We start from the raw sequence: 288358 nt of genomic DNA, 5'->3' as shown, positions 1-288358 counted from the left end.
CGTAAAAACCTTGCGAGTTTTTGAAGAAACTTGAGGAAACAGTTGAGCTCCTCTGTGCCTCTTACAAAGCCTTAGGCGGCATCCACAAATTACTTAACGCTTTAGGGGAGGGGGAGAGTAGGCTCAAGCGTTACGGCTCATACAAAATTTTTATTTTTTTTTTTTCATACAAAAATTTTCCAATTTTAGCGTTACGTAATAAATGGATGCTGCCTTACCAGTTGCATGTTTTTAAGCATAAGCATAAGCATAGATGACCGTACAATTCGTAGTTGCTACTCCGTGATTGACCAGAACAATCGAAGTTGCACAGGGAATTTATGAATGGGGCTTGGGATTAGCTTATCATTCTTCAATGTGCACAAATCGAGAGCTCAAATCTAAAAATATAACTAAAACTGTAAGTTTTGCTAGTAAATATTGTTGAATTACTTTGTTATAGTTTAACTTCTAAGACTTGATGATAAAACATTATTATCATTTTTTTATATGAAAAACTGGTCAAAATCTAAACTAAACTAAAGTGTCATACAGCGCCACCCACGTCAGTGATAGAGTGTAAGTTTCTTGGGAAGAAATGTAAATGTAGTTGTTCATTGAGGCATAACTTTGCACAAGAAAGTTTTTTGCTAGAACGCTCCTATCAAGAGATAAAACTGATCTAGATCAGTTTTCACTTATCTAAATCAAATCTGAATGAGTCACAATGTAGTACAAATTATTCCAAAATACTTTGTCGAAGACACCAAACCTCTAGGATGCATATCCAGAGTAGTAGGGGTTTTGGCCGTCGAAGACAGCGATCTGCCCCAGTGTGCCCCGCAGGAGCAAGCGTCAAGGTCGAAGGATCAAACACTACTCAAAGCCTTACCAGTTGCATGTTTTTAACGAATTTGTGTATTCTACATCTGAGTTAGTCTTTTTAAAGATGAAAGAAAACTACAAAAGATTATACAAAAACAACAGTCACAATCACTTAACTCAGCAGTGGAATCTAAAATGTAGTCAAATTTGTAATATAACCCTATGCTATGGATTATGTCGGCTCATGTTTCGAATACAATTCGTGATACATTGCTGAAGAGAGGTCAATTGCATTTTGAAATTGAACATGAGCGACACCATTGAATGTATTGGACGCAAAACGAATTGGATCATGCTGCCCACAATGGATGGTACGACCATCCAATCTCAAGAAATGTCGCCTACGCAATACAGTTTCAGGAGTAATCAAGTTTGCCTGGGTCAAAACCGACGGAAAATCAATATCGCCGTTGAGAATCTTCGCATTAAACATTGCCTGCAAGGTTTGTCGTCTGGTCTCTAGACATTCGATCCCTAGTAACTGGCAGCGATCGAAGTATGGAGTCATGAGAGTTCTACCTAGCGGCAAAACCGCGAACTAAACTATTTGCTTTCTAAATGTCCTTGAACCCCTGAACAACTTTGCTGAAGACTCGAACTTTCTATCTCTTATGGATCACGAGCTAGAACTAGTTTAAAATGCTCAATTTTACATGCTCACTAGCGCCTCCTAGCGGCAAAATCGCGAACCAAACTGTTTGCTTTCCAGATGTCCTTGAACCCCTGAACAACTTTGCTGAAGATCGCTTCTTTACAAGTCGTAAGGATCTCGAGATATAGCTATGTGAATTTACCTGTTTTGAGGTGATGCTAAACTTTTCAGGGTGATTCAATATTCAGCTGAGTGTTGCAATACTTATTTAAGTGAGTCCGTATTTATGACGGGTAGTGTACCTCCTTTTCCCGAGCAGCTTAGATAGCCGCGTAGTGTCGGTAGCGGACTGCCTGTTCCGGTGGTAAAAGTCTGCCTCACAGGTGTGATGCGTACCGTGCCTAGGAAAGAATGACCTCCCTAGGTTTAAATAAAACCTAATCGCTAACGAAACCTGTGGAGTACCAGGGCGCCCTCTACAGTATTGTGCTCTTCCTGTGCTACCCGGAGCAATGGCGCAGATGACCTTGTGTTTTTCCGAAATAATCGGCTGCCCTTCTTCAGTCTCAAGCCTGAGGCTAAATAAGGGTTGGATTATGAATATGTTGCTATTAAATTGAAATAATCACCTATATGATTTCACATTATGCGTTTTACACAGTGTATTCTGTGCTTTTTCGCCTTTGGCAACTTTCAATAGATAGCGATCTGTTTTTTTCGCAGCTGGTCTTTATCGTGCTGAGATTGCAAAAAGTTTAATTCTGCCTAGTTTGGGTAGTGGTTACGGTTAGGATAGCTCAGATCAATCTTCACCATAAAAGAACAGCAACGATCAATCTTTACAGACTCATGCAAAATGGTACAGCCCAAGTGGTGCTCATTCAAGAATCTTACTTTCGTATGGGGAACTTCTATCTAGGTAACCTTGTGGACCCAGTTTTTGCTTCTTTCAGCATACTTGAAATGACAAACTTACGCTTCATGCCTCGAGCATGCGTTCTAGTTAATAAAGCAATCGTTGCTACACTCATTTCTGGAGTTACCTGAGATGTATGTGCTGTCACAATCGATGTTTCTGTTGTTGACCTCAACAGGAAATACGTCTATTAATTGATATATGTACCACATGATGAACCATCCCCAATGGATGACTTTAAACGAGTCGTCGTACACTGCATAACAAAACACCTGATTGGGACTGATCGCAATTGAAGGCGTGAGTTCCATCTTTCCTCCTAAAACCCCAATCCGTCCCACTGTGCAATGCTCATCACATCATCTGGGGCAGCTCAGATATCAATTTGAGAGGCTCCAGTCTGATGGAATACTTAAGTAGTACAGATCTTGGATAACTTAACATAGGCAATTGCCCAACCTTCATGGTATCTACTAGAGAAGAAGTGTTAGACATAACGCTTTGCTCGAATAGAATCAGTCACGAGTCGACGAATTGGCATGTATCAGATGAGGAGTCATTATCTGATCATCGCTACATCTTCTTTGAACATTAAAATGTAACTGCGCAGACTTTGCGTTTTAAGAATCCCCGGTCAACAAACTGGGAACTCTATATTGAATTGGTTGCGATCAAATTTCATGGATATTCTCCGTCCATTGAAAATCCAAGTGATTTGGATGATGCCGTTCTGTTCATGTTCTGTTCAAAGCTTGTGCTCACGTGAGCCGTGTAGAAGTTCAAACAATTTGCGATGTTTGATCACAGTGCGTTGGCGTCATAATTTGTTTATCTATTATGTGCTGTACTGCAAACACAGAAAACCATTTTGATCATCGTTGGATTAGTCCTAGCAAGTAAACGTTCGTTGCTTGTAATTAATTTAAAAATATTTCAAGCTATCATTTTTGTTTCAGGATCATACTTTAAAAATTGATTAACCACGAAATTACTGGCTTAACAATGGCGGTGTTTGAGACAGTATTTCTTATTTTGAGAGTCTCGGGATGTCATACGCAGTTTTTCTTGGCTGGATGTATTCGGTTGCGTCAGCAAAATATGTCTAGGCACAAAATACATATAATTCATACCATTTTTCAATCTCATCCAGACAACTTTAATGATTTTATGAATAAAACGTATGCTATACAGATATGAAAATTACGTTTTAACCGCCCGTTAAGAATTCAACTCGTCATATATTGCAACACAAATGATGAACATTATCCGAATGTTCATTTTTCCTGTGAATGAAATAGACGTTCATCTCACTATTGAACTAAACCACGATTCATCCATACCGGTGCTGACACTATGACTGCCATCTAATTTTTAACAGCGTTTCGTCAAAAGGTACAAACTCAGTTTATATGCAAACAAAGTACTTGGGTCTTATTGTCACGTCATATGTGAGATTCCGGAGCATTTATTCCAGTTTTAAGTTGTCGCTGATCGTACTAGCCTCTCCTATTCACCGATCGTAACCCAAACATCAAATCCGTGCTGTACCAAAATATTGTTAGATGGCATGGTGGAGCTCTGAGGCCGAAAAACGTATTTGCGCGTTCGTCGAAAATTTCGGAGATCACAACTCCATGATCAATCTAGTTATCATGCGTGTGTTCAACTAATTGAACATGAACACGAGAGCAATCAAAGGATCATTTGAGAACGCTCACAGAACATGAGTGTTCAAAATGCGTCTCTGCCTACATTATGTAAGCTTTTAGAGAAGCATGCCAACTGTGATCTGTGAAGACTACAAGAAGGACCCCATGGTGGAATTCCGATCTGACTAGACTCAGTAATGTAGAAGGAGTTGGAACAGACACCGTTCAGCTGGATCAGAGTCGTTCAAAACAGCTCGGCTTTCAAGAAGGCTCTGTGTTCTGCTGAACTATCCGGCTGGAAAAATATCTGTACAAATGTTTCCAGTTTGAGTGAAGTCAGTCGGCTAAACAAAATACTTGCAAAATCTTAGAATTTCTAAGTGAACAAAATTCGCTTAACTAAAGGTGACTTTACTTCTTTTGATAAATAAGTTTCAGAATGTTTATTCAATACACACTTCCTCGGATGTGTGGACATATCATCTACGTGAACCAAATATCTTTTTATGTTACTGTAAAGTTTATCTCGAAAGGAAAACGTGCGTCGTATGAAGCAGAGTTTATGAATGGAGAGTTGCGCGAAGAGTGAAACCAAATCTACCTATCGAACTGTCAAACCGTCTACCTATCGAGCAGACCAGCAAAACAGATAGGGGCTATTTTCGAAGACGAAGAAGAACAACCATTCAAAGAAGTCTCTTCGCGCAACTCTCCATTCATAGACTCTGGTATGAAGAAGCGAAAAGTTCAATTAGTCTGACCACTTTTCTTCTGAAATGTCTGGAACGCATTATCGTTCATCACATCCGTGATGTTTATTTGGCAAACATGCCTCTTCATGTGAATGAATATGCTTACCAATCTGGAAGGTCCACTGTGACTCTTTAACACAAAGTTATATACGATATCAGGAAAGCAATCACTCAGAAGCAATCGTGCTTGGGTGTTTTCTTGGATATTGAGGATGCCTTTGATAACGTGTCTTTCGATGCCATATTGGAAACTGCATGAAAGTATGGGCTACCTACAATAATTACCAACTGGATTGACCAAATGCTCAAAAATTGACATCTATTCTAAACATTGGGTCAAGCAGCGATTCGAAAATTTAGTGCTTGCGTATGCCCCCAAAGGGGAGTCTTGTCGCCGCTTTTGTGAAATATCGTAGCAGATACGCTATTGAAGTAAATCAATAATTGCGGTTTTCCAACCTATGGATTTTCCGACGACTATCTAGCTTTGATAGTTGGTATTTGCATAACCTGGTATGTGCTATTCGACTTGATGCAAGGTGCTCTTCAGGTAGTCGAGAATTGGAAATCGCCAATATGGCCTTTCGGTTAACCCGAATAAAACATCCATTGTTCTTTTTACGGAAAGACGAAACCACGATGGAATTCGACCTTTACGACTTTTTGGCACTGAGATCAATGTGACTGATCAAGTAAAATATGTCGGAGTCATTCTAGATTCCAAACTTTCATGGACACCTCACATTGATTTCAGAGTAAAGACAGCTTGCATGGCCTTCGGTCAATGCCGGCAAATCTTTGGTAAAACCTAGTCTCCAAAGAATCTACAGGTGTTTATTCTCGTGAGTTAAGGCTGAATCAATTTAACTCACTTGGTAGAAACTGCACCGTTTTTCAGACGCTTCGGTCAACTCAAGGGGCTGTCCATTAATTATGTAAGGGTTTATGGGGGGAGGGGGGGTTTGAGATTTCTTACGCGCCATACAATTTATTTTTAATTTTCATACAAAAAATCTTACCATGGGGAGAGGGGGGGTTGAAAAACCTTGAAAATTGTCTTACGTAATTAATGGATCGCCCCCAAGTTCTAAAAAAAATGTATATTACTGAGCCATCTCCAAATGTGGCGAAGTATTTTAAAAAATCTGTCGAAGCAGAATTGCAGTCTCTTGGTCAGAGCGTTAAAGGCCACTACCGACTTAACTTTCACATAACAAATATTCAGCGTGCTGCCTCATACTCATGATAACAGATACCATTCTATGATGTCAGGTTTGTAATGGCAGCTGGCTCAGTCGGGTCAGAACTTTATGAGACCTTTGTTAGATTTTTGGATTCTGTTCTAAAAACTATTTTCTTTGTAAACTTGTCCATTTTGTTGTTCCAGTGATGTTTTTTCTTACATAACCGCAGATAGCTTGGCAATTCGTCAACTTGCAATTAGATTTATTTGCAGAAAAATATGTGAACTAACGCTATTCATCTACCTTATGTCCTGCGCGGTAAAGGTATTGAAACGGAGTTTGAAAATTTAAGAATTTGATCATTTCTTCTGACTGTGCTGGATTTTCAAAGTTATTGTGCGAAATTCTCTCACGTATTTCACGTTTGAAGTTTGCTAACTTTTGCAAACATGTATGAATCATCGTAAAATTTTTACCACTGGATAAACAATTTCTTTCGGATAAAAAAAAACTGTAATAAATTTCTCGCTGTGGTAACTTATTAAAAATAAGTGGCCAAATACCAAGTGGAACATACTTCATATTAATTTTCAAATTATGTTGTTGTGTTTTGTTGAAACACAACTTGGAAAATATATGTTCACTGCTGCATATTAACCCTTTCACTGGAGAGCAAGTTCGTCTGCTTGAAACTGGTTTGCGGGTATAGACCAATTTCTTTGCAAACTCACCCTGTTTTTGTTTGAATGTTTTGAGATTTTTTTGAGACAAAGTGTATATGACTTCCACGTTGAAAGATTGAATCGAAAGGCTTCCTAGCCATTCAACTTAATTGTTATCTCATTAGTCCTTCTTGGTGATTCAAACGTCCTCATCCTGAGAACATGAATTGAAAACTGGCATTATTTTTCGAGCAATGTTCACTCCTGTTTTGCAGAATACACCTACCTTCATCCTAGAATATCTCACCGCAAACATCTCATCTCACCCAATGTACATCATCTCACTAACGATTTTGCGTACAACATCTTTCTCTCATGCGAAAATATACTCCCAGAAACAAGCAACCGGTTGAGAAGAGCACTGAGAGTAATTCTTCTCACAAATCACGAATTGCACTTTTGACGGTAACGACACCAATGTCCTCGGTAACAACAATTTGTTTTAGTCACAAATTGAAAGCCCTGCAATAAACAGTACAAGCATACCCGGAGCTTTTCGACTAGCGGTCAGATTGAAATGGGTGCGACCATCAATCAGCTCGTATCATCTCGTAGGACTACTGCTCGGTAGCTCAGTGCACTTTTAGATAGCTCGTCTTAGTTACGTCATGGCTCAGCCTATTTTATGCGTCCAACATAGATAGGTATAGAAAGTCAGTCACCCATCCACAGATCAGCATCTGTTTCGACTCATTCTATCAGCATCCATCATTAGGGCGGTTCAAATTACAGAAAAAGAAGTTTGAAAATCCTATCTCCTTGCTTCATGCAATCCTATCAATACAAATGGCGTTCTGTGAAATTTCCAGAATTTTCAGTGGTGATTTGAAGGTGGCCCAAAGTGTGAGGTGAAATTTTTGAAAATGTTCTAAACTATAAGAAAAAGTTTATCATCTTAAGAGAAAACTCATTCTTCAAGCTATAATGAAGGATGTTGCTGAAGATTACAATTCAATCCAACGGATGGATGAAGAGATATCCATCAATTTGTCTGCTGTTATTTAGTTGCATATAGGTTTAAACTCTTGTAAAGTCCTGCAAAAAAAAAAAAAAAAACAAACAAAAATAGCCCATAATGGATTTGTTTCTCCAGCAAATTTCTTCATTAAAGACTCGCCCAGATCTAAGCGACTTTTTACGGCGACAGCGACAAAAAATCGTCGCGATTTCGCTGATGTTTCGTAGATTTGGGGGAGCCTTAAAGCTTAAATAACAAGGCATCATGATCATGACAGTTCAACCTATGTTGAAAGCATTCTTTTAGTTTCTTCTTATAAAGATATGGAAGTTGGAATTTTTAAACTATTTGAACCACTCTAATCCAGCATCAGCCAGGAGATCAAATCCTAGTGCAAATAATCGACTGTTTAAATTATAATTAATTCGATTTCAGTTGGACATGTGTTTCGAATGCCGGCAGCAGCAGCAGCTATCGACCGGAATCGAGTTCTCCTGTATGTAGGTGTAGTTTTTAGGACGAGTGATAGCCCCGCAAAAACAGTAGCAGCTATGTTATGTGGGGTTGGGTCGATGACACAAGTGGGTGCTCTTTCGAAAATATAAATGACAATCGGTCCCGATTGAAGGTAACGGGCTGTAGGTAAAGCGAAGCGAACTTTATACAAATTTGATGCATTTATTTGCACATCAGTCTCCGGTGGTGTCAGCTGCACGGATGGTTCGCTTTCCATCTCCCACACAGTTGCCCTTTCATGCCCTTTGCAGAGGTTTGTGCTTCAATGTTTGATGGAAGATTTTTTAATTTAGGATATTCAATTAGTACAGTAGTGCTTTGATGTATGCGCATGCCACCCACCACAATTTATCAACTGATTCTTTCAAATCAATCCACTCTTTTTTACTATCGCAGCTTTCCCTACTATTTCGTTTGGTTTGGGTGGCTAGTGAGTGGTAAATGGAGGAATTTCTGTAGGTATCGTCCGTTGTGTTATTGAGAATAGGGTTCTCGTCATCCATATCTCTTCTCAAATTAAATTGCACTCTGCTACTGGTGTGCTAGGTTGAGCGAATAACATAAGGCTGCGGACAATTCAGAATACCGCTTCGATTCATATCACGAACATTAAACGATTCAATGCATTCGAAACCATATACAAATATATATAATATTATCAATTGTTGACAATCAATAACACTTCACACTCTCGACTTTCATCGATGGCACACAGCTAAAAAAATGTTGTAAATTTAAGTTTATTTTCATGCACATATAACCTAAATTTCAACGACCAATCTATTATTTTTCAACTGAATTCACTTTAAATTTACACGATCACGTAATATTCAACCATTTTTAGTTGAAAATTGAATGTTTATTCATTTATATTTACATGATGCTGTAACAACACACGAGTTTGATTTATTTTTACAGTAGAGGACAGTTTACATCACATTGAAAATTAAATATTTTTTTCTATGCAGAATATATCGATTTTAAATAATTTACAATTAACAAAAATGTATGACTTTCGTTTGATCCTAATTATTGATGCACAATAAAATTTAACATGTCACCACAATCTGCAACTGACAACCTAAAATACAAGTTGCTGATTTGAATTGTTAAAAATTATGCTTAGCTACTTAGCTGAAACATCTTGGAATAATAAGATAGTCGTCACCAGTGTTGTTAGTAATCACGATAGTCGTCACGTTTTTGTTGACATTAGATAGCCTTTGCCTTCAGCATTCACAACACGAGCGATCAAACGAACGTAAGAAAGAAAATTGTCGATTGAATGCAGCTGACCACGATAGCGACACCAGAAAACGATACGGTTTTGTTCATTTCTATCATTTTTCGTGATAAAAACTGCATTCATTGTATGGTTGTAAAAATGGTAGTGCTCAAAAGTTTTGTCTCCTCGAAAAAATTCCCCATGCAAAATTTGAGCTCAACGATTTGATTTGAATTCAATTGCTGAGAAATTCAAGGCAATAGTATTGAAACATATCCTTTATCATTGTTGGCCACTGAAAGCATATTATATGTGATATTTCATTAGGGTGGTTCATTTACTTTCCTTTTTGTTAAAAAATAAAAAATAAATAAAAAATAGAATTTTAATTGAATATTGAAGACAATAGTATTGGAACATCTCTCACATTATCGTAGGCAATTCCTATGGAGTTCCTGCCGGAATTTTTTCAGACTTCCTCTGAAGAATCCTCATGAGTTCTGCCGGAAATTCCTCCAGAATTACTCCGAGCATACCCCCAAGAATTTCTTCAGAATTCCTTCAAGATTTACTTCGGAGTCACTCCAGGATTTACTTCGGAGTTTCTCCAGGAATAATTTTTGAGTTCTTCCAGGAATTACTTCGGTGTTTCTTTAAACGTTCCTCCAGGAATTCCTCAATAGTTCCTCTGGGAATATCTCCAAGAATATTTTCAGAGTTCCTGCAGCATTTCCTACGGAGTAGGAATGTATAAAAATCCAAACTAATCAGATGTAATTTAGGAAATAGATGCGATGTAATGTACTAAAAACAACCAACATGATATTTTTTCAATATCACAATTCCTTTCCTCTCCCTTCCATTGCTTACCTTATTGCTACTACAACCATTGCAAAATCTAACAGTGGAAAGGTCACTGAGGCAAAATGCTTGATCTCTGAGATGAGTGCATCTGAAATCACGAAGTAGCAAGCGGAATTTGTTTGAGACGAGGACTCCGAACTGGTTCAGTTTAGTGAAGTGTTGCATTCCGAATGAAAATCACGCAAAACTTTTCAAAATGACCTTTCTAACAATGAGAGGCTTTCTAGAAAACTCTTTTGTTGTTAACTAAGTTACCTTTACATTTTTCGTCGAACATTACGCAAATATTGTGTAGTAGTCCACACCATAATCTTTCGGTCTGTAGATATTAAGGTTGAAATTTTTACAATGACATCATAATTAAGGAAAGTGGACGAGACTTTTACGAGAAATCATGGTTTCAAATTATACTAAAAATGATGCACACTAATGGAAATTATGATCGCACAGTACTGAAATCTATGCAAAATTCATGAGTTATGAAAATGCTATCGTGTCATTCATTCCACAGTTTTTGTTCTCGATGTTTATTCTACCGCTTGTGATGTGTGTGAGACAGATAGCGGTAGTGGATGAGTGTAGAGAAATCATTTAACTGCTGATCATTAAAGCGGAACGAACATCGCGAAAAATGTCGAGCCCCTTAGTTTTCCATGTTCAAAAATGTCGTTGATAAAACATTACGCGTTGTTCAAGCAATAGTTCCACTGCACACATGAGCAAACATTTTCACCTGAAAAGATTCTTATATCTGCCAGATGGCATCAGTATAACATCCATTAGTTCTTATTTGAAGTAAATATCTATACGGGTAACACTGAATCAAACGTTTTGCGCCACAATCCTCGATTTATGGCCGCATCTTTTCAAACACGGTTCTACGTTACGCTACTACATATCATGTGCATTGTGTCTTTGACAGAGATTGAATCCTAAGAAAATTGAGAGAATCTCTCACGTATCGCTCTCTATAGCTATCATAATATGCTGCAAAATATGAGAGACTGTTTATCGTATACTGCTACAACTTTGATCAGATTGGGGGGATAGAAGTGCATGATAAAACCCCTCTAAACATGCTCCAAACCCGGGGAACACTATTGCTATGGGAAGATCGTAGATTGTTTATCGTGCCAGTAAAGAAAAACACCTACCCCTAACGGTAAACGAGCGAGAAAAATGGATTTTATCATCGCTCTCTTTTTGGGGCGTTCGCTGCTTCCATTTATCAGATTTGTTATAACTTGCGATACATTGACGATTGTGGACCGCAACAGATGGGATGTTTTTCTTTGCTTGCTTTGATCGTGCTTCATACTCAAATGAGAGCGAATTCTGCAATGCCTGGTGTTTGACGCATTCAGCACTAGTCTGACTTTTGCTGCTTCACGTTGCAGGTGGGTGAATAACAGGTCTGCCACTATTTCAAATGTTAAGCGGACTATGTCCACATCATTTGTAAAGCAAACAAATTGACTGGATCTGTTGAAAATCGTTCGGCGGCTATTAAACCTGGGCCCGTCATTACACCTGCTTGCACAATTTTCAACAAAAGTAACAAAGTTCATCGCTTTTTCCCACACACTGTACCGACGTAGATTTTTTCTACGTTGATTGACGGCTATTGCGCTCACAACACCATTTAGGTGTTCATCAAATTACTGCTTTCATCTTTCGATTACCGCACGTTCTACTGTTAAGATGGTCACATCACTTTGCCTGCACACCTCGGCTCACAGCCCGAAGCCTTTGCCGAATGTGTTGAGATCGGTAAGCTAGGGTAGATGTACCGGTATTCACCATAATACCAATATTCGTTAAACCGGAGTATATACAGTTATACATCAGAAATACACTTAAATCATTCAATGTTCATTAAAATACTTTGAAATAATGTGTTCAAAAAGTTCAATTTTTTTTTTTTTCAATACTGTTATTCTAAATTAGCCGCATCCCATAGGAAATCAACGTAGGAGGAATTGAAATAGAAAACATAATGCAAGTGATTCAGCCTTCACTACCCCTAGATCTTTTATTTCTCCCATTTACATGGATTGAAAGCATTCATTTAACATATTGAAGTATTCATATTTATAAAATATTTATAATTTTTTGTGTAAACGTCTGAATCAACATAAGTATAATGTAAAAACAAAAAACATATCTGGTACTGGATTGTCACAACACACTATAGAAGAAGGACATATTTTCGACATTGACAAAACAAAAATACTTGACAAAGTTACGAATAGCTACACTAGATTAATAACAGAATTCACATTAAGATACGAGGCGATGAAAATGTTAAGCATAAGCATAAGCATAAGCATAGATGACCGTACAATTCGTAGTTGCTACTCCGTGATTGACCAGAACAATCGAAGTTGCACAGGGAATTAATGAATGGGGCTTGGGATTAGCTTACCATTCTTCAATGTGCACAAATCGAGAGCTCAAATTTAAAAGTCAATAACGGCGCCGGCCACGTCCTTACGGCCATCGGGGAAGGGAAGGAATGTTAGTGTGACTACCGTTGTTACTAGAGACCGAGATCACCTCTGCATCTCCACGGTTGTCATGGAGAGGATATTGGGTTAGTGGGATAAGGTAAAGATCTGGGAGTCACCAATGTTTGGTGATGCGATCCATGATATAATCACACCTAACCGGATTCGCGAAATAATTCGATAATCGCATTAAACGCCGAACAAGTGTTCGTCACTCGCCCACGCAAGAGCAAGCGACGCGATTAATAGATCAAACACTACTAGCGATCCGCGGCGCTTTTTCATTTCTCTGAGCGAACGACGCGCGACAAGTTTGATCCTGCCCCCATCGCCCGCCTCCGCAGGAGCAAGCGTCAAGGTCGAAGGATCAAACACTACTAACGAACCGATCACTTTTTCACCGCTTCACTACCGACGCGCGACATGTTTGATCCTGCCCTCATCACCCGCCCCAGCAGGAGCAAGTGTCAAGGTCGAAGGATCAAACACTACTCAGATACGAGGCGATGAAAAATGTTGTAAACAAACAGAAAGGCTCTACCAATTTTAAGACGGCATACAACTCTATTATTACTAAGCTTAAATTTATTACCAGCATATGACCAGAAGATATATGTATGTATGTTGTATGTAGAAATGTATGTATTATGATGTTTGTAAAAGTTATGGCCGTCCAACTGCAAACAAACGGCTAGAAGATTGTAAGGTGTTAATTTTATGTTTTTTATATGTTCTAAATGTTTAAAAATATATTTTAGTGTCCGCAAATCGATGACTCACCGACAAAAAAATAATTCGTAAGGTTCTCCATATACGAGATAAGCGATCCAGACTTTTCCAGATAAATTTTCAAAATCTTCCAGATTTTTGAAAGTTGACTTGTCATCCCTGGGTACGAGTGAATCATGTGATGTATAAGAGTGAATCCAACTAGAATCCATGGAATAGAGTGTGGAACATGTGTTAGACTGGAGAGAATAAATGTAGGTGATTGAATGCGAAGTGTCGTGACTAACTTGACTCGATCTTAGGCAGCATCCATTTATTACGTAACGCTAATATTGGAAATTTATCACCCCTTCCCCCCCTGCGTAACGCTTTTTGTATGAGGAATTTCAATTTTTTGTATGAACCGTAACACTTGAGTCTACTACCCCTCCCCCTAGAGCGTTACGTAATTTGTGGATGCCGCCTTAGCTAGGATTATTAAATATCTCGGAAATTCGAATCAATTTTTAATTGAGGCATACGTTCGTTGGAATATTGGTTGCACGTGTCACAGAATCTAAACAATGCAGACACATGTATAATTGTATAGATGTTTATTTTTATAGCTGAATTTAATTGTATAATTTTATTGAAATTTCTACTATCTTAAGAAAACGAAACGAATACTAACAGTTCATATTAATCAATAGAAATATGAACATTGATAAGATTGAAGAATTGTACTAGGTTTACTCTAAATTTGAATAAGGTTATATCAAAAGAAGACGATAAACACGGCATACCAAGATGGGCTGGTCATATTCTGGAAGTGCTCAATTTGAAATGCCTGATAATTAATTCGTGTTCAAGATATGTCGAATTGGGTTTCAAGATATTGTAATTCATCAAAATGAATGTATCACTAATATTATCCTATGAACTCATTTAAAAAAAGTCACAAATGCAAAAATTAACGATCGATAAAACCGTTCGGTTGATTGCCGTCAGTATGAGAGCACATTGAAGCCTCCTGTATTTTGCCTGTGTTGGTAGCAAAGCTCAAAGCTTTGAGTCAACCCTTTTCCAGTAGAGAAGCTAGACAAAATACAGGACGCTTCGATGCTTACTGACTTTAAAATGGCTTGCTCAATTTTCACCACCTAATTAAAATTTCCATCTTGTCGCTCCCTTGCGATGCCAATCCACCTATTCACTTCCATCATTTGCTTCTATAGACTCCCTTTAGCTTTGAGACGCATGACCGCTAGAGCCATAACACAAAATAAAATAAAACAATCACGGTCGATACCTTCTCCTATGTACAAAAATTAACTTTTTTAAATGTTTTGCCGATGAAAGATTTTTTAATAAGTCGCACGCTTTTTTTGAATACACGTTAAGTGAAAAAAGGTTCCTGTAAGTTCGATAATAAGCACACAGTGCACTACTCCATCCTTGCATTTCACTTCATCCAGGCATTTTTTTCTCCCCAACAAATTGTGCTGTTGGCATTTCCATTTGTAATTTGCCGTGTCCTTTGCTAAACTATGCCCACCCGCGCAGCATTCTTCTCTTTTTCATAGGATCTACTACTACTGTTTTATCCAAAGATTCTTTGAAAAATTTTGCCAAAAATAAAGTCAATAATTTTTCAACATATTTCTCTTGAAAAAACATTCTGAATCGGGTATTTCTCCAGAAATTTGTAGATTTACAATTCATTTATAAAATCAGAATGATGGAAATAATTCAATCAGAATTATTGTTTTTAAGTTATCCAAAAATTCACCGAACACTTTCACTCCTAGGATTACTTCAGAAATTCCTTGAGAGTATGTTTCCAGGTAATTTGACAAGATTTTTTTTTTTTCATAAATCCCTTCTAAGTAATATCCACATACAGCCGGGAGAACCGTCAAGTTTTCCTTCCGTATTTAAAAGATAGTAATTGAAATTTTTAAAATTTAAATTATTTGAAGACTTTATATTTTTGAGACTGTAGGAAATTGAAACGGATTTTCTGGAATGGATTATTGATAAATAATCAAATAGTTTTATTATGTAAAGCCTTTCCTGAAATAGTATCTGAAGTAATCTAAAGTAATGAAAATTCCATTTCATTCATTCAGTAAACATCTAAACAGATAACACTGAATCAATAATTTCACGCCACTATACTCGGTTTGTGAAAGTATTCCAAAAACAACGAACGCAGGCTCGGCTGCCACTAATGATGCGCCTCGGTATTTCACGGCTAACGTTACTATCTGCCGACATCAAGGATCCAATGCAGACGACCCAAGTAACCAAATAGCACTTTATTTCGCCTTCCGTGCCTATAATGGGCTATTATAGGGCTGACATTCCATATATTAGCCGTATAACATCTCTATAAGCCCAAAAATGGCGATTTAGCGGGCTAGTGGTTACTTGGGGGTTACAATATACTCCAGCAGTCCTCAAGAGGAACTTCATCCAGCTCACCCTCTTCCGGTGATGCCACCTCGAGGTGCTGCGACATCCCGTTGCTTAAGTTGCTAGATCAAACCGGGGCGGGCGTCGGTACCGGGCCACGATAGGTCCTGACGCCGATATTGTCAGAGAAGTGCCATCCATCAATCAGAACGTGTTCGATTTGTGATTCTGTCTGCTGTGGTGATCTCCACCCAGACAACCAGAAGCCGCATAACAGTTTACGAACAAAGTCGTTTAGTCATAAAAATTGCATCACATCCGCACTAAATGGTGGTTGAAATCGATTCATCGATGAGTTTCCTCGCATAAAACGCTATTTTACGAGTTCATATGTACATTTCGTTTCGTTCCGTATACTCGTACAAAGTAATTCGGATTAATCCGTAGCAGCTGTCAAATAAATTTTGTTATCATAAATTAAGTCGCATATGAGTATAGATTAGTTCGCAATTAAATCTACACACTCGCATTGAATGCTATGTTTCATCATATAAAATATGCACGTATATCGCCTCCACTTTTGTACGTATAAGGCCTTTTCACGACATCTTATACGTGAAACATTGCACATATAAGCATCGCATAACGCAAAAGATGATTTCATTATACGTGCATTCTGGTTGTCTGGGCAGGCTTAACGGTATTAAAGTAGGTGCTGCGAATGGCCATACTCATGGAGGCGGCGAACTGAATTCCTAAAATTACATAAATAAAAATCTTAGGCTGTCGAAATCAGTGGCAAATACTTGGAAAGAGTTGGTATTCGAGTTCTTTCAAAAATTTCCTGGAAATATTTTATTGAAGAGTTCCGGGAGATATTTTCGTATAGATTATTCTGATAAAATGCATACATATTTTAAGGAAGAATCTCGTGACAACATAAACAGTCTCTTGGAAAATATTTTGGAGTATTCCAACGAAATTTCTAAACAACGCTTGATAACATTTTGCTAACCTTTGCATTCTTGTTGCAATTATCAATAACATTTGTGGTAGGAACTTGACTATAGGAATTCCCAATGGTTCTGTCTTTCAAATATTGTCGATTGATTATTTATATCCTTTGTTGATCCTGAATTTTAGTTTTTCGGAGTGGATTAAAAGAGCACTCTTGTTCAATTCAAATGCTTCTGACACAGGATCCGCCTTTGTACAAACTTTGACAAAAGTCTTATAATTTATCTAAAATATTTTATAGAATTCTTTGTTAAAGATTTCTGAAGGAATTTTGCGATCACTATCGTATTTTGTTATATGATTATGGAGGAAATACTAAGAAAAGAACAGATACACTGATACACCTTTTGTAGAGCTTTTTAAGAAGTTTCAGAATAATTCTATTATTTTTCAAAATTTTACATCTCAATTTGTCCAAATTGTTTTTGAGTCTATGACCTTCAGGTAACTAGGTAATTTAGATTTATTTATTTAGAGGCAATTTAGATAATATGCCACCAATTTTCTGGATGGTTTTACAATAGATTGTGGCAATTATGTTGCTGAAGATAATGTATCATGTACAAAGTACTATTTGTGACCACTCATAAGACACGACGTGAGACAGGACACAACACTTATTCCACCTGACTAAGCTGAAAATGCAGTAACCTTCAACACTTCTCGACGTATACTGACTACAGTACGAATACTAGTGTTAGTAAATTATGTAATCAGTCAGACATCGTCCCGTAGATGGGCAACATCGAGCCCGAAACCGGTCGACTAAAAAGGTAATTTTAACTCCATTTAATCGTTGTAAGAACAATAAGTGTAGTGTCCTGTCTCACGTCGCGTCTTATGAGTGGTGTCGAGGTTCTTACGTTAGCACAAACCCCAAGAAATTGAGTACTATTTGGGAAAAATAATATGAAACATTCATGCAATAATCTAAAGTTGCAAGTTTTTGGGACCCAGTAACTATTCATTTTTTTACCCGTAACGCGGGTAGATCACCTTTTCGTGGTGCGTTACGGGGTAAAATCTACCAATTTGAACCCTGGTCTCATCTTGTATGTCGGGCTAGGGTAATATGTTCTGGTAATTCAAGGATTCGCGGTACAAAGTCCTTGTTACTGGCAACAGTTTCTGAAAATTAATCTATTTTACCAAGCAGATGGTTAAAGACTCAGAGTTGGTCAGTCCCGAGATTACACTTGAAGCCAGGATAACAATCATGAGTATTAACTCAACAAGGACTGTAAGTACTGCTAATTCAAGGACTCACGTGAATTCTTCTTCTTCTTTCTGGCATTACGTCCCTATTGGGACAGAGCCTGCTTCTCAGCTTAGTGTTCTTATGAGCACTTCCACAGTTATTAACTGAGAGCTTACTATACCAATGACCATTTTTGCATGCGTATACCGTGTGGCAGGTACGAAGATACTCTATGCCCTAGGAAGTCGAGAAAATTTCCAACTCGAAAAGATCCTCGACCGGTGGGATTCGAACCCACGACCCTCAGCTTGGTCTTGCTGAATAGCTGCGCGTTTACCGCTACGGCTATCTGGGCACGTGAATTCTGATTACTAAACAAATTTTCTAGCTTGATTCGGTTTTGCTGCTAGCATAAAGCCCCTTTTATCTTGTATTTTTCTGGGACTAAACTAAAAGCGAAACAAGGAAGTGTCTAGAGTTCCGTGGCATGGTCAAATATCAGTAGCACCGATTTGGTTCCTCAGAAATTTAATCGATTATGTTTGCTAAGGGGCGCGCCTTCGCTGAGATGTAAATTTCTATGAAGGGTGTAAATAGTGGGACCTTTTCATCATAGTCGATTTGTATCAATATCTGAGGAATCAAAACAAGAACTGTACAGAAATCGATGCTTCATTACCTATCAACGGAAATGGAGTAATGCGACATTCACTATACACTAAGGAAACGGGTAAGGTACAATAGATCTACATACTGGTCGCAGTGGTGCATCCGAACAGAGAAAAAAAAACTATTCATTTGAAGCGATTGATATAATATACAGCAAATGTGAAATATTCTTGCTAATTTCTCGCCTTAAAACCAATCGATAGAACCTGTTTGAAGGATAAACGCAAACAGTACGAATTCAAACGAGATTAGAACACTGATCCCACTGAATAGGATACGGCCCTCTAGCCTTGTTGAGTGAGGTGGGATCTATTTGAAGCAATGGCATTGCAACTCGTCAAATGATTTAAATTTCACTCTCAAGAGACCACTATTTACGGGTTGCATGTTGATGACATAGTGAAATTGATTCTATCGAACGCAAAACCACATCGCAGGTACTTATGAATTCAATTGCTCGTTAAAAATTACACCAAAAACCGCTTATTTAATTTGATTGATTTGTAATCAGAAGCATGTTTTTTTTCCAAGGATTAGTATAAGTGAAATGCAGTACAATTACTATTTTGCACAGCTAGAAATAATGAGTGCTGAAAATTGAAACGGAAGCCATTAAATCAGTTAAATTACCGGAAAATCGTTAAATTGGATGAAACACATAGCGGCAGGTGTTACGCACTGGCACCCCAGATTTTTTTTGCTGCCGGGCATCCAATATAGTTGATTGTTATTAGCCTAAAAGCATTAGAATTTCCTCAAAATTTCCACTTCTAACATATGATAACATTTAAGTTCAGTCGATGCTTAATAACCCGATAATAAGTCGATGGGCCGCGATATGACTTGAAAGCATCCAGAATTCAGTTAGGTCGAGAATTGCTCCATTACAAATACAGCATTATTTGCAAAATATACACCATCTGCTTAGACGAGGCATTTTGCTTCTTTGTCCCCTACTGTCTTCATAAAACTGATTGGGGAAATAATCGAATGGGAACTTAAAAAAAGATCCACATACCGTGATAGAACCCACTTATCGAATTCGCACACATGTCTGTATCTACGGGGAACCCATTCAAGCGGTAACAATTAGCGGTCTAGATAAAGAGAGCTTGCCGAAGAAGCGATGCACTGCTTATGAAAAGAAAGTCCTTAAAAAGTTCATTGAAATCCGTCCACACAAATTGGTGTACAACCGGTCTCATGTATGGTCGCTGCGGCTGGATTCCGGCTGGTAAACCGACAAATGGCTATGCAAGCAAACCATCCCGCTAGAGCGAAATCAACACCCGGATTCGACCGAGGCGTGAGTGTGCTACCACACATTCTTCCTTGTGTGTTACTCGACTGGTAGCAGCTTTTGGGCGCAAAAGAACACACAACAAGCAGCTGAATAGGGAGCTGAAACAGAAAAAAACGTGCCCAAAAAACGGAAATGTGGTTGAGGGACCGTTCGTTTCCGGACACGCTGATGCCGATGTTTATTTCTCAATGAGACGTGGGTTGTGGAGAACCAGAGTAGCGATAGCTCTAGAAAAATCCGATGCCGAAATACATGCATGTTCGCCAGTACCAATGCCAACCACTCATGGGAGGCCAGCTTGGCTTCAACAATTGGTAGCTCTTTTTAGGGAGTGAGTGCTGTGAGTCAATTTCGACTTCAGAAAAAAAGGAAAAGATATGCATACCACTGCAGGCGTAGTACGTGCATGCATGGAAGAAAGCATGTTTCTTTTTTCAATTCATTTATTAGTATCAACCCAAATATTATTTTCATTTCTTATATCTAGGTGTTCTGTGTTATTAGACAACACTATCATCCTAATTTTGTAAAACAAATTTAAGATTTTATTATCATTTTGGTAACAACATATTACATTTCATTTGCCGTAGCAGTTCAGATTTTTTAAAGGTGAGTTGATTTCAACAGGTTATGAGAAAAATAAAACACGTTTTCAATTTACTTAAGGTGAAGATGAATCGAAGCCAAACCTCAAATTTTCAAGAGCACAAATCTGGATAACTGAACTCCCGTCGTTTGAGTTAAAAACATTATCGATTGGTCACCACCAGCGAGTGACCAATCGATAAAGTTTTCAGCTAAAACGGATGTTTGGTTCTCCAGACCCGTGCTCTTGAAAATTTGAGGTTTGGCTTCGATTTATCTTCACCTTATCAAATTAATAGATGTAACACCAAACTGAATAAATAATAATAATAACACACAGAATAATTAAAAATTTGAAAATAATCAAATGATCACGTATGGCGAAATAGGGAACCATTATGTCCTACCTACCCTAAACTAATTAATAATTTCAGTCAAAAATCGTTACAATCTTCTATGTATATCATTTGATTATTTTAAAATTTTTAATCATTCTGTGTGTTATTACTATTATTTATTTAGTTGGTGTTACATCTATTAATTTGAGAAAACCTCGTTAACGATGTTACGCCAATTTACGCAAATTTATGTGTGTGTTAGTAGTTGGATGTAAATTAATCTTGATGTTAAAATGTTCATGAATATTCAAAATGTGAAAGTTTCAGAAAAAACACATAAGGCCAAATAGGGAACCACTTTAGCCATTACTGGTACACTTTCCCTATTTGACATTTGTTCCAATGTTTCAACATTGGATATTCTATGTAACAGAATCATTTTCAAAATTTTATTTTGAATTCTCTGCAAAGCTTTCTTCCTGATATTGGTACAGCATGCAACATGGCTAGCCTGAAAATTTGTTTGAATATCAAAAGCTTGTTCTTAAGACGAAGTTTTGATAAAAAGGGGATAGAGCCATTTTACATACTTGTTACATTTGGCATGAATGCCCTCAATGTGATTTTTGAAAGTTAAATTCTTATCTAGCATAGATACTTAACTTCATCTGATCAATTTATTGGTACCCCTCTCATCGTGACATCATGTCTACTTGAAGGTTTCAAATAGAGAGCTTTTGGCTTATGTGGGAATATTATTAGTTGAGTTTGTGGAAGCATTAGGAGAAATCTTCCATTTTTTGCAAGTATGAAGAAAAAATATCTAATTTTTTTTTGCAATCTACTTTGGATGTGGATGTAACTAATATGAAAATTTAATGTATTGAAACAAACTGAAAAATGATCTAGAAACCTTCGTAAAGGCGACCATAACAACTCCAAAAACCCGCACTGCATTAACCACTTTTCATCCCGAAAGCAAATTGTCGCCTTTACAGCTCACATTCATCTTCGACAGCATAAATGACGACAGCGTATCAAAATAGCGTCCCCACAATGCAACAAAGGAAAGCGATTTCTTTTAAGGTCTACATTCAGCAAAGAGCACTCCCATTTCCACTTCGGGTGGAAAGCAGTTAAGGAAGCGCATCGACCGGATAACGCCATGCGTGAAACTCAAGGAAATCCCCAAATAAAGGTACAGCAGCTTTGAAGGGAAAGGTGGTATAAATATGTTTATGATACGCTTTATTTTTGTTCATACATCTTCTTGTATCCTGACATCTTTCGGAACAATGCTCGTGCCCTGTCCAACGTCTAAAGATGATTCTATCAAAAAAAAACAAGGAATTCAAACGGACATCCCTATGCGATGGAAGGTAAGACAGACGAACACGAGCTGTTTCTGTTTTGTGAACTTCTGCTAGTCATGTACAACGCATTCACCTTATCTGGCTGAAAGAAAATATATGATATCCATTTTCTGCACATTTTCGAATTTTCTTTTGTTGGTTTATCTCCGTTCGAAATACACACGGTGAGGGGAGGGGGTTTCTTCTCTTTCCGCTCATCGGTGTCCAAACGATGATGATCATTGCTGGCAATTGTGTCCAATTTATGTTTTATTTATTCAAATTTAGTCAATTTGCGAGTACGAGAACATTGCTTCAAACGCTGCAATGCTGAATATGTGTTCTTGAAGACGGTTGAGTGTAACGTGCATAAGGGTATATTTTTCTCTGTATCACCTTGTCTTGTCGTGATGTAACAAACGAAAGCTACAAGCGATATCTTTTCGTGGCTCAACTCAATGAAAGGGTCATTTATCAGCACTTGTTTTGGGAACAGCTTACGAAGATACACTATAAGCCCTGGATAGTCATGAAAATTTGCATTACGAAAAGATCCTTGATCAGCGAGATTCGAACTCACGATTTTTAGGCTCATAGGGCTATTATTCCGCTAATATGAAGCATTGCAGCTCTCTAATAGCATTATATTAGCACGCAAGGTGAATCATTGTGCTATTTAGTTACTTGAGAATTAATGGTACTCAAGAATCCTTGTTTCAATCATTTCGTTCAAATTTAATGGAATCGTTATGAAAATCTATCATCACATCACAGATAACAAGTGTAATTCAATGATAGATTTTCATGAACATTGCTTCGATTTTGAGAGAAAAAACTGGCTTTGAAAATTTGTAAAACGCTGATGGTTATTTTTCTCTTAAGTTTGACGCAAAGCGCAGAGTAGTTAATCGGAGTTCTGACAGACTGGACCAAGTGTTTTTTTTTAAAGGTTTCAGAAAAACGTACCCCAGGCATTCGCAACATCAAAATCTTTGCATTATTTGCTGTAATAATGGAACTTAGCTATTCGATAATACATCTGTACCAAAATAGCATGGAACAAATCAGAATTATCAGAGTCCTTAACGTATTATTAGTACGTAAAAATTTCATCTAGTCCGGTCTGTCTAAACCGACCAGTTATGACTGTTTTTCTTAGGTCCTGAATTCAATTTGGAGGTGTTCACACAGACTGAACCAAGTGTTTTTGATGTTTTGAGGAAAACGTACCTAGAAATTCGAAACATCAAAATTATTTGCTGTAATAATGAAACTTATCTATTTGATGATACATGTGTATCATAACAGAATTGAAAAATTTACAATAGAGTTCTTCACGATGGATTTTGATCACGAATTTTGATGGAGTTTTTCACGCATCTTTAGAGCTTCAAAATATCCTCTAGTCCGGTCTGTCTGAACACCGACCATTTATTAGTACAGTAGTTTTTCGATATATATACACTACCCGCCATAAGTATGGAATCGCATCATTTAGTATTGCAACACCTCAGTTGAATATTGCAGCACCCCGAAAAGTTTAGCATCACCCGTAAACTATTACACTAATGACGCAACGACGCATTAATGACTAATGACGGTTCTGAAGATTCAAGTTTCTGAAATCAGTTTCACTTCTAATGAAAACTTTTAGGAGCTCGCAATCTAAGCCAGCTGTCTCCTTTCTCTTAGATGTGCAGTTAGATTTGGTCATATTTTAGCGGGCTCTGATCCTGACCTCCTAGAATGTTCGTATCTTCAGCAAAGTTGTTCAGAAGCGAGAAAAAACGAAATTTTCAAATTGAATCATTTTTGAAGAACGATTATTTTGAAGAAGACATGTTTCTAATAACCTATAGGCAAAATTCAAAACATTGTGGAATATAATATAATAGTTTGTTTGCTATGTGTTCAAAAAATTCAAAATTTTACAAATTTTGTCAAAATAGGCTACATATAGTGCCTTGAGAAATCGTACACAGTTATAATTTAAAGTTATTTCCAACATGCAGTTCAAATTTCGGATCCATCATTTCGCTAGAGCAGAACCACCGTTGTCAAACTTGATTGTTTTGTATTAAAATTGACCTTTGTGTTCTTTATTCTTAATAGTGCTGAAATATAGCGGCACTAATGTGTTTTTGCAATTAAACAATTAAATGCTTTATATCGTCGTACTTCAAGTATTCAAGTCAATTTATGGACACGGTTCCCGATTTATCTAAATAAATATCGCGCGCTAACCATACTAATCGACACAAAACTACTTTCAAGACCGCATCAATAGCCGTGTTGTAAGCATGACAATTTCCAGATCCTCGGTTCGATTCTAGCGTGTTGCACGTTTTGTGTCGAACAGTATGGTTAGCGCGCGATATTCATTTAGATAAATCGATAACCGTGTTTATAAATTGGTTTGAATTCTACAGTATTGAGTACTCACAAGTTATTATATCCAGCAAAGCTAATCTAAAGTGATAAAAACTTTTATGTTTGTCATACCCCATTTCGGTGTTATTTCAAATGAGGTTTCAAAAGATTTACTTTCATTTATTTATTTCTTCAATGTATTTTTGACAGTTTATGCTCTGCTTTTGTGATCAGGTTTGTTTCTCCAGAAACGACATCTTATTTTGCGGAATGGTTAAATTTTTGCCTCTTCGTAGTATCCTCCATCAGCTTTGATGACAGCTCTACAGACCCTCGGCATTCGATTGATGAGTTTCTGGAGTTTTTCCTCTCCTATTTTATCACAACACTCCTTCAAACATTGCCCTAAATGATTGTGGTTAAGAGGTTGCAACTTCCTCACTTCGTGATCTAATTCGTCCCATAAAAGTTCGATCGGGTTCAAATCGGGCGATTGAGCTGGCCAAATCATATTGATGAGTTAGCTGCGGACTTACTTGGTGATTTTGCCCCACAATGCTTTTAAGCTTCTGAACAACTTTGCTGAAGACACGAACATTCTAGGTGGTCAGGTTCGTGAGCAAGAGCCTGCTAGAATATGTTCAAATTACATGCATACTAGCGCCACGTAGCGGAAAAAATGCTAACCAATCAGTGCTGCCTCAAATTGCTTTTAGGCTTCTGTACAACTTTGCTGAAGACACGAACATTCTAGGTGGTCAGAATCAAGAGATAGAGCCTGCTAGAATAAGTTCTTATAACATGCACACTAGCGCCACGTAGCGGCAAAATTGCTAACCAATCAGTGCTGCCTCACATTGCTTTTAAGCTTCTGAACAACTTTGCTGAAGACACGAACATTCTAGGTGGTCAGGTTCATGAGCTAGAGCCTGCTAGAATATGACCAAATTACATGCATAGTAGCGCCACGTAGCGGAAAAATTTCTAACCAATCAGTGCTGCCTTACATTGCCTTTAAGCTTCTGAACAACTTTGCTGAAGACACGAACATTATAGGTGGTCAGGTTCATGAGCTATAGCCTTCTAGAATATGACCAAATTACTTGCACACTAGCGCCACGTAGCGGCAAAATGGCGCATTAAAAATTTCAGCTGATGAACGCCGTAAAGCTTTTTAACAACTTTGCTGAAGACCGCAGCTTTCTAGAAAGTAAGGTTTCTAAGATATTGCGTCATTAGTTTAATCGTTTACGGGTGATGCTAAACTTTTTGGGGGGTGCTGCAATATTCAACTGAGGTGTTGCAATACTAGGTGATGCGATTCCATACTTATGGCGGGTAGTGTATATACATATATTTTTTTTGTTGTTGTTGTTAAAAACTTTGTTATTAATATTACAACAATCTTAAATCTATTTTTTAACATATGTTTATATACTTTCCGAAGTGTTTTTCAAACAAATTACGACTATTCCATCTCCTGTCGCGAATTATGCTTTGAAAATGGTAAATCGCTCCTGAGTCAAAATATAATAAATTATATGCTATGGCTTCGGTACATAGGTATAATCCTGCTTTTTGATAGGGTGCGGTTTGTTATTTTTTTCACAAACCAGTTCTTCTGGGTCTACTACATCTAGTTTCATCTTAAACAATTTTTGTTTTCCATGTCCAAATAGTTTTTGAAGATATACAATGTTTTATGCGATGCTTAGAAGAATCTGCTACTCCGCAGTGTTCACATAAACCTGAAACTGTACTACGTATGTTGTGTCTAAACAATTTATCTTTGTAAGGAACAAGATCGTTAAGCGTCATAAAAAGTGCATGTTTTCCATCGGATGATAGAAAACTGTGATGCATGTTTAGCCAGATGATTTCCCAATTTACTTCCGGCAACTCTTTTTCTATTTTCAGAACTATGTTTAACTCATTTATGAGGATTTTTTTATATCAAACTGCATGTGTTAGATCGATCAAACTGCCTCTTTTCCTCTGCCAAAATGATCTATTCGCGAGTGTTACGTGTGATTGATTTGTTAGTTCTTTGTGACAACATAAAATTATTTACCGGCTGTTCACCTGGTGAAAAGATCAAATTATTTATAAACAAAGCTTTCACTTTAGACTCTACGTCAATAAGAGACAGGCCCCCGTTTTCGATGGGAAGATATAACTGTTGCATTTGGTCTTTAAAGATGTGGGAATGAAATATGAATTGCTGACAGATAGTTCTTATCTGAGCTATGTGTTTGTTGTCGGCCGGAAAAATCTGAGCTACATACCAAATTTCGGAAAGTATGTAGCAGTTAAGAATCCTGCATTGGTTGCCTCATTCTGTGTAGTTTTTACACATGCGCTGCGTTGAGCAGGCTAAGCGTGTTGACACTTTTGATCATGTTTGACGTTCATTTTCTTGACAAAAATACCACAGGGGTTTTAATTTAACACTGGGGTTGTTCCTATCTGACATTTCGGAAGGGACACAGAATAAAAATCTACCTAAAGTTTGAGATTAAACCAAGGGATGTAACAAAATCTAGAAAACCGTATAACAAAGTTTTTTGGACTTAAACCAACAAAAATCATTTGAAAATTTGGTAAAACATGTGTTTCTGGCTTAAACTTAAGCTTTTGGTTCTAAAATTGAGACAGGGCTTTAGGCTTTAGGACCATACACGCTTAGCCTGCACAACGCAGCGCATGTGTAAAAACTACACAGAATGAGGCAACCAATGCAGGACTCTCTGGCTGAGTGCAAATTCTGTGTAAGTCGCACTCATGCTGTGTGTAGCCGATGTGTTGGCCTTCGGCTGTGCGGGGATCGATAGAAATGGAACTGTCAATCTCTCCCGCGCGGCAGCAAACAGTTGGCCGTTGGTAAGGTGGGGAGTTTTCTGTGATTTTTTTCAGGCGAAAAGTCGGAAGATGGTCGCAAATGTGGAAGTTTTTCCCCCATTTGCTTCCGCTTCGGCTATTCGAATGAAAAAATCTCTGAAAACTTGAAAATTTGAATGTTTTTTTTTTAATGTTTTCAGAAGCAAAACAAAAATGGAAGCGAATTCCGCATTCCAAGCGTTCCTCCTCTGTGCGCATTTTACTCATTCGGTTTGTTTACCACCGTTTGCTCAAAACTGTGTACAGTTCCTTTTGCACAGAATCTGTGCTGCATGAAGAGAGGCTGATTTTGTGTACTCGGCACTCATTTCTGAGCGTGACAAGTTTAGCGTGAATAATTCTCTGAAACTTTGTGACAAATGACACTAATGCAATTAACTTACTACCAAGCATAGGAAACACTCACTCAATTATTGCGTATCCCGCATTCATTTCCACACACGGTAAAGAGTGAGGTTGCCGTCTCTCTAACCAAGCTGAGTATTTCAGTTTCTTATGCGCTTTATACTTCTTGACCAATCGCCAAGTTGGGCAAAAATGGCAACAGAATGATTCACTACTAACTCCGTGTACCGAAGGCATCCGTTTGAGCGGCATTCGTATATGAATGCAGATGAGCACTCACTGAATGGCAATACATCCGGCGGAATGATTCAGTGAGGTGAAATCCGTTAAAACGGCTCAATGCATTCAGTGATTGAATACTGAATGCGTTGTCTCGTGTCTCGCAGATACGAGCGGATTGGTTCTCACTCCACTTTGTTTATCTTTTGATTTTCGGTTTGTATCAATCGTTTGCGATTTGCCGGGACTAGGGTTGGTAACCATCGGTTTCGTCACTGACCGATGACGAAAAATTGAGAAAAATATTCAGTGCGTAAAAGATCGTCATTTTCTTTGTCTTCAATAACTGGCAAGGAGACCACGACGAAACAAAGCCGCAAAAAGTTCACGAGTAATATTTTTCGTCGTCTTCCCGTCACCCCTCCGCACTGAACCAACATAAGCTTCTAATCGTCACCGAGCGCACAATTGCAGAAAAAGAGAGTCTGAGCCACAACCTACTAGTCAACAAGGTGTCTTGTGTTAGCAATTGGGCAAGCACATTTTCAAGAAGTTGTGTTAGTCCTGTCGGTAGGCGCGTGCTACAGATAATCAAAAGGTTTTTTTGTTCAACTCCGGAAACGCGCAGATTTTTTTTTTGCGAGTTTCTTTTTTGGTCGGCTTTTCAATTGGCACCGATTAGTTGTCTGCCTTTCCATTCAAGCTGAACATGTTCAACGAAAACACATACAGAGAGAAACGGCAAAGATTTTTCGTCGCGACGAGGTGCTTGTTTGCTGGTAGTTGGGCGTCTAAGTTTGCGCTGAGCTGAGGTAGTGACGAAAACTTTTTATTTTTCGTCACCGTCACTGATAGTCTGTCGAATCCGGCGACTAATAAAACCCTGTGCCGGGATTACGCTCACCAAATTTGCATTCGGCTGTCACTGAAAATTCGGTGGCAGCAGATACTCGAGTGAGCGAGTGAATTTTCCCATGCTTGCTTACCACAGACAAAAAAAAATCAAATAATTTGTAGATCGTCATTAAAATTTTAGTCAATTTGGACTATCGGAAGTTGAAATACAGAACTTCAAGCATGGGCGTTTTGTATGAAAACAGCATTTGGTTACCATAATCCGGGGTAACATTGATCATTTTTCGGATATTTCTCAAAAATTTCATTTGAAAATGCATTTGTCGTCATTTTTATAATTTACTGATACCCATTGCTCGTGACTTTATACAAAATTTTGTTTTCCGAAAGATTTAATTGCGCTTAAAAAATGATTTACTCTCTTTTTTTATTCAGCTGATATGAGGTCACATGTACACAACGTTCGATGTCGAATAAGAAATCCAAACTCTTGCAAATTATTAACTTTTATTCAAAAATTAAAAACATATTGATTATTGGAATACGCCTGAAGGTGGGATTTTTAAGGAAATTCTGCATCATTTGGGCAGAAGACGATACAAGTGTTGGGGAGAAACAAAATGTGAAAATATTACCTAGTGGAGAACCCATGAAACGGTTATTTGCTGCGTTTTATATGACAGCAGAACGTCAAGAAACAGGTTAGTTTTTTCTATTTCAAATTGAACTTGAAATTCAAATAAATGATTCATATTCTGTATAATATAGAGAGAAAAACCTCGCTTGTTTAACACACCATCAATGTGGAGGCACTACCGGGACTGATCGTGAATCGCAACATTATGAGACTTGGGAATTTACACCTTCTTAGAAAACAGGACGACTCTTTTTAGCACTGCTGTTCACTATAGGGTAATTTGCCCATTATTGCGGTATTCCCTATTATTGCGGTATTAGAATTAAACACTCATTATTAATCGAAAACTCTATTTTCTATGGATATTATTGATGATGATGAAAGCTTATAGTGTTTCCAAGCTGTGCCAGATATATGCTTTGAAAATTAAACGATTTTGATCGATGGAAGAACAGTTTTGAATGATGCATCAATAAAAGCTTTTATTTTTAACCAGTCCCTATATTTACGGACGGGTTTTCATAAGCGTGAATTTTTAAGTTAAGAACCATAACAATTATATGAAGTGGGTATATCAGTTCAGTATGGATGTAGTTACATGATAGATATTGAATTTTGAATAATAGTTCTATATTTTTGAGAAAAAGCATATACCGCAATAATAGGACAATGAAAATAGCTGTTTGCCTATTATTGCGGTATCTGTAAATCACATTCAAACATCCGATATTTCTATAGTCATTTTAAATGTAATTGCTGGAAAAATTAATTATATTATTTGGGTACTATTTTGTAACATAATTTTGTGTCATTCATACATTTATTTGGTCAAACAAAAGATATCTGTTTATCTTTACCCTGTAGTTGCTCTTTTTTTTACAAATATATTGCAAATAAACACAATGTTTTACCGAAAAATCACGTAAACTGATTGAAAATCGGAAAACATGGCAAAAATGCGTTGAAAAACTAAAATACAAGATGATTGCAAGGAAGCATTTTTTTGAAATTTATTTTGGATTGGTGAAAACTAGTGAAAAATATTTTTAAAAGCACCAAAATTGTGGTTATATTTGAGTCAAAAAATCATTTCTTATATTGCGACTAGTGGTCTTAGATGAAAGAACCTTATCTATTTGCGTTAACATTGTCCAGCTACGACGGAAGAGGAGAAGTCACCGGCAGAAAATCATTCGATTCTGTTGATTTGTTTTCAAATCGTGACATAAAGTAATTAATTAGTTTTCTTTATAGATACGTCCAAAGTCACACAAACTGACAGTACCGTGCAGCGTCATTAACATGGAGGGAGCATAATTTCAATGCTTAAACATTGTGTGACATTGAATGTATACTGAATGTAATAAAATCTATGATTTTTGGTATACCGCAATAATAGGACGGCACTACCGCAATAATAGGACGAAATACCGCAATAATAGGACAGAGGAAGAGCTTCAGATTTATGTTAAAAAAATGTATGTTTGATTCCAAAATTTGCTTTTTCACTTTACTTTTCTCCAGATAAAGGATAGTTTTAACAGTTCAAAATGCAAAATACTACAATATTTAGGTTTTAGACACTGAAATACGATTTAAATTTCAACACCGTGCTTAAGTCCTCCATAATAGGACGGGTACCCTACTTCCTGTTCACTTGCGTCTTCGTCCCACCGGAATCGTTCGGTGTAACATTAACGAGTGCATTAATATGATGGCAACCGAGCGTGAAAGTTGCAACGGAAAAGCATCATCAGTCCTGAGAATTGGTCGGAAAACGAGAAGAAAATCTCCTGCATAAACGCACAAGGAAAAACAGCTGGCGAAGAGAAAGCAAACAAATGCAATAAATTTCCCATCGCCGTTTCCTCTCGTGAAAAAGCTGCTGAGTTGCGGAGGAAATGCCATTAGAGCAGATTCTGATTCGTTCGCAAATTATTGACAGCTCATGCTGCGTAGTGCTGTTTATGGGCCGCAACACAGCAGCGCGAGGACATAAATCGTACACCACCAACAACAATCTTGAACGGCAGGATCGGGCTAGGGCGAAGTTTAGGTCAGCTCATGCCTTTCTTGAAGGCATAACCAGTAAATCTTTAATGTTAGATTCGAATATAATTTGTCGGGATGATTGCTAAACACAACAACCTATGTCGACTCATTTATTCTCTTAAAAAATAATTTCATGTTGAACATGACAAAGCAAAATTTTTAGGACAGCAAAAACAACTAGGACTTTCAGGGTATAAAATTTTGAAAATATCATGAAGAGCAGACGTCAAAAAATACCTGCCATTGGAATGGTTTTAAAAATTCCAAGAGAAATGTTAATCACAAATTTCACAAACAACAACAAAAAATTACTATTGCAAATTTTAGAAAATTTGCAATAGTAATTTTTTTTTTAGAAAATCAGATTTATTGCAAGATTTTCGCAAGTCAGTTTGAAGCATCTTGCTGCCCAATGCATTGAAAAGGCAAATAGGCAGCTGGGAAAGTGTATTTACCAAGTAGGATTTCAAAGTTTCAAAAACTTTGGTTTTAAATGGCGTAATAAGTTGATGACTAATAGTTTATTAATGATGATATCATTTTCATCACATGCGCCATCTTGCCGATCTTTTTGATGAACAAAAAATTTGGATCTCTTTTAAGTTTATGTTATTAGCTTTTATAAAATCAAACAGCTCGTTCAAAATATTCGAAAAATTGTTTGAAGAAACGTGGCAATTATGTTTGTATCTTTCACATCAACTTGACTGCTTGACCAGGGATATGGTTTTGAACATTGCATCAATCATTCAGTTGAAAAAAAATCAAAACGAGAGGGAGACATGTTACTGGAAGCAGATACAATTTCTGTTGGTATTTTCCGTTAAAGAAGCGGTGGAATTGAAATTACCTGCGCACTGTGTTTAATTTTCTCGATTTCATGCGCTTTTTGAATAGCGCACAAACCGTTGATTTTAGCGATGTAGTTTGTTCGGAGAAGTTTCTTGGTTTATTAAAGCGCAACTTTTGACGAAAAAAGTTTTGTGATCAATCCACCTAGCAGTGAGATAGAAAAACTATTTTTTCAAAACAATTAGATAGACATATGGTGTCTTCGGCAAAGTTGTAGAATTGGCAATTTGAAACAACTTTGTCGAAGACACGATTTTCCTATCTCTTATACATTTTGGGATATATGCCGTTGTATTTTTAAGATTTTTTTTTCAAGATTTTTAACATTTTTCATGTCTTCTACAAAGTTGTGAAACATCTTAAAACGCGTGTTTTTGCTGAACATCGCACCTCTCTATCTCTTAAGAAAAAAGAATTATCAGTCGAGTTCATTTTAATAAGGCTTATTTAACAACTACCGAAAAGCTAAACATTACATATAATTTGCAATTGGATTAGATGGACAAATTGATGTGAAGATTTGCGAAAAAGTTACACGTCTTCTCAGTGAGAATCGAACTCACGACTCCCCGATCTCTAGTTGGGGCGCGTTAACCACTACGCCATGAGAGGACTCATGAACGCAGAAGTTAACCTGAATTCGATTTCAGCTCAATAATCACGTGGTCCTTTTTCGCAAAGTGCACCTCTTTCGGAAGAATTAGATGCCCATCCAAACACAACGCTTTCTATATATATCCAATGCCTAGCCCGAGAGCGCATTATTTTTTAGGTAGTGAAATGCCACACAACACTCTCCACCGACGTGGTGGCTGAGATTTCTATTGTGTAGGCTTCCAATGGGTCGCGACGTTCTCAAACGACCGGTTACGGAACATGAGTCCGTTGCTCGATAAATACTTGTTTTTAATTATGAATCGTGGTTTACGGCTAACCAGCCGAGTGGAAGTTTAACAACTACCGAAAAGCTAAACATTACATATAATTTGCAATTGGATTTAACGCGCCCCAACTAGAGATCGGGGAGTCGTGAGTTCGATTCTCACTGAGAAGACGTGTAACTTTTTCGCAAATCTTCACATCAATTTGTCCATCTAATCCAATTGCAAATTATATGTAATGTTTAGCTTTTCGGTAGTTGTTAAACTTCCACTCGGCTGGTTAGCCGTAAACCACGATTCATAATTAAAAACAAGTAAGGCTTATTTGTTTGATAGTAAAAACCCACGCAAAGACGCTTATAGACAAAAGTTTTTATCAACTGCCGAAAGGAGAGATATGGTACTTTCATGATTTGTAAGAGTTGTCTGCGCCATTTTGCGCCGAAGCCAGATATAGAGGCCTGAACTACCCCTTGAAAAAAGAGTTATTCATAAATAACTTTGTTATTTCAAAAGATAGGGTGATGATATGTGCAGCAAAAACACGGGTTTTTTCATGACAAAGAACTTTGTAGAAAACACAAAAAATGTTAAAAATCTTGGAAAAAAGTTATGACAAAAAATATGATTTTTAGGGGCCATTCACATACAACGGCATATATCTCAAAAAATATAAAAGATAGGAAAATCGTGTCTTCGACAAAGTTCAAATTGCCAATTCTACAACTTTGCCGAAGACACCATATGTCTATCTAAATGTTTTGAAAAAATAGTTTTTCTATCTCACTGCTAGGTGGATTGATCACAAAACTTTTTTCGTCAAAAGTTGCGCTTTAATAAACCAAGAAACTTCTCGGAACAAACTATATCGCTAAAATCAACGGTTTGTGCGCTATTCAAAAAGCACATGAAATCGAGAAAATAAAACACAGTGCTGCGGTGACATAAGCAAAGGCATTTCCATTTGAATTTGAAAAAATCGAACGGTTACCCGTAGGGAAAAAAAAGTTGCTTGTGAACTAGTATTACAAGCATGCGTGTACTGAGTACACGCACCTTGAAAAAAGCTCGCTTTTCATACACAGCTCAAGCGAGGGGGCGCTGGCGGTGGTTGAATGCGCGACCGCTCTTGAGTTAAATAGTTATTGATGCAACAAGTTGCAGCACGAGTCGTACATTTATCCAACGAGGCTCGCCGAGTTGGATAAATACGACGAGTGCTGAAAAAATCGAGTTTTGCACTGGTTTCGGTGCTCAAAAGAAGCACTTTTCAGTTCTGGTTGAAAGGCGTCTGCCAAATATCCAAGTCTATTCTGCAATAGCATCTGATTCTATATCTGATGTGCGATCCACATGCAAGACTGGTGATTTTGTCGGCGCGATAAAAAGTTAGAATCAGTTACTCCGAATTTGGATTTTTCTCAGAATCTATGCGAGACATCTTCGAAAGTGGCGCATTCGATTCGCACTCGGATGCGTTCTAATGCGCCCTACTTCCGAAGCATGGTATCTTCCATGGATACTGAGAAAAATCAATTTTCGGCGAACTGCATTTTCTAACGATTGACCGATACTGGTTTAGGAACGGATCGTCCAGCATTCGTAGAGGTGACAGCAGAACCCGCTACTGGGGGCGTACAGTTACCTGTTCTACCCTCCAACAAGGGATATGGGTCAGTATGATGTCACATTGATGTGAACTAGAAAATTTGTGTCATTCGTAGATACTATGTCGCAGCCTACGCGATTGTAAAATACTGAAATGATACTACACATGGATGTATGCCCACGTGGTTTCTGTTGAAATGTTTGTTTGTACTTCTGGAAATGACTCAGCTTAAACGGCATTTTTCGTAATAGCAAAAAATGTTGTATGCAACTCGTTGCAAAACTCGATTTTTTTAGCTCTCGTTGTAATTATCCAACTCGGCGAGCCTCGTTGGATAAATGTACAACTCGTGCTGAAAAAATCATCATTTTGCAACTTGTTGCATAAATAACTATATTGGGTATGATTATTAATGAAGCGTTCGTTAACAGATATATTACATGTTTTTGAGATTCTGTCTACAGAATAACGGGTAAATAATCGTTCCATTTCTTTCGTTTGCGTGAAAGGTAACTCCAAAAATTGACCTAATGTGCAATGCATATACAAAGTTTTTGGTCTTTTTTTTGTTTCTCTCATAACAGATAAGAACCTCCGCAAATCATGCATTTAACATCCATGCAACAATATTTGAAACCATATCTCCACGGCACTGTAAATTACATCCATCGAATATAAGCCTCTTTTTTTCAATAGCTTATTTTTTACATAGTTACAATTGGTTATTATCCTATGACTGATATTGCATTCTACTTTAAATGTCTTATTCATCGTAGCAATATCAATTTTCAACCAGTCAATTGATTTCATCAAGTGTTCATATGAAAACACAATTCATCTTCTTTATTGGGACAATTTTCAACTTGCTGATCTGAACAGATCCTGATGTACCACACACATGTTCCTTTGTCTTGCATTCTTTCCACGAACACGTCGCTTTGGGATTGTTGGATTTGTTTTGCTTGAAGGAATATCATATTTCTAGTGCATGAAAGAATTTCGTCCCAAAGTGTCCCCGTTCCACCCCCACCAAGCTGATTGTGACTGTCCATTTTCTTTCCGATATCAACAAGACAGAACCAGAACCAGCTCCTCCGAGAGCACCCCCGATTCTGGAATGCACTTTTTGAAATTTTTATAACGATTTGAAATTCAATCAGCTCTCTTCACAATCCGCTCGCGCAACACTGGCAACCCTCGAGGGGTGTGTGGGTCTGTGCACAAAATAGTTCTGTCTGTGTATGTGTGAATATTTCATCACACAAGGGCGACATGGGACCTCCCCAACTCTTCAACTGAAGGCAAGCATGATAACAACACGATGCGCTCGATAACTCCAACCTGGACCCCGTTCTCCTGCACCAAGATTTTGCCCACTGGTTCGTTACCTACTACAACAGTGGATAGGGATGATATGACAGTTACACAACGTACATGTGCTGAAAAATGATGAAAACATGTGCTTGTTACTAGAACTATCAGCAAGCCTTTACAGGGCAAAAGGATTTTGCAAATATGTATAAGCAAAGTAAATCTGAAATTGCTCCATGATAAATTAAGTTATGAACTATTATAATTCATATCATGTTTTATGAATAAACAAAAACGTTCCGTGAATGAAGTGGAAAATTTTGCCAACAAATATTATCAAAATATATCATGAAAATAAGAGGATGGTTCGTAGAAAAGACAGAATGTATTCAACAATAGTATATGATAAAATTTTCCTTAACAAAACCCACTAATAGATTAATGAGAGCCTACACTGAAAACAGTGTTGCGGTTTAAAATACTATATCAGAGGGTAAAGTTTAATAGACATACCACTTGATTTGTGCAGACTAAATTCGCATTTATTTCGAATATTTTGTGCATTCAATTTTACCAAAAGCATTGTTGAACAGTAAAAATAACTATATCATGATTAAAAACTTGCAGCAGGTCAGAATCTGAAAAAGGATCTGGAGATAGTCAAGCGCGAACGCTTACCGCACGGTTATATAAAGTTCCCTCTTTAAATGAAGCAAAGCAAATGAAAAGTATTCATGATTGCTCAATCGTAGTTGAAATAGTAAATTTAAAAACTTGTTCATGGCTCTCATTACTTCAACGCTTGTTTCAGAGTAGATAAGGCCTACGTAGATCGGTAAATAAGACTTTCCAAGCAGCACACGAAACACTTTTTAAAGAAATGCATCCTAAAATGGTTTCAAAGAAGTATAAAAAAAAGCATCAGTAGCGTACCTAGTTCCATTGCATATTAATCAAAAGCTTATAAGCTTCAATTGTCGTTCCAATGAACTTGAATTTCATCTCGTGTTAGAAGTCTAATATTGTTGAAACGGCGAGATTTGTTGCAACTGTGTTCCGCAAGCATCAATGAAGTGAAGTTTATCAGGATGTGTTCTGCAACTTTTAAAACAAACTCATGCAACTTCTTCAAAAATGCCAATTTTAATGTTATGTTTCAATATACTTTCATCCGCAACACAACTTTATAGCATGCAAGCTGCGTTTCAATACCCACAACTCGAACACAACTTTTCCGAAGATTTGGTAGAGTAGTGAGTAGAGGGAAAAATTGGGAGAATGATTTTCATCATAATTTACATCATTTAAGCTTAGGGGAGCAAAAACGTCAAAATTTGCATCAGCTGAATGTATACCGATTTCCTAAATCTCAGATCTCCTCAGAAGGTTTCCGATTGTAGACTTATTTGAATAGCTTTAAGACATTTTAAGCACTGTACTGTATTTGTACTGTCTGGAATTTTTTCTGTAGGTGCATTTTCGTTTTATTCTGGTGAAGTTATGCCTAGGATATCTTTGATTAAATTAACCTTTAATTTAAAAATTATAATTTTTAATTTTGACATATTTGACAATCACCTCGCATGCCAATTTTGTTAGATTGGGAAGCTTCCCAACTCTATGTGACCATAAAAGCTCATGAATTTGGCATTGCTCAAACGCTAAATTAGTAACTCGTGCTCGTCCGGTAGGATTGGAATCCGCGACCCTTAGCTGTAGTGGAAATCATCATGCCGTTTAAGCAAAATGAGCCAAAGTTAAGTTATGAGTCATGCTCACACGCTCACGAACCATCAACGACCGATTTACTCACAGATTCTTGCATCGGAGAATCAGAACAAAATAAATGTGAAAAGAGCGTGATTGCTGGATGATCAAAGTTTGTTCGCAATCGCAAGCCATTCTTTTTTCGTTCATTGCCTTTTTTGTAAATTATAGGACGGATTATTATTATAATAGACGGATTTCAAACTAATGCAATTACCGATGTATGGGGTCAAATATTGGAAATATCACGTGGAATCTGATCGGACAAAATGAAATGTTGCGATACTCTCTACAGTAATCGAGTACGGGTGATTGTGAGCACAGAAAGCAAGAACACACTCGCACAAAACCAATCATCCTTGCGGTAGCACTTTTCTGTAACGCACGAACAGGCTTTGTTCACCGTTTTCCACCAATGATTGCGCGCAATTTGCGCGTAATTGCTACGAATATTAGCACTTTTTTAACAAATCTAACATTCACACCGCGAAAAAAACGATCTGCGTGCTGTTTATTACTGGTGCATTCCGGGAAATGGTTTTCAGTGAAATGTCATAGAATAAGCAGTTCGAACGGCAATGCCTGCTCCCAAATAGACAACGTTTTGGTTGATGGGTGATATTTCTCAGATGTTATAGAAGTCAGGACCTTCCGGAGCAGTGAAGCGTATAATACATTTTTTAAGCTATTGTCCCTTCGCTGTTATTGCTGTTCGCATTTGAAGAGCAGATCTTGACCAAATGTGCTCCAAATGCGGTAACACAAAACAATCATAGGACACCTAGCAACGATTATCTAAATCGCCGCCGACCTACACGGTAACATAAAAGTACCAATAAAATGGGTTTCTTGTACCCTTTTTTATCGTCAGTATGGAGTTGTCAAAAAAAGTATTTCCCAATAACAGAAAAAGGCTACTTTAGCCCCTGTTCGAGTGCTGTGTTACATTGACGGACCCCTCGGTCCAAGAATCCTTATCGAGGAAGAAATGCTACACCCGAGGACGAGAACATCGAGTGATCGCTCATTCAACCGATAGACGGAGCCAAGAAATAATCCAAAACCAATATATGTTTAATGTAGTGTAATAAATGTTGTAGTTGTTTGAATATAAGTGGTTGATGTAATGTGTACTGCACTAAAATAATTGTGTAATTGTGAAAGGATGTGTTAAGTTTTGTGGATGAAACCCGAGGAGACCGCCAAATAATTTCGCTGGACGTCCACCTCAGCCACTAGAAGGAATCGCTACCAAATACAGTCCACTCTAAGGAAGGAAAAGGACCAGCTCCCTAACAGCCGCATTATGAAGTATACTTTATATATCCTAACTGATAGCAATAATGTGTAAATATTACACATGCTTGTCCGTAATGCAAAAGTGCTATTTTTCTATTTCAATTTATTATCGTTCAAAGTGAAGTGAAAACTAATGAGATTTGTGAACTTCTCAACACGTAAGTAACGTTAGTAGACAAGTCACTGTGCACTAAATCTAATGATCTTAACAATCGCTTATCTCGATGCAGATTTTAGGATGACGACGATAATTTGCTGTTTTGAGTTCTTTGCCCGCTGCAGCGATTTCCGTGATGGATGGTCATCTAGAAGTAGAGATTTTATTTTTGGTTTGTTAGAAAATTTGGGACAAGACGTCGGCGGAACAAATTCATCGATCGAATAAATTGCATGATATATGAGAAATCAATGTTATACGTTGCAAAAAATGTCTTTCATTTCTGATTTTTGTATTTTGTGATGTATTTCTATCGTTAACCTCAATCGCTCTTTGAATAATGGAGTTTGTGATAGGAGCGGTTCACAGTGGGAATTTTCAGCACTTTCCTTTCCGGGTGCACGGCCACGCCAAAGCAGGTGAGTAGAATCTTCTTTTTAACTAATTTCCTTTCAGACTGGTCAACACTAGGTAAGTATGATGTTCTTCTAGCATGTACTTTCAACACTAAGCAGGTAAGTTCAATAATTCACTACAGGGGATAGGCAAAATGATTGAGATAGGCAAAATTTTGCCCAAATTCAAATGCTCATAACTTTATGAAAAATGGATGAAATTGGATGCATCTGGAAGCAGTCGACGGCAAATTTGGTCCAGTTTTAGGAACTTCCTTGGCCATGCATATTGGCCACTGGACACCGGAGATGTTCCGGATTTTCTGAGGTCATGTCCAAATGTCATTTTTTCTGTCGCTTGTATTTTTGTGCGGTGTAAAGTTAGATAGATGTTTGCAATTTTCCTAGAAACTAGAACTAATAGGAAGTTGAATGCCACCGGACGCATTAAGATTGGTTGGAAATCTTCAGAAATATGACCATTTCCGTAAAACTGGTTCCGGAAAGCATGGTCAGTCATGTTTGTATTTCCAATCATGTAAATATTATCCGGAGCTATATCCAAGTGGACATCAACCTTAAAAATGATGTTTCCTGCAGCGTATTCAGAACCATTAGATGCACAGACCACTCTATAGAATTGGCCACATCCCCCGGGACACCTGGAACCTACTATAAAATGGTTATGGCAGCCGGTGATGCTGGAAATGCTTCGGAAAGCATAACCTTTGAAAATAATGAAGTTCGATGCCCATATTGATATGGTTCCGGATATGTTCCTAATTGACCACTTCCCCCAGGGCACCTGGAACGTTCTATAGAGTGGTCTGTGCATCTAATGGTTCTGAATACGCTGCAGGAAACATCATTTTTAAGGTTGGTGTCCGCTTGGATATAGCTCCGGATAATATTTACATGATTGGAAATACAAACATGACTGACCATGCTTTCCGGAACCAGTTTTACGGAAATGGTCATGTCATATTTCTGAAGATTTCCAACCAATCTTAATGCGTCCGGTGGCATTCAACTTCCTATTAGTTCTAGTTTCTAGGAAAATTGCAAACATCTATCTAACTTTACACCGCACAAAAATACAAGCGACAGAAAAAATGACATTTGGACATGACCTCAGAAAATCCGGAACATCTCCGGTGTCCAGTGGCCAATATGCATGGCCAAGGAAGTTCCTAAAACTGGACCAAATTTGCCGTCGACTGCTTCCAGATGCATCCAATTTCATCCATTTTTCATAAAGTTATGAGCATTTGAATTTGGGCAAAATTTTGCCTATCTCAATCATTTTGCCTATCCCCTGTATATTTGGCGTTTTCACTTAATTCACTAATGTTTTATTAACTACTAGGTATTACGTTGAATTTCAATTTGAATAATTTCAAGTTCCTAATGCTAACACTGTTCGGCAACAACTTCAACTGCGGCACAATTGACGTCTCGATCAACACTGTCATGTCGAGCCTTTAATAGCCAATACCTCGGAAGTCTAAAGGCTCATTGCGTTCCTTCGGCCATCGAGGTTTGACGGACGAGGGTTCTCGTAAAATTTGAACACTATGACTGCTCACATACAGGTGGCGCACCAAGATCGATTTAATTCGTCATTACGAACAGGGGTTTACTTACCCATTTCATGTTAGGGACCAAGAGTGAAAAATACCCATTATCCGAAGTTTAAAGCGAATACTCTTTAATGAGTAAATTGACTTTAATCTTTTAATGAGTTAAACCACTTTAGTTGGAAATGGGTACGAAAGTACCTTTCAATGGGTATTAGCGTGTAGCAAGAAAAATCTATCTTTGACATCGCATTTTTTGAGGAAAATCTTACCGCATTTGGTGTTCCCGCATTTGATATTTGCGTTTCAAACGCACACGGCAATACATTCACATGCAGGAGGTTTCAAAACATTCATTTGTGAAATTCGGGTTGCTACAGATACATTCTTACTACAGCCATGAATGTATAACCTGAAATAGATAAGAAAAGCGTGCCATTCTTTTCAGCCTACCATGAACGTTACGCTGTCGTGGATGACGGGAGTGCAAAATGAATGTACAAACAATCACGACGCAGCTGTAATTGAAGTAAGCAGTGTTCTCTCGTTTGCTTCTGATCCATGTTGCCACTTTATCACAGGTCTAAACTGTCCACCGCCTTTAGGGATTGTTTAAATATTACGTAACGCAACATCGGGAGGAAAGAGGTCTTTCATAGTGCAACGGCCCATACATTTTTTTGTTAAGTTTTCCGTACAAAATCTATTACGTGAGGGACGTAGGGGGTTTGAAATTGGATAATTATGCGTGACGTAATATTTGAACTATCCCTTATGAAGTTATCTTGTAGTGTTCTCTACAGTATACGTTTTCACTACTGCGCTATTCGAAATATAGAGAGCGTTCATTGGAAGCAACAAAAAAGAGGCACAAATAGAGTACCACGGTTGTTCGAGCTTCTACTCTCTTTTTTCGTAGACCTCTGCTTCTCGCGCAAGGTTCTGCCCATAAACCACGTGGTCTTCAATGAGAGAGAGAGAGAGGGAGGGGTTTGTCTGGCCAAAGATCACGATTGACACATTTCTCGCATAACTTGTGATCTCACCCTAAAAGCCTTTGGTAACCGAGTGTGGATCTCCCTTTTTCTAAGCACATGGCTGGACCAGGATGAAAACTATCACTACTGGGAGATAGGGGAGGATCTCTCTTCATCGTAGAATTGTTGAATAACGTGTGAATCCATCCGTTTGCTCGGTAACAACAAGCTGCACACTCCGTTACCAATGGCTTTTAGGGCGAGATCACAAGTTATGCGAGATTTTTATTGTATAAACAAAAGATCACGGCGGGAAAAGGGGGAGGGTTCATAAATAAAAAAAAATAACTCGTGGGTTATGGACAGCCCTCAAGCTAGTGCGGCTGGTTGACACAAGGATAAACAGTAATAAAACCACACTGGTGTAATCACTGAAAAATATCAACAATCTCTAAATAGGGAAAGTGTACCAGTTATGGCCATAGTGGTTCCCTATTTGGCCATGTGTGAAATTATGATAATTTTCACATTTTAAATCTTTTTGAATGTTTTAACATCAAGATATATCTTGAATCTAACTTCTGCAACAAACAAAAATTTTCAAATTTTGAAAACATTAAAGTAATTACGTATGGCGAAATAGGGAACCACTATGTCCATAACTGGCACACTTACCCTATAATATACAAGGATAAACAGAAAAAATATATTCAAATCGGTGCACACTGTGAGTGAGTTTTATGTGTTCCTTTGACCGCAACGCTTGCTCCTGAGGGGGCGGGTGACGCGGTCAGGACTCGTAGGATAAATTTACGTCTCGTGCTGTAAAAATCATCATTCTGCAACTTGTTCGTAAACTACTATTATGTACTTATTACCATATCTTATATATAATGCTCTAAATTGTCGAATTGAGCTCATCCTCCTATACACCCTACCCTACTAACACAATCTCCCTATCCCGTGACGTCTATGACGATAGTTTGGGTTCCCTGTATCTTCTTAGGTAGACGTCGAATTAACATTCCTACCCTTCCCCCAGCGATTGTAAGGACGCGGCCAGGTGTACATTGTGATGCTTGTTTTGTTTATTTCTATTATGTAGAAAAATACGTTCATCCCAGACGTTTTTTTGCGACACTACATGTAGATTTCTCAAAACCAATAGAGCTGAGCATTATACAGCCACCCACGATTTGTATAATCGTTAATGCTATGCTATGTTACGCTAAATCGGTGCACACTGTGAGTGGCACATTATAAAAATACAGGTTAACCAAAGACAAATTAAAGACCCCCATGTTCCTTGCAGTTGCCCAACATTTTATGGCTCATAAGGTAATCTAGAATGCCGTTCAAAGTGTACTGCGATCTGTCAAACTTGGGTTCCTTTTGCACTACCGAGGGACCGAATGCAGTACTAGAAGTGGTACCCAATCTGAGCCCGAGTGGGACGGACCTGGGTTAACGTAACCTACAGTAATCCAATACAACCATGATACATTTATAGCTGCGCTAAAAGTGCCACAGCCAATGCGTGATGGTCACGCTCACTACAGTTTTTGACGGTACATTTTCGTTCACTGTACCGGAGTCGTAATATCGACTTGGATCATTATCTCGTTGTAGCGTTGTAGCTTTAATATCTAGTGCTTGTTAATGGATCGGGTAACTGCACAGTACCACCGGCAGCTAGACGAGCAGTTGGAATGAATCAACGTTTCTGGAGATGTCTATAGCCTATGACAACCTGTCCATTAGGCTGTGACCACAACAGCGCGAAATGTGATTGGCACTGGTCAGCGACGAAGGTGAAACAACTAGTTCGATGAAGGGTGCCAGAAAGTGACACACGTGAAGAATGTCGTCACAAGCCGAATGCTTGTGGCTGATACTCGACAGAACAGAAAGTGGTACTGGTCAGCGTGAGCTGAAGATAACCGAATCCCCCGCATATGCATAAAAGGTTATCAGCGAGCTGAAAGACTGTAAAGCTGATGGGAAGGACGATATCCCAGTGGAGCTTCTCAAGCACCGAAGTGAGCAACTGTATTAATCAATCTGGTTTGATGGCTGCTGGTTGAATGATCTTATACGTCCAACCTGCCAATTACTGAGGAATTGACCTTCTGCGTATAACATATTATCGAACATCCTGTTTAATAAACTGAGACCACTCGGAAAGTCCTTCGTCGACAAATCGTTTGACAACGGACTTTGCAAATAATATCAGATACATTCCAGGAGTATAACCTACAGAGCCACTATCTGTTTATTGGTTTCACGGCAGCGTACGATTCGGTGAAAAGAAATGAGTTGCGGTAGATAATGTCTGAACATAGTTTTCCAGCGGAACTAATTACGCAGATAGTGCAACGCTAGATGGTTCGAAATGAAGTGTTCGGATTTTTTTCTATCTTTATTAACGGGATCTTTGAACTTGGACTAGTTCACTTTACTTTCCTCCCTAAGGAATTCGTCACTTTTATTAGGTCGTAAGTGACTAACAGGGAATGGGATGGGACTCGATCCGAGGTCCTCGACTTCAGCCTGGTCATTTAGTGCGAATGTCGGAAGGTAGAAGTCGGTAACTTCGTTGAAGACCACGAATACGCTAGCTGTACGCAGTGGAAGAGGACCTGTCGATCCTGAACGTACAATTGGAGAAGTATCGCCAACGACCAAAGAAGAAGGAGCTCTACAATACGCCCGGCAATGGCGTGACGCTACACTATATAAAGGTATCCAGGTAATGTAGGTATGTATTATACTTGTATATTTATAGAGTTTCATTATAATTATTGACTGGTGCAGTTTTCCACTCTAAATAAAAAACCGTTATTCTATAGTTACAACTGAAGTTGTTTATGGAGTAATCTCGTTTATTTATAAAGCACGTCGCAAATTATAATGCTAAATAACTGCTTCTATTACGAATCAGATTTTTGTATTTTTGATGGAACTTTAAAATTTTGTTATTGATGCATTAAACTGGCTGCCCCCTTACACTACAGTGTCATGTTCGTTTGTCGATTTTTCTCGTTTGGGATGAATTTGTTGTTTTTCGAGAAAATATGAATATTGTAGCATGTGCCGGAATTGGGACCGGAGTGGTGCTGCCCGTGTTCAAACACAAATTGATTTGGTATATCAACAAGGAGAGGTGAAACTCTATCGTGCTGTCATGTACTTGGTAGTGTTTTTTTCGGAACCGATGCTGTATTTGGATGCTAAGATGTTCGTGCATTGTTTGACGTTCGGTAATACGCTCACGTAGCTGATTGATATTTTCGGGAGAAAGCAGCTGGAAATATTTAAAACTTGTTCATTTGGAAAATATAACCTGATTGGTATTTAAATAGGTTTGGAAAATCATGTAGACAAAGATGAACAGGAGCCAGCAATGCACTGCTGGGATCTTAAAAAAAAAAACATTTTACTTCACTTTTGCAGAATTCCAGTAATTGATTTTGCAAAGTTTCCATACAAGAAAAAAATGTATGCATATTGAGCCAATTTTTATATGAAATCAACTTGTGAATATCTTCTTCTTCTACTTCTTGGCATAACGTCATCACTAGGACAAAGCCTGCATCTCAGCTTAGTGTTCTTATGAGTACTTCCACTGTTATTACTGAAAGCCATGTGTCGTTCCCGAAAGGAACGTAAAATTTGATTGAAACCACTAAATTTTAATGCAAAACAATGACGTTTTTCCTTGTTCGAGAAAATAGTAGAGCATCATGAAGGAAATTGAATAAATAGGTCATCATTCTCATTACTCTGCCAAATAAGTAAAGAAATATATCTATTTGTTCAGTTGAAAAGGCAAATTGTTGCGTCTCTTTTCAACATTAGCCGTTTCATAAGCATAGGCTGAAAAAGCCAATCTGAAAGTATACCGAAAGTTCTATCAATGATTTTTGACTTTAACATGATTTGAGTTAGTTGGTAAGTTTATCTTTATTCGAGTGGCTTTAAGTGGACTTTGAGTGGACCCCTGGCAAGTTCTCCATTAGCATTATTACAAATATCAATGATCTTCGTCGAAGGCTTTTCGAATGTCTGCAGGGAATTCTTTTAATATTATGACAAAAATGTTTAACTATACAAAATTAAAAAAACACCAGTAAATCCGCAATAAGTCGAGGTTAGCTTTAATTATGTAAAGCTACTTCATTGTCCATAAATGGATAACTGTACTAAATAGATAACAGTAAACATTGACCGTACAGATAAGTAAAAAATATAAATATGGACACAATTCACGTTTCGCAATTGTTATTTTAGGTGTATGTTTGCTTTTATGGGCAGTTCATCAGAAAAAAAAAGTAATTTGTTGTATTGTATAATTGGATACGAGTAACTGACACAGAAGAAGACTTCAAGTGGTAATCGAAATACGCGTATCTGCCAAAGATAAGCATTTAGGGGCGGAATTAAAAAGTACAAGGTACTCCATCTACTTTTAAGTTTCTCTATTGAGATTCTGCTCAGAAGATTCGAATACATTAATAAGATTTAACCGAATTCTGCATTTAAATCCTGTCTGCAATTCATCGATCAATCGACCGTCCAAATAAAACATGTCTATACACGGGTTTGTGTAAACGATCCTGATGGCATGGATCGCATTCGCAAAACACGCAAATACGAAAGCCGAGAAAAAAATCATTCTTGCGACGCCCAAACCGAACTCGTTTCATTTATTGCCGAAATTGTCATTGTCATAAATCGTGTGGCAGGCACAATGATACTCTATGCCCAAGAAAGTCGAGGAAATTTGCCTAACAGAAAAATCCTGAACCGACCGGCAATCGTACCCAGCCAGGCTTTGCTTTGTAACAGTAGACGCTACCACTTTGCTAAGGAAAGCCCCAACAAAATCTGAAGCTACAATACCCCCTATTTTCAATTAGAATCCCAGCACTTATTGTGAGATTTTGATCGAAATTCAACAAGTCTAAAGTAGGTCCAGTAAATGAGCTCTTTGAAATTATTACCAACTTGTACCATTTTAACAACATATATATTTTGTTTGACTTAAAATATTTGAAAAATGCGATTGGAGAGTATTGATGGAATACGTGTAGAATTATTTAAATATATTCTTGTACAAAGCGCTAATATAAAATCCAACTTTGTTAAGAAACCGATTCTAACTTTTAACTGCACTGACAATACATGATGCAGTGTGCAAGAAATCTCACACTCTCCTCTTCATGATATCACACAATCACCTCCTTCACGTATCGTAGATGATTAAAACTGGTAGGAACAGTTACAATCTACTGACATTTATGTTTATGGTTCTACGAAAACAAAACCCAATCAAAAATGTCCCGTATTGCATTAATTTTAACACACGTCGTATCATTTACAGCTTTGCTCGTTTGATTGTTTTATGCATAGTTTTTGATATTATTATAGCGCATTTGAAGCCAATCTGAAATGGTGACAATTTAAATTGAATTGGATTTTTTTTAATATCACAGACAAAAACGTTCAACCAGTTGACTAGCAATTGCGTTATTTATGGGAAATCGTATTTTCAAAACACACACCCACCCAAAGCACCACCCAATAAACATTTTGGTTTAACAAGAGTTGAACAAATCACTCTCAAGCAGATTCCTACTGAATAAACTGTTGTTCAGCTACTAATGTTACTTGGGCATGCTTTGCACGCTTCTCCTTCAACCAGATTTGAATGAATTTCCAACCCCCAAAGTATCAATCCCATCGAATTATTTACTGCGTTTTATGTCGGTTCTGCTCTAATCCTAAATTGGTAAACCCTGTGTCCCTATTGGTACATCTATCGTTTGCAATCGAACTTTCAACCTGGTGCGTCGGGCAGGTATAACGTGCCAAACTATCTAGTTTACATTTTATGCTCATCGGATTCTCGTCGAAACCGTCGCAAATTGGTTCGCCGGATTATTGAACTGCCATCCTACCTACCTACTTGCTGCATGAATAAAAACCGAATCTCTCGATCAAAGGTAGTTTTGCCACTGACGTCGGATTTGTGACTTCTTGGAACCAACCTGAACCCGATACCAGACAAACAGACAATGACGCTGACGAAATTCACTTCGACCACGCTTTAAACGATTATTTTAAGTTTCATACTTCACAACCAGAGGCACACCTATCGTTTTCCTTCGTGTTTGACGTTTCACACTAGCGCCTTCTAAAGGCCGGGGGGAGGGACGGTTCGCATAAAGACGTTTCGCATAAGGACGTTTCGCATAATTTTTATGGGTGGACGTTTCGCATAATGGACATTTGGCATAAATAGAATTATATGCCTTCTTTAAAATGCTACCTGTTCTTATATGAAACTGCATTATGCGAAACGTCCATTATACCAAACGTCCGTATGCGAAACGTCCTTATGCGAAACGTCTTTATGCGAAATGGGTCACCCCCGTTGCACATTATCGTATTTCGTACAACATTACCACCAGATGATGGTTCTGTGAAATGGACGTCTGTTTGTCTGTGCCCATACGGAACGGGGCGTGGGAATTGGAAGTGAAATAAAATGTGATAACTTGTTCGCTTCTATATTGTAATTTTGGGATTTGAGTTTATTTGTATTTATGATTATGAAAATTGGTTTACATCTCTTACGACGACTACGCGTAGCCGGGGTCCGGTGTGCGAAAGTACGAAAGTTGCTCTGGTTGGCTTTCGTCTTACGTGCCCGGTATATTTTCTTGCAGCTTTTCGACAAATTTCACCGGGGGATTTGCGATCTTGTTTTGCGACTGAGGTAATTTATGGACCATCCAAAACGATGCCTTCGTTTGCCACACTCAGGTGGCGCAAAACAGACGACAGCAAACTTGGACGAACGTCATTACAGGGGTATTCCGATTTTGTTACATTTTCGCATTGCTAAAAATAATCATGTTGAATTAGTACCCGTAATAAGTTAATTTTATAGTACACTGTAATAATTTACGGGTTTCGTAAATTAAATCAGTAAGTAAAACAAGGATTCGCCTTTCGTTGTCAACTAGTGTATAATGAACTCTCCTTTTCTCGATATGTATCGGGCTAGAGAGCCATACTGCCCATAACTGCATATTTGTAGCACTCGACAAAAGTAGACATTGAGTAAATGGAAAACCAAATGTGCGGTTTTATGGCAGTATGGCATGAAACCAGTCTTCCCAAACGAACATCAAACACGTTGGGTACTGGTGTTTACGTACTCGCTTCAAACCCTGTCCTCGTATTCAAAAGAGTCATCAAATGATAAATACTTTCGATCAGCCCACTGAAATCTGTGAGTTTGTTCTAGAAAATTTGAAAAAAAAAAATACTAAGTTGTTTTGTCACATTGGTAATTGTAACCTCATAACAGTCACATTGAGATTATACATGAGTCCCGTAATTTAGAAGTGATGAAATTTCTATCAGAACTATTTTCTGACTATTCACCCAGTATGCGATATGAGTTGTACAAAATTTCAGCCTCAAATAAGCACTTTTAAATTCATGGTAATTTTTAGAAGTTTTATTTTCGTTCCATACTGCCATAAAATTCATACTTGGTATTCCAAATACTAAATGCCTACTTTTGTCGAATGTTACAAATATGCAGTCATGGGCAGTAAAGCTATAATCTGTGATCTGTGACGAGAAGTAGCATAAAGTTCAAGTTAAATTGTATCAGCGTGCATTCGAACTGCTTTCTTTTGATTTGTTTTGAACGATGTTTTTTTTTATATAGGCACTCCGTGCTCGTGGCCACTACTGTGCCGGACTCAGTTGATCTGTAGCTGCTTTATCAATACAGATCTATTTTCAACTTATCTATATTTACATCTAGGTTCACTCTCTCCTACTCTTATACTCTCACACCGAGCAGGTCAAAACGCGGCGCACGCAGAAGGGCGACATGATCTTCGTTCTGAAGAAAGACCCCTCTGTCAAGAGCACGGCGTACAAGGAGCTCATCGCCAAATCCTTGGGCGACGAGGCCAACGTAAGAGCGCTTTCGCAGGAGGCAGTGGTCGAGTGCAGAGATCTGGATGAGATCACGACGGAAGAAGACCTGAAGTGGGCACTGGCCGAGCAGTGTAACCTAGAAGGACAGATGTCTATGCGGATAAGGAAGTCGTATGGAGGCACACAGACGGCGGTAATCCGGTTGCCAGTGGATGCTGCCAACAAACTGGTGGCGTTAGGCACGATCAAAGTTGGTTGGTCGGTGTGCCCGCTGAGATTGGTACCTAGAGTCGCCAAGCAAATGGAGAGATGCTTCAAATGCAGGGGATTCGGCCATCAGTCGAGAAACTGTAAGGGCCCGGACAGGTCCGACCTATGCTGGAATTGCGGCGGAAATGGTCACGTTGCTCGGGACTGTACAAAGCGGACTAGGTGCCTGTTATGCATGCCGGAAGACGGAAACGATCATCCGACGGGAGGCTTCAAATGCCCGGCGTATAAAAAAGCGAAGGCGGGCCAATAAGGATGGAGATCACGCAAGTGAATCTCAATCATTGCGACACTGCACAGCAACTGATGTGGCAGTTCACGACAGAAACCAAGTGCGATGTAGCAATAATTGCGGAGCCATATCGGGTTCCCCTCGAAAACGGTAATTGGGTGGCTGATAGAGCAGGTATGGTGACAATACAGGTGATGGGCAGGTTCCCCATTCAAGAAGTAGTCGATAGCTCACACGACGGCTTTGTTATTGCCAAAGTCAACGGAGTCTTCGTATGCAGCTGTTATGCGCCTCCGAGATGGACAGACGAAGAGTACAATAGTATGTTGGATTTGCTCACAGATACGCTGGTGGGAAGAACGCCGGTAGTCATAGGAGGAGATTTCAACGCCTGGGCCGTAGAGTGGGGCAGCAGATTGACCAACGCCAGGGGGTACAGCTTACTCGAAGCTCAGGCGAAGCTAGATGTGAGGCTGTGCAACGAAGGGGCTGTCAGTACATTCCGTAAATACGGTCAGGAGTCCATCATCGATGTTACGTTCTGTAGCCCATTGTTGTTGGATGACATGAATTGGAGGGTGAGCGAGAAATATTCCAACAGTGATCACCAGGCGATTCTCTACAGCATCGGTCGGCGAATCTCCCCAGCGCCGATGAGAATGAGGACATACGAGCGGAAGTGGAAGACAAAGGACTTCGACAAGGAGGTGTTTATTGAGGCGCTTCGAACATACAGCAGGGCGAACCTTGACGCAGAAGAGTTGACATAAGTGGTAGCAACGGCTTGTGATGCATCGAAGCCGAGAAAGTTGGAGCCTAGGAACCGAAGGCGTCCAGCGTACTGGTGGAATGAGACGCTTAGTACCCTCCGTGCTGCATGCTTCCGAGCCAGAAGACGTGTCCAGAGAGCAAGAACCGAAGTAGAGAGAGAGGAACGGAGAATCGCTTTCCGTGAAGCTAGACCTGTTTTCAAACAAGAGATTAAGCGGAGCAAGTCCAGCTGTCACAAGGAGCTATGTCGAGAAGCCGAAGAAAACCCTTGGGGCAACGTCTACCGTATTGTGATGGCGAAGTTTAAGGGTCCGGCGACACCAGTCGAAACATGTCCAGACAAGTTGAGGATAAATAAATAAATAAATAAAATAAGGTCTGTTTCCACATCATGACCCAACAGTGTGGCCGCCTACGCCATACGTAGACGAGGAAGAAGAACCCGGAGGTGTGCGAATCTCTAATGAAGAGCTACTAGCAGTGGCGAAGGGTCTGAAGGTGAAGAAAGCTCCTGGTCCGGATGGGATCCCCAATGTAGCACTAAAAACCGCGATATTGGCGTTCCCGGATTTGTTCTGGACGACTCTGCAGAAACTCTTGAATGAAGGCTGTTTCCCAGACAGTTGGAAGGTTCAGAAGCTGGTGTTGGTGCCAAAACCAGGGAAGCCACCAGGGGACCCAGCATCGTATAGACCTATATGTTTGCTGGACACACTTGGTAAGCTCCTGGAAAGGATCATCCTTAACAGGCTGACACAATGCACAGAGAGCGAGAGTGGCTTATCGAAGAGACAATTCGGATTCCGGAAAGGGGTCTCGACGGTGGATGCAATCCGGACAGTTGTGCAGAATGCGGAGAAGACATCCAAACAGAAGAGGAAAGGCAATCGGTTCCGCGCCGTAGTGACGATTGACGTCAAAAATGCTTTCAACAGCGCCAGCTGGGAGGCTATAGCCTTAGCACTGCATAGAATGCGAGTTCCTGGCAACTTGTGCAGTATGCTAAAAAGCTATTTCCAAAACAGAGTCCTGGTATATGAAACGGAGTTGGGTCAAAAGTCAATCAGGATCACGGCAGGAGTGCCACAAAGCTCAATCCTTGGTCCAACGCTTTGGAACGCGATGTACGATGGAGTATTAATGCTGGAGCTACCTAACGGAGTGAAAATCGTTGGATTCGCAGATGATGTCGTTCTAACGGTGACTGGCGAGACGTTGGAAGAGGTCAAAATGCTGACGACGGAAGCGATTGACACGGTTGAAGCGTGGATGACTGGAGCAAAACTGCAGCTGGCTCATCATAAGACGGAGCTAGTGCTGGTTAGCAACCTCAAAGCTGTTCAGAGGGTTGAAATCAACATCGGTAGACAAGACATTTCATCAAAACGTGCTTTGAAGCATCTGGGGGTGATGGTAGATGACCGTCTAAGCTTCAACGCTCACGTGGACTACGCCTGCGAAAAGGCGTCGAAGGCGGTCAACACGATAGCGAGGATCATGCCGAACGTCGGAGGACCGAGAAGTAGCAAAAGGCGTATCCTAGCGAGTGTAGCGGTCTCTATTCTCAGGTATGGAGTTCCAGTCTGGGCCGCAGCGGTAAAAACCAAGCGTAATCGGAGGATGTTGAACAGCACATTCCGACTCATGGCCATTCGAGTAGCGAGCGCCTATTGGACGATTTCATCGGAGGCAGTATGCGTTATCGCTGGCATGATGCCCATCTGCATCACCCTGGCCGAGGACGTGGAGTGTTATGAGCGAAGAGGCACCAGAAATGTGAGAAGGATCGTCAGAACGGACTCGTTGGCTAAGTGGCAGCAAGATTGGAACAAGAGTGCGGCTTATTTTTCAAAAGTTCTCAAAACCAAAAATTCGTGTGCTCTACTGAATTTAAATCACATTAAAAGAGAAACCTGAGCCAAAAATATTAACATTTAGAGGTGGCGCAAGCGTCTTGAAGGTGAATTTTCAAGTTAATAAAAATGATTTTCAGTGTAGTAAACATAACTTTGCTGTTTTTCAACCAATTTTTAAACTGTCTGCATTATTCTCTTCAAAATTAAATTTATGAAAACTTCGTAGAACATCAAACTTGTCTCAAATCAAAACTAGTCTTATGTGCAATGTAGTTTTTGAAAACGGCAATGGATTTAGCAACTCCAAATTAAGTCAAAAGCAGTATTTTGATGCTTGAGACAAAAAAAACTGTTCTGCAGTGTTATGTAGCAAACATACTTTTGCTTTTTATTTGAAAGCTCCAGAAAATAACAGTACCCTGTTAAGCTAACTCTAATCGATTTGGTTCTTTATGACATGCATAAAGTATAAAATGGGATTTAGGGCAACAAAATCCTAGGTTAATAAAATTGGATCGCCATAGTTAGACGTTTTGGCTGCTCCATTTGTTTTTTTTTTCTTGTTTTTTTTTCCATAGAGTTTATCAGTAAGCCTACGAAAAACCATGAAACGGGATGATGCCTGTAAATATTTATTTATTCTATCCTACATATCACTTTCTGCTGTAGGAATGAGCGTTACTCTTCTCACAAATGGCTGCGATTTAGTTCAATTCAGAGCTCACAGATTGAGGTAAAGGATTTAAATGAAATCATTTTTAACTGGAACGTTATTCTATCAATAACTGTCACAGTTTCGATACAGAGGCAAATTTTGTGACTCAACATCCGCACGTCAATTTTGCTTAGTGTGAAGAAGGTGTCGGATACCATTCCTTCTTCATCCATATTCCTTCTTCATACTTTCAATTACATATACAGTGCTGATCGGAATTATAACAACGAACGTCAATTTTTATACAAAATGGTCAAAATAAAGATAGAGGTTAAGATGCGTCGAAGCCAAACCTCAATTTTTCAAGCGCACAAATCTAAAGAACTAAACAGCCGTTCCAGCTGAAAACTTGATCGATTTGTCACCACCATCTATAAAATATAAATATTTTCTGATCGACATTTATTCGTTTAACCCGTTTCCTCAAACCTGAAATCGTATTTTGCATTCTTGTTTGATCCGTGCAAAATAATCGGACACACCCCACGGAACCCGACTGAGGTTCCAAGTACAGGTGTTACGGAACCTGAATAGTGTTGAGGCGTTGTGCCAAAATCAGTTGATAATCATAAAAAATAGAGTCAAAAGATCACGAAAATTTTGTTGTAATAATAGGTCAGAGACGCAAATGTTAACTATGTGCGTAAACAACTCGCCTTATACACTTTGACGTAGAGTTATGTTAAAATAATATATGATGATGCAAAATGCCATCGCCCCCACTGATCAAAAATATTTTGGCGCACAGGTCTACTTTCAAAAACCCTTCAAGTATTCCTCCAGAAATTCTTCAAGGAATTCGGTCAAGAATTCCTTTGAACAGCAAACCGTTAACGTTTTCCTTTAAGAATTTTTTTCCAAAAAATCTTTAAGAGATTTTTACAGGAATGTGTCCAGTCCAGAAATTCTGTAGTTATTCTTTCCTTCGGAAAAAAATACTATAGCTATTCTTCTAAGAATTGCTCCAGGATTTTTTGCAAAACTTTAGCCAGAATTTATTTCAGTATTTCCTATAAATAAAAGCTGATGTAAAAATGCTCTAACACTTTCCATCGGGTATTCTTGGTCCAAATAAGATAAATTACACAGCGTAACAAAAATGACACTTTCGCGTGTCTCAAGGATCAAATTATGTGTTTCTAGTAGATTTTGGGTCGCTGAATCTGATGCCGTTCTCAGAAATGTTCCTGCACGTCACAATTTTTAGCTACAGGTCGCCAAAGTTGTATAAAACACTGGTTTTATTGATGTTTACATGAAATTTAAGGTATGATTTATCAAACTGTTTTGTGATATAATCTACCAAACATGCTTAATTGGACTTGAACTTTCAATTTAGATACAAATCAGTTGAAATTTTACGATAAAATTTAGGTTAAATCGATTTTTTTCAACATGTTTGCAGTCTTCATATAAAATTCTTCGTTTCTCTTATATGGCATAATACAATACGTTTCTGAAACACCAAAAAATAACATTTTACCATCGAAAATATTATGAACTTCGTTGATGATTATTGTCTTATACATAAAGTTTGAATTCTGTGACAAATTGAGCAAACAAATTGCCGTACAAGTTGGAAAACTTGCATGCAAGTTGGCTGAAACAGTCAAATTTAGCATTTTCAACAGTCAATATCTCAAAAACTAGACGTGCCATGATATTTCTGAAAACGGCAATGGACTCAGCAACCCTTAATTAAGTAAATAGCGGTATTTTGGTTCTTGAGACAAAACCGTGTTCCGCAGTGTTATTAAAAGAAAGAAAAAATTCAGAGAATATTGATTCGGTGAAACGTTTATCCCTAATGTTCTACGTTTCCTTTGGAACATGTACCGTTTTGAATCATATTACGGACAGCTTCAAATTCCGGACACTCTACTTTGTATGGGAAACATTTCACACGAAATGTTTCAATTTTTGCTCTTCAAAAGTTCTCATTTTCGAGGCTCGTTTTAGTAAGCTTTTTCCATAGAAAACTATATAAACTCATAATGTCCAACGGCCTTAGACGTTTCTTTAGTGGCTTGACGACTTCAACTGATGGTTTGACTTTTGTATTAATGATTTCCGTGAGCTGTCCGGAAATTGAATCAAAGTATCCGGAATATGAGGCAAAAGTGAGGAAGCGTCCGGAATAAGAATCATGAAAAGGCCACACATTTCGATTTATTTAAATTTATTGAGGTTACGGAAGCGTATTATTTACCCACAATTCAAAAGTTAAGGGCTCGATAACGCTGAGAAATCATACAGAATGATTTATTTTGTATGCTCTATGCTGAATTATACTTCACTAAGGCCTTAAGTGTCCGTAATATGAATCAAAACGGTATGAATCTTCGACTTAGTGTTCTAATGAGTTTTTTAAATATTGATATTTTATTTTCCTGTCATTGCCAAGAGTTGTACATTGCCTGGCAAGCATACCCATGAAGTTGAGAAAATCTCCCACATCCAGCAAACGTTCCGAATCATTATAATCCAATCATCCTTCTCCGAATCGAAATGTATGCTCTCCTATTGAATTTCTATACGACATGAGCCATGGCTACGTTTCCCATGCAATCGATTATACTTCCATAATTCTAAACTTATTGGCTATTCAGACCACCGCAAAACTACCATCCGGAGAGTTTCAAATTCAATTTCCATCGGTTTCTTGGCACAGCCGATAAAATAACATCATTTTCGTATGCTGGCTCTGCCGGAGACAGCAAACATCAAATGAGATCGAAGGAGGACGAAGACACCGAAAGAAGGCTCCGAGCACCCACCTGGGAGAATATGTGGAGTTGTGTAATGATCAAACGGTATTTTCTCATCCATTCCAGCTTGTTTAAGTTTCATAAGTTGTTTATCTAATGTTTTACGCTCCACATCTAGCTGAATAAACAGTTGAGTATGAAGAGGCTGCCATCAGACGACACCTCGGGCAAAATTGTTTCCTCCTGTCCTCGTTGCCTCCCTTGACTAGAGGGTTGTGTGATATATGCCAGAAAGCCTTTTGGCAGAAAGTCGTTTGCCAGAATCTATTTGTCAGAATAGATCATTTGCCAGAATGGACCATTCCCCAAAACTGATAAATCTTCATTAAATTAATTAATTCATTACACGTGGTAAAGATGGATAAATTATGGGTGAAATTATGAAAAAAAAAATCCACGTGCTCAGCTGAGATTCGAACTCAGAATTCTTGTTTGCTAGACGAACGCTTTACCAACTAAACTACTGAGTCACTGGGTGACCCAATAACTCAGAAGGTTGCAAGTTTCAAATTCAAATTACCACGCGTAATTAGTTAATTAATTTAATAACCATGTGGATTGGACTACCAAACATCTCAATATTCATTATTGAACATTGCATAGCAAGCAATACTAAGGCGTGTAAATCCTACAAATTGTTGTACTTCTCTGTAAGCATTGTTTAAATTTTTAAGAGAAAAATGTTTTATGAAATTTAAGCTTATTATAGTTTTATTAAATTTATAGTTCCTGAAAAAATATTAAATGTTGCAAATGTTATGATCATCTTCCAAACTTTCTTATATGAGAGTCAACCTTATTTTAAACATTTTATCAAACATTTACTCTTCTTTAAATATTTTGCTTTTCAGGTTAATTACCATCAGAACTCCAGGTCTGAAAGTTTGAAACACTTCCTGTAAGAGCTGGTGTTCCTCAAGGCAGCATTTTGGGACCAATATTATACAATATTTTCACATCTGACTTACTTTTTTACTCCGGGGATGTCAAAAATCTTTGTTTGCGGATGACACAGTCATCTCTGCCAAAGGACCTTATAATATTCTCACATAAATCTCTTCATTTGAAACCTTCAAGTAGACATGTTATCACGATGAGATGGCTTCCAATAAATTGGTCAGATAAAATTAAGTACCTAAAGCTTGTGATCGATAAAAATATGAAGGCATTCAAGCCAAACGTAACAAATATATATCATCCACTTATTAACAGAAAATTGTTACTTTGTCCTAAAAACTAACTAAACTAGCTAAATTGTAAATAATACCAATATGGACTAGATGTTGTAATACCAGGAATAAAACTCTGCAGAGTTTTCTTCAAGGGAATTCTTTCTGGCAAACGGCTTTCTGACAGATGTCATGAATTCCTCTAGAGCCATCAATGCAGAAGAGGTACAACTTTCTTTGGGAGCTGAAAAGAATCCAGGCTTGCTCGGGCGAAAAGATTCCTGACTGGGCTTCGTTGCAGCTTTTTTTTGCCACATCTTTGTTTATTTTAATCTCCCTGGAGAGCAGTCTTCCAATTGCGATGCACGCTGTTTTGAGTTGAGTTCATATTCTGTTGTGAAAACTGCCAGGTAAACATATTTCCCCACCCACTTTCCTATCGTTCATCGTTAGAGGAGACGGCACATTGGCGTGTTTCGGGGTCGTGCATTGATGGCGTTGACATTTGCAAGACCTGCCATGACCATCTTTCAACTACGTAGTACTTGTCTTAGTGCATGGTAAATATCTACTATTCGTATGTTACTTAAGGAAATCCAACTAGAGAATTTTGGAGGTGACATTTTTCATTTGTATTATGTATTATGTGTATAATGTTCTGAATAGGGTCCTAAAGCCCTATTCCAATTTAAGTACCAAACACTTAAGTTTAAGCCATAAACACCTGTTTACTAGGCAGCGTCCGTTTATTATGTATGGCTTAAATTGAAAATTGTTGGAGAAATTTTGATAAATGTATCAAAACCGGTTAGTACTGTAATGTAAGTACAATATGAAGCTAAATAATTGCAAACAAACTTATGAATATCTCTTCACCTATCCATCAAATTGAAAAGCTCTCTTCAGCAAATTTCTTTATAGTGGTTTGGAGAACGATTTTTTACTATGGGATGTACTTACATACCAATACTAACGTGTTTACAACATTTTTTTTGATTTCTCCATAGTAATCTCCACATAAACTTAAACCGTCTTTGGGCTACCTTTAAATTACCACCTTAAAACTGTAGAACACATTTTTTATGGTAAGGAAGATATGGGAGATAGAATTTTCATACTTCGTAAAATTTTGAACCACTCCAATGTTCACTCAAAAAGACTTCAGTCTTTTTCGATGGTTTATATCCAAAAAACTTTTTTTCATGTTTTTTGAGATTTTTTCACATTTATGGAAGTATTTTGTTTTCCGTGCCCCTTCCGAGATGTCAGATAGGAACAACCTGAGACGAGACTCGCGAAGACGGTCTTCTTTTTCTGTGATTGCTGAGTTTTTTTTTTATTCCACTTTGTGTTTATGCGCAAGCCGTTCAAACCTTCACATGAATCTCTCAGCATAAAATGGTTAAAAGCCTTTTGAGTGAATTTTCATGCTAGCAAACGTAGCAGACATATGGAATAAATAATCTTGTGTTTAGATTTATCAGCAACAATAATCCGGCAAAAAACTGCTCCGCTGACTGAGGTTTATAGTAACAGTTTATTGTGATTACAATACTTTTCACTTCTGTAGCCATGAAAACGGCGGGCTGCATTTGACCTTCCGTGACAGCGGAATCTGGGCTGCATATGACGTTGATATTTTTCCTCTTCGCGAGTCTCTTTCAGGGAACAACCCCACTGCACGTTGGGCCAGACCGCAAAATTAGAAGAAAAAAAAAACACAAATAAAAATTAATATAATGAGCACTATATTTTTACAATAAGTGGTCCATATAAATAAAGAAATATTTTTGTCAACTTTTATGCTTTTCAAGTTAGCGGTTTAAAGTGTTCTTGGAAGTTGTTCTTTGTTCAATTTCGAACAACTTTGCCAAAGACGCCAATCTTGTACGTCTCCTGTAGGCTTTGCTATGGAGTTTTCAAAGATGCAGCGTAGAGTAGTCCTTGAAAAACTGATATTTTGCCCATAACTTCTTATTTCAAATTCTATCAAAATAACATCTCCTGCAAAGATTAAGAACTAGTTGAAACACGCATTTTGATGAAAGAACTAAATAATCAATTCATGAGAAATAACCATTTTATTTGAAAAAAAAATCATATTTTTCAAACGTCAATATATCAAGAAGTGGGAGTATCCTCCAATAAATACAAACCTATCGCAAAAAAACATGGATCACAACTTTGTGTTTACTACAGTTGTTATAATGCATCCGTAAAAATAGATATGAAATGTACTAAATGGAATAAGCGAGCTTATCAGAGAACCTGTCTATGGTATAACGACACACTATGAAGCATTTAAAGCATTTAAACATAATGTCCAATAAAGATAAACGTTAATTATCAGTGATGTAAACTGATCCAAGCTCAAGCTCATGCCTGTTAATAGCGATAAAAATGTAATACAAAACCAAAAAGCATTTCAAATAACATAGTCTAAATTTAATTTACAATATGAAATTAAATCACTTTCAACCAAACAAACCCAGCAATAGTTCATGGAAATGTACAATGAATCAAAACATTCTATCATAAATGACTAGAAAAATACAACAAACAGACTCATATCCTGAACATGCGGACGCGCCTATTTACGTGTTGGTTGAAATATTTCACTGATATATGTCATAAAATTTACAGGAAGTGGCAGTTAATTGCAACTAAACCTTAATAAGATTCCACCTGTTTTATACTCTGGGAGTTGTATTGATATTTTTCGCTCGACGGTAGTTAAATCAGCTTAGATTTATACATTTGCGAAATTACTTATTTAAATGGGATTTATTCGTGCTGTTTGGAATTTGAATCACAGTGGTCGGAATATGTGACAGAATAAACACAATGTTCGACATTCAAAACAAGATAGAGTTCCATACTTTTGTGAAAAAAGCGCCCAAACCATTGATTTTAGCGATATAGTTTGTTCGGAGAAGTATCTTGGTATATTAAAGCGCAACCCAAGTAACCAGTAAGCACGATAATGCGGCACGGTAACAGCATTATATGCGCATATAGGGTAATCATTTGATGCATGTCAGTTTTATATACGCATATAATGCTATTATAATGCCAGAACAGGCAAAATAGCGTGCCATTATAGTGCCAAGATATAACCGTGCTTCTCTGCACCACTAATGCTGATATAAGACCACGTGAGAAACGTCAGTTGTTTTCGCCAGGTTTTTAGGGCGAATATTTTGTGCTTTCGCGTACGCAGCCAGAGAGCTTTCGCGTATGCGGCCAAGCAACTGCTACACGAGGTAAATAAATGAATGAATGACAACGGAAACCTCTAATAGTATGCAAAAAATGTAATCAAATGATACAGATAGTACTTCTCCGTATTTCATCCTTTTGAGGACTTGCAATTGCCACATTTTGATCATCGTTTTATGATGATGAAATTCCTCATTTTGCGTCTCGAACCTGCGACACTCGTATTGTTGAGTTGTTGTACTGCTCCTTTGCTCCTACGGCCACATAAGATGAATAGTATTGGAAAGAATTGGAAAGAAAAGTGACAAATTTAAACCATCACTTTTCCCCGTCATAAAACCTGCAATTGTAGTAGTGAGAAGATTTATGTTTGACTCCCTCTTACCACTATATGCAAACACAAAGCACGTGGTATATCTGTCAAAACACTGGATGGCATTTAAACATGCCCTGTATTCGAATATAAAGCCAATATAGTGCTTATTCAATGCCTGTATGTATCAGGCTTAGAAGCATTAATGATGCTGCAATAGGGTTTCTATGCAGCGGAAGTGCTGTTATAAGGTGTGTAAGCATTTGTGGTTCTATTATAATGCATGTACGCATCTATGATGCTGATTTAGGGCTTATTAATGAAAGACACTACACGTTAATGCTTCCAGTGGGCTATTTGCCCTTTGAAGGAAGCACCACACTAGACAACGGACTAGCATGCAACGCCCAGTGGCACAGTCGGAAAACATTCCTCTCGAAAAGTTTTTCGGCCTGAGGCGGGAATCGAACCCACACTCCTTAGCACGATGCGGCTAAATGCCTCGGTGACACTAACCGCACGGCTACGAAGCCCACAATTGTTAGTGCTTATGGATACTTGGGAACTTTTGACGAAAAAAGTTTTGTGATCAATCCACCTCGCAGTGAGATAGAAAAACTATTTTTTCAAAACATTTAGAACTGACTATTTGAAACAACTTTGTCGAAGACACGATTTTTCTATCTCTTATACTTTTTGAGATATATGCCGTTGTATGTGAATGGCCCCTAAAAATCATATTTTTATCATAACTTTTTTCCAAGATTTTTAACATTTTTTGTGTTTTCTACAAAGTTGTTTGTCATGAAAAAACTTGTGTTTTTATCATTACCCTATCTTTTGAAGCAACAAAGTTATTCATAAATAACTTTTTTTACCCTAGGATTTTTCTATATCATATTTTTCGGTCTTGACGTATATGACGCTTTACCTGTTTTTTTTTTTGTAAACATTAAACATATATGCTAATTGCTCAAAAACAAAAAGAGAAAAATTCTGTGGCCTAAGTTATCTTTGCGAGTCGTCCCTCAAGAAAATTCAGCATATCTGGAACTAAACGGTTACTTATGAAAATAGACATTAATTCTGAAACTAGAAGAGATTTTGGAAAGCTTCTAAAAACTGGTGCAAAAAAATCGAAAAGTAAAACAAATGTGACGCGATTTCCTTTGTTGTGGTAGAAAACGATGCAGTCAGTAGTCAGGGTTGATAATATGGTAGACCCTCATTAATACGCCACTGATTAGTGCCATCATTATCTGAAGGTGGACGAGAAAATCTTAGTGAGGAATAGCAGCAGCAGCAGCAGTAGCTTCTTCTTTTTCTTTCTGGCGTTACGTCCCAACTGGGACAAAGCCTGCTTCTCAGATTAGTGTTCTTATGAGCACTTCCACAGTTATCAACTGAGAGCTTTCATTGCCGATTGACCATTTTTGCATGTGTACATCGTGTGGCAGGTACGAAGATACTCTATGCCCTGGGAATCGAGAAAATTTCCTTAACGAAAAGATCCTCGACCAGCGGGATTCAAACCCACGACCCTCAGCATGGTCATGCTGAATAGCTGCGCGTCTACCGCTACGACTATCTGGGCCCCTATAGCCCCTGGGAAGCTATAGCATCCATTGATTACTCACGGTCGACAAAAGCAGGAAGGAGATGAAGCAACCTGCTTCGAATGCACCCTATACCTCTATCTAATAACTGCTCTCTGCTTCTGGCTTCTTAGTTCTGCCGGAGGCGGGAATACTTTGTGCATCCATCCGTCATTTTTCCACTCGATACCATATCGTCTACCGCCTACCCACAAGGTATCTGAGGCTGAAATTCCCAGCAATAATAGGCCATGCTACTACAGAGATGGACGATGGGATCATGTAAACAGAGGCACAACATGAATATTGTGGTTGTCGTTTCAAGCTGTAAAGCAGTGGTCCTCAGCCTAACGGACTATGCGGGCCAACTCAATGCTTTCAAATCAAAGCGCGGGCCGCAAGATAAGTTAGGTCGATAAAAATATTATTATTTTAACTCCTTCACTAGCAGCTCATTTTTTTACCGCAAAATAGATATTCATATCGCGACAACTTTTTTGTTTCTCGATATTTTTGTACCATAAAAAGACAAGTTCTCAAAAAACTCTTCTAGTCTGAGAATGTGTGTCGATTTTGATGATTGGTTATCTGGATCCGGAGTTTTAACAAAACTTCTTGGAGGACCGTCGTGTGTGTGTGTGTGTGTGTGTGTGTGTGTATACAATCCATCTCCCACTGACCGGCAGTGCTTTTATGGAAGAAAATTGTATGCATGTATATTTGATACCCTTCGATATCTTTATATCTGCAGACAATTTTAACCCGGGAGATGAAAGGTGATAGCTCTACTGAAATTCCAACGACCCATTTCAAGAATGGCAGTAAATACACACACATTCTGAGGTCATTTTCATATACAGTAAGCCCCGCATAAAAACACCCAGATATCAAATGAATATATGAAATGTTTTTACACTTCCCGAATCGAAAATTAAATTTTCGGCCCTGGCACGTATTTAGTTTCAAATGGTAATAGGTGAGTAAATAATAATAATGAACGATTTTACCTGGATGTAATGCTCTTTTTTTCCGTCGCCACACTGAGCTTACCGCCAAATACTATACACTTTTTCACTGCACTGCGCGCATAACATGTTTGCTTCACCCGCCCCCGCAGGAGCAAGCGTCACGGTCAAAGGATCACACACTACTCAACTCCTTGGAGGACCGTCGTGTAGCAATAATCAACGCAAATTTTGCGAGCTAAAGAATTTGTATCGTAGTAATCAAATATTCTTTATTCGGAACAATTCATCAATGAGAGTATGTTGTGAAAAAATGAGTAATGAGCATTTAGGTTTCTGGTACCACGCTGGCCAAATAAAGTTCTTGAAAACTTCAAAAAATGTCATTCCGTAATTTTCAGGTATCTCCAAAAATACTTAACCGATTTGTATGATTAATTCAGAGTAGGAATCACATTTTGAATATTTATTTTTCGGTAAAAAATGAAGCTGCTGGTAGAGGGGTAAATGTCCGAAACCACTTGGAAGTTCAATAAAATATGGATCTGTTTTTTTTATTCCCTTCAAAATTGTCGATTTTTCAAAAGGAAAGGGGGTGGTTGACATCAAAGAAAGTTAGTATTTGTATCAGCCTAAATTAATCATTAGGCTGATAATGACTCACCATTAAATTGAAAAAATCTATCCTTAGCAAAGCTCTCTCCAGGATAATATCATGGTCCAAATAGTGCAGAAAACTATTTTTACGCGGTTCATATAAAAAACAGAACACAGAACTATAGAAACCTTTTCACGCGTTGGAACAGTCTTGAATTTACAATACAATTGAGATTTTTAGAGGATGTTCTGTTCTTTCCATAGTTGATTGAAACAATCTATTTTTCAGTAATTTTTGATAGTTATTCAAATGTTCAACATCGAAAATATTCAAACAAATCCGCTATGATTTTAACAACCAACTTTCTATTAAAATCATGCGGGCCACATTATAATAGAATTCAAAATTCGTTTGCGGGCCGCACAAAACCTTCTCAAGGGCCGCACTTTGGTGACCACTGCTGTAAAGCAAGTGCAACGATGCCAACGACGACGACGATGACGACAGACGATGATGTTCTAGCAGAAAGGGAGTAAGTCAATATATCAAATGACAAAGGATGATAAGTCAGCAGCAAACGACAAAGTGAATCTAGCCAAGGCAGTTGAAATTAATAACTCACCATTAAAAGTGGACAGCATGTTCGGGGACGATGAAGTTTAACTTAACAGTAATGCCTAATAGTTACGGCACATTTTTTTTATTTCCTGCATCTACATTTTTTTAAATTTCTTTATTAGTATCATTCCAAACATAACATTCATTTCTTATATCCAGATGTTCTGTGTTTACAAATTTAAGATTTTATTAACATTTTGTTAACAACGTATAACATTTCAATTGCCGTAGCAGTTCAGATTTTCCACAGGTATGAGTTGATTTAACTTGCTTATAAGAGAAAAAAAACACGTTTTCAATTAACTTAACCTAACTTAACCTAAATATATAACGCATTAATCGTGGCAATAGAAGATTGTAACGATTTTTGCCTCAAATAATTAATTAATTTATTTGACATTTCTCGAAAACTTATTCATATAGACTCAAGTCAAAAAAGTATAGAAACTTACTTTATCGATCCTACGTGTTTCGCAGACAAAATTCTATACGTTTCGCTCTCAACCAACTCGATTTTTCACTTTTAGAACGTTTAATTTTCGGATTAAAAAAACGACGAAAGTAAGATTTTCAACTTTCGCAACTTAACCACTACTTTCGCCGCCCCGCTGTATGGAGAGACAAAGTGACTTAACCACGAATCAAAACAAAACACTACAACGGCTTAGGCAGCGTCCATTTATAACGTAATGCTATATTTGGAAATTTTCGACCCCCTCCCCCCGTCCGTAACGCTTTTTGTATGAAAATTTTAAAATTTTATATGAGCCGTAACGCTTGAGCCTACTCCCCCTCCCCCTAGAGCGTTACGTTATTTGTGGACGTCCCCTTATCATTTCTCGAAAACTTATTCAAACCGACTCAAGTCAAAAAAGTACAAACTTACTTTATCGATTCTACGTGTTTCGCAGACGAAATTCTACACATTTCGTTCTAAACTATCTCGATTTTTCACTTTTAGAGCGGTTACTTTCCGGATTTACAAAACGACGTAAGTAAGATTTTCAACTTTCGCTACCTAACCACTATTTTAGCCGCCCCGCTGTATGGAGAAACAAAGTGACTTATCCACGAATCAAAACAAAACACTACTTGAGCCGATTTTACACTGATACAAAAACGTCGAAAGTAACTGAATAATTCTGCTTATCATTTTGTAATAAAATTGTTGGGGAAATAACAGGAACCCCTAGTTTTTTATCGCGAGCTTATTATATGCATAATTTAAGCAATGTACACGGCGAAAAAATGTTAAAGAGGTGATTCATTTTAAAACAGTTTTGGGAGACAGGTTGTGATACTTCTGAATTAATTTTCTCAAAACCGTATGGAAGTTACTTACGTCGATTTGAAAAAGTAATCGAGATTTTATCATTGAATTCCTGTGTGAAATAATAGGAACTCCATAGTTTTTGAACGCGAGCTCATTGTATGCAAAATTTAAGCAATGTACACATCGAAAAATTGTTGAAAAGGTGATTCATTTTAAAAGAGTTTTAGTAGACAGGTTGTGATTCTTCTTAATTAATTTTCTCAAAACCATATGGAAGTTACTTACGTCGATTTGAAAAAGTAATCGAGATTTGTTTTGATGTTTCAATATTGGAAATTCTATGTAACTCATTGGTACTATACTAGGGAGGAAGCTTCAGAATCATTTTCAAAATTTTATTTTGAATTCTTTGCAGAGCTTTCTTCCTGGTATTACAACAGCTCGTCCATATTGGTACAGAATACAACATGGCTGGCCTGAATTATTGTTGTTCTTAAGACGAAGTTTTGATTTTCTACTAATAAGGGGCTAAAGACATTTTACATATTTGTTACATTTGGCTTGAAAGCTCCCAATGTGATTTTTGAAAATTAAATTCTTATCTAGCATGAACCCTAGATACTTAACTTCATATGACCAATTTATTGGAACCCCTCTCATCGTGACAACATGTTTCTTGAATTGAAACCTTCAAGCTTTTGGTTTATGTGGGAATATTATTAGTTGAGTTTTGGAAGCATGAGGAGAAATCTTCCATTTTTGCAAATATCCAAACTTTTTACAATCGACTACAGATGCCACGCAGATTTCGTCCTTTGGCGGAGAGGCCTGTGTCATCCGCAAACAAAGATTTTTTACATCCCTGAGGTAACTCAGGTAAGTCAGATGTGAAAATATTGTATAATATTGGTCCCAAAATGCTGCCTTGGTGAACACCAGCTCTTACAGGAAGTCTTTCAGATCTGGAGTTCTGATAATTAACCTGAAGTGTACGATTTGACAGATAACTTTGAATTATTCTAACAATGTATGTTGGAAAATTAAAGTTTTTTAATTTTACAATCAAACCTTCATGACAAACACTGTCGCATGCTTTTTCTATGTCTAGAAGAGCAAGACCAGTAGAATAGCCTTCAGATTTGTTGGAACGGATCAAATTTGTTACACGTAAAAGTTGATGAGTGGTCGAATGTCCATGGCGGAATCCGAACTGTTCATTGGCAAAAATTAAATTTTCGTTGATGTGGGCCATCATTCTGTTCAAAATAACCTTTTCAAAAAGTTTACTGATGGAGGAAAGCAAACTGATTGGACGATAGCTAGAAGCTTCTGTAGGATTTTTGTCTTGTTTCAAATTGGTACAACCTTAGCATTTTTCCATTTGTCAGGAAAATATTCTAATTGAAAACATTTGTTAAATGTATCAACTAAGAATAATAAGCTACTTCCTGTAAGTTTCTTGATGAGGATGTAGAAAATTTCATCATCGCCAGGAGCTTTCATATTTTTGAATTTTTTTTCGAAAACGTTCTCTTGATTGAGAATATTTTCGAAGTCCTGAGAAACTTGATTTTCAATTGGACTAGTAAGTCCTAAATTGAAATTGTGCTTGCTCTCAATTGGATTGAGAATCGCTTCATGCGATATTTGAAATGTAACAGGGACATGATCAAAATCAAAATCGGCCTGAGTAATCAATTGGCTACAAAGATGACTAGATTCGGTTAAGGACAAATCAATCGTATACGTATAACTATAGTTGGATTTCTAGTAGAGGAAAAACACGTTCGGCTATCAGGGTATTGAATAGAGAAATATCCTGAAGAGCACTCACCAAATTAATTTCTACCGTTGGAATTACTTTGAGAATTATTCCATGACCCATGTTTGGCATTAAAGTCACCAATGACAAAAAAATATGACTTATTATGAGTCAATTTTCGCAAGTCAGTTTGGATCAAATTAACTTGCTGTCCAAAGCATTGAAAAGGCAAATAGGCAGCTATGAAAGTATATTTACCAAGCTGTGTTTCAACAGAAACACCTAAAATTTCAAAAACTAATGTTTCGAATGACGAAAACAGTTGATGTTTTATACGCCTATGAATGATGATTGCAACACCCTCACATGCCCCATCAAGTCGATCATTACGATAAACGAAGAAAGTTAGAATCTTTTTTAAGTTTGGATCCAGGTTATAAATACGTTTTGGTAATAACTGCTATATGCACGTTATTAACCGTAAGAAAATTAAACAGCTCGTCCTCTTTACCATCCAAGGAACGAGCATTCCAATTTATAATATTTAAATTATTATTTATTGGATCCATTAGAAAAACGTAATCCAATAACAATTTGATAAGTAAATATTATACCGACTTGGACTGCTTCAGTCATAGTGGTGGCTTTGAAAATTGCATCAATCATTAGACTCAATTGTTCAGTTAGAAAATTAAAATTAATGGCAGACATATCACTTGAAGTGGGTACATTATCTGATGATTTTCTGTTGAAATTTCGGTAGAAGTTTTCTGTGGCGGCAGGGTTTTTTTTTTCATTTAATTTGAAACAATTAGAACGGGTACTCATACTATGAATAGAGGAGGAGTTCAAATTACCTGGTACGATATCGGCAAGGATTTTCTTCGGGTAGATACATTCGAAATTAAAAGATTCAAACGGCTAAACGACGTATTAAAATTAGTTGGCGAATGAGCATGATTATGATCTACCTGATGGGTATGATTCCTAATCAAGCGATCGTTAACTGAAAAATGAGCATTGTTCGATACTCTACCAGGGAAATTCCGGAAACGACCGTTATCGTAACGGATATTATCATTCATCTGCCTGGCACGAGCCTCGACGACTCGCCTACGCGAAGGGCGAACCCAAACATTTGACTTATGATTGCCACCGCAATTCGAGCATACAAACTTGGTGGTATATTCCTTTACTGGACAGACGTCCTTTGCGTGAGAAGAACCTCCGCAAACCATGCATTTAGCATCCATGCGGCAATTTTTTGTGCCATGATCCCATCCCTGGCACCGACGGCACTGAGTGGGGTTCTGGTAATTTCCTCCAGGTTTCTGGAAATGTTCCCATGTCACACGGACATCGAACAAAAGTTTATCTTTTTCTAAAGCTTTTATATTATTTGATTCTTTTTTGTTAAAGTGAACTAAATAATATTCTAGAGAAAGTCCTTTCCGAACAATGCCAGATTGGGTTCTCTATTTCATAATGATTACTTGGACTGGGGAAAATCCAAATAAATCATTTATTCCATTTTTAATCTCTTCTGGTGACTTATAGTCACTTGAGAGACCTTTCAAGACAACTTTGAACAAACGTTCAGTTTTGTCGTCATAAGTAAAAAAAAGTACTTCTTCTCTTTAAGATGTTTGAGAAGAAGTTCGCAATCTTTAAAAGTTTCCGGCATATCGCGACAGTCTCCTTTCTTTACGGTTTGGAAGAGGACCTTGATTCCCCTAATGGAGTTCAATATCTCCTGCCTAAATCCCCCAAACTTTCTTGGAGGTACGACTGTTATGTTGATGTTTGAGGTTATGGCTTTCAGTCTTAAATAAAACTCAAAAACGGATTTTTGCTTACATCCGACGTTTCGGACACATGTATTGTGCCTTTTTCAAGGACATGTGTCCAAAACGTCGGATGTAAGCAAAAATCCGTTTTTGAGTTTTATTTAAGACTGAAAGCCATAACCTCAAACATAAATCCCCCAAATTCGGAACAACTGACCATGAAAGGCGACACTCTTTGCTTCCTCACTTGAATCAAAGATCCTGGGCTAGAGGCTGCTTCGATTTGGTGTTCGGAAAATTTGTCTAGAGCATCGAACTGATTGCTCATTTCGATGGAATTATCAACATCATCCATTTCACCCTTGGAAGAAAGTTCGCATTCCGGAGAAACCTTTTTTCTTCCATTCTTGTCACCTTTAGTGACAGTTTTAAATCTCCGTTTTTTGGAAGGAAGTCGTGAATTCAGAGATTGTTTGTAGTTGCAACCATGTTTAGTGAATAAACGAGAGAAGACGAGACCTCCTAAGAGGTTTTTTCCCAAAACGGTGTCCAAGAAGGATTACCACCGCTAGCTTTCGCCAACGGGTCAAACAAAAAATTGAAGGCACGGGTCCAAACAAGGATCATAAAGGGATCAATAGTAGAAAAAATAGTACTGAAAAGTACTGTTTTAGTAGCACTGAAAAGTACCGTTTTTTATTTTAGCATTGAAAAGTACTGTTTTATTGCTTTGGGTAGATTTAAAGATATACTTCCAAGAGCAGAGGGAATTCGTGTACGCACAGCACGAAGGTACGATGCACAAACGAATCATTGGCATTGCAATGTCAAAATGTGGAAATCATCTAAATTTTATTTTTAAACCGGACAAAATCCTGCAGAAGCTTCCAGCTATCGTCCAATCAGATTGTTTTCCTCCATCAGGAATTAAATTGAAGCTTTCGAATGACACTATTCTATAGATAGGACGTTATTAACTGGTTGTTTTCTTTACGAGTCGTTGGTCAGGGTATTAGGCTTTCATAATACAGCTGATTCGAATTTTCAAACAAAGAATACTAGAAACCCATCACTAGATCTTTGAACTCCTAACACCGACAGCATCAAACAAGGACAGCAATCCAACCACGTTGGCATTCGATTCAATATCAATGAAGACATCCTTTCAGTAACGGCTTTTCCCAGAAGAACCAAATCGACAGAACAACGCCAAGTTGCTACTCCCGGACGATGTCGGCTACCTTTCGCTCCCTTTCCATTGTGGCGATCTCTATTTTCAAAAAAAGACCATCCCCCGGGGAGAGCTTTCAATAATGACTATTTGAAAAATTTATTCACGGAAACCCTTTTTCTAAATCATTCGTTTTATCTGTTTACACGAACCCGAATTGAAAACGGAAATAAACGGTCCAATAGAGGTGTTCCAGGTAGGAACGACAAGACGGAATCGTTTGGGGTGTTTTCGTGATCCCCATTATGGAACGAAATAAAGGTAATCTGGTTGGCCACGAGAACGAGACACCAACTCATCAGCTACCCACATAGGGATGCGTGATTTAGAATGCATCTGTGAGATAAGATTAAATCTATTTTTAAAAATAAATATCGATAAAAGCTGAAACACAAATCAACGAAAAAGCAAAAATAAATAAAAGACAAGGGATCAAAAATAATTCACTTCTTGGGAAAAGTAATATCTATCCAGTAATACAAAAACACGATTCAAATTACAAAAAAGTGTGATTTTATGGCTTTCTCAGTCTAGGGAAATCAAAACGGAAAGTTTTGTTTTGCCCTAAACAAAACGGAGAGTTTCGTTTTGCCCTACACAATACAAAACTTTCCGTTTTGATTTCCCTAGACTGAGAAAGCCATAAAATAACAGTTAAAATCCTTCCAGTCGAGTATCCTAGATTACAAAAAAAGTTTGAAAACTCAAACTCTACTCTACAATTGTTATGATAAAAATAGTGTTCTGTGAAATTTTCTGCAGTTTTGGTGGTGATTTAGATGTGGCGGTTTGATAAATCCTTTTGAGTAGCAAATTGAACAGGTTTCCCCTACCATCCCAAATGAAAAGACAAGACCAAAAGTCAGCAACCCCTGAAGATAAATCTTTCATTTCCTTCCGTTCGTTCATCTGGATCGGTGTTTCCGCGGGATCCTTTCCATTCGAATCCAAAATTGGCACCGAATGCAGGAATGCGAAATCAATTTCAGTCCTAATTCAATATTTACATTTTAAAAGTCATATTTCTTGGGTTTAAGCATCTTTTTTTGGGTCAATCGAGGTAACGTATAGAATCAGATGTCAGTGAGTTCTGGTGGTCCGTTGATGACCAGAAACGAGAGGGAAAAGGAAAAGGATGCAACAAATGTGAAAAATGGTAAATCGGATCGTCCCTTGTTTTTATTTTCGCCCAGCACATTGTGGCTCTTGGTCTCGGCCAAATACCGGAGGTAAATGGAATTGTGGTTTTCCTCCGAGTTGGCATGCCGAACCGCACCTGGCCAGCACCGGTCGGTTTATGTTTGCGAAGGTCAATGGGAACGGGGACAACTGTTGAAATAATTTACGAGTGTCGTGGTGATTTTGGGGTGAATTGTAGTCACGGTGTGTACTGTATCTTTGGGTTCTTTTCGAACAGATGAAGATTTTTGTTTTCCAAATGATTATGTATACGTATGCAGTCAATATACTTAAATGTTACATTTTTTAAACTTTAGTAATGTCCTAATAAATCAAGCTCTGTTCTATGAACTGCAATTGATGAAGAATGTTTCGATGTCGGAAGTAACGCAACGTAGCAAAAATAGTATTTTAGTGTGGCTCAAGAATTTAATTGTGTGAGTTTAGTAAGACTTGAAACGGCATCAGTTCTAGCAAGTCACATTTTTTTTAGCAACAATGCAAAATAGGCCGCGAAAACTGGTGCTACGGAGTGAATATGTTGTAATTTCACAATCCGAGGGCTTATGTTTTTTCAATGAGGTGATATCGTACCTCTTAAGGGGTCTCTCTGGTTTACATGGGACTGAAAAATCACAGAACCTGGGATATTTATTTTACCATCAATTTTCTTACTATTTTGAACGATTGTTTGATTGCCACATTCTTCTTAATCGATACGCAAATATAGCGAGTTGGAACTTAACTCTGGCTTTTGAACCAGATTTACACATTCTTCAGCAGCCCAGAGTCTCTACACTGTTTTATTTTGTATGGGATTTTGACTTTGCCTGGCCTTATTGTTTACAAATTTCATGAAAGAGTGAAAGGGAGGGGTACATTTTTGTGCAGAACTCCATTGGCCTCTGCACGGTTTTGATTTTGTTTGGGACTTTGACATTTACTGGCCACATTTCAAGGCAGAGTGAAAGAGACAGATAGATTTTTGTGCAGAGCCCTATTCCACACATTTACTGCTTATGATGACTCTATTGATTTAGAAACTTCATACACCCAACATAGGCTACTTGATGAGATTCGAGTTTTTAAACTTCTGTAGTTAGGAGAGCCACGTGAGTGTCGCGATATTAAATCCTACTACTATTACCACTCCCAACTATGGTCATGGTTCCATACAAGCTATAAACCAAAAATTGGTCTATGAAAACCAAAATATATTCATATAGGCTACTAGGCTCTTTTACGAAGCCTTATGAAAATCAAAATTGAGTATTGTACCTTTTAATTAGGAATTAGGGCAAAATTGAAAGATACAGTAATAAAATCTACTTTTCGAGGTTACTAGGGTTTAGTCAAGGAGAGTTGGACACTCAAACTTCAATCCTAAAAACTTTACGTTAAGAATGTTCTACAACTTTGCCAGTTCGCGTTGCATGCCAGATCACTGTGCTAGTGTGAAGGGTAATGGACGTACTTCACTGAAGCTCGGTCGTTTTAAGGTGAAGATGAATCGAAGCCAAACCTCAAATTTTCAAGAGCACGGATCCGGTGAACCAAACATCTGTTTAAGAGGAAAATAACCATCATCGTTTAACAAATTTTCAAAACCAGTTTTTTTCCTCAAACTTTAAGCGATGTTCAAGAAAATCTATCTTTGCTTTCCACTTGCTATATGAATGGCGATGATAGATTTTTATAAGGATTTCTTTAAATTTGAACGAAAAAACTGGTTTTTAATTTTTGATGATTGCTGATGATTGAATGATGGATTCTTGAGCCTTAAGCTGGGTGGCCGTACTTCACTGAAACTCGGTCGTTTAAATGCGATTTTGTGCAATAAAATCGCTATTCCCGTTGTTTTAGTGCGACAGTGATTAAGATACTTCATGGTATCTAGAATAAGTGTAGTGCTTGAAAACGGGCAATATTTAGCTGAGAAATTGTGTAATGAAATGCTTCCTAATTCTATATTACCATTTTAATATGGTTTTCAAGTACACCACCACATTGCAAAATGCATGTGGTTGTGTCGTAAGTATTGTATATACAATTTAATCTACGAATTTATTTTCCGTGTGACCTGATCTGTATTGTGTGCTCATGAACTTGCTGAGTTACTATCAGTCAACTGTGACTACTTTTGTATCACACGTTCACCCTGATACAGTGATGCTTTTAGAGCTTACCTGTACAGCTTTCAGCAGTGATACTGTAGTATTTTTTACTTATAACGATGTAGTCGTTCTTTCTCTTAAGAGTTTACGAGATGTGTTAAATTGTGATCTGGCCATCAGAAAATCTCTCACATATCTTTTCTTGCTTATATGGTTCAAGTTGGGTTACACTAACTGGTTTGTGCAATTTTCTTTTGCTATTAGATACTCGACTTGGTTGCGTTTCAGAGTGATTTGTTGATCGTTCTCAAATGAACGGCCATAAAAATAGTTTTTTTTTTCATGTTAAACAAAATATGTTATTGCATATCCAGGCATTTTCACAAATGCATTTAAATTTCATGATAAATTTTAGCCGGTACGTCATTTAAGACCGATCACAAATCATTTAAGAAGAGCGTAGCGCTCATTCCCACATAGCCTTAGTTTTATCTCCTGAGTTATTTTGCATTCATACATTTGCTTCTCATGCACACAGTGCAACTAACGCATATTCTTTAAATATCGAAGTGTTAACACTGAGCAATAGGCTTTTCGGAGTTGAGAAGCTGCCTGCACACTCTTTTTGGTTTTAGACAGCATCGAGATCAGATCACCATCATCCATCTCTTATCATTTTTTTTACAATGGCCGCAAATAACTATCCAGCAACTGAAGGTATGCAGTAAGGATAAACCTTCCGTGTTTGGGGACAAGCAAGTCCCTTTTACAGCCGTGAGTGATTTGTGTTCTGATTTAATATCAGAGCCTAACAAAACTGCAAAATTCAATCAAAAGGCGAAAACTTCAGAAAAGCAAGATTTGCCTTCAAAAGTCTTTTCAAGCAGGTCCTTCTGCAAATGAAAGTGCGTCAAACAGTGATATGCTCTGTATTCAAGTTCGTCTTGAAAATGGACAATTCACCAATGCGTTAAATAACGCTTTGATCCGAGACTTAAACACCAGTCTCTATTCATCAGCAGCTAACTCCTGTGTCTCAAGTTTCAGTGGAGTCGGTCTCAGATTTGGAGTTGTTTGCTTTGCGTCGGACAATGAAGAAAGTTGTGATTGACTTAAACTGATACTTGGGTCAATAAATGAGAATGCTGGTAATTTCCAGTTCAAAATTGAACCGTATTCATTGCATCAAACAAAAATTAGCATGATCATTTCCTGGGATGCTTGGGAACTTTTGAAGGATGCTGATATTTAACGACGTTTTAAATATCAGAATTCTGCTATGTATTCCAATTGAACGTTGGCGGATTGTCAGAACAAAGTTGACTTCTGCTGGAGATCAATTGGTCATCTGTTGTATTGACAACGATTCTTTACAAATTTTGGAGAAAATCCAATTTTGTCTAAACTACACGTTTGCCATGGTGTTTGCAAAAATTTATCAGTCCAGAAATTGGCAGAAATCGTCTGCCAAAACCCATCATTAATTTAATGCCCAGACGTTTGGTAAGTCTTTCGTCAATTATAGCTAAAATGAATGGGTTATTTCCATAAATTCAGCTTTCTGCGATTGTAAAATAACCATTTGCTTTTACCTTTGAGGTTTCCATACACCTAATAGTATGTCATCGCAGACTTTGTCTGCTTTAGCTTTCTTTTGGAAAAGCATTGGTCTCATTGAAGGCTTTATGAGCTTTATGCTCTCTTGCGGTCAACCGTTTTTTATTTTTTTCTTTCGTAGGACTTTTCTTCCACCCGCTTCCTTTTCCTTTCCTTCCTTTTTCTCCTTTCCATATTCTGGGTAGATGATGTCATAGGCTATAATTAGGCGAGGCACAAATCTTCCATCTTAAGGGGAACGTGCCACCCGAGTCGACGATCTGATACCTAATACCTCTTTTACGAAGCCTCATAAAAATCACAATTGAGTATTGTACCTTTTAATTAGGAATTAGGGCAAAACTGAAAGATACAATACTAAAATCTACTTTACGAGGTTACAAGGGTTTAGTCAAGGAGAATTCGACACTGAAACTTCAATCCTTAAAAAATTTAATATCATAGGGGCGCTCTTCTCATTTTATGATGGAGCCCCGATTTCATAAGAAGAGTGTAACCCTTTGAGAAGTGAGTGAAATACATCGTCAGAATTCCTGGCCTCTAAAGCTAAGTATGCTGTTTCGCTCAAGAAAAGTAAAGAAATTCCTTGACTGAATGGGTCAAGAAATTTCCTACAGAGAGCCTCCTTTGAAGTGACATTTCTTCTCAACTGCGTACTGCGATCAGAAAAATGTGATTTTCTTGACCATTTCTTGGAAGAAATTTTCCACGCATCGAGATAGGCGATTTCTTTTCTTGTCAGTAGCAAACCAGCCTTAAGGGCGCAATTTTCCTCGCATGATTTCATAAAATAAGGAGGTGGGCGGAAAATATAATCATTCCTAGATTTTGAGGAAAAAAAAGAAAATTTGAAAAAAAAAATCCTGAACTGGTCTCTTATGAGGCGTAATTTTTAATTCATGAGAGGACTAAAAAAGGTTATAATTCATATTGCAAAAGCACGTAATTTTTTTATAAGATCATATTGCTTAATGTATGGAGATGAGAAAAATAAGTCACAATTTTTTGAAAGATTGGAACGCATTTTTTACATGAAATTTTCAATGGACTATATTTTACAATGAGAAGGTGGAAGGAAAAATTGTGATAATTCCGGAATAATAAAGGCGCCATTTTCATAAGATTATGGTGATCGATTGAGCAGAGGATGGGATCATAGGGGGGCAATTTTCATTGGATGAATCAGACCTTTTGAATGGCTAATGAAAAAATTGCCATAATAACTGAAGCAAAGTGGTGCAATTCTCATTACTTGAAATAATTAAATGGGAGAGGTGGGCGACAAAATAGATTCATTTTTCTTGGGTCATTGAGGCGTTTGTCATTATAAATGTACATCATGCCCTTAGGAAACCATTCAGAACGTTTTAAATGGTTTGCGACATATTTTGATCTGATCGATTTTCAAGTAAAATTCTTCCAATTTTTTTTTTTTTGCTTAAAAATGATTCTATCTTCTATTTTAATTACTTTATCAATATATCAGCCTAAAATTTATCAATATAATTTTAGGAACATTGTGTGTAATTCAAACAGAACTATTGCAGTACATTTGCATAACATAACATCCACAAATGGCCACTACAAATAATACCACGCTAGTATTCTGTACAACAAGTGTGCTTTTCAGATGGTGCTGTGCTGCTCTTAGGTTAAAAATTAACTAAAAAGGATCCCAACATCATTCATAGCAGTCACCATGTAATTTCTAGAACTTATAATGATTACAATGGTATAAACATGTGGGGCTTTCCTTAGCCGAGTGGTTAGAGTCCGCGGCTACAAAGCAAAGCCATGCTGAAGGTGTCTGTTTTCAATTCCCAAATTTCCTTGACTTGCCTGGGCATAACAAATATTCGTACCTGCCACACGATACACGAATATGAAAATGGCAAATTTGGCAAAGAAAGTTCTCAGTTAATAACTGTGGAAGTGCTCATTAGAACACTAAGCTGACTAGCCGGCTCTGTCCCAGTGGGACGTAATGTCATCAAGAAGAGAAGGGTATAAACAGGTCACGCCATGTTGCCAAAATCGGTAAGACACTGTACGATACGTGCACTAACACAAGCAAACTTGTTAACTGCAACAATCAATAGATTTCAAAACTATTTTCTTTCGATCAATTATATATTGAATCATCTTTTTCAACACGTGGTGAACATTTCAGTTCTAATTGAATGAATCACAATGAAAAATGTGATTTTCATAAATAAATATAGATTTATTGCAATATTTAATGGGAGGGAATAAATGGATCAAGTATTATCATCATATATTGGCAGAATGCTTACACAAATTTGAATAAGTTTCAATATACTCATATGTTGTAATTCTTTTGTTTGTTTCCTAGGTTAAATGTATCTATGAAGTTTTTTACAGTCTTTCTGGTCCAAAAAAATGTATAAAAAATAAATATTGGATGATTTTTCTCCAACATATACTAGTTACATTGTGTTTCTTTTTTGCGAAGTATATATGGTCGGCGTTAAGTCAGAGTGAACCAAGTGACATTTTTGATATTTGATAAAAATGGGTTTAAAGTCTATCGCTCTGTAATTTTTGAACTCGTTTAAATACTGGCTCAATATTTCTACAAATCTTTGTGTCACTTTCAAACAATATAATGTAAAGCGATAATCATGGAAAACCATAATCCAACCTCTAATAGAACGGTTTTTTATGGACCATGTGCACTAGGTCCACTCTGACTGAACTAAAGAAAACCGTTCAGTTAGTTGGTTCACTCTGACTGAACAATTTCTTGGAAAATAACAATCATTTAATGCTTGCATGGCCAAATTGGGTGCATATCTCTACGATAAACAGATTATCAAGACCATTCGACACCAGTATCGTAAATTCTTCAATAATCCATATAGTAATTACCGAAATCAGTAACATTACGATAGCTTGAAAATTAAGGTTTTGCAGAGTCAGGGCATTGAAGAAATATTCAAATAAGCGTTCAGTCAGAGTAGACCAAATAAAAATCTTTAGTAACGATCAAAATATATTGGTCCAATAAGCGGGTCCTAGAACATGTCATACAAACACCATAAAACTACCATAATCTTCTATCGGGCTCTGAAATTGACACAAAAAATGCAGTAATCAATCAGTTTATTGCTTTTCAACATTTGGTCCGCTCTGTCTGCACAGAAATTGTTGCAATTTCTGACCACCCATCCGCATATGGTAATGGTCAATAATCAAAATCAAATGCTTCGAATTAAGTAATATATATATATATATATATATATATATATATATATATATATAAATTTCTATTGATGGATAAGTAGAAGAATCATTCGATGTCGAAAAATCTGACAAATGTCTTGAAATGTTTTTCATTTCCTCGCATTCCTCAGCGCGATGATCATTTTCGCTGTTATAGTAAGCACTTGGTCCACTCTGACTGCACACTTTTATAGATTTCTATTGATCATCCAAAGTAAATTTATTACATTTATCTTGCAGTTTGCCGCATTCAGCAAATCTGATCAAAAAGTAACGGAGGTAAGATAATTTCCTATCTAATGAGAGAATAATCCAGTTTTCCCAAGTTTTGTACTTGGTCCTCTCTGACTTAACACCGACCATATTATTCATAATATTTTGATTTTTAAACTACAAAACATGTAACATACATACTTAGAATAAATCGCCAGAATCGCGTGTAATAAATTTACAAATTTGAACTGTAAACAACAAAAATATAAATTTTCCCATGGTATCCAATCTGCCAGATTCTTCATTCTGCCATTTTGAAACAACAAGTGACAGCTGGCGACTTGAAGAGATTGCACGATACATAAAAACACCACCTCATAAGCATTCACTATCTATGACATGATTCATTTGTCAGACAAAAAGATGACTTTTTTATTACATTTCACTAATTCGTCTAATATTTCACATATTTTCAGAAGCAGAACATTGTAAAGTTTAATTTTTATACCCATATTTTCAAATTGAAGTTTAAGCCGTGACAATAATGCTCATGGACGCGCGAGAAAATGTTCACTAAACTGCTGTTACCAGCAGTTAATTGCCGTGAATCGCAAGTCAGTCCCATCTGTAAAAAGTAGGCATTGGGAAAATGGACTGTAAAGTTTTCAAACTAGTTACCTATACAAATATTTCAAAAATTCCAGAGAATTGGAACATGTTCCAAACAGAATGAAACTTTCACAACTTGCTTTTCACTACAACATCTTTCCGAGAAAAATATAAAGATGATCAAAACATTTTGTGTTCCACGGTGCGAAAGTCGATAGTGGGACTGATATGCGGTAACATTTCATTATGGGACAATTTGAACAATTCTCGAAAACTTATTCAAATATTATCAAATCAGTATAGTGAAAAAATTACTTGTTTCGCAGACGAAATTATACACGTTTCGCTTTAAACCAACTCAATTTTTCACTTATAGATCATTTAATTTCAGGATTTACAAAGCGGCGTAAGTTAAATTTTCAACTTTGTTTACCTAACCGCTACTTTCACCGCTCCGTTGTATGAAGAGACAAAATGACTTAACCACGAATCAAAACAAAACATTACTTGATTCGATTTTACATTGGTACAATTGGTACTATTTTTTGTGAGAAATAATAGAAACTATCTAGTTTTTAAACGCGAGCTGATTGTATGCAAAATTTTAGCGATGTATACGGCGAAAAAATGTTAAAAAATTGATTCATTTTAATACAGTTTTAGAAGACAGATTGTGATTTTTCTCAATTCATTTTCTCCAAACCGTGTGGAAGTTACTTATGACGATTTGAAAAAGTAATCGAGAATTGCAGCTGAAAGAGCATTGGAAGAGATGTTGAAAACTGAACTCAACTCAATTTTGACGAAAATGCAGATGGGACTGACTTGCGATTCACGGCAGTAAACAACCCTTAACAATTGCCACTTCCCCTGTAGCTGACCTCACTGCGCACTCACTGACTGCTTATATTGCTGAACCTCCCTTCAATAAATATAGGATTTTCCAGTAAAATCTACCATTTCACCGACAAAATCGGTGAAATCTCCTATTTGACCGAAAAAAAAATCTGTGAAACAATCAAATTGACTAATACTAACGAATAGAGTTTTCAAATTTCCCGGGATTTTATTTCCCGGGAAACGGGAAATAAATTTGCCATTTCCCGGGAAATCCCGGGATCCCGGGAAATTTTCAAAAACGTGTAAATAAAGCAAATTTGATGATTTTTTTAATTATTCTTATTTTTGTTTTTAGAGACGAACCAGCCAAGGGCTGAAAGTCTCTCAAATAAAGAAAATTCATTCATTATTTTTGTTTTATATGTAAACTTGTATGGTACCTACATTCTCTTTTTTGTAAGTAATTTCTTTATGTTTTTCAACAAAAATCTATTGATTTCGTTGTGTACGCTAGGCTTCAGAACAACACAAATGATATTGAGTCCATGTGGAGATTATTCTTGACAAATCGTATGAAGTTCAAATAACATGTACAGGACGGACTCAATTATCCGGGATTCGATTATCCGGACTTTTAGACTCGATTATCCGGAGTTTGTTCTTTGATATTCTTGTTTTTGAGATTTTTTTTGCATAAATTTGAGATAATTTGTTATTGCAATATACAATATGAATGGTTTTGCAGCTTTGGATGTAGGTAAAAAAGGGGTTCGAAAAAGAGGTTTTTTGTATGCCGGTCAAAATAATTTCTTCCCAAGACCCCTAATGTTCCTAGAAATTACTTCTGGCTACGCCACTGCATTATATAAATAAAACAACAACAAAAATATTATATAAATTCTTTTAATGTAGATTTTAATTTTTATTTTAGTGATTCGATTATTAGGAAGATTCGATTATCCGGAGTGAAAAAAAAATCGATACAACGGTTAATCGAGTCCGACCTGTACCAACATTAAATCAAACCTTTCAAGAACTAGAATAAAAACCAACTAGAGTCTAACGATGAAAAATGTGACGGTTAAATCCATGGAAACTTTATGAGCGTAAACAACAAGTCAATATCGAAGTATAACTAGTGATCTAGTAAGGTCATTGGTTGGAATGATATGAAAAGTAAATTATACGATAGTTTTGGTTTGAAAATGGATGGTCAATCTTTTTTTAATAGAACTACCCGGGAATCCCGGGAAACAGGACATCATTTCCCGGGAAACGGGAATCCCGGGAAATCTCATTTCCCGGGAAATAATCCCGGGATTGAAAACTCTAGATCGAAATGGTTCAAATGCATCCTTTTTGTCTCCCTGAGTACGACAGGAGTAGAGTTTTCAATCCCGGGATTATTTCCCGGGAAATGAGATTTCCCGGGATTCCCGTTTCCCGGGAAATAATGTCCTGTTTCCCGGGATTCCCGGGTAGTTCTATTAAAAAAAGATTGACCATCCATTGTCAAACCAAAACTATCGTATAATTTACTTTTCATATCATTCCAACCAATGACCTTACTAGATCACTAGTTATACTTCGATATTGACTTGTTGTTTACGCTCATAAAATTTCCATGGATTTAACCGTCACATTTTTCATCGTTAGACTCTAGTTGGTTTTTATTCTAGTTCTTGAAAGGTTTGATTTAATGTTGGTACAGGTCGGACTCGATTAACCGTTGTATCGATTTTTTTTTCACTCCGGATAATCGAATCTTCCTAATAATCGAATCACTAAAATAAAAATTAAAATCTACATTAAAAGAATTTATATAATATTTTTGTTGTTGTTTTATTTATATAATGCAGTGGCGTAGCCAGAAGTAATTTCTAGGAACATTAGGGGTCTTGGGAAGAAATTATTTTGACCGGCATACAAAAAACCTCTTTTTCGAACCCCTTTTTTACCTACATCTCCAAAGCTGCAAAACCATTCATATTGTATATTGCAATAACAAATTATCTCAAATTTATGCAAAAAAAATCTCAAAAACAAGAATATCAAAGAACAAACTCCGGATAATCGAGTCTAAAAGTCCGGATAATCGAATCCCGGATAATTGAGTCCGTCCTGTACATGTTATTTGAACTTCATACGATTTGTCAAGAATAATCTCCACATGGACTCAATATCATTTGTGTTGTTCTGAAGCCTAGCGTACACAACGAAATCAATAGATTTTTGTTGAAAAACATAAAGAAATTACTTACAAAAAAGAGAATGTAGGTACCATACAAGTTTACATATAAAACAAAAATAATGAATGAATTTTCTTTATTTGAGAGACTTTCAGCCCTTGGCTGGTTCGTCTCTAAAAACAAAAATAAGAATAATTAAAAAAATCATCAAATTTGCTTTATTTTCACGTTTTTGAAAATTTCCCGGGATCCCGGGATTTCCCGGGAAATGGCAAATTTATTTCCCGTTTCCCGGGAAATGAAATCCCGGGAAATTTGAAAACTCTATTTCGATCCATCAACATACATCACATTGTGTACGGGAAAAAAATCTAGGGTTACTAGTTATGGTCTTAGTGGAACCCTATTTCGCCATATGTGATGGTTGTATTGTTTTAAAACTTTGAATTGTTTAGCTAGGTATCAAATACATCACTGCTAGCGCATGACGGCTCACCATAGAAGCATGTCCGAAAGAACTTGAAACTATTGAGAATCAGAGCTACAGGTCCAAAGCCCTGATAAAGGTGGATGGTTGTGATGGCTATGACCGTGGCCATCATGTAAAGAACAAACGGACATTGCTGTATCGTGTCAGCACCGAGGAGGCAGCCCCTCTAGCACAATGTAGGTAGCACAACCCTGGTTAGGTGGTCTATCGAAGACTCTTCATCAACCAAGAAAGGCAAAAGTAGAGCAAACGGATTGATTTTTCGGCAACAGACCCGGCAACGAATAAAGGACAACGATTGGAAAGGCGGATCTTGGAACGTGAGAACTTTGCATGAACCCGCGCGTGTTGGGCTCCTGGCTCGTGAACTGCGGAATGTCGGCGTGAACGTGGCAGCTATCCAGAAAATACGCTGGCCGAGAACCGGAGAACGTGCATTCCGAGCGGTGGACCCCATCGCCAACACTTCATTCAAGTACCACATCTACTACAGTGGTGGCGACAAAGCAGAACGTGGAATTGGCTTCTTAGTGATTGGGAAGCAGATGAAGCGATTTATTTGGTGGAAACCGGTAAGCGACCGAATCTGTGTGTTGAGAATGAAGGGCAAGTTTTTCAACTATAGCCTGCTTAGCATATATGCGCCTATCGTTCGTTGTCCCGATGACATGAAGAATAAATTCTATGGGAGCCTGATTAAGGCCTACGGAGAGTGCCCAAAACAAGATGTCAAGATAGTCATCGGCGACGCAAATGTGCCGATCAGGAAAGAAGATTGCTTCCAACCCGTCATTGGAACGGAAAGCCTCCATTCCGTTACTGAATTGGAGCCGCAGGCCATTATCATTGGTAATACCAATGATACTGGCCTGCGGCTAGTAACCTACGCTGCTGCTAGAGGGATGGCAATCAGCAGTACCTACTTCGCACGAAAGAATATCCGCAAACACACCTGGCGACACCCGAGTGGCGATGCCTACTCCCGAATAGACCACTGGCTGGTTGATGGGCGACATTTCTTAGATGTCATGGTTGCCAGGTCCTTCCGAGGCCCTAATATCGACTCAGATCATTATCTCGTTGAAGCTCCAGAACAAACAGAACGCTGCGCTTCAATATACAACGCTTGTAGATTGATGGCACAGACTGATGGCGTTGCTGCGACTGGTTCGATGAAGAGTGTCCGAGAGTGACAGACATGTAGAATGTCGCCAGAAGCCGTATGCTTGTGGCCGGTACCCGACAGAGCGATACAGAGCAGCGAGAGCCGAAGAAAAGTGAATCCACCGCAGAAAGAAAAGGCAGCACGAAGAAAGTGTGATAGCTGAAGCAAAAGAAAGCATGAACCGGAATGATATGCGGAGATTCTATGCAACGGTCAATGGTGCGCGGCACAAAACTGTACCAGTGCCCGAGAAGGGAATTTGCTGACCGATAAAACGGCGATGGCTGCCAGGTGGACCAGGAGTACTTTCAGCAATTGTTAAACGGTGAAAATGGAAATAAAGCGAGGTACAGGATGGACATTGATGATGACGATCAAGCTGTGGACCCACCGACCATAGGTGAGGTTAAAAACGCTTTCAGTGAACAGAAGAACTGTAAAGCTTCTGGGAAGAACGAGATCCCGGTCGAGCTTCTTAAGTGCAGAAATGAGCAGCTTTATCAGTCGATCCACCGAGTGCTTCTGAAGGTATGGGAAGATGAAGAATTGCCCACCGGCTGGTTGAATGGCCTCATACGCCCAATCTACAAAAAAAAGCACATAATGGAGTGTGCCATATACAGAGGAGTTCGGCGTACAAAATTCTGTCGCGCATCCTGTTTAACAGACTAAGACTGCTCGAGAAAACCTTCGTCGGCTAATACCAAGCTGGTTTTCGTGAGGGCCGTTCGACAATGGACCAGATGTTTACCTGAGCATGAGCATGAGCATAGATGACCGTACAATTCGTAGTTGCTACTCCGTGATTGACCGGAACAATCGAAGTTGCACAGGGAATTAATGAATGGGGCTTGGGATTAGCTTACCATTCTTCAATGTGCACAAATCGAGAGCTCAAAATTTGAAAGTCAATAACGCCGGCCACGTCCTTACGGTCATCGGGGAAGGGAAGGAATGTTAGTTAGACAACCGTTGCTACTAGAGACCGAGTATACCTCTGCATCTCCACAGTTGTCATGGATATTGGATTAGTGGGATAAGTTTAAAATCTGGGAGTCACCAGTGGTTGGTGATGCGATCCATAATATAATCACGCCTAATCGGATTCGCGATACAATTCGATAATCGTATTGTACCCCGAACAAGTGTTCATCACTCGCCCACGCAAGAGCAAGCAACGCGATCAATAGATCAAACACTACTAACGATCCGCGGCGCTTCTTCATTTCATTATGCGACCAACGCGCGACATGTTTGATCCTGCCCTCATCCCTCGCCCCCACAAGAGCAAGCGTCAAGGTCGGAAGATCAAACACAATTAACCGATCACGTCACTTTTTCACTTACCTCGACCGACGCGCGACATGTTTGATCCTACCGTTCGTTTCCTGATGTTCGGATCGCAGACGAGGTGTCAACCTCGTTCGTGACGTTAGACGGATTGAAGCAGGGAGACGCACTTTCGAATTTACTGTTCAACATTGCAATCAAGGGTGCTATTAGGAGATCTGACGTGTAGAGAAATGGCACTATTATCACAAGGTCGCACATGCTCCTTGGCTTTGCGGACGATATAGACCTAATTGGAATCGATCGCAGGTCAGTAGAAAAAGCATTCGTGCCTCTGAAGAGGAAGGCAGCGTGGATAGGCCTGACCAATAATTCTACCAAAAGGAAGTACATGGTTGCAGGTAGAGATAGAGTCCCATTCCCCAGATCGCCATTTTCCAGAAAGGAACATTCCCCAGAAAAATTGTTTTTTTTTTGGTTTTCGGGCTATTAAAATCCTGGTAAATGGTAAATAGTGAACACCGTTAACTGGAAAATTTGAAAAATAAAACCAAATTTTAGTTTTCATAGGAAAAACATTTTTTACGGCTTCTTGTTTGTAGCAGTCTTCAATTTATTAAATGGAACATCTTTAAATCAATAAATTAAAAAAATCTTCAAAAACAGCGCCACCTATGGTCGGAAATGTGATTAGAACCGTTTGGACAATGTTTATACATTTGTATGGCTTTCTCCTAACAAAATTCAATCTTGTTCAACCCTTCCTTAGAGTTAGTCCTTGGATACTGCTCAAATTTGAACAGCAGTAGTTTGCTGTAAAAGGAAATTATCAAGGACAAGGGAAATTTTCTAGTGTACAGGGTGTCCGCAAATTTTCCAAGCAGCAAAATATTGGAAAGATGATTTCGCATTGAAAACAATGAAAAATCAATGTCAAATCCAGTGAGTTCTATGGACATTTTTCTTCGGTCATAAAGCTCGGAAAACAGCTCCCTTTAAGACACCTCAATACATATGGGTTGGTTTTGCCATTATTTGAAATCGGATATGTGTCAAACTTACTTCTTAAGAATATAATAAGCCAATGTTTAAAACCATGCAAGAATATTGAATTTGTTATGCTTGATTGTATAGAGCCATGTCTTCAAAGTGTGTACGGATAATTTGTGGACACCCTGTATTTACGTTTAATTATTCTTCATTATTACGAAGGAATAGGAAGAACAGCCAATGTTCAAAAGAAGGGAAAATATGCTATGGGAGCAGAAAAAAAACAAATTCCATCAATTTATTTTGTGAATAAAATAATACCACACTAATACAAATCACCTTTCGAAAATATAACTAGGAAGAACAGCCAATTTTAAAAAAAGGAAGAATAACTACGAAAACAAAACATATATTTTTTTCGAATAGCTTTCGTTAATTTTGATCATTAAACATAGTATGACATATGTAAGAGTAGCTTACCTTAAACAGTTTTGCTACTTTTCCCCGAATGTTGGTTCTCCGAATGTCGTTTTCCCGAATACCGCGTTTTCCCGAATATCCCAGTTCTCCAAAAAGTTTTTACCTCTCATAATTGCCATAACTTTTTGTGTTTCAAGGTGGTGAACGAACCGGTCATCTGATATGCACCTTTTTTACTGGATTGGCGATTCTTCAAAGCATCCCCGCCCTCGACATTTTTGGCAAGATGTGTTTGGTGTAGAATGACCTGATAATCTATAAAATCTCTTTCTTTTGTTTGCTCATCATTCTTACTAGTTCAGAACCCAGTCCCCAAAGTCTATTCGTGTATCTGTTTAAACTGCATCGCTTTTCGGGGAAACGGGTTATTCGGGGAAATGACTTTCGGTAACATGGGTCATTTGGAGAGCTGGCATTCGGGGAAAAGTAACACAATCAAGTTTAACAGCTTTTTCCCCTTAAGATTTTGGCTGGTCATTTATTTTGGATTTTCAAGACCACCTCATTCCCCCTGCGTGATCTTCTGTCCATGCAAACATTTTGAAATGTATATGGGTCGTAGTCTTAGGCCAAAACCTTCCCACCCTCATTTATGACGAAGTGGTTTATAGGCGGCTTCTTAGTTGGTTTGCCTGAGACAAGGGAAACAAACACTCACCTTTTAAAAAATTTGTTTTTGAACTCAACTCGTATTCGCTTGAGATCCATAATTATAATTTTGACGAAATAATATTTTGGGTGAATTGACGTCGGTGTCCGGGATTCACAGCGCCTGGGAATTCAAATCAATTCGGTAAGTATATTTTTTAACGACAAAAGTCTAAATAGAACCAAATTTATTTCTTCCCGCTTTTTAAAAATGTATAAAAACGACTCTATGGATTGCTCTATTCTGGGGAAGGGGATTCTGGGGAACGTCATTCTGGGGAATGGTGTTCTGGGGAATGTAATTCAGGGAAATGTCCTACAACCGATAGGGTCAGGCTTGGTGGTGTAGGTGCTGAGATAGTGTTTGATGGGGATGTGTTTGAAGTTGTTGAAGAATTTGTTTACCTTGGAACACTTGTGCCATGTGACAACGACGTTTCCCGCAAAGAGAAAAGACGTGTTGCGGCTGTGAATACGGCCTTTTACGGACTACATAACCAGCTTAGGTCTCGTAGCTTGCAAACGGAAACAAAATTCGCCCTGTATAATACATTGATTCTTCCGGTGGCTCTCTACGGGTACGAAGCGTGGAGGCAGACCGGAAAGCTTTCGGTATTTTCGAGCGTAAAGTGCTGCGGACAATACTCGGTGAGAAACTCGAAAATGGTGTGGCGCAGACGCATGAATCACGAGTTGTATCAAGTGTACAAAGATGCGAATATTGTCAAGCGTTTAAAATACGGCAGACTTCAGTGGGCTGGTCACTTAGTGCAAATGTCGGAAGAAAGAATTGCAAAAATAATATTCAGCAGGGAATCAGGTAGAGATCAGCGACTTCGGGGTAGACCACGAATACGCTGGCTGTACGCAGTGGAAGAGGACCTGGCGACCCTAAACGTTCGGGGCAACTGGAGAAGTTTCGCCCAAGACCGACGAAGATGGACTCTACAATACGCCCGGCAATGGCGTGACGCTACGCTGCAGCCATCAAGGTATCAAGGTAGGTAGTATCACAACCATTATGGCATTATGGAAGGAAATTCGGGTTCCCTTGGATATTCTAAGTGTAATTGAACATTTTCCAAAACCTCTTGAGAACTCCTGAGGGCCTTGCGGAACTTCTTGAGAACACAACAGTGAAAATAGCGCAATGCCGAATCCAATCCCACGCAATCCAATTTTGGTTCGTTTTATCACTAAAATTCACAGTTGAAAACGTACAAAACCTATTGAAAATACCTAGAGAATCATTTAATATCCGTTGAATTCCTAGAGAATTCCTGAGAATCATATGGGAGTAAACCATAGTCTCCCAAATCCCCAGAGATGTTGTCTGGCTAAAGTCTGTTCCTGGTCCAGTGTGCATTGTGAACAGAAATAAACATATTCCCCGAAGTATTTTTATCTAGCCAAGGGAGGCGACCCGCACCAAGCAATAAGAAAGTCATAAAATTCTTTGCCTCAAGATTAGCGCAAAATGAGAGGGCGCAATAATCATAAAAAAAATATATCGAAAACCTATCACTTTACCGCGGAGCCGCTCATAAATTGGTGGTGGTTGCGCAGATATTGCCGCAGAGAGCCCAGCATAGGCAAACCCATAAAAGGTGTAGCAGGTTCCGGAGAATTTAAAACCATTTCATTGACGATTGCTTCAGGTTCAGGTAAGTACCCGGCTACAATGACGGGCTGCAATTTGAATCGCATTAGCAACGGTGCTGTGGAAACCTGATTGATTGAGTTTGGCAAAGTAATCACATTTCCTACCGCACAGCTACTAGCGCCTAGATGATGGTTTTATTGAAAGATGATTGATTGGACTGGGGGAAAACTCTGGGAGCTATTTATAGCCATGAACATTTATTAATAGCTGCACTTTTGGGATACACTTGTTTCTGGGAATGTTGGCCGTGGATCAATGTAGGATTGAACATCATGTTATGGCATAAGAATGACCATCTATTATTTGTTCTTTTTTTTTTGAAAACAAAGTTTTTGTTCAAGATGTTTTCATTGGAGCATAATTTTGTCAGTTAAATAATTAAACAAGTCATATCTATTAAAGAAAGATGGGGTTTCCAGTCAGCTAGATTTCATTAAGGTGAAGATAAAAAAAGTCGATATTTTGATCATCTTAACCATATGAGCCATCCTAGTTTCACAATATAAAGAGTGCCTCTCGTAGACACACCCACTGACTCAAAACAGCTGCAGGATCAATGTGCAGCGAAAACATTTAATTTGAGTCCATTCTCCACTCTTCAAAATCTAACATTCGTGCTTTCGAATGCTTAGTTGATTATCATACTTCCAGGTTTTTCATGATAAATCCAATTATAATCTGTGTAACGCTAGTCAAATTTTCTCCTAATCCCTGAACGGTGCTCGCCTATCATTCATCAACACAATTACATTGTCATCATCAATCGAATGTGCTTATTTATTCTGATAGGCTCACAGGCATGATAACTATTGAACTGTTTGAGGATAGGGTACCTGTACCAATTGCTGAATTGTTCTTGTTGTTACGGTGAAATAACTTCATTCGTAATAACTTATAATTTGAACTTCTAGTTACCCTGAGAACAATAGAAAATCATGCTTCTGGTTACCCTTTTGACTGTTTTGTTTCGATTCAGAGTTCCATGAACCATTTTTCATCTGAAAGATGTGCAGATTAGCGGGGTGCAAAATTAAAAGTGTTCAGAATAAATGTGGTTAAACCAACGGGAATACCCGATACATATCTTATTCATGACAACATTTGATTCTCTTCGTCATGGGGCTTTCTCAAAACTTTATGAACAATAAAAACATAATTGTACCATAACAAAGTTTGAAACTATCTTCACAATGTTCTAATCTATTTACAATCCCAATATCGTTCACACAATCATTATTATCAGATTAGTTGAAGAAATTGAGGAGCCTTTTTTAGTATTGTATTTAATTCAATCAGTAAAAATGGCTTTTACTTATACTTTTTTTAGTTTATTGTTCACGAGATGAAAGTAAACACTTAAAGTAAATAAGTGCCTCCGAAATACCAACAAAATTTATTTAGTATTAAAAGAAAAATTTTGTTTCAGGGATTCTTGATTAGATGAATATTCAAAATATTCAATAACCATTAAACTTTAATAATTAAAGTTCTTACAATTAATATATCGTGCAAAAATGTGCAAAATGATGATTTTCACTGCACGAGTAATGCATTTATTCGATGAGGCTGGTCAATTTGGATAATTATTTACGAAGAGCAAAGCAATGAAAGGCCACTTGATGTTATTGGAAATCATGTTTAGTTCTGGGAATAACATTCCCGCAATTTCCAAAAATCATTTTTAATGATTCGTTACACAGCTCATATTTTGTATCATTAAAAATTGATATCAAGCATTGTATCTGAATTTCATTACCATTGAATTCCTCGATTTCAAGGTAATGGGACCGCATACCCTACTAGTTTTTCGAAGTGGGAGTTCCCCAAGGGCGAACCATGGCGGTGGGGAACGGTCGATAATAATTTATATATTTCGAAATCCATCCCTAATGAGTCCTCCGATGGTGAGATTAAGCCCTCGGCAATGGCTCCCGTGTGGTCTGCCGATGATCGCCGCTGATAATGGCATCGATTGTTGATGCAGTTTGAAAATTTGTTTTATTTGCATAACCGATAATGAACGATTATGCTGCCGCACGTGGTAGCAAAGTCACAACGAAATCGTAATTGAATAGCCTTTCCCTAGGATTCATTCCAAGGTGGTTGGCGGTGAATGGAAATGGAATATGGTGGGTTCTAGGGTAATGGGTGTGTTTGATGCAATTAGTGAAAATTAATTATTTTGGGAGGGTTTTCGATGCATGCTCTAGCTAGCCTAGAGGGGGCGGGAAAGAAGTAGTTCAAAGTAGTAATCAAATGGAAATTTAAATTATAAAATTGATATTTAATTTCAAAAGTTTTTGCTTACTTGGTTTCATGATTGGAGTAATATTAAACTACAGGGTGGACTTAATTATCAGGTGTACATTTTTTCTGACAAGTTATCAATATCGAATGCTTTTGAATTAACAACTGTTTTCCATGGACATAATAGAAACCTACGTGAGATTAAAAATATATTTGAACATTTAAAGGATATTTATTTACGTGACTCTCAGAAGCTATTTTGGTAACAAAGAATTCAGAGAGCCTGAATACACCAAATAATCCGTTCTCCAGAATAAATCATTTCCCCGAATAATTTGCGGCACTCATAATTGTCATAACCTTATACATTTCAATATGGCATATGACACATTATTTTTGTCAGTAGTTTGAAAGCAGCATTTTCAGTAAAATAGGACTCCAACTCCGTAGCAACTTTTAAGATCAAAACCACGTAAATGAAACAGTTTCCTATTCTTCATTAGACTTACATTGATTTCTTGTTCCTTTACGAATTGCCGATGACAGCAACGATGGATGCTTAATTAATTAATTTACCGAAAGCTCTAGCCCAGCTTCGGCATAATTTCAGCAGTCCCTTTTAATCAGAACTAAATAAACTATGCGCTTAAACAAAAACATTCTCAGTCATATTTTCTCGCTAATGCCACAGCATCCCTTTCTCAAGTCATTTTAACGCAAGCGAAAAGCTTTTGAAGTCACTAATTATGAAAAGAATTTGATAGCTATTTACCTGGCATCGGCTAAAGGCTAACTTTCCAAAAACACTGCAAAAGTTTCCCATTGGTGATGTTATTGGGGCAGGTTTGGAAACAGCTACCCAACAGTAGCGGGTGGGGTAGTGTCTGAAAGTCACCGACCAAACACTCACACCACCGTCTCGTTTGTTTGAAGATTTTCCAACGTTTACGATGGGCTGTAGGGGAAGCTAGTGTATAACAGAACTTTCCTATTTAATTACACATTATAGCAGGCAACATATTATATTTTCGAACAAAGTTGCTATTATTAGGACAAAAAAGAACGAGTACGCGGCTACAAAGCAAAGCCATGCTGGAGGTGTCTAGATTCGAATCCCGGTCGGTCCAGGATCTTTTTGTAATGGAAATTTCCTTGACTTTCCTGGGCATAGAGTATCATCGTATCTGACACTCGATATACGAATGCGGAAATGGCAACTAAGGCAAAGAAAGCACTCAGTTATAACTGTGGAAGTGCTCATTGAACACTAAGCTGAGAAGCAGGCTCTGTCCCAGTGGGGACGTAAATGCCAAGAATAAGAAGAAAGAATCACATGTAGTGTTGTGCTTTAAGTAAGTAGTGGGCTTCGTGACCGTGTGGTTAGTGTTCCCAAGCATTTATCCGCATCGATCCAAGGAGTGTGGGTTCGAATCCCGCTATAGTTCGGAAAACTTTTCGCCAGAAACGTAATTCGACTGTGCCACTGGACGTTGCATGATAGTCCGTTGTCTAGTGTGGTGCTTCCTTCAGAGGACAAATCGTCCACTGTAGGCATATCGTGTTCGTGTCTTCAATAGAAAAAAATGGAAAATACATAGCGTGTCTCGTTTTAAAGTATTATTGAATTATTCGATGGTAAGTTTCGGAAAAACTCTTCTTTTTTAGAATCTGCCTTTATTCGGATTTGCGGTCATCTGTTTCCGTAGATATTTTGATGTTTGGCCATAAACCACGAAAATATATTAAGCATCAGATTTTTTCTCATGTTATTATTTGTTATTTAAAGATTGGAACGCGCAAAAATTGGTCGACAAAAATCATTTCTTTCAGTCAAAATTCATAATACAAAAGCTTCTTTATTATCTTTGGGTAGCTTAATTCATATATTCAAAGGAAAGAATGATCGTTCATTATTTTGGTTTGCCAAACCCAAACTGTCGTGCCTTCTGGTTAACCTCTTCCATAAAATTTTGCACAGTAGTCTCATCGACCTTATTCGCCGCCGAACGCCAGTTTGAATTAAACTGCTGCTTGTTTTCCATGGATTTTTTTTATTCTTTTTGACCAAGACCCAATTCAGTTCGATAGGTCGAAGTTTTTGTTTGTTGGAAGGGTTGTGGTCCTTGGTCCCATAGTGAAAGCTCGCAAAATCTGACTAAAACAGCACAGGTCTATTATGTTGCTTCAGGAAAGGTAGCAGCCGCTTTACGAGGCACTCATAGACGTAGATCTCTTGATTGATGGTTCTCAGAGTAATGAAAATGTCACTTTTTGAACCACAAAGACGAGGTACCATTTCAAGATTTTAGATACCGATTAGAATTTAGATTTTGACACCTCTTATCCTGATATAGAACTCCTGTCCCAGAAGCTGCTTGAAATACGCCTTCACATAAGTTTCGTGCAAGAACTTCGGATTCTCTTGCTACGCGAGCAAAATTTCAACATGCTGCTTCTCTTATTTGAAAACTAATCAGAGCAAACATTGTTTATACATTCAACTTTTAAATGCAGCATTTCATGTTTTCAAATGCATTTTCAATAAAAAATACATCAATTTGAAGTTGACCAATTTTTGCGCGTTCCTGTCTTTACTTTAAAAAGCAAATAATAGTGTTTAGGGGCCCAGATACCCGTAGCGGTAAACGCGCAGCTATTCAACATGACCATGCTGAGGGTCGTGGGTTCGAATCCCACCGGTCGAGGATCTTTTCGGGTTGGAAATTTTCTCGACTTCCCAGGGCATAGAGTATCTTCGTACCTGCCACACGATATACACATGCAGAAATGGTCATTCGGCAAAGAAAGCTCTCAGTTAATAACTGTGGAAGTGCTCATAATACCACTAAGCTGAGAAGCAGGCTCTGTCCTAGTTGGGACGTAATGCCAAAAAGAAGAAGAAGTGTGTTTTTAAAAAATAAAGCAAGTTTTTAGTGTGCATCGTACCCTCGTGCTGTGTATACACAAATTCTTTCGGGTCCCGGAAATTTTAAAAACTAAGGCAATAAAACAGCACATCTCAGTGCTACACAATCAATATTTTTCGTATTTATCCCTTTCGATTTCTGTTAGGACCAATGTCTTCAATTTTTTGGTTGGACCTGTTAGCTAAAGCTAGCAGTAGTAATGCTTCACGGACACCGTCTTAGAAGGTCACGTCTTCATTCATGTATTCACTAAATATGGTTGCATCTACAAACAAAAGGAAGGGTGAATCTCTGAATTCACAACTTCCTTCCAAAAAGTGGGGTTTAAAACTGTCACTAAACGTGGCAAGAATGGAAGAAAGGACGTTTCTCCGGAATGCGCGTTTTCCTCCAAGGGTGAAATGGATAATGTTGATAATTGCATCGAAAAGAGCAATCAGTTCGATGCTTCAGACAAATATTTCGAACATCAAATCAAAACAATTATCCCAGGTTCATTGATTCAAGTGAAGAAACAAAGGGTGCCGTCTATCGTGGTCAGTTGTTCTGAATTTGGAGGCTTTAGGCAGGAGATCTTTTACTCCATTAGGGGAATCAAGTTTTCCTTCTAATTCGTTAAGATAGGAGACTGCCGCCTTTTGCCGTAAACTGTTAGAGATCGCGAACTTCTACTCAAACATCTTGAAGAGAAAAACCACAAGTTCTTTACCTATGACGACAAAACTGAACGTTTGTTCAAGGTCGCATTTGTTCAACGGTCTCTCAAGGAACTATAAGTCACCCGAAGTTTGATTCCGGCTAATGAGAAAGCGGATTCGCTTGCCAAAGTGGGCGCTATGGGAAGCGATATTTATGATCGACAAATCGCCAACAATGATTTTTTTTTTCAATGGCTCGTCAACATGCATTATTCAGCTGCCAACAAAAGTGGGATGCCGGAGAATTAGGAAGGTAGCTACATTCTATTTTCTCGCAGGTATCGAAGAACCCGTGGTTCATGGGTTTGGACTTAAGTCGAGTTTTATTAAGATAATGTTTCGTCTTATCTTAATCGTCTTATCGTCCATCACTACTCTTTAGGTTCTCGTTTCTATCGAACAGGGCTCACAGATAGCAATCACTGTAGCTGCAGTGCAGTGTAGGTTACCGTGATATAAACCACGTAGTTTGCGAATTCCTCGTATACGGTAGTACCAGATCTGATTTGTTTGCATCCCTCAGGGCGCAAGATCCTAACTTTTGTGTCGACTTGATGGGGCATGTGGGGGAGTTGCTATTATCATTCATAGGCGTATAAAGCATAAATTTTTGTACGCTGTCTATTGCATTTTCAATACACTGAGCAGCAAATTATTAATTTGCTTCAAATTAACTTGTGGAAATTGCAATAAGTTTTCTTTTTTGTCATTGATGACTTTAATTCAAAACATCGCTCATGGAATAATTCGCAAAGCAATTCCAATGGCAGAATTTTATTTCATGAGTGCTCTTCAGGATATTACTCAATTCAATACCCTGATAGCCCTACTTGTTTTTACTCTTCTAGAAACCATCCTACGATTGAGTTGGTCTTAACCAACTATAGTCACCTTTGTAGCCAATTGGTTACTCACTCATGCTGAATTTGATTATGATCGTGATCCTGTTGCATTTCAAATATCCCATGAAGCGATTCTCAATCATATCAGCTCCACTTTCAATTAATTTCGAGTCGACTGGGATATATTTAAAACATATATTGACTCTAATCTTGATGTTAACATTTCTTTAAAAACAAAACTGGATATTGACAATGCTCTTGAAACTTTACCAAATTCCATTATTGAAGCCAGGAGCATTGCAATTCCAAAATGTGAAGTAAAATTAAAATCACGTGATTATAGACGATGATCTTAAACTCTTGATCCCCCTTAAAACGTGGAGAGAAGGCAATTTCAACGCACTCGCGATCCTGCTATGAAAATTATATGGCAGGATTTGCAGAAAGAAATCAAGAAACGTTTTGCACAATCAAGAAACAAAAACTTTGAAAATAAGATTTCTCAATTGGACCCTGGAAATTATCTAAAATTTTAAAGAAAAAAACCTCAGAAGCCAATGCCGGCATTGAAAGAGGAAAACAAATTATTACCAACTAATTGCGAAAAAGCTCAAAAACTTTCTATGCAGTTTGAAAGCGCGTACAATTTTAGTTAAGGGCTTACTAGTCCAATTGAAAACCAAGTTACTCACGACTTCGAAAATATTCTCAATCAAGAGAACGTTTTAGAAAATTCCTGTGAGACTGATTTGGAAGAAGTGAGAACTATTATTAAAAAAAATCAAAAATATGAAAGCTCCTGGCGATGATGGAATCCTTATCAAGAAACTTCCAGAAAGAAGCTTACCATTCTTAGTTGATATATTTAACAAATGTTTTCAATTAGCATATTTTCCTGACAAATGAAAAAATGCTAAGGCTGTTCCAATTTTTAAAACCAATAAGTTTGCTTTCCTCCATCAGTAAACTTTTTGAAATGGTCATTTTGAACAGAATGATGGTCCGCATCAACGAAAATTCAATTTTTGCCAATGAACAGTTTGGATTCCGCCATGGACATTCGACCACTCATCAACTTTTACGTGTAACAAATTTTATCCGTTCCAACAAATCTGAAGGCTATTCTACTGGTCTTGCTCTTCTAGACATAGAAAGAGCATTCGACAGTGTATTCAAAATAATTCAAAGTTATCTGTAAAATCGTACACTTCAGGTTGATTATCAGAACTCCAGATCTGAAAGACTTCCTGTAAGAGCTGGTGTTCCCCAAGGCAGCATTTGGGGACCAATATTTTCACATCTGACTTACCTGAGTGCCTAAGTCTGCGTGTCATCTGTAGTCGATTGCAAAAAAGTGTGGATATTTCTTCGTCATACTTGCAAAAATGGAAGATTTCTCCTAATGCTTCCAAAACTAAACTAATAATATTCCCACATAAACCAAAAGCTCTTTATTTGAAACCTTCAAGTAGACATGTTGTCACGATGAGAAAGGTTCCAATAAATTGGGCGATGAGAAAGGTTTCAATCTAGGGCTCATGCTAGATAAGAATTTAACTTTCAAAAATCACATTGAGGGCATTCAAGCCAAATGTAATAAATATGTAAGATGTCTCTATCCCCTTATTTATAGAAAATCAAAACTTTGTCTTAAGAATAAGCTTTTGATATTCAAACAATTATTCAGGCCAGCCATGTTGTATGCTGTACCAATATGGACTATAGCTGTTGTAATGTCAGGAAGAAAGCTCAGCAGAGAATTCAAAATAAAATTTTGAAAATTATTCTGAGGCTTCCTCCCTGGCATAGTACCAATGAGTTACATAGAATATCAAATGTTGAAACATTGGAACAAAAGTCAAATAAAATAATTTCAGACAAAAATCGTTGTAATCTTCTATTGGCACGATTAATGCGTTATGTTTATGTTAAGTTAGGTTAAGTAAATTGAAAACTTTTCTGTATTCTCTTAAAAGCAGGTGAAATCAACTCATCTGTAAAAATTCTGAACTGTTGCGACAAATGACTTGTAATATGTTGTTAAGCTTAATTTACGTTTACCAATTAAGGATGATAGTGTTGCCTAGAACACAGAACACCTAAATATAATGAATGAATGTTTGAATGTTTGAAATGATAAGTGCATTCATTCTGTCCGATACTGTTCTTATTATGTCACCCTACCCTGTATTCTATACTTAAACGAAAATTTGGCTTGGATGCTCTTGCTCAAAGAGGATGTTAAATCAAAGTATTTATATTTCAGAAGAATTTGCATCCCCAAAAATTATTTGATTGCGCAAAGAACGGAATTATGTGAAGCGGATAAAAGTTGAACACCCCAGGGCAAGTTCTTTCCATTGGATACCCTAAGCATATTGTTTTTCCCTAGTTCATTTATTGAAAAATCAAACGGCTAGATAGTATTTGCTTTAACAGAGAACAAAATCAATTTCATGAATTTTCTTTTCAGAAGCCTTCCAGCTTTTCCAGCATTTATTCATATTGAGATTGCTCCAATTGCATCACATGGCTGCCAGGCGAACCACGCCATGTCATCAGCAACAGCATCAGAGAGAGAGCACTCCGGTTTTAGCACCCAGTAAACAGATTTTCAGCAACACGACGGACAACCCCGAATGCATGTTCCGTTGCAGTAGGAGAAAAAAGTGTAAAGGCCCGTTCAAAATTTATGTCTATCGTTTACGGGGGCAAGTCCCAGAAAGCGACCGGTCCGATAAAAGCTTGACAGAAGCTGTACGGTAGAAGCGCAGTTTGTTCGTCTTTTTCAAACCTTCCCCAGAGACAAGGTACAAAAGCATCCGTCCATTTCCGGAATTGTGCTTGTAATCTACCCATCTTTGCGTCAACTGCAATTGTTACACTCTTCCAGCAAGAGATGAATTTATTTCTTCCTGCTGGCCCGACCAGTTGAACTGGGTTGGTTTGTACAATTGTATTCCACCAGTACTACTGGAAGGCGCCAAAGTTGGAAGGAAGGCTGTTGTTGCCCGATCGAGGTACGGAAAACATAACCTTCTGTTGACCTGGGTCCAGTGTGGATGACAGTATACGGAAGAAGAGACCTAGGTCGAGAAGCTAGGCTTCAGCACAAGTATCATCCGCAAAAGGGCACTCTAATCCAATGTAGCGCCTAAATGTGGGAAATCTCTTAGAGCCCGAATGTAGGCAGCACGACTATACAGCGTTGCTGTTTTTCCAGTGAAAGGCAGTTAAGAACAGTTTAGAAAGTGAGTTACCGGAAGCGGAATGGCGGAGGGTGTGAAGGGCGCCACTGTTGACCGGGTCCATTTCTCAGACGAAAAGAAGCTTCGTATGGTTAGCAAAAGCTGCAGCAACTTTGGAGACGGAAGCATGTTGAAAAAGTTGCTCACTTTCCATACTTCAAAGAAGATTATGTGGTACTACTACAGACTTTCGCTCTGCTGCCTTTAGTTCTGGCCCTCCCGAGGATTTCTGTCGCATCGTACTATGCATGCAAATGTGATTGTCGTATAGCTACGCTTTAGATTATTCGACTTTGTTATGTTCGTTCGGTGAATGACTCTTCTTGGACAGTACTGCCAATCGTTCTATTTTGTTGGCGGGGGTGGAATGTGTTGCACTCCATGAGTGGTAGAGCAGGGACTACATTGGCCATTTTGCGTCTAGAGTGTGAGGTAAGTTGTTTCTCATTTCTTTTTCGAGAGGTCTCGATCGGGCAAAATTTGCAACATTGTCGATTTGGGTTTTATGGGTTCTAGCACAAGAAGGGACGAGAGCTCGATGGCTTTTGCGCACCGACTGTGTTAACACTTCTTCGGAGTTCAATTTACGATTGTGATTCCCGTGTTGTGAAGCCATTAAACTAATTCATGCGAAAAGCACAGTAGTGACATTTGAAAGGCAGGTTTATTTATCCCAGAGGATACCGTAATTGAAAATCGAATTGAATGTTTGGTCTTGTTGATTCTGATGCATTTTGCTGTCGTTTTGGAATGTTAGATTTACTTCAGGAGCAGCCATTAATTACATTGGAGTTTATGTGGAAAGGGACCTTTATGGTTTTGAATACGATGTCTTGCAAGCGGTTAAAAAGATGTAGAATGCAAAAACGGTCCACTGACGAAGAAAGGCCTCAGTTAATACTTGATTGTGAAAGTCCTTATAGAATACTGTGCTAAGAAGCAGGCTCTTACCCAGTGAGACCGTTACTCCAGAAACCGACGAACAAAATTTAAAAAAAAAAACTCTGAAAATATGGACGTATATATCAATGCACGAGTTCACTATTATTTGACGTTTTAGCGGTGCTGTGTTATTTATTTGGCCATGGAAACCAGTGAATTCGGCACCACTCAAGCGTCAAATTAGTGAATTCGTGCATTGGTCCGTGCACGAGTTAACTAATTTTACGTTTGTGTGATGCCATATTCACTTGTTACCATGGCTACATAAATAACATGTAACCGCTCAAACGTTAAATAATGAACTCCTGCGTTGGTTCATAGTATTTTGGTCCTTCACAACATGTCAAGGTGAATAAATTTAGTATTTTTTAATAAATTTACAACAGAAATGGTAAAATTTTACCCATGACTCGAAATTTTAGTCATAGTTCTAGAATTGTACGTCCATTTTGTAGCTTCGGCGTTTAATCATTGTAGATACATTTATGTATATTATTATAATAATATATTGGGCGTCGACCTAATTCCTGTGACAGAACCCACATTACAATTTACGTAATGACTCGTTTATCTAAACAAATTTCTTCACATCTATGCTACACAGTCGATGAAATCGTCCGATTGATTTCCTCGCATAAAATGCTACACAGCTAACGACCATTCCATTATTTTTCAATCGAATTCACTTCAAATTTACACGATCATGTAATATTCAAGCATTTTTAGTTGAAAATTGAATGTATACTCATTTAAATTTACATGATGCTGTAACAACACACGAATTTGATTTATTTTTACAGTAGACTTCAGATTACACTACATTGAAATTTAAATATTTTTTTCTGTGTACTTTTAGAGTTCGTTTGTACACTTCGGTTTCGTCCCATATACTCGTACAAAGCAAGTCAAATTAATCCGCAGCAGCTGTCAAATCAACATTTGTAATCATAAATTAAGTCGCATAAGATTACAGTCTAGCTCGCAAGAAAATTTATTCTCTCGCATTGAATGCCATTTCCATCATATAAAATATGGGCGTATATCGCTTCTACTTTTGTACGTATAAGGCCTTTTCATGACATCTTATACGTGAAAATTTGTACACGTAAGCATCGTATAATGCAAAAGGTGATTCCGTTATGCATACATTTTGGTTGTCTGGGAAAACTTTATTTCTTTTTTTTTTGTTCAAGATTGCAAGGGCGTCGCAGAGAACGTAGGGGGGATGATTTTGAGATACGGATCTTAAAAAGAATCCTCCAGACTCTTTTTCATTGCCATGGATCTTGTCAGCAGGTATTTCTTCTGAGATTATTCTAAGAATTCCAACGCGATTTTCTCTTAGTGTCTCTTCTGAGACATTGTTTTGAAACATGGTACGTGGGTTTCTCGAAAATGAGGTTCTGCTTGTTTTTCATAAACTCTCAAAACTAAAAATTTATGAGCTCTTCTGAATTTATATCAAATATGAAGGGAAACCTCAAAGTTGGAGATAAAATAATAGGTTTAGAGGTGAAGCAAGCGACTTAAAGGAGTATTTTCAAGCTAATTCAATAAAGTTTACATAACTTTTCTATTTTTCAACGAATTTAGAATCTTCCAACAGCATTCTCTTTTAAATTTGTTTCATGCAAAGTTTGTAGAGCACCACATGAACCAAATGGACGGCCTCGTATCTATAAAAAAAACATGATCTCCCATAACTTGAGAACGTATGAATTGGTTCGTACCGGGTCTGTTTGATATGGTTATTTTTCACACAAGGATGGTTTGTGAAGTAGAAAACATGATGAGTTTTGCGGAATTTTATCAAATATAAAACATCACTGCAAATTATGTTTGTACTGTTGAATATAAATTAATAAAACATCTAATTAAAACAACAAGCTGGGAAGCCTATAAATTATATACATAATAAGTTCGTAAATGCAAAACATTTTAGTTCTGAAATTACCTAAAAAATATTGCGAAAAACGTTATTAACCACTCTACCGGCAGCTCCATATTTTACCACAATAAAAATATTCACTGGGGCCCAGATAGCCGTAGCGGTAAACGCGCAGCTATTCAGCATGACCATGCTGAGGGTCGTGGGTTCGAATCCCGCTGGTCGTGGATCTTTTCGTAAAGGAAATTTTCTCGATTCCCAGGGCATAGAGTATCTTCGTACCTGCCACACGATACACACATGCAAAAATGGTCAATCGGCAAAGAAAGCTCTCAGTTAATAATAACTGTGGAAGTGCTCATGAGAACATTTATCTGAGAAACAGGCATTGTCCCAGTTGGAACGTAACGCCAGAAAGAAGAAGAAGAAGAAGAAAAATATTCAAACCTCGATAACTTTTTTGGATCTCGATATTTTTGCACCATTATTTAACAAGTTCTCAAAAATCTCTTCTAGTTTTAGAATCTATGTCAATATTGTTCATTGGTCAACTGGATCCTGAGATATTCCGGAATTCCTTGGGGGACCGACGCATAGCTATAACCCACGTGAATATCTCAGGCTTCAGAGTTTTTATCGTATTCTCCCAAGTAACCACAAACATTAAGGTGCTTTATTGTAGCAATGAAAGCAATGCTACAATAATGCAATGTGCATAAGGTCACCGCTCAATGCTTCATTGCATCATCTTTCTCAATGCTTCATAGCAACAAAAACAGTAAGATTTCAATGAATAAAGCAATGCTGTATTTATCGTCAATCCTTCCCTCACTCAGGCAAATAATATATAAATACCTAAATATCCCTTATGAAAACTCGGCACAAGAAATCTGGTTGAAATTCGTAGGTTTGATCAAAATTTGAAAACATAAAAATGCAACAACCTGGAATTGAACTAAAACCTTACGATTGATAGGCCCGTGCGTACACCACACGCCTATCGATGACTCAATGTGGCGAGATGCTAAAGCATGCAAATGAGCAGCTGTTTTAACCCCACACAATGAAACAAAACAAAATCTCAACAGCAAAAAAATCGACAGCCGCGGTAAACTTGTAAGTGCAACAGTCGTGTCCACCAACTTATTGCGCACTTCACCCCAAATTGGACTATTGCAAAATTTGAAGAGTGCAGAAAAAGTGTGATAAAGTACACGCTTGCAACGGATCATCTCAACGTATTTGATGCACTTGTTCCTTGAACCACAAGGAATAAGTGCACTTAAAACATCATCATGATTCGATGCAATCCTGAGCTGTTACCACACTTTGAAGGAGCTTGCACATTTGTGACGGTCCAACTTGGAGGGAAATCGACAATATTTACCACTGGCAACGAAATGGCGCTGCTTGAAGTTGAAGATTTTTCCGGCTTATACAAGCATAATTCATGGTTCGGAGGATAGGCGCGACGAGTCATCAAAAATATCTCTCAATTATTTTAGTTTCGAATTCCGGCAAAGGAATTAAGCAAAATACACATATTAATCATACTCAAAACAAAGACAGACAAAAGCAACGCAGACACCCAACGATCAGATATTTTTATGTTTCTATTTTTGATTTCAAAATAATGGTTTCCTTCATGCATTAAATACACTTTAGCTAAAGCTTTTATACGGTACAGACAGTAACTATACTTTAGCAATTGCCATCATAGAGCTAGGAAATGTTGCCGTATTTAAACTGTAATAGTGTAATTTTCCACTTTAAAACTGCTTTAATGAGACATATAATGCGGTATCACTTTATATGCCATATTCTATAGTAGCATATAAAGTGATATTAATGCAACTATATACAGCTATACGGTTACTTGGGCTGATATTCACTCTACGGAATAAAATACATTATTGAGAGTATATTGTGAAAAAATTAAGCAATTTGGTGCAACCGTCATTAAGTAATGAGAATTCATGTGTCTGGTATCACACTGGTCAAATAAAGATCTTAAAAACTTCAAAAAACATCATATCGCAATTTTCAGATATATCCTAGAACTTAACCGATTTGTATGATTTTTTCAGAGTAGCTCCTTATCACCTATCATTGTGTAGCCAACATTTTATTTTATGTATTGAGGATTTTGCCCTCTAATAGACTCACACCTAAATAATTTTGTCACACCAAAATATTCTCCCACCATGTTTGCCATATATTGGATGGCGCCGTAGCTAACAAAACCAACAAGTAACGCAAATGTAACGCATTGTGTTGGATTGTACATTGAATGCAAGGTGCGTGCTACTATGAAAGTGCCATATAAACTGACGTGTGAGTATTTATTTTTCCACGTTGAAAATGTACACGAGAATCTATTCCTCTACTATCCATACAATAAATTGACGTGAAACAAAATGGCCGCCTAAGACATTTTATATGGAAAATGTCGGTCCCCCAAGGAACATCGGAATGACCATCACCAATGACAGATATCGACAAAGATTCTTAAACTAGAAGAGTTTTTCGAGAACTTGTGAAAAAAATGGTGCAAAAATATCAAGAAACAAAAAAGTTATCAAGGTTTGAATATTTTTATTGCGGTTAAAAATGAAGCTGTCGGTAGAGGGGTTGAACAAAGTAAAATTATCAGTTCGATCCTATAGTTTAAATAGTTTAAAAAAATGTGACACTTTTCGTCTAGTTCAATGTGCTTCGGGTTATTGACGATGTCAATATGACTTTATGAAATTATATTCTAAACCATGTATCACCGACAGTATTCGTGTATCGTGTGGCAGGTACGAAGATGCTCTATGCCCTTGAAAATTGAGAAAATTTCCTTTACCAGAAGATCCTTGACTGGCGGAATTCGAACCCACGACCCTCAGCTTGGTCTTGTTGATAGCTGCACATTTAGCACTATGGCTATCTGGGCCCTTTATTAATTACTCTCTGTATTTGTCCATGATTAAAACTTAGGTAATCTCCAGTCACTAATCGCAAGGATTCCTTGAAAAATACTTCTTGTAATTCTTTTTGCAAGGATTCCTCCGAAAATTTAACCTATCCGTTAAAAGTTGATCCAAATCGCTCTCAAATGTGAATCATTGAGTTCTCCTGTGAAAGCGCAATATGTACTTCGCAAAACTCATGCTTGAGATTTCCATGCAAAAGATTCCTAAAAAATTGTTATAGATTATTTCAAATTTTAAAAATCGTATTAGGTAGTTACTGATCTGTCGTCATTTTTTCTTCAAGTAGGGTACAAAAAAGCTTCAAAAGTCTGGATTGTTGTGTGTTGGCACGGTGTGGAACTCACGTTAGACGTGTTTAACCACTAAAAAACTTTCCCTGATTCTCCTGTTCCCCTCCCCCAGTATTACATCCTGTGCGATCTCCCCCGTTACTACATCGCGCAACTTCATCGGGAGTAGGCTGTGCTCATGCACTTCGTCAGTCTCAGCCTCTAGCTCAGTGGTCCTCAGCCCAACTGATAATGCGGGCCCCCTCAATGTTTTAAAAACATGGCGCCGGCCTCAAAATATGTAAGGATTTTTTGGCTCCAAATCAAATTGAAAGGTTCTCTTTTCTCATATACGCAAATCTGAGATCACCTTAGAATTTATAAATCTGAGATCACCTAAGATTTTGTACAACAAGATTTTGTACAATCTCGCTTATTGTTCACAACAGCGCAGCGCGGTGGCTCTGACGGTAGCAAACCGCGCGACGACTGGAAGGTTAAAAACAGTTGTTCTGAGCACGACTGTATATTATTTTTCAAGACTGCTCTACCTTGAAGAAACTTTTAATATTATCAACAAAGTCAAAATTTCAAAAGTTTGATGCATTTGGCCTAAACACGGATAAATCCAGACAAATTAGTTGTTATTCCAATAATCGACTTAAAAAAAACATCGTTGCAAGAATAAACTTATCCTGTCATAAAGAAGGTACAACATGCGGGCCAAAACACATTGAAATTCATAATTCATTCACGGGCCGCACTAAACCGTCTCGAGGGTCGCAGTTTGGTGACCACTGCTCTAGCTGTTCTGCTAGTTCGTTGTTGGAGCTTAAGGCTAAGTAGCCCGTCATTAATTTTAGCAGCAATGATGACTTTACTGCATGCAATTTCAAATTGATAAAACTCAGTCTTGTTAGTTTATATTGGCTTGAAAAAGTATTACCGTTCGCGCTAACATGCATAAAGTATGCTGATACTTTTTCAGTTGTGTCAGTGCAAAATTAACTGATTTTCTTTGATTCGAAATCCTGAGATGAATAAACAACAATCATCAACGACGCGTATAAATTTCAATGACGGCCTACTTCGCCTTAAGGCTAAGTAGCCCGTCATTCATTTTGGCAACAATGATGACTTTTCAGCTTGCATTTCAAAGTGATAAAACTCAGTCTTGATAGTTTATATTGACTTGAAAAAGTATCACTGTACGCGCTAACATGCATAAAGTATGTTGATACTTTTTCAGCAGTGTCAGTGCAAAACCAGCTGATTTTCTATGTTTCGAAATCGTGAGATGAATTAGCAACAATCATCAACGACGCGTACAAATTTCAATGACGGCCTACTTCACCTTAACGTCGTCAAAAACGCTGCTCACTACGATATTTCTACGGTGTCTCTGATACTGGGCCTTGTCCCCAGGGTTGGGAAAAATCTTGAAATTCACTTTACAGTAGCCAATCAAAGCAAATCACAGTCAGTGAAGCCAGTGGAACTTACGCCCATCGCTGCTGTAGGCAAAAAGCCGCGAGAATAGTAAAATACCCGTTGCTAAGGGCAACCCAAAATTACCGTAGAAAAATGTGCTATTTCCCGCTGCATTTCCCGCATTTAGAGCCTTCAATGACACTAATGATTTAGAAAATTCATGCACTTAAAATAGGCTACTTGATGAGATGGGGCCCAGAGAGCCGAAGCGGTAAACGCGCAGCTATTCAGCATGACCATGCTGAGGGTCGTGGGTTCGAATCCCGCCGGTCGAGCATCTTTTCGGGTTGGAAATTTTCTCGACTTCCCAGGGCATAGAGTATCTTCGTACCTGCCACACGATATTCACATGCAAAGATGGTCAGCCGGTGGAGTGCTGAACTCGGTCCAGCGATTCAAGTTGGAGGATGGCTTCCGATTCACTGGCGCTCCGACGCACAGTGGCGGGTCTTCATACAAAGGTCAGACAAAACCTCAAATACGTTCCAAACCACTTGGTGATGGTAATCTATTAACTATCGTAGATACCTGATATCATATATTTTGAAATAACGGACAAATTAGAAATTCGATTTTCTAGAGAAATTTTCCCAAATTAAGATTTCGCATACAAAAAAAAATTGGTTTTAATGCAGGAACTTCTGCATAAATCTGAACTGCCCATAACTGCATAACAGTCACATTCGATATTTTTGACAAATTGGAGTTAATACCATGGAGAGTCATCAAATGATAGAGTAAGGTGGGGCAAAAGTTCGACCTTAGTGGTATAATCAAAGTTTCCAGGAAAACAATAGCAGTTAAAACAAAACAAATACCATACAGTGAACTTTCAACATATAGGCTAGAATTTTGCTGAACAAACTTGTGTCAAAATGTTTGCCCATTTTTAGTTATAACAGTTTTTAATATTGAATGTCTTATTCGAACTTTTGCCCCACCCGTGGGGCAAGAGTTCGAATCTAGTGTGGGGCAAAAGTTCGCTGGCTAAAACACAAAATATCGATCCTTTTATGACAGGCATACTTTACACCAGCCGTAAACTTATGTTTGACGAAAAATACACACTAAATTTTCATCAAAAAATTGCCCAAAACCGGGTTAATTGTAATATACTCAAAAATACCAGTTTTTCGCAAAACTAAGTGGAAATGTAACATTTTGGTGACATTTTTAACACGATCAGACAAATTTAACTAAATTTGAATATAATATGTGGATTTTAGGCAATTTGAAATTTTTTCCGTGATTTTATACATGGGTCGTACTTTTGCCCCGCTGATTCGAATTTTTGCCCCACTATGGGCCAAAAATTGTTTTCAAGCATTTATGCAAAAACTAATACGCCCTTACATAAAATATTGAAAAAGATTTTATCTTCAATTGATTCCATGCAACGAAAGTTTGATCAAAAATTACAATATTCACGTCAAAAAACAAAAAATAGCCATAACTTTTCCAAATCTCAATCGATTTTTATGATTTTTCGAACCACCATAGCATTTATAAGATTTGTTTTGAATTGAGTTAGAAATCTTAAAAAGAAACTCTTACCCCACTCGAACTTTTGCCCCACTTTACTCTAAATACTTTCGATCAACTTACTGAAATCTGTGAGTTTGTTCTAGAAAATTCGAAAAAAAATACCAAGTTGTTTTGTCACAATGGTGATTATAACCGCATAACAGTCACATTGAGATTATACATGGGCCTCGTAATGTTATTGCAATGAAATTTCTATCGAAATTATTTTCTGGCTATTCACCATAAGCACTTTTGAGTTCCTAGTAATTTTTAGAAATTTTAGTTTCCTCCCATACTGCCATAAAATGCACACTTGGTATTCCATTTACTCAATGCCTACTTTTGTCGAATGTTACAAATATGCAGTTATGGGCAGTGAACTAGAGATACAAATTGAACTTCGTTTTAGTAATTCCATGAAAATTTTAAACAAGTGATGACACATGATACAGATTTGAATGATGAAATGAAACAGATAAATTATAATGAAAAATGAAAGGGAAGGGGTAAGAAAAGCTATTGTAAGGCTGAAAATATGGATGATTTGCTGCTGCTTCATAGTAAATGAATTTGGGAAAAATTTCGTAAAAAACATTTGTTTACTACATGCCAAAAATTTTGTAATTATAGCCTACACTTTCAAATGAAGCCTATTGAGCTTGAGCTTGAGCTGTGTAAAGTTTGTTAGGTGAACCATAGTTGATGAACTTTAGAGTTCTGTTTGATCCTTCGACCTTGACGCTTGCTCCTGGGCAGTGCGTCAAGAAAGCCCGAACAGTTTTTTTTTTTTATTATTCTTTTTGGGTCGCGCGCTTATTTTTTTTTTTTTTTCCTGAGTGCTTTTTTATAGCCGAGCAAACGAGTGAAGCCGAAAGTGGATTGTGGCTGCTCAGTCAAGGATAACGGATCAATTGGTGAGCTCGTTTCATGCTACTATTTCTAATCTATAAAATATGTATGACTGCACATTCAATCGTTACAATGGTGGGATGCAAATATGATTTTTCAACAAACTATGGATGGTTCGTCACTGTGAGTGTCGACACAAACTCTGATTCATGATTTATTTATGTTTAACATTTTTTTTTCAGAACACCTCTTATATACCTTTATTTTTGTAATTAAAAAAACTTTGAATGGTTCAACACTACAAGTGTAGACTTGCGAAAGGTTCACTTTATTCAACAAACTTTGGATGGTTCGCCACTGTAAGTGTCGGCATAAGAATAAGAGTGTTCTATGATGTCCCAACCAATCGAGTTTTTTGTTTCTTTTCAAATGAGTAAAATATAATAACACATACTTTCGTCCTGACAGCTGTAGCAATGTTACATTTAGGTATTTGTTCAACAAACTTTGAATGGTTCGTCACCTCAAGTGTCGGCATAATTTTCCTCTACATAGAAATTGTTCATATCAAATGAAAATATTATATTTACGTATAAGCATGTATATATCTCACAAATCATTGTTTATCATGGTCTAATCGCTTATCAAAGTGAATCCTATGACCCAACGATCCTCCCCATTAACAAACATCCCTCCCAGTAACCTTTGTGGAGATGCAGAGGCAAACACGGTCTCCAAAAAGCAAAGGTTACACACTAACATTCCTTCCCCCAATCCCACCTGACTGCAAGGACGTGGCCGGCGCCGTTATTGACCCTGTATAAATAGAGGCACTGAATTATGCACACTGAAGAAGATTATGGCCAATCCCAGCCGAACTTCTAGTTGATTCTTTGTGCATTTTCACTGACTTCGGTCAATCACGGAATAGCAACCATTGATATGTGTAGTCAGTCTAAGCTAAGCTAAGCTAAGCTAAGCTGAACCATAGTTGATGAACTTTAAGCAATCCAATTTTGCTGACTTCCCCACACTTCTGATGCTGCCAAAAATTGGAAACAAACCAGATCAATCACAAATTTTAAGAAATCGTCACGCAATGGCATAAAAGTCTATTAAAAAATTAACAAGTGATTTTGCGACACTCAACAAGACTGATACACATTTTGAAGTTATTGCTCCCTTATGCTTAAAAGGTGTTAATTATGATGAAAACCATTCTTCGATAATTTGAAATGATTTGGAAGAAATTTGGTTATTTTTGATAACAAAGTCGTAATTATGCTGAGATGAGTATTCAATTACTTCCATAGCAACACTGCTTTTCTGCTGCATAACATAGGCACCACTGTTGCCTGCCGAGCAGTTAGTTAGGCATGCAAAATGCAAACTCACTTTATTATTATCAATAGGCAAATATAATGCGCCACCATCATAGAGAAATGTCACTGAACATATTTGTTTACGTCCAAAATTCAAGTTTTGAACCCAAAATTAGGTCATAATCAATTAGTTATTGAACTATTTTCCATTGGTATAATCATATCTGCCCTTTATTATTACGATACGCGTGATTTCACAACGTGTGATTGTTTTGATTTGAAATAAAAAACGTTTCCGCCTGACCCAGATTTGAACCTTCAATCTTCGGAGTGCAAGTCTTGTACCTTACCTCGACACCAACTCGCATCTGTTGAAAGGGGTTGAATTGATCTCAATCACTTTCTACAACGAGCTGTCAATGCACACTGGTCCAGCAAGCTGATTTAGGCGGACATGAGGTTTTCGTCTAGATTTATTGATTTTAGAGCCATAGTTTCTTCTGAGAATATGTTCAGAATTTTCAGTACTACAAAATGTACGGATCAAAAAATGTTTTACGATGATCGCAAGAGTGACGTATACGCCAACTTTTTTATTTTAACGAATCGTAAGTTGTTATGTTCAGCAAAGTTGTAGCAAATGATCATAGAAACAACTTTGCCGAACAAACTTTTTCTCGGTTTTGCTTAGGAGCCGAGATAATAAAGTATTTTAAATAAAAAATCGTTTTTTGCTCTTAAGTGTTTTATTTCTTAGTTTTATTGGCCTACTATGTTCTACAAAGTTTTTATACTTACCATTTGCTACAACTTTGCTGAACATACCAAAGTTGTATTTCTTATGGTTTTCATATTATTTGAGATTTTCATCATCAAATTAGCTATTTTGTATGCATTGTATCTCTACTATGAGCACCTCAAAAAAATATATTTTTCCACCAAATGATTTTGCAGCCTTTCAAGTACCTGTGAGCAAAATTTGGAGAAGATGATATTTTTCTAATTCGTTTAAAATCAATTTTACTAATAGACGATATGAGATAAATCCATATTTATTGAATATTCATACATGTTCAACTCACAAAAGTCATGGCTACCTAAGCACATCAAACCAAAGGTAACACGTGTATTTATGTAGAAAGATAAAGTACATCGTTTTTTAGTTGTTTTCGACTAACTTGGAAGCTTCTGAAAGAAATTCATCGTCTTCTCCTCTTCCAGTATTTAATCTATTCCTAAAGAAGATCACCGGGTTGGAAGTCAACATAAGCCATATAAAATACATGTACAAAATTTACAGTGCGATTGAATTTTGTGGCATGATATTCCCAGAATCTTTTGATGGATTCCACGTTTCATACTTTCCTTTGGTAATGCGGCATGCCGGACCACTTCCGTGCAATAGTTGTAGGCGTATCAGTAAGTGTAACAGCATTCTAAAGGATCGCCACGAAAAGTCCTCAAAGGAAGGTTGGGGCTAATGCTGTACGAACCTCTTTCAGCTGGTAAAAACTCAAATGGTCGTAACACCGCACACCGATTTTTACGGGAAGTAGATATTGTGTATTTCTTTCACAACTGGACTGCGGGCCTCATAAGTGCGAAAGTGTGAGTAAAAGTGCTAGATTGCATTGAATCCTGTTGGTGTCTTCAGAGCACTTATTCTTCAATTTACGAAGAATAAGTCCCCCGAAGACACCTACCCGATTTATTCAATTGCGCACTTTTGTTAGCGTTTCCGCACCTGTAAAAACTTCTTTTTCGGATCTCAATCATTTTCAAAGTAGTCAACTTTAATCGGTAGATTAACGAGGAGGCATTTTAACAGTTTTTGTCAGAAAAGTACTGTTAGTATCGCCAGTTCTACGATTGTTATGTACTCTCTCCAACGGTACAAAAACTACTTTCGCATGGAGTGATGTTGTCCGGCATGCCGCCGAAGAAGCATAAGATATGCGGAATAAATCCATCAGAAGATTCTGGGAATATCATGCCACAAAATTCAATCGCACTGTAAATTTTGTACATGTAAAGATTAAATACTGGAAGAGGAGAAGACGATGAATTTCTTTCAGAAGCTTCCAAGTTAGTCGAAAACAACTGAAACGATGTACTTTATCTTTCTACATAAATACGCGTGTTACCTTTGGTTTGATGTGCTTAGGTAGCCATGACTTTTGTGAGTTGAACATGTATGAATATTCAATAAATATAGATTTATCTCATATCGTCTATTAGTAAAATTGATTTTAAACGAATTAGAAAAATATCATCTTCTCCAAATTTTGCTCACAGGTACTTGAAAGGCTGCAAAATCATTTGGTGGAAAAATATATTTTTTTGAGGTGCTCATAGTTAAGATACAATGCATACAAAATAGCTAATTTTATGATGAAAATCTCAAATAATATGAAAACCATAAGAAATACAACTTTGGTATGTTCAGCAAAGTTGTAGCAAATGGTAAGTATAAAAACTTTGTAGAACATAGTAGGCCAATAAAACTAAGAAATAAAACACTTAAGAGCAAAAAAAGATTTTTTTTTAAAAATACTTTATTATCTCGGCTCCTAAGCAAAACCGAGAAAAAGTTTGTTCGGCAAAGTTGTTTCTATGATCATTTGCTACAACTTTGCTGAACATACCAACTTACGATTCGTTAAAATAAAAAAGTTGGCGTATACGTCACTCTTGCGATCATCGTAAAAATTTTTTTGATCCGTACATTTTGTAGTACTGAAAATTCTGAACATATTCTCAGAAGAAACTATGGCTCTAAAATCAATAAATCTAGACGAAAACCTCATGTCCGCCTAAATTAGCTTCCTGGACCAGTGTGCAATGATTGCTTCCATACAAAAGACATGACATTCAAAAGCAACGAGTAAGTCTAGTGCTAAAGACAGTAGAGCAAATCCAAAGTTAGAACTCTTCAAATCACACCAATCACCAGTTTTGAATTGAGTCAAGTGATCAATCCATTCAATCAAACGTGTTGATTTTTTTACCGTGTGGCGTGTGCACACTCGGTTACCAATGGCTTTTAGGGCGAGATCACAGTTTATGCGAAATATGGTGTCTTCGGTAAAGTTTCTCCATATTTTTCAGTGCTTGGAACAAAGTTTTTGCGAGAATTTATCGTATAGAAAGTTGTCAAGAAAAAAAATATTTTTTCAGTACCACCCTAACTTTTTTTAACTTTTTTGTTTGAAAAAAAAATCATAACTCGCGAACCATAAGAGATAGAAATTTGGGTTGTTCGACAAAGTTGCTCCAAATCGGTTGTTCTAAAACATTGTAGACAATTGTGTAGGCCTAAAGGCGTCAGCAAAAAAGTTTATATGCTGATCTCGTAAACCATGTGGGCCACCCTAATTTTACATCACTGAAAAATATGTCTGAAAAATATGAAGAAACTATGCCTAAGACATCATAAATCTAAAATTGACGGTTTGGGCGCAATGTCTTCTTAGATATGGCTTTAGGACCAGTGTGCGTGCACTGCCTCCGACGATATAGTGCTGTAGGCACTCGCCGCCCGTATATTCATGAGCCGAAACGTACCTGCCAGCTACTCTCGATTGCGTTTAATTCCCAACGCTACAGCCCAAGCAGGCAACCCATATCTCAATATGGAAGATGATACGGTCGCCAAAAGACGCATCGTATTGTTTCTTGGTCCTCCAATGTTGGGCATGATCCTACAGTGTTAGCTACTTTCTCTGCCTTTTCGCAGGCATATTCTTCGTTGCTGTTAATGTTTAGCCTGTCGTCGACCATTACTCCAATGTGCTTTAGAGAGCGCATCGATGAAATTGCTTGTCTTCCGACGTTGATCTCGAACTGCTGAACCGCCTTGTAGTTGCTGACCAACACCACTTCCGTTTTGTGATGAGCCAACTGCAGCTTGACTCCAGTCATCCACGATTCAATGATGTCTAGCGATTCCGCCGTCAGCATCTCCACCTCCTCCACAGTCTCGCCAGTTATCGCAAGAACGACGTCATCTGCGAACACGACGATCTCGACACCATTCGGCGGTGTCAAGATTAGCACTTCATCGTACATACATCATATTCCTCAGTGTTGGACCAAGTATGGATTCCTGTGGAACTCCTGGTTATTCGGGGACCCGCATTCTGGGTAGGGCTACGGCTATAGCCTGGCACTGTTGAGCGCGAACATCTATCGTAACCACTTCTGCTCGCACCCGATGACCGTCCGAATAGCATCCACAGTCGAAGTATTTTTACGGAAACTTTTCGACAACCCATGTAGATCGTCAGCCTGGCGACGATCTAGATGACCGTAACATGGGCTAAGTAGCCCGTGTAATAAAGTGTAATATAATCTATAATATATGATTTCTAATGACAACGAATGGTAACAGGGCCGAGCAAAACCTTAAAAGAACACGGGATCCACACTCAGAAACATGGACTATCAAAAAAAAAAACTAAATTTCAGTATTTTATGACTATTTTTTATATTTCATAATTTCATTGCGCTTCAATATCTTAATTTTGACATTATAAATGATCAATTAATTTTTCAATCGGTGGACTCAATGACATTTCAACTTACATGATAACAGCTTGTCCCGTAGTAAAATTTGCCGAGGGATTATTCAAATATAATTTACATATTAGCTTTGAACGTGTTTAAAAAAATAGTTCCAGCGGACGGAAAATTATTAAGGTACCGCGGGGCAAGTGGGAACGAAAAAAACGATAGTTCAAACAAATTGTTCAATAAAATTTTCAAATGTCAATGTCAATATTTTTCAAATCCAACAACACAATCACATTTTGGCAACATATTTGCTGGTGTGTGCATCAAACTAATCGAATAATTTCGAAATTGTGAAAACCTTGGAAGAAAGTTTTAGAATGAGCCAATGGACGCAGTTACCTCGCTAAGCGGGGCAAGTGGGACACATCCAGTTTCATGTGTCAATCCACATCAGTAAGTCAATCATTACAATAGTAGGATTAATAAGTCATAGATTTTTAATTTTAAGTACATATTTGATGTACATAAGGGATCAACAATAAAATACGTTACGTTTTAGGAAGAAACCCTTCATTTAATAGAATGTCACCTCATATTTAATATTAACTGAAAATTCCTCAATAAAAGCGTGAAGAGGAATTAAACATGTTCAAAATATAACATTTTTAAGTTGTCAATTAAAATGTTGCACATAAACAATCAATAATTGACGAAATTATAAATATGTTTTATTATTATTTATATGCATGGCAGAAAACCACCTTATGGGATGGAATTGTTTTCCATCACTACTAAATTTGGTAAAAATAACAAATAAAGGTCAAATAACATAGAAAAGTAATCGTTCTCATGATGCATTTCATATTTCAGCTGTGTGTTTGTTCAATTTTGAAGTCGTATTTCAAAAATAAAAAAAATAATTAAAATATAAAGAATAATAACACTTTTCTTCTCCCTCTTATGCAATTTCGTAATTTGATGTTGATATTTTTGATAAAAATCATTTGTTTGAATGTTTTAGTGCTACTCTGTAGCAAAATGTATGAAACGTGTACGAAAAGTTTTGATTCTGGTTTTTTTTTTTTTTTTTTGATAGGTCCCACTTACCCCAGGTACAAATATATTTTGGGGTAAGATAGACCATCGAAAATTTCATATAAAATGAAAACAGAATACTGGTTTATCGTTAGCAGCTTGTAATAATACTAAAAGTCATAGCTTACTGATGGAAATTCGATTTAAAACACATTTATTTTTTGCGAGTCAATGCAAGACGTGAAACGTGTCACAATTTGTCATGCAAGTTGAAAATGGCGCTGAACTGACAACTGTTGCATGAACCACATGGTAATAAAAATAACAATTTGTTTAGTACTAAATACATTCCTTGTCATTGTATCTTCAACTTTCTAGAAGAATACCCCCATGAAAAACTTTTCCTAGTTGAGCTATAACGAAACGCCCCACTTACCCCGGATTCTCACTTGCCCCGGGGTACCTTAACTTTGGGTTCTGGGTAAATTTTTAACGAAGAATCAGAATATCTAAAAAACTGTAAACCCCTAAACGAGCCAATTCACCTGGATTCGAGCATCGCTAAGCTTGAATACAGAAAAAACATGAAAACTCTCTCTTTCCCTCCTTCGGAAAATCTGAAAACAACGGTACCAGTACCTGTCAAAGGTGACAGGTACTGGCACCATTGTTTTCAAGTTTTGTTGAGGAGCGAAAGAGAGAGAATTTCGCCGTGAAATGCCTAATTAGTGTAAAAATTCACAGCAGTATAAAAGTGAGGCAGATAGAAAACTGAGAGAGAGGAGAAAGCTCACTGACAGTTGGCATGTTTTCTACAACAAGATCACTACAAAAAAGAGTATGAAACTAAAAAAATCAAAAGCAGTTTGCCAACACACAACTGTATTTAGATATTCATTGGGTTTTCATTGACAGTTGGTGACAGGTTCCCTTGACTTTTGGGAGCTCGCAACCTAAGCCAGTTGTCTCCTCTCTCTCAGTTAGAAAATAGTGCATAAACTTCAGTAATTTAGTGGCTATTTTTATTTCTGAGTGCATGTTTTTCATAAAAATGTGGGTAACTAAACGTACGTTTTGGAAACGAAAAATCATACCAATCAATTATGTATTACATAATTTATTGAAATGATTGAAAAATATAGAAAACATCGCAACAGCCGCCCCCTGCTTCGATTTTTTACGTCGAAAAGTTATTCATGAATGGATAAGCTTAAATGTTGTTTTATTCACGCTATTCAATGCATGGAGAGATGAAACTCAATCAACAATAATTCCCAAGAGGCGCCTGATACTGCAACTAATTGCATTCACAGCATCCCGTCGAACGCCACATGGTCTATTAATGTTTAGTTCCCAAACACGGACTACGACTCTCCCCGGCTCCCCGACAGAATGAGGAGTGCAAATTTAGTCGGCATAGTATGTAGTAGGGTGGGACATTATAATCAGATTCCTGTACCTATCGCGATTGAAGTTTGCATAGAATTGAGTGTAATCACGGTAATTATTCGACTAGCTGAATCTATCATTATCATAATTGGTGTAATATTTCGAGACGTTCATTTCTGGTAACGACGATCGTTATAAATCAGATGCAGGATGACGTTCAAATAACACTACAGTATATCAAAATTGTAACATATTTTATAACAAATACCACTCTGGGTCAAAATCAATTAGGGTAAAATCCATAAATAGTTTTACTCGGTTTTAAGTAAATGTTTTTAAGTGTTTAGTACAGTGTTTTTTCGAATTGTTCCAATCACATAAAAAGGGAAACCTCCATATTGATTTTCATGTAATAAAATAGCCTTTAGTGAAGTTAACATAAATTTGATATTTTTCAACCATTGAATGTAGTTTTTGCCAGTGCTCACCGCATCAAAACAAAGGCGCCACTGTATATGGGATTTAACTTTGTGACAGCATTGCTGTTCTGTCAAACACACAAGGCTACGGTGGCCCTATCTATGATTTCCATAGCGGCCGTTTTGGTTATTTAATGATCCATTCTGAATATATTAGCATCCTCCTCTTCAAGATTCAAATGTTTAAAAAGTTAAAATCTGTCTAAAATTGGAAAAAAGTAGTTTTCTACAGTTTTTTTCTAATATCACTAAGATATTGAAAATTTCTGGTCTCTCTGCGGCTCCTCTAAATCTCAGTAATCTTGGCCCATGTTTTGAGTTTAAATTGATCCCGCATCGGCACAAGACGTTATGACGTTATAGTCAGTAGCAAATTTACTCGTTCTTGGCATATGTTCTTCATACAATAATGAAAATAATTATGTTAACAACCTATGCTATAATTTTGTTACAAGATGATTACTACATATTTCCTGTGGGTAAAATAAATGATTATATAAAAAAGATGCTTGGATGACTTTTATTTTACAGTATATATATAATTTTGAACAACTACGACATTTGCTTGGACTATGCAAATATAACGTATTTTTTTTTAATTTTAAGTTCCAGCTACATTGATTCGTTCAAAAGCATTACAGTTGCCACGCATTTTATCTTCTGAAGTGCGGGGTTCAGTAAGGTGGGAACTGCGCAAATCTATACTGACAGTAAACAGTAATCACTCTGTACAATGATAAACGAAGTTAAAGTTGTATTCCAATTCTAACAAAATTGCAACAAGATTTCTTATAATATTTTGTGACATGATTTGGTATACAATTACTTGTAACATATTTTGATATAATCTTGTCACAACATACTGAAAATATTTTTTTATATCTAAATTTTAACAAAACTAATTATATTTTATCTTAAAATATTATGGCCGCCATCAACTAGTCATTTTACCCACATAGTGCGAGAAAAATTAACTATTTTGTTGACAAAAAAAACATGTGAAAATTTAGCTGTTGTGAAATGTTTGTCTGAATATGTGTCATTGCTCTAGAAAACATCATTATTTTTTGTGTGTGTTTCGAGAAAACCATACAAACTCACCGTTTTTCCATTGGAAACGAGATGAAATCCTTAAGGTATTCATTCTACCACCACTTCCTCTAATTCAATTTACAAACATTTTTAAATAAGCAGACATTTTAGTTTCATTGTATTTCGTACGACCCACTCTATCTCACATATTCAACCATATATTAAATTATTACAGTCGAGTGCAATAATCGTTCATGCTATGCTAAGCAAATAATTTAAATGAATAATTAATGCCAAACATGTGCGTGTTATTTTCGTGAACAAAAGCCAATCAACACAGCTTGTACTAAAATTCCAAATCGAACTACTAGCCCAATCCGATATGGTTGACTTCTTTTGAGATGCTCTACTGAAAGTTATTAAGACGACTGGGATGTTTATTTACTCATCTGTCCATATTACGGCCCATAACTATTGGTTCATATCATGTGCAAGTAATATTTTCAGCACAAAGTGCACTCATCCGAATGGCAGATGGCAGCAAATATCTGCTTCTTTCAGAGCTCTAACCGAAACGACAGCGAAGTGCATCTTGATAAATAATTATTTGCCTATCAACTTCAATGAGTAGTTGCTCATATCAGTTTTTGCACTGATGCAGCTCGACATGAGTGTTTATTGCTCGGTGCTCATTCAGGCCAGACCCATATCGTACAACGTTAGAGGTTGGACGTGTGTTCTAATATCCATCTGATAGGGTTTTTCCGAGCACATGTAGACGCCTTCATCGTTGCTATATCATCACAACCATAGGCGCTTTTACCTACCGAGTGAGGCGAGTTTGTCTAGGCTAGACTGATGATGATCTCTTTAGTTTAATATCTGCCATATTGGTTGCGACAAGCTGATAGTATACCTTTTAGGAGAAGTAAAGCTATCAATATACGAAGTCAAATTTGATAAATAATAGACTGAAAGTCAGAGGCATTGAATCATTTCGATAGTTAGGGACACAGAACTACTTGGGCACTTTCATGGTTTACTTTGGCCAAGAGGGGATTTCTTCTGCCGAATTGCCTGAAACTTTGTAATAGGAAGTAGGGTCGGTGTTTCCTTAATAGACAGTCCCCTATAGTCGCACTAATGGCCGTTTTGCTATAAAACATTTTGACATGAAGGTCAGGAGCTACCTATTTAAGTATCATTAATTCACAGCCCGATTCTTTTCAAAAGATGATATAGTTTTGCTTGACATTTAAGCTCCATTGCATGTATATTAGATCTTAGATTAGACCTATTGTTCCTAACTTCATTTTCTTTTATTTTAGGTGGACCTTTTTCATAGCCTATGGTTGTTTCTAACATGTAAAGGTTTCTTCAATGTTTGTAAAATGATTGTAGTTAAAACTATTGGTCACTCATTAATGAACTTTTTACCAATCATATCTGAAATCCAGTATTGTTTCAAAATTATAAAATAATTTTAAATGAATAGAACAAATCCTAACCAGTTTTTTGTGCTTGGAAACCTTTCTTGAAAACGCAGTAGTTGTAACACAGTACAAACTAAATCCCAACCTTGGTCTCAACCATCGAAATAAATCATCAGAATAAAAGCAACAGATTGTCTTCCTTAGGTTGTCAGTCACTCGTGGGAGACTGCTTTGCGGCAACCCCCACTGCTCTTGATGTTGGTTAAATGAACGGGAGCAAAACATGGCAGGATAAAAGCATGGTCGTTAAACAAAAGTCAAAGCCAGTCAACCGCGCACTACACCCACTCTTCTAGGTCCATCCAAAAGTAACCGAATCGACAACAATAACGAGGACGTTCACGACATTGGTCCATTGTCCATTGAGATGAGACACTGTATCACACTACACCAGTAGTAGGTAGGTATCTGTCGTATCTGTGGACTCCATGAACTCACAAGATATAAACCATTACGTCCAAAGGAAAATGGGGATTAAATTTAAATTTAATTACAGTTCCCGGTGCTCCATTCTGTTACTTTTCCGCATTCATGATGCAATGCATTTTCGGCCTTTTCCATCATGGAAATGGAAATGATGAACGGGAACGACACGGAGATGGTGGTGTTTTCACCAAGGTCCGTATCCGTTGTTACATTGATGTAACCCAGTGGACTGGTCCAGTTTTCAAAGATCATTTATACTTAACCCCTTAACGCCTAAGGTACCCCACAATTGTATTTAATTCCCGAAACTGTTATCAATACTCATGTATCCATAAAATAATCACAGTTTCAGTAAAAAAAAAAAAAAAGTCTATGGAGAGGATCCATGAAATTTTAAAAGCTCCATAGAATTAATTTTGCATTTTATTAAAACAAAATTCATACTATGCGCCATCCAACAATTACGTAACGCTATAGGGAGAGGGGAGTAAGTTCAAGCGTCACGGCTTAGCTTAGCTTAAAGGTGAAACAGTTTGGAATCAACTTATAAAATTGCACTGAAACTTCAAAGGCACAAATCTCGCGAAAAAAGCTTCCAACAATAGTGAACTTTTTATTTTGGCTTTGTGCACTAGCAGAAAGCTTAAAATATAAAGATCAGAAACGTTTGCCAACTATTTATCCAGTTTAGTGCCATTGAAAACGTGAGTAGAGGCACAAGTTGGCCATTGTGACGGCCATCTTTGGATTTCGAGATGTTTCACCATAGCTTAGACCAGTGATTCCCAAAGTGGGCGAATTCGCCCCCCATTTTGATGTTTCGGTTGCACTAATTCTTATCTTTTTTTATGGTACAAATAATTTTAGAGACAAATTTGGAAAAAAATAGCAGACAAAAATCGGGTTCCAACGATAAAACCTTTTGATGCCGAAGACGAATAACACTCTATTTAAACATAAATTTGAAGAAACATCAGAGATGCGTCGGATGTGCACCTTCAGTATGTCAAAAAAAAATCTGAGTTTTTCTTGGTGTTACAAAAAATACCATCATTGCATAATTGAAAAATGAGTTAAATAAAAACATTACATAAAAAAGCGTACCCAGAAATATCAAACATTGTTGCAGTAATTTTAGAAATAGCGGATAAATCAGTATGAAATCACAATTAACATCATCCCCCAATTACGCCAGAAATTGGCGCATTTGCATATATTACATTAAAATTGTTTAAACTGGGCCGAACTTATATCGAAAACTGATTCAGTAGCCTGTAATGCACGAAAAATATTGTGAAAATTGCTATTATAAATTGCAGTCCAGTAAATTAATTGTTTAATTGTTTATATTCTATAATTCGTAACAATTGGGGGTTATCAATATTTATGAATATATTCTAAAATGTACATTGTAGATTAAATTGAATTTAATTAAATTATTGAATTCACATATCAGGGGGGCGATTTCAGATAACTGTTGGTCTCAAGGGGGCGAAAGTTGAAAAAGTTTGGGAAACACTGGCTTAGACTGATTACACCAGGGTGGGTGTACGGCTGTCAACTACAAACGAAGCTCACCTAACAATCATCTCTCGGGCGGGCCGGCCCAAACAGCACAGGTCGAAATGCGGGTCTTGCCAGGCAGCAAATGCTGATGCATTTGTGAGCCAAACGAATACACCCACAAAACATGGATGGTAGGCGCACCTCGTTGCGTATACTGCCCATAAACGCATAATTGTCCCATATGAATAGGAAATCCAGCAAACATGGGACTGACATGCGTTTATGGGCAGTATACCCCCCTGGATTACACACTCAAAATAATCCAAACGTCATTGTTACGTGAAAACATACGTGGTTTTTTTCCATCGCACTTTTCACGTAACTCTTACGTTAATCATAGGTAGCCCAGAATGAACGCATGAACTTTTGAACTTCGTCCATTCCACCGGCGCTACAAGTAAGAGCTACGTGGATTTTCCAGTAGCCTCTACGAAGCGTTTCAATAGGACCTAGATGGTTTTGCATTAAATTTAATTTTAATAAAGACCAATCTTATTTCTAATAGGCATTGGAAGAAAACTAATTCCCAATTGGAAAATGTAAACAAATCTAAAGATTGTGATATTTTTATATTCAATCTGAGCATTGTAAATCTTGTTTCCCAAATGTTGTGAGTATGTTCTGTTTTGTTGCAGCCTTTGCGTGCTATAATTGATAGAGGTTATAAATCAGGTGTAAAATATGAAGTTATGCAGGGATTCTTCGGTATTTAATGCATATTTACCTTAAAATCAATCTAACACAGGGTTTAAAGTTCAGCAGCTTCAGAAGTTTTGCAAAAATCAAGCGGGCGCCATCTTAGGATTTGCGCTCAACACCGAATGTACGTACAATATGTAGATGTCAAAATGAACTTAGGCACCTACGTGAATTTCACGTAAGTGCGATAGGTAACCTCAGTAACAATTACCGATTCACTATTTGATGGTTATGAATGGCTTAGTGATCTTTATTTTAGTCAGATGAAGTGAAGGCAAAATTAATTTGGAATGATCTACGTGATTTTTCACGTAGCAATGACGTTTGGATTTTTTTGAGTGCACATATCAGATGTTGCTATTCCGTAATGGGGCTCTGCACTGTTTTGATTTAGTATGAGGTTTTGAAGTTTACTGGCCTTGTTGTTTACTAATTTGATGAAGGAGTGCAAGAGTTAGACTGATTTCTGTGCAGAGCCCCATTGACCGAAGTCAGTGAAGATGCACAAACAATCAACTAGTAGGGTAAGTGTTTCCTTAGTTGTGGGTGTTCCTATAGTTGCGGTAGTACCGTTTTCACTGATTTTATTGCATTAGCCACAGAACCGACACTGCCAATCGACGTATTGGTTTGTTGATACACGGAATAGTTGAAAAGATCGTCCAAATTGCTTTAAAACTGATGCAATATCACTAAAATTGCTAAAACTGTTTTTGCTTGTACCAATAGTTGCGGTAAAGAAAACAACTGTTACCGCAAGTATAGGAACACAAATTAAAAAAAAATACCGCAACTAAAGAAACACTGTACCAATAGTGGAGGTATTATTTTTCACTGACATGCCGTGGATTACTACAATGAAATAATTTTTCCCATTAAGTCAATGGTCGTTACTTCCCGTTAGGGGTGATCGGTGCAATATGGGCCGCCTAAGGAAAACATCATGAAATGCATAGAAAAACAGCAAAAAAATATGGTGTAAATGCAAGTGACTTGTACTATAAAATGTTATCTTCCATGTTACGTCGATAATCAATGTTAACATCAACTTGCAAATTATTTCAAGAACTTTTTGGAAAACCATGTTTTTCTACGTGATCACCAACCATATGGGGCATTATGAGCCACCCTACGGGGCAGTATGAGCCACCTCATTCAATCGAATGATTTTTATTTCAAACAGTATAGAGAAGAGTTAGTGGTGAAGAATACATTATTGGAAAAGAAATTGTATTAGCTTTGCTTGAAATTATTGATTCTAGCGGCTTATTTTTTAACGATACATAATACATAGTAAACAGACCATGTTATACTAGTACTAAATTGCGATACTTGGTTCAACGTATTTTCTAGCAAAGTGTTCCACTTGCAATGGTGCATAAAAATGACTATACAGTAAAAAAATAATCTGGTATATTTAGGCAATGCATTTTTATATCCCAAACTTCGTTTGTTTTGCTTAAATCTAGGTGGCTCATTTTGCCCCGCCCCTTCATCTTGAAAATAATATACTGTTTTTCAATAATTTTGTTTACGAACAAATCTAATTTTGCTCACGAACTGTTCATTATGATCAGAAGTTTCAATGGATTGGTAAAATTTACCAGAATTATAAAATATAATTGTCTTATAGGCTTAATTAAAAACTGCCAAAATTATAAGCTTTTCATGACGAAGGACAAATTTGTACATTTTAGTTAATATCTTGAGTGTTCAAACGAATATTCTTACGGTTTTTATTGCGGTGGCTATTTGAGGCATCCTTTAGCAGATCATAATGACACTAGACATTAAAACACTGTTTTTGAGGTCAAAACCGGGGTGGCTCATATTGCCTCGTATGTTCATGCCCCCTTTGCCCTACAGCATCAACATGTGCATTAATTGCGCTTCTTGAATTTAGTCGGTTAAATGAAGTTCAATCGTGCTTAGTACCTCCACTATTGGTACATCTACCCTAGTTCGGCTGGGATTAGCCATAATCTTCTTCAGTGTGCATAATTCAGCGCTTCTATTTATACAGGGTCAATAACGACGCCGGCCTCCTTGCAGTTAAGTGGGATTAGAGGTGTAACCTTTGCTATTTGGAGACCGTGTTTACCTCTGCATCTTCACAAAGGTTACTGAGAGGGATGTTGGTTAATGGGGAGGATGGTTGGGTCACAGGATTCACTTTGATAAGCGATTGGACCATGACAAACAATTATTATGAGGGCCTTCCTTATCCGAGTGGTTAGAGTCCGCAGATACAAAGCAAAGCCATGCTGAAGGTGTCTGGTTTCGATTCCCGGTCAGTCCAGAATCTTTTCGTAATGGACATCTCCTTGACTTCCCTGGGCATAGAGTATGATCACAGACAAACAGACGTAACACTAACGAAATTTCAATAGCCCACTCATTTAACAATAATTTTGAATTCGTTATGTTACAATTCTCACAATCAGAGGCGCACGCATCGTTTTTCTTCGTGTATGACGTTTTATACTGCCACCATCTGCAGCTCTTCTTGCACGAAACAGTGTTGCGTGCAACATGCTCACCAGATGATGATGGTGTAACCTGGGCGACGGATTTTAAGGAAATTTGTTATAAGTGTTACGTCTGTTTGTATGTGGTATGATCTTGCTTGCCACACGATATACAAATGCGAAAATCGCAACTTTGGCAAAGAATGCTCTCAGTTAATAACTGTTGAAGTACTCATAAGAACACTAAGCTGAGAAGCAGACTCTGTCCCAGTGTGGACGTATTGCCAAGAAAAAGAACACATAACAACGCAACATAAATATGGAAACGCAGCATCAAGTTTTGCAACACCTTAGTTGAATCAGGGTGGGTGTACGGCTGTCAACTACAAACAAAGCTCGCCTAACAATCATCTCTCGGGCGGGCCGTCCCAAACAGCATCATCTCTCACACGGGGCGACCCAAACAGCACAGGTCGAACGCGGGCCATGCCAGACAGCAAATGCTGATGCATTTCAACACTCATACAGCGGGATGCCTAGCAGCGTTGTGAGCCAAACGAATACACCCACAAAACATGGACGGTAGGCGAACCTCGTTGCGTATACCCCCCCTGAGTTGAATAATGCAGTTCCCATAAACATTTTAGCATAGGGGTAGGCGGGGCAGTATGGTCATACGGGGCTTCATGGGCCACCCTTCATATGAGCTTAAAAAAAACGATTTGGATTTGGATCCACCACCGTGAAAACCGTCCAACAATCTTATTTTATACTTCATATATTAATGAAAATCTGAAATGTTTATGCTACTACGAAAATCTTATAAGATTTTTTATGTAAAAATAAGCTTTGCATATGGATTGGATTTTCAATTTGGATTGGACTTTGACTGGGTTTTGATTGGATTTGAATTGACTTTGGATTGGATTTGTTTGGGATTAGAATTGGATTAGACTTTGATTAAGTTCGAATTGAATTTGGATTGTATTTGGTTAGGATTCCAGCCTGGATTGGATTGGGCTGGTTTTTATTTTACAGTCAACTTTCGTTCGTTGCACTAAACCTGTAGCCCCCTTAGTGAAAGGCTTTCACTAATCGGGCTGAGTTTCGAGCTGTCAAATAACACAGAACAAAAGAAAAACAGAGCTACCAACATTGATAAATTGCGTCTTATGTCAGAAGACGACGTTTGCCTTCGTTTTAGGTGGGCTATAGCCAACTAACGGGAGCCCAATTAAAACGTAGCCCACTTAAAGATAGTGCAATGAACGAAATTCGACTGTATTTGGATTAGATTGGACGAGAACTAGTGTTTTCAACATCCTATCATTGTATGGTTAAGCGTAACATTAAACTGCTAAATATTTTATTGACAAAATTTGAACTGGTAAAACAAAGCTATTAGCCGTATGTATGGTTGGAGTGAATAAGTTATTATTCAGAATATGAACAGGTTAAATGTATTTTCAGAGTGAAGAACTAGCCATATGTGTTAAAATTCACGTTAATAAAGAAAAAAAAAATGTATTTTCAGTAACAATTTTGTTTTGAATCGCTCATACAACAATGTTCATAAACTCTTAATAGAAAAAGCGAAGATAACTTCAATTAGAGAGCAGAGGTGAGAGGGATTGTGGTGAAGATATTGCGCATTTCTTTCACCACTGGACTATCGCAGAAGTTTTTACAAGTGCGGAAATGCTAATAAAAGTGCGCGATTGCATCAAATCGAGTCGGTGTCTTCAGCGGGGTTATTCCTCGAAGTCCGAACAACAACCCCGCTGAAGACACAGAAATGATTCGATGCAATCTCGCACTTTTATTCGCATTTTCGCACTTATGAAGCCGCACTTCGCAGTCCAGTAGTGAAAAAAATACACAATAATAAATTACCTTTGTTACATAAGTTTTTGCATTGACATGACTTAATAAATGATAATTATTCCGTGTAGACATTTCTCACAGATAAACTGTCATCATCCCCTCAGAGAACTCGGAAAATCCGACTTCATAGCGGTCGTTGAAATAAAGCTGGATCAATCAATCGGTTATTGTAGAGAGAGAGCAACGGACGTGTTGCTACACACTGAAAACGCAGCATCGGAGTTAATAAGAATTTGCTCCGAATGGTTATTCCGGTTGGCGCGGTAAATGGCTGGGCATGGCGTACCATTGGTACCTCGCGTACCTGCAGGAATAAAATAGACCCCTTTGTGCGGTCCTTAGCCTCTTGCCCAGCAACTCCTATCCCTACCTCCTCGTGGTACTGGCCGGGGTACGAGTAACCTTGGGGAAGATCGGGTAACCAACCCCCGGTGGGAACTTTGGTCGTATGCTGACAGGGAAGGGGGGGTTTGCTTTTGCAAACCTGGAGCGTCTGTACTCCACGTTAGGAGCGGCTCACAACAGCGTCTGTTCCCCATGTCAGGGGCGGCTGATCATCGTCCGAGTGCCAGAGAAGGACTCTAAGCTAAACTGCGCACTATGGCCCTCCGAACATTTAGGGGGAATGGTCCTCCGGAAATCTAGGGGGTTGGTGTCAGGCCCTGCGAGCCAGCCGTAAAAACACATCAGCACAGGAACGTCAACGAGAGAATACGGACCGGAACAATCGGCAAAGACCACAGCGACGAAAATGGACTAGCGATTGGAAACTCGGTACGTGGAACTGCAAATCTCTCAACTTCATTGGAAGTACTCGCATACTCTCCGATGTACTGAAGACCCGCGGTTTCGACATCGTAGCGCTGCAGGAGGTGTGCTGGACAGGAGCATTGGTGCGAACGTTTAGAGGTAATCATACCATCTACCAGAGCTGCGGCAACACACGCGAGCTGGGAACAGCTTTTATAGTGATGGGTGATATGCAAAGGCGCGTGATCGGGTGGTGGCCGATCAATGAACGAATGTGCAAGTTAAGAATCAAAGGCCGATTCTTTAACTTCAGCATAATCAACGTGCATAGCCCACACTCCGGAAGCACTGATGATGACAAGGACGCATTTTACGCGCAGCTCGAACGCGAGTACGACCGCTGCCCAAGCCACGACGTCAAGATCATCATAGGAGATTTGAATGCTCAGGTTGGCCAGGAGGAGGAGTTCAGACCGACGATTGGAAAGTTCAGCGCCCACCGGCTGACGAACGAGAACGGCCTACGACTGATAGATTTTGCCGCCTCCAAGAACATGGCCATTCGTAGCACCTATTTCCAGCACAGCCTCCCGTATCGGTACACCTGGAGATCACCTCTGCAGACAGAATCGCAAATCGACCACGTTTTGATCGATGGACGGCACTTCTCCGACATAACCGACGTCAGAACCTATCGTGGCGCCAACATTGACTCCGACCACTACCTGGTGATGGTGAAACTGCGCCCAAAACTATCCGTCATCAACAATGTACGGTACCGACGCCCGCCCCGGTACAATCTCGAGCGGCTGAAACAACCGGATGTCGCCAATGCGTACGCGCAGCATCTTGAGGCAGCGTTGCCGGATGAGGGCGAGCTCGATAGGGCCCCTCTTGAGGACTGCTGGAGGACAGTCAAAGCAGCCATTAACGACGCTGCCGAAAGCGTTGTCGGATATGTGGAACGGAGCTCAAGAAACGATTGGTTCGACGAGGAGTGCCAAGAGGTTTTAGAGGAGAAGAATGCAGCGCGGGCTGCAATGCTGCAGCATGGTACGCGGCAAAACGTGGAACGATACAGACTGAAGCGGAAACAGCAAACCCGCCTATTCCGGGACAAAAAGCGCCGCCTGGAAGAGGTGGAATGCCAAGAGATGGAGTTGCTGTACCGTTCTCAAGAAACGCGGAAGTTCTATCAGAAGCTCAACACATCCCGCAAAGGCTTCGTGCCGCGAGCTGAGATGTGCCGGGATAAGGATGGGAGCATCTTGACGGACGGACGCGAGGTGATCGAAAGGTGGAAGCAGCACTACGATGAACACCTGAATGGCGCAGAGAACACAGGCACAGAAGGTCAGGACAGCGAAGGCGATGGCTACGTCAGCACAGCGGATAGCGGAAATCAACCAGCTCCCACGATGGGGGAAGTTAAGGATGCCATTCAACAGCTCAAGAACAACAAAGCCGCTGGCAAGGATGGTATCGGAGCCGAACTCATCAAGATGGGCCCGGACAGGTTGGCCGCTTGTCTGCATCGGTTGATAGTCAGAATCTGGGAAACAGAACAGCTACCGGAGGAGTGGAAGCAAGGCGTTATATGCCCTATCTACAAAAAGGGCGACAAACTGGAGTGTGAAAATTATCGTGCAATCACCATCCTAAACGCCGCCTATAAAGTGCTATCCCAGATTCTCTTCCGTCGTCTATCACCTATAGCAAACGAGTTCGTGGGAAGTTATCAAGCAGGTTTCATCGACGGCCGCTCGACAACGGACCAGATCTTTTCCGTGCGGCAAATCCTCCAGAAATGCCGTGAGTACCAGGTCCCTACGCACCATTTGTTCATCGATTTCAAGGCGGCATACGATAGTATCGACCGCATAGAGCTATGGAAAATCATGGACGAGAACAGCTTTCCCGGGAAGCTCACAAGATTGATCAGAGCAACGATGGACGGTGTGCAAAACTGCGTGAAGATCTCGGGCGAACACTCCAGTTCGTTCGAGTCTCGGCGGGGACTACGACAGGGCGATGGACTTTCGTGCCTGTTGTTCAATATTGCACTTGAAGGTGTCATGCGGAGAGCCGGACTTAACAGTCGAGGCACGATTTTCACGAGATCCGGACAATTTGTTTGCTTCGCGGACGACATGGATATTATTGGGAGAAAATTTGAAACGGTGGCAGATTTGTTCACCCGCCTGAAACGCGAAGCAACAAGAGTCGGGCTAATGGTGAATGCGTCGAAAACAAAGTACATGCTGGTTGGCGGAACTGAGCGCGACAGGACCCGCCTAGGAAGCAGTGTTACGATAGACGGGGATACCTTCGAGGTGGTGGACGAGTTCGTCTACCTCGGATCCTTGTTGACGGCTGACAACAATGTTAGTCGGGAAATACGAAGGCGCATCATCAGCGGAAGTCGTGCCTACTATGGGCTCCAGAAGAAACTGCGGTCAAGAAAGATTCACCCCCGCACCAAATGCACGATGTACAAAACGCTCATAAGACCGGTAGTCCTCTATGGGCATGAGGCGTGGACTATGCTCGAGGAGGACTTGCAAGCTCTTGGGGTTTTCGAACGCCGAGTGCTAAGGACGATCTTCGGCGGCGTGCAGGAGAACGGCGTGTGGCGGCGAAGGATGAACCACGAGCTCGCTCAACTCTACGGCGAACCCAGTATCGTGAAGGTAGCTAAAGCTGGAAGGATACGCTGGGCAGGGCATGTTGCAAGAATGCCGGACAACAACCCTGTAAAGATGGTGTTCGCTACGAATCCGGTCGGAACAAGAAGGCGTGGGGCGCAGCGAGCAAGGTGGATTGACCAGGTGCACCAGGACCTGGAGAGCGTAGGTCACAGTCGAGGATGGAGAGAAGCGGCCATGAACCGAGGGAATTGGCGAAATATTGTTGGCGAGGCTTTATCAAGATAATTGATGTAAAGCCAAATAAGTAAGTAAGGTTATTCCGGTTACGACACGGGGTTGGTTACCCAATCTTTGTGCTTATTCCACGACTGGAGTGAGAGGCAGTGTTGCCACAAGTACAGATTTATCTGGAAAGGTACAGATTTTTTGATAATTTTTGGTACAGATTCTGTACGGTACAGATTACAGATTTTCAGGAAAAAGTACAGATTGGTACAGATTTTTGAAATGGGTAATTTTGTGACGCAAAATCCCAACAAATATCGAGAAATATGGAACTAATTTTCACAAAAATCAATTGAAAGATACAATTTTCATAGAATTGAATAATAATTATATTACTAGTGAAAATATTTCAATAAAAACTATGTTACACTTCCAAGTTCATTTGGATTTTACGAGTTTTTTCATTGATTTCCATTGGACGTGGTACAGATTTTGGGTACAGATTTTTGGAATGTATGGTACAGATAAAAAAGATTTTCGAGCCTTCGGTAGAAATGTGGCAACACTGGTGAGAGGAGTCGAGAATGGTCACTTCGCTCTCGAATGAACTCTTTTTTGCGATTCCGAGAGTCGACTCGAATGAGGTGAGAAGTTCATTTCCATTCGAGTGACGAAGTGAACCTCACGTTTAGATGTGTTCATCAGAAGAAACGTCAATCATAATAAGCTGCATTACTTGCGATTAGGGCGGAACCCAATTTGTAAACATTGAGGGTTTAAGTCTAGTCCCTTGTAAACCATTCATCTTTTGCAGAGATTGATCGATGTGTAATTTAATACCTATCGAATCAAATCTAATTGCAACATGTTTTCGAAAACAGTTTCAAATAACCACGAATTAATATTTTGTTGTGAGTGAAGATTATACCTAATTCGCCCTAATCGCATGTTATGCTGTTTATGTTTCTGTTTATAATCGAGAATCGATCTGAGAGTTGTTATTCAACTAAATTTTCTCACGGATTTGATTTGCGGACTTGTGGTAAGCGCTTATGTTTGCTATTTTTGCTCACATTATTACATAACTAGTACTTTATAGGAACAAAAACAAAATTGTATAGGCGCACGCATTATGGAACCGACGACGCCAAAAGGCCGTGACCAAATCACCTCAAATCAAGTAGTGCTTCCTCCAGCAAGTCTTCCAAAAATTCTTCGGTGGTACTTCAAGAGATGTGTTGTGGAATTTCTTCAGAATTTGTTCCAGGAAATGCATGAGGCATTTCCATATGGTTTGCTTTAAGCATTTACCCCAGAAATTGCTCTATAAAATCCTCCAGTGATTATCTAGGGCATCAATCTGGGCGTGCGGGACCAAATCATCATGATCCAGCTGGGTACGACCCGGGACGAGACGTTCATCTTCGACGTGGCGTCCTATCCGGACATGGTGCGGCACGGTGGCATCAAAGAGGTGCTCGAGTCGGAGAAGGTGATACACGACTGCCGGAACGATTCGGTGAATCTGTTCATTCAGTTCCAGATACTGCTGAAGAATGCGTTCGGTACGCAGTCGGCCCACGCAGTGCTCCAGTTTCAGGACCAGTACAAGCAGGTCTACAAGGTGAAAAACGTCTCGCTGAAACATGGCCACATCGATCAAGGCGGAATTCCGCGAGCTGCTCGCGGAGCTGTGCACTGAGCATATTTGAATGCTAATCCGCCCAGTGGACGTCAAGATGCGCAAGAAGCAACGCAAGGTCCGCTCGGAGATCCAGGACCTTAAGGTGAAGCTAAAGGGTGCCAGCAAAAACGTGGTGCTGAGTAATCGCGAGATTCGATTGCTGAGGTATCTGGACCTGACGAAAGACGAGAAAGAAATACTTCGCGTCTCGTACAAAGTGGCGAAGAAGCTAGACAAGCTGGAGAACTTCGACCGGGTCTGTGGCGATGCGAGCGACTCCGACGATGATTGTGACGTCATCGAGCAGGACTACCAGAGCCTGGACAGCATGCCGTCAGATAACTCGCTACCGGGCACGTTTTCACCCAAGAACTCCGAAACGCCGAGCTTGACCGAGTCGATGCAGCTGATGGACGAAATCCTGTCCAACACCACCATGGACCGGATGGCCAAGATCGGCAAGCTGGAAGCGATCCTGTCGGCTGCGACCCTTCTAACGAACGATCAGCCGGCGAAGAAGTAGGAACCACAGATAACAGATGTTTATGATCGTATGCGGCATGTGTGTAATAACTTTTAACCGTCATTTCAAATACGACCGGTCAACTGGCAATCGTTTGCAGATGGCGCTCCCATCATTCTCAGTTTGTCCAAGTGTAACTGTCAAACATGTTGTTTTGTTATTGTTGGCGTTGATTTTAATCAGAAGCTAAGTTCTCTTCGCAGCAAACGAGCTAAAATGGGAAGAAAGTGCGAATTTTATACGTGCGGAAGCTTGCAGGGAAATGGAAATAAAACATTTTTTAGTTTTCCTAAAAGCGAAGTGCAGTAAGTATAGCAATATTATATTTTTGAGCCTTATAATGTAACCCAAACAATCTTAGATGTGCGATGTGGGTGGACGCCTGTAACTCACCAGAGGCAGCGTACATCTTCAAATCGGATGGGGTTCAGGCATTTCGAAAGAAAAAGATCTGTTCTGATCATTTTGCACCCAAAGCATTCAAGGATGCCAGCAGGAAACACAAAGGGTAAGCTAACAACCATACGATAAAATGTGTATGACTAATGTGGTTTCCATAAAGACTGTTGCCAGGTGCTCTTCCAATGACCTGCAGAGGTTTTGCGAATATGCTCAAAAACGAGCATTATAATAGTTCCGAAAAACCATGTGTCGAGTATTTGAATGACGATCCCGACTTCAATGTGTGGCGTGCCAAAGTAATGGAGGAACAGGAAATCGACGATGGAAAACAGCACCGAAAATCCCCTGAAGAACGGCTACTGCAAATATATTCCTTCGAGCGTTGTTGTGTGGAATCTACGACATCCAGTACCAACGAGGAGCGAGGAGATGAATGTATGAATAAGCGGGAGCTGCTTGGACAATCGGAAGATGAACAGGAGCTTATCACCAAACAGGAACTGGGCGCGCAGGAGAATGTAAATCCAGAACTGATGTGCGAGAAAACGAACGAAGAACTACTGTTCTCCTTAGATCGTTTGGTCATCAATCAGAAATTACCAGGTCGAAATGAAGAATTTGCGGAGGAATCAGAACAGGAGCAACTTGTTGGATTATCGGAACACAATTTTGGTCCGGTGTGTAGCTCGTACTCCTTTTTCCAGCTCGCCCCAGAAGAGGACCAGGTTTACAAAGGCAACAACCAAATTCACGAAATAGGAGCTGAGGAAGGCCAATGTCTAACATCATTCTCATCTAGACGTAGTCATCAAGAGGCAGTTGAACAATTGTTGAACGTTGAAAAGGAAGCCAACCAAAATCTGAAACAACAACTGAAGATCGTTCGTCGCCAACTTTTCGTTTCGAAGCAAACTAGTGATAGACGTTTAGAGGCGGCAAAGCGTAGCAAGCGTGTCGTTGCAAAGCTCAGGACCGAACTCAAGACAATGAAAAAGCGTAAGTCTGCTGCAGAAAAGCTCGGTGAACAAGCTGCAGGTAATCCTATAATAAGAGATTCGTTAAAAAATGCTTCTCGACACCCTAAAGCTCGTCGCTATCACCCAGCAACAATGAAATTCGCTGCAGGAATTTATTTGAACGGTCCAAGAACTTATCGATATATGCGAAATTCCAAACACATAGTACTGCCACATAAAACTACCGTGTACAACTATAACCGGAATATAAGACTGGAACCAGGATTGAACAAAATCATTCTCAATCGGATTGGAAAGAAGACTAAGCTTATTAGAACCAAAAAGGAGAAAATAGTGATGGTTTGTTTAGATGGCATGTCACTAAAATCGGACCTAACTTACTGTTCAAAATCTGACACGTTTTATGGATTTCCAAATCATGGCATTGCTAAAAAGATCGAGAAGAACGATCCATCAAAGTTGGCAACTGAAGCTATTGTCGTGATGGTATCTGGCATGTATCGCAGCTTCAAACAGGTACAGTTGATTGCTTCTATGGGGTGATATACAAATAATGTCACGCTTAATTTGGGCATTTTCTACAACTTACCCCCCCCCCCTTACTTTGTACATAGGCCTTCTAAAAATGTTCTAGGGCTTGATAAGCGTGCCATTATTTGTGCGAGAAACTTTTACAAAAAGATATTCAAATTAATTCAACTTATCTGTGATTTAACGATCCTTTACTTTTAGCCTATTGGATATCTTCTAGCTCACAACAGCCTTGGAAGTAGAGTTCAAATGAACCTAGTGAAAAAGAGTATTAGAGCTGTTCGTAGTTCTGGCCTGATTCCGCTAGCTCTTGTGATGGACCAGAGTACGACTAATCAAAAAATGGTTCGTGAAGCCGGAGTCAGTGCTGAACAACCGATAATGCAAGTTGATAACAAAGATATTGCCGTTATGTTTGATTCACCACATTTATTAAAAAATGCACGAAATGCAATCTACAAACACAACGCAGTGTTCAACAAAAAAATTGCATCCTTCGACCATTTGAAGCTTCTTTACGATGCAGACACAGAATCCACGTTACGTTTGGCTCCCAAGTTGCATTACAAATCCATTAATCTTCCACCGTTCTCTAGAATGAATGTGGCAATGGCAACACGAACGTTAAGCGAATCTTGTGCAATTGCTATCCAGCATTACGTAGAAGCAGGAACACTACCGAAAGAGTCGCTGCAAACATCAGCATTCGTTGCTCTCCATGACAAGCTGTTTGACACATTCAACTCAAAGGAACGTTATTCAGATTCGATTGGCAAGGTAAATGTTTCCACATAATTTGTACATCATGAGGCATGCATTAATAATTCCCATTCAGCCTTACAGAGCTCCAATTACGGATCAATCAGTTCACCTAAACTTTCTGGAAGAGACGCTACAGATCTTTAAGACCATGTACTATACATCGAAAGCGTGTTTCGACGTTCGAAAGGCAAGAATATCGTTCCGTATAAGATGCCGTCCACAAATTACGTAATGCATGAAGAGAAGGAGGCAGTAGGCTCAAGCATTACGAGTCATAGAAAAAATAAAATATAAAAAAGCATTATGGAGGGGAGTGGGAAGATGGTCAAAATTTTTCAATTTTAGCGTTACGTATTAGTTGGATTGAGTCTGTATAATCAAGGGGCCCATTATGAAAATGAATTCCTCTTTGACATATTTTTTTTTATTGTATTTTAGGCACGAAAGGAGTCCAAACAACTAACAGCAGCCCAAAGGAATCCAGCTTATCTGAAGGGATTTATAGGAAATATTCATGCTTTGCTTTGGATTTGGAACATAGTTAAAACTAAATATCGATGCACATATTTGTGCACCAATCCACTATGTCAAGATTGCTTGGAAATTTTTTTTCTCCGAAATCCGCCGTCGCTGTGGATTTAATGATGCTCCGAACGTGTTTCAATTTAGCAGTGCATTCAAATATGCTATGATCACAGCTTCCAATGACTCCAATGAAGGCAGGAATTGCCAAGATGACAAAGTAGCATCCCTTTTAAACGAAAAGGACTTAGAACAAATTTCTATGCAAGATCTGAAAACTAACTCCTACGAGTTTGAGCCGTTGGACGTAGATACACTATTCGAGTTCCACAAAAAAGATCTAAACGCATTAGTGTATATTCTTGGAGCAGCAGTTAATAAACTTCATCATAAAAAGTGTCGTGAACAGTTAAAGGCCACACAGGATGACGACTATTTACAAAATGAGGATTACTCTTTTTCTAAGTTAAAAGCTCAGGCATCTACCCGGATGATCAATATTCCCAACACCAAACTGTATGATATAGGAATAGTGGCATTCGCTGTGTTCAACCGGAAATTTAAGAAATTTTTGTATGAAAATCGGAAGGGTGTAAAAGAGCGAATGAAGCAGTACATTACCTATGAGCAATTCGGAACATCAATTTGTAAAGGCTGTTTCAAAAAACTAATGGATTTCATTTTCAATACTTTCATTCAAGGATTTTTGAGGGAAATTCGATTTAAAAACAAGTTGGCTCAGAACAACAAACGTCGAACAAAACGCAACCGCAAAGCTTTCCGTATGAATTTACCTGTACCTTCTTAATCTTTTTACCATTGTTTTGTCTTGTACCTATGAAACAAGCCACCAAAAGCTGGATAAATGAATTTACCAGTGGGACTTAATAGCGAGATCCTAATAAACGTGCACGAGTTACTTCTCAGTACCTACCATTTTGTTAATATGTAAACTGTTGTTACATTATAGGTTAAGGAACAAAGTTGTTAAAATCAGGATATATAAAATAAAAGAAAAATGTATTAAATAATTAACACTTATTAGAAAATAAAAAACTCTATCGCTTCTCTAGCATAGTTGAATACCTGAACGTATTGATTCCTTGATGCTGTAACGTTATTTGGACCGGTCGGACCCACAAGAACTACCGTAAGGATGCCATTCACCGCTTCATGCTCCATTCATCGATCATTAAATTATAAAAAAATAGCATATTTTCGCAATGAAAATTATCAAAATGCATTATCATATCAAAATGGATTATTAGAGAGAAATTCATATGATTTTATACAATATATTTTTTTTTTTTTTAAATTTCAGGCTATTTAAAATTGTAGATATGAAATTATCAATGATTTTATTATGGTAGATAGAAAAATGCTTCTTAGCTTCCATGGTTTAATATGTTCCTCTTCTTCTAATACATCATCTTGATTAGACCATGATTTCTCTTTTCTCACTCCGTCCGGTATTGGGAGCTGTCCAGTACAACTATATATAGATTCGTGTACTGAAATTATTTTAATTGGGTTTATTCTACGAGTGGCGTGAGGTGACAATTCTCGACTCGAGTGAAGTGACTCGCCGTGCAAATCAAATGGAGAGTCACTTCACTCGAGTCGAGAATTGTCACCTCGCTATACGAGACCGACAATTGTCACCTCACGCCACTCGTAGAATAAACCCAAATGTCTGTATACCCTACTGAATCTATAAGAAAATTAAGAATTTAACCAACGATTTTAACCGACCACAAATATCTGTTAACTACTACAAATGAAATTAAATTTGGTTTATTTGACCAGAGGTGTAGTGTTCATAACTACGAATATTATTGTCGCACCGCCACCAAACCGGATCACGCCAGTGAGACTTGCGACGCGCCTCAACTCGCCGCATTTTGAAATAAGTTTTTTAGTGTGGCGCTGCATTCTTACGATTTTTATTAACACAGCGCACTATTCAAATATTAGCTGCGATGCACGGTGCCCGGGAAAAAATAATTATGAATAAATGTTGGTCTTGATTTCTACCGGATACATAATATTGGTCTGACAAATTTGGAATCTTACTTTCGAGCAAGGTGTTACAGATTGAAAAACAATGCTATTTAGTAGAGGTTACTATGAACTTGGTCACGTTTACTGCACTGCTCAGTGGTTTTCACCAAAGTTTAGTATATTGGTAAATTTAACGGATTTTTATACTCGGTTGAAAATCATTGATGCACTTCCTAATTTCACCACAGATTCAGTTGATTATACAACAAAATTATTTTGAGTGTGTCTTGAAACACTGTACATACATGTTGTTTAGTCTTCATTTCGGCACACCTACCTTAGCTTGTGCATTTTATCTCTAAGCCCCCTAGCTAAGTAAACATCAAATCACACACAATTAGGGGCAATAGAGGCAATATGCGCCACTCCGGATTTAAACTCAAAAACAATGTTTTTATGTTAAGTATCATTATGATCTACTAGAAGATGCTTAAAACAGCCATCACAATAAAAATCTTTAAAATAATCTTTGCTATAAAATACGTTTAACCAAGTGTTGCAATTTAATACAAGAATTACATGGTCTATTTAATATATGTTTTATGTATCTATCAAAATGAGCCGCTAGATTTCAAGCAATGCTAATAAAATTTTCTTTCCAATATATACTGTTTATCATTAGCTCTTCTCTACATTGTTTCAAATAAAAATCATATGATTGAATGAGGTGGCTCATTCTGCTCCATTGGGTGGCTCATAGTGCTCGTATGGTTAATGAATACGATTTTCTTAAACGTTCCTAAGAAAAGTTTCATGTTGATGTTAATATTATTTTCGGCATAACATTAAAGAAAACATTTTATAGTACAAGTCACTTGCATTTAAACGTTAGTCTTCGCTATTTTTCTATGCACTACATGACGTTTTCCTTAGGTGGACCATATTGTTCCGATCACCCCTAAAGTTCGCTTCATCATGGTAGTCGAAACAGCAAATTTTTAACAATCAATCCTACGTTTTTCTTTTCGTTAACTGCAATATCGCTTCAGGTTATAGTCGTCGAATAGTACATGAGGACGGGCCTTCAATTTCTGGCCATTTTCTTCAGTACTGAGTAACTAATAAACGAAGGGACCTTCTATTACACATCATGTTTTGTGAAGTACTCCAAAATTAGCAACGCATAGTATGCGAGTTATCTCTAGCCAGAGTCTTTGACGTCAGGTTAATTTGGGTCTCAACGTAGTGCCTGATCCGGATCCATCCTGGCGTAGTGATTACCCATGTATAGTAGGCATCTTAATCAAGCAGTAGGGGCACAACTAGTTTAGAAACTAAACGCAGCGCACTGCTCTGCTCTGTTCATTTGATGTATGGACATGATAATCAATCCTAAAAAGCAAAGAATGATCAAACATCATCCATTAAAATGAAAAAAATAATACAATTTACCTACCGTACAAGCTCTTGCAGTTATCCACTGTTGACCTCTTTGAAATTGACTGCTTTCCGAGAACTTCGAATGAAAAATCAAATCGTTCTTGCTTCCATTCGAACCGGACATTCATCACATATAACCATTTGTGTAATTACATTTTTATCAATGCTGTAAAACTGAACTCAATGAACTCGGCGGTTGCTATGATCGTTTATAGATATTAGAACACCGATGTTGATAAACTACTGAAGTTCCGGTCGTCTTCAAAGGTACACGAAAGCGAAGCGTAATATACCGCGTTATTATACCGTGTAATATAACAAAAAGCGTAGGTATTTTATATTATATTATTAGATACGATCGATAAGATTATGAAAAAGACCACCAGATCATAACACTTTGTTTTTGTTTTGATTCATCGGTTGACAGATTGCTTTAAGCACATCATGTCAGATGATAGAGATACTGCCGCAATTCGTTGTACAGATGGCACTAGTGCGCCAGTGATTTCCAACGTATTTTGGTTTGAAATTTTACACAGGTTTTTGGAAAAAAATTGTTCCAGCATAAACATCTGTTATCTGTGTAGGAACCTAAGGGTTTGTTCACAAATTTCATAACGCCAAAAGTGGCCATTTTCGACACCCACCCACCCCCTCGTAACGCGTTTTGTATGAATATTATCCAAATTTTGTATGAGCCGTAACATAACGAGGACACCCGCCCACCCCCTTCAGCGTTATGAAATTTGTGAATGGGCCCTAAGGGACGAACGCCAAAGTCCTCCGTAATGGTAGGACCCTCAATGGGTAACTCCATCAAACCTTCCCGCCATCAGTCACAACACGGTGCAACTTCACCCCCGCCACAGCAGCCCAAGGCCGAAATGAAGGAAGCCGGCTGCCAAACTCTCAGCACCGGATATGTACAAGCATATAGGCCGGATATGCACAAGCATATAGGCGACACAGACTTAGACAGCAAAAACACATTCGAAAGTAGAGAAGTATCTAAGAAGGAGAACTAACTAAGCAAGGCGAGCATTATTAACCTGTGGAGTAAACTGTGTTTGAACGTTGAAGCGATAGACCATACAAGAATAACATCTTAATTCCTAACGATACTTTACATAGCGAAGGAGAAGAAGGTTGGAAACACGGAAACGAACTTCCAGGAATGTTACAATAAATTCGACCTGGGATTTCTCATGACGTCCACCTTGAATATTAATTAGTAATTTCTCCAACATTTCATACTAAGATCACTCCTGCAGTTTTTTCAAACGATTTCTCGGGTTTTTCTTAAGGTGAAAATGAATCGAAGCCAAACTTCAAATTTTCAAGGGCACAAATCTGGAGAACCAAACACCTGTTTGAGCTGAAAACTCAATCGATTGGTCACCACCAGCTAATGACCAATCGATTATGTTTTCAGCTTAAACGAATGTTCGGTTCTCCAGATTTGTGCTTTTGAAAATTTGAGGTTTTGCTTTGATTCATCTTCAACTTAAGTAACACGTTATGGCTTCTTTGAAAGTTAATTTAATGTTTAATATAAGCCAATACTACAGTAATTTCTCTGATCATTCCGACGCATGATATTATCCCGAGATTTATTTGCTATTTTTTAAATGTTCTAAGCCATTTTTTTTCACGAAATCCTCTATAACTTCTTCAACAATCTTGTGGCATGACCAGATGTTGCTTAAGAATATTCTACTGAAGCAATTCTCATTTTTTTTTTCTTTTCGTTATTTCCAAAGGAAGCTTTTAATATACCATCAGTGCAACAGATTCCGCTCATTTAAGGGAAGTTTTGTGTTCAAATGTTTATTGTAAAATAACTATTGTGTTTAATTGTTTGCATGAGCAGTTATTGCTAGAATATATGGTAGGTTTTGACACGAAAAATCAATTTCTACACTAGTGAGCGAAAATAGGGGCATGAGCGGATACAGGTGCACTGATGGTATTTCTTCTAAGGGGCGATCCATTAATTACGTAAGACAATTTTCGGGGTTTTTCAACGCCCCCTCCCCCCATTGTAAGATTTTTTGTATGAAAATTAAAAATAAATTGTATAGCGCGTAAGAAATCTCAAACCCTACCTCCCCCCATGAACCCTTACATAATTAATGTACCGCCCCTAACGTTTATTTATCTTGTGATACTTCGTAACAATGGATTCGCTACTCATAACATGGTTACGCGTAGCGCTATTATCTATGCACGAAAAATTACTAAAACGTACCCCGAAAATGTTTGTATGGCGGAATGCAAAAAAAAATTCAAAAAATAACAACAATTTAAAAAAAATATATAAGATTTGAGGGGTCCAAACAGGCCCGACATATTCGCATAACAGTCACATGTTCTATGATATTTCCTATATATTGTTCGTTTTGTTGAGGAATAGATTCTCGTGCACATTTTGAACATGGAAAAATAAATACTCACACGTCAGTTTATATGGAACTTTAATAGAAGCACGCACCTTGCATTCAATGTACAATCCTACAGAATGCGTTACATGTGCGTTACTTGTTGGTTTTGTTAGCTACGACGCCATCCAATATATGGCAAACATGGTGGGAGATTATTTTGGTGTGACAAAATTATTTAGGTGTGAGTCTATTAGAGGGCAAGATCCTCAATACATGGGACTATTATGCGAATATGACCAGATAACCCATTCCCACTAAAATTCAACCAGTAATTTATCTAAGGATACCTCAAGAATGTTTTTATGCAGAAATTGTCCAAACAATTGTTTGATGAATTTCTCCATGGACCAATGCACGAGTTCACTATTTGAAGTTTGAGCGGTGCCGTGTTATTTATGTAGCTATGGTAACGAGTGAATTTGGCACCGCTCAAACGTCACATTAGTGAACACGTGCATCGGTCCATAGTATTTATAAAATAATTTCTCTAAAAATTCATCCAGTGATTTAACGACAGATTATTTGAGGAATTTTTCTAAGTGGGAATTAATTTAAGAAGAAACTCAACTATGAATTCTTCCAGAGATTTCACAAAACAAATCAATTCTTTTTCCGAATTTCTTTAATTCTCTTCTAAATTTTGATAAATTATTTAACATAACAAAAAATAACTTCATGTCAATCCCATGGTAAAATTATCCAGAAATTTCTCGAAAACACGTAGGGAAGGACGGGGCAAGATGAGCACTCCTCAATTTGGAAACTGATTAAATTACTTTTATTATAATATTGTTATACACTGTTGAATTGAGGTTCATCCATACTACAGTCAGCTCTTCCTAACTCGATATTGAAGGAACCATCGAGTTAGGGAGGTATCGAGTTACAGAACACAAAACCAGTGCAAGTGCGATCCAAGGGACCATCAAGGTAGCCATGATAACCAACTTTTACTATGGTTCTCTAACTCTATATCGAGTAAGGGAGAGTTAACTGTACTACCCTTCAAAACAGTTATTAGAAATAACATGAATTTGAAAATATGAGTAAATTACCATTGAGTTTTTTATAACAAATGACCAGTACAAAATAAGACATTTGTCTTCTAATAATATTTTGCCCAAATTTCTGATTCTCAGTCAACATTTCATAAATTTTGAAGAATCTTTTAGTATATAAAGAAAAAATCATAAAAAAAAACTTTACATTACCCCTTATGGAAATGAGATTTTTTTCGAAATAATTTAAATACTATTACATCTGTTGGTTAGCATGTATTCATACAATTAAGCCGTTATACAATAGTTCCTCATCGTTTCCTTCCATTTCTAGTAAAATAAAATATGCAATTCATTTATATTTCCAAATTGTGAAATTATTCAGGAATTTTCTGCACAAACAAAAATAAAAATGTATAGCTTGATGCAGAATATACAATGCATGTTAATCAGAAACCATTGATAGTCTTCTTCTTGGCATTACGTCCTCACTGGGGCAGAGCCTGCTTCTCAGCTTAGTGTTCTTATTAGTACTTCCACAGTTATTAACTGAGAGCTTTCTTTGCCAAAGTTGCCATTTTCGCATTCGTATATTCGTATATTGATTATACTCTATGCCCAGGGAAATCAAGGAAATTCTCATTACGAAAAGATCCTGGACCGACCGGGAATCGCTTTGTAGCCGCGGACTCTAACCATTCGGCGAAGGAAGGCCCCATTGATAGTCAAAAAATGATCATTAACCTTCCTTATAAGCGGTTTCTTCAAAATCTTTGTTTAAACCTAATTTAAACATATGGGTAAACGTGGTTTACAGCTTAAGCGAAGGTGAAGAAATCGGCCCTTAGGGATGGTACACAAATTATGTCACGCTAAATTTCAACTTTTTTGACTCCCTCCCCCCCCCCCCCTTTGTCACGTTTTTTTGTATGAGTCGTTTTTTTGTAAGGCTTGTCACGCTTGGCTTGACCCCCTCCCCCCTCAGAGCGTGACGTAATTTGTGCATGACCCCTTAGAGCCTAAATTTCAACATTTTTGACCCCTCCCCCACCTATGTCACGTTTTTTGTATGAGTCCTCCGAAATTTTTCCAATACTAATGACGGACGTCATTTTTGAATGGTACCCAATAAGATTCAAGTCAATGGGATGAGAAAAGTGTGGGGGGCAAATAGCCGTAGCGTTTAACGCGCATCTATTTATCAAGACCAAGCAGAGTGTCATGAGTTCGAATCGAATCCCACCGGTCAAGTATCTGTTCGCGAAGGAAATTTTCTCAAATTTGCAGGGCATTTGTGATTTCCACATGAAATACACATGCAAAAATGGTCAATTGGCTTTCAGTGAACAATTGTCGAAGTGCTCATTAGAACACCTAGCTAAGAAGCAGGCTCTGTCCCAGTTGGGACGTAGCGCCAGAAAGAAGAAAAGTGCAGCGCGTCGTCCCCTCAGGGGGAGGCCACGTGAAATTTTGGCCGAATACTCCAATAGATTTACCTACTTGATAAATACTTGCCTGAATTCAAAACTTTTGGATGAAACTTGCTTCTTCACATCCATTTCTTAGTCAGTCGATAGACCAGGACGTTACGACTCTCGTCGGGATGGAAAAGTCACGAGACAACGACCACAGTCGATAAACACCGACTCTACTTGATAAATACTTGCCTGAATTCAAAACTTTTGGATGAAACTTGCTTCTTCACATCCATTTCTTAGTCAGTCGATAGACCAGGACGTTACGACTCTCGTCGGGATGGAAAAGTCACGAGACAACGACCACAGTCGATAAACACCGACTCTCGGAATACAGCGAGAGTTCACTTGAGTTCATTCATAGTGACCATTCTCACTGCATTCGAGTGTCGGAATCGCTCACTCAAAGTGAGACGACTATTCTCCCCTCACGCCACTCGCGGAATAAAAACAAATCTTCCCTGAGATTACTCGTACCCCGGCCAGTACCACGAGGAGGTAGGGATAAGAGTTGCTAGGCAAAAGGCTAATGGCTCATGATTCTGTCCATCAAGAAAGTTCGTGTTTTCAGAAAAGTTGTTCAGAACTTGAATGCAATTTAAGTAGCACTCTCTGGTTAGCCATTTTGCTGCTACGTGACGTTAGTTTGTATGTAAATTTGGGGATATTTTGACAATAGAAATATAAGTAGTAGAACGCTAGTGGCGCTGTTGTCACAAAACAGATGGGTTAAATCTACGAGTGGCGTGAGGTGACAATTGTCGGTGTCGTATAGCGAGGTGACAATTCTCGACAAATGAAGTGACTAGCCGTGCAAATCAAATGGACACCGACAATTGTCACCTCACACCACTCGTAGAATTAACCCAAGAATGATGTCAATAATAAAGTCAACTTTCGTTCGCTGCACTAAACCTGTAGCCCACTTAGTAAAAGCCTTTCACTAATCGTGCTGAGTTTCAAGCTGTCAAATAACATAGAACAAAAGAAAATCAGAGCTACCTACATTGATTAATTGGGTCTTATGTCAGAACATGACGTTTGCCTTCGTTTTAGGTGGGCTATAGCCCAACTAACGGGAGCCCAATTAAAACGTAGCCCACCTAAAGATAGTGCAACGAACAAAATTTGACTGTATTGGCTTGTTGATACATGAAATAGTTGAAAACCTTGTTCAAATTGCTTCAAAATTGATGAAAAACCACCAAAACTGCCAAATCAATAGTTGCGGTAAAATGTTCCTATAACGGAGGATCCCATAAGAAAACAACGGATACCACAACTATAGGAACCCATATGGTTACGTTTGCTGGTTTGTGCTATAACATTAACAATATTCAGGATTCTATTCTCACCCCCTGATCACAAAATGAATAAGTTCCATGATTTGTTCTTTTCAAACAAGCAAACTCGAATCATACTTATAAAATAGTTTTTTTTTCTTCTAGATCAGAAAGAGCGTAATGATTACAGTAAGTTTTCAAACGAGGACCAATAAGGGATTCCTCAAATTTCCTCTCACAAATACCGACCGATCTTACTTAAAGACAATCGTGTCCAGCATCGCTCCCAAACACTGTACGATGTTGTTCGACATGAGTGTATCGACCTTCTCCTCCAGATGTCTCTTGGGGTCCTGCTTGCCGACGTTCTTGATTGCCAGCTGCTCGGGGGTCATTTTTTCTTCATCCTCAAGGGCCTGGAAAACAGCATCGAAATAATATGAAATGTTTTATCAACAGAGCAAGATAGAAAATAATTTACCTTATTGTAGTTCTTGGCTAACTCCAACATTTCGCTGATAGTACTCTCGTTGATGCTGCAGTGTTCTTGGTAGTTGGCTAAAGTCAAACCATCCATCCACGATTTCTTGTGCAGATTCAGGAGCATTTTCTGTTCCAATTCGTTCTTCCTATAGTTAATGCTGATTGAATAGTAGTGGCGGTTCAGTCCATGAATCAGAGCCTGTACCGAAGGCTTCTGCAAGTGACCCAAATTGGAAGTGGTCTGTCGTGGTTCCTGGCCCAGAACCAACATGTTCGGGTTGATCAATCGGAATGCATCGATGACCACTTTTCCTTTGACCGATTGAATTGGATCGACTACTACGGCCACTGCACGTTCGGAAAGGGCTTCGAACGACTGCTGAGTGTTGATATCCACACCTGAGAGCCAGCAACCAAAGCCCGGATGCGAGTGATACCATCCGACCACCATTTCCGGCCGTCCGGTTTGTTTTAACATGTCCAACATCTTTGCCTGGAACACCGGATCGACAGCTTCTACAGAAACACCCGTTCCGGTCTGGGGCATAGCAAAAACGTCAATGACCTGAACCGTGTAGTCATCCACGAATTCACCTGCAAAAATAAAGAGAGTTTCTATTGTAGAGCTTGCATTGACTAAGGGTCTTAAAAAAAAGAGCTAGGGTGATGTGCTAGTATCCATCGTATTAAGATTTGATCAGTGAGAACCTGCAATTTTCCCTATTGCAGTAAATGATGCTGATACAAACCGATGCCAAACAATTCTTTACCAAAACGGCTTTTGCATTGTACACACTTAAACAGACTTTATGAGTTCGGTAAATGAAATTACCGAAACTGATCTGTAATTCTTAAAATTACTGACGTTTCGGTAATTGACCAGCTTTTGACAGTGCGTCGCAAGCAAAATTACTGAACTTCGGTAAGCTGTGGAATAAATTCACCGAACATTTTGTAAATCTACGATATCACCGAAGTCTGTAAAATATTCCACTGACAAATCAGTAATCTATGAGTAAAACTACCGACAGTTCAGTAATCTGGCCCATTCGAAACGTCAAAAAATCACTTCTGAAATTTAACAGTGGAGTGTGATTTCATCTCAGAACAAGAGTTTAAAGATTAAGTGTTATTGCTGATATTACGTTAAGGTAAGTAAAGCAAAATGCTAGGATCGTATTGAATAAAATATGTTTTAATCATTTACAGCACGTGTACCCGCCCGTCTGCTGCCTTTCCGCTGCTTTTTTGCAGCACCACACCAAAGGCTCATCATAACATCTTCATCTTCTGCGTTCAGTCGAAACCGACATATGCAGCAGCGGCATGTCATTCCTACTCCCTTCCAACGACCAGCCAGGTAATAATATCGTAACGCAAAGCATGTATTGCATTTCTAGAGAAATAAAGTTAAGTTGAATATTCCAATGTGTTTGTTCTGATTCTATCTGAAAACAACTTTTCACGGAAACATCGCTAGTCTGAAATTACAGTTATTCGGTAAAAAAAAGTACCGATTGGTCAGTAATTTTGACAAATGCCATCCCAAACGCAAATTACGGATCGTTCGGTAATTTTTTCATTTACCGAATATTTCGATAAATAAATTACCGACTTCGGTAATCTGTTCTAAGTGTGCACTAAAAGATTTTGACAAATCTTGATAGTTTTTTGGAAATAATGCTATGAAATTTTGATAAATCTTGATAGTATTTTTAGAAATATTGCAATTAAATTGCATCTTACTGTATTCTCAATTCGTCGTATCGGTTTTATTTCTGTCGCAATCAGTTTTCAGATTCGTCTCACAACTAACGGCTCACGGTAATATAGTGAGTGGTCAAAATACAACATATCAGAGCAATAATAAAATATTTTACTAGAAAATATAGATCTACGGGCATCTCCCTCCATTCCTTCAGCAAGATACACTATACTAACTTCCTTCAAAATACATTATTCGCCATCAAAATTTAGCCCAAACATATAGTATTTCCTGTTGAAATTACTAAAGTAGCATTGGAGTGCTAGAGAATTGATTGCAGAAAATTCAGCAGATTTTGTCTAAGCATCGTTTGAGAAATCTCTGGACAAATTCTTGAGAATTGGTGAAGATATCTCCAGAAGTACCTACACAGAAAACATTCTACAAGCTCGATCAATGTGTTTTACACGTGAATTTTCACTAAATTGTAAACACATTAATCGATGGTGCAAAACCAGTTGTTATCGACAATCGAAATTCAAATGTGAAACACGTTAATTCACAAATTATCGAAAGCCGTGGTGTACTGTTTGTTAGCGATTCCTTGATTTTCTGATACCAGGCACCCATGACGAGCGCCCGGAAAATCCAAAAATAACATGTTGTTTAACATGTCACGCGTGAATGGCAAATGTGAGTCCTAGTGACTCCTAGTGATGCATATCGTCACTGTAAAACACGTTCAAATCATAAGAAAAAGTCTTTGATATCGAACCAAAGACAATCCTTAACAGATTCATAGATTTTACACGTTATTTCACGTTGCCAATCGACACGACAGATTCACGTTAAAAAGAATTTGTATCGAACGTGTGGATTATTTTCAGTGATTGCTGGAGAACTCGCCCAGGGAAAATAGAGAAAAAAAACTGGGAAAGAATTCTTTGAGCATTTCTTCGAGTAATTGCGTGAGAGTCTCTGAATGTATCTCTGGAGTAACTTTAGAGACCATTTTGGTGAAAAAAGTTTGTAGAGACCTTCCACCAAAAATATAAACGTTTTAGAGGCTTGCATTGATTTAGAGACCTGCTACCAGCCCTATATTCTAGAAGAAATGTCTGTAAAACATTCGCGAATTCCTGAAGTAGTTCCTTGAGAATTTTGAGAAGCATTTACTGAAGACTAGACAGAAGGGGCATCTATTAAACATATAGACTTTATAAAGATTAGCATTTTTCCCTTCACCCATCGAGACATCGTTGCCACTAAATAAATTACAATTACAGTTATAAATAATGACCAAGAGTTAGCCTAAACAGAAATCTGCTACCAGCCCTGCTATTTTGTCCAACCTCAGAACCAATGACCGTACTCACCCAACATCAGTCCCATAACCTCCATGGGAACTCCAGCGCGACCGTGTTTAAGCATCTTCAGCAGTGCCAGCGAGGAAATGTAGACCTGCTCGGCGGTATCGACAACCGGGGCATCCGTCGGAGGCGGAGCCTGCGTCAATCCGGGCATAGCGCCACCAAGTCGAAGAAGACGATCCATAATTATTTCAGGAAAATGCAATAGGGCAGCCTTCCACTAGATTATGGTTGTTCAAACAACTGCAAATTTAAACGTTATCATGAGTGACAATAGACAAACATTAATTAAACAGAATCAAACAGAAAACTTACCAAAAATTCAGACAAATCCTCACGCAAAACCAAAACCAGCGAACGATGATGATGACTTTGGCGTTTTCTTGTTGCCGTTCCGGATAGTTTGACAGCTCGTTGTGAATGTGCAAGTAAGCGAGTGAAGTTGGCTGCGATGGTGATCTGTCACACAACGAGGGATTGGACCTTTGCATAGCTTAGACATAAACCCATCTCACATACACTAGAAAATTTCTAGTCAGAAGCTGAACTGGGTTTGTCATCAAACTGATATAGTTTGTTCTCGGCTTTTTACTTTTGCATCAAAATTTCCTTCTATAAAATAAGGTTACGAAGATGCACAGTAATACAAAATGAGAATAAGAAGAAACAGACAACGTCAGATAGTGAACTCGTGCATCGGTCCATACAACATTATTTAGTTTATGAATAGCAATGTTTAGCAGTGCATCGTTTCAACTCCCACAATGGACCGATGCACGAGTTCACTAATTTGACGTTTGGGCGGTGCCAAATTCACTGGTTACCATGGCCACTTAAATAACACGGCACCGCTCAAACGTCAACAGGTGAACTCGTGCACTGGTCCATAGAAGATTTCTACACAAAGCCGGAGTTGAATTATTACCACAGACAAACAGACCTAACACTCAAGATTTATTTCATCGTACAGCAAAATGGCACTTTATTCTAATATGAATTCGTTCAAAAATGTTACAGATCATACAATATTCGTAGAATTTTCATACGAAGGAGTGGGTGGGTATCAAAATTGATAATTTTCGGCGCTGTGAAATTTTCTACACTGTTTTGTCAGAGTCAATACTATTTGGACTGGATTAAAAAAAATCTAGAAACATCTAAATGAAAACCCTGGAACAATTCTGATGAGAATCCAGGAAGTATCCTGATTTTGCTGATGGAATGGAAAAGTATTGAATTTATGTCTAAAATTCATCAAATTCCATATTCGTACACCTATCAAATATTAACCGTACAACATTCAAAACTAAATTTTAATGCTCTCTTTGATTGCAGAAGTGCTTAATTATGATGTTCAGATGTAGTAAAGTACATTTGAACAATTTATTGGCGAACATATATGAAACTTAGGTAAAATTATGAGAAATTCAAGTTTTCCAATGATTTTTGCTATAAAATCTAATAATTCGAACAATAAAGTTCATTTCAGTTATTGGATCCAATCTGTTAATTATATTCGTGAGCTCTGAAAGAATTTTGGTTGAAATGAATTCAGTTTACAGAAATTATAAACAGATTTTACCCTTTTGACTTCAGAAAATTGTTGTGTCGTAACTTCAAAACTATTTTAATATTATATTTTAAATCGATTTTAACCAAATTTTCATTCTAAACAATAGGTCAAGGTTAATTTTTAACTTGTCTGTAAAAAGAATTTGAACTACGAACTTCGTTTTACAACAATGTACCCTACACAACCCTGTACATACCTCCAAATAATTGATGTTATCTCAATATTCGGTTATCTTTGAATTCATGTTCAAATTATACTCAAAATAGGAACCTATTTTGCAGTTTATTGATTTATGAGAAAAATATAAAATAACTGAAATGAGCAGAGAGCATTGATATACATTTTATTAGAATATATCCTGTTGTTTTCATCATTTCAAACACGGCAAAAATATTTATTCTATTGATCTCTTCAATCTTGTTTGGTAGTAAAATGTAAGATAATAATAATAATTACGCAATGTTTTGATAGGAACATTAACTATGGACTATGTTTACTCATTCAGGAGCCAAACTGAGAGAAATTGACTTATATTTTTGGTTGTGGATTTATTATAAATGTTATGTTACCTAAGATCCTGAAATATACGTTGTCGATATCCACTCGTAGCTACTCTAAATCTGATTCTAAGTTTTTGAAACTTGTGCAGTAATCATTCTAAAGTTGTAATTTTTTTTAAATTTACTTAAGTTTCATATATGCCCGCTTATAATTTTTTGAAATATACTCTACTATATCTGAATAACACTAAAAAGTACTTAAGCAATCATCTAGTCCACTAAAAATTAGTTTTGAAAGATGTAAGTTTGTTTTTTGTTAGGTGTACGAATATGGAATTGGGCCAATTTTAGACACAAATTCAATACTTTTCCATTATTCCAAAGATTTAAGCAAATGAATACAGTTTATGAATGCCGAACAATAGATGACACCTATGACCTTCGTTATTGATAAAGTATATCGAAGTCCATAGATCATTTAATAGTTTAACACCAACTTGATATGAAAACAGTGCCCCGTACGAAAATGAAATTGAGTCACTGTATGAGAGGATTCTTATAAGATACACTAAGGCAAAAAAAACTTAATAGTTTCTTAAGGAATAATTATGATTTGGCGCCACAACGATTATTGTTGAAATTTGTAAGTTTTACTTATGATTTTGGTGAAGAATTTCAGTTATGAATTTCATAAGTCAATCAATGAAATTCGGTAATAAACGCAATGATGATAACTCAAATCGAACTATCAATCGATAATGCTGTTCGCCATTTATTTCAGGCGTGCACAAAAATTGACATGTTTTCATAACATGTGATCTGTTTTCGATTAACTTGTAGCCAACATCGAAAGCGGAGTAGTTCTTCTAGCGATTGCTATGATAAATATTTCAAGTACCGTAATCCGGGGGCAAATTGATCACTATTTTACAACTTTTTGTTGTGTTATCCTTCGGAATTCAAATATTGTCAAATAAATTTTGACAAAATCAGTACTCCATTGATTTTTATCAGTTTATGTAATCGACTTTTCATGAAATAATATTTCACATATCACAAAAATAGTTTTAATATCAAATAATTAAAATGACACTCTGGGGCGAAATTGATCACCATATAACAAAGTAGGTTTAAGAATGCAGAATTTCCCTATCTACTAAATTTAAATCTTCTGAATCTGAAAATGATGTCAAAATTCTTAAAATTCGAGTATTTGATCATTTTATTGCAAAATTAAACTTTGAAAATCTGCCTAATACGCCTAAATGTAGGCAATTTCCTTTGATATAAGCACTTTTATTGAGAATAAACGGTTTTATGAGCAAACAGCTATACTTGTTATGTTGTATGTTGTATGTTGTATGTTGTATCAAAAACGAGTTCAGTAGTTCATGCTTAAGCTTACACAACATTTTAAATACTCAAAGTTGACATGTAGGCATAGCACCAGTGTGTTGTTTAGCGCCGACATTTCCAACGGTATTGCTTACACCTTTAAAAAGTGTGAATATTTCTATGGAAAACTGACCTTAATAAAAATGAAATAGTTCAACATCATCATTAGACATCTATAAACTAGAAAAAAAGGAATGTCTGTGGTGCCAAAGAAGCTTTCAGCATCTTTCGGAGGAAATGTTGTTTGGTACCGACCTGATCAATTTCGCCCCAGTGATCAATTTGCCCCCGGATTACGGTAATTGTTGTTAAAGAATTCAAAGCTCTCACTTATGAAACTTATGAACCCATTTTCGAAATTTTTATGCGTGCAATGAAACCATAACACTGTTAGACAAAAAAAGTCGATATGAATGCACAGAGACCGGACACCCCGGGCTTGAATGTATAAAAATAAACAAAAATAATGCCGTTTTCAGAATGTTCGTGTCTGCCCCAGGTCATTTTTAAAATATACTTGAACTTTTTGCATTTCTTATTTAAAAATCTAATCTAATCAATAAACCGACACAGTGTTTTATATTCAGGACAGGGAAATTCATGTGCCATATAATGTTTTCAACTTTAAATACAATATGAAGAGTTGTAATAAGATTTGTAGGGAGCCCTTCCCCCTTTTTTGTACCCTCCCCATTTTTAAAGTATCGCAAATGATGGAATATTTGATATACAGGGGGTTGTCAAAATAAGTGGGACAGGCAAAAATTGGGCCAACTTTGGAATGCTGTAACTTTGACAAAAATTGACCGATTTCAATTCTTTAAGAAGTAATGGACGGGTCAACTAATCTAGTTTTGAGGTGCATCCACGGAGATGAACTATGACCACCGGATACCGGTGATAATCCGGATTTCCGGAAGCATGTCTTATGCAGTAAAATTATGACGTGTTTTTAGCAAAGGTCTCGGCTAAAAAATCAAAATTTTACTACACATGAAGATAGAAGATCTAATTCTGAAGCGATTGGTGCGCCAAGTATTAATATTGGTCCAGAAACAACCAATATATGGCCATTTCCCCGGAATCGGTGCCGGTAGTGGATCCGAATTGGGATCAAACAATTTATTCACTCAAAATATGTCGCGCAATATTGTTTTCTCCCTAGCTTATCATAAAATGCCCTATTATAAGTTGAAAATGAGTCTTGTACAGATTTGGCCACTCATGGCGCCGCCCAGTGCCCCGGGGGAACCTTGCATAGGGGACATTTCGATTTTGACACCAAAGCATATCATGCGACGGCTCATTCTTCATGTCTTGTCGTAAATAGGGCAACTGTAGACTCAAAATGGATAGTTGACTACAGTGACTACTTCCGGGACCACCGGATGTCCCCGAGGGAACCTATAATTAGGGATAATTGAAATTGAACTCCAATACATATCGTGCGACAGTTCATTTTTCATGTCTCGTGCTAAATAGGGCTATTGCAGACCTAAAATGGATAATTGACTACAGTGGCCAATTTTGGGGAGGGTACAAAAAAGGGGGGAGGGCTCCCTGCAAATCTTATAACAACTCTTCATATTGTATTTAAAGTTGAAAACATTATATGGCACATGAATTTCCCTGTCCTGAATATAAAACACTGTGTCGGTTTATTGATTAGATTAGATTTTTAAATAAGAAATGCAAAAAGTTCAAGTATATTTCAAAAATGACCTGGGGCAGACACGAACATTCTGAAAACGCAATTATTTTTGTTTATTTTATACTTTCAAGCCCGGGGTGTCCGGTCTCTGTGCATTCATATCGACTTTTTTTTGTCGAACTGTGTAATTTGGCTGATTCATAAGTCTTGATTTATGGAAAACCTAAGTATTTTTGCCTCAGTGTATAAGACGATTCTGAGGCGACTAATTAACATGTCTGCTTACTAGAGTGGTTCAAAAAATCGATTTTGCTTCACACCGCTCATTCGATTTTATATCAAATTCTGAGTGTTCTCTCAAAATTTGAGCTCAGTCGGATGAAAATTGAGACTGCACAAGCCCTTTAAAGTTTATATGGGAATTACAATGGGAAAAGCAAGCAAATCATTCAATCGGTCATAGTATTTGCCATGTAATCTTGGGGATTGAATCTATGTTGATAATGTAAGATACATTCATCAGCTACAACTTTGCCAAAGACCGTTTTCAAATCGGATGGCTCAGTAATTAGTTATTGATTTTTATATAAGCTGTAAAACTTTGGCTATAGATTTTGGGCTAATCTGCAAGCATCACTGGATATATGCAGTAAAACATAGTAGCCATGATTTATGTGTGCTATCTTTCGCGCCAGATGCAGCAATGCTGCCTGTTCAAAAGATAAATGAGCACTGTAGAAGAATTTGCGGTTGGATATAAATCAATTTTTTTTTTAATTTCTTTATTAGTATCATTCCAAACATTACATTCATTTCTTATATCTAGGCGTTCTGTGTTATTAGACAACAATATCATCCTAATTTGGTAAAACAAATTTAAGATTTTATTAACATTTTGTTAACAACATAATACATTTCATTTGCCGTAGCAGTTCAGTTTTTTTTACAGGTGAGTTTATTTCACCTGCTTATAAGAAAAAAAAAAACGTTTTTAATATACTTAACCTAACTTAACCTAAACATATAACGCATTAATCGTGGCAATAGAAGATTGTAACGATTTTTGCCTGAAACTATTTATTATTTTATTTGACATTTGTTCCAATGTTTCAACATTGGATATTCTATGTAACTCATTGGTACTATACCAGGGAGGAAGTCTCAGAATCATTTTCAAAATTTTATTTTGAATTCTCTGCAGAGCTTTCTTCCTGGTATTACAACAGCTAGTCCATATTGGTACAGCATACAACATGGCTGGCCTGAAAATTTGTTTCAATATCAAAAGCTTGTTCTTAAGACAAAGTTTTAATTTTCTATTATTAAGTGGATAGAGACATTTTACATATTTGTTACATTTGGCTTGAATGCCTTCAATGTGATTTTTGAAAGTTAAGTTCTTTTCTAGCATGAACCCTAGATACTTAACTTCATCTGACCAATTTATTGGAACCCCTCTCATCGTGACAACATGTCTACTTGAAGGTTTCAAATAAAGAGCTTTTGGTTTATGTGGGAATATTATTAGTTGAGTTTTGGAAGCATTAGGAGAAATCTTTCATTTTTGCAAGTATGAAGAAAAAATATCCAAACTTTTTTGCAATCGACAACAGATGACACGCAGGCTTCGTCCTTTGGCGGAGAGGCCTGTGTCATCCGCAAACAAAGATTTTTGACATCCCTGAGGTAACTCAGGTAAGTCAGATGTGAAAATATTGTATAATATTGGTCCCAAAATGCTGCCTTGAGGAACACCAGCTCTTACAGGAAGTCTTTCAGATCTGGAGTTCTGATAATTTACCTGAAGTGTACGATTTGACAGATAACTTTGAATTATTCTAACAATGTATGTTGGAAAATTAAAGTTTTTCAATTTTACAATCAAACCTTCATGCCAAACACTGTCGAATGCTTTTTCTATGTCTAGAAGAGCAAGACCAGTAGAATAGCCTTCAGATTTGTTGGAACGGATCAAATTTATTACACGTAAAAGTTGATGAGTGGTCGAATGTCCATGGCGGAATCCGAACTGTTCATTGGCAAAAATTGAATTTTCGTTGATGTGAGCCATCATTCTGTTCAAAATGACCTTTTCAAAAAGTTTACTGATGGAGGAAAGCAAACTAATTGGACGATAGCTAGAAGCTTCTGCAGGATTTTTGTCTGGTTTTAAAATTGGAACAACCTTAGCATTTTTCCATTTGTCAGGAAAATATGCTAATTGAAAACATTTGTTAAATATATCAACTAAAAATGATAAGCTACTTTCTGGAAGTTTCTTGATAAGGATGTAGAAAATTCCATCATCGCCAGGAGCTTTCATGTTTTCGAATTTTTTAATAATAGTTCTCACTTCTTCCAAATCAGTCTCCCAGGCATTTTCGAAAACGTTCTCTTGATTGAGAATATTTTCGAACTCCTGAGTAACTTCATTTTCAATTAGACTAGTAAGTCCTAAATTAAAATTGTGCGCACTTTCAAACTGCATAGCAAGTTTTTGAGCTTTTTCGCAATTAGTTAGTAATAATTTGTTTTCCTCTTTCAATGGATATAAATCAATAAATAACTAATTACTGAGTCGTCTGATTTGAAAACGGTCTTCGGCAAAGTTGTAGCTGATGAATGTATCTTACATTAGCAGTGTAGATCTAATCCCCAACACTATGACCGATTGAATGATTTGCTTCCTTTTCCCATATTAATTCCCATATAAACTTTGAAGGACTTGTGCAGTCTCAATTTTCATCCGAATGAGCTCAAATTTTGGGAGGACACTCAGAATTTGATCTGAAATCGAATGAGCGATGTGGATCAAAATCGATTTTTTGAAATACTCTACTGCTTACTTATTGCTTTATAACAGCTGTGCCCAGAGGCGCGTCCACGTTCGCAACCATGGGTAGGACAAGTGTTGGCAAATATTTTTGTACAGTGAAGCAAAGACAAATTTTAACCCTAGACTGTAAAATGAAAGATACTTTATTTGAGGAGCTCAAACGCAAAGGGTATAAGTGATATTTTGGGCGGTTTTGAGTTGAGTGGAGGAAATTTTTCTGCTTTCAAGCGTTCTTACGATATTTTCAGGTGTTTTTTTTTTCGCTCAATAGATAAAAAACAGTACAATTCTTAGAAGACTGGCTACTTTTTTTCGAAACAAAACCCAATAGGTGCCAGGAGATATGAGTTTGATTCTTCATAGTATCAGATCAAACATATGTCTAAGATTAAATACTTTACGACAAGATTACTGTATGTGTTTATTCAAGTATTTGCCCATACGTTCAGATATTGCTCCGGAAATTTCTGAAGGAATTTATTTAGTGATTGTTTTCCAATGGATTTCTCCACTTACTTTCCTGGAGAGTTTCTCCAAGAATTTTATTTTGGAACGTTCAAGATTTCAATATGAATTTCTCAAGGGGTACCGCAGAAATGGAAATTTTTCATAGATTATTTCAGAAATCATCTGAATACCTCCAAGTTTTCTTTGAGAATTTATTCAAGAAAGTCTTAATCCCTTCAAGACTTTGTCATCTATATATCCCTGGGACATCCTCCAATATTCCCGGTTAGAACATCTTTCAAAATTCAATCAATAAATTCACCATAAATTTCTAGGGATTTCCTTTAAAATTGTTTTTCAGGATTTATACAAGATTTCACCTAGAGATTTCTCTAAAGATACCTTCAGCAATTGCTCCAGAGACTCCATCTAAGATTTCTAAAGAAATTTCTCTCGTAATTATTTGGGATTTTCTCAAGTAAAGGCTGGTTTGCTGATGACAAGAAACGTAATCGCATATCTCAATTTGCTTTTGCTTCCAACTATGTTCAAAAGAATCACATTTCTTTGATCGCTGTACGTAGTTCAGAAGAAATTTCATTTCAAAAAGGCCTCGCTGTAAAAAATTTCTTAAAGAATTTCTTTACTTCTCTTGAGCACAGCATACTAAGCACAAGTCTTGAAAGTTCTTTTTTCAGAAATTCTTCAAGGAATGTCTCCAGGGAAATGCCTAGGAATTTCTTCTGGAAAATAAATCCTTGTGGTATTTTGAAAGTAGGGTAACCTCTGGTAAAACAGGAGTAAGTTTAAAAGTCACTCCTAATGAGCAAGATTATCTGAAATGACTTCTGGGCTCTTGAGGAGGTTGAGGAAGGTTTCCTTGATAATTTGCCAAGATAATCAAAAAACATTGGACAGAATCTCTATAGAAATTTATGAAGGAATAATCGGAGGAAACATTGGAAAAAAATTCTGTTTACAAATTGGTGGGAAAACTGTAACAAAATATTGAAGATAGCATTTATTTTAGATTTCTGAGAGAAAACGTGGATGAATTCCTCATATTTTTAGATATTTCTAGAGAAAGTTCTAGACTAGTTTAGGAAAAAAAAATCGAAGTAAAACCTGAGGAAATTACTAATTACTTAGGAGTTCTAATGGATTTTCTTGAGCAAATTCTAGAAAAATTCTTCTCATAATCCTTTGAAAAATCGCTGGAAGAATTTCTGGGAGAATCTGTAAAGAAATTTCTAGAGGGATTCCTGTAGGAAACCCTGAAAGTATACTAAATAAAATCGCTATGAAAATTCCTGAAGCTTTTCTTCGGGGAATCTAAGAAGCAATTCTTAAAAAGCCTGTTGAACCAGTTATAGTCTCCGATGGTTGATTGGAGCCTGTACAATTTTGGATCAGGATTCAATGCAAGACGAATAAAGAAAGAGACTTTTGAGATAATTTTAGATAAAATAGATACTTTAGAGACCTTTCAATACAAAATTTATACTTTTTAGAGACTTCCATTAAAACAGAGACCAAGTCTCTTAAAAGAAACCTAACATTAGTCCTGCCTTTGGCATTATTCATTCGATCAACTTTTGTTATCATTCATTAAACAAATATGAATATACTTTTTATTTAAACCCTTTTTAAATCAGCTTTAAAAGCTTTAAAAAAAATAATAACATGAAAAATAGGCCAACCTGCTTGCCTTTACAACCAGTGACGTTCCTAATTTCCAGATAACAAGTGGATAATCAGCAAAAATGTGTAAATTTTTGTAGTTCTTTTTTTTCACCAAAAGTGACCCGGCTAAAATTTTCAGGAGAAACTGAAGATGCTTCAAAAAAGTTTTATCGCGCAGAAACTCTATAAAATACCTTAAAGAATCTTAAGACGTTGATGGAGTTTTATGTACATTTACCAGATTAGAAATAGTTTAAGTTAGTTTTCAATTTTTCTGCTGAACTTATTTTATTGTTGAATCGTGGGTAGGACAATCCTTTGACTGTCCTACTCAGGTTTTTTCTTGCGTAGTACATGTCCTACCTGTCCTACCCACTTCCCGCGCCACTGGCTGTGCCTGTTGAACAAAAGTATATGCTGTAAAAAGTGATGATCAAATGTTGCATATACTCTAAGCAGCAATTTAGTTCCTTGCTTTCATGTTATTTTAAAAACTAGTTGAACCGAAGTTGAAATAACGTTGGTTTATAACTTAGTTTGGTTATTTAACAGCCTCCTTATAATAATATAAGATGAGCTGTTACTATCCATTCATCTGTCGTTCCATATGCTACTTAAAGGTGAATAACAGCTTTTTTTAATATTTAACAACACTTGTTTTGTCACATCTTCAACAACACTTATATGACTTAAAACTGCAGTGAAGATAAACATATGTTTGCTTCAAACCATATGTATCAACCACCTTCCTAAGAATCTTTTTTGTTTTAAGAACTGTTTCTCAGAGTAGTTTTATTTAGCTATTAGTTGTTTAATGACTGTCTTAGTTAAAAGGAAACTAATTTTCATTGCTGGAAGTAATTCATGAGAAGTTTTTAAAACATCCATAGAAAATGATCAGATAATTCTCGACGAATCTTTGGAAGATGCTATAGATTGATCTAAAACCAATCGTATCGTGTTATACAAAGCACGAGTGTAGTGGTGCTGGCAATTTCTGAACGTGCGATTACTCTTGACATAATCTATCAAAACATTGCAACAACCTCTTGACGTTTTTCAGTCAACAAGTTCTTGGCTCATTCCGAATTGCCATAGAAATTTTTCGAAATAGTTTTTAGAAAGTTCTTGAAAAATGTTTTTTTCGGGTCTTTATTTTAATGCATGTCTCTTAAAATTCTCTACTTTAATGGAAGTTTTCTAAAGCCTCTGTTTTAACCAAAATGGTCTCTAAAGTTTTTTTTTATATTTTATTAATCCTGATGCAAAATTGTACAGGCTCCAGAGAAAGCTTCAGAGACTATATCTCAAATTTTCAGATATCAATAGTGATTTTATTTTTCAGGGTCTCCTAGAGGGATCTCCCCTAAAATGATTTTAGAGATTTCTCTGCTTATTCTAAAACTAGAAGGATATCTTCCAGTGATTTTTCAAAGCATGCTTAGAAGAATTTCTCTAGAACTTGCTCCAGGAAATCCAGGAACTCCAAAGCTATTACCTCCAGTGATTTCCTCAGGTATCATTTTTTTATTCCAAAACTATCCTAGAGTTTCCTCTAGACATTTTTTGCTAATCCTTCAACCGTGTTCTCCACATGTTTTTTTTGTTTCCTTTAATAGAGAGACTTTCAGCCACTTGTTACTGTAGAAGATATTTTTAAGATTTGCACAGAGTTTCTCCCGAGGAAATACACAAAGGTTCCAGAGTTTTTGAAAAAATAGCTTTAGGATTTTTTTCAATAATCACTGCATGAATTTCTCCGCTTGTTCATGAGGATTTCTTTAAGAATTCATCTACGTTTCCTCACAGAGATCCAGCAATTCTTTAAGAGGTTCCCAAACTTTTGGAATGCGCGACCCACCTTGTCGCTAAGCGTCTTTCTCGCGAAATTAGAAATGTATTTTTTAGGTCATTAGTTACTTTGTCACACATATACCTAAGTAATCAAATATCCTTTTCATCTACTCTGCGTTCTAAAATAGCGCTATTAAAGGGCTGATAGTGTTTACATTAAAATATATAATAGCCCAATAAGGCGGCATCCACAAATTACGTAACGGCAGGGGGAGTAGGCTCAAGCGTTACGACTCATACATAAATTTTCCATACAAAAAGCATTACGGAGGGGGGAGGGGTGCAATTTTAGTGTTACGTAATAAATGGACGCTGCCTAAGGCCAAGAAAGAAATTAGCGGGCAAGTGGTTAGCGGACTTTGGGGCAAGTGTGCCATAGGGGCAAGTGTGCCACCCCTGCTTTTTATAAAAACTATAATATTTATTTTCTCTTTGAGCTTAACAATATGTTCCCTTATAGTTCACAATACAATGATCAAAATATGATGAAGATTGCTCTATTTTCCACGTATTAACATCGACTTGTGCAAATACAACCAAATTTGAGTGATTTTTTATAATATTTCGTTGTTTCCAAATAGCATGGTAAAAGGTAAATTATTAACAGATTTTTCTAACGTACTGTACATCGTGAAACTATTTAAATGTGTAAGTTATTGTGGCATTTGAACGTTAAAAGTATTTAGTTTTACATACGAAATCCAGTTTGGTAGAAATGTATACTTATTGGGGCAAGTGTGCCACCTATTTGGTAAACAAAAATTGCTGGAGTGAAGTTTACAAAAATGTAAACGTCATCAACATAATCATAATAATAAACCAAAATGAGGCACCAGTAGTAGTTTCTGAAGTATAGTAGGGGAATAACTGACATTGTTGCCTCCCAAAGTGATTTTTTCTCAAAATATTCAACAATAACATGATTTTCGGCTTATTAAGTACCGTTTTACGTATCTTCATCAATATTTCACCGTTATTTAGTGCTGATCTGGTTCAATATTAAACATATTCGCCGTAATAAAAGGGTTATACATATATTGTATTGAATGGAGACAAAACTAACCATTTTAGATATTCGAATTGAGTAATAGGGAGTTACGCATATTTTGAACATTGTTATAAAGCATCCCCTTTATACGGTAATCTTAAAATTATTTTTTAAACTATTGATTAGCGTCTGCTTTGTAAGTAATATTAATAGGAAAAAAAGAAAATTTCATTACAAGTAGAATTACATGCGATGTTCATTCGGTGGCCGTCTTGCCCCATATGGGTGGCACACTTGCCCCATAGTGTCGGAAAATAGGTTATTTTGGATGATATTTGAGAAGCACCAAAACTAATACTTTTTGTAATATTTTTTTTTCTAAATGGCACAGTGGTTATTAAAAGATGTGAAACTAACATCATGAGGCTGAATTGGTGGATTTTATAAGCTTTAGACAAAGTTAGAGAACAATTTGCTTAAGGTGGCACACTTGCCCCAAATTCCGCTACTTTGGTAGATTATTTCCAAGATTTCCAGTTAAATTACTCCGAAATCTCAGTAGTAGAACGTTTGTTAAGAAATCACCGAAAGATCTGTAAAATTATCGAACATAACCAATAAAAAAATAAAAAATTGCCATGGGATGTTACCCCTAACCTAGCTTCCAATGCATGAAGGTGATGTAAAACAAGATAGAAAAGGGGAGCTAAATGTATACCAGAGCGCCTCAAACGGGTTAACTGGAATTTAGTAAAAATATTGCTGTCATAGAGCTGTTTGCCAATATTTCAACTATAAATTATATGTTTGTTTAAAAAACAACATACAAACAGATCTACAGTTGGTCGGCGTTAAGTCAGAGTGGACCAAGTGACATTTTTCATATTTTGAGAAAAATAGGTTTAAAGTCTAACGCTCTGTAATTTTTGAACTCGTTTTAATTTTGGTTCAAATTTTCTACACATTTTTGTGTTACTTTCAAACAATATAATGTGAAGTGATAATCATGAAAAATCATAATCTAAACCTCTGATAGAACGGTTTTTTGATGGGCTATGTGTACTTGGTCCACTCTGACTGAACTAAAAACCACCGTTCAGTGAGTTGGTTCACTCTGACTGAACAATTTCTAGGAAAATAACAATCATTTAATGCTTGCATGATCAAACTGGGTGCATATCTCTAAGATAAACAGATTATCAAGACCCTTCGACAACCGTATCGTAAATTCTTCAATTATCCATATCGTCAATCCCGAAATCAGTGGCATTTTGATGGATTGAAAATTAAGGTTTTGCAGGGTCAGGGCATTGAAGACCAGAAATATTCAAATACGCGTTCAGTCAGAGTGGACCAAGTAAAAATCTTGAGTCTTCTTCTTCTTTCTGGCGTTACGTCCCTACTAGGACAGAGCCTGCTTCTCAGCTTAGTGTTCTTATGAGCACTTCCACAGTTATTAACTGAGAGCTTACTATGCCAATGACCATTTTTTGCATGTGTATATCGTGTGGCAGGTACGAAGATACTCTATGCCCTGGGAAGTCGAGAAAATTTCCAACCCGAAAAGATCCTCGACCGGTGGGATTCGAACCCACAACCCTCAGCTTGGTCTTGCTGAATAGCTGCGCGTTTACCGCTACGGCTATCTGGGCCCCAATCTTGAGTACCAACCAAAATATACTGGTTCAATAAGCGGGTCCTAGGACATTCCATACATACACCATAGAACTACCATAAACTTCTATCGGACTCTGAAATTTACTCAAAACATGCAATAATCAATCAGTTTATTGTTTTTCAACACTTGGTCCGCTCTGTCTGCACAGAAATTGTTACAATTTCCGACCACCCATGCAAATATAGTAAATGGTCAAAAATCAAAATCAAATGCATCGAATTAAGTAATATTTATAAATTTCTATTGATGGATAAGTAGAAGAATCATTCGATGTCGAAAAATCTGTCAAATCTCTTGAAATGCTTTTTATTTCCTCGCATTCCTCAGCGCGCTGATCATTTTCGCTATTAAGGTAAAAAGCACTTGGTCCACTCTGACTGCACACTTTTACCGATTTTTATTGATCATCCAAAGTAAATTTATTGCATATCTCTCGCAGTTTACAGCATTCATCAAATCTGATCAAAGTGTAACGGAGGTATTGTAATTTCGCATCTGATGAGCGTATAATCCAATTTTCCCAAGTTTTGTACTTGGTCCCCTCTGACTTAACGCCGACCAGTTAATCTATGAAATACTGGACTTTCTTACTAAAGTATTTTTTTAGTAACTAATGCCACTAGACAAATAATAATTTATCATCAACAAATTTTACATATTCTTTACCTTTAATAGAAGCTGCTAGTAATAAGAAACTTCAAAACTTTTTTTATAATTGAAGGCAATATTTTGCTACATTTCGACGGGCTTAGAAATTCAGTAAAAAAAAAATGAGTGAACTTCCAGCCTTTTAAGTGAAGTTCATCCAGTCAAGCTCTGAAATATTCGTCTCAATAAAAATCAGCTAAATAATATAGCAGGTGATTCCGATGATGCAAATCCACATTACTTAAATTTCCTGAAAATCACCTTTCATACCATGTTTCAGCTTTAGATCCCCATAATCAGAATAGTCTTGGCTGTTAGTTGTAACTAAACCAATGCCTGATCAATTATTAGAACAATTTGTTAGATTTAATGTACACTCAGGTGCAAAAGTTTGGGTTCACTCCCTAAAAAACATACAAAAGTGTTCTGTCCATATCTCTGTGATAACACGTCCAATTGAAACTCTTTAAGCCGCATTCAAAATGCAGTGAGTTATTCTTACTTCGTATGTATTTTTCGAAAAACATTCTTCAAATTTTGAATACTAAATTTTTCCTTAAAGTTGTTAAATTTTTCAAAAAACACACTGAAAAATCATATCTAATTTCCTCAGCATTGGACCGACAAAAATTTTAAATCAAGGTGTCATTAGAATCGTAATCTTGCCACGAAATATTTGCGGAAAAATCTGGAAAGTATTCAAAATCAATGAGACAGTCAGTCAAGTCATCCTGCAAAAGAGTTTGGGTTCACCCCTCAGTATAATGCAAATCGTGCAAAAGTTTGGGTTCACCTGAGCCGCACGAACATCATTTTTGTCAATATCTCTGCCATTTTTCAACCGATTTCAATAGTTTAAAGCTTTTTTGAGCGCAAATGATGTGGCGTGCATGATTGGTATGAAATTTCACAGATTTAACCTTAGTAAGGACCTTGGGTCTTTTTCGACCCATTTCAAAATTCAAATCAATGTAACTTTTGATTGAAATAACCTAGCAATTAAAAACATTCTGACAATTATTTTTTTGTGGGAAATTTTGTTTCTGCGGAAACAAAAGTTTTGAATGACCCCTAGGGGAGCTTACATAAAAAAAAAGTTACAAATTGTGACTTAGGGTCGAAAATTCAAACAGCTCGCAAAAATCAGTGTGTTGACCAAATTTAGTTCTGTTGGGCTTAAATGAAGAGCACACATGTCTAGTTTCAGAAACCCTCCCGGAGATCCGGATTTGGTCACTGTGGCCACCGGGAACCTGCTACATGTGAAAAAAGTCCCTTTGGAGGCCCTTACTTTGACGACCTGTAGTTTCGTAAGTAAACAATTAATCTGAACCGTCCTCATATTGGTGAACAGGTATCCACGTGGTCTGAGAATTCTTCTTCTTTCTGGCGTTACGTCCCAACTGGGACAAAGCCTGCTTCTCAGATTAGTGTTCTTATGAGCACTTCCACAGTTATTAACTGAGAGCTATCTTTGCCGATTGACCATTTTTGCATATGTATATCGTGTGGTAGATACGAAGATACTATATGCCCTGGGAATCGAGAAAATTTCCTTTACGAAAAGATCCTCGACCAGCGGGATTTGAACCCACGACCCTCAGCATGGTCATGTTGAATAGCTGCGCGTTTACCGCTACGGCTATCTGGGCCCCTGGGTCTGAGAATAGAGATTCTCAAATCACTTAGTTATTCATACCCGGTTCCGGAAACCCGGAACATCCGAAAAGTAGGCTTCTATCGCAGTTCTGTATATGTATTTCACATTGGTTGGCATAATTTATTTCTCTAATAAGAAACCAATTGCCAGCGCACATTCCCTGAAAAAATCGGTCCAGTACGGTCCATGCGGAACCGGTTCCTGGAGGTGGCCAATCTGGACAATTCGATGAATTTACTCAGATTTGAGCCCCAAAACCAAATGAATTGTGTCCAACTTTTTACGATATTTTATGTTTGGATGTATTTTGACAAAATAATGAATGAATGATTATTCGTCCTTTTGGAGCACCGGAATGGCCACCGGAAAACCCGTAATAGGGGACCACAAAGTTTTAGCACCAAAAGTAGGCATGCGATGGCTCAATCTTCATGATTTTGCATCCCTGTGACTCTCCTAGTACAATAATTGATGAATGACCACTTTGGTTCTTCTGGCCCACCGAAATAATCCAGCAATGAATACCTGTGACTCTTCTTATTCAATTATAGCCGAATGAACATTCGCTCTTCGGGCCCACCGAAATAATTAGGAATGGCCAATGGAGATACCCGTATTGTGGTACATTTCAGTTTTAGCTTAGCTTAGCTTAGCTTAGACTGACTACACATATCAATGGTTGCTATTCCGTGATTGACCGAAGTCAGTGAAAATGCACAAAGAATCAACTAGAAGTTCGGCTGGGATTGTCCATAATCTTCTTCAGTGTGCATAATTCAGTGCCTCTATTTATACAGGGTCAATAACGGCGCCGGCCACGTCCTTGCAGTCAGGTGGGATTGGGGAAGGAATGTTAGTGTGTAACCTTTGCTTTTTGGAGACCGTGTTTGCCTCTGCATCTCCACAAAGGTTACTGGGAGGGATGTTTGTTAATGGGGAGGATCGTTGGGTCATAGGATTCACTTTGATAAGCGATTAGACCATGATAAACAATGATTTGTGAGATATATACATGCTTATACGTAAATATAATATTTTCATTTGATATGAACAATTTCTATGTAGAGGAAAATTATGCCGACACTTGAGGTGACGAACCATTCAAAGTTTGTTGAACAAATACCTAAATGTAACATTCCTACAGCTGTCAGGACGAAAGCATGTGTTATTATATTTTACTCATTTGAAAAGAAACAAAAAACTCGATTGGTTGGGACATCATAGAACACTCTTATTCTTATGCCGACACTTACAGTGGCGAACCATCCAAAGTTTGTTGAATAAAGTGAACCTTTCGCAAGTCTACACTTGTAGTGTCGAACCATTCAAAGTTTTTTTTAATCACAAAAATAAAGGTATATAAGAGGTGTTCTGAAAAAAAAAAATGTTAAACATAAATAAATCATGAATCAGAGTTTGTGTCGACACTCACAGTGACGAACCATCCATAGTTTGTTGAAAAATCATATTTACATCCCACCATTGTAACGATTGAATGTGCAGTCATACATAATTTATAGATTAGAAATAGTAGCATGAAACGAGCTCACCAATTGATCCGTTATCCTTGAATGAGCAGCCACAATCCACTTTCGGCTTCACTCGTTTGCTCGGCTATAAAAAAGCACTCAGGAAAAAAAATAAGCGCGCGACCCAAAAAGAATAAAAAAAAAACTGTTCGGGCTTTCTTGACGCACTGCCCAGGAGCAAGCGTCAAGGTCGAAGGATCAAACAGAACTCCGTATTGTGGTACATTTCAGTTTTGTACCAAAACTAGGTAAACGATGGCTCAATCTTTATGACTTTGAGTACCTTTGACTTTTTTAGTTAAATTATAGATAAATTACCACTTTGGTTCTTCTGTACTACCAAAATAACCCAAGAATTACACCTTAGATACCCGTACTGTGCGATAATTAAATTGTTGTACCGAAACTAGGCAAGCGATGGCTCAATCTTCATGATTTATAATAACTATGGCTCTTCTCGTTCAATTATAAGTGAATAACCACTCTGGATAATTGTTACCCCAGGAATGACCACAACTTAAATATCACACAGTACGGGTATCAGTGGGTTATTCCGGTGGCCCAGAAGAACCAATGGGCCATTTTTCTATAATTGGACTAGACTGCCCATGACTGCATATTTGTAACATTCGACAAAAGTAGGCATTGAGTAAATGGGATACCAAGTTTGTATTTTACTGCAGTATGGGAGGAAACTAAAATTTCAAAAAAATATTAAAAATTCAAAAGAGCTTATTTGAGGCTGAAATTTTGTACAACTCATACCGCATATTGTATGAATAGTCAGAAAATAATTCTGATAGAAATTTCGTTGCTACTACATTATGAGGCACATGTATAATCTCAATGTGACTGTTATGCGATTACATTTGCCAGTGTGACAAAACAACTTGGTATTTTTTCGAATTTTCTAGAACAAACTCACAGATTTTAGTAAGTTGATCGAAAGTATTTATCATTTGATGACTTTCCCCGGTATTAACTCCAATTTGTCAAAAATGTCGAATGTGACTGTTATGCAGTTATGGGCAGTAGAAGAGTCACAGGTATTCAAAATCATGAGAATTGAGCAGTCACATGCCTAGTTTGGTACAAAAACTGGAATATTTCACAATACGGGGATTTCTGGTGGCCATTCCTGGGTTATTTTGGTGGGCCAGACGAACCAAAGTGGTCATTAAACAAGCAAAGTCACAGGTATTCAAAATCATGAAGATTGAGCCGTCGCATGCCTAGTTTTGTACAAAAACTGAAATGTCCCACAATACGGGTATCTCCAGTGGCCATTCCTGGGTTATTTCGGTGGGCCAGAAGAACCAACGTGGTTATTCATCAATAACTAAACTAGAAAAGTCACAGGTATTCAAAACGATGAAAATTGAGCCGTGGCATGTCGCGCACTGGTACAAAAATTGAAATGTCCCACAATACGAGTATATCCGGTGGCCATTCCTGGGTTATTTGGGAAGGCCAGAAGAACCAACGTGGTCATTCATCAGTAATTGAACTAGTTAGAGTCACAGGCAGTGCTGTTAAATGTCAAAATTTTAGAAACATTAAAATGCTTATTGCACCTTTCCATGCGAAATGTTGCATTAGCAAATATTACCAACCGTTATTGAATCGAAAAAGGTTACCGGGAAAAACATTTTCCGATGACTTTTTCCACGGGCAACGATGATGTTAGCAATATTCAATTGGGTCTTAAAATTTTTAATGATATCTTGTTTTTATTTAATAACACGAAAAAGCATGTTACTGTAACTACTTTAGCAATTTTTCCCGCTCAAATAATGGCTATATCATGTTTAAACTTTAATTTAAAAATTTGGTTCATAAATGAACCTTGACACTTTTGATCATGTTTGACGTTCGCTTAGTCGACAAAAACACCACAGGGGTTTTAGTTCGACCACTGAGGTTGTTCCTATCTGACATTTCGTAAGGGACACGTAAAACAAAATACACCCAAAATTTGAGTTTAAGCCAAAGGATGTGACAAAATCTAAAAAAATGTTTTTTGGGCTTAAACCAACGGAAAACATTAGCAAATTGAGTAAACATGTGTTTTTGGCCTAAACTTAAGCGTTTGGCACTAAAATTGGGACAGGGCTTTAGGACCCTATTGTCAAAGTCACGTGATATTCATGACTTTTAACAGCTCTGGTCACAGGTATTAAAAACCATGAAGATTGAGCCGTCGCATGCCTAGTTTTGGTACAAAAACTGAAATGTCCCACAATACGGGTATCTCCGGTGGTCATTCCTGGGTTATTTCGGTGATCCACAAAAACCAACGTGGTCATTCATCAATAATTGAACTAGGAGAGTCACAGGGATGCAAAATCATGAATATTGAGCCGTCGCATGCCTACTTTTGGTGCTAAAATTGTGTGGTCCCATATTACGGGTTTTCCGGTGGTCTTTCCGGTGCTCCAAAAGGACCAGAATAACCATTCATTCATTATTTTGTCAAAATACATCCAAACATAAAAATCGTAAAGAATTGGACACAATTCATTTGGTTTTGGGGTTCAAATCTGAGTAATTTCATCGAATTGTCCAGATTGGCCACCTCTCGCGACTCCAGGAACCGGTTCCGCATGGACCGTACTGGACCGAATTTTTCAGGGAATGTGCGCTGGCAATTGGTTTCTTATTACAGAAAAAAATTATGCCAAAATATCCATCAATGAATAATTAAGTGATTTGAGAATCTCTATTCTCAGACCACGTGAGTACCTGTTCACCAATATGATGACGGTTCAGATTACTTGTTTAGTTACGAATCTACAGGTCGTCAAAGTAAGGGCCTCCAAAGGGACTTTTTTCATATTTAGCAGGTTCCCGGTGGCCACAGTGACCAAATCCGGATCTCCAGGAGGGTTTCTGAAACTAGACATGTGTGCCCTTCATTTAAGCCCAACAGAACTAAATTCGGTCGACACACTGATTTTTGCGAGCTGTTTGAATTTTCGGGTCGAAAACGACCCTAAGTCACAATTTGTAACTTTTTGTTTGGGACTAAGGAAGGCTAAGTAAGTTCAGGTGTACCCGAACTTTTGCACGATACACCATACTGATGGGTGAACCCAAACTTTTTCACGTTGACTTGTTCCATTGATTTTGAATACTTTCCAGATTTTACCGACAAAATATCGTGGGGTCTCTTCGAACAATATAAGATAACGATTTTATGACACTTTGATTTAAAATTTTGGTCGATCCAATGCTGAGGAAATGAGATATGATTTTTCAGTGTGTTTTTTGAAAAATGTCACCACTTAAAGTAAAAATTTTGTATACAAAGTTCAAAGAATGTTTTTGAAAAAATACATACGAAGTAAGAATAACTCCTTGCCTTTCGAATGTGGCTTAGAGAGTTTCAATTGGACGTGTAATCACAGAGATATGAACTGAACACTTTTGCATGTTATTAAGGGGGTGAACCCAAACTTATGCACGGGAGTGTATGAGAGGGTAATAAAAAACTTTTGAAAAATCGGTTGTCAAAACTCGAGATGACAATGATAAAGCTGGAAAATGTATGAAATTTATTATATTTTTCGCGACCCACCTGAAACCACCTCACGACCCCCTTGGGGGTCGCGACCTACACACATTGGTCTAGTTTTGAAAAAACATGGCAGGAATTGCGCATTCTCAATATTTCACTATTTTTAGCCATTACAAGTGTTTTGGAGCATGCTTTAGGGCGGAAGACTTTATTTTGGTCAAAATCACAATTTGTTGGTTGTCATAGGTCAAAATTTTAACAAAAATGCTGTTTTTCATACGTTTCAAATACTTTTTCAAAAAACTATCGTTTAGGAAAACTTAGGCAAAAAGATTCTTTTTTAATCGATTCCTTGGTTTTTAACGCGCGTTTGTTCAAGATATCTCCGCGGGGAGTGCCGGGGAGCAATTTGTACGGAATAAAGCGGCTCTTCTTTAAATACTTGAAGTACCTGCGAAAATAAGTATTAATTTAATAAGGTTAACGACACTTGAATACAAATTTGCATCCGGAGATGTTGAATCTATATAAGAATGAGTTATCGACCAGAAAAAAATATTCTGAAACCAAAATTTGCACGGGTTTTGGTGAAAATTGATTAGTTGAGTTTTGAAGGATAAATTCAGGTTTTTGGACATGTGCAGCTATTTATCGTCTGAACAAGTAGAAAAACATGTTTATTTTAAACTTCCCGTACGAATTCTCAACTATCTGATTTAGAAGATGAATGTTTGACTTTGTTTTTCAACTAAAAACTAAGTTTGGAAATGGAGTTTTTGCCAGCTATTTGAAAATCTGGACCAATGTGCCACAGTTTATGAAACTATGCTTTAAGGGGTTCTTGGAACAAATCTATTTTTTCTAAGAACTTATCTAGCATTTCATCCAAGTATTCTACAGCATATTCAATTGATTGATTGAAGAAATTTTGGAGGAATTTTTATGATTTTTGAAATAATCTTTCCATTAATTCCATTTCTAAGGTTCTTCTTGGGAAAATGAAGGCTGATTTTTTTTAGGTATTCTAAGCACATTTTTTGGAGAAATTTCCTAGGAATATTCGTGGAGAAATTCCTTGGAAGATAATAACTAAAGGTACACCTTAGAAAATTTCGAAATAAAATATATGAACATACTTTCAAAAATTTCTAATGAAAAAATAACACATACAGTAATACCAGCAGTAATTTCACGAGGAATTCTCAAAAAAGCATTAGATCTTAGAGAAATATCTGCTCTCATGGTATAAAGAATCAAACTCTTGCATTCTTTTTTGGTCTCTTTTTGGCCTCTTTTTGACTCCTTTTAAGACTCTTTTTTCAGGCAACAGGTCGTTAACATCTTATTTTTAAGGTACTCAGTCGCTACAAGCCCTGTAGAGACGGAAAGCTTTCTTATTCTTGTGGCACTCTTTGCGTTTTAGCACCTTAAATATACTATAGTATAGTAACTTTCAATATCCAGTTAAGGATCCATAGGGTTAAATAATATTTGCCAACGTTTGTCCTACCCATGGTTTCGCTACCAGCTTTTTACGCTGGGCAGCTATAAAATTACGAATCACCCCCACATAACGTTTCTTGCGTACACTATAATTTTATTATTGCTAGATCTCAGCAATCCTGAGCAAAAATGAAAATCTTTAATGTTTACAAAAAAAAAAATTAAACGTTTTTAAATGCATCATACATATGGTTTCATGTTTCTATAATTTTTGAACTGATAAAATTATTTTAAACAGATTTTATTTTTCAGATTTACCAGGTGAAACATTTATGCTTGAGCATGGCAATGACAATGAGCAATGACTTCGATTAATGAATTGTTTATGCGTAAACTTCAAAGAGGACATTCGACGCGGTTGTAGACCAATAAATGGGCTATCTCAAAAGCTATTCACTTAACTGGCCTTACATTGGACCTTTGCAGATCATCGATTCAATGTATTTCTCCACTCTTCATACATTTAGAGATTGTAATTCATTATCTTGGTCTTATCTACTTCCCTGTAACGTGCACGATCGCTATATGTCTATTGCAATATCGTTTTGCACTGCCACTTCCATTCGCTGCAGTTTCTGGGCTGAATGGAGAACTGGTTTTGTTTTCAATTCAAGATACTAGAAATTTGTTATTTCCAAATATTCAGTTAAACTAGTAGAAACATCAGCTGAGGAATCACTGGACACTGATGAACAAGGTGGAGAGTTAGTGGCAACGTGATGTAAAAGAACTGGACTGTATTCAGCAAAATTGGACGGCTCAAAACTGTAATGGATGTCTATAAAATGTCTTTAATGGGGCCTACTTAAACTCACTTATCGAGATTTTTACAAAAATCCAGAAGCTTCATCAAGCATAGTTATATAATACGGGTATTTTATTACTTGAACTAGGTTTGTTTGATTTATATGCTAATCCTAGTAAAGTTGAGCATTTTTCATACTGGTTTGTAAAATGTATATATTCATCGTGAGAAGCAGCAACAGTAGGGAAGATTTGATGGATCTACCGCTAGCTCTGTGCTTCATCTTTATCACCAGCAATCCATGTTGAAATAATTGTATAAATGGCAAAATTATGAGACCCAATCTCTGATGCATACATAAGCGATATTCCGAATGATTCCGACGCTTCCTATCAACTGGGGACCTAAAAGTATATAAAAGAAATCAATTAAAGCAGTTCAACGATACATTAGTAAGGTTAAAAACGTGAAGTTGTACTACGTAATACAGGAAAAATCTTGACATTTCAATAAACAAACTAGAATTTTAGCCTACTGAGAGCTTAGCTATAAAATGTGTAGAAAAGAAATATCATTTTGAATCAGGGTTGGGAAAAAATCTGAAATTCACTCTACAGTAGCCAAACAAAGCCAATCACAGTCAGCGAAGCCAGTGAAACTCACGCCCATCGCTGCTGTAGGCAAAATGCCTTGAAAATTGCAAAACACCCGTTGCTAAGGGCAACCCAAAGTTACTGTAGAAAAATGTTCTATTTCCCGCTGCATTTCCCGCATTTGCAGCCTTCAATGACACTCATGATTTAGAAAATTCGTGCACCCAACAGAGGCTACTTGATGAGATTCACGTTTTTGAACTACTGTACTGGGAGAGCCACGTGATTTTCGCGAAAATTCAAGCCTACTACTATTACCATTCCCAGCACTGTTTTGAATTACCCCTCGTTGTTTTATAGGCAGCGTAAAAACCTGTATAGTACCGTTTAGCAAGGTTTATTCAACATTTAAAAAACCAGTTATCCATCGAACATCCAGAAATGCTTATTTAACGTTTGTCTAGCAGTGTTGTATAACGAATAATTACTAAATTCGGGAAGAGAAGTTGTAGAAGTCATTATTGCCTATGATCATCGTAATCGAATATAGAGCCTATGTGCAATAATATATTATTGTTATTATATTATAGTTATATATTATAATTAATATATTATAGTTCAACCACATATTTTCATCATTCGTTGAAAATGCCAACAAATCTTACAATGTTATTTATTAAATTTCACAAGATTTGTAGCAGTAGCTCTGAAGTCTTCCTTCGAATTTACCTGAGAAATATAATTATACTAAAATTCTTCAAGGAATATCGAATTTTGATACCAATCCGTTGGAATTGATTCAAATTTGTTTTGGGATTTCTTGAGAATTTAAAACAAAATAAGTTTTCTTGGAAAAATGTACTAAAGATTTTAGCCAATTAGTATATTCACAAGAAATTAATTAAAAAATGAAGCAATATTGTCATCTCTTCTATCAAACAAAATCAACTCATTTTTAAGAAGGCATCCGTTGTCCTGGCATCACGTTTTTCTCACGAGAGAGTTCAATTTGTGCGAATTTTGTTTTGATTCTTGGCCTACGCCAGACTGCATGTCGCCTGGTTGACCGTTACCGGAAGGGGGGACCGGCAGGACCACATGTTGTTGCTCTCAGCTCATCTTCGGAGCACGACACGCCACGTGTTCGATCGGCATACCGCCGCATAGCATGTCTGTTCGGGCCCTCCAATCGTGGGTTCGGTTTTGGCGGGAATGGGCCACTAACAATGGGTTTGTTTTTGCACCTTTTCGCCCATTCATTTTCGTATTTCGACGCATGGCCATTTCGGTGAAGGTGGCCTGAGAGTAGCGATATCCTGACGGTGGCTCTGTAAAATCCTTCAGTCCATAGATGACTCTCGAGGTGTGCAGAAGTGATTCAGTCTGCAGGTGTGTGCTGGGAGTGTGATTTTTTTGTGAATGAGAAGTTGATGATTTTTGTGGATGAACTGTGAATTGTCTGCCATTAATTGGGTAAGTGGTGTTTTCCAGGTGTTGGGTTTGACCTTTTCTCTCCTGTACATGATAGAAAGCTTGCGTATTGCAAGATTTTAGTTCTTGAAAGTCAAACAAATCTCTAAAAGGGTTAAAATTAAATCGAAAAGCGAACACTCAGTTCTAAATTGCAAAACAAGGGATGGGAAACAAAGATGAAGGCCATTCCTGTTCTCAGCATCTGAAGAAATTGTTTTCCCGAAAAAGGTTAACAAATTGATTACATAAACTATCACCGCTGACAGGACCGTGTCCCGGAGTGTCTCTGCAGATCCCAAGATCGCATCCCCTTTTATAACGTAGAGTTCCCAGAAGAAGGATAGTCGATGTTGGCTTAGAGCAAGAATAAAATGATAAATTGAGATATTTATACGTAAGAACAAAATCCCGTGTACCCGTGTCAAAAGGATATGGATGGGAACAAACAACGTGGAAACGCGCATGTTCCGAAAAGATTTCCATCCTTGCCCGTCAGAGAGGTGTGTGGAATGTGCGATATGGTTTTATTTTATTATGTTCGGTATATTTTTGGAGGCAGAACTTTGTTTGAAGAGTGATTAAATGTAAGCAAAACCGGATTCAACGGTAGTAAACACGGCTTAGCGGTGAAATATGAGGTATCATGAAGTCTTATGCTTTCAACATAGCCATGAACTGCGCAATTTGGTGCCTAAAAACAAGTAAACTTTCTGTTTTATTACTTGTTAGGAAGAGAAATGCTTCATTATTGCCACATTGTTTAATGGAAATTTGGAGATGCACATGTGCGAATAGTATGGAATATGTCTGTTATTTTTATAGGTATTGATTGATTTTTCTTTGTATTTCGATAGATAGGACAATATATGGTGAATTCGCCTTAAATTCCCAATAAACATCTTTGAATGATGGAATTTTGAAAAAAGGTTTTGAATACCTAGGGTTCAATAGATCCTTGAACATATATTTAAGTAGGAAATATGCTTAAACATTCAATATCTTCTCCCGACACGAATGCCGTTCAAAACTGCAAAACCCTTCATAATGTAATTGCAATACCAAATTATCTCAGATTAATGTATAAAAATTGAAAAACAAGAACATCAAAAAACAAATTTCGGATAATAGAGTCTAAAATTTCGGATAATCGAATCCCGGATAATAGAGTCCCCGGATAATCGAGTCTCCGGATAATCGAGTCCGACCTGTATTTGAATATAAAAATACGTTATTTTTGTAAAATTACGGCCAAAGTGATATGATAGAAAATTTATGTGTTCCGATCGATATTCAGTTTAATCTGACGAAAAATTACTTCATTTGTAACATAAATTCACATTATATTACTTGCTTTAATATGTCGGGCACATACGACGTACATTACAATAATTTTTCTAAGTGGGTTAAATAACAAATGCTTTCCTATAGAATCCGCTGTTTTTGTGCCAATCATTCGATGCACGCAATTTCTGCTACGTTTTATGGACATTTTATGGCAAAAAAACTGTTTCATCATGTCACGTTTCAGTATAGCAATATAATGGACAAATTACTGTACTATTCTTAAAAACTGGTGTTCATCAACATAAATTGTGCTATCCATTTCATCAGAAGCGTAGCTAAGGTGGTAATACTAAATTTTTATATCAGTAGAGATCAGTGAATCCAATTGTCATCAGAAGAGACAAAAAACGAACAACAAAGCAAGCTCGTTCACAACCGTTTGTCCCTACTTTTGCGGATAGGGATACAATCAAAAGCAAAATTGTCTTGACAATCATAGGGTGCAACATTGTTGCGACCTTTTCAATTTGCAATTAATCAGTTATTTGAAACACGAAACCTAATTTGTTTGATGGCTGCCATTCGATAATGTGTCAATGTTTACCAACACGAAGAAAGTTCTCTAACATTGTAATGCGAAGCCCAGAAAATCGCTGTGCACGTGGTGATCGATCATTGTCATATTCTGTTCAAGTGGTGACAAACTGATGTTGCGGAATAAAATTGTTGCAACAAGAATAGGAGATGACAATGTCTTTGTTGCTACGTGTTGGGTGACAATTGAGCTCCTAAAAAAATATAAAAGATAAGCTGCTACTACTATTTCAAAATTGTAAAATGTAGAATAGAATTCCTATTTCTGTTTTCTTAAATAGATTTTTTTTTGTTATCTGATTGAATTTGTCTAACATGAGAGAGCCGCAGGGTTATGGGCCTGGGCAAGTTTAGAATCAATTAAAAAAAATATATTGTTTTAAGCCATATTCTGGAAAATGACAATATAAATTACCTTATTTGAGTTTTTAGAAGTTTTTTACAAAACTATCTACTAGTTTGTCATTTTTTCTGGCATGTCTGGTTAAACTAATTTCGATTGAACAGTACAGAGTTTTGTTCAAAAAATCATTTCATTTGCTTGTAACTGAGCGTATCATGAATCCAGCGTAGTAATATTGTCTACATACAAAAAATCTGATTAGAATAACCGATTACTTAAAAGACATTTCAGCGTGGAATGCAATCATTCTTGGACCCGAAGTTCAACGATTGTCTAATACAAATATTAACTGATTGATTTGAACACACCCCTTTATATGGGTTTATCAATGACCGATAAATAGTCGACTGCAGTTTAAAAAAATCTCTATTTAACAGTTTATGGCCATAATCTACACAAAATATAATAACGATTGGGATATGAAACAATTTGAAATACATAGAAAAATTAGTTCAGATTATGGATGAACATTTTGAGAAATTCTGTGATAAATTTGTTTACATAAACATTGCAGAAAGATCCACAGTGCTAAAGGGCAGTTTTTCCTAGTTAACCTTTTCACATGATATTAATTGTCGATTTTCATCACTTATCAATAATAATATGCTTCGAAATGTTCCGGTGAAAGCTACTTTCTTTACCTTTTTTGTTGGAGTTAAAAAACTATGTCTGCAAAAGTTATATCAAAAATAGATAAATTCTAACAAGATTTGGTTACGAAATTCTCACAATATTCGTATTGGTTCAGAATATACGAATAACTGCTTACTAGAACTATTTTAGGGCCGTAGCGATGAGTTCGTAGCTAAGGGGCTGTCCATTAACCCGTATAGGCCTGAGTGAAAGAAAAAAACTGAAACTCTCGCCGCTCAGCGAATTCTTAACGGATTGAAATGATTTTTTGTCAGTTCACTGGCCCACATATCTAGTATCTGGAAGTGGCCAGAGGAACTCGGAAATATTCCTGTGGCCAGAGTTATTCCGGTGGGTCACTGGGTCAAGTCGGGTAAAAAAGGGCTATTTTTTGGGACATGCCAAGTTACCTTTATTTATTTGCAATGACAATCATTTTAATTTGCATAAATCATTAAGATCTGACATTATAAGTTAAGAGTTTTGCACCATTTAAAATATACCTGATGTGGCCAATCGGACGTAATGCCCAGAAGAACTGGCAGTAGATTTGTAGGATACTAAACCGTTTCAACTCTCGAAAAGTAGAAATTAAACATAATTATGCACTAGAATGCGTTCCCATAAGCTTGGCTCAGATGTTCAGATTCAAATTGGCCACTTTATCATAAGTTTGAGGCGTCCATGGACTCGAAAATGGTCATTTGTAGGATTAATAAAATGCAGATTTCATAGTTATCCAATTCAATCGTTTCTCAAAAAGTTTACACTGATGCAATTTTTCAAAAATTCCGTCATGTAGTGGCCACATTACAACCGATTCCAGAAATTATCTGTGTCTTGAAATTTGCCTACCTTCAGGGGCACAAACGCACAGTACCCTTCTCACCCGACCTGACCCAGCGATCCACCGGAATAAGTCCGGCCACAAGAATATTTCCGCGTTCCTCTGTCCACTTCTAGAAACTAGATATGTGTGTCAGTATACTGACAAAAAATCATTTAAATCCATTAAGAATTCGCTCAGCGGTGAGGGTTTTAGAATTTTTGCTTTCACTCAGGGTTAATTACGTAAAAGGTTGGGGGAGGAAAGTTCATGATTGTTACGCGCTTTACAAGTTATTTTTAATTTTCAAACAAAAAACATACCACAGGAGAGGGAGCTTGAAAAACATAATAAATTGTTATACGTAATTAAAAGACAGTCCCTAATAAATAGGGCTATTTAGAGAAATTTTCTAAGGGTATCTTCGTGTTTGCGTAGGGAAAGGTTTTTTTTTGTCCGTCTCTGGTTCTAGTAAATGCTATGAACCGTGATAAAACAGCTGGAAACTAGCTTTTACACACTGATTGAATCCGTGATCCCAAGACACTCGGTGACCATAGCACGTATTTCATCCTCGGTAACATCGTTCTTGACGCGAGAGAAAAAGAGTCAAAACTTGTCGTTGCAGTTCGTACTCCAGTGATTACCGTAAGGACGCCATTCACCGCTCATGCTCCATTCACCGCTCATTGAATTATTTTTAGAAATCTGAACAAATTTTCGCAATAAAAGTCATGGCAGATCGAAAAATGCTTCTAAGCTGTTACGCTTTAATATGCTGTTGTACTATACTATACTGGTTGTTACAGCTAATGAAAGTAAATTAGTTCCAACTAGTTGTGGATATAGAGCCTCATACTTGGGATGAGCGGTGAATGGCGCCCTACACATGTATCATTGGCATACATTTTATACGGTATCATTATACGTTGTTCACATTTCAACTTCTTTCCTACAAAAACAAATGTTTTACCTTGCGTCTAGCGCAAAAAGTTGCGAAATTATCGAAAAACCGATTTTTGACAGAATTTAATGTGTTGAAATGCTGTTAAATGAGCGATGAATGGCGTCCTTACGATACTACCTATTTGCCGTGGAATTCCATTGGTGCGGTTACCTACATAGCATTGTTGCGATGAGTTGGACGACTGTGTTGGCGATGAATGCGCTAGTGGAAGTTCATCGGTGGTCGTGTTCAATACACTTGGACGAGAAGCAGTAAGATCAGCCAATGTTTTTTTGAATCGAGGCAATTTCAGATTTTATTTCGGCTATGACATTGCTGGATTCGCGAATGGACGACAGTTTTACAGCATCACATTCTTCAGTCGCACTTCTAGCAGCGGATGAATTGAGCTTAAATTTGGCTTGCATATTATCGGAATAACGTATTTCACGCAACATTGTACTGCAACTTGTGCATATCCAGAAGATACAAGGATTCTTGAGGCAGCAAACTTTTTCATCCTTCGTCAATCCAACACATTGAGCGTGATAGGATCCTGCGCAAAAACCTTCACATGCAATCACTAGTTCTCCATATACTATTTCCATACTGCAACTCAGGCAAACCATCTTGGTGTGTGCGTTGACAGGCAGCTGCTTATTATGGCGGGTTTTGAAGCGAATATCGATGATCTTCAATCTTCACTATTCCTTGCAATCAACTGGAAACTGTGTGAAACTGTGAGCAGCATAAAGACGATACAGAACACTTGTTGATGCGTGTTCGGAGCGCGGCGGAACAAATTTAATATGAGGATTTCAACAAAAAATCGACTTATATAAACCACGGAGTATCTGAACAAATTGCAGCAGACACGAAACACATACACATACACCGTTGAATTCAATAATCAAATAAAGAATAAAATAGCTTTGACATGAAGTATCATACTAATACTCTTTACTTTTGCATTCGTTTTGCTTAACTGGTTAACAGAAACTTCATTATTTCGTTTAATATGTTGTGGGTCTCGCACTATCAAAGTTACCCGCATTATCAAAGTTACCCCGTTTTACGATATTCAAAGATCTCTATTATCTATGCAAATTCCATTTTCCAATTTATATTTCTGAGGTTTTTCGTAATAAGGATCATTACTTTCCATCGATTTTGCCATCTCCAAGAATATGGCCATTTATAGCACCAACTTCGAGCACAGCCTTCCGTACCGATACACCTGGAGATCACCACAGCAGACAGAATCACATATCAATCACATTTCGATTGATGAACGTTACTTCCTTGACATTATCGACGTCAGGACCTATCGTGGCGCTAACATCGACTCTGACCACTATCTGGTGATGGTTAAACTGCGCCCAAAACACTCCGTCATTAACAACGTACGGTACCGAATGCCGCCCCGATATGACATAATGCGGCTGAAGCAACCGGATATCGCAACTGCATACGCGCAGCACCTGAAGGCTCCATTATCGGAAGGAGGGTGAGCTGGATGAAGAACTGCTGGAGTACAGTGGAAGCCACCATCAACAATGTAGCTGATAGCAATGTCGGGTACGTGGGACGGAGTCGACGGAACGATTGGCCGGACGTGGAGTGTTGGCAGATTCTGGAGGAGAAGAATGCAGCACGGTTGGCCATGCTGCAGCAAGAGGTCCGGCAGAACGTGGAACGTTATAGACGGAAACGGCAATAGCAGACCCGCCTCTTTCGGGAGGAAAATCACCGCCTGAAGAAGAAGGTGTGCGAGGAGATGGACCAGCTGTGCCGATCTCAAGAAACATGTAAGTTCTATCAGAAGCTAATCACATCCCGCAACGGTATCATGTCGCGAGCCGAGATGTGCATAGAGGAGCATCTTGACGGACGAACGTTAGTTGATCGAAAGGTGAAAGCAGAACTTTGAGGAACACCTGAATGGCGCTAAGAGCACAGGGAATGAAGGAAGAGACAACGGAGGAAATTCATTCGTCAGTAGTGCAGTCGCTGGAAACTAACCAGTCCCCACTTTGATGGAGGTTAATATTGCCATTCGCCAGCTTAAGAATAATGAAACTGGTGGTAAGGATGATATAAGATGGGCCCGACGAGGCTGACCACCTGACCATTTGTCTGCACCGGCTGATAGGCACAATCTGGGAAACAGAACAGCTACCGGAGGAGTAGAAGGAGGGCGTAATATGCCCTACAAGAAAAGCGACAAGTTAGGTTGTGAGAACATTCAAGCGATCATCACCCTAAATGTGGCCTACAAAGTGTAATCCCAGATCATCTTCCGTCGTCTGTCACCTGTACTAAACAAGTTCGTGGGAGGTTATCAAGCCGGTTTCGCTAACAGCCGATCAATAACGGCAAATCCCTCAAAAAATTTGTGTTCACCAGGTTCCAACGCATCACCTCTTTATCGATTTCAAGGCGGCGTACGGACACAGTTTATTTGAATTCCGCCTGGGACTACGACAAGGTTCCTGTTGTTAAATATTGCGCTAGAAGGTGATATGCAGAGAGCCGTACTTTACAGCCGGAACACGATTTTTCGAGATCCAGTCAGACCAGCTTCGCTGATGATAAATGTCCATATCGACCGAACTTTTGAAAAGGTGGCAGACCTGTAGGTACACGCGAGGCAGCAAAAGCTGGAATGGTGGAGAATGCATCCAAGATAAAGTACATGCTACTAGGTGAAGTCGAGTGCGACAGGGCTCGCCTAGGAAGCAATGTTACGATAGACGGAGAAACTTTCGAGGTGGGCGACGAGTTCGTCTACCTAGGATCCTTGCTTACGGCGCATCATCAGTAGAAGTTGAACCTCCACAACCATGTACCATGTACCGGTCATAAGACCGGTTGTCCTCTATGGGCATGAAACGTAGACGATGGTCGAGGAGCACCTGCAAGCACTTGGAGTCTTCGAACGTCGGGTGCTTAGGACGATCTATGGCGGTGTTCAGGAAAACGGTGTGTGGTGACGAAGGATGAACATCAGCTCGCCTAACTCTGCGGCAAACCCAGTATCCATAAGGTGGCCAAAGCTGGAAGGATACGATGGGCAGGGCATGTTTCAAGAATGCCGGACAGCAACCCTGCAAAGATGGTGTTCGCTCCGGTTGGCACAAGAAGACGTGGGACGTAGCGAACTAGGTGGCCGAACACTTGCACAACAATTTGGCGAGCGTGGGCAGAACCGAGAATGTAGATATGCGGCCACGTACCGTGTATTTAGTTGGATGCTTTCGACTGTTATGAGTTACACCGGGGATTTTCTTAGCAGCTTTCAGTCTCAACGGCAATCAGAACTAAAATATTTCTTCTACGCCCAACGTTTCGATTGTATTTTTAATCTTTTTCAAGGGTTCTAAAGGAACCGTTTCTTTTTGGATCGAGCGGAGATATTAGATTGCCATAGGCGATACTCCGCTCTCTCCGTTTTGGAAGTTTGCCATATCATCAACACGGAAAAAACGGTAAACAAACGAAGCGACTGTGATAGTTTAAGTACGACATATGCAGGAATTTTGCACACACTCAAAGCAAAAATCAAAACAAACCATGTAGATAGACAGACAATAAGTAATCAGACAAACACTAACGAGAATGATAATGACACCCAATAGACTATTTCAACCCACTTAACTTGCATACAATATTAGACACCCTTCTTAACTTTTATTAAACAATCAATACAAAATGACGGTTGAAATAACATAAAACAGTGAGAAGCAAACTGAGTAGTGAATCGTTGTCCAAGTTTTCCGTCTGTAAACCAGTTAAATAGTTAGTTAATGTCTTTTGTGTTGTAAAATTTAAATTGCAAAATGTGTCTGTTTGTTGAAAAAATTTTAAGAAATTGATGAAGACCAAATACTTGACCCAAATCCATGAACACAACCACCAGCCAAAGAACAAAATTTTCTGTAAGTAACAGTGTCTTTTCGTTAAAATTATGTATGTAACGTTGTCCAATTTGTTCCTTTAGAACCCTTGAAAAAGATTGAAAATACAATCGAAACGTTGGGCGTAGAAGAAATATTTTAGTTCTGATTGCCGTTGAGACTGAAAGCCGCTAAGAAAATCCCCGGTGTACCGTGTATTGAGCGTAAAAGTTGTTGATTCAGAGCTATCTGTGTTGATGTTGAATAATTAAATAAATTAATACTTTCTATTCTGAAAGTAACATAACATTAGCGATATTAAAGAATAATTACAATAAATGCCGCATAACAATACATTATTACAATTAAGCAATAATTGATAAGCGTAAAGGCAATGTTAAACCAACTGAAGCTATCTTGACGGATGTTTATAAAATTGAATCATGTTCAACACGTGGCAGAAAGCGACAGAAACAATTAACATTTCTAAGCTTCAATAAATTCAATATATCTCATCTCGACACTAAAGGTATCAAGGGGCTTCCATGGGAATATTCCTCGTCAATTCTATTCTCAGAATACATTTATATCGGTCCTGTAGAGTTAGAGGTGGGAAAGTTGGGCAGGAGGACATAAGAAAAAAAAATCATCCTATGAGTAGTATCCTTTGCCAGTCACGGTTTCGATTCGTCCCTGGCGGGTAGACAAATATACAAAACTCGGAAAACCTACATAAGTACATACAGACAGAGCCTCTACCGGTCTGGGGAAGACAAGCTTGGCTATGATGTATGATACGTAAACACATCCTGAACAGTGATGCATGGTGGGATGTGCGATGAGATGAATGTTTTTGTATCCGCTTGCTGTTACGGGCTTCTATCCTTTCGACCGGCCTGCCCGGAGGCATGAGCACATATATACATTATTGTGTCGCTAGAGATGGCTGATTGATACAGTTATCGTTCCAAAAGTTCATTTGATGGTCGCTGTAGTCAATATTTCTTTGTATAAGTCTAGAAAGTGGAAATGAACGACGCGTCAGCACAGAGGTGATCGAGCAAACCATTTTTACGTAATTTAGAAAAAAGTAGGAAGACTTACGGCTTCGGCACCTTGCGACTATTATCGGCAACCAAATTTCAAACGCCAAATACACAGTATTTTAACATCAAAACACACAAATGAAAACATTCAGATGATTCTTCGTTCTGTCAGCTACTCGCTTACGAGATTTTCGAGACGAAACAAACAATTTCGCCAAAGATGTCAGCAATTCAAATGAACACGCCTCAAAATGCGACTGATTCGGAGCTGCCGAAGTGATTCGTTTGCAGCTCTTATGGGAAAGCTGCCGAACAGAATGAGGCTGCCGACAATGAGCCTCTGTACGTGCCATAAATTCTTTTGTTCTTTTGACTTTTACTGTGCGCCGTGTGTTGGTGCTGTCTCGCTCACTCTCACGGGCAACTTGAAAACAGGGCGCACAGTAAAAGTTAAACGTTTTATAGCATGCATAGGCTCATAGTCACACTGACAAGAGATGTTCGCAGCGTTGTAAAAACGTTTCCAAAAAGCTTTTAATAAGTCTGTCGGGGTGAATCGATAAAGGATTGATCAGCGCATAAATGTAAACAAACAAACACGTAGTTTGTCTGCTGATGTCCGAAAAAACCACAAGAGAAGGGGGGCATCGGCTTAGATTGCCGAGAATACGTAAGTTCCCCTATATAGAGCCGGATCCTACTCTTGGCACTTTTGATTCATTTCGGCAGTGGTTTTTTTTTAAAGCTACTTAGCTCATATTTAGCCACAATATGCGTCGTGTTGAATTGCTTCTTATTGCAAAATTTCATATTAATAGGTTGTTGTAAAATGCGTATATTTAATATGAAGCTAATTGTTTGTTGTTTACTTGCAAATTAATTGAAGGTGCAGTTTATTACATTCGATTGAAAAGCATTGGATGGCAACCAGAAAATCACTCCGCGGAAAATCACTGTACGGCGAGAAACCGATGGGATCGAGCGAAGACAAAAAAAAACAATGAAATGATTTTTCCTGCCATTCACACCAGAGCTCTTGTGCCCCAGTTTTCCACATGTAGAGATTGAGCCACTTCAGGACAAGTGCCGTAGTGCTGATGCAGCTAACAACCCCGCCAATGTGAGAATGGCAATATCGCTGCTTCATAGGAGCAGAGCAGCTTTTCTCGGAAAGCAAAGTGTCCGGAAATAAAGTAGAATGCAAACAATTTATCAGCCAGGAATGAAAACAATCCTGCTCGCTTGCAGCTCGATGGTTTATATGGGAATGGGAATGGGGCAGGGCGTTTTAGCCACGGGGTGCCGAACTGATGCAAGCTGCACAGCGCGTCAGTTCTACTCGAGATGACGGAAGTGGTGTAATTTCCGAACTTTATCCCAGAATTTAGAGCGTTTACGATAAGCGAAGCGGAAGCACGAGGAGGAGTAATGATAGTTTTGTTAACGGAGCGTAATGATACGTGGTCGGAAAGATTATTAACTGAGATATTAATGTTGTGGGATAGTAAAGCAATATTCTGTAGTAATGATTAATGATATTGAAATGCAGAATCTTCCATAACATGGCCAAATTTCTCGGCTTTTTTCAAAACCATATATTCTTCCGTACAAAAGTTTGGGGTCACCTCCGCAAAATATGCGAAAGTGTTTTGTCCATAACTCTGTGATTACACGTCTAATATGGCGCATTCAAAAGACAATGAATTTATCTTGCTTTGTAGGCTGAGCTTGGCGTACCATTGGTACCTCACGTACCTGCAGGAATAATATAGACCCCTTTGTATAGTCCTTAGCCTCTTGCTCAGCAACTCCTATCCCTACCTCCTCGTGGTACTGGCCGGGATACGAACAACCTTAGGGAATATCGGGTAATCAACCCCGGTGGGAACTTTGGTCGTATGCTGACAGGAAAGGGGGTTTGCTTTAGCTTTTGCTTCTGCAAACATGGAGCGTCTGTACTCCATGTTAGGAGCCGCTCACAACAGCGCCTGTTTCCCATGTCAGGGGCAGCTGATCATCGTCCGAGTGTCAGAGAAGGACTCTAAGCTAAACTGCGCACTATGGTCCTCCGAACATTTAGGGGAAATGGTATTTAATCACCTCCAAACACTAGCGATTTTGCGGTGGGATGTTGACGTTTGATCACGAATCGCGCTACGCTGGATTCTCAAATTTCTCAAACTTTCAACACAAGCGCATGGAAGAATGGTAGTCGGAGAACTGTAAAAACGTATGGAAAATAATGCAAAACGTAAATTACTTGCAATTAGGAAACTGGATCAAAAAAATAGTGATTAGAAATCAAGTGTAAAGTGAATACATAACTTTTTGTGTTTAGTTCATCTTCCGTGGTGCTTTTTTTTGCTTCAGGATTTCGTTTTTACTACCACTGAAAAAGAGCCATCTATTACCTATTTTGAATATCGCCCTATTGCAACGTCTCTGCATCGTCGGATAGCAGATCCTTCTGCGTTTAGGGGAACTGGGGGTAGTTTGCCCACGTTAAAAAGAACAGCGATTTTTGATGTGAAAAACTTTATTTTATGCTCTTTTTTAATTATGATCGGATAAACAAACATGTTTTCTACCAAATAGTAGAGACAGCTATCCATTTTAGCTTTTCTAGGGTTTATAAATTAGTTTTTAAAAAATGCTTGCTCAACTGCATATGTATTGTTTTGCGGGGTAAAACGCCCCGCTTGAGCTCGGCGTTAGCCATGCTGTTAACGAACGCACACAATCATGCTTGTTTATAGGTTGCATACATCCAGGCGTTTGTTCAGATGTTATTGTTCAATAATAGTATACATGCTGATGTGAAAAATGTACATTTGTAAGTTTCTATTTTTTGCGTAACTTCAGCGTGGCATTACGTCTGGTAGAATTTGAATTCAAACGGCTGTTTTGGTATCATGAAATAGGGGTGGGCGTTTTGCCCCATGAGTTGATTAAAGTTTAGATCCTTCAATAAGCTTTTTAAGGACAAATGTAACATATGTTTTGCATGTAATACAAACTATGACAGTGCACAAGTTGGCTCTTGGCAATAGTTTCAGAAATTTGGTTAATTATCGACCTAAAAAATGACATTGAAAATCGCACAAAATTGCAACGAAAACAGTGAAAAACGTTTTTATACGTTTTTATCGATTTGGTTGAGAAAAACACATAAAAATATAGGAGAAGCAGTTTTATCCATTTTCTATGATCTAGGATGAAAAAAAGCATTCTAAAACACATCATTCGTCCAAATTGATGGTGGCGTTTTGCCCCCTATGGGCATATTACCCCCAGTTCCCCTACTACCAAAACGTAAGGGGCTTACGAACTAAAACAACCGAATTGAATTTGCGATTATCAAGCTGTGAGTACGACATTGTTGTTCTTACCGAAACGTGGCTCCGATCAGATAGATCAGATATAAGTAACTCGGAACTGTCCTCCGATTACACAATGTTTCGCTGTGATCGCAATGCGACTACTAGTAACCTGTCGAGAGGAGGCGGCGTGCTCGTCGCAGTTAAGAGTAATTTGCAGTGTACGGAAGTGTCTGTACCCAATTGTACTGAGCTCGAGCAGGTGGCAGTATGTGTAAAGTTTCCTAACCGTGCGCTGACTATTTTCGGCATTTACCTCCGTCCGAATTCCGATCCAAGGCTGTATTCCACCCACTCTGCGGCCGTTCAGAGTGTGGTCGACTCTTCTGCAAGTAACGATGTTGTGCTGCTTTTTGGTGACTACAATCTTCCTCATCTGCAGTGGAAGATGTGATGAAGATGTGAACGGTTACATGCCTTCAAATGCATCCAGCGAGCAAGAGATTAACTTCACCGAATCAATCTTGTCCTGCGGGCTTGTACAGATAAATCAGGTCCGTCACACTCGGGCTCAGATTGGGTACCACTTCTAGTACTGCATTTCGTCCCTCGGTAGTACAAAAGGTACCCAAGCTTGACAGATCGCAGTACACTTTTCACGGCATTCTAGATTACCTTATGAGCCATAAAATTTTGGGCAACTGCAAGGGACATGGAGGTCTTTGATTTGTCTTTGGATAAATTCTATTGAAAACCGGAACAATCGAATTCTTGATTTGGTATTTACAAACTTCTCAGACATACCGTAAATTCGGGTGTAATTGATCAGTAGGGTGAAATTGATCACCGTGTCACGCGATTTTATTTCTTACTAATGGACCTATGCACGGGTTCATTATGTGACGTTTTAGCGGTGCCGTGTTATTTATGTAACCATGAAAACTAGTGAATTCGGCACCGCTCAAACGTCAACTTAGTGAACTCGTGCATCGGTTCATAGTGCACCAAATTCATTGCAACCTATGGACCGATGCACGAGTTCACTATCTGACGTTTGAGCGGTGCCGTGTTATTTACGTGACCTTGGCAACTAATGAATTCGGCACCGCTCAAACGTCAAATTAGTGAACTCGTGCATTGATCCATAGTAAATGAACGATGTTTGTCATAAATTATGTATATTTGTGTATAGTGAAGTTTTTCGTGCCACAGAATGTTCATTTTTATGAAAATAATGTAAAATTCCAGAATCAAGTTTGGTGTGAATTTGATAGCCATCCATAAACTTCTAGTTCTGAGACTTGGCTTAATGGGAATACGTCATCAAATCAGCTGTTTGATGACCGCTACTCTGTTTTCCGTCAGGATCGATCGCCTTCTAACAGCGATAAGAGTTCTGGCGGCGGTGTACAGCTTGCTCCGTTCGAAATTTAAATCACGTAGGCTTGTTCATCCCAATATCGCGTCTGTCGAGCAACTTTGGGTCGCAGTTACCACTACTGATGCAACACTCTATTTGTGCGTTATATACTTCCCACCAGACCGAGTAAACGATAACCTGTTAATCGAGAATCATATTAAGGGTATTCACTTAACAGCGTAAAACGCTGCGTAAGTCACGGTTATTTGATTATATCAAATCTTTCACAAAATTGTGTAAACTGCACATGAAACATTTCCAGCTGTAAAAAACCAACATAAAATCGATCAAAGAATGCGTTCGTCGTCGTAACAACTATTATCAGGAGATAAATAAACATTCAAATAAAAGATTACTCAAAACTCCGCGAATACTTCCGCAAACAGAATAATATCTTAACTTTGATCAAAATGGGATTACAGATCTGGGAAATGGGCCAACAAAACAATTGGTGGAAGCGTTTGGATAACAGCTGTTCTAACCATCTAACCAAGGAATGGTTCTCAAAACTAGGTACCTAGTTTCCACTTATGTTCCATTACGATGCTCATGATGGAAGTAAGTTCACTTGAGCAACTATTTAAATGGTTGCCCGTTTGCTCAAATAAGGCAATTTATCAACTCATTTTTGTTGCACGGACCATGAGTGGATCTGATAATGGATCGATATTGGTGTACTGAAGCTACCTGAAAATATTTTCAACGGATTGTCACATAATGCCGTACTATCATTGATCATTTCAAGTTATTGGCATCACATGATATATGTTTCAGGTTTCGCATGTTCACGAACCGTTGATCGGTGAAAGCTATCGAAAGATCTGTTATTGGGTAAGGTTTTGTGTAGCTCAGATTATTACGGATCAGATGAAATGACCTTTCCATGTTTTATATGAGCTATACTTATTGATTTATTAGAGCTAAAATTGACTATATGTACATGTTTTATAATGCAATTAGAAGCACTCCACTAAAAAGAGTGGAATCAACAGCAAAATGATCGTTGGCTCCGAATTCTTCACTGGTAGTAGATATCCGATTGGCAGAACGAGAAAAGTTTCCGGTAGCGCTTGTGATGCTATCTCTGCACCAGTAGAAAGCGGATCTTCGAGTCGTGGAACTGCTGAACACAACGGGTCTTGGTGGTTTTCTACTACCTACTCGACCTCGATGATTTGGATGGAGTGGGCACGGTGTCGCGAAGCCGTGTCGTGAGTTATAGTACGTTATGCGTACTGCAGCAGGAATCCTAGCGCGTTCACAATCTAAGTTCATGAGGCGCAGTGGAGTCTTCTCCAGGATGCGCTTGACCAAAACAATTTCATTTTGGTCTTCACTGACGCAGCTGCCGCATGAAGCACCACTTGGGCACGTTCTGGGCCGGTGCGAAGATTATGATCTTGAACAGCGAAGGGTTCCGATCCTTCTCGGACAGCTTACGCACACTGACCTGATATTCCACCAACACTTCTTAAGCTCTAATTTTGAGTGCGCGTCCTGAAGGAATTGTAATAGTTTATTGGTACCGCGAATAAAAATGCACACAATCTTATAAAATATGAACCAAGCTCAAACAATAACAAATTTTTGAAACGTTTTAGGTTGGGTAACTAGATTATAAAATCGTCAACAATCAGTCAAAAAGGAAGTATTTCATTTGAAATATTGCGTTTCTTTTGAAAATTTTCCGTCCTGCGGTAGCCGCCAAGTTCTACCGCAGCTGTCAAAGTTCTACCGCAGACTTGAGAATCATTGTATCATTGAACGAAACCTTTTTTCCCGACAACCTCTCGGTCGTCCATTGGCTCGGCCTCTCGGGCCCTGCTTGATCCATACAGCACTGCTGGACTTAAGCAGAAAGTCGAAGTCGTAAACGAAAATAACCGCATGCTTGACCTGTGCTTTGTTAGCGAGGAACTTCAAAATGACTGCAAAATCATGCAAGCTCCATCACCACTCATCAAAACCTGCAAACACCATCCAGCGTTACTAATGGAAATTGCAGTCAATCCACAATTTTGTTTCCGCAACACTCTGGAAGACGTTCGATACGATTTCGGCAAAGATGACTTCAATGGCATGAACAACTTTCTCACAAGCTTGGACTGGGATGACATTCTCCATAATAGCGATGCCAATCTCGCTGTTTCGACGTTGTCCTGTATCTTGTTGTATGCCATCGGCCAATTTGTCCCCATCAAGCCTAGTTTCAAGCCTCCGAAACCGATATGGTCAAATCCTGAACTTAAGCAACTAAAAAGGGCCAAACAGGCAGCTCTCCGGCGTCACAGCAAATATCGTACGGACTCTACAAGAGAAATGTACGTTCAAGCTAACACCGAATATAAACGGCTCAACGATCATCTGTATAATGCCCATCAGGACAATCTGCAAAGACGGCTCAAGCATAATCCCAAAAGTTTCTGGAATTATGTCAATGATCAACGGAAGGAATCCGGTTTGCCATCAACGATGTCCAACGGAACATTTGAAACAGATTCTACCGCGGGTATTCCCGATTTGTTCCGAACTCAATTTAGTAGCGTTTTTACAGACGAACTAGTTGACCCATGTGTAGTAGACGAAGCAACCAGGATTGTACCTCAACTTCCGACTTCCGTTCAGCGGTTTTACGTCACCGATGGAATGGTAAAATCAGCAGGAGAGAAATTGAAATCATCCACCGGAAGTGGGCCGGATGGAATCCTATCACTTGTTTTAAAACGCTGCGTGGATTCACTAGCCTCGCCTTTAGCATCGATATTTAACTTATCGTTATCTACTGGTATTTTTTCCGAACTGCTGGAAAGAATCGTACGTCTTTCCAGTTTTTAAGAAAGGGTGCAAACGATTGGTTTCAAATTATCGTGGCATAGCTGCACTCAGCGCCACCTCGAAACTTTTTGAGTTAATCGTATTGCGCGAGCTGCTTCACAGTTACGCGCATTATATTTCGGCTCAACAGCATGGATTCATGGCCAAACGATCGACTACAACTAATTTGGCGTCATTCACCTCGTTCGTAATTCGGCAGATAGAAGATGGCCAACAGGTTGACGCTATATATACTGACCTTTCCGCTGAGTTTGACAAAATGAACCATCAAATCGCACTGGCAAAATTTGACAAGCTTGGAATGGATACTCAAATCCTTAGTTGGCTCCATTCTTATCTGGTCGATCGAAGCATGTCCGTCAAAATTGGAGACCATGTATCGCTACCATTTTCTGTTTTTTCCGGCGTTCCTCAAGGCAGCCATATCGGCCCATTTTTATTCTTGCTGTACATGAACGATGTTAATTTCGTGCTAAATTGCTTAAAACTCTCGTATGCCGATGACCTGAAGCTTTACTATACGATCAAGAAGGCCGAAGATGCCCTTTTCCTACAACAAGAACTGGAAGTTTTTGCTGAATGGTGCCGCATTAATCGTATGGTACTCAATGTAACTAAATGCTCAGTAATCTCGTTCGGCCGCAAACATGCACTCCATCATTTTGGCTATAATTTGAATGGTGTGCAGCTACAGCGCGAAACAACAATCAAGGATTTGGGTATCCTGATTGATTCCAAATTAACATTTAAGGATCATGTGGCATATGTCGTTAGTAAAGCTTCGTCGCAACTGGGATTCTTGTTTCGATTTGCAAAAAAAATTTAAAGACATATACTGCATCAAAGCTCTTTACTGCTCCATTGTGCGACCCATTCTGGAGTATTCCTCTGCTGTCTGGTCGCCTTACTATCAGAACGAAATTCAACGGATCGAGGCTATCCAGCGCAAATTCATCCGCTTTGCGCTGCGTCATCTCAGATGGAACAATCCGTTCAACTTACCCAGCTACAGGAGCCGTTGCAAGCTGATAAATTTGGATTTACTGGAAGATAGACGCAAAGTTGCAAAGTGATGCTTTATTGGAGACCTCCTGCAAGGCAACATTGATTGTCCAACGCTGCTTAGTCTGGTGAATATCAACATACCCAGCCCAGTAGGTTGCCGCTCGCACTCGTTTTTGACCATTTCTCCAGCCAGGACGAACTACGGATTGCATGAACCTATGCATAGCATGTGCCATGTTTTCAATCAATGTTATCGTGTCTTTGACTTCAATATGTCCCGCGTAGCAAATAAGTGTAACTTCCGTAGAATTTTGTGTTAATTTTTTTTCTCCTGTTCGTAATTTTATTATTTTACTTTTAATGTCGTGCTAAACTAGTCACTGGGGTAAATATTTTACCTGTTGGCATAAATAAATAAATAAATAAATAAATAAATAAATAAATAAACAAGGAGTTGGACATGGTGTAAACCTGAAAGTTTATGAGGATGCTAAAAATATATCTCCAAAACAGATTTTACTTTCAAAACTCTTACCAATTTGCTCTTTTTGTTGAAAAATTTGATTTTATGCTACAAAGTAGAGAAATCCTTTGGAAATTGCCTACTTTTAGGCGTTTTTTGCAGTATTCTTGAAATTTAATTATTGATTATTTCCATAAATATTGTCTCGTTAAGAATTTGGGAAGCATACTTGAATCCTGGAGGCCCAAATTAAGTATGTAATGTTAATTTCATAACTAACAATAATCACATTGACAGGATTCCACGATTTTTAACTTTAGAGCTGATTTTTGGCACTAATATCACATTTGTTAGAAAATTACGGTACATGAGCCAATGAGGTTCACCGTCGTACTTGTTTTCCTGCATTCAGTTGTATGGTATTGATAAAATTTTAGAAAGTATACCAAGAAAACAATGAAAAATGATCAATTTCACCCGAATTCACGATATCTGAAATGTCACAGCCGGCCTTACCGCTCCTGCCAGTTGATGACCATCACCCACCGCTCGTTCTACAAATCGATGTTTGCTGCTCTGTCAGCTGCCATGATGAATCAGAACCGGATATTTACGATCTCGACTTCCGACGTTGCGATCTCTCCTTGCTCAATTCCATACTGTCCTCGGTCGATTGGAATCACCAGCTACTAGGGCTAACTGTCGACGAAAGTTTCGGCTTCAATTTCGACAAAATCTACGAAATACATCGATCAACCATTCCACGTCACCGGCGCGCTAATCATGGTGTAGATAGAAAGCCTTGGTGGAACCCCCAGCTACAAAACTTGCGCAACAGGCTGAGAAAGATACGAAAGCGGTATTTATCTAATAAAACCGTGGAAAGTAGGAATGCACTTTGTCAAGTGGAATCCTCCTATAATGATCTTCTTGACACGAGCTATCGATTATATCTTGAAAATCTGCAGCTATTTGCCAAAACAAACCCCTTCGAAGTTCTGGAATCCCGAACACCATAATCTACGGAGACACTAAAGCCGCCACATCCGTAGAAGCAGCGAACCTCTTTGCGAGCTAATTCCAAAGTATGTACAGTACAGCATCTCCTCAAGTTTACCCTGGTTGCTTCCACAACGTTCAAACGTACAACATACATATCCCGCCTTTCAAGTTTTCCAATCGAAAAGTGTTGAATGCTTTACTGAATTTGGACGCCACGAAAGGTGCTGGAGTGGATGGGTTGCCTCCTCATCTGTTGAAAAGCTGTGCTACTTTTTTAGTAACACCGTTGACCATACTTTACAATCGGTCTCTTAGCGAGAAAACGTTTCCGGAATTATGGAAAACTGCTACAATGATTCCCATTCACAAATCAGGCAGCATTCGTCTTGTGGATAATCATCGAGGAATCTCAATTCTCTGTTGCCTCGGAAAACTCTTGGAGTCCATGGTACACAAAATAATGCTGTCTGCTGCTAACTCGGTCATTTCTGAGCAGTGTTGCCACATTTTTTCCAACTCTCATCTGTGTTTTTGGCTGAAAAAATCTTTTTTATCTTAAGTCAAGCTCCAAAAATCTTGGTAAAAATCTGTGTTGTATAAAATTCAAATTTTTAATGTTTTTAGATCAAAAAGAACCTTTTAATTTTAATTTTAATTTGAACTTATTCTTTTAGATGTAAAATTAATATGCATAATTGTTTCTAAAAAAAATAAAATACTTAAGTTTTAAGGAAAACTAAACATAGTAATAGCATTTCTGATTTGAATCTTCCAAAACCGTGTCCTTAACTCGTGAAATATCCTCAAATCTTGAAAATCTTTTTTAAGCATAAGCATAAGCATAAGCATAGATGACCGTACAATTCGTAGTTGCTACTCCGTGATTGACCAGAACAATCGAAGTTGCACAGGGAATTAATGAATGGGGCTTGGGATTAGCTTACCATTCTTCAATGTGCACAAATCGAGAGCTCAAATTTAAAAGTCAATAACGGCGCCGGCCACGTCCTTACGGTCATCGGGGAAGGGAAGGAATGTTAGTGTGACTACCGTTGTTACTAGAGACCGAGATCACCTCTGCATCTCCACGGTTGTCATGGAGAGGATATTGGGTTAGTGGGATAAGGTAAAGATCTGGGAGTCACCAATATTTGGTGATGCGAGCCATGATATAATCACGCCTAACCGGATTCGCGAAATAATTCGATAATCGCATTAAACGCCGAACAAGTGTTCGTCACTCGCCCACGCAAGAGCAAGCGACGCGATCAATAGATCAAACACTACTAGCGATCCGCGGCGCTTTTTCATTTCTCTGAGCGAACGACGCGCGACAAGTTTGATCCTGCCCCCATCGCCCGCCCCCGCAGGAGCAAGCGTCAAGATCGAAGGATCAAACACTACTAACGAACCGATCACTTTTTCACCGCTTCACTACCGACGCGCGACATGTTTGATCCTGCCCTCATCACCCGCTCCCGCAGGAGTAAGCGTCAAGGTGGAAGGATCAAACACTACTAACGAACCGATCACTTTTTCACCGCTTCGCTACCGACGCGCGACATGTTTGATCCTGCCCTCATCACCCGCCCCAGTAGGAGCAAGTGTCAAGGCCGAAGGATCAAACACTACTATATTCAAAAGATGTTTTTATTAATGACGAAAACTGAAAATTACATGTATATATTTTAAATTATATGAAACAGGAATAATGCCGACACTTGTAGGGACGAACTATACATAGTTTGTTTGAAAATTACATTTGAGTATTACTGTGCATTTTGTCTCGATATGGTAAAAGTTTTAAAAAATACGTCAACATTCACAATGTCGAACAATTCAAAAGATAATTTTTAATAATGTATAAAAGAGGCAAATATATTTATGTATATTGAAATTGTATAAGAAAAAAACATAATGCCGACACTTATAGTGACGAACCATACAAAGTTTGTTTTAAAATTACTTAAAAGTTACGCTTTCAAGAAAATATGTGTTATCACAAGAATAAAACGAACTCACCAGTTGGTAATCCATCCTCGACTGAACACAAAACTGATACTGACAGCAAAACTTCTTGGCGTCCCGAAAACAAACCGTCTTGCTTGTGCCTTCCAAATGCCTACCCAGCAAGACGCTCCAAAACAGAAAAAAAATCTTAGGAGCCGAAAACACGCGCGAAACCGTGAGCCAAATCTATCGGACGACGCAAAACCGAACTGTCCTGCTTGGGCTTCACGAAGCACTCCCTCAAATCTTGAAAATCTTTTTTGTCTCAAAAATCTGTGATCGTTGATCACAGATATCTGTAGGCAAGAACAGGAAAAAATCTGTGTAATTACAGATGTGTATGTGGCATCACTGTTTCTGAGTACCAACATGGTTTTCTACCTCATCGTTCAACAACTTCCAACCTGCTATGCTACACAAACATGCTCTTTCGTGAGGTTGAGCAGCGAAAACAAATTGACTTAATCTACGTTGATTTCTCAAAAGCATTAGACACTGTACCCCATCGTTATGCCGTTGAAAAGTTGCGTCACATGGGGTTTCCAGATTGGTTAACAGACTGGATTCTGTTCTACCTCACTGACAGAAAAGCTTACTTCAGGATCAAAACTTCTCAATCCACTGCCTTCAGCATTCCTTCAGGGGTACCACAAGGCAGTGTGCTGGGACCGCTAATTTTTGTGCTGTTCATCAATGACTTGTGCCGACGATTTTCGTCTGAAAAAATATTGTTTGCTGATGATCTTAAAAATTTTCCATACTCGACTGTGCCGCTCTGCAAGATGACATTCATTCGCTTCTACAATGGTGTAATGAAAATGGTATGACACTCAACATCAACAACCTATAACCGGAACTACTCTCGAGCGTGTTGAATCTATTCGAGATTTAGGAGTAATTATTGACTCCAAATTGCGTTTCAATGAGCATATTTCCGCTGTTACAGCTAATGCGTTTTCCGTGCTTGGATTCATCCCTAGAAATGCATCGCAGTTCACTGACGTATATGCACTGAAAGCCTTGTTCTGCGTCCTAGTGCGCAGTATTTTAGAATACGCTGTACCTGTGTGGGCATCATATCACACGTCGCTTCGCTCTTCGGCGCCTCCCTTGGAACGACCTGGTTAACTTACCGGATTATTCTTCCCGCTGTGAGCTTGTGAAGCTTGTGAAATGTTTGATTTTAATTTGTCGAAGAACTGTTTTAAAACTAGGATTAATAATATAGGTTAGCCATTTAGTCTGTACGATATTACTATCGAAGATGAATATACAATAAACAATAAACAATAAAGATGGAAAAGTGGAAGCAGCACTATGATGATCACCTGAATGGCACAGAGAACACAGGCACAGAAGGCCAGGACAGCGACGGCAATGGCTACGTCAGCACAGCGGACAGTGGAAACCAACTAGCTCCGAAGTTAAGGATGCCATTCAACCGCTCAAGAACTACAAGGCCGCTGGTAAGGATGGTATCGAATCCATCATACGAAGGCGCATCATCAGTGGAAGTCGTGCTATGGGCTCCAGAAGAAACTGCGGTCAAGGAAGATTCACCCCCGCACAAAATGCACTATGTACAAAACGCTCATAAGACCGGTAGTCCTCTACGGGCATGAGATGTGGATTATGCTCAAGGAGGACTTGCCAGCTCTTGGAGTATTCGAACGCCGAGTGCCTAGAACGATCTTCGGCGGCGTGCAGGAGAACGGTGTGTGGCGGCAAAGAATGAACCACGAGCTCGCCAAACTCTACGGCGGACCCAGCATCCTGAAGGTGGCTAAAGCTGGAAGGATACGCTGAGCAGGGCATGTTGCAAGAATGCCGGACAACAGCCCTGTAAAGATGGTGTTCGCCACGAATCCGGTCGGAACAAGAAGGCGTGGGGCGCAGTGAGCTAGGTTGATTGACCAGGTGCACCAGGACCTGGAGAGCATATGTTGAAATCGAGTTTATCAAGTTAATTGATGTAGAACCAAATAAATGAAAAAATAGGAGCTTATCTTCTCCTTCTTCTTCTCGGCATTACGTCCTTACTGGGACAGAGGCTGCTTCTCAGATTAAAGTTCTATGAGCACTTCCACAGTTATTAACTGCGAACTTTCTTTGCCAAAGTTGCCATTTTCGCATTCGTATATCGTGTGTCAGGTACGATTATACTCTATGCCCAGGGAAGTTGAGAAATTACGAAAAGAAATTACGAAAAGATCCTGGACCGATCGGGAATCGAACCCAGACAGTTTCAGCATGGCTCTGCTTTGTAGCCGTGGACTCTAACCACTCGGCTAAGGAAGGCCTCCAGGAGCTAATGAAAATGCTAAATTTTAAATTTACATAAAATAATGAAAATTTCAAAGATCATATGTACCCAAAATATTTCACAGAAAATAAAATTAAAAATTAATAAGCTTTATTTTACTTCGTTCTCTCGACTTTAATATTGACCTTTACACGTTGCATTCTAAAAATATCCTCCGAGCTTTTCCTGTTTTCGGTTTGCTTTTCTCAAAGCTGTATCTAGTCGTTACCTATCTATATGCTTTTTCCTCGTCTATTCAGTTAAACTCAGAATGTCATCTCAGTTCAGCTCTTTTCTTCTGTTCCCTTCCAGGATATACGATCTATCACTTTGCCCACCATTGCGCGCCGTTTCCGAGTGAAAGCATCCGTTTGTGTCTCCAGCAGACAGGATCCCCCCAGGGCCACACGTTCGTTCTATCTGCCAACGGTTCTGCGTGTATGCCAACGTGACGCGGCGGGGATTATATTTCCATATCACTTTGGAATATTATTGCCCCAGCCGATGTTTGCACAATCAGAGACAGCTTCTGCTTGAGTAAACATATTCGGAAGGCTTCTGCCATCTCTGCCGCTCGAGCTGCCATGTGAAATCGTCTGTCGAGTGGAAGAAATCAGATTTCATCAAATCAGCACCGTTGGCGCGCCAATATTGGTGTAGGACCAAGAGTAGGGTGGTAACAAGGTTTCCGGCGAATGTAGAATCCAAGCGTTGGAGCAAGGCAAAAATAAGTGTTGCTACAACTGGGACAAGTGCTCAAGTGGAAAAAAGGATGCCTCGAACGACGGTGTCCAACTCTCCGACGCCGTTGACGGGGAAAGTATGTAAAATTGAAATCGGAAAATGTTTGCTTTTCGCCACACTGCTAACGAGTGTTTGCTTCCGAGCGATTCTCAGTGACGATGCATCTTCCACGGATCCGCAGCATTCGGCCCCAACGAATGAACCCGGTAAGTTTTTGTTTATCTTTTTTGGACGTATTTACAGATGGATATGAGGCAGATCCTCTACACAGCAAAATATTTTAACCTAATTTTAAGCGTGAGTTGTTTTCAAAATTTTAAGATAGGGTAAGGGTGGTAAAATGAACACCTTCAGGATGTCATCTTGTTTCTGATAGAAAAACGAGGAATTTCTATAGTTCTATCGCACGACATCGAAGATAGGTATGTTATCTACAGAAGCAACACAAATTCAGACTAAAATAGCTAAATGTTCACATATTTTTATCGCTAGCAAAAGCGATGCAAATGTTAATTTTACATTCACTATGTAGGTAAGATGAACAGCTGTTGGTGGTAAAATGAAGGTCATGTAAAAACGTGAGCAAAATAAATATTTGTACAAATTTGTCATTGCATTTCTGAAAATATAACATTTAAGGATTGTAAGGTATCTGTAACCGGTTGGTTCCAATCTTTAGATTTTTGTGTTTGTATGATATGATGCTTTTGTGAAAATTCACGTTTTTAAATATAAAATTCAGAAGGCTACATAATAGCGAGGATTCGTACCGCTGCAAACAAATTCACTGTCGTTCCTGAAGGGAAATCTCAAATCTCGCACAAAAATGGTGATAGCGCCAAAGCCTATAAAGCATAAAAAGATTCAATTTGCTGGGCGCTGCCATCTTCTAAAATAGAAGATTGGGCAGAATTTATTCAGGCGTCCGTGTGTAAAGACCATAAGATCGGTTGAAGTGCAGTGCAAGTGTTAATCCCCCCCCCCATATTAGGGTGTTGGACAAGGGAGCTGCCTCCGTTCAGGTAACTAGGTTCAGGATTTGCCTTTTGACAACCCTGGCGGTAAACCATAAAATTCCTTTTACTAGGACCTCGTATCCGTTGATTAAGAACGGTCAACACACGGCGGCTCGGAAGTGAAGATGGCTTCCGAGCCTAACAGCAAAGGATTCGTCCTCGTCCGATTCCGGACAATTCCCTCAGGCCTTCGGCCTTAACCGTCAAGGAGGGTCCCTTCTCGGCACGGTCATTCCGGTCTCGTCCTGGGCCGTGCCGATCTCGTCAATGAAGGAAGACGCCTGTTCGCCGGAGCTTCATCAGCTACGCCCGCTGAATGCAGCCAATCCGCCATTCCACCAGCCCCGAGCAGCCTCGCTGTGAGTTTCTGGCCACACGGTAGTGCAGGAGCAGCCGTGTGGGCCAACGCGATGAAGAAGAACCGGTAGCTGCAGCTGTGAGTACTTCAAGAATCCCCAAAGTCTCGCTTACACGCCACAAAATGTACAACCCACACCCACACGCCACACAAGGGCTTAAATAAAAGTTTAAGAATGTGAAATTTCTAGTTTTTCATACTTTGTTCGCGAAGCCCCTCCGATTACCCAGTGACATGCCGACCCTGCGACACAGTTCAGGGGTCTCATGTTACTGAGCTAGTTACCCGGGAGTGGTTGGTAGCCACTAGCTCTTCAGGGGTTCCCAAAGGAGTCTCGGGGGAGTTATAATTGGCGCCCAACGTAAAATTCGTGAAAGGTAATCGGAGGATCGTGTAGAGTATGAAAATCTAAGGATTTTCCAACGGGAGGTAGCAGGGATCCGTGCTTAGCACGAATGTCTGAAACCACACATTTAAAACGAACCCGATTAGAATTTTTAAAAGTTCGAATGGTTTCCATTCACCAAAAAGGGGTCCTGAACGAGAGGACACCAAACAAAATCTTCTTCGTTCAACTTTTTTAATTTGTTCGTGATCGTCTTATTGAAATTTTATTTTAAAATCATAATTTTAATACGTACTATATACAGTCGACTCTCCACAACTCGATGTTCTATAACTCGATATACTCTATAAGTCGATGGATTTTTCGGTCCCTTCAAATTTCCATACATCGTGCTCTCCATAAGTCGATATTTCTATAACTCGATATCTCCACTAGTCGATGTCACATGAGAGGGAAATTTCTCTCCATAACTCGATATCGATTTGAAAATCTTTTTTATTTGGAGAAACGTGGTCTAATTCTTGATTGGAGATTAAAAAAATACTTGCAAGTTGTAATACAAGTGAAAAAACATGAAAATAAAAAAAATATTGTCGGTCAAAATATTGTGATTTTTCAAACATTTCGAAAAAAGTTTTCAAATATCAGTTTGTAGAGTACAATCAACAAAATAATATAACTTTCTTACAGAGGTGATCATTTATGTATTAGAAATACATAAATTTGTTCCTTCGATTTTATGATTTTTTGTTTCGGTACATTCTATAACTCGATAATTCTATAAGTCGATGGTCCCTTGAATATCGAGTTATGGAGAGTCGACTGTACTTACCATGAATACTATACCTGTGATCAAGCTTCAATAGCAACTTACCTGTGATATTTTACCAAATTATTCAAAACAGCACACTTATACTTACCTGTCACAAATTGACAGACAATTGACAAATTTCTTTCATCGTCCTATTTCTCAATTTTGCCCAGACCAGAATGGTCCTGCGGCGCGAACAGAAATGGCAAATAGCTTTATTTTTCCATATATAGGTTTTCTCAATTGTTTTCCGTAATTTCCGAGTAGTTGATTGAAGCAGGAACCCGGGAGCGGAATGCATGGGTTGGTGAGGAGTCATCTCGTCATGTCCTCAGAACTTCGATGCACTAATTCCACCCAATTTAAACCGTGAAAATCACTACCAGTGAACAGGGAAACGATGAGCAGAATAACCCTATAAGGAAAATAAAAAGCATTAGAGAAGGATAGTTGTCAATGAAATTTTCGAGGAAAATTTATTAAAAGACAACTGTTCTCTTGTAGGAGTATGAAACTCCATTGGCTGTGATTGTGGATCAATGAATGATCACAATCAATTGTTCCTAAGAATGGAATCGGGGAGTTAGACCAGCACTCATGATGGTAAGACTGGTAAACAAACCCCCATCAGTCCACCAAAGTTGACCCATACGCCAATTTTGCGATCACTGATTGTGATCGATTACGTTTTAATTTCTTTGTTTTGAAGTGCACTTTAATTACTCACCTGCAGTGCATCTTGTTTATTCAAGATGGCTTGCATGGTAATCCTGGGAATCCGGGGGGTTTTCTGCAGGCAAATCTTCGACGTGAAGATCATTGCACTGGCAGCAAAACAGCCCGACCGTCTTGGAGATCATCCCATCTCCGACACCAATACACCTACAAGAAAAAAGAGATCGAATCATGTTCGATATGTTTGATCGATTTATTACTTACCCTATTCTTTCGATGAAAATTTGGCCGCTTTTCGTCGAAAACATGATCATTGATCAATTCCAACACATATCTGCATGATCATGTAAACATAAACATTGATCATGCCGATATGTCGTGACGATTGATCGTTTCCCGATGAGTGACATTTCGCGATCTGTCACCGATGATCGATCGAGTGACAGTTTGCCCGCCGATGAATCCCGCCTGCGCGAGGGGTACACCGAAGCGAAAGATCGAATGTGATCTGAATGTATAAAATGTAAATAGTAGAAATAGGGTTGTAAAATTGTTTTGCTGTGAATATTGTAAATATGTAGAAATGTTATATTACCCATGTTTCGGGATTATTTTTGTTATTTATTCATGATTGAATGTTTCAAGTAGTGCACGTTTTAAAGATTATTTTATTATTTTTCAATTATTTATTATTTTAATTTGTATGTATAGTATTATTATGATTTCGCGCGTTATCTTGTAAATATTTATTTTGTTTGTTTTATTTGTTGGTATTGTAAGTTACACGTCCACAATACCGTTTGAGCCGAAGATGATTTTGTAAATAGTTAAAAAAATGTAAATCACTTCGTGCTTTTACATTTTTTCATCGGGGTAGTGGATAGTGTAACCGGTTGGTTCCAATCTTTAGATTTTTGTGTTTGTATGATATGATGCTTTTGTGAAAATTCACGTTTTTAAATATAAAATTCAGAAGGCTACATAATAGCGAGGATTCGTACCGCTGCAAATAAATTCACTGTCGTTCCTGAAGGGAAATCTCAAATCTCGCACAAAAATGGTGATAGCGCCAAAGCCTATAAAGCATAAAAAGATTCAATTTGCTGGGCGCTGCCATCTTCTAAAATAGAAGATTGGGCAGAATTTATTCAGGCGTCCGTGTGTAAAGACCATAAGATCGGTTGAAGTGCAGTGCAAGTGTTAATCCCCCCCCCATATTAGGGTGTTGGACAAGGGAGCTGCCTCCGTTCAGGTAACTAGGTTCAGGATTTGCCTTTTGACAACCCTGGCGGTAAACCATAAAATTCCTTTTACTAGGACCTCGTATCCGTTGATTAAGAACGGTCAACACACGGCGGCTCGGAAGTGAAGATGGCTTCCGAGCCTAACAGCAAAGGATTCGTCCTCGTCCGATTCCGGACAATTCCCTCAGGCCTTCGGCCTTAACCGTCAAGGAGGGTCCCTTCTCGGCACGGTCATTCCGGTCTCGTCCTGGGCCGTGCCGATCTCGTCAATGAAGCAAGACGCCTGTTCGCCGGAGCTTCATCAGCTACGCCCGCTGAATGCAGCCAATCCGCCATTCCACCAGCCCCGAGCAGCCTCGCTGTGAGTTTCTGGCCACACGGTAGTGCAGGAGCAGCCGTGTGGGCCAACGCGATGAAGAAGAACCGGTAGCTGCAGCTGTGAGTACTTCAAGAATCCCCAAAGTCTCGCTTACACGCCACAAAATGTACAACCCACACCCACACGCCACACAAGGGCTTAAATAAAAGTTTAAGAATGTGAAATTTCTAGTTTTTCATACTTTGTTCGCGAAGCCCCTCCGATTACCCAGTGACATGCCGACCCTGCGACACAGTTCAGGGGTCTCATGTTACTGAGCTAGTTACCCGGGAGTGGTTGGTAGCCACTAGCTCTTCAGGGGTTCCCAAAGGAGTCTCGGGGGAGTTATTTATCATATTTTACATCATATCATACCCTGAAGAAAGCGGTAGTTCTTGAAGCCAGCCTCCAAGCTAGCGCCACAGTGCTGAATAAAAAAATAGGCTTTGCCCTCATCAAACCCCGCACGGAAGTGACAAATGTCGTATGGAAAAAAATATACTATTGATATTCATTCATCATTGTGTCTAATAAAATGTGGCTAAATTATTTTGCAATTACAGAAAATTGAATAGAGTAATACGCACTTAACACCAGAATGATAGGTAAAATATGGATGTTGCATTCCAAAACTAGTGTGCCTCGTGCCTAAAACGGTATTTTTGTTCAAGCTGTCAAATCAGCACCTTCTTCAGCACCAATTTTTTGGCTTCACTCCAGTTGTTCGTGGATGACAGCCGTTTTAGTCCTGTGTATTTACCTCACTGAAAACCCACCGTTCTAATTTTCAAACGTGGTTTTCAAAAATCTTAGTTTTCGTTGATATTTTCACTTTAGTTGACCTCCGTAATAATACGATCACTTAGATTCAGCCCTGTCGTCGTAAAATTTGAGCTTCTTAGTCGTCCTTTTTTGAGGGGGGCGTTGCTATAGCCCAGAGGGCGCTTCTATTCCCAGGCGTTAATGATGTCGGCTCATAAGAAATATCACAAATATTTTAATATCTAGGGATCAACTGTGATGGAGGTTATGTTGCTATGGGTTTTCGACTTTCAGTTTATATAGATCATAAACGGAAATCCAAAAATCCTTGGCAACATTTTAATATATAAAAATTGCAAATATCACAAATACTTTAATATACAGTCCTAACGAACGAAAACCAAAATGCATTTGCACGTATTTAGTTTGTATTCCATTTTTATTGAAATATGGAACGAAGAGATCAAGTACATGGACTTAAACATTATTTAGTTGAAAAGTTTGCTGATGTAAAAAGTTAATGTTATTTTGTCCTAGTATCAATTGAATCTACCTTAACAATACTTACTGTATATGCTATGTGACTATTTCCTAGAGTCATACTATTACGATGTACCATTCAAATAGAAATCATAATCCATGAAATAAACTTAGTCTTGTAGAACCTATCATTCAATGTAGAAGGAATCATCTAGTGCCAAACTAAAAGCCACATAAAACCGTTGTTGTGTCTCTCTCAATTTTTTTTTTTTAAGATTGTTTGTGTTTCAGGGAATATATGAGAAAAAGATACGAGAAGAAATACATAGAATTTATCAAAAACTGAGCTTTTTTGCCAACTATCAAGCTATGGTCCAGCAATTTGAGTCAACCTAAATGCTTCTCCTCTAGTTTTATAAAATTTAGGCAAAATACGACGCAAACTGTAATTCTAATTATATATGCCGATGGTAACCGTGTTTCAGCGATTATTACTCAACCATAACTCGAAAAATTTTTAACGAAATATTATGTGTATTCTCAGTCATGTCAGACCAGAAAAAAATGTAGACTTGACTAGAATGCGAAGAAAAGTTTAAAAGTTAAACATAAATAAATCAATACCTGAGATTCGATGTTTGGAATGTTTTAGTATGTTTGTACGTAAAGTAATATATGAAGCATACTTAGAGAAATATATGATATTTTGTCTTTTAAAACCATGAATCAAATAATTAAGTTTACTCAGATTTTCTTGAGTTTTCCAAAAGCAGAACATCTAGAAAATTTGAACTATTTTTACATAAAGAAGAAGTGTTCGATTTTCAGCCAAATATATGGCTTAAATTACAAATAAAATATCGCTGTTGAGGTGATAACAATATGGAAAAAAGTCAACAATTTCTCTGGTTTTCAATATAGGGTAAATGATGGCTTCGGCACCCTGAGGGTATTTTCGGCAACACTAACTTATCGTCCTTGTTTAAATGTATCTACGGAACAAGAGTTAACTTCAATGTACTCAACATATTCCTTGAACTAAAATCTTCCATGTAATTCACATCTTTCACAAAAATATTATAAAACATGGGTTTTATCATTAAATGAAATAAATGCTTACGAAATTATCGTCATTCGTGAGCTGCCGAATAAAACAACACAAGAACAGCTTACAAAAACTCACCACTTTAAAAGGTTCAATTCTCCGCTCCAATGCCAATTTTTTCACAAAAGCTACACACCGATCACTTAATGCACTATTGAACTTTTGATTTGTATATAAAGCACTCGAAAATACTTAATTTTTATGCTTTAAATCACAAATTAAAATTAATGCACTTTGATTTCCTCGGCAATCACTTTTTATTACGGGACCAGGTTGCCAGAAAACCATATTCAATTGTGGTGTATTTATTATTCACGATTTAAATTGACAGAAAAAAACGAACAGGACTAATTAATTTATTTGCAATTAGGCAACAAAGCATGCATTGGTAACAATTGAGCCTTTTAATACATTCTTATTTGAAGATTGTAGTGCATAATCTTTAATATGCTGGGAAACATATAAAATATACGTCTCTCAATAGGTTAACTATTTTGGCAACACTCCTGTTGTTCTACAGGCAATCAGAGGATGATGTTTTTGTGTCAAGTCATAAGTGCATTGATTTGCAATGGGCCTATTCTGATTTTCTCATACACTGAGAATAATATGAACGTAAAAAAATGTAAAAATAGCCTGTAGAATTTTCAATTTCGCATTACCTTTTAGCGCATAGACACTAGGGTGCGGCTTATTTTTCAAAATTTCTCAAAACCAAAAAATCGTGTGCTCTTATGAATTTAAATCATATGAGAAGAGAAACCTCAAAGTTTGAGCCAAAAATATTAAGATTTATTTATTTATTTATTCACCGTCTTTGACTACAGGTCACACAGACTGAAAACTTAATATTATGTACTTTACTTAAATTCTATCTCTTATCCTATTAACAATTTAGGGGTGGCGCATGCGTCTTGACGATGAATTTTCAAGTTATAAAAAATGGCCTTCAGTGAAGTCACCATAACTTCGGTTATTTCTTACCAATTTTTAAACCTTTAGCATCATTATTTTCAAAATTACAATTTTTTATAACTTGAAAATTCACCTTCAAGACGCATGCCCCCTCTCTAAATATTTATATTTTTGGCTCAAACTTTGAGGTTTCTCTTTTAATATGATAAGAATTCATAAGAGTACAAGAATTTTTGGTTTTGTTAGCTTTTGAAAAATAAGCCACACCCTAATAAACAGTAGTGTGAGTAGCGAATAGGGGCATGCATGTAACCCATTCAAACGCAACTCTGAAATTCAAGTAATCCGATAATCGTGTTCCAGGGATTTTTCTTGCAGAGCACAATATTATGAATCAATTAACTATGACGTCACGCTGCAACTTCTAGGCTGGATTCGCACTTGCTGCAATACCATAACATGGCAATTTTTACAGCCGAAATGCTGCCATAGTGAGATTGAATATGTACAAAAAATATTCGTCAAATAAATGAAAACGAAATTAGGCAGCGTTCATTTATGACATAACGTTAAAATGTACAATTTTCGACTCTTCCCCCCTCCGCAACGGTCTTTGCACGAAAAAAATAAATTTTGTGTTTGAGCCGCAACGTTTGAGCCTACTCCCTCTCCCTCTAGAGCGTTACGTAATTTGTGGACGGCGCTTTAGTCTGCATAAATTTAGTGGCGTTGTGTATTCAATTTGACTCTCTGCTATTCTATTTATAACTGCAATTCTGTTCTCAGTGTAGTCTGTATTTTTGTGCATTGGCCCTCTCAACGAGTAGAACATAATGAGTGACGTTTAATTTCAGGATTTGTCAACAAATACGAAATGTTACCAATACATAAACTAGTTTTTGCGCAGTTTTGGATTGCCGCAGTGAACATTTTTGTTGCCGACAATAGTAATGGCATTGCCGATAAAAGAACAAGTGCCTCGTGACTTTGGTGAGGAAACATAGAAGATTAAGAGAATAAAATAGTGTTTTGTGTATTATTATTAACAAATAAAGAGTGCTCAAGTGTAGTTAAGGTGCCGGCTGCTAATTGTCGTGCTCTATTGTTGCGTAAAATTGCCCTCTTAAAAGTTCAGCTGCTTAGGCTGCCGACAATACGTAAGTTCCCCTAGTTTGGCAGTTTAATACTGAAAGCTGGTGATATAACCTTAAAAAAAGTGCTAAAAATTCAATTCGAATGAAATACTTACAAAATCTTTGAGTTTTTAATTTAATAAGAGTGTTTGGAATCCGAAGCAAATGTGTCCGGAATCGGAAGCAAATGTTTCTGGAATTTGAATCAGCTCGAAAGCGATGTCCGGATTTCGAAGAAAGACATACACTGAAACAAGCGTTGCAGTAATGAGAACCATGAACAAGTTTTTAAATTCACTATTCCAACCCAGATTGAGCTATGATGGACGCATTTTATTTGTGTTTTGTTCCATCTCAATCCAACTGCATCGCTAGCCGAGCGGTAAGCGTCCGCGCTTGACAATCGCCAGATCCTCGGTTCGATTCTGGCCTGCTGCAAGTTTTTAACCATGATATAGTCATTTTTACTGTCGGAATGGTGCCATGGTAAAATTGAAAATACAAACTGTTCGAAATAAATGCGAATTTAGTCTGCACAAATCAAGTGGCGTTGTGTATTTAATTTAACCCTCTGATATAGTATTTTCAACCGCAACGCTGTTCTCAGTGTACAATGGAACTTTTTTTTATTTTACCGTGATGGATCAATACCCGGACGCTTAAGCGGTGCAGCATGATCTAATTACAATATCAATATATTTGCATTAGATTTGATTAACGCACTACCGTGTCACGAATCGTTTCGACTTGCCTCACTTTCATTCGTTGGTAGCTCAGTCGAGGTGGTGTGATTCATGCTGGTGAACCGGTTACGCTTTTCGTTGCCTTTCCGCTATCATTGCGTCTGGACCGTGCTACCATCAAAATTTTGCAGAAGCAAATCTCGAGTTTTAATGCACCGATGAAGCTGAAAATTTGATGGGTTGTGAACTACATTATAGAATTATAGTGATACATTTTTTGCATCGATATATCGAGTGGTACTTGAGATTTGCTTCTTCAAATGGAAACGATGGTTATGATGACGCCCGTGCGACTTTAATTCCTAAAGATAGATCGTACTTAGTACTGCATTTTCTCCGAAGACAGTACTGTGCTATCTCTTAACCCATGCAAGATAATCAATAACAGCCCCGAATTGAATAAAATTCATAGGCCCTGGAGCTCCTACATCGCGTATTCTAATAACGCCATGTAATCATGTGTATTATAGAAGACCTGACTTAGCGTATTTAAATTTAATGATTTTTTTTATATTTCTGGTTTGGAATAACATTGATCACCTTTGTAAAGAATGTTCGGTAGTGTTTGAATGTCATCACTCAATCAATTAATGGCTTTCTTCTTCTTGACATTACGTCATAACCGGGATTGAGTCTACTCATCAGTTTAATGTTCTGAACACTATTCCACATTAATAAACTGAGAGCTTTCTTTACATAAGTTGCCATTTTTGCATTCATATAACGTATGGCAGGTACTAATATACTATATGGCCAGAGATGCCAAGGAAATATCCATTAGAAAAAGATCCTGGATCGACCGGAAATGGAAACCGGTCACCTTCAGCTTGGCTTTGCAATGTAGCCACAAACGTTACTAGGCTAAGAAAGGCCCCACAACCCCTTAAGGTTATAAAGGCGAATATGAAAGGCTAATTCTTACAAGACAACAACAACAACAACGTCACGAATCCCATGATTCGCCTAAGAAATTTCTGCATGCTCAACTGTTTTTTTTTTTGTTTTTTTTGCTGAATTAAACATGTTGCTAAGAAAATAAACCACAATCTCCTTTCTGTCTATATAATTTCCAGTTAAAACAATACTATTTTTATCGAAAAACATGTGAGACACGAATCTTTGATAGGGACATTCATGATCATGTAAATTAATGTTTTGAAAAGTTGAAAAATTCTCGCGTAAACTCTATTTTTATAAGAACTTTAGTTTTCATAGGCATATTAATAAATAGACGCTGAGAAATTGATCGATTGGTTACCTACTCGCTGATTCTGATCAATTTATCAAATTTTCCGCTCTCCGCAAGAGATCCACTTGTAAATTTGAAAGGTGGTTTTAATTTATCTTCTCAAGATGTTATGGTTGATGATAAAACCACCTTATATTTAAATTCAAAACGACTAAATTCTATATTTGCAAGCGCTCCATGCGCAATTTTTCACGAAAACTTAAGCAAAACTAGGTATATGTAAAATTCGGTCAGTTTTCCGAAGTAGAAACCAAACCCAGAAAATTTCTGAACGATAGCCGTTTTGCGATTCTTACATTTTATTTCAAAATGTTTTGTCAGCATTTGAATGTCGAAAGGTCTTAATTGAAATCTGAAAGTGAATATAGCTTAATCGAAATGGCTTATCTTTTCAGATTAGAATCAGCTTGAAAATGAATAAAATCGAATCCTATTAAGCCGTAACTCACAAAACAGTATTATTCTAAATGTTCGTTAGAACTGTTGAATCGATTAACATGTGTTGAAAATTCCGGATTTCTAACAGAGTTGCGATAAGGATTCATTCACAAATTTCACATTGCTGCCATTTTAGACAAACAATACGATGTGTCACGAACTGTTTTGGTTCACGAACTATCACACTCTCCGAATATGGTTCGATCGCCTTATTTGGATAAAAATCCAAACACTGCAGGACTTGCACTCATCCCATTTAGCGTTTTGGAATTTGTAAATGAACCCTAGTGGACAGGTGCTCCGCGCAACAGGTTAATCATAAAAATTGCTTCGTGAGCCAAAAAGTCTGAAAACTTCTGGTCCAGCACAATTGAAGATGCTCAGAGATTTAATTAATGGGACTTTAGATGAGCTTACCATTTTCAATGTGCACGAATCAAGAGCTCCAAATTTTAAAGTCAATAACGTCGCCGGTCCAAATGGTCATCGGGAAGAAAAGGATTGTTAGTTAGACAACCATTGTTACTAGAGACCGAATTTATCTCTGCATCTCAATAGTTGTTGTGGTTAGGATATTGGGTAAGTGTTACTCACGATATTAGATCACGGTATTCCGCAGCAGCCTGCGACACAATCAACAGACTAAACACTATTCATAGTCCATAGCGATCATCATAAAATCATGTGAATTGCGGAGCTTTTCGAGCTTTTGGTTCCTCTTGGGAGATATAGGTTATAATGTAAAGTACTTCCAGATAATCTTGATGAAACATATTTGCGTTCAATATTGTCATTATATAGTTACAAACCGCAAAATCCTTACCGTTTTCAAACTCATATCCAAAACAGGGCATGCGGAAAATTTCGCTATGCAGCAACACCGTCTCTTCTGTATCCCCTGCTGCAGCATACCGGCTCAAGACGAAACCCATTATTCATCCAGGTTGTAAATCTAATTACTTTCAAGCATTATTGGACGTGAAAGACAACATCTTCATGCTCGAGTTCGCTTTTCTTGTTGCTGAGAAAGCACGAGAGCACCATCTGGTTGATATGTAGATTCAGTTCCGCCCAGATGAGTATGTACTCAGAATTCATTACAAAAGCGCATAGATGAACTATTACTGGAGCTTAAGACGGGCCCGGTGTCGAGTCTAAACAGAATAAACCTTCCATTTATCCTTCCATCCATGCAACCATCCATCGGTTAAGGCGGTTTGCGTTCATTCTGGGTCGGCTGGCGTTAGGGGAAAGTACTCCAAATCGCAGCAATTAAGCTTGAATCTACATTCCAATGTAACGTTCATGTAATTCACCAATTGAGACACCATGCGTCTCCATTGATTCGTTCAAATAAGGTGCATATATGTCCTAGTGAGGCCATTAGATTCAAAGTCTACTGTCAATTTAATATTGTAACGAGGAGAAAAAATCGGGGTTGTATCTTGTATAAGTAAACATTATAACAATGCAAGGCAATATCCGGTAGTTGTACACATGTAATAAATGTAGAAAATATCAACGAATATGTTACCGAGTAATCAACTGTAAAATGTTGGAAAACTGCCTTTAAATGGCACATTAGGCTGATACAAATAATAATTTTATTTTATGTCACCCCCCCCCTTCAAAAATCCGAAAATTTTGAAGGGGAGAAAAAAAAGATTCATCATTTCTTGACATCATTTAGGTTTTTTTCAATTTTTAAAGTAAAAAAAAAAACAAGTAAAATAATGATCCAGGGGACGATTAAAAAAAGTTTAACAACTATCATCAAAAATAAAAATTTCGAAAAATAACTTTTTTTTTCATTTTAATTTTTTGTTCCTTATTTATTTTTATCCCCCCCCCCTCGTACCTTCCAAGTGGTCTCGGACATAAAAGAAATTTAATATTTGTATCAGCCTTATTATAAGTTCAATATTATATGTTAAGGTCATGAAAACTTCAATAGTTATGGAACATCAATGAAAAACTAATTTCCACATGGAGCCTGTGGTTTGTTTTGAAGCACTTTCCTCTACTTATAGCGAAGCAGAATCATATCTTGGAAAATATGATGAAGCAACTCGATTGCAATCTATTCCACTTTCCACATCAATTTTGTCGGTGTGCACACGTTCTGCAAGATGGGTTAGATGGCAGCCACATTGAATTGGGTTATTTCAAACTGGATCCTCATGAACTGTAAGAAATGCAGGGTGCAAGAAATGGAAAATTGATTCAATTTAATCCCGTAACCACACGGCAGGCGATATGAGATATATCGGTAAGATAAGGACAGTAAGTCAACCCAGATAGCCGTAGCGGTAAACGCGCAGCTATTCAGCATGACCATGCTGAGGGTCGTGGGTTCGAATCCCACTGGTCGAGGATCTTTTCGTAGAGGAAATTTTCTCGATTCCCAGGGCATAGAAGTATCTTCGTACCTGCCACACGATATACACATGCAAAAATGGTCAATCGGCAAAGAAGGCTCTCAGTTAAATACTGTGGAAGTGCTCATACGAACACTAATCTGAGAAGCCGGCTTTGTCCCAGTTGGGACGTAACGTCAGAAAGAAGAAGAAGTAAGTACGCAAATTATTAAAACTCATATTTAAAAGATACAATAACGAAATTAAAATTTCCAGCTTAAAGTTGAGTAAGCTCAACCGTAAAACCCGAGTTTGCTCAAGAAGCATCCGAAAGCGTCTCCGTTCCCCTAAAATCGACTAAAAATATAACCGCAAAATTTCTCTTGGGACTAAATATATCTTGGGAATACTAATAATCCAGTAATACTTAAAAATACTTCCGTAATTTTGTCACTACACTAGACAAAATAAATAAATTAATGACTTCTCATATAGCTACTCGTGAAATGTATTTGGATGTTCTTCATCCATATTTCTTCATTTCTGCCAGAATGTCTTTTTACTATAATATGGTAAGAAATTGAATGAATGAATTTCTACCTGATTTCAACCAGTTATGCAGAAATTTCAAAATTCTCAGAAAATGGTTAAAGAATTTAACCAACAGTTCCTTAATAGTTCCACAAAGTACAGGAAATTTTTATGAGATTATGAAATTAACCATATTATCAGCGATGCCACCAAATTAACTAAATCTTGAAAAATGCGTATCACTCCCATTAAAAGTGACTTTCCATAACCTCCAGAATGTCCTTCTTGGACACCAGTATTTTTTGTAGAGAAGATGTCTGAAATTGAAAGTTTGAAAATATGTTTAGCAATGCATATATAAAACTTTCGGAACTCTGAAGAGCTGCTACTACAAAGCTTGTAGAAAAGGGGGGAAACTTAGTTCTGATATTTTTTTTATAGGTTATAAGTTCAGGAACTTCAATCTGTATAAGTGACTAAGTACCCTTCAATTTAATCATCATATCTCCTCCTATTTCAGAAACCGAAATCGGATGTCCACCGCCAGATTTCAAAATTTCCCGCTCCAGAAAGAATTATGCAACGACCGAGGCTCCGTTTGTTACGTTCGAAACAACGCAGATTTATCTTCCACAGGACTTCACGACGGCAGATTTCGAATTTGTGGACACTAAAAAGTCCGCTTCGGTCGCTGAAGGTGCCCTGCTGAATAGCCAAAATGCTCAGCTGCATGATTCTCACGACACGCCGTTCTGGTGGGAAATGGGAATCCAAAATGCCGAAGCACGTGAATCCTTGGCGGCGGCCTCATTTCCATCGTACAAACAACGCGCTAAACGAGGATTGCGAAGAAGTCATCGAATTCGGCGATCAGCGTTCGATACGAATGGCCAGGACAATATGCTGCTGCATCAGGAGCTGACACCGGTCGTCGTGATCAACAATGTCTTCAATGAAAACGACAGCGATCACAGCGTATTCGATAACGTGTTTCTGAGTGGAAAACAGTTGGAGCTGGACGAAGAAAAGGATCACTACGTAGATCAGAATGAAATAGGAGAAGTGCTCGAAACGGAGGTGGTCGATGGACGTGGTGTAAAGACAAGGGTGAAGCGGAAGTCAGGAAAAACGACCGGAGCATTGAGTAGAGCAAAGGGAAGTGGAAGCGACAGCGGTAGCAAAAGTATCACCAGACACAATAAGCAAGGTGAGGTTTAACTCGATAATGGGATGGTATAGAACATTAGGGATTTAATTTTCAACTAGTTTATAAGAGTTAGTGTTGAGCTTGATAGAGTAGTTCATGAGTAAAATCTCAATCCTGGTCTGATGATTTGGCGATGAAAAATAATTGGCGACAGATACGATACAAATTCTAAATTTTAAAATGGATTGACTGATTTTGGGCAAGGTTGATTCCCTTTAGCTCAAGAGCAGTTAGTTTGCTAAGAGTGTCCTTACTTTACCAATACTGAGAATAGAACATGATCTAGATATCTTGGACGAGGAGCAAGAGGACCACAAGGTGCGTGCCGAGGGTGGCACTTCAGAGGTCGCCAAACCTTACCATCGAGACGAAACGATGGCAAGGGAGAAGCGTAAATCTGGTAAGGCAACGGGTGCTCTTAGTCGTCCGAAAGGTGGTAGCGATAGCGGCAGTAAAAGTATCAGTCGAAATGCCAACAAAGGTGAGCCTTGCTAGTTCATAGAGTTTCATCCCATTTTTACATTACATCGCCTCAAATCGCTCGCTGTATCTGCGCTTCAGAGTAGAGAACACTCAGTTGAGGTCTGCGCTTCGCATTATATAGACCAATCACTTGCATCCAAATCGATCCATATGAAACATTTTGTCCGCTAAACGAACACTTCAAATAGCACTAATTTTGCGATGAGCTTTCAGCTTTCACTCGCTTCTGCTTGCAATCACTCTTGTGGAAGTTTGATCAAACAATAACACTATTTTATGTCATACGAAATCTCCAGGCCAATACGACGAAGACGGAAGCTACGTTCCGCCATTACCGGATTCTCACGAAGGTCCAGATGAGGAGAAAGAGAGCGAAGAGATCGAAGAAAGCCCAGAGCTTCATCAATTCCGGGAGGTCAGCGAAGTTCGTTTTCCAGGGGAAGTAGGTCCTTTGGGAGGTCATCGACTGTGTAAGATTCAATGCGTTAAAGGTCACTGGGTAGGACCTCTCTGTGCCATGAATGAACACGAACAGGACGAGAATGGACAGTTGAAATTTGAACCACTGTACAAGCGATGCGTCGTCGATCACATTCCACCACATTTGCTTTTGAGCTACAAGAATGTTTCTGTGGTAAGATTTTTATTATTTCTTATCGATTGCAGTATATTTAGAAATGTGTTTATAGACTATCGGCTGGGATCTACCACACGGTCACACTCTACAAGCAAGGTGTAGGGATCTGGGTCTGTATAAGCTTCTGGGAGAGACCAAAGTTCTTTGCTCTAATGGTATGTGGGCACCGAAGATGCCGTCGTGTGTACCAACTACTCTACTCACCAATTACTCTGGTAAATATATAATCTATAATCTCATAATCGTTACATTTTTAGCTTATCTCGAGTTTTGTTATTATAGACGACAGTCCACCATCAATTCGTATTAAGGTAGGAGTCGGATCAGCTGCCTATGAACCATCGGGAGTGCTTGCTGTTCTTCCCACCAGTACAATTCATTTGGATTGTATGTACCCTCGACGTCGAGGCTCACCGGAGTGGACTTGGACAGGCTGGTTCCGTCAATACTTAACTGGTACGATCAACTTCGAAAAACTGTCTTCATGTGTCCCATAAAACAATTAGAATCAAGATTTGCTCCACTCAAAAACTATAGCGCCACATCTAGGACTCTTTCGAACCCATCACACCTATCTCACTAGATGTTTTCCGATTCTGTTCTACCCCCCTAATCGATAACCCGTAGATACACCCGGCAGTGGCACTGCTGTTAACCAATTCAATCCGATTCCTGATTTTTTCAATATAGGTTGGTCCGCCGTACCGGAGGAGAAAGCGTCACGCTATCGGCTCACCATCAAGGACATCCAGAGCCAGGACTCCGGAACGTATACCTGTGCTTCGCCACGGGGCCTCACAAACAGTATCGTGATCGTTGTGGCCAGTATGGATGAGTGGTTTCTTTGCTGTTGAAGGAATGCACTAAAATTATTTCTTTATTTTAGTATCGCAATGTTCGACTCTGTTGGAACCGAAGCCACCTTTATCATTACGTTTGGAAGGCATAAAACTTGGGCAACGCGCACTGTACAGATGTCCTCTCGGGTATAGTCTGCAAGGGACGGCAAACGCTACGTGTCTGGCATCAGGTACGTACCGAGGATCAGCGTTGATGTTGAATAACGTTTTTAAGATTTTAGAAAAACAGGAATGCTTGACGAGAATCAAATTTGTAAATTACTAAGTCCTAAGTGGTCAGTGGTCCCTAGAAGCAACTGCAAAAATTTGAACAAAATCAATAAAACGAAAAGCTTGAAGTTTGTGAAGGGAAAACGGGCCACATATTAGGGTGGGGCTTATTTCCAAAAATCTTCCGTAGTCAGGATTTACAAAGTGGAAAATGATCATCGGTCCCAAAATAACATCCTGTGAAAAAATGATAATTTTTGGTGAAGGTTTAGAGGTGGCGCAAAGGGCGTATGTGCAGTTTTCCCATTTTAGTGAACTCTGAAAAATTTTGGTATGCTTTTCAGCTTGTTTTGGTGATTTTACGATCCTTAAGGGCAAAAAATCACCTCAAAATTGCGATATCTCCACTCCTTTAGATGATATTTGACGAAATATATTTTATGCATGCGATTTTTGGCCCTTGAATAGGTTACGCTGACTGATTACTATGAACCCGAATAAGCATATAAATAGCTGGGGAGGATTCCTATGCTAGTAGAATGGAACAAAGAGCAAAGAAGAATGAGAGAAAGAACAAAGAACACAGAAGAATGTAAGGTGGGGTGGGTTAAATAGGTGGGAGGGTGAAACTAGCGATGTCTTGAGCGTAACAGAGGAATCTAGAAAACGATGATTACATTAATTGAATTCATATTTTTTTTAATCTTTATTAACGAGATTTTTAGCTCTTTAGCTATGGGCTAGTTCATCTCGGGACCAACGGGTTTACTTCCCTTCCGAAGGATGTCGCCACTGAAATTTTTAGTGACTATCTCGGAGATGGGATTCGATCCCAGATCCTCAGCGTGAAAGGTGTGTGTTCTAACCACTACACCAGGTCCAACCCCTTGATTTCTATTTAATATTACCCACTTCAGAAATATTTCGACATTTTTATTGGAACTTATTGCTACTTTATAGGACTTTATGGAAAAATTTCAATAACGGCTAAAATGTCCTTAATTCCATGCGAAGTTTCATCATTATTCTCCTGGTAGATATAGATAAATACACGTCACTTTGAAAGGGACCGTTGCAAAATTTACATCCTGGAAATTCAGCCTCACGCAGTATCTATTAAATTCATAACTAATTTATATAATTATTTATATATACATAGGACATCCTGTGAAAATTCCTTCATGTAGCTCTGTCCTAAAAAATATGTTTCAGAACTGTGACGACTTAATTTTGGTTTCATTTGAGAGGTTTTCAACCTGAAGTGCTTTATTTCTTGCACCCTATAGAAGCTCGTGTACTAATATGAATTTTGACTACCGATTTTTTTTTTCCTTCTGCTTTTGTTTATACACATCGATTTCAAATACAGATGTAGAACGATGTATTGAACTTCATCTGCATTTTCGTTTGTCCGAAGTTATGTTGAAGGTGTTGTGGCGAAAGTGAAGTATTGGAACCCCAAACGCAATTAATTGCTGAAATGGCATCATAATCCAGAAATTCCTGTGGAAATTCTAACAAGAAGTGTTATTGCTGGAAAGCAAAAATCGTTTATGGATTTACCTAATAAGGATATATCGTGTGGGATCAAAATCCGAACACCTAAGAAATGAATCTAAACCCTTTAACTTCATATAAAACTCCTTCTATTTGTATGAAGTGTACGGATTTTGAGCCTGTATGGATTTGGGCCCCTCTGTAATTTCTTTCAAATTATAAAAGCAATTGCTGGAGTTATATCAAACGGACATTCTATACTACTAAATGAGTGTTAAACTTGCATATAATCACATCTCATACATCCAACCGAGATATTTTCACGGCTCTATAGTTGATTCTAATATAATATCATCAGTTACACCCTCCCCCCTGTTTAACCCACCCCACCTTACGTTCTTCTGTGTTCTTTGTTCTTTCTATGATTCTTCTTTGCTTTTTGTTCCATTCTACAAGCATAGGAATAGTAATCAGTCATTGTAACCTATTCAAGGGCCAAAAATCGCATGCATAAAATATATTTCGTCAAATATCATCTAAAAGAGTGGAGATATCGCAATTTTGATGTGATTTTTTGCCCTTAAGGATCCTAAAATCACCAAAACAAGCTGAAAAGCATACCAAAATTTTTCAGAGTTCACTAAAATGGGAAAACTGCACATACGCCCTTTGCGCCACCTCTAAACCTTCACCAAAAATTATCATTTTTTCACAGGATGTTATTTTGGGACCGATGATCATTTTCCACTTTGTAAATCCTGACTACGAAAGATTTTTGGAAATAAGCCCCACCCTAGCCACATATGGCTTTAACAGACCTTGGAATTGCGAACGCCGCACTTACAAAAACCCGCATGGATTTACCTTTGAATGTCGGAAATGCTATGGTCGATTACCGTTTTGACTCATATTCCGAACACTTAAGGCCAACAGTGACTTCAAATGCATCTGATTGGCATAAATTAGCCGATATTTGTGTACATTTTAATTTCTTTGCAAAGTCTAACTGTTAACTATTGGGTGTACCAATAATAATGATGATTTAATTACTTTTAGTATAGTTTCTCCGTTAAAGTATGGAACAACATTTTGATTCAAATACAGTGGGATTCCGTTTTTGGCAACAAAGTTGAAATTTTCAGTTGCCAAAAACGGAACCGTGCCAAAATCGGAACCCATATTTCATTTTTTTTTTCAACTATTGGTTTTAAAAGCATCATTACAATGTTAATACATCATTTTTATGGAATCATAAGGCGTTCAGACTTCGAAAAGGTTCACTTCGAAGCATTTTCCCGAAGGGTTATACTATGCTATGAATGTACAGCTCCGTAATATTAAATCTGGCAAACGATTTTCTGATCGCGTTTATACGCCTCAACGTCTTCAATTATTTTTTAGAAGCTTTATGCATAGTTTTTGTATAAGAGGGCCTTGTAAAACCAATAATCGCATAAGTGACTTTTATTGAAGAACTGGACATTTTCTTAAAACTATGAGAGAAAACGAAAACAAACATGTTTTCTTTTAAAGACGGATTTGCGAATAAAAAGCGCTGGTATTGCAAAACGGCATGACCTTTTTTTTCAAATTAAATGACCATTTAAAATCAGTTTTACTTTTGGACTTTAGTATAAAATCTGAAAAATTCGGTAAGTTTTGAATTGCTCCTTCAATTTATGTTTCTGATAAAGTAATGCATTTTATAATGAATCAAAAGGGCAAACATAAACATGAGAAGATGCATAAATGTCATGTAATTGTGTAGAATTTAATGTTTACTTGAAATAATTTTTAATTCAGCTTGATATATGTTTTACACCTGCCTTATGAAATCAACTGAAATTTACAGGATCCTGTATGAAACCTCAAGAATCTTATAGGAATCTTCAGGTTCTCATAAGAAATCTACAGAAAAAACGCTTGAGCTCTGAAGCATCTTGCCAAGCACCCGTAGGATCTCGCATAGAGTTCTCAGGATCTTGCTAAGGATTTTGCTATGAGTTAACATCTTGGAATTCCGCTGCGATATTGCCGTAAATTCCATTAAAAATTAATAAAAGTTTATTTCCATTAAAAATTAATAAAAGTTTTCCATTAAAAATTAATAAAAGTTTATTATTATTAGGCTACCACTAGCACACCTCAAATTCCTCTGGGAACCTTTTCAAGACCCTCAAGCGTTCGCCGAAAATATTAAAAATACTACTAGAAATTCACATTATCCCGCTTAAAATTTACAAGACGCCCTAGAGTTTATTAGGAATCACCAGATTTCGGACTTAATCCTCCATAACCAGTTATACACTCTAACGATCTCTCAAGAAACTCTCAGTGTCCACTTGGAATCTGCAGATATCCTCATGAATTCGTTAAAATTTCTGAAAAGTCCCACAGAATCCCTTAATGATTCTCCAGGGTACAGTTAGGAAACTCATAGACTCAGCTCTTAAGGAACATTTTGATGATGTTGAGACCCGTATCCTTGATTAACAATCTTGTACAGAATTCTGGATCGTCTCCGTACAAATCTAACGCCTTATAGATTCTATAGAAAAGAGAGAACGTAGCTTTAAATAGTTTACGCAGAAAGATCAATATACACACCAATACCACGGACAAAAAGTAGAAACACTCTCAGTCGTATTTATTGCACGCTTCAATGGTATTATTGAAAATAAATTGTAGTTTGGACTGTATTCGCATTTGTCATGTTATTTAATGAAATTTAAAAAAAAGTTATGATACAAGACATTTTGCTGAACATATTTGTATCTATTATTGCGGTGTTTTTACATACACAATGTATATAAATCCATAATAATAAGGACATCGAGACAAAATTTATAATTGTAACTCTGTGTGAGTCATAGATTTTTCGTTGCTCTTATGTCGGTGCTGGTGCTTTGTTCGAACAAGCAGTTCCAAATCTGAAGAACAGTGTTTTTTTATTGTATCACCTACTGGCAAACTCAAGTGGGCTGGTCACTCAATATGAATGCCTGAAAAAAGAATGGTCTTAAGTTGAGATACTGGTGGAGATTATTGGTCTCATGAAACGTTGCCTATGTATGACCAATGACCATTCTGAAGTAAATAAGCGCGTATCCGAGTCCTTAGTAGTTGGTGAGATTTGGGGAAACATCGACGAAAATGGAGATCTGGAATGTAATCGGTGTGGAGTTAACATGCTATTCAAGTGACTAAAGCAACAGACACGATTATGTTTACAAAAATTTACAAATTTTAATGGTATTGAAAAATGTTGCCAAAAACGGATCCATTTTGTTGCCAAAATCGGGGGGTGCCAAAATCGGAGCATGCCAAAAACGGAGCATGCCAAAAACGGAATCCCACTGTACCGAACACTGTGTTCATTCTGTCTCATATTCCGAACACTTTGATTCAAATTCCGAACAGCATGAATAAATCGTATTCAAATGAATAATTTCGCAAATAAATTTATCTGAGCTTGTTCTACTGGTCTTAAACTAGAGAATCATCACTACTCCCGGGGTATAAATTATATTGGAGACGATAAAATCTAATGGCAATTGACTGCCATTTTCTTGTTATTTGGTGACATATATCAGCGAAACATTTCAACCAAATTGCCATACAAAAACCGAGTGTTCGGAATATGAGTCTGTTCGGAATTTGAGACAAAACGGTATCACAGTGCAAGCTATGGAATCGATCAACGAGGCTGATTTGTCATTTTACTGAAATTGCTAGGTCCACAGAGTTTTACGACCGCAGAGAAGTCCATCTTCAATCAGGGCTGTTAAAAATCATGACCGGCTTTCGACACTGACGAAACGAGTGTTCTCACTGTCGCCAGTCGAATCTATATTTCATGTGCTCACTTCGTCAAGTCGCAATGATGGAGCTCTCATGAGCAGAGTTGCTTGCTGTCACTATCAACGCGCGAAATTTGCTGATTTGTACAGGCCGACTGCGATTCAATTCGGATCATTCCATATCACATCAACGTCATGCTCTCTACTCCATCACCAGTGCATTGATGGCGATAGACTATGGATATCACTGATGGCCCAAGTTTAGCCTTAAATTAAGCATCTAAATTGTCAATTTATCAGTACGATATTCTTGAAAGTGCTGCAGACGGATTGAAACTGTGTGTTGGTCACTAAAAAACATTAATAGAGTGGGTAATTACCACGTGATCACTCATTCTGCTGTGATTGTGATCTAGAGTGCGATGTCGCATCACAGCTGTTGGTTGTCAGATCCAAGTGATATTGATAGTTCGCAACTGATATTAATAGTTTTAGTCCATCAGCCATCAGCTGATATGACCGATATTGTGCAACTCTGCGTCATGAGAGCACTTTTAATGTTGTTTTGCTATTAAAATTTGTATTTCATTTTAGAGAAATTCCGGAAGTAGATATGCTTGAAACGTTAAGTGGATATCTTTCCTTGATTCCAGCGATATAAATAACAATCATACTAGATAATTAACTAAAAATAGTCAAGTTTGCGATTCCGTCACAGGCCGTAGCGACGGAAAAATGAAAGAGAATTTGGAAAATATCTTAATAGGAGCAACATACGTTACTGCTTGGTTGTCACTCTGGATGTGAAGAATGTGTTCAACAGCACATGCTGGGAAGCGGTAGCCCACGCACTTCACCGCTTCAAGGTACCGGTCCGTTGGCTATCGCTTTCCACGGGGTTATAGCCCAGTGGTAGAGCATTCGACTGCAGATCAAGAGGTCGCCAATTCAAACCCGGGTGCCCCCTCTGAGATCTTTTTATCCCGTAACGTAGGTAGATCACCTTTACGTTGTGCGTTACGAGGTAAGATCTACTGGGACGAAAGTCCAGGGGCTTAACGGACTCCCCCCTTCCCCAGGACTTCTGTGAGTTGGGGAGTTGCCCAGGATGTGGTGAGGTTCACAGTGGGCTCTGATTAACCTTCATAAAAACCTCAAAATACCGAATGCAACAGTTGAGGCCCAACGCAAGTACGGCCCCAATTATGTATACCGGCAGCGCGCGACTAAGGAGAAGTAACGGTATGTATACCGGATAATATGCGTTGAGGCTGACAGCGGCGACATTCTACTCCCTCAGTAGGGTCGGGTGACACTGGCCTGGAACGGCGAGTTAGCTAATGGCGTTGGCTGCCCACGTCCCGTAAAACCGTGGCAGGCCTTAAAGTACGTTCCAAATCCGTCATCTGGTACCGTTTTGATTCATATGAATATAAGGCAAAAGCGAAGAGGCGTCCGGAATAAGAATCATGAAAATGCCAAATATTTCCATGCATTTAAAATTATTTCTGTTGCGGAATCAAAATCTTCACCCACCATTTGAAAGTTAAGTGTTTTGAAGACTCGATAACGCAGAAGAATTATACAGATTGAATTTTTTTATATGCTTTCTGATGAGTTATACTTCACTGAGGCCTTAAGTGTCCGTAATACGAATCAAAACGGTAGTTCCAACTGGGCGGGAGTAGGCTCATACCGTTTTGATTCATATTACAGACAGCTTCTTATTCCGGACACTCTACTTTGTATGGGATGAAATTCACATGAAATGTTTCAATTTTTGCCGTTCAAAAGTTCACACTTTGAAGATTCATTTTAATCAAATTTTCTATAGATATCTATGAAAATTTATAATACTCAACTGCCTTAGACGACTGTTTAGTGGTTTGTCAATTTCAAATAATGATTTGACTTGTCTTTTTATTATTTTCATGAGCTGTCCGGAATTTGAATCATAGTGTCCGGAACATGGGGCAAAAGTAAGGTAGCGTCCGGAATAAGAATCATGACAAGTCCACACATTTCTATTAAATAAAAATTATGCATGCATCAGAAATAAAATCTTCACCCACCATTCGAAAGTTAAGTGTTTTGAAGGCTCGATAGTGCCGAGGAATCATACAGATTGATATATTTTCAATGAATCCTGATGGGTTATACTCCATTGAGGCCTTAAGTGTCCGTAATATGAATCAAAACGGTTTATCATTACCTGTCTTGCGCCGTTCAGGCTCTAAACATAGTACCCCATGAAAGACTACGTCAACGCTAGGGCCTCCTTGGTTACAAAGATAAGCATGGGATCACAAAGGCGACTATTCCAGTGGAGATGGATAGCAGCTCTTAGGGGGACCCATAAGATATGATCCATCAAAACAAACCACTAGCGGAATGTGAAGTAGAGGCTTCTGGACCCATCAGTAACCGGCTATGGTTTCCGCCAAGAAAGGAGGCGACCAACATCAACAACAGAATAGTGTGGGCAAAAGCCTAGACATGTCATCATCGAGTTTGTTAAGAACAAAAGCAATATCAGAAAGATCTTGAAAACAAGCTGGTGGAGAATCGACTGTACAATCAATTATGCTTTTCGGCTACGTAGTCTTAATTTTTACAACGGCTTATTTATTTGCCCGATGTTTCGACACGGGAATTGTGTCTTCCTCAGGGGGTACTGTAATTTAATGTTTATACTAAGTGTGAAAAAATTGTGACAATCAGTCCTAGCTGCAAAGCAAAGGCACAGCTTGGCAAGGTGAAAGGCAAAAAAGACACTAAGTCATGCCAGACTGAAGTGTTTTCCTTCACGAGGCAATGCAAATGTATCAGATGATATTATTGGATACGCGATGCGAAAGAGAGGGCCTTCCAAGGATGAATACGTGGCAAAAAAACGCATGGTTGCTAAGGGAAAAGTGATCTACGCGGCCGTCCTTCAGCGCGGAAAACCTGGCACGAGCAAAGCTCCACGATCAAGAGTACATAGCAGCAGTGGCCTAAGGCCAAAAAATCCGAGAAAAGGGGCTACGGGATAGCGCGATCCAGACAGTGCTTCCACAGGAACCACGGGCGCATAGCAATAGCAACATCCACGAGTCGTAAAGAAGACACTGCGGAACACGGTTTTGTCTCAAGCACCAAAATACCGCTATTAAATTTATTAAGGATGGGTTAGCCGCTGCACAATAGAAATATTAGTAGTAGAACGCTAATGGCGCTGTTCTCACAAAACTGAATTAGTTTATTATCACCTTTAACTGTATCTTTTCATTGTTTGTTCGATGCCATGTTGTAGTGGATGATGTAAACATTTATTTGACACTTTGAGGATCGGTACTCAAGCTGTCAGCGCGTGGCAAACTAGATGTTGGTAACACGAACAGTAGCGACATTAGCATTCTTAGGTTAATGCTTCTACTCGCTGCACCAACCTAAGAGGCCAACTATTGTAGGAATCCCTGGCCGTACACGTCAGATGAAGGAGAAGTGGCGAGAGTGACGAACGAAGAGCTGGCAGAAGTCGTGAATCCATTCGCGTCAAATAAGGCACCGGGATTCGATGTTATTCCGAATATTGCCTTAAAAACAGCAGTCAATGCGGATCCTAACATGTTCGGGTAGGCGATGCAACGCTGCAAAGATCATGGAATCTTCCCGGATGTATAGAAGTGACAGGAATTGGTGCTACTACTAAATGCGGGAAAACCACCGGTGTATAGGGCTATCTGTCTACTAGATACGACGGAGCTATTTAGTCGGCCATTCAGACAGCTGGGGTGGCTATCAGGCATAAGAAGAGCGCCATTTGTTACTACGCAGTTGTCCTTCTGGATGTGAAGAATGCGTTCAACAGTGCAAGCTTGGAAGCGGTAGCCCTAAGGTACCGGTAAGATTCTTCTGTATGACCGCGGGAGTTCCTCAAGGTTCAATCCTGGGCCTGATGTTTAGGAATACAATATAAGATCACGTACTGAGGCTGCCTCTTGCGATGGGTGTTTAGATTATTGACTTCGCCGACGACATCACTATAGTGATCTATGGCAAATCGATGGAGGAAGTAGAGTTGACAGAATAGAAATATTAGTAGTAGAACGCTAGAAGCGTTGTTCTCACAAAATTGATTTTAATAATTATTACCTTAAATTATGGGTTTTCATTGTTTGTTCAATACCGTGTTGTTGTTTTGGTTTTGAAAATTAATCTGACACTTTGAGGCCCGGTACTCACGCTGTCAGTTCGTGGCAAACTAGATGTTGGTAACACGAACAGCAGCGACATTAGCATTCTTAGGTTAATGCTTCTACTGTTGACAGCAGCGCATTCTATCTCCAAAGATGAAAAATGGATGAAGTCTAGGAAACTAGGACTGGCCCGTCACTAGACTGGGATGGTTGTGGTCAATAATCGTAAGTCCGAGAAACGGGCGCTTATCTCTGTAGGTGATTGCACCATAGAGTCCAAGTGATCCCTTAGGCATCTTGGGGTAATGATTGATGACAAGCTCAGCTTCGCCACGTTGAAAATGCCTGTAAAAGGGCATCTACGGCTATAGCAGCACTTTCGAGGATGATGTCCAACAGGTAATTGCCAGCTAATGCAAGCTCCTGGCAGGCGTGGCACTATCCATGGTATGGTGGACCAATCTGGTAAAAAGCGCTTAGAATGAGCAGAAATCTAATGCGATTGGAAAGCACGTATAGGATCATGTGTTTATCGTAGCCGATATGACGCCCATGTGTTTATCGTAGCCGAGATGACGCCCAAGTAAAATGTTCAATGCTGTTAATGCCAAATGTGTCAGATTGACACATTTCTGTCAGGACATGGTTGCTATGGGCAGCATCTGGATAAGTTCGGGATCTCAGAAACCTTTGCATGCCCCAATTGTGCTGGTGTGGGGGAAACAGTGGAGCATGTCTTGTTCGATTGCTCGCGTTTCATTCTCGCTACATTTGGAGAGAACACGTCACCGGACAATATAATCCAGAGAATGTGTTACTCATATGCTAGAATTAAAGCGCCTATGGTGCGCCGACCAAGAATCGGATGCAGAGGATTAGCCCTGCCGAGGCTGGTCCCCTGTTAATTGTTAAGTCGGCTAGGAGAAGCAGTTTGCCTAGGCTACTTCTGCTACATGTATTAAGTGCTATATACTCTGGCCCCTCCCCGAAGAAATACAGTAAAATGGTTTCGGGGAAAAAGGGGTTCGAGGCCAAGGGTAATGTCTGTGCATTCTGTACACTACTTGAGCAACAGTAGCGTAACTAGGGGGTGCGGTTCGCACCGAGCCCCGAGCTCCTCGGGCCCTAAAATCTCAGGGCGGATTTCTCATAATATTAAAAGTTCGACATATCTTATTGGAAACTGACAATTTGTGAGATCCCAAAAAGATAATCAGCATGGCGAGCATATGCTTTGAAGGAGTCTAGGAGCAATGATGTACAGGGGCCCCTTGATTATCACTTATTATTTTTAACTAGTGGTCCCGGCAAACTTCGTCTTGCCATCAAGTAGGCTGTTGAAAAATAGCGCGCAATCTTCCATACAAAATGTCAGTTTAGTTTATTCCCATTTTTCGACTATTTCGTAGACTTTCCTAAACTTTCTCTTCACACAAACACGTTGGAGCTCTGGGCGAATGCGACAGTGAAAGAATTGTTAGAATCCATTGACCCGTTTGCAAGCCATTTCGTGACATACAAACACCACTCAATTTTTATTTATATAGATAGATAGATAGATAGATAGATACTTAAGAGCTAGGTTTAGAGCGGGCCGAGGGGCCAGGGGGACCGTGGCTTCGGGCCCCTACATTTTAGGGGTCTTCACAAATATTCGTTTTGTAAGTTATATTCCTTTTTTTTGTTCAATCGATTGCACTCATGAGAAAACTGAGCCTTCAATGAGAGCCGCTCTTAGATTTACCTCATGTAGATTTTAAGTAGGCTCAAATACCTAGTTTGAAAATATTGAGTCTTATTATGGCTTTGAATTGCCGAGAATAACCCCCCATGCCAAAGTGAGTCATGGAAGTGCGCGAGCAAATCTGCACCCTAATGGTTCACTTTAGAGTTCCGCAGTGCAGAAATCTGTAGTGGGATTTTTTTTTACGAGTTTTTAAGATGTTCAACTAGGAATAACAGTAAGCATATTACTTAATACCGTACAACATACAGAAAGTTATCCAAGAATATCTTTAAACATCCTTTTAAACAGAAACATATAGAAACTTCTGAGGCAATCGTTTCATATATTTTTTTTGAATCCACAAGACGTAGCAATTAAAACTATTAACTGGATGAAATTCTAACTACGCACGTATGGGTAATTTTTTACAGGCTGAATATTTTTTGGCCTTATAATCACGATTTTTTACAAATATTTAGTTTGATTTTGAAACTTGGTACCTTTTGAGTTATTGGATCATCGAGTGGGTTGGTAGTTTAAATGGTAAAGCATTCGTCTGGCATACAAGAGTTTACCATTTAAACTACCAACCCACTCGATGATCCATAACTCAGAAGGTTACAAGGTCCCACCTGTGCACCAGAGTTGCTTGCTGTCACTATCAACGCCTAAAATTTGCCGATTTCGAAAGGCCGACTGCGATACAAATCGGATCATTCTGTATCCCATCAAATTATGCTGGTTGTTCCATCACCAGTGCATTGATTGCGATAGACTATGGATATCACTGATGGGTTAAGTTTAGCCTTAAATTAAGCACATAAAATGGCAATTTATCAGTACGATAGATTGAAACTATATGTTGGTCACTGAAAAACAATAATAGCATGGATAATTACCACGTGATCCCTCATTCTGCAGTGATTATGATCTAGAGTGCGCTGTCGCATCACTGCTGTTGGTTGTCAAATCTAAGTGATATTGATGGCTCGCAAATGATATTGATAGTTTTAGAGCATCAACCATCAGCTGATATGATTGATATTAAGCAACTCTGCTGTGCACGTATTTTTTTCTAATTTAACTCTTATTTTATCCAACTTTACACGCGTAGTGAGTTGAACAATTTAAATATTGAACGTTTTCGAAAAAATGTTGAAGGTACGTGTGAGTTCGGTAATAAACTAATTTTGCAATCTTCCTTTGGAGGGGCTCCCTAATCTACCTCCGCACCGGGCCCCCAAAACTCTAGCTACGCCACTGTTGAGCGAATCAATGATAATTGCTCAAGTACAATGCATGGGCTGGTTTTAGTGGTTCGTCGGTGGTGCGGCATCGCCACACTTCCTGAGTTACCTTCTCAGGGGTGTGATTGCAAAAATAAGATATGGCATCTAAAGGACGTCCGTATAGTTCTTGTAGTCCCTCTCCGCGTAAGGAATTGTCCAAAAACTCTACCTAGATGAGCTACAGAATAACCAAAACAGCCTTCAAAAGGCGGTGATTCTTGGAACCTGTAAGTGCGACGGTCCCTGAACTCCCATAAATAAGGAATTCTCATAGAAGCAGACTCATTGGGATTATAAGGAAACCGGGTCAGGGGTTGTCCAATGTTTCGTCCAGGGTTGACCAGGCCCTACGTTGTGATTAACTTTTGGTCCCGAAGGGGCAGACGAATAACGAACGATTTGGCTTTAACGATAATTTATTGCCCACCACCGAGAGGCAGTGCTCCTGCTCGGTGGGGGATACTACTCGTTACAATCACAACGTCACGATCCGAGAGGAAAGGCGGATAATAAAGAGTCGAAAGCCTTACACAAACTATAGAAGATCCATGGAAATAGCGCAACTCTGCAAGGCCTCAGTCGTTCAGTTGCAAATGTTATTCAATATCGTGTCAAATCTCCAACGTTTTGTATTTTTCATGCCTCTTTTCCAGGAAACTGGTCATCGCCGACTCCCAACTGCCATCCGATTCAGTGTCCACCGTTGTTCCTGGAAGATCCGCATCTGAGTTTGGTGGAGTTGAACACTTCCGCATGGGGACGGGCGGTCTTCCGTTGTGCTTGGGGTTATCGACTTAGTGGACCACCTGGGCTGGAGTGTGAACCGAATGGTCATTGGAGTGGCCCTATTCCCAGATGTCGTGGTATGATTATAATGATTTTTTAAATTGAAATGAGGTCCCGAGCAAGCCAATTGATATCTCACATTCACTTTACTTCCATCATACACCAACCCTCTTATTATTTTCATTTTAACAATCGTGTAATCGGCACAATACTTCTATCTCTACTATCACATTCAGCGATCCAATGTCCACAACCTCTGGTACCGATCAACGGACGAATAGATGGTACTAGTGGGCTGAATACGTTTGGTCAGCGCCGTTATGCCGTCGGTGCTCTGGTAACGTTTAGTTGTACCGAAGGACATCTGCTCGTTGGCGAAGCGTCGATAGTTTGCACCGAAACTGGCTTTTGGTCTCACCCTCCGCCGTTCTGTAAGTAAATCTCCTTCATCTCATCATTGCTATCTTCGTCTTCTTGTTGTAGTAAGTTGTGATATTCTAAGTCAATAGTTCTTAGTAGATTGTCATTTATTAGAACATGATATAGAGAGTTCTCTAGTTGAATCATGAACAATTAGTTCGCCCAAGAAACAATTTGCTTGCTCAAGGCTTGCACGCGGTTCCAAATCAAAATCTATCGAAGTGTCAAAAATCTAATGAAATGAATTCAATCAATGCAAACAATTAACCCCGATTGGTTCGAGACTGGCACGCGATGGCACAATTACGAGCTCTCGACGTGTGTATCTAGTTAGTGTCACGATTGCATTACCGTCCCGACGAGTTGCGAACCATAACCAGATATTTTCCCCATCCTTCAGGTAAGGCCCAGTGTCCCTATCCAGGTGATCCACCGAACGGTTTGATAGCACCACTGAAATTCCACTACGATCCCGGAGATTATTTGACGGTTCAGTGTAGACCAGGTTTTGTCGAACATGGTGCCAATGGAGGCCCTCTAGCTCGTCCACGCTGTACACCGGAAGGAGACTGGTCCGGACCCGTTCCCCAATGTCGAAGTTATGAAGAGATTTAACTATACTAAGATAGGAATGAGGACCCTACGGGGTCTCTTACTGATTTGTGATAAAAGTGGATACAGGATGCTCTTGTTTGACGAGAGGCTATAGAACGCACCGATGGTTATCGGATGGAATAAAGGTTTGATGTTTTTTATGAAAGTACAACTTGTAACGGTTTGACCCCCAGTAGAAAAGACAAAATGTAGTATTCGAAGCCATCCAAACGACATGTGGTACTGTACCTTAGTAGATAACATTAGTTTACCAAAGGATTCGTAGCTAATTTCCGGAAAGCAATTCTTGTGACGAATTTACTTTCAATAGCACTAAAGATGCTAAACAAGGACACAATTTTGACAGTAGCAATATTGTATAAATATTCACATGCTATCCTAGAAATATGTTTATTTGATCCCACCAATGCAAACCTATCTAACTGAACGCTTCTATACTGTATCCTGAAGTTTTCTCTCTCTATACCAATCATATCTTAAGAATAAGCTCTCCTATACGTTAACAATTCACATTGTTTAACAAAACCGTGTAACACTCAACTCTATGTAAAACGCTTAGATTGCAACGATCCAACTCATATTCGCTGCTACTATAACGCTGACAACTTATAAATCACATCTCACTTGTATACCATATACAATCCACACATTGTCACATATTGTTTATAAAAGTGGTACACTATTTTACCTATTCCCCTTCAAAAACCTAATGTTTAGGGATCTAGGAAATTATTGTAAGAATCTCAATATTTAACGTTGAAACTGTTTTACACTGTACTAACCAGAGAACGATTGTTTGAAACAATATGCGAAGCCGAGAACAAATGATGTCACAAGAATAGTTCTTATACAAAAATAACATCAGCCGATTGAATCTTATATAAGGTCTCAAGAATGCATACGCTTCAGTTGAATGAAATGAAACCATCATATACTAAAATCATTAATTGAAATGTATCAAAATGCATAAAATTTAATTGTTACTGTGAAACTGAATTATTGTCACATAAAATAAAGCAAATTGCTTGTACAGATGCGCAAATGATGTTTGTGTTGTATCCGAAAACCCTTTCAGGTAGTCTGGGTCTTGCACTGATTTCAAAGATTTATGTTTGAAATGGTCGTTTTTCTTCTTTTAGCTGTTCAAATCCAACTGGTAAAGTTGTTACTCAGTGTTCGAAGAGAACTTACACTATTAATAATCCCTCTACCGACAGCATCATTTTTTACCACAAAAATGAATTTAATCGCTACGTTTGTTTCTTGATTCTAGATTTGCATTCCTAAATTCTGTGTCGATTTTGATCATTGGTCATTAATACGGCAATTATGTTTCTGGTTTCACTCTGACCGTATAGAGATCATAAAATCTTCAAAAAACATAATTTTGTAGTTTTTAGTTTTCTTGGAGTCAACTTGACCAATTTGTAAAATTGGCTCAGAACAAGTCGAATAAGTTTCTTAAGTAGTATCGCTCCCCAAAGGAACATCGGAATTATTCAAAACTTTATGACCAATGATCAAACCGCCACATTTTTTCAAGAAAATAAATGTTAAGGAACGTGTAAAAAAGGAGCAACAATATCAAAAATAAAAAAGTTATAGGATTTACTGATAAATTTCGTTATGAACTCTCAAATAAGTAACAATAAAGGTCTTTTAATTCATTAATTTATAATTTATTCCTTCTCACAATAGGCAATTCCTTGATCGTATTTGGTGCAAATTTCCCCTGCAAAATAAAACACTTGAGTAAATGCACAGTCACTAAATCATATTCTTCCTCACTCGTGCTCCAGTACTTATCGGGACAGTTTGAGAAGACTCCATCGCCCATACATTTCAGGAAAATGAAAGCCGTAGCGTTACATTTGGTGCCCGCATTGACGATGGCCGTGGCCTGTTCCCGGACAATTCGAACGCACATTTCCGCCAGCCGACTGATCGTATCTTGCGCCTCGGGTTCATTTGCTCCCAGCTCATTTGCGGTCGTATTACGAAAGTTTTTCAAGTCAATTTTTCCGTTTTTCAAAAAACCCAAGCCAACAAATTGGCAATCGGCCATGCACTGTTGGTTTAGTTAAGATGAATATGGAATGAAAAACGTTCTTTTTATGGATTTCTAATTAAAAGTTGTAACATTACGATAACGTGATTCTTGTGGTCACTCATAAGATTTTGATACTTTTTCGAACAAGCGGGAATCGAGCGGCTTGGAATTGGTTTAGGGAAGTTACAGCATTGCTCAATTTCAGCTTTCTACGGAGAATACAAAGCAAAGCTCAGCAAAACATTGTAATACAACAAATCAAATTTACCTTAGACTTCTTGATGCACTCGGATAAAGATGCCTATAAAAGTATGAATAAGTAATGGAGAAGCAATAGATTACAATAGTGTTGCTCACCTGAGAGAAAACGATCACTGAAATTAATAGTTGAATGACAACCAATGAAACTTTCTTCATTGCGCTCTACAGTAGCACGATTGTTCGGGATCAATGCATACCAACTGAGACAGCCGCTTTTTCATGCCCTGGGTTGGATGAAACTAATTACTTATTATTTGCGATCATCATAGGTGTAATTAAAAACTTCAAGTTACAGGCAATTATATGTAAAGTGTCGATTGTGAACCAGAGTCATTCATTTTAGTCATTACTAGCGTGTCAACGTGTGCCTATCAAAAGATGCGTGTATGATTGGATTGTGCGATATTTGCCAGAAAACCATTCGCCAGAAAACTATTCGCCAGAATGACATCCGCCAGAAAGTACCATATGCCAGAAAACCATTTGCCAGAAGGTACCATTCGCCAGAAAACCATTCGCCAGAATGTACCATTCCCCAGAATGGACCATCCTCTAGATTTTTTTTATTTTTTTTTTTCAGATAAATCAAGTTTGCAATTGTAGGAGAAATAATCGAGCCAGAGCGTTAAAACATTTTGCGGGATTATTTTTGTTAGTAAACTCAAAAAAGTACAGGGTCTCTTGGACACCAGTTGACTTAATGAGCCAGCTTCGAATATCCGTTTTGGGGATTGTGGTTCTTGTATTCTAATTGTTGGACCAAGTACACGCGGAATTCCCTACCGTTTTTAAAAAAAATATCGATTTTTCGAGCATTCAACTATCAACATCAATATTTGAAGCTTTATAAACATGAATTGAAAAGACTGCACATAATCCTGCTGGACCGTGGAACTAGAAAGCAGAAAACATACAATGGAATAACAGTTGCATTCATTAAAAGCTGCTCCACTTTGTATGCTTACTGATGTAAAGATTTTATATTCAGCAGAACGGATAATAAAGTAAGTAAATATATCCCTATAAATTGGTATTATGGTTTAAAATACTTCACAAGATATTCGCCCTTCTTTTCAGCTTTAAAATAAATGTTTTTTTTTTTTAATGTTATTTAGTTTTATACGAAATTATTGTTTGGAATATTTGACAACAAGTTCTCCCTTCTTTTCATCATAAGCTGTTCTTCAAAGTTTTGTTTCCTCTTAAGGGCTAGTTCATTGGATATTTATATGATTTTGATATACGTTGAAACTATTTGTGCCGTCTGTTCGATGAAGTAATTAATGCCGCCACTCGCAAACCAAAGCTACATTCACCATAACAACTTTCAGGAGCTTTCAGATAAATTAAAACAGTTTTAAGTTTAATAAGAACATCCTTTATATGGAGAATGGAGAATTCTTATTTGCCCCAAACCATATTAAGTAGCGATAAGCAATGACCATTATCACTAAAAACCTTTTGGTCTATTTTTACCCGAATGTTGTTCCCTCGAATATCTTTGCCCCGAACGTCAGCTACCCGAATGATACTTTTCCCCGCAATCCGTTCTCCCGAATTACCCGAAATTTGTATGGATCATTAGTACAGGTCGGACTCGATTATCCGGAGACTCGAATATCCGGTGACTCGATTATCTGGGACTCGATAATTCGGAATTTGATTCTTGATGTTCTTGTTTTTCAATTTTTATGCATAAATCTGAGATAATTCAGTATTGCAATATACAATATGAATGGTTTTGCAGTTTTGAACGTTTTTAAGAAAAGGGGAATTTGAAACAGTGTTTTTTGTGTATGCTGTCCGTTTTTTTTATAAAGACCCCTATTGTTCCTAGAAATAAATATAAATAAAACAACGAAAAAAGATAATATTTAAGTTCTTTTACCGAAGATTTCATGTTTTTTCTTCATTACTCGATTATCCAAAGTAAAAAAAATCGATACTCCGGATAATCGAGTCCGACCTGTATTAACATTGAACCACCCCCTTCTACCCCCCCCCCCTTGAGCGAGTCGTGGTTTATGGATGGCCCCAAAATAGATCCAGATCAAAATAAAGAAACAATCTTCAGAGACAGAATGGTGAACTAGAAAGAACGATAAAGAAAACAAGAAAAAAATGCTGAGTTCGGAGAAGCTTTGAAGAACCGCTGATCAAAAAAGAAGGGTGCATATCGGGGTGCATTGCGGCTTCGTGGTCGTGCGGTGAGCGCCGTCAGTCGTTTAGCCGTATTGTGTCACGAGGTGTGGGTTCGATTCCCGCTCCAGTCGGTGGAAACTTTTCGTCAAACGAAAAATTCATCACTGGGCTACTGGGTGTTCCGTGTTGTCCGTTGCCTAATGTTAGTGATCGTTCAGTCCTTTGGCTGAAGACGGTGTAAATTGTCTTATATCATATGAATCATTCATCACCCTGAAATATACAATAAGTAATGATAATTATGAGTGCCAAAAAGTTTTCGAAGAAATAGACCATTTGAGAAAACGGGGTATTCAGGGACATGGCATTTGTGAAACTGGTGTTCGTTGAATCAATATTCAGTAGAAAGTAAATAAAATGCCAATGGAAAAGCAGTTGTACGATAAATTCTGTACAATACAATATTCTGATGAAGAATAGCTCGCGGTGAAAGGAAATGCCATTTTCTCAAAGTTAAAACTAGGTAAAACAGCTTAGAATATTGTATCAAAACCTCATAGGCAAAAATCTCACAAGAGATGTAGAATAACAGTGTTATATTGTCTCTGCTCTGTGCACTAGCAGAAAGCCGATTGTTAAAATGCTATTAGTTCAATCTGATGCTCTCAAAGATGTGAAAAGTGACACAAGTCGAATTGTGTGACGGCCATCTTCGGATTCTGAGATATTTCACCATGCATTAATTGATCAAAATCGACAAGAAAAATAATTCTGGGGAATGGTACTTTCTGGCGAATGGTACATTCTGGCAAATGGTTTTCTGGTAAATGGTACATTCTGGCGAATGGTTTTCTGGCAGATGTCATTCTGGCGAATAGTTTTCTGGCGAATGGTTTTCTGGCAAATATCGCACAATCGTATGATTGTCGTATGGTAGAAGCACCGGTTTTGACCATAGCGTCAATTGTAGCCATAGTTGATACAATGTTTTTCAAAAAAAAAAAACAGGGTGGATAATGTCGTGTTTAGTAGACACATGAACTTATTGACCTTTTTAAATATCGAAATTGAAAATGTGTCTGAAATTGGCTTTGGTGGCCTGTTTGTCATACATCATATAGATTGAAAGCTTTCGTTTGTCGCAAAGACGAAGCTGCAGAAAATACAACAAGTCACCTTGTAATTAAAAATAGACAATTTACACCATTATCAGTCAAAAGCACGATCACTATCATTTTGCAACGGATTATACTCGATACCTCGATACCGATCTTTTCGTTTGACGAATCGAATCCACTCTCCCTGACATTCACAAAACGCTTGGACTGATGCCGACCACGAAGCTCACAAATTTGTTACACATATTTTCTCTTAGGCTGAACAAAACCGATGCTTCTACCCTACCGAATATTTCACCGTTTGACCGTTTCTTTACAGAATACTTTTCAGCTTGAGCCCTACCATTCTGCACTTTCTGTTCATTGTTGAAACTAAAAATAGTTAGAAAACAGTCTATGCTATTGTTGAAAATAAAAATAGTAAGGACATAATTTATTCTGTAAAACAAAGTAAAATAGAATGAAAAATTATGAAATAAATTGCGTAATCAAAATAGACAGCAGATAAAACGACCAAAATAAATATTTTTGGATGTTTACAGAGTAACTAGAATTTCACATAAAATATATAAAATATAAAAACTTTGATTTTTATGAAGTGTCGTTCAAATATGTCAAAACATAACTGATGCACTGATATAACTATATTGCTTTATTGATTTTTTTTTTGAATTAGTTCAACCATATAAATGCCTATATGATTTTTCAGAGGATTATGGACAAGGTTGATAGCCATACGGTCTTCATTAATTATAATCTACCAAGACTTGGGTACAACGACTATTTAATGTTTTCGAGATTCACATGGAGTAGAGGTCATCAGATCTACAAGCGTAGCGGGTGAGATTTTATAAACTTGCTTACAATGGTGAAACTCATAAAAGTTATACCAAATATTTAGTTCAAAAACCGTTTAAGACTATCCAAGATTGTACATGAATATATTAATATAGGACGTGAGATCTGCAAGCGTTATAAATGATATTTCGATTTTTTTTTTAATAAAGTTTATAACCACAATTGACCCATTAGCAAATAGTTATTGTGTGATACATGTTGCATAATGAGAAGCCTACTTTTAGCGTGTTTGTTACTGTCATCTGTCACGCAACGTTCTTGCAATTCGTGACAACAATCGTCAACCAACGCACAGTAGGCCACGACTCTGCCTTTTTCCCTCACTGGACGGCATACACGACAGACACACTAATGGAACTCTTGCACAGCGATGCTCCGAGCAACTTAAATTTCCAAGAGATCTTTGGTAGATCTCTCTGTATATTAGGAGCTCTTGAAGGAATTTTTGAGACCACGTTTTCACCGATGGACGGAATTTATCCGAGCCATCAACAACGCAGCCGAGAGCATCGTCGGGTACGTGGAAAGGCGGACATGTTTGGTTCACGATTGGTTCGACGAAGAATGCAGGCAGGTTTTAGAGGAGAACGAAGCAACGCGGACTGCAAAGCTGTAGAAAGGAACGTGACGAAACGTAGAGCGATACAAAAGGAAGCGAAAGCAGTAAACCCGCCTATTTCGGATCAAAAAGTTCCGCCTGGAAGAAGCAGAATGTGAAGAAATGGAGCAGCTGCATCGTTTACAAGACACGCGAAATTTCAACGAGAAACATAACGCATCCCGAAAAGGCTTCGTGCCGCGAGCCGAAATGCGTAGGGATAATAATGGAAGCTTCTTGACGGACTGACGTGAGGTGATCGACCTCGTTTAACAACCGAGGTACGATTTTCACACAATCCAGCCAATTTGTTTGCTTCGCGGATGATATGGAATATGGCGGCAGAACATTTGGAACGGTGGAAAATCTTTACACCCGCCTGAAACACGAAGCGACAAAAGTCGGTTTGGTGGTGAATGGTCAAAAAAAACTACATGCTGGTAGGCAGAACTGAGCGCGACAGAACACGTCTAGGAAGCAGTGTTACGATAGACGAGGATATTTTCGAGGTGGTTGACGAGTTCGTCTACGTTGGGTCCTTGTTAACGGCTGATAACAACGTTAGACGTGAAATACGGAGACGCATCATAAGTCACGCCTACTATGGGCTTCAGTATAAGCTGCGATCGAGAAAGATTCGCTCTCGCACCAAATGTACCATGTACAAAACGCTAATAAGACCGGTGGTCCTCTATGGACATTAAGGTGCAAGTAAAAATAAAGCAAATGTCAAAAATGAAAAAGCAGTTTTCGCCTTTGAAATCAACAAATCGGAAAAAATAAAACACACAGCCTTTTTATTTTGGAAATAAAACAGCTGTGTGTTTTTATTTTCTTCGATTTGCCGATTTTAACGGCGAAAACTGCTTTTTCACTTTTGACATTTGATCCATTTTTACTTGGGCCTTAAGCATGGACCATGCTGGAAGAGGACCTACAAGCACTTGGAGTTTTCAAACGTGGTTAGGACCATCTTTGGCGCTGTACAGGAGAACGGTGTGTGACAGCGGAGAATGAACCACGAGCTCGACAGACTCTACGACGAACCCTGTATCCAGATTTTGGCGACTGCTGGAAGGGTGCGTTGGGCAGGGCATGTGGCAAGACTTTCGGACAAAAATCCTACGAAGATGGTGTTCGTGTCGAATTCGGTTGGTGCAAACATGATACAAAAACATGATACATCATGTTTGTTTAAGCCCTTTTGAATATGAATCTTATTCAAACACCTCTGAAAGATCGCTGGTTATGGTTGTGGATTTGAAAACCTGTTCGCAATACAGGTTTTGGATTGAGGGCATCACAGTATTTGGATTTAAATATTGATTGGACATTCTCAGTTTTCCAGAGCATACCCGAGCAGGTGGAAAAAAGCTTACCAAGATCATAAATTTGTTGTTCTAAAGTAATTACTGACGATAGCGAAGGATTATAATAATCAAAAGCCAGCAACCAGGATCGAACACTCGACCTTCGGATCTATACACAAAGATGCTAACCAATCGGCTATGCCTTTCACTTGGAAGATCAATGAAACAAAAGTATTATTTTCTTCGCTTTCTGAGCTTGTCATGACGTCACACTGTTCAGTCCGGCCATTTTGCTGTTGAATGTTTTTTTTTTTTCGTGTCATAGAACTAATTTTGCTCTTGTTTACATACTTCCAGATGTTGAGCTATAGCGGTGAGACTTATAAAATTACCCAACATCTTTTCAATATCAAATTGAGATATGCGATCATAACTTATTGTTTTCGAGATGTGATTTTGATTTTTCCGTCTGCCCGGGTAGAGTATCTTCGTGCTTGCCACACAATATGCACATTAAAAAATGGTCAATTGGCAAAGAAACTTCTCAGTTAACAACTGCGAGACTGCTCATGAAGATCACCAAGCGGAGAAGCAAGCTCTGTCCCATATTAGACGTAACGCCAGAAAGAAGTAGAAGATTGATGGAACATATCTTACTGGGCTTTTTTGGCTAAAATTCTTACTCATTAATCTTCAAAGGATAACTGTTTATGGTTGTTTCATATTTACTTACTTAAAGCATTTGCTTTAAGAAGTTCAATAATAATCATAAAGCTTCAAACTTGATTTAGCATAACTGTGTAAGTCTTGGAGTGAAACTATTAACATGAGGATTCTTGAAAATTATCAGTGGGATCCCAATTTCCTCTTAAAATTCTCAGCAGACTCCACAGATTCCAAAACAAAATTCTGAAATTTTCGAGTAGAAGTCTTAGCGAGATCTTAAGAATTTCTAGCCTAGCCTAAGATATCTTAGTGCAATGAAATCTGGGATTACTAGCAGACTCCTGTAGAGTCTTTTGAGCGAAAACTTGGGAATTTGGAGCAATCAACAGGATTTTTGATGTTCCTGGCGGTACGTAAGTGTTTTCATCAAAATTATTAGGCATTTTGGCGGAATTCTATACACGTCCCCTGAGGAATACTCCCCATCTCCGAAAAACAATGAACGTCATATTTGAATCATCCCTTAGTGCAATAACTATAAGTAAACAAAAATCCAATTTAGTACTATACCTTTAAATTCCACTAGAGTTTGTATTCTTTGACCCCATGCTAATCCAAATCCCTAGAATTTCTCTACATGTTTCTTTCAAAAAGTGCCTCCAAAATTATGTAGTAGAACCTTGAGGTACTTCTTCTGGAATAGTATACATTCCATTCTGCAGGTATGATTATAAAGATTAATTCCACCTGAAATTATCGATTAACATTAAAGAAAAATTTCTAAAAACGTCTTTGAAAATTCTTTTTGAAATTCCGCTGAAAATAATTCAATAACATAGGAAGTCTAAACATGTGATTTTTGGGTATAATATAGCCAAAACTATGGGACCGCGACAAAATCGCTGAATCTTGGATTTATTGCCTTGATCACACACGAAATTCCAAGAATTTTGCCGCTAGTTTCCATTGTACCTACTAAAAACGATCAAACTGTATGGCCGTTTTCAGTGTCGTGTACTAGACTCGACTTAGTCGACAAATTAGAGAATTTTTATGTGTCAAAACTGTATTGAGTCAGTACCGAAAAGATTAAAATGAACAGATTTTTCCAAATGTTATCACTACGGTAAGAAGACACAGATGTTTTTATTGGATTTGGATATTCGATTTATTTAATGAACAGTTCGATGCATATCAGTTCATGATTGATTTACCACTTTGCTCGTGTCCGTTGTAGGCATCTTCTTTATTCACATGGCTCAGCTCCATTTTTGACCTTGCTGCAAATTTCAGCTAAAGAGAAAAAAAAATGCTCAATAAGTAATACCATTCACCCAATGTTCTGAAAATAACATCTCCTTACAATCCTTCCAGTGGTTGGGAAGCTTGTCGCATTCGGAATAAACGGCATGCATGATGCACTCAGTCATCATGAATGCCAGCGGGTGGCACTTCATGGCGTGTTCTTTGGCCTTTTCTATGATTTCCCCTTTAGCTTTAAGGCATTCCTTGGCGCTTTCGACCATTAGTTTTTTGACATCCTCATCCGGCGTTTGATTAATATATTCCATCATTTTCGCCTCGTCAATCTCCAAGTCGTCCTTCAGCACCCCAAGCTCACGGGCGTGACAGTCAAAGATGCACTGATTGGAGTGTTGAGCGATAGAAAGATTAGAACTCTTTATGTTTAAATAAAGTATTGTGACTTACCGCTACTAGATTAGGCACATCCGACCCTAACTCTTCCTGGTATTTTTCTTTGCAAGTTTGAATGTTCTCCATCTCAAGGGGACTCGGAATGTCACAACATTGTCTAATTTCGTCGGCCTGAAATAATAAAAATACAGCCAGTTATAAGCAACCTCAAACCAAAGCTAAATAGAAACATACATTCTTCTCAACGTCAATACATTCGGCGTCAACGGGAGACTGTAAGACAGAAGGAAAATATTAAGTTAATTTCAATACATTGTGGAAACATTCAAAAATTAAACCTTATCAGTATCTACGGCCAACACCAGAAGAGCCAGAAAAACAATGATATTCATTTTAGATCGGAAAAATTTCTTGCAGTTTGAATTTGTAACTATTCCAGTTTGAAATGTTCGGTATTTGAACATGTGCTTTATATATCAAATTTATATCAGATTAGAGAGCAGGTGACAATATGATCTACATGCGGTGTTTATTGAACGATGCCATCAAGGAAGAGAACTATTAGCTTGGCAGTGATCATCGCTTTAAGCTATTTGTTTGTGATGTTAGGATAATAATAGTGGAAATTGATACTATATGAAGCGGCCCAAACAGCTTTATGTGTGATAGCGCAGCTATACAGCATGAACATTAGACCTGTTCATATTTGAAAAAAGTCTGGAAATCTACCGGTTAAGCAGTATTCGGAATTCTCATGCTAAGAATAATATGTGGTCAAATTTTCAGCTCATTCGTTAAAGATTTCAGTATGCTTCAAGTTGAAAATGTGTTTTTGGGCTTATTTCAAGGTTTGAAAAATCATAACTAGCATGTGGAAAATCAAAACCACTTGCTTTTACCACTATTTGAAAGCTTATTCTATTCTGTTAAAGTTTGTCGAACACGCTAACAAGATTAAATTGAGTTTTAACATTGTTTGATCCAAATTTGTACTCCGCAGTACCCAGAAATTACAGTTTTCTCAATATACATGGTTTATAAAACATGCATTGGTATTATTTTTTCAGGCCCTAGTCAACGGGAATCAAACACAATACATTTATGAATTCATTGACCATCAACAGATTACATGTTGCTAAAGGCAATAAATTACAATGAATGCCCAAAGATCGAGCACCGCATCGCAACCTAATGATAGTTAAATCATGCATGACACATGTACCGGAAACGAATGAATTGAACAAGTTAGCATTGCTTTTTCTTTCCGAGTGATGATTGTTTTGATCGCATTTCACTGATCATTTAGAACGATTTGAAAACAATCATCATCATCGACTGAGAAAAGGCAGTGCTAACGTGTTCATTTTTTGTATTCATTGAAGCTCACGGTGGTGCTCTTGGCTCACCCACAGTGGATTTACAAATGTGCTTCATAATTACCTATTTTTTACAATTTATTTTCGTAAGATAAATGGTAACTTTGAACGGGATTGACTTTTAGATATGCATTGTCATCATGTCTGGAAATTAAAAATCCGAAATTTTCATGCAGGCATGCTGTTCAGTGAAAACAATTCCCGAAAAAAAAGATTTTCAAGAACCTCGAGATACAAACCTCAACCAAACTATGTTAAAACTTGCTCCAATCATAAAATCGTGTTCGGAAAAAGTTCCTAGAATTGGATAAACTACTATGTAGAAGTATTTCCGATTAATTTTGATGTTTCGTTCGGTAGTTATGATTTTTTAAAGCTTGAAAATAGCCCAAAAACACATAATTGATTTGAAGCACAACTAAATTTACTCTAAATTGAGTGAAATGTTGGCCAGAAGTTCATTTCGCAATGGAAAATCAAAGTATTGGTTGACTGGGGAGTTTCCAGACATTTTTGAAAATATGAATAGGTCTAATGAACATGCTGAAAATCGTGGGTTCAAATTCCGCCGGTTTTTGGATCTTTTTGGGTTTGACATTTTTTCGGCTTGAGGATGTCGTAATTTTGCCATATAATATGGTCGGCGTTAAGTCAGAGTGGACCAAGTATAAAACTTGGGAAAATTGGATTATTCTGCCATTAGATGCAAAATAATATTATCTCCATTTCACTTTGATCCGATTTGATGAATATTGAAAACTGGGAGAGATATGTAACAAATTTACTTTGGATGATCAATGAAAATTAATAAAAGTATGCAGTCAGAGTGGACCAAGTGCTTTTTACCATAACAACAAAAAACGATCAGTGCGCTGATAATTTCGAGAGAATGCAAGACATTTTAAGATATTTTTCAGATTTTTCGGTAGGGAAAGAACCTTCTTCCCATTAATCAATAGAAATTCATAAATATGACATAATTCGATGGATCTTATTTTGATATCTGGCCATTTACTGTGTTTGAGTAGATGGTCAGAAATAGTAACAATTTCTGTGCAGACATAGTGGACCAATTGTGCACACCATTTTATGGTAGTTCTATGGTGTATTCCCTACATTCCCTACATGTCCTGGAAACCACTTATTAGATCAGTATATTTTGTACGGTACTCGAGATTTTCACTACTCTGACTAAACGCATATTTCAATATAAACTTAATTTTCAAGCTATCGTAATGCCACTGATTTCGGGATTGAAGATATGGATTAATGAAGAATTAACGATACTGATGTCGAAGGGTCTTGTTGATATGTTGATCCTTAAGATATGCACCCACTTTGCTTATGCAAACATTAAATAATTGGTATTATCATAAAAATTGTTCAGTCAGAGTGAACCAACTCACAGAGAGGTGGTCTTTAGTTCAGTCAGAGTGGACCAAGTGCACTTAATCCTTCAAACAATCGTTCTATGAGAAGTTAGGATAATGCTTTTCCATGTTTATCACTTCACATTATATTTAAAATTTGAAAAACCTATTTATTCGCTACGCGATTCCTTGCATTTAATTTATAGATCATTCCAAAGCCTACTTCCTGTCTAGCTAGACCTACTTGAGCTCATTCCAATCCGTTATTCTAAACAGTGATCACTGACCTTAATTTGAAGACCCTTTACTTTTCATCTGCGGTACGGCCGTTTGCAACTTTGGGATCGTTCAAATATTACGTAACGCAACAGGGGGAGGGAGGGGGTCTTATATAGTGTTACGGTCCATACAAAAATTTAAAATTTACCATACAAAAGCTGTAACGTGGGGGAGGGAGGGGGTCTAAAACTGACAAATTTTGCGTTACGTAATATTTGAATGAACCCTTTCCTCTACGACGAGACGGGTGACGAAGTCGGCACCTGCCGCAGGTTGCTGTCCTGACTATCCGAATGCTTACTTTGATGTAACGCGTGCACCACTCGATATCTCTCGAGGCACGAGAGGTTAGAATCAGCCGTCGTCTCTCACGCTAGTAACGAGAGGTTAGATTCAGCCGGCGGCCAAGAACAGCTTGATTCGAGCGAATTTTCCAACGGGTGGTGGGTGGTAGATCGGCAGTCTCAGCTTGAATGTCCGTCCGATACCAGGGAGCGATTGAACTACTTCGGTACGGAAGCCACGTGTATACTCGCCGATACGAATTTAGTTTAGTTTAGTTTATTTCACACATGACTTAAGACTAATGTCTTTTTCTTGCCATAACGGTTGAAACTACAAAGTTACACAATTATAATAATAATACATAATACATAATACATACATACTACAAAAACTTAAAAATAATCATCTTTCGAAAAATGTATTTGCACCACTTTTCGACTTACTCGCGGTTTCTAACCTTTTCTGCTCTCGAATTAGAGGCAATTGGTGCCCCGACCGGGCTCCCACGTTAATGGGAAAAGCTATCAACGTGATTTAGAGTCTTATTACACAAGTGGAAGACATTTGAGACACAATTAGTCTTACCTGGGTCTACGTTTCTTCTAGCTAATTATTTACTAGTGCCTTCAACTAACTTTGCACACAAAGAATAACCTTCTGTTCGAGAAAATAACAATTAGGTTTACAATTTTATAATTATATCACGGCTCATACTTTTCTTTCTATGTTCTAAAAATCACCATAGAATAACTGCAAAGATAACTTTTCAACTTAAGAATTTTCCGACATCGAACTGTTCACACCAAGCACTTCTATAAAAGTGATTTGACTTTACAAATGGCTTTTCCTTTCAGGTCCCGTGACCTTGGACCAGCCAAGCAAATGAAATTGCGTCGTAATATTTCAAATGTAAAGATTTGTCTGCATTGTTATTGAGTGATCCAATCACGGCTTGTTACGTCGTGGAAAATAACAGTTTTTATTTTTCCTCTTTTTCTCGCCTACACATTGGGTATACAATTCGAGCAGTTGGGATGGAAACATTGTTGAAAGGTTCGAGTAGCTTAAGCCGTTTGCGGTGGTTGTATATTTAACCTTTGCGGTACTAACATAGTTTTTGGCACCCAATTTTTAACTTTAATGAGCTGTAAAGTAATCAAATTTTAACCGATTTAAATTCTTTTAGCTTCATTCGATCGGGAATCTCTTCTAGTTTCTATGGCCAGAGTATGGTTTGCATTGGTGCAACGGTTCCGGAGTTATTCCGGATTCCGTTGGGGTAATAGATTATTTTGGAATGGTGTTTTTAATTTTCGTTGCCAAATTCATGATGTTTACCCTTCTCATATATGTGTATTGTTTGGAAAAATGTTTCAAAATATTGTATTCATTTGTTAGAACACCATAGGTTTCTCTGGCATCACCTGGTTACCTGACGGATTTGGTGGGGAAGTGGCCACTTGTCGATCTGGATCAAACCCTATCATGCGACCCATCAAAATTCATGAATTTTCAGCGACAATTCATTGGCGATCAAAGTAACCACATCATTGCATACTGAGAACCACCCGGCCACATCACGGATTTGATGCCCCCCGGGGAAGTGGCCACTTGTCGATCTGGACCAAACCCTATCATGCGACCCATCAAAATTCATGAATTTTCAGCGATAATTCATTGGCGATCAAAGTAACCACATCATTGCATACTGAGAACCACCCGGCCATGTCACGGATTTGATGCCCCGGGGAAGTGGCCACTTGTCGATCTGAATCAAACCCTATCATGCGACCCATCAAAATTCATGAATTTTCAGCGACAATTCATTGGCGATCAAAGTAACCACATCATTGCATACTGAGAACCACCCGGCCACATCACGGATTTGATGCCCCCCGGGGAAGTGGCCACTTGTCGATCTGGACCAAACCCTATCATGCGACCCATCAAAATTCATGAATTTTCAGCGATAATTCATTGGCGATCAAAGTAACCACATCATTGCATACTGAGAACCACCCGGCCATGTCACGGATTTGATGCCCCGGGGAAGTGGCCACTTGTCGATCTGAATCAAACCCTATCATGCGACCCATCAAAATTCATGAATTTTCAGCGATAATTCATTGGCGATCAAAGTAACCACATCATTGCATACTGAGAACCACTCGGCCATGTCACGGATTTGATGCCCCCCGGGGAAGTGGCCACTTGTCGATCTGGACAAAACCCTATCATGTGACCCATCAAAATTCATGAATTTTCAGTGACAATTCATTGGCGATCAAAGTAATTTCATACTGGGAACCACCGGGCCATGTCACGGATTTGATGCCCCCGGGGATGTGGCCACTTGTCGATCTGGATCAAACCCTATCATGTGACCCATTGAAACTCATGAATTTTCAGCGACAATTCATTGGCTATCAAAGTAACTACATCATTTCATACTGGGAACCATCCGGCCATGTCACGGATTTGATGTCCCCGGGGAAGTGGCCACTTGTCGATCTGGATCAAACCCTGTTATGCGACCCATCAAATTTCATGGATATGTAGGGCCAATTCATTGGTAATCGAGGCAATTACATCGTTTCATGCTGGGAACCACCCAGGCATGTTACGTACAGTGAATTAAATTATCGCGAAAATGAGATGAAAATGTGCTTTTTCCCAACAACCCGATAATTGTTGCCACATTTATCTGCGAGAAACAGATTTCGGGAACAGCTACAATTGTTGATCATAGTGCTGACGATAAGTCAAGATCATTTTCACTGATCCAACTTAATCGGTTCTAAACTTATCGCGATAGTTATCACAAGGTAAATAACAAAAATTGTTACCTTCGACAGGGTTTGAACCCATGTCCATGAAAAAAAAAGTTTTCAGGGCCTGCGCACCATATCCACACGACCGCGTCAGTAGAACGAAAAGAAAGAGAAATTTGGTATATAAAAGTAACATGCGAAATTGAAGGACTCTTAAAACGACGAAAGAAAAAGTAGAAAAGGAGGAAGCCAACTTGTCGTTGCTGGTGATAATATATCATTCGTTGCTGTAGATCTCGAGAAACACACTCTCGTAGTGCCGGACGGGTTTGATATTATCGCATGTCCCTTTCTTCCGAAAAATCGCCTTGAGTAATACCGTTGTGACCGATAGTTTCACTCCCTGGTTACTAATTTGATGCCCCGGGAAAGTGGTCACTTGTGGACCTTGAACAAACCCTAGCCGATCAAATTTCAAATTTCAAACCCTAGCCGAACTCGATCAAATTTCATGAATTTTCAGCGCCAATTCATGATGATCATAGCAAATGCATGTAGTATTCCTTAGCCCAGTGGTAACGTCCCCGGCTACAAAGCAAAGCTATGCTACAAGTTTCTAGGTTAAATTCCTGATTAGTCCAGGATCGCAACGAAAATTTTCTGACCTTTCAAGGAAGTAAAAAATTATAATGCCTGCCACACGATAATCGTGATCTAACGCAAAGCTAAAATGCAAAGGTGACGCCTTCCTAGAATGGTGAATCCTAGTTGAAGTCACTTGTGATAACTTTGTAAGAAAATTCACCGCGCTTATTTCACTGATAAGAAGGTGATAATTTGAATACAGGGAAGCGTAAATATTCATTTCAATTTTCAAACTTTTCGTAACATAACCTCTCATTTGATCGCCAATACGAAACGCCTTATTTTTCTGTTTGCTTTCACATGTTTCGCCTCATGCTCTGTTGCCATTTTTCTCAGTTCGTACGCTGCAGCATCAGAGTGCGCTATCAGATGTTTTCGCAAAAAAAATGCAAAAATACCGGAATTGTCTGGAGCGTGTTTATTTCATTCGGAAGTCAAATTGAATATCCGTGTAAAAAATAATCGTGAAGTGAACGTATGTGCAAAACAGTATTTTATTTGGAGTGCTTTATATCTCGTGTCGTGACTCACGGAATCAGGTACTTTTCGAAAGAAAATTTGTTAGTTTTTATATTGAATAACATGTTATTTCAGTATGGATTACGAAAGTGATGATGAGAATTCGGATCTGTCTAGCATCTTAGATCTGGACACCGTCAATTTGGAGGACGAAATATCCTGTGGATCTATGGAGTCTCTGTTTGGAAGTGATTTTGAAGACGACCATTCGGATGTATTTATTTCCAAATGCGGAGCTGTAAAGTGGACTCAACATCCACCTAAGCTGGATTCCGAAGCAGCTCCGAAAACGTTTGATCCGCATTTCAATATTGAATTGAAGGGCATCAAAACACCCGTTGATGCATTCCGAGTGTTTTTTGATGATTCTATCATCAAAAGCATTTGCGAATTCACAAACGCTGAAGGGGATTCAGATCGCGAGTTTGAACATGTGGAAGAAGATGAAATGTGGACTTGGTTCGCAATTTTTATAGCAGCTGGTAAGAACCATGATTCCAAGCAAAATTACAAGGATATGTGGAGTACTGACGAGGTTTCTAGTCGGCTGTTCTATTCAGCGGTTATGGGTAGAACTAGGTAAGAATTAACATTATAGAATTGTAAGCCATAAAATTAAATATTGTTTCATGCTTGTTTCCTTTAGATTCGAATTGATCTATCGGAACTTGCGTTTCGATGATTCAATTTCACGGCGGCCGCGATCAACCAAGTCGAACATTACGAAAAAGGACAGTTCTCACCAACAATCACTATCAAAATCTCGTCAGAAAACGGTAGCTTCTTCTTCTTCTTCTGTGACACCAACGGATCGTCTTCAAACTGTGCGGCAGGTCACAGAACGTGTAAGACAGAATATATTGAAAGTCTACTCGCCATCACAGGATCTTACTATTGATGAGCGTATGATACCATATCGAGGAAGGTGCTGCTTTCGAATATACATGAAAAGCAAGCCTTGTAGATATGGTATCAAAATGTGGAGTGCAGTAGATCCTGTGAACTCCATGTTGTGTAATTTTGACATTTATGTGGGTAGGTCATTCATTGAACAACATTTTTTTTTCAAATAATATTACTAAAACTAATATAATACTATATTTGTATTTCAGGAAAAGTTGACAACAAGCCTGAACAACAGCAAGGAAAACGTGTGGTTACTCATCTATTACAACCTTTCTACAATACGAATTGCCGAGTTACATTTGACAACTTTTTTACGAGCTTCATTCTACTAATTCAGCTTTTGGATTTGGGATTTGTGGCAATTGGTACATTGCGTGCCAACAAGAAAGAAATTCCGAGTGAGTTTCTGCTTGGAAAATCCAAACAGCCCGGTACGGCAATGTACGGTTTCCATGAAAATAAGCTAATGCTTGTTTCATGGACCGAAAAAAAAAAACAAAACCGTGTTAGTCTTGTCCACAGATCCTTCAACAATGCCTACTGAGGCAGAGATGAAGGATAGTCTGGAGAGCAAGGAAAAGCCCAAAGTTGTCAATATGTATAACTCATTGAAAGGGGTTGTTGACACTCTAGACAAATCAACAGGTTACTATACATGTAAAAGACGAACAAACAGGTATCCCGTAGCTATAATTTATAATATCATTGATATTTGTACCCACAATGCGTTCCACACGTATATAGCTGCCCATCCTGAATTTCGACCCGGGGAAAAGAGTAAAAAAAAGTTTTTCTTAGATTGGCTTTCTAAAGAACTCGCACTAAGTCATGTGCGGAAGCGTAAGTCGAAATCAAAAATTCGGAAAGATGTGGCTAACAACATTGACATTTTTCTTGAAAATTACAATCGAATGTATGGAGTTTGCTATGAATGCAATGAGCATGAAAATATCAAGACGTGCAAAGTTTGTGATGCATTGTGTTGTCAAGCAGATCGGCGTACTTATACTTTGTATACATGTCCTTCTTGTGTAGAAGCAGATCTGGTCAAAACGAAAATCCCAATATCAAGCGATGTTCAGTTTGTCCTCGATCCAAGGATGTAAAAACAACTGTGATCTGCCATAGCTGTGGAATTGCTGTGTGTGGTCGACACGAGAAACGAACGGAAGAAAAGCACGAAATTTGTATGAACTGTTTGAAGAAATGAAAACAAATATCGACAGAGAACAAAGCTTTTTATTACAAGAATTAATATATCAAAGACAGAGATTTGAAACTTTGTGTGATAATAAATAACCGAAAGTTATCGATGTTTCCCATAAATCTAAACTAGAGGGAAATTTTACAAATAATTTAGGATAGTCAGCATTGTTGGCTGAAGTTTGAATCAAAGTAATGCCCAAAAGAAATCTGATTTATTTTTTGAAAGAACTAAGATGTACTTGATAGAATTTTGTTAGTATTATTTTTTGCATATATCATGGAGAAGTTTTAGTGGAACGAGGAAACTGTTTATTTCTTCATTCAAACATTTTCGCCAGCTTCATGTAAATGTATCAAGAGATCTACTATGCAGTAGATTTTTTTTAACTTTCCGTAACGAAAGCCTAGCAGTTTTGAATGACAATCATTATTGTAAGAAAATTAATTAACTCATTACGCGTGGTAAAGATGGACAAATTATGGGTGAAATTATGAAAAAAATCCACGTGCTCGGCTGGGATTTGAACCCAGGACTCTTGTATGCTAGACGAGCGCTTTACCAACTAAGCTACCGAGCCACTTGGTGACCCAATAACTGAGTTGGTTACAAGTTTAGAATTCAAATCCCTACAGACCACGCGGACCCCTTTCATAACCAATATCCATCCATCTCTTGTTCCTACACACGCGGAGCGAGCGAGTGCGATTTATTTAGTGTTGAAACTGTTTGCCTATCGTACCTACATCGCTTCCACAACAACTGTATTGTGGAAGAGTAAAGATGTGGGAAGGCTATCAACGTGTCGTTCTCACTCAAGTGACGACATGACTACTACAGAGAGGCAGTACACTCTAATATAAACTTACACTTATATTGAGCTGTTCGGTAATCCAATCCGCATGGTTATTAAATTAATTAACTCATTACGCGTGGTAAAGATGGACAAATTATGGGTGAAATTATGAAAAAAATCCACGTGCTCGGCTGGGATTTGAACCCAGGACTCTTGTATGCTAGACGAGCGCTTTACCAACTAAGCTACCGAGCCACTTGGTGACCCAATAACTGAGTTGGTTACAAGTTTAGAATTCAAATCCCTACAGACCACGCGTAATGAGTTAATTAATTTAATAACCATGCGGATTGGATTACCGAACAGCTCAATATAAGTGTAAGTTTATATTAGAGTGTACTGCCTCTCTGTAGTAGTCATGTCGTCACTTGAGTGAGAACGACACGTTGATAGCCTTCCCACATCTTTACTCTTCCACAATACAGTTGTTGTGGAAGCGATGTAGGTACGATAGGCAAACAGTTTCAACACTAAATAAATCGCACTCGCTCGCTCCGCGTGTGTAGGAACAAGAGATGGATGGATATTGGTTATGAAAGGGGTCCGCGTGGTCTGTAGGGATTTGAATTCTAAACTTGTAACCAACTCAGTTATTGGGTCACCAAGTGGCTCGGTAGCTTAGTTGGTAAAGCGCTCGTCTAGCATACAAGAGTCCTGGGTTCAAATCCCAGCCGAGCACGTGGATTTTTTTTCATAATTTCACCCATAATTTGTCCATCTTTACCACGCGTAATGAGTTAATTAATTTAATAACCATGCGGATTGGATTACCGAACAGCTCAATATAAGTGTAAGTTTATATTAGAGTGTACTGCCTCTCTGTAGTAGTCATGTCGTCACTTGAGTGAGAACGACACGTTGATAGCCTTCCCACATCTTTACTCTTCCACAATACAGTTGTTGTGGAAGCGATGTAGGTACGATAGGCAAACAGTTTCAACACTAAATAAATCGCACTCGCTCGCTCCGCGTGTGTAGGAACAAGAGATGGATGGATATTGGTTATGAAAGGGGTCCGCGTGGTCTGTAGGGATTTGAATTCTAAACTTGTAACCAACTCAGTTATTGGGTCACCAAGTGGCTCGGTAGCTTAGTTGGTAAAGCGCTCGTCTAGCATACAAGAGTCCTGGGTTCAAATCCCAGCCGAGCACGTGGATTTTTTTCATAATTTCACCCATAATTTGTCCATCTTTACCACGCGTAATGAGTTAATTAATTTAATAACCATGCGGATTGGATTACCGAACAGCTCAATATAAGTGTAAGTTTATATTAGAGTGTACTGCCTCTCTGTAGTAGTCATGTCGTCACTTGAGTGAGAACGACACGTTGATAGCCTTCCCACATCTTTACTCTTCCACAATACAGTTGTTGTGGAAGCGATGTAGGTACGATAGGCAAACAGTTTCAACACTAAATAAATCGCACTCGCTCGCTCCGCGTGTGTAGGAACAAGAGATGGATGGATATTGGTTATGAAAGGGGTCCGCGTGGTCTGTAGGGATTTGAATTCTAAACTTGTAACCAACTCAGTTATTGGGTCACCAAGTGGCTCGGTAGCTTAGTTGGTAAAGCGCTCGTCTAGCATACAAGAGTCCTGGGTTCAAATCCCAGCCGAGCACGTGGATTTTTTTTCATAATTTCACCCATAATTTGTCCATCTTTACCACGCGTAATGAGTTAATTAATTTAATAACCATGCGGATTGGATTACCGAACAGCTCAATATAAGTGTAAGTTTATTATTGTAAGGATTTTCAGATACGTGTTTTTTTTCTGGAACTCATGAAGTAAAACTCCTTAAGTTTTTCTGTAAAAGAACAGGTTACATCTAAGAGAAACGCATACTGTTTTCATGAGCTCAGCTGTGTGAATTTCGGATTAATTTTAACCTATAATGATTTATCAAATATCAGGTGCATCAAATCTGACGTCCATTGTTTTTTTGGATTTCTAGACCCTCTTTCCAATACCTAATACACGCACTGTCACACCTCCATAGATCCCCCCAAATGGTAGACATCATTTTTGAATGATCCCTCAGTTACGAAACAAGTTTCACTGATACTCGGCTTTGACCACCAGTAAATTGGCGCTGAGAACTCATGTAACTTGTTTATTTTCTTTGACAGATCGAATCCGTAACATGGCTGGGTGGTTCCCAGTATGCAATGATGTAATTGCTTTGATCACCAATGAATTGTCGCTGAAAATTCATGAATTTTGATGGGTCACATGACAGGGTTTGATCCAGATCGACAAGTGGCCACTTCCCCGGGGGCATCAAATCCGTGACATGGCCCGGTGGTTCTCAGTATGAAATGATGTGGTTACTTTGATCGCCAATGAATTATCGCTGAAAATTCATGAATTTTGCTGGGTCACATGACAGGGTTTGATCCAGATCGACAAGTGGCCACTTCCCCGGGGGCATCAAATCCGTGACATGGCCCGGTGGTTCCCAGTATGAAATTACTCTGATCGCCAATGAATTGTCGCTGAAAATTCATGAATTTTGATGGGTCGCATGATAGGGTTTGATCCAGATCGACAAGTGGCCACTTCCCCGGGGGCACCAAATCCGTCAGGTAACCAGGTGATGCCAGAGGAACCTATGGTGTTCTAACAAATGAATACAATATTTTGAAACATTTTTCCGAACAATACACATATATGAGAAGGGTAAACATCATGAATTTGGCAACGAAAATTAAAAACACCATTCCAAAATAATCTATTACCCCAACGGAATCCGGAATAACTCCGGAACCGTTGCACCAATGCAAACCATACTCTGGCCATAGAAACTAGAAGAGATTCCCGATCGAATGAAGCTAAAAGAATTTAAATCGGTTAAAATTTGATTAATTTACAGCTCATTAAAGTTAAAAATTGGGTGCCAAAAACTATGTTAGTACCGCAAAGGTTAAAGGCGAGATTAATTTAATTAATCATTAGGATTGTACTCTTACCGTTACAAACTTAGAAAAAGTGAGTACTGCGCAAAAGTAGTGTAACCAGAGTCGTCTTTGGTGTTACATTGAAAACGTGTGTAAATGTGCATTTCGTACAGTGATCAAAGCTGGGATTTGGCCTATAAGATTCGGATGATACCTATGCATAATCGAGATGAATTTTGCGAGTCTTACAGACCAGTGTCGTAAAAAAATCAGCCGAAAGATTCCCGGTCAGTGCGAAAACGAACAAAAACAAACTCCGCTAGCACGAAGCCAATCTGACTATGAGAACGAATGCGACGAGAAAGAGAGTGGGCGCAAAACAAGCACACATTCAGTGTCACCCACTGTTGGTGTCATTTCAAAATTCAATTTCACCTAGAGGCAGTGACATTGAGAATTGAATATAAAAAATTGCAAACGAATTTTATATTTATATTTATACTATTGATGTAAGTAAACGGCAATTTGATGCCTCCAGTTGATGAATCATGATTGTCTCTAAAGAAAAAAGTACAACTTTTGCAATTTGCGAATGTTTTGGTGTTTTTTTTTTTGAGGAAATTATTTTTTTTTTTTTTCACAGGCGAATGACTGATGCTACTAAAGGTCGGCGTTGACTGTATGTTGAAATATGCAGACAGATGTTACAGGCAGCATTTTGATGGGTTTGTTCCGTTATATCACGACAAAAGGTCCACGATCGTTTTTTCGCGTTTTTGTTTTGGGAATTTATTTGAAAGAGATATTGCGTTGTAGCTCTTCCGATCGAGAAATTCCATCTTTTTTTCTGTCTGGAGAATAACATTTTTATTCTATTTACGCATTTCGGATAGTCGGTTGGTAAGAATTTGGCAGTTGGTTGTAGCTCTCGTTTAGTAAGTGCTACATCAGCATTTCCTTCCCCCCTTGGGCGTGTGTAAGATTGGTTTAAGGTTTACTCCCCAGCCTTGCTCCTGAAAGCATTCTCGATGAAATTACCAAAAGGAACATAACATTTGTTAGTATCCAATTTATGAAGCCTACCGCAACTACGCTATCGCTAATGACATAATGTCCGATTTTGAATTCATATGTCCCTTGTTCGTATCTCGCTAGAAACTTTGTCTTTAATTTACATTTCAGATATATATTACTTGAAATTGCACGATAAAATTTAGATTGAGTCGATTTTATTACATGCTCACAGTCTCCATATAAAATTCTTCGTTTCTCTTATAAGGCGAAATATAATACTATTCTGAACAAAAAAAAAACTTTGAGCATCGGAAGTATTATGAACTTTATTAAAAAGCACTGTTATGATATGAAGTTTGAGTTCTGTGGCAAATTAAGCAACTACATTTCCATACAAGCTGGCAGGCTGAAACAGTCGAATTTAGCATTTGCAACAGCCAGTATCTCAAAAACTAGACGTGCTATGATAATTCTGAAAACAGTGATGGATTCAGCCCCTAATTTAGTAAATAGCGGTATTTTGGTGCTTGAGACAAAACCGTGTTCCGCAGTGTTTTATACGAGTGAATTGAGCCATAAAGAACGATTTAAAAAAAAGTTATACCAAAATGTTGACTAGGCAAGGTACTCCAATTCTATTTTTTTAAAAAGAGTAAATCTGTGGAACCTGAGAAAAGTTTATTTCCGGAGTTGTGTTTGATTCTTCGACCTTGACGCATGCTCCTGCGGGGGCCGGCGATGAGGGCAGGATCAAACATGTCGCGCGTCGGTCGAGAGTGAAAGTGAAAAAAAACCGCGATCGCTTAGTTGTGTTTGATCCTTCGACCTTGACGCTTGCTCCTGCGGGGGCCGGCGATGAGGGCAGGTTCAAACATGTCGCGCGTCGGTCGAGTGAAAGTGAAAAAGTGCCACGTTCGATTAGTTCTTTTCGATCTTTCGACGTTGGGGGCAGTGTGTCAAGAAAGCCCGAGCAGTCGTCAGTTGTTTTCCCTCTCGGGTCGCGTGCCAATTTTCTCTGAGTGCTTTTATATAGCCGAGCAAACGAGTGAGGCTGAAAGTGGATTGTTGCTGCTCAAGGATGACGGATCAATTGGTGAGCTCGTTTCATGCTACTATTCTAATCTATAAAATATGCATGACTCCACCTTTAATCGTTACAACGGTGAGACGTAAATATGATTTTTCAACAAACTATGAAAGGTTCGTCACTGTGAGTGTCGACATAAACTCTGATTTATAAATTATTTATGTCTATTTTTTTTTTCAAAACACCTTTTTCCTTTTACCTTTATTTTTGTAATTAAATATACTTTGAATGGTTCGACACTACGAGTGTAGACTTGCTAAAGATTCACTTTATTCAACAAACTTTGAAAGGTTCGTCACGTCAAGTGTCGGCAAAATTTTCCTCTACATAGAAATTGTTCATATCAAATGAAAATATTATATTTACATATAAGCATGTATATATCTCACAAATAATTATTTATCATGGTCTAATCGCTTATCAAAGTGAATCCTGTGACCCAACGATCCTTCCCATTAACAAACATCCCTCCCAGTAACCTTTGTGGAGATGCAGAGGCAAACACGGTCTCCAAATAGCAAAGGTTACACACTAACATTCCTTCCCCCAATCCCACCTGACTGCAAGGACGTGGCCGGCGCCGTTATTGACCATGTATAAATAGAGGCACTGAATTATGCACACTGAAGAACATTATGGCCAATCCCAGCCGATCTTCTAGTTGGTTCTTTGTGCATTTTCACTGACTTCGGTCAATCACGGAATAGCAACGATTGATATGTGTAGTCAGTCTAAGCTAAGCTAAGCTAAGCTAAGGAACCTGAGAAAAGTTTATTTCCGGTTGGAACGTAATGCTGATTACAAAAAGAAAAAGAGAGCCTGGTTGGAAAATATTGGATTTCCCAGATTTGCGATCAAATCATATTGATATGTTAAACGTATGTAATTAACTTAAACACATATTTATCAAAAAGCAGTAATCTCTGTTGCAAAGCTTGTAATTAAATGTTTGGTATTATAGCTATAAATAGCTGTAGCAAACATTCGGTCTTGAAAATAATTACAAATTGCTCCACACCATCACAGAATGCAAGTTTTAAACTTTTTGTGCCTTGCTTTGCTATGTTTAGTATTGGAAAAGGTAAGCAAATGAATAAAAAAAGATTGCCTTTTTTCGAAACCATAATAACCACAGCATAACGACGTTCTGCATTGAAAATATAATATTGTGGTTATTACAAAACAAATATTTAAAATTGCAGGTGGCAGTTGCTGAAGAATGCATCAAGTTTGAAGATCACGTGGGTATCAATTTCCAAAAGGAAAAATCACCTTTTAAGCTATTAAAACGTATCCATTTGATTTCGTAGAAAGACGAAATCCTGAACTGCTGCAAGTATCAACCACCTTATCCGAAGGATGACGTAAAAGAGTGTGTCCAGGAAGCACAAGGAAAATCCGGCGGGGATAAACACGAGTTTTTCGCGGTACGAGTTTTAAAAAATCGAATAAGTACTCCAACAATTCAGTGAACTTTTATTTCAGTGTCTGCTGGAATGTTATCTACCCAAAATTGGGATAATAAACGGTGATTCCATCGACGAAGACAAGATATCGGAACACTTGCAATCTCTGGACGAAAACGCTAGGGATATTTTGCTGGCAGCCTACAAAGAGTGCGATGAGAGCACCACCGGAACAACACGGGCTCAATGCAGTTCCTATGCACTGGATCTCGAGACCTGTGTCCTCCAGAAGTTGGACCAGCAGTGTCCGGATGAATTCTACAATCCAAGTATGAATAGATGAGTTGCTTCTAGTTTTGTGATCAGTTAATAACTTCATTATGGTTTTCATTTCAGGTGAAATTTGCGACAAGTTGAAGTCTGGCGTTGAGATCTGTCATTAAATACAGTTAAAAAAATTGAATTGTTATATACTAGTTCGGAATGGAGGTATTAGGCAAAAAAGAATATCATGGCTGAATGTTTTAATAAAAAGGTTGTTTCAGAACGATTTAGAAGAATTCCATTAGTTATTACACTATTCAGCCATTCCATGAAAAACCGATCAAGTGGGTCACCGAATGCCGTAAAAATTTGCTATTTTGTTCCATATCCGAAATAAGGATTCACGGTTTTTTTTGATTTTTGATTAGGGTGACCATTTCCAAAATAGGGTGACCAGAAAAATCGCGACATTGCAAAATTTTTATTTTTTTTAAAATTCATAACTTTTGAACCGCTTGACCGATTTTCAATTTCAGTTTTTTCGTGTTTTGAAGGCCTCGGAACCAAAGGAACTATTGCTGTTCTCATATTTTCTTGAAAGTTCAGAAAATTTTACGTTTACTGTCAAATTTTCAGCGATGTATGTTTATTAAGCTATTTTTTTTTGAAAATAAAAAAAAATCAGTCATTTTTTATCGGCACACACTGTAGGTCTCGGTTACATAATTGTATAACAATTTATATTGGTAGACTTAAATTACCAACGCCTCAGGCTTCAAATATACGAGTTTCGCCATTCTACGATTCTGTGTCCACAAAGGTGCTCAACAAGAAAATTTCCGAAAATATTTTTAAGAAATTTTGCGAATCGTTACCGTACTCAAACAGTGGATTACAACAAAATTATAACTCAATTAGGTATATCTTTTTACTTTACAAATAACACATTTTGTTTAATTTTGTTTGAATTGAATTGAAACGAAGCTAGTTAAAACAACAGAAGATGATTCAAAATTTATTCAATTGAAAATTAAAATTGTTACTCAAAATGCAATGCATTGAAGACCATACATTAGTAAACAGCATATGACGCGGTCTGACGTCGGACGATGATCAAGCACTTTTTTATTTTTTTTATTTCTTTATTAGTATCATTTCAAACATTACGTTCATTTCTTATCTCTAGGTGTTCTGAATTATAAGACACCACTATCATCCTAATTTGGTAAGACAAATTTCAGATTTTATTAACATTTTGTTAACAACATATTAAATTTCATTTGCCGTAGCAGTTCAGATTTTTAACAGGTGAGTTGATCACACCTGCTTATAAGAAAAAATAACAATGTCTGGTTTTAAAATTGGTACAAGCTACCTTCTAGAAATTCCTTGATGAGGATTTAGAAAATTCCATCATCGCCAGGAGCTTTCATATTTTTGATTTTTTATAACAGTTCATAATAATTCATATAACAATTCTTCCAGATCAGTCTCCCAGGAAATTTCGAAAACATTCTCTTGATTGAGAATATGTTCGAAGTCCTGAGTAACTTCATTTTCAATTGGACTAGTAAGCCCTAAATAAAAATTGTGCGCGCTTTCAAACTGTATAGCATGTTTAGTAGTTAGTAATAATTTATTTCATCTTTCAATACCGGTATTGGCTTCTGAGGTTTTTTTCAAAATTTTAGATAATTTCCAAAAGGGCTTAGAGCCAGGGTCCAATTGAGAAAATTTATTTTCAAAATTTTTGTTCCTTAATTGTGAAAAACGTTTTTTGATTTCTTTCTGCAAATCGTGACATATTATTTTTGTAGCAGGATCGCGAGTGCGTTGAAATTGCCTCTTCCTCACGTTTTAAAGACGGATCAAGAGTTTAAGATCATAGTCTATAATCACAGATTCAAATTGTCAATATCAAGTTTTGTTTGTAAAGAAATATTAACATCAAGATTAGAGTCAATATACGTTTCATATATATTCCAGTCGGCTCGAAAACAATTGAAAGTGGAGCTGATAGGATTGAGAATCGCTTCATGGGATATTTGAAATGTAACAGGGACATGATTGGAATCAAAATCAGTATGAGTAACTAATTGGCTACGAAGATGACTAGAGTCGGTTAACACCAAATCAATCGTGGATGGATTTCTAGAAGAAGAAAAACATGTAGGACTATCCGGGTATTGAATTGAGAAATATCCTGAAGAGCACTCATCAAATAAAGTTTGAATTACTTTGTGAATTATTCCATGACCGATGTTTGGCATTCAAATCACCAATGACAACAAAAATCACTTAGGCGTCATCCACAAATTACGTAACGCTCTGGGGGGAGGGGGGAGTAAGCTCAAGCATTACGGCTCATACAAAAAATTGAAATTTTTCATACAAAAAGCGTTACGGAGGGGAGGGGGTCAAAAATTTCCAATTTTAGCGTTACGTAATAAATGGACGCTGCCTTATTGCGAGTCAATTTTCGCAAGTCAGTTTGGAACAAATTAACTTGCTGTCCAGAGCATTGAAAAGGCAAATATGCAGCTATGAAAGTATATTAACCAAGCTGTGTTTAAACAGAAACACCGAAAGTTTCAAAAACTTTAGTTTCAAATGACGAAAACAGTTGATGTTTTATACGCCTATGAATGATGATTGCAACTCCCCCACATGCCTCATCAAGTCGATCATTACGATAAGTTTGGATCCAGGTTTTAAAAACATAATCCAATAATAATTTGATTAGTAAATTTTACACCAACTTGGACTGCTTCAGTCATAGTGGTGGCTTTAAACATTGCATCAATCATTAGATTCAATTGTTCAGTTAGAAAATTAAAATCAGAGGCAGACATATCACTTGAAGTGGGTACATTATCTGATGATTTTCCGTTAGAATTTTCGGTAGACGAAGAGACGGAGTAGAAGTTTCCTGCGGCGGCCGTGTTTTTTTTTTCATTTGATTTGAAACAATTAGAATGGGTACTCATAGTGTGAAAAAGGGAAGAGTTCAAATTACCTGCTACGATATCGGCAAAGGATTTTCCTTGGGTAGATACATTCGAAATTAAATTCGAACGGCTACCCGACGGAATAACATTAGTTTGTGAATGAGCATGATTATAATCCACCTGATGGGTATGATTCCTATTCAAGCGATCGTTAACTGAAAAATGAGCATTATTCGATACTCTACCAGGGAAATTCCGGAAATGACCGTTATCGTAACGGATATTACTGTTCATCTTCCTGGAACGTGCCTCGACGACTCGCCTACGCGAAGGATAAGCCTAAAAATTTGACTTGTGATTTCCCCCACAATTCACACACATGAACTTTTCGGTATCTTCCTTTACTGGACAGATGTCCTTAGCATGAGAAGTACCTCCGCAAATCATGCATTTAGCATCCATGCGGCAATTTTTGTTCCATGACCCCACTTTTGGCACCGACGGCACTGAGTGGGGTTCTGATAATTTTCTCCAGGTTTCCGAAATGGACTTATGTTCGGACATCGAACATAAGTCTAGCTTCTCTAAAGCTTTAATATTATATAAATCTTTTTTATTAAAGTGAACTAAATAATATTCTAATAACGAAAAATCGAAAGCACGGGTCCAAACAAGGATCGTAAAGGGATCAATAGTAGAAAAAATTGTAGTCTGTTTTTGTAGTACTGTAAAGTACTGCTTTATTGCTTTAGGTAGTTAAAAAAAACTTCCAAGAGCAGAGAGAATTCGTGTACACACAATACGAAGGTACGATGCGCACTGAGATGACCAAACATTGAATTTCCTAACCGGTAAGTGATCGGTAGGTAGCGTTGGTCACGAATCCGATGTCTAAAAATAACATCCTCTCTCGCTTTGATGTCTACATGTACACGACGATATATGTGTCAAATGTACATCTCATATATTCAAAGGAGGTTTAGACTACGAAATGATGATACCACGTGCTCTGGGGTAATCGAGGTCAGTTTACCTCCGAGCAAAAGCTGAGCACAGCTTTTTTGTTTTTGTTCGTAATAACGTAAGCCGTTAATAACGGAGGCGCATCTTCTTTCAAAGTCATGCATGGACTGCACGACTTTGAAAGAAGATGCGCCTCCGTTATTCACGGCTTACGTTATTACGAGTTTGAGCATTACTAACGACGCTGTTTGAGAGAACAATTAGAGGCTGGTCTGTTTTGGCTATGAATTCTGATACGTATTGTCACGTCTCTGCCTCAGTGTTTAATTACATAGTCGTAGAATTAAGCACTGCTTCTGCTAGATGAATCAATAAAAAATCTTCGTATTCATCAGAAATTAGACTATGTTGATATCCGTCATTAAGTTATCTTAGTTTCGAATCAAAACGCGTTGAAAGGAAATAAACCATTAGTATAAAATGTCAACGATAACATCCATAGCTATGCAATACAAGTTGAGTCAAGAGTAGCAAAACATACGTTCTGAAAATATGTTCCTTCCGAGCCTCCTGCTGGTAGCTGTGATTTATTATCAAAGCATTATCCCTACTGAGAGTGCGAAGTGCATCAATAAGTTACTTAAGAAAAGAATGAATGATTGCTGTAACATGCCGCAGCCTTTCCCAACTTCCAGTTTGCGCGAGTGCGATAGGAAGACTCGTCAATCTCAAACTGCTTCTAAATACGTCGCATATAATGTAAACTCATTTTAAACTTGATTTTTTTTTTTAAATATGAAGATAGGATGAGGAGATCGTTTAAAATTCTATATTTCAGTGCAAGATGGAATGCTACTTCAAGGAGTTGGGAATCATCGATGGTCTGACGCTTAACATGGAACGAGTAAAGCAACATCTGGCGAATGTAGAGGAACGTGCACGAGAGTTTTACGAGACTGCCTACAAAACTTGCGATGACGAGCTCGATGAGGACAAACATAAATTTCATGTTGTGATGTGCAGCCCATATCCAACCGCCATTCAGAAATGTGTGCAGGAAAAAATGATCCAGCAGTGTCCGGAGGAGTATTTTGTCAAGAGTACTAATTGTGCGATATCGTATTGTTACTGATGATTATTAATGGAGGTGTTACATTTTCAGGTGAACTTTGCGACCAAGTGAAAAACGGAGACAAACTTTGCGAGAACTAAATGTGTTACAGAAATGACAATTACAACAATGAATTTTTGAAACTAAATTTCATGTCAAACCAGAATTTAAGCTGTTCTTTGTTATTACAGTCGCCTCTCTACAACTCGATATCGCAGGGACCATCGAGATAGGGACAGATCGAGACCAGGGTTGGGAAAAAATCTGAAATTCACTCTACAGTAGCCAAACATAGCCAATCAAGTCAGCGAAGCCAGTGAACTCACGCCCATCGCTGCTGTAGGCAAAAAGCCTTGAAAATTGCAAAACACCCGTTGCTAAGGGCAACCCAAAATTACTGTAGAAAAATGTTCTATTTCCCGTTGCATTTCCCGCATTTAGAGCCTTCAATGACACTACTGATTTACAAAATTCATGCACCCAACAAAGGCAACTTGATGAGATTCACGTTTTTGAACTACTGTACTGGGCAAAGCCACGTGATTTTCACGAAATTCAAGCCCACTACTATTACCATTACCAGCACTGATCGAGACAAAGAACATTAATTTAATGAACACTAGATTGAAAATCACTCCGTTACTAGGAAAATAATAAACAAACATACTTCATTTCGAGTTTCCAAATTATTCTGAATTGCTTAAATCTGGTCTAGTAACCTTTAGGGATTTTTTTTTCCGTACAAAGTGGGCCGAAGGGTCTCAGATTTTCATGAAACTTTATCCACAGGCAGGGCTCATCAATATATGATTAAAAAAAAATTGAGAAAAATTCAGGGTCGCTTATTTTTCCGGAAAACTCAGTTGCAATTTTTTTGTTTTTCTCTGACACTACTGAATTTGAAACATCATAACTCAAGAACGAAGCATCGTAGAAACAAAGTTTTTTAATGGAAATGAAAGCAAATTTTCTCAGGAATAAAAAAAAAACATTAACTGGAAAAAGTTTTCCGCAATATTTTTCACCGTTGAGAAAATTCGTAAAGAAAAGCCGGAAAAACTATGCTCTAACTCGTGGAAAAATTTTTTGAGAAGATAATTTCATAAGCTTTAATAGCTGAAATTTTTGAAATTGTATTTTTTTTTTCGTTTTTGAGTTATGGCCAATTTTGTAAAAAATGTGCAAATGTGCCATTTTGAGCCTTTTCTTTGAAAAATCATAACTCAAGAACGAAGCATCGTAGAAACCATGTTTTTTTATCAAAATGAAAGCAAATTTTCTCAGGAATAAAAAAAAAATTAACTGGAAACAGTTTTCCACAAAATTTTCCACCGTTGAGAAAATTTGTAAAGAAAAGCCGGAAAAACTATGTTCCAATTAGTAGAAAACTTCCAAAAATATATTTTTGAGAAGGCAATTTCATAAGCTTTAATCGCTGAAATTTTTGAAATGTACTTTTTATTTCGTTTTTGAGTTATGGCCAATTTTGTGGAAAATGACCATATAAGCCATTTCTTTGATCAATCGAAGCATAGGAAAAACAAAGATTTTTTATCAAAGCAATTGCAAATTTTCGAAAACATCTGAAAAAAAGATATGGGATTGGTTTTAATAAATAAGTCGGAATGGATGATATTTTTCATGAAAAATTACACCGCTAAGAAAAACTGAAAAAAAAACTGTTTCTGCCTCAATTTTTCATTACACTGAAAAGGGATTATTTCTTTTCTATGGAACAAATAAGATTATTATTATATATTTTTTTAATTTTATTTATTCAATTATTCAGTATATAACTTACATTTTCATCTTAATACTATCTATTTTTTCAACCGGGAAGATTGTCTTTGGTTGCTAACACCACAAGATTTTCGTTTCTTTGTATTATTAAGAACAAAGCATGCTGTATTTTCTTGGTTTTCATGTGCATCTGAGAATTCACTAGCAAAAATGCTTCGCTCGTCTTTTGGTATAAATGAATGATATTTTTTTGTTCCAGGAATTGGAACAAGGTTAGAAAATCTTTCCTGAAGAAAATTTTCAGCCTCTGAATAGTCATTTTCAGTTGCATAGATAAATTCACAATCTTTTTTAAACTTGTCTTTGACCATTTGCGGCACAGCCCAGTCGAAAAATTGTTTGGCGTTATTAATTTCTGCTGACTTTCTAATACTAGCATCTCTAGCCATTTGCTTAATGTTGCCACCGATACCATCACAAGGGCCTTTTCCATGTGAGGTTGGGAAAAAGTGCCATTCTGCTTTAATTTTAAAATCGTTTTCATGGTTGAATACATTTTTGAAATTTGATTTATTTTTGTATTGCTCTCCGCAAACATCAGAAAGGTAAATGATTTTTTCAAGCTCCAGAAATTTGTTTTTCAATCTTGAAATTAGTTTTGTTTGAAAAGCATAAACTGATGTCGTGTTATGTTAATGTCAGCAATTACAACAAAATTTAAGACTTTGATCGAAGATTTGTCTTTGTAATAAATTACAAATGGATGTATTGTTACTTGAGGTCGTACGAAGCCAAAGCCATTATTGAATGGAATCTTGTATCACGCACGAATAATATTCCGCGAAATCCATCTGGCACATTATTTCTTTTGTTTCTACAAGTGATTCCTATTTAGATCTTTTAAATTTATTTTGTTTTTCTACTTTAAATTGATGCACAAGAAACTTCTCGGTCAGATTTTGCAAGTTTTCAATAAAATCATTTACATTTTCCTCTTTGTTGATAATTTCACAATGAGGAGAAATAATCCAAAAACAATACTTAACTTCATCAACGTTATTTTCATCTAAACTTTGTTTCTACGATGCTTCTTTCTTGAGTTAAGATTTTTCAAATAAAAGACTCAAAATGGCACATTTTTTTTACAAAATTGGCCAAAACTCAAAAACGAAAAAAAAAAATACCATTTCAAAATTTTCAGCGATTAAAGCTTATGAAATTACCTTCTCAAAAATATTTTTTTGAAAATTTTCTACGAGTTGGAGCAAAGTTTTTCCGGCTTTACTTTGCGAATTTTATCAACGGTGGAAAATTTTGTGGAAAACTTTTTCCAGTTAATATTTTTTTTTATTTCTGAGAAAATTTGCTTTCATTTTCATAAAAAAAACTTTGTTTCTACGATGGTTCGTTCTTGAGTTATGATTTTTCAAAGTAAGTAGTGTCAGGGGAAAACAAAAAAATTCCAACTGAGTTTTCCGGAAAAATAGGCGACCCAGAACATTTCTCAATTTTTTTTTATTCATATATTAATGAGCCCTGCCTGTGGAAAAAGTTTCATGAAAATCTGAGATCTTTCGGCCCAAACCCGTACGGAAATTAAAAAAAATCCTTCTTTGATAATGTTCATATCGACATATAGAGATAAAATTGGGATAAAAAAAACCAACAGAAATACATCGAGATATGAAGGTATCGAGATAACGAGGATATCGAGATATGGAGAGAGAAATCGTATGCAGAATGGTTGGTCCAACATAGGGAGAGATATCGAGAAGTAAAACATCGAGATGTGGAGAGTCGACTGTATATTAAAAATTTATATTCAGAATTTTGGAAGAGGCAAAAATTCGTTGGAGTGATACTAATTTCTCCCTCTGATAGTTAAAAAATATCTTGAACACTATCATATTAAGTCCAATATACAGAGAGTAACAAAAAAACATCTTTGTTCCAAGGACCAAATTTTGCGTAAATTTGGGGCTGTTGAATGATGCTGCTCTCAGAAATGTTACAGCATGTCGGAATTTCGTGTTATGAATAGGTCGCAAAGTTGTATAAAATCCTGGTTTAATTAACGTGTTCATGGAATTTCAACTATGTTTTATCATCTAATACAATGATATCGATAAGCTTTTAGAATTTTAATCCACCAAGCATGCAAAATTATACTTTAACTTTCATCATGTAAGAAAGATTAAATTTTTATTAAGGTGGAGATGAATCGAAGCCAAACCTCAAATTTTTAAGAGCACGAATCTGGAGAACCGGACATCCGTTTAAGCTGAAAATTTAATCGATTGGTCACGAGCTAGTGGTGAACAATCGATTAAGTTTTCAGCTCAAACGGGTGTTCGGTTCTCCAGATTCGTGCTCTTGAAAATTTGAGGTTGGCTTCGATTCATCTTCACCTTGAGATTGGTTCAAAATGCGCGATATAATTTATATCAGAATTATTTTTTAAAAAACTTGCAGTCTCCATACAAAATCAGGGTGTCTACTCGTTTACAGAATTGAAATTCCCTGATATTTTCAGTTTTTTCTCACGTTTTAGAAAATAATTCCAGGTTCAAGAAATACTCTAATTTCAGATGAATAAAAAATAAATGACAGATTGATTTTAATTCAATAGTATTTTGAGCTTCCAGATATTTTTTAAATTCATGTTGGAGCTATTTCGAGGTGGAACAATATAGAAGCTTTCATTTTATTCAAGTGAATTGTATTTGATAAGGAGACTTCATCAATTTTATATCATTTGTAAGAGCTCTGATCATCATTGTAAACTGAACGCAACTCTAGAGTATGCTTCATCTTTAAAGTTAATTGATAACTGCATAGGTACTCGTGTGAAAACAGATCATGCACTATTCAGTATTCACTTTTCAAATAGTAGTGGTAGTCGGGGTGGTTTGGCCAATGAGATGGAATGAGCACCCCTTGAAAACTGCATAAATTCTTGACATCTCATCTGAAATAACATGCAACCCCAAAGCTGACAAGGAAATAAAGCAATAGGCATGCTAAAAGTCAGTGTTTTGAACTCAAAGAAAAAGGAATACATGAAGTTCGAAAAAACTGCTCATATTGCCTTGACTGGCTCTTTAAAATTTAATCATTTTAGAATGATGGTGTTTGACTGTTTTATTGATCTTAAAAATTTATTATTTTTGCTCGGCAAGTTTATAACTACCAATGAAGTGTAGTGAAAATAATAATTAAATGTTTAGATTATAAGAGATAAATTTACAACCAAAAATAGGGTGCTCATTTCACTCCATCGGTTAAAAAAACGACTCAAAAAATGGCAAATTTTGAATCATTTTTGAACCTCCTAAGACAACGGAAATCATACGGACCTAGTGTATTGATCCTAAAATTATTGGATATCATGCGAAAATCAGAAGAAAAAAATATAATATGAAAAATAAAATATTTTCAGTACTTTTATCGACTTTTCCTTAAGGTGGCCAAGCTGCCTAACTTTTCATGGTCCGTTTGGATGCTGAAGGCAGCTCAATGGACGAAAAAAATAAAAATGCCTTATGTTTGTGACAATATTTTGCGATAAAAATAACGTTCACCGCGATTTTCTAAATTGTATTCATATGCAGTAATGTCCCGATTTTGTCATCCCCAGCATTTAGGGTTGACAAAACCGGGAAAAAAAATTCGACAATCTTCAAGTTTTATTTAAACTTAAGGCCTTAGTTTTATGATGTTGTTAATATAAACATTTTCTTTTACTTTCATTTTCTATGTACCGTTATCCAAGGTAAATTAATCATTAAAAAATTCAAATTTAAAAATTTCGGTCTCTAGATGATTGTATAGACGTGGCCAAGGTCATAATTGACTTTATGTACCCAATATTGCCAGTATAGCCGTGTTTGCTCTGATTAAAATAAATATAAATTTTAGGATGACAAAATCGGGCAAAAAAGGATGCTTAAATCGGGTGTAGATAAAATCGGTTCATTACTGTAATAGTAATCATATGACCTGTAAAAAAGCCAAGTTATTTAAAACATGTATAACCACTCATAGAATCGTGTTAATATTACAAAACTAATTTGCTACTTATTTGAATAAGCTCGAGACCGCGGTTAATCGAACCCTTGTGTAATCGAGTCCAGCCTGTATAACAATCAAATTTTGAATTTTTGTCATATGATGAATTGATTGAATTTTATTCGAAAACATTCAAATGTTCTAAATTACAGGGCTAATTGTGACTAGAGTTACTGTGCACGTGCTGTAGACTTTTTTTTAGAAATAATATTTTTTTTATTACAATTAAAATTTTACACATAATTGATATAACAAGCATTCGACTGGTTAATTACAGTGAATTGGAGCCTCCTGTGAGCTTTAAGCTCTTTGAAGGGGGATTATTTTACACTGATGTGAAACATTGATGGCTTTATCTTAAGTATTAAGTTACATTAGATTTTAAGTACATTTTTAATTCTTTTTTAAATTTTGGTGACGGTGTATAATTTTTTAGCGTCTGTGGTAGTCTGTTGAACAAAACAGGTCCTAGGTAACCAAAACTTCGTTTTCCGTAGTTAGTCCGCACTCTTGGAATCGGTAGGTGATTGGCTTGCCGGGTTACATGGCTGTGTGTTCTTCTTGAAAAACGCATGTTAGTGAGTAAATCTTGTCGATTTAATACACTGTACGTATGGATCATCAACTGTTGGTGGTATAGAGCACGAATCGGTAAAATTTTTATTTTACTATCTGTATACAAAATGTGTTTATTTTATCTGAAATTAATTGAATTTAATCGGTTCATCCATGCAACCGTTACAACACGTTACACACAGAAGTTGAAGCCGTCAGAATTTTTTCAAATGTAAACAAAAACGTTTTTCAAATTTCTGCACTAAAAGCGTAGAATTTCTTCGGTTTTCCATTGTCAATCGATTGATTAGACTAATGGCAAGCATATTATACAACCAGTGTCGTGGACTTTGTCGCCAAACGATAAAAAATGCCGATGGTCCAAAATATTTACTTTGAGGGTCCAAAATGTGTTGGTGTGTCCAAAATAATGGAAAATAGTGTTTCACAATTCAATTATTTGTGACATTTTTTAGATCCTACATGATCATAGGGGCATTTTTATCTCGTAGGGGAAGTTTTTCTCTACATTTTGGCATGTTCTTGACTTGGTTGCGTTGTGCAATTAATTCGTTGGTACAAAAAACTAAAATCACTTCCTTAGGGGGTCCAAAATACGACCGTTACCCTACATTGTGAGACCTTTTTTTGGTGCGCTTCATTCGCTCCGTCACATATACTGTTTAAAATCCAGCGCAATAATTGAAGTTATGACAAAATTTTTCAACGAGGGGCGAGCCGCAGCGCCGAGTAGCGCATGAGACGAGTCAGGACAGGAATTGAAAAAAAACTAAACTAAACTAAAAGGAATCAGGAGATAAGAATTGGATTCCTCATGAAGTCTAACCACAAATTTCTCAGAGAATGTTTTATTTTTTTTAATTTCTCGTGACATTTCGACAAACAATTCTGCTCTTATTACTGTACGCACTTTTCAAAGATTTTCTCAAGGAATTGCATCAGAAATTATTACAGGTACACAGTTAAAAATAATGAAGATTACACGTCATGTAGACTTCATTTATGCGATGTAAACATGACGTCATGTAAATTTAAGTATGAAATCATGTAAAAATGTGTTATATGTCATGTAACCACACAGAATCCTGATGTGTTACATGACATATAATTGAAGTTTACATGACATATCATGTAAATATCCATGATTTTCCACGCTCCAATTATGTGCATTATATGTCTCAGAAATTTACACGTTTCGTTCGAACTGTGTATTTCAGGCCCAAAGATTCAGATTACATCAGATTAGGATTCTTTATTTGAGAGATTTGCAGCCCGCGGCTGGCTCATCTCTAGCATTTCTTCAGGAGTTCATTCGGTGATTGTTTCGATAATTTTCCTAAGGGAATCTTCTAAGAATTTGGTTTTTGATATATTGAGAGTACAACTAAGTTTATGACTTATATTTGTCACAGAAACTAACTCTGAGATCACCAGGAATTCATTTAAAGATTCTTTCAGATATTTTTCAAGAAAACCGTAACTCCTCCAGGATTCTTCCATCGGTTTCCTTAGGACACCCTCCAAGGCTTCCATTAAGAACTTCTTAAAAAATGCAATTATGGCTTTAGAGATTCCTTATCCCTCAAAATTTCTTGAAGATTTTGACTAGGAATTTCTATATAGATATCTCCAAGAATTGATCAAAGATTTCTTTGAAATTTTTTACAGTAATTCTTTAAGATTTCTCAAGGATTTTTTTTAAGATTTGTCCAAGTATTTTTCCAGAAATTAGGCTAGACATTTTTCAAAAATTTTAAAAAATGATCAAAAAATTCGTGAAGTGTTTCTAAAGCTATTTTAGAGTAAACTCTGATGAAACTTGTGTAAGTTCTTAAATCAACCTCAATAAATAAAGATTACTAGAAGAACTTCTAGACCCTTTAAAAATTTGAGAACAGTTTCTAGTTAAATTGCTAATGAAATTGTTATGATAATTGAATCAATTGTAAATCTGGTCAAAATCCTGCAGCATCTTCTAAAGAAACTGCTTGAAATGTGCAGGATTTTTTAAAAAAAAAGTTGTTAGCAGAGTTGTTCCTCAGCTCAGCGCAACCAACGACGCCCAACTACCAGCAAGCAAGCTTCGCACCTGCCAACAGTGCTAACACAACTTATTGAGAATGTTCTTGCCCAATTGCCAATACAAGACTCCTTGTTGGCTAGTAGTTCGTCGCTTAGACTCTTTTTGTCTGTAATTGTACGCTCGGTCACGATTTGAAGCTTATGTTGATTCAGTGCGAAGTGGTGACGCGAAGAGTGAAGAAAAATATTACTCGTTGGCTTTTTTCGGCCTTGTTTCGTCGTGATGTCCTTGTCAGTTTTTCAGATAAAGAAAATGACTAAAAAATCAGGTTTCGAGTTTTTTTCAAATTTCGCATAGAGTAAAGTGGGGCAAAAGTTCGAGTGGGGTAAGAGTTTCTTTTTAAGATTTCAAGCTCCATTCAAAACAAATCTTCTAAATATCATGGTGGTTTGAATGCTATTCAAGTAAGAGAATTTCAATCCAAATATCATTAAAATTGATTGAGATTTGGAAAAATTATGGCTATTTGTTGTTTTTCGACGTGAATATTGTAAATTTTGGTCAAACTTTCGTAGCATGGAACCAATTGAAGATAAAATCTTTTTCAATATTTTATGTAAGGGCGTTTCTAGACCTATCATAAGGTTGCTTTGAGGTGTATTAGTTTTTGCATAAATGCTTGAAAACAATTTTTGGTCCATAGTGGGGCAAAAGTTCGAATCAGCGGGGCAAAAGTTCGACCCATGTATATAATCACGGAAAAATTTGAAAATTGCCTTAAATCCACATATTACCTTCAAATTTAGTTTAATTTGTCTGATCGTGTGAAAACTGTCATTTCATTTTACATTTCAGCTTAGTTTTGCGAAAAACTGCTATTTTTGAGTATATTTCAATTAACCCGGTTTTGGGCAATTTTTTGATGAATATTTAATGTGTATTTTTCGTCAAACTTAAGTTTACGGCTGGTGTAAAGTATGCCTGTCATAAAAGGATCGATATTTTGTGTTTTAGTCAGCGAACTTTTGCCCCACACTAGATTCGAACTCTTGCCCCACCGGTGGGGCAAAAGTTCGAATAAGACAATCGATTTTGAAACTGTTATAACTAAAAATGGGTAAATATTTTGACACAAGTTTGTTCAGCAAAATTATAGCCAATATGTTGGAGATTCACTGTATGGTATTTGTTTTGTTATAACTGCTTTTGTTTTCCTGAAAACTTTGATTATACCACTAAGGTCGAACTTTTGCCCCACCTTACTCTAATTAAAAATAAATCGTGCATGAAGCAATGTGCACCCATTACTAACCCATTATTACCCAAATTAAGAGATATTCATAAAATTCAATCACGTATTGGGAAAACGATAAAATTTCATGCCTGAAGATCCTCACTGAACAAAAACAGAAATTTTGTGGGGAAAGACCTGAAAAGCCTTTGTCATGAACATATTCTACCATGAATCACTGCTTCGAAGGAATTTCCCTGTATGTTACCGAAATTCCGTGAGAATTCCAGTTTTTTTTTTTCCAGTGGGTAAATTTGCATGCAAGTTAGCTGAAATCGACTTATTTGATACCTCAAAAACGACTAGTTATGATTTTTTTTGAAAACGATGGATTAAGAAACCCTAAATAACAGACAAACAGACGAAACACTGATGAAATTTTCATCGACCACTCATTCAACGTTCAATTAAAAATCACAATGTAGGGAAACCTTTTTAGTATTTGTTGTTCTACTGTTTATGATAAATTGGTTCTAGGATCAAATTAATAATCAAATTTAAAATATTGATATAAGCATTGCCAAACTAACAATAAAAGTACTCTATGCAACAAAAAGTTGTATCTCTGCTATTCAATTAGAATGCTGAATCAATTAGAAAAAAAAACACTGTAATGTGTACTTCACTTATCGCAGATTGATGTATTCATATTTCTGTCATCATAGTAATTAACACCGGATCACGTTGAAAGGAAATGAACCATTTGTATAAAACATCAGTGATAGCTTTCAAGTCATGCAAAAGTGCGACGAAGTAAGAGTACTAAAAACTTCATGGAGACAATATGATTTTCTCGAGCATTCTGCTAATGGCTGTAATATATTTTTCGAAAATTACCCAAACCATGTGTGAGGAATGCATACAAGAAATAGCTACCGACAGATTGAGTGATTGCTGCAGCATGCCGCCACCCTTCCCAATAGACAGTTCACGTGAATGCTTCAGGAAAGCTCGACGAACTCATTCTGCTGCTAACTACGTCATACATCTTGTAAGCTGGCTCGTCAACCGGGAACATGATATACACATGTCCAATAATTATATTTTTTGCCATTTTAGTGCCGGATGGAATGCTATTATACAGAATTAGGAATTATGAGTGATGATACGCTTTACATGGATAAAGTGAAAGAATATCTGGAGAAAGTAGAGGACCCTGCACGAGAATTTTACGAAACTGTCTTTCAAACCTGTGATGATGAGCTCATGACGAGAAATAACAACTTCGCAGTAGCAATATGCAGTTCACATGCAGCCTTACTCGAGCAATGCGTAGAAAAGAAAAAGAAACCGCAATGCCCAATGGAATATTCCAAAGAGAGTATGTAGTTTGAGACACTGTTAGTTGAAGAAAAATAATAGACATTTTTTTCAGGCGAACTTTGCATCAAAGTGAAAAAAGGATACAAATTTTGCCGGCAGTGAAACGAGTCGTATATATTCAGCGGATTCACTAAACATATTGTGCTGTTTTCAGACGAAATAACAAATGAAAATCTCTTCTGAAATAATAACAATTCTGAGCAGCAGGAAGAACGAATTTTTTATCGAACATTTCAATCCCTCTACAAGCAGCATTAATAATTTTCGCAACAAATAATTTTGAATTTTCTTATTTTTTCGCAAGTTTTTAATGCAGACGCTTCACACGCTAGGGAAGTCTGCCCTGTGAACGAAGATATCGTATGCTTAAAATGCAAGGGCAACCATATGTCTAACTTTTAAGATTGCCCTGCGCGCAAAAGAACTATAAAGGCCGGTATCAGGCAGATAAACGGTAATGTTTTTCGTAGCCGGAATCCCCCATGCAGAATCTCCAGCAATCCTCATTTTTCAGTTAACGAAAGCTTGCTTAATAGTCATACCCATCAGGTAAATTTAAATTATGCTCATTCACAAGCTTATTTTCTGCTAACGAGTAAAGAGGATGAGCTGTTTAATTTTGTAATAGCTAATAACATACTTATAGCAGTTTTTGCTAAAACTTCTTTGAAACCTGGATCCAAACTCAAAATTGATTCAAACTTTCTTGTTCATCGAAATGATTTACTAGAGAGAGCATGAAGTGAAATTGCTATAAGCATATATAACACTAAAATTGTCCGTCATTTGAAACCGATGCATTTGAAGCTTTGGTTGTTTCTGATGAAACACAGCTTGGTAAATAAACTTCCATAGCTGCCTATTTACCTTTTCAATGCGCTGAGCAGCAAGTTAATTTGCTTCAAACTGAATTGCGGAAATTTATTTGCAATAAGAAAAAAAAATGTCATTTGTGTTTTGAATGCTAAACATCGCTCATAATTAACAATTCAATTAATTAATAAATAATTCAATTATTAATCGCTCATAACATAATTCGCAAAATAATTCCAACGGCAGAATTTTATTTGATGAGTGCTTTTCGGGATTTTTCTCAATTGAATACTCAGATAGTCCCACTCTTCTATAAACCTACCCTAGACTCTACTCATTTTTGTGGCCAACTGATTACTCACGCTACTTTTGATTCTGATCATGTCCCTGTTGTATTTCAAAAATCCAATGAAGCGATTTCCAATCCTATCAGCTCCACATTTAATGATTTACGAGCCGACTGGAATACATATGAAACATATGTATCGCCTAGTAATCTTGATGTTAACCTTTCTTTGCTAACATAACTTGGTATTAACAATGCTGTCGAAACCGTAACAAACCCCTTTCCCTTTTGTAAATTATCTTAAAATTTTGTAAAAAAAAACCTCAGGAGCCAATTCTGGCATTGAAATAGTAAAGCAGATTATCAATAACTAATTGCGAAATATTAATTTAAAGCTCACTAGTCCAATTAAAAATCAAGTTGTTTAGGATTTTGAAAGCATTCTCGATCAAAAGAGTGTTTTCAAAAATTCCTGGTGGACTGATTTAAAAGAAGTGAGAACAATAATTAAAAAAATTAAAGACACTGGCTATGATGGATTTTTTTACGTCCTCATCAAGAAAACTTCCAGAGAGCAGCTTATCATTCTGCATATTCGACCACTCATCAACTTCTACTTGTTATAATCCCAGCAATAATCAAAAACTGGTACAATCACTATAATTATGTGATAAGGAACACCAGTGATTATACCCGAGCAGAAGAAAATAACTTCTGAATACCAAACTAAGGTATTCCATACCAGATAATTTCCAATACTTACAACCTGAATGAGGTTTGAATGAGCCCTGCATAAGAGGTAAAATACCTCAAATTATATCTCAAGCATTTTCTACGAACACCAATCTGATAACTGGATCAGGTATTGTAATACCTCAATAATACTTGATGGATTTTCATATAAAAATGAAATTTTTCAATTGTATTTCAATACCCCCAGCAGACCTCAATAGCTGTATAATACCTCAATGAAGTATTTTTAATTGTTTTAAAGATTTTTTTCAATACCATTATAATACCAAATTATCGGTATCGACAACTAAACAATACCTAATTTTGGTATGATACCAAAAAATGGTATGCATAAGTGATTGGGGAGTAATTTGTTCCTCCACGGGTATCCAAAACCATGAAATACGAGTTGCGACAAGAGCAGTAAAACATTGTAACCCAACAATATGTTCCTTCCGAGCGTATTACTAGTAGCTGCGATATATTTTCAGTGCATTATCCCTACCAAGTGCGCCAATTGCATTGATAAGACACTCAAGAAAAAAATACTTGATTGCTGTAACATGCCGCCACCATTCCCAACATCCGGTTTGCGCAAATGTGATAGGAAGGCTCGATCTCAATCTCAAGCTGCTTCTGTATTCATCAAATCTAACGTATTCTGTTTTCAAACCATCAAATATTGAATCAAATTTCCATTATCCTAAAAAGTCTTATATTTCAGTGTAGATTTGAGTGTTATTATAAGGAGTTGGAAATCATCCATGATTATAGCTCAACATGGATCGAGTAAAGCAACATCTGGAGAATATAGAGGACCGTGCACGAGAGTTTTACGAGACTGCCTTCCTATCCTGTGATGATGGGCTCAATAAAAAGAAGAAAAACTTACTCAATATATATCATGTCATAGGATATCATGTCTATTATGGCTTAACCAGCCGACGGTGTTTTGAAAATACCTGAAGGTCGTAGACACAAAAGTCAACTTGGACAACTTGAGATGTAAGATTGTGAAAAATAATAGAATCGTTCTGGTGGGCTTCGATCCCACGACTCCCAATACGCTAGACTGGGCGCGTTAACCAACTACGCCACAGAACGGGTAAAGATTCTGCAGCGCAATCGGCCAACCTGAAACCAAAGTCCGTCACGACCCCATTTTCTCCTTCACAACCCTACACCTCCTTCGGCTCTCTGAGATGCCCAATTCGACTCTTTAAAAAATCTCTCACTGTTGTTCGTAGGCACGCTTAGGAGAGTCGAATTGGGCATCTCAGAGAGCCGAAGGAGGTGTTCTGTGGCGTAGTTGGTTAACGCGCCCAGTCTAGCGTATTGGGAGTCGTGGGATCGATGCCCACCAGAACGATTCTATTATTTTTCACAATCTTACATCTCAATTTGACCAAATTGACTTTTGTGTCTACGACCTTCAGGTATTATCAAGAAAAACTTTCCAGTTATGATGTGTAGCTCATATGCAGCCTTGCTTGAAAAATGTTTACAAACGAAAAAGATCGAGCAATGTCCGGAGGAATATATAGTCGACAGTATAAATCATATTATGTTATGATTTTCGTTTGCTGAATATTAATGGATGTATTTTATTTTCAGGTGAGCTTTGCAACCAAGTTAAAAATGGATGTAAATTAATCTAAAGCTTTCAAATAAACCAATTTAGTGTCATAATGCCGTTTTAACATCAGCTGCTCAGGTGGGATTTGAACCAATGACTCTTGTATGCTATACGAAAGCTTTGACAAGCCTAATGCAACAATTCAATTAGCGTTTGTCCGAAACCCTTACTTCCATAAGGGGGTCTTCTATCCAGGTAACCCCTTGGTCCCAGTTTTCACCACTTTCAGCAAACATGACATGGGAAACTCGTGTGTCATGTCTCGTGCATTCGTTTTTGGTAGGTACAACCCAATAAAAGGGTGTACGGAATCAAATAGCACCACTTTTAACTGGCTGTATTTTTTTATCCTTCGGGTATTTCCTATTGAAATTTTGGGTGTGTTTGCTTATTCTACGGTCTCTCGTGATGTAAATCAGTACCCCGAACGTTAGACCATCCATCAGAAAGAAAAAAGTGGCAAAAATGGATATCTGTTTAGTGCTATGGATCACAAAGTGGTAGTTCAAGCTTACAAGAGGAATCTCAATAGTTTGGATCGATATGTAGCAAAGAAACTGAATCTATCCAACACTTTCGTGCAAGAAACGAACGAAAAAACATACAAAGTGTAAAAGGTGCCTAATCGCGATGAGAGAGAGAATACGGAAGGTAAAACACGTGCACAGAAGCTCTACACCTAGATGCAGACGAAACCACATTGCCTCGTTATGGATGATGAGACGTATGTAAAAGCAGACTTCCGACAGCAATGGGCAGGTGTATCTAAAGGAATGCCTCCAAAATCGTCTTCTTCCTTTTTTGAGGTCACGCGATGGTCCTACGATTTTCTGGCCGGATTCAGCCTCGCGCCATTACTCGAAAGAGGTTTTGGAATGGTACAAGGCTAAGGAGGTCAAAAGCATGCTAAAGAAATGAAATCGGAGGAAGATATGAAGAATAAATGGACCGCCACGTAAAAAAAAGTTGGTCCAAGTGTTGCACAGGACCTTATGAGTACTAATTCGGCAACTAATTCGGCTTCATGGCACCTCGAATGCCATGTATGGAATATTCGGGGAAATGGAATTCGTAGTCGTGCCATTCAGGTTAAAGACAGATAATTGCCAAAACTTTCCTCTTGAATTTGCTGCTAAAATCAAAATAATGTATCGAGGGGTACAATACTGTACATTGTGTTTGAAATTCAGTTATTTGTAATATTGTTTCAAATTTTACATTAAGTGAATGTCAAAATGTTGTGAATTATGCTCAAGACCTTAAATCTAACACGCTCCTGGATCAGCTGTACAAGACACTGCACTATACTCTGTTAAATATATGAATATAACTACAACTGCCTCTTGCTAGCTGAAGGTCCTCATTTGTTCTGAGATTAAGAAGGAAATCAGACTGGTATGCGTAAATTATCGAGGAATTACGCTGCTCAATTCTATGTCTGAAATCAGGTCAAGTATGTCATGTACTGTTCATGTAGTCGTTTCGTCGGTGACTACCTACCAAGTTTGTTTTCTTGAGAGCCGATCATCGACGAATCGTATCTCGCGTAGCTTTTCAAAGAACCTATTTAAAATCGAGAGGCTCTCTTTGTTTATTTAAAGCAGGAGGCCACCGAACCGGGAAAAATACGGGAATTTGAATCCATTGGGAAAAAGACGAGAAAATCGGGAATTTGAGAAGATCACCGGGAAAATCGTTTTGAACGGACATCTTCAAGCTATAATCTACAAACCAACCTCCAAAATAAGTTATAGAAAGTAGTAATGTTTAACGATATTGCCACGAGGCGTTCCCAACTTCGAACAAATATTTTTCGAACAATGATGATTTAGTTTCTACTATGCTACACCATATTTCTTAAAAATGTTTCACTTTTTGCTTAGCAATGTTTCGTTTTAATTTTATTTTTTGAATTTTTGTTCTCACACTGTCAAGGATAATATTTTTTGTACATTTCTCTCACTTTTTTTACTCGACGTTTTGAATCAAAGTTATTTTTTTTTATTGTAGATTGGTTTAGCACCCTTCTGTAATTGCTTAATAACACAATTAATCTTGAAAACAAGCCTTTATTTAATCAAACTTTTATTATGCCATTTGTTATCTAATCGACAAAGTTTTGAATAAAGGCTCATTTACGATTTTAATATCGATCAGCGACTCAACAATGAAGTCGCGGCGATTTTTTGTCGTTGTCGCTGAAAAAAATCGCGTTGATTTGCGGAAATTAAATCAGTAACTGAGTCACATTAACCTCTTCTATTGTGTGTTTGTATGAAACGCTAGCCAAGGACATTGTCTTTCCATCCATAGGGAAAAATATCCCAAAGCTTAAGTAGGGTGATGTGCTAGTATCCATCGTATTAAGCATTGATCAGTGAGAACTGCAATTTTCCCAGTGTTGCAGTGAATGGTGCTGATACAAACCGATGCCAAACAATTCTTTCTCAAAACGGTTATAGCATTGTACAATAAGATTTTCATAAATCTTGATCTCTTTTTGGAAACAATGCAATAAAATTTCATCTTGTCGTATTCTCAATTCGTCGTATCTTTTTCATTTCTGTGCCAATCAGTTTCCAGATTTGTCTCACAACTTACGGCTCACTGTGATATAGTAAGTGGTCAAAACACAACATATCAACGCTATTATAAAATATTTTTACTAGTATATATAGATCTACGGGCATCACCCTCCATTCCTTCAGCATGATGGAATATACTGATTCCCTTGAAAATTCAGTGTTCGTTATCAAAATTCAGCCCAAAATTATGAACACAATTCCTTTTGACCGAACAATTATGGTATTTGCGCACAGTGCAGCGAAAACAACACAATCTAAGGAACCGTATTCTTATGTCGAGCATCGCACACACATTGATGCGCACAAGCTTTTTTTCTCGGTACGACGGATTGAACTTTGTTTACATTTTCAATTTTACGCGGTCGTTGAGGAAATGTCATAAAATTTCGAGAATTATAGAACTTTTACGGCGTGTGATTGGAATGGAATCCTTCACTGAAGAAGTACGAAGGTTTTCCATAGAGAAAATAAGTAATTCACACAGGGGGGGGGGGGTGTTAAGAAACTTGTATCATAAAGTGGTGTGACTGGTGTCGATCGTTAAGCATTTCTCTCAAATCGTGTTCGTCCATGCGATTTTGATGAAAAAGTGCAAAGTGGATAATTAAACTGAAGTTATTTAACAAAATTCAGCAGTTTTAATGCATTTTTGTTGTACAAGTGTACAAACCATAAAAACTTTCACAAAAATTGCACTTGGAAAATGAATCTATGATGCAGGTAAGTTGGAATATTCGCCGTAGTGGAACATTTTAAGTTTGATACGACGAATAATAACGCTTACGACGGAGTAGAACGAAACCCGATTGCAAAAGAGAGCTAGAGAGGAGAGAATCTCTCATCGTTACACAAATCGAATTCTTGATAAGAACCGGGAATACAGCTTGCAGACTCACCTTTTTTATATTATTTAAAAGTGGTGCACGATTGAGTAAAAAGAAATGCATGATGGCAGATAATGATAGAACATAGTTTTCTATCATCGAAATCAGGGGTGCGGAAACCTCCGGTCAACAAACCGGAAACTTGATATTGAATATAACACGACGAAACTCTTTGTCCATTCAACTTCAGGTAACCTGGAAGTCGCCTTTGATACTAAAATATCCTACATTATGGAAGATTTGGAAAAAAAGCTTACCCTGTGTGGTCTGTGAAGACTACAAGAGGGACCTCATGGTAGAATTCCGATCTGGTAAGACTCTGGAAACAGTGTATAAGAAGTTATAACAGACGTGTACAACTAAAGTCTATAGACCAGTGTCGTTTGAGTCGGCTTGTAAGGCTTATAAGATGACTTTTCGATCTGCTGAACGATCCGGCTAGAAAATCTTTGCATACCTAAATAAGTTTGAGTAAAACCAGTCGGTTAAAAAAAAACCTAGTAAAAATTACGGATTTCTATTTAGAATGTTAATTTCGTCACAATTTCTGGATATGCAGGCATAACCTCAGCGGATAAAGCAAATGTCTCAAAGTCAAGGACATCGTTACCACAAAGTCAATTCAATAAACACTTGGATTTATACTGCTCTGCTTCAGGAGGGACTTACTTTAGTTTATCAAACTTATTTTTTTTTGTATTTATTCAACCAATAGTACAACAGGCAAAATAGTTTTTATTTCATTATTCACAAAATTCGACGCCAGCTCTACGTTTGTCACAAATCTCATCTAAAATGCAAAAAAAATGTATTAAAATCAATCACACATTGTTTAAAATATCCTGCTTACTAGGCTCATAGAATTCATCCGGGCAATGACGGTCAATTTCCAGCAGAGCACAAGCTTCCAGCTCTTGGGCATACGAATGGCATACGCGCAGTGATCCGGTAGTTTCCGCGGCACATTTCTTGTACGCATTGAGAACGATGTCCCGAGAATTCTCACTCATTGACTGCAGGTGTTCGGCAACTTTGTCCAAATCGAGCGTCTGGTCGACAACGATCCCGAGCCGATCGAAGTAACATTCAAAAAGGCACTGAAACCATAGCGTCTTAGATTATTCTAGGAAATATTATGTCACATTATGCTGGTACCCGTAAGTATTCCGCTTCGTCCCTTCCGGATTGTTCTAGTGCTGGCTTTGAACAGCGGTTCAAGCCCTCCTGTGGGTATGGTGGATAATATTTACAGCAATTTTCGAGTTCTTTCCTCTGTTGAAAATAGAATTATACATCTTAAAATTCTTTTTTTTTTTGTACAAAACTTTATGATATTACTCACATGGTCTTGCCATTTGATGCATTCTTCTGTTGAGACCTCCTTAAAAATAGATGTATTATGCTATAGGACTACGCATAGATACTCCATTTATACAACTTACCTTCATTATTACACCAACAAAAACAATTTGACACAAAAAGTACACAGCTTTCATTTTGTTGGCTGAGTTTCGAACTTTAACTAAACAGCATGTAGCATGTCGCCATTGAAATTTATAGTACGTTGAAACCGAGTACGTGGTTTGTTATTAAATTGTAAATTAAAATCTAGGTATGATTGCGGATCACTGCGCGCAATATCCGTTTTTGATGCTTTATCACTAGTGTAGAAATAAATGATTCATGTTTACAATAGACTGATTCCTTAGTCGAGTGGTTAGCGTCCGCGGCTACTAAGCAAAGCCATGTTGAAGGTGTCTGGGTTCGATTTACGATTGGTCCAGGATCTTTTCGCATTGGAAATTGGGCATAGAGTATCATTGTACCGTAGTTCGGGGTTTAGTTGATCAGCGGGAAGAAGTTGATCAATGCTGAGCCTACATGTATAGACTGTCAAAGAAGCTATATTCTAATTGCAATTATTCAAATTTCTGTGATGGTACAAAATCTAATAGCTACTCTTGATTCTCCTCAATTTAGTTTGACATTTAAGACAATTATATCACAGAAAAACAGATTTTCATTTAATGTTTGACGAACTCCTGATGGGTTCTTCTCCAAATAATCGACTACGAATTGCTGTACAACTAAAATTAAAGTGGATTGAAAGGGTCCCCCTAGAGCCATATTGATGTTATAGTTTTTAACATTAACATAACATTTGTGGCTTTTTCCACTCTCCGCAGCTCACAAGACTAATAAGAGCAACGATAGACGGTGTACAGAATAGCGTGAAGATTTCGGACGAAAATTCCAGTTCGTTCGAATCCCGCCGGGGACTTCAATAGGATGATCGACTTTCGTGCCTGCTGTTCAACATCGCGCCAGAAGATGTCATGTGGAGAGCCGGGTTCAATAATCAAGCTACTATTTTCACAAGATCCGGCCAATTTATTTGCTTTACGGATGATTTCGATATTGTCGGCAGAACATTTGGAACGGTGGCAGATCTGTACACCCTCCTAAAACGTAAAGCGACAAAAGCTGGTTTGGTGGTGAATGTATCAAAAACAAAGTACATGCTGATAGGACCCGAGCGCGATAGAACCCGCCTAGGAATCAGTGTTACGATACCTCTACCTCGGATCCTTGTTAACGGCTGATAACAACGTAAGTTATGAAATACGGAGACGCATCATCTGTGGAAATCGCGCTTACTATGGGCTCCAGAAGAAGCTGCGATTGAAAAAGATTCGCCTCCGCAGCAAATGTACCATGTACAAAACGCAAATAAAACCGGTAGTCCTCTATGGAAAGCATGGATCATGCTGGAAGGATACCCGCAAGCACTTGGAGTGTTTGAACGACGGGTACTTAATCCATCTACGATTGATTTGGTCTTAACCGACTCTAGCTATCTTTGTAGCCAACGATTACTCATGCTGATTCTGATTCTGATCATGTCCCTATTACATTTCAAATATCCCAAGAAGCGATTCTCAATCCTATCAGCTCCACTTTCAATTTTTTTTGAGCCGACTGGAACATATATGAAACATTTATTGACTCTAATCTTAATGTTAATATTCCTTAACAAACAAAGCTTGATATTGACAATGCTCTTGAAACTTTAACAAATTCCATTGTTGAAGCCAGAAGCATTGCAATTCCAAAATGTGAAGTAAAATTTGAATCCGTGATTATAGACGATGATCTTAAACTCTTGATCCGTCTTAAAAACGTGAGGAGAAGGCAATTTCAATGCCCTCGCGATCCTGCTATGAAAATTATATGGCAGGATTTGCAGAAAGAAATCAAGTAACGTTTTGCACAATTAAGAAACTAAAAATTTTGAAAATAAGATTTCTCAATTGGACCCTGGATCTAAGCCCTGCAGGAAATTATCTAAAATTTTGAAAAAACCTCAGAAGCCAATACCGGCATTGAAAGAGGAAAACAAATTACTACTAACTAATTGCGAAAAAGCTCAAAAACTTGCTATGCAGTTTGAAAGCGCGCACAATTTTAATTTAGGACTTACTAGTCCAATTGAAAATCAAGTTACTCAGGACTTCGAAAATATTCTCAATCAAGAGAACGTTTTCGAAAATGCCTGTGAGACTGATTTGGAAGAAGTGAGAACTATTATTAAAAAAAAAAACAAAAATGTGAAGCTCCTGGCGATGATGGAATTTTCTACATCCTCATCAAGAAACTTCCATTAAGGAGCTTATCATTCTTAGTTGATATATTCAACAAATGTTTTCAGTTAGCATATTTTCCTGACAAATGGAAAAATGCTAAGGTTGTTCCAATTTTAAAACCAGACAAAAATCCTGCAGAAGCTTCTAGCTATCGTCCAATCAG

The 288358-nt window shown here is 38.0% G+C and overlaps 7 protein-coding genes, 2 long non-coding RNA genes and 1 pseudogene across 11 annotated transcripts; 4 read left to right on the top strand and 6 right to left on the bottom strand.

Annotated features, from left to right (window-relative positions):
- Window positions 1-147377: 147377 nt before the first annotated feature.
- LOC5565318 (26S proteasome non-ATPase regulatory subunit 14) lies at window positions 147378-151245 on the bottom strand. Its single transcript, XM_001649594.2, has 4 exons — window positions 151116-151245; window positions 150807-151043; window positions 147724-148319; window positions 147378-147658 (listed from the first exon to the last, which is right to left on the bottom strand). The coding sequence occupies exons 2-4, from the start codon at window positions 150982-150984 to the stop codon at window positions 147497-147499; spliced, it is 936 nt and encodes a 311-aa protein (XP_001649644.1). The 5' UTR covers window positions 150985-151043; window positions 151116-151245; the 3' UTR covers window positions 147378-147496.
- Window positions 151246-176931: 25686 nt separating this feature from the next.
- LOC5565317 (locomotion-related protein Hikaru genki) lies at window positions 176932-235073 on the top strand. 3 transcript variants are annotated; one of them, XM_021846844.1, is made up of 12 exons: window positions 176932-177073; window positions 201368-202005; window positions 216841-217527; window positions 217814-218008; window positions 218307-218644; window positions 218700-218862; window positions 218930-219103; window positions 219338-219472; window positions 219534-219677; window positions 232864-233073; window positions 233233-233427; window positions 233817-235073. In XM_021846844.1, the coding sequence occupies exons 2-12, from the start codon at window positions 201828-201830 to the stop codon at window positions 234029-234031; spliced, it is 2634 nt and encodes an 877-aa protein (XP_021702536.1). In that variant the 5' UTR covers window positions 176932-177073; window positions 201368-201827; the 3' UTR covers window positions 234032-235073. The 3 variants fall into 3 exon arrangements, with proteins under 3 accessions (XP_021702536.1, XP_021702537.1, XP_021702538.1); XM_021846845.1 differs by having other exon boundaries at window positions 201344-202005; XM_021846846.1 differs by lacking the exon at window positions 217814-218008.
- Window positions 192325-201396, bottom strand: LOC110675218 (annotated as a pseudogene).
- LOC110676936 lies at window positions 204514-205696 on the bottom strand. The gene is made up of 3 exons (XR_002500834.1): window positions 205270-205696; window positions 205058-205212; window positions 204514-204745 (listed from the first exon to the last, which is right to left on the bottom strand). It is a non-coding gene; the product is annotated as an uncharacterized LOC110676936 (long non-coding RNA).
- Window positions 235074-235663: 590 nt separating the features above from the next.
- Window positions 235664-236703, bottom strand: LOC5565325 (general odorant-binding protein 67). The gene is made up of 6 exons (XM_021846847.1): window positions 236636-236703; window positions 236439-236566; window positions 236350-236382; window positions 236177-236290; window positions 235820-236099; window positions 235664-235763 (listed from the first exon to the last, which is right to left on the bottom strand). Exons 2-6 carry the CDS (start codon window positions 236496-236498, stop codon window positions 235711-235713), a joined length of 540 nt encoding a protein of 179 aa, XP_021702539.1. The 5' UTR covers window positions 236499-236566; window positions 236636-236703; the 3' UTR covers window positions 235664-235710.
- Window positions 236704-244175: 7472 nt separating this feature from the next.
- LOC5565306 (general odorant-binding protein 66) lies at window positions 244176-245143 on the bottom strand. Its single transcript, XM_001649597.2, has 5 exons — window positions 245029-245143; window positions 244925-244963; window positions 244745-244861; window positions 244398-244677; window positions 244176-244327 (listed from the first exon to the last, which is right to left on the bottom strand). The coding sequence occupies exons 1-5, from the start codon at window positions 245080-245082 to the stop codon at window positions 244281-244283; spliced, it is 537 nt and encodes a 178-aa protein (XP_001649647.2). The 5' UTR covers window positions 245083-245143; the 3' UTR covers window positions 244176-244280.
- A 15737-nt stretch (window positions 245144-260880) lies between these two features.
- LOC5565311 lies at window positions 260881-261868 on the top strand. Its single transcript, XM_001649598.2, has 5 exons — window positions 260881-260983; window positions 261105-261143; window positions 261213-261329; window positions 261388-261637; window positions 261705-261868. Exons 1-5 carry the CDS (start codon window positions 260930-260932, stop codon window positions 261749-261751), a joined length of 507 nt encoding a protein of 168 aa, XP_001649648.2. The 5' UTR covers window positions 260881-260929; the 3' UTR covers window positions 261752-261868.
- Window positions 261869-265578: 3710 nt separating this feature from the next.
- Window positions 265579-266760, top strand: LOC110675946. Its single transcript, XM_021842026.1, has 3 exons — window positions 265579-265601; window positions 266322-266583; window positions 266646-266760. Exons 2-3 carry the CDS (start codon window positions 266328-266330, stop codon window positions 266693-266695), a joined length of 306 nt encoding a protein of 101 aa, XP_021697718.1. The 5' UTR covers window positions 265579-265601; window positions 266322-266327; the 3' UTR covers window positions 266696-266760.
- Window positions 266761-277012: 10252 nt separating this feature from the next.
- Window positions 277013-277806, top strand: LOC5565308. Its single transcript, XR_002499940.1, has 3 exons — window positions 277013-277283; window positions 277352-277613; window positions 277668-277806. It is a non-coding gene; the product is annotated as an uncharacterized LOC5565308 (long non-coding RNA).
- A 7429-nt stretch (window positions 277807-285235) lies between these two features.
- On the bottom strand, window positions 285236-286108 carry LOC110675945. The gene is made up of 5 exons (XM_021842024.1): window positions 285994-286108; window positions 285894-285932; window positions 285707-285823; window positions 285402-285648; window positions 285236-285341 (listed from the first exon to the last, which is right to left on the bottom strand). The coding sequence occupies exons 1-5, from the start codon at window positions 286045-286047 to the stop codon at window positions 285295-285297; spliced, it is 504 nt and encodes a 167-aa protein (XP_021697716.1). The 5' UTR covers window positions 286048-286108; the 3' UTR covers window positions 285236-285294.
- Between the last annotated feature and the right edge of the window lie 2250 nt (window positions 286109-288358).

Source organism: Aedes aegypti, chromosome 2 (genome assembly GCF_002204515.2).
Source record: "Aedes aegypti strain LVP_AGWG chromosome 2, AaegL5.0 Primary Assembly, whole genome shotgun sequence".
NCBI lineage: Eukaryota > Metazoa > Arthropoda > Insecta > Diptera > Culicidae > Aedes > Aedes aegypti.
This window is presented reverse-complemented; position numbering and strand designations above follow the sequence as displayed.

Excerpts from the sequence above, each read along its gene's own strand:
- LOC5565318 (XM_001649594.2), bottom strand. The coding sequence starts at position 150,984 with ATGGATCGTCTTCTTCGACTTGGTGGCGCTATGCCCGGATTGACGCAG. Across the intron at positions 148,320-150,806 it reads GGTTATGGGACTGATGTTGG|GTGAATTCGTGGATGACTAC; the intron begins GTGAGTACGGTC and ends TTATTTTTGCAG. Across the intron at positions 147,659-147,723 it reads TAGCCAAGAACTACAATAAG|GCCCTTGAGGATGAAGAAAA; the intron begins GTAAATTATTTT and ends GCTGTTTTCCAG.
- LOC5565317 (XM_021846844.1), top strand. The coding sequence starts at position 201,828 with ATGCCTCGAACGACGGTGTCCAACTCTCCGACGCCGTTGACGGGGAAA. Across the intron at positions 219,104-219,337 it reads GTTCCGTCAATACTTAACTG|GTTGGTCCGCCGTACCGGAG; the intron begins GTACGATCAACT and ends TTTTCAATATAG. Across the intron at positions 233,428-233,816 it reads GTCTCACCCTCCGCCGTTCT|GTAAGGCCCAGTGTCCCTAT; the intron begins GTAAGTAAATCT and ends CCCATCCTTCAG.
- LOC5565325 (XM_021846847.1), bottom strand. The coding sequence starts at position 236,498 with ATGAAGAAAGTTTCATTGGTTGTCATTCAACTATTAATTTCAGTGATC. Across the intron at positions 236,383-236,438 it reads CAGTGATCGTTTTCTCTCAG|GCATCTTTATCCGAGTGCAT; the intron begins GTGAGCAACACT and ends ATACTTTTATAG. Across the intron at positions 236,291-236,349 it reads AGTGCATCAAGAAGTCTAAG|AAAGCTGAAATTGAGCAATG; the intron begins GTAAATTTGATT and ends TATTCTCCGTAG.
- LOC5565306 (XM_001649597.2), bottom strand. The coding sequence starts at position 245,082 with ATGAATATCATTGTTTTTCTGGCTCTTCTGGTGTTGGCCGTAGATACT. Across the intron at positions 244,964-245,028 it reads TGGCCGTAGATACTGATAAG|TCTCCCGTTGACGCCGAATG; the intron begins GTTTAATTTTTG and ends TCTGTCTTACAG. Across the intron at positions 244,678-244,744 it reads ATGTGCCTAATCTAGTAGCG|TGCATCTTTGACTGTCACGC; the intron begins GTAAGTCACAAT and ends CACTCCAATCAG.
- LOC5565311 (XM_001649598.2), top strand. The coding sequence starts at position 260,930 with ATGCAAGTTTTAAACTTTTTGTGCCTTGCTTTGCTATGTTTAGTATTG. Across the intron at positions 260,984-261,104 it reads TATGTTTAGTATTGGAAAAG|GTGGCAGTTGCTGAAGAATG; the intron begins GTAAGCAAATGA and ends TTAAAATTGCAG. Across the intron at positions 261,638-261,704 it reads GGATGAATTCTACAATCCAA|GTGAAATTTGCGACAAGTTG; the intron begins GTATGAATAGAT and ends TTTTCATTTCAG.
- LOC110675946 (XM_021842026.1), top strand. The coding sequence starts at position 266,328 with ATGGAATGCTACTTCAAGGAGTTGGGAATCATCGATGGTCTGACGCTT. Across the intron at positions 266,584-266,645 it reads GGAGGAGTATTTTGTCAAGA|GTGAACTTTGCGACCAAGTG; the intron begins GTACTAATTGTG and ends TTACATTTTCAG.
- LOC110675945 (XM_021842024.1), bottom strand. The coding sequence starts at position 286,047 with ATGAAAGCTGTGTACTTTTTGTGTCAAATTGTTTTTGTTGGTGTAATA. Across the intron at positions 285,933-285,993 it reads TTGTTGGTGTAATAATGAAG|GAGGTCTCAACAGAAGAATG; the intron begins GTAAGTTGTATA and ends TCTATTTTTAAG. Across the intron at positions 285,342-285,401 it reads GGATGAATTCTATGAGCCTA|ATGAGATTTGTGACAAACGT; the intron begins GTAAGCAGGATA and ends TTTGCATTTTAG.